The 276,162-nt window shown below is 43.7% G+C and overlaps 1 protein-coding gene across 4 annotated transcripts; it reads left to right on the top strand.

Annotated features, from left to right (window-relative positions):
* Positions 1 to 9,564: 9,564 nt before the first annotated feature.
* Positions 9,565 to 187,799, top strand: nfrkb (nuclear factor related to kappaB binding protein). 4 transcript variants are annotated; one of them, XM_084320314.1, is made up of 29 exons: positions 9,565 to 9,605; positions 12,116 to 12,290; positions 33,015 to 33,216; positions 42,767 to 42,894; positions 74,981 to 75,149; positions 82,345 to 82,449; positions 83,133 to 83,206; positions 87,465 to 87,549; positions 87,835 to 88,027; positions 89,740 to 89,854; positions 91,864 to 91,990; positions 92,140 to 92,217; positions 93,308 to 93,387; positions 94,181 to 94,245; positions 95,364 to 95,427; positions 95,697 to 95,871; positions 107,391 to 107,497; positions 124,984 to 125,107; positions 129,532 to 129,611; positions 132,177 to 132,388; positions 148,414 to 148,558; positions 152,231 to 152,353; positions 152,704 to 152,895; positions 156,863 to 157,169; positions 163,955 to 164,187; positions 175,417 to 175,611; positions 176,096 to 176,202; positions 181,991 to 182,126; positions 185,208 to 187,799. In XM_084320314.1, the coding sequence occupies exons 2-29, from the start codon at positions 12,165 to 12,167 to the stop codon at positions 185,343 to 185,345; spliced, it is 3,885 nt and encodes a 1,294-aa protein (XP_084176440.1). In that variant the 5' UTR covers positions 9,565 to 9,605; positions 12,116 to 12,164; the 3' UTR covers positions 185,346 to 187,799. The 4 variants fall into 4 exon arrangements, with proteins under 4 accessions (XP_084176440.1, XP_084176442.1, XP_084176441.1 ...); XM_084320316.1 differs by having other exon boundaries at positions 132,237 to 132,388; XM_084320315.1 differs by having other exon boundaries at positions 95,367 to 95,427.
* Positions 187,800 to 276,162: the final 88,363 nt, after the last annotated feature.

Consider the following 276,162-nt stretch of genomic DNA (forward strand, 5'->3'; position numbering starts at 1 on the left):
GCTTTCTTCTGTTACTGTCGTGTAGGACATCTAGGTGGGCTCCGTCACACCGACTGCACCTCTTCTTTAGGCGGCACTCGGCTGCCATGTGACTGCGCGCACATCGGTAACAGCGCCTGTTGGACTTTATCCATTGACTCACTTCTTCTGCATTCATCTTTGTGAACAGGTCACATTGTGACAGCCAGTGTTCCTTCTCGCAGTACGGGCACACCATCTTCCACTTCTCTTTTCTCGAGGGGGTACTGTGGTTCTTACTGCTCGGTACTGATTCTGATTGGTGCATGACAGTCACCGATCTTCTTCCATCGTTTATTCTCCTGGGTCCCTCTCTGTTGCTTGGTGTGCTCCGCACGAACGTATCCAGTCGTAGGCTGCTGACTTCTCTCGCCAGGAAGTCGGCTAGATCGAGGAGGGATGGTTCGGGACCGTTAGGATCACGGTGGTCTCTCTGCCGCCTGAAGCGCTCTTGTCTGGCGGGTGGCAGCTTCTCTAAAATCCTCTCGACGTTAGAGTTGGCGTATAGCTCGTGCATACCCTTTTCTCGTTGCGCTCCCAGCATCCCTACCAGGGACTGCACTTTTATAGACAGGTCGTCTAATGAGCGATTGTCTGTTGCTGGGGGTAGGCGGTCAATATGCCTTATCTCTTGGATTACGTAATCCCATATACGTCCATATCTCTGGTCCAGCGCTGCTAGAGCCGCGGTGTATGGGGTCGTAGAGGTGGCATAGGCTAGCGCTATATTGTGCGCTCTGGGTACTTTCAGGTGCTTCAGTAATATTGCATACTTGTGGCGTTCATCAGCGACATCCACCATCATTGTCTCTAAGCACATCCGGAGCTCCGTGTACTGTGCTCGATTCTCATAGGTGAAGTCTGGAAACGTCGGTGTACCAATGTATGACGCCGTGGATGGCTGATACATCGGCGAGCGTTGGGGGAGAGGCCTCCTAGGCGAGTCTCCTCTTGCGCCTCTCTGTGGGCTGGTACCGGCAGGGTACCATGGCCCGCTGGTCCAGGTGCTATTCCTCGGGGCTGGTCGTGCGTCATGCTCACCCGTGAATAGAGTCGGGGGTCTGTAGCGCAGCGCCGCGGGGGTATAGCCTGGGCTGTACTGGACCTCCTGGTCCGGTGGAGTACTGTGCTGTCGTCGGGCTTGGTTCTCCTCCTCTCCCTCTTCTTCTTCTATCAGGTCCTCTAGATCCTGTAGTCGTTTATTTAGCTTCTCCGCAGTGTATGCCGCTCCTTCCTTGTAGCTGGGTCTCGCTTGGACCGGTCGGGGAAGGGGGTCTGCGGGGGGTATAGGCTTGGTCTGTTGGTCAAGTTCAGGGTCGCTTGCTCGGTTAGGGGATGCTGCCCTTGACTGTTGTCTCGACGAGTTCCTTGAACCCCTGGCGGAGGGAGAGGGTGTTGCCTTGGTGATCAGCTGCTCCATTAGCTGCGCTTGTAACTTGTCGCGCTCGGCTTGTAGTCTGTCGCGCTCGCCCTGTAGTCTGTCGCGCTCGGTTTCGCGCTGGATGAGAGCGAGGTCGCGCTCTGTTTCTCTTTGGGCACCGGCAGCGGCACGCTGGGTGTCTGCTCGGTCTCTTGCCATATTCTCTTCCGTCTGAAGGCGTCTCATCTCCAGGCGTATGCGCTCTTCTTCGCTCCGTTGCTGTGTCTGGAGTCGATCGCGTTCACCCTGAAGTCGATCGCGTTCACCCTGGAGTCGATCGCGTTCGGTAGAGGCTGTCAGGCTGACGAGGAACGCCTGTGATAGCATCCTCTCCGCTTCGCTGGGGGAAGACGGTTGTAGAGGTGAGCCGCTCCTGGCGGTACTCGTTGGGGAGTCCTGGAGCTCTATTTCCTCGGCGCTCTCCTCCTCTTCTTCCGTGCAGAGTTCTCTCTCTGTAGGGTTGTCTTCCTCCCGGGGCTGGTCGGGGACTACTTCTTCGGTATTGGCGGGGGGTAAAGGCATGTCAGCTCCCTCCTGGTCCCCACCGTGAGCTTGGTCAGTTACATTAGAACCCACTAGGGCCTCTGTGGTCGGGGTAACCTGGTCGTTAAGGTCAGACATAATTTTACTTTCTACTTTTACCGCGTTTACCGTTTGTAGAAGGCTAGGTAGTTGACTGACAGCGTAATCCTCTAAGTACTGAGGTGTCTGTCGTCTGCGCCGCGGGCGTTCTACGTTAGGAGGACCGTTTCGTGGAGTGTTCATCATAGGCCATTTCAATATTAATAACACTATATTAATATTACACTAGTTACCCTCCGGCTCGAAGGACCAATTGTAACTGAGGGGTACAATTCCCTGACTGTATTGATAAGTATGGTATCATTAAACCACTACCGCTTTATGTACTTTAACTACTGGCCACACAGTACATGATATAGATATGATGAACACTTTCCCACCATGAAACCAAGTCCACACAAATGTATAAATCGAATATTTAATATATAGCAAAGGGTATATACAACGTTCACTTAATGACATTCATGATTTGAATGCACTTGTAAGGCAAATGAGTATTCGTAGGCAAATCAACATTGAATGTCCAATCTCTGGTTATGCAGGAAGCAAGTATACAACCTGGTTCTTTAGGGAACTATAGCGATGGTACTCAATGATTATAGCTGGATACACTAAAGGGGGTCCCGCTGGTTGTAAGTCAGTAGGGGGGGGGGGTTAGGAGAGCCGCCGGCGATATCCCATCTGACCAACGATTTCTTGGGAGAATTCAGAGTGCTGAACACGGTGCCCACAGAACCTTGGTCCACAGATGAATACAGTTGGGCCCTCTTGTAGACGGTAGCTGCCGGTCCACAACGAAGAGACGTGAGGCGACCTCACTCGGGGTAGAGCGCCGTCTCACCTGGACTCCTCTCGGGGGGTAGTTCCAACACTCACCAGTGTTGGCTGTTATCCATGGCATAATCAAAGCACCCAAAGCAAGTAGATAATCCAAGCCGTGTAGGGCTCGCCGTCGTCAGGGTAAGGTAATCCAATGTGCAGGTCCACTCGTCCTAGCCCAGAACTCCTCGGATGAAAGCACCACACGTGGTCTGCCCAGCCTGGTTAAGACTCTAGATAACGCGAGGAAACGATGGGGGTACTGCTCACTTTATAACTCTAACCGAACGATGCACCATACATAATAGACTATTATTAACTTAATAGAAATACGTCCCACTCGACGGTATAGTGCCAAACTATGACAATTCAACTATTAATCCACACGATGTCTCAATGCCATTCTGAGGCCAAGTTGACCATACTGCACCACACGTGTATCGTGGGTGAGGCTTAACGTCTTGCCACTAGGTTGGAGGGTAAAGAACTAAGGGCTAAGGGACTAAAAAGGAAGTTCTACTTTACTTGCGCCATATATATATGCGCTGTGAACAAATAGTACCATTCGTATTTCGCCAGACGTATTCCTACGCGGAACCGGGCTAGTAACGACATGTTCGTCGGCACGATTGAACTTGAACCAAGGGGCTTGGCTGCTGGCGCCAAGTTCTTGTCCAATGAGAGCATGAAACTATTATGGGCTGTTAGTAGACTAAAGGGATATTCAGTGTATATGTACAAGGAATATACAAGGGATATCAAACGATATACAAATACTATTAAATATATATCCATAAATAAATATATATATTCGGTTTAATCTGATCCTTCACAACAACTAGCATAGTCCTTCCTGCTAGTGTAACCCCTACAGCTAGCACCTTAGCCCTTCCTGATAGTGTAGCATCTACGGCTAGCACCTTAGCCCTTCCTGCTAGTGTAGCATCTACAGCTAGCACCTTAGCCCCTCCCGCTAGTGTAGCCTCTACAGCTAGCTCCTTGGCCCTTCCTGCTAGTGTAGCATCTACAGCTAGCACCTTAGCCCTTCCTGCTAGTGTAGCATCTACAGCTAGCACCATAGCCCTCTCTGCTAGTATAGCTTCCCCTACTGGTCCTGTATCCCCCCTCTGGGACAGGTTTCATGAACAAGAATTCCTGGGCAATTATTCTCCGGCCTGCAGTCTGGATGAGCGAAAGAGCGCTTATCGCCTGGTGTTCTCCATGATGAAGTAGAGTCCTGGAAGAGCATGCGAACTCCGGTTACTGGCCGGGAACATGTTTAGGGTGCTTTTCCAGGACCCCAACTCCCCAGCCGACTGCCAGGCTGCTAACCCTGTCAGGCCCTTTGCAGATAGCTTAGCCTCTACAGCGAACCAGGACTAAACTGCTAGCTTAGCGTCTGCTGCTAGCATAGCCCCTAGAGCTGGTTCAGCCCCTGTAGCTTCTGCAGCTTCCCCCCTGACTTCACCTACTAGTGTAGCCCTGCCTGCTGGTGTAGGTACTGCAGCTGGCACCTCAGTTTTACCCGCTAGTGTAGCACCTACAGCTAGCACCCGAACCCTCTCGGCAGTGTACCCTCTACAGCTAGCACAGGCCCTGCAGCTAGCACTGCCCAGGCAGCTAACCTAGCCCCCGCTAGTGTAGCCCTTGCAGATAGCACATGGTCTCTGAGAGCTAGTAAGTCTAGGAAAGCTAGCATAGCCTCACCTGCCAGAGTACCTACTGCTAACACCTCAGCTCTGCCTGCTAGCCCCACTGTGTGTAGCTCATTCAGCTAGCTTGTCTCCCACTGCTAGGACTGCCCCTTCAGCTAGCAAGGTCAGTCTCCCTGGAGCCGCCCCGTCGGCTAACCCCATGGTTCCTACAGCTAGCCCCACTGTGTGTGTAGCTCATTCAGCTAGCTTGTCTCCCACTGCTAGGACTGCCCCTTCAGCTAGCAAGGTCAGTTTCCCCACTGCTAGGACTGCCCCTTCAGCTAGCAAGGTCAGTTTACCTGGAGCCGCCCTGTCAGCTAACCCCATGGTCTCAACAGCTAGTACAGCCCTGTCTGCTGGCTTAGCCCCTGCAGCTGACCAGGCTTCCACAGCTAGTACAGCCCCGTCTGCTAGCTTAGCCCCTGCAGCTAACCAGGCCTCCACAGCTAGTCCAGCCCCGTCTGCTAGCTTAGCCCCTGCAGCTAACCAGGCCTCAACAGCTAGTACAGCCCTGTCTGCTAGCTCAGCCCCTGCAGTTTGCCAGGCTCCCACAGCTAAGACTGCCCAGTCAGCTAGCTCGTTCCCTATGGCCCCTGTTCCTCCTCCGGCTCCCGGGGAGACCCCGACGTCCGGGTCGTGCTCCTGCTCCTGTCCCCGGGGAGTCGCCTGCCTCCGGCTTCTCGCCTGGTTCTGTCTCAACGTCCGGCCCGGCCTCCTCGCCCGGCCCTTCCTCGTCGTCTGGTCCGGCTCCCACGTCGGGTCTCATCTCTACGTCCGGTCCGGCCTCCACGCTAGGGCCTTCCTCCTCGCCTGGTCCCGGCCTTCCTCCTCGCCTGGTCCCGGCCCCTCGTCTGGTCCCGGCTCCTCATCTAGTCCCGACTCCTCGTCTGGTCCCGGCTCCTCGTCTGGTCCCGGCTCCTCGTCTGGTCCCGGCTCCTCGTCTGGTCCCGGCACCTCGTCTGGTCCCGGCTCCTCGTCTGGTCCCGGCCCTTTGTCTGGTCCCGGCTCTTCGCCTGATCCCGGCTCCTCGTCTGGTCCCGGCTCCTCGTCTGGCCCAGCCCTGCGCCGTGGTCTACGCCGTGGTCTGCGCCGTGGTCTGCGCCATGGTCAATGCCGAGGTCTGCACCGAGGTCTACGCCGGGGGGGACCCCCGTCCGGGGTCCTGCGCCCGGTCCCGAGATCTGCACCTGGAGTGTCCCCCAGGGGTCCGGGGTCCTACTCCGGGGTCGTCGCCTTTGCCCCTCTTCTCCGGGCCCCCTGGTTCAGTCCCGAGGTCTGCACCTGGAGTGGCCTCCGTCCGGGGTCCTACTCCGGGGTCGTCGCCTTCGCCCCACTTCTTCGGGCCCCCTGGTTCGATCCCGAGGTCTGCACCTGGAGTGGCTCCCGTCCGGGGCCCTGCTCCGGGGTTGTCGCCTTCGCCCCTCTTCTCCGGGCCCCCTGGTTCGATCCCGAGGTCAGCACCTGGAGTGGCCTCCGTCCGGGGTCCTGCTCTGGGGTTGTCGCCCTCGCCCATTTGTTCCGGGCCCCCTCACCGGTCCTCTGTCCCCGTCTCCAGCCCCCCTCTCCGGGCCCCTGTCCCCGTCTCCAGCCCCCCTCGCCGGGTCCCTGTCCCCGTCTCCAGCCCCCCTCACCGGGCCCCTGTCCCCCTCTCCAGTGCCCCTGGTCCTGTGCCCCATGCGCCCTTCTCCGGGGTCCCCTCTGGTTCTGTTCCCCGGCCCCCCTGCTACTGTGCCCCTCCTGGGTTATTTTCTCCGCCCCCCCCCGGCTCCAGTTTTCCGTGTCCTCGTCCCCAGTTTTTTCCGGGTTCTCTGCCCTTCGCCCTGCCTGTCCCTGGTCGGTCTTATGGGTCGTCTGGGAGCCTCCCCTTCGGGGGGGGGGGGGGTACTGTCATAATCTGAATTCTCTGAACAATCCTCTGCCACTCCCTGGCGGTCTGTTTGCAGTGCTACAGGCCGCCGCCCTTTGTATGGGTCTTTATTTACCTATTCTGTCAAGTCTGTTGTCTATCATTTCTATCATGCTCCCTGTGTATCTCCCATTAGTCCTTATGTCCTAGTCTAGCCCTGTTGTTCCCTGTGTGTGTATTCATATTCATATGTTCGTCTAGTCCTGTATTCCCAGTGTTGTATTATTATTCTTGTGTCTGTCAGCCCCAGCTGTTTTCCATCATAATCAGTTCCTGTATATATTCATGCCGCTCCCTGTCTACTAGTGTCGCGCCATTGTTTTGTCTCCTGTGCCAGTACCTTCCCATGCTGTTCTGCCTACCTTGTGTTCCCCTTGTGAAAACCCTTGTTATCCTGTATTTCCTCGTGAGTCCGTTCATGTATTGTTTGCCCACGTTGCTGAGGTTTGTTTTCAAGTTTTAAGTTCGCTTTTGTTTTCTGCCAAGCACAGTAACGTTAATCGTTTGCCACGTTCAGTAAAGCTTGTCAATTACAACGTCGACTCGTGCCTCGTCTCTCTCGACTCCACTGTCCAACATTTGGGTTCTACACATCTCCCCTAGCCACAAACCCTAACAGAGGCAGAATGGATCAAGACCAGGTTTTTGTCAGATCAAGATCAGGATGGATCAATGTCTTCAGCAGGGGAGGGGGGTCAATGTCGAGGCAGCAGGTTTGGATGGTTTGGATGAGCTGATGAGTTTACAGATGATGTAGGGGGCAGCTAGAGCGAACTGGGAGAGGCGGAAATGAGGGGGAGGGGTATGGAGGTCAAGAGGGATAGAAAGAAGAGGGGCTGGAACATGGGGCTGATGGGTTAGACGCAGCGGACATATTTATTAATAGTAGTGATTTATTATAATTTTTTCTTTACTTTTTGCTTATTATACTTTTTTGAGGACATACAAGACAAAATATGCATTATTGAATTGCCATTGCCCACATAGGACAGAAAAAAGTAAAATATTATAACACACCACCTCTAAGTGAGGGGAAGGTGAAGTATTCTAGTTAAGAATGAAACATGAGCAGAATGGATAAGTAATATATTCTTACCCCTAGGGGGCATTGTAGACTTATAAAACCCTGGTATAACAACAACAACAACAACAACAACAACAACATGAAACTGAGAAAAAGAAAAACAAACAAGAAAACAAACAAACACTGACTTGGTCGTACAACAAAGTTACATCAATATACACATAGTACAGCATACATATAATATAGTACATGTCCAAGTACCCAAACACACTTCTCCAATGTATATATAATAGTAGTGATTTTGTCTGAAAAACTGGAGGAAAGAGGGGGTGTCGGTACGGGATTTGAGGAGGTTGTTCATGGTGGAGAAGAGGGCATGGAGGTTGTAAGCTTCTTGGCAGCAGTGAGGACATCTTTTTGTAAGTAGAGAGGTGGAGTTTGAAGGCTTCTTGGTGGACAGTGAGTCCTCCATAACCAATACTCCACTTCATCACACAAACACACACAGAACAAATGGTATGATGACACCTAAAACAAAACTGATGAATACAGACCACTCTGTTGGTTGGTTTTTATAATGGAACCCTTGCACCTGTGACGAGGGCAATATAGGGAGGTGTAGTGGTTACGTCATTGTTGTTTCCGGCCGGTCCACCTCGCTTGAAATTGCAATGTATTTCCAATGGACACATTTGTAAATCGTCTCGTTTAAAACAAATAAAGCATGAACATTGGCATGGTGTACCTTTCTGTGTGTATTCATCCACAATCTATAGCTCGCCTCAACATGAAACAATTAATTAAGTTGAATTTTATTTCAACCAAAAATGCTTAAACAATAACGTTAGTGATAGAAGGGAACTCATTTTGTGCAAAATGGAAAGCTTGCCAATGTTCATTTGGCAGAATTATTACAATAGCCGATAATACATTTTCCCAATGATAAATCCATAAACGGGTGGACTGCGCGGGCGTTCCAAAGTGACATCAGACTACACCTCCCTATAGGGGGAGGACAGTGAAAAGACCAACCACACCACCTGGGGAATTGTACCTCAGGAAATACGGTCTTGATTGATAGTGATAAGGTACAGACTCGATACTGACACAAGACAGATGTGTTTTCAAAATAAACCAAATGTTGTCAGTAAATTGTGGCAAAAGATTTGATTTTTTTTTTACAGAACAGAGCCAGCTCCTAAATGATTAGCAGAAAAAGTGTTGTTGAAGCAGCTTTCCTGTCTGTTTTGGATAACAGAGATACAGAGATTTATAGACATGTGGTAGTTTCCACTCTTAAGTGGAAGACTCCATATATATCATTCAGCCAACATATTTATCAAGTTTCAAGTTTCAAGTTTCTTTAATAGTTGTCATACAGAAGTACAGAATACTTTCATACAAAATGCTTCTTACTGTTACGCTCCAGAGACTGTGCTAGACAAGATAGTATCAAATAACATAGTATAGCATGTAATTTAGAAGAAGAAAATGAGGTCACAGTGTTCGGTATAGACATATGTACAATGTATCACCGGTGAAAGTTATAATACTGTACAATACGGCTGGGTGGTCCTCTTTGGCGGAGTAACAAGATTTGCATTGGCATCTGTTTCTATATGAAGCCATGATTAGAGGTGTCCAAATTACATTACTTCATTGTTGGATCCGATGGTACACGAACCTGATTGGCTTACACTAAAAAAAAAGCACCCAGAGAGTGTATACTGAACTTGGTAGCCTTTGTGGAACGTCCTGCAGGGTAGTTTGAAATTAGGTACCTTAGTGCCCATGGGTTGATTTAGAGCAGGTGATCAAACAATCTGTAGGCCTACTTGTTTTGAATGTATAAAATAATTGCATTTTTTTTTAATGATCATAATTTAAATTTTCTTTTTTACAGTTTTATTTATTTATGCATTTGTACTTAGCAATTATAGCATGTATGATTATGTGAATGTAAATGCTCGACGACACTGAGTGTAATCTTCATGATACAATTTAGATTGTCCCCGGAACGTATTTTGCAGCACCCCAGATCCCTTTGCCCGGAAAGAAAAACAACTACGGACCGGAAATGGCATTCGTCTGTCGGTGAGATTATTCTTCCCGTTGGATTTTCTCGAAGCACATCACTTTCAGGTAAACTTGATTATAGTATTAGCATGGAGTGTTGTATTTAGTCTTATCTTGTGCACATTTGTCATTGCCAATGCTTTTGCATTATCTCTTTCACGCCGAGTTGTCAAAGCCCCCAAACAAGGAATTAAAGTAACGGTAGCCGTACAGTACAATGACCCGATAGCTCTGTTTGTTAGTTGTTTCCTAACTAATGAACGCCAGACAAGCCTAAACAATAAGATAAGATATTTCTGGCATGATATACGTCATACGTTGTAGTCCGTATTTTGGTGGTTAAGAGTCAGACACACTTGTGGTCAGACATTTACATTTAGTCATTTAGCTGACGCTTTTATCCAAAGTGACTTACAAATTGTGAACAAGTCAGCAAGAGGGGTACATATCTGGCAGTATACTCTGATTGATTGATTGAAAACGTTATTAACAGATTGCAGAATGGGTACAGTACAGTACAGCTCAATACATACAATTGTTAAGGGGATGCAGACCAGAGAAAGACTTTCGTCTTGTTTACATCAGGGTCCCCCATTTTCAGTTCATCATAACATTATGACATACACGACAACGACATACAGATAGACAGTACTGCTGCTACATCTATACATTTATGACATATCAGATTTGCAAATACAGTACTGTTTGTGATAACAAAAGAGTCCAGAAAAGAGATTATATACATTTGACGTAGAAACTGTACATTGGAGGGTAGGTGGGGGGGGGGGGACTTCACTGTACATTGGAGGAGGTTGGGTGGGTGGGGTGGGACACTGTACAACTGTACAAGCAAAACTGTACATTGGAATATTGACAACCATACTTGGTCATTTACTGTACATTGTGTTGGGTTAGGACATTTACAGGGGCCAGTTTCGATTTGCAGTCTCCCGTAGGTGTTCTTTGAGAGTGTTTTTGAAAGTGGGTAGTGATTCACATTCCTTTACAGCTTTGGGTAGGGCGTTCCACATTGATGTGGCCTAATTGCGAAACGTGTTTAGTCCCTTGTTTGAGCCGAATCTCGGTTTAACATGATTTGTGGAGCTCCCTCTGGTGTTGTGATCGTGGTATTCACTGACCTTTGGGAAGTATTTTGACATGTACATGGGTACCTTGGTCGTGTAGTGTATCTTGTAGACCAGGCCAGCACAGAGTCTACAATTCCCATTCCTGCCAGAGATGTGAGGATCTGATGGTTGACTAAGTTAAGTTTCTAAGTGAAGAGCCTCTGTGACTGCTATGAGGGTTTTTTGATGAGCGGGGTAACGCGCTTGTTTTAGAGTTCTCTAATAGTTCTCGAGTTCTGCAGCCGTTTGTTCTCCAGCTGGTGGCAGCAGTTCATGCTCACGGTTGTGGAGCCTGATGGCCGCTGGCACGAAGGACTGGCCGAGGCGGTTAGTGGAGTGGAGAATATTGTCTGAAAACTTGAAACGGACTTGTATGGTTCTACGTCTGATATACTTGGTTAACGAGGCTGTGCACCAATAATGTGACAATGTCTATATTCATCACTAAATATGTTTAACCTATATGTGTTTAGTGTGATTAGGACTGAACAAAATATCTACTAGCGATTATTTTGACTGATATTGTGATATGATTCACGATATCAGAGGGAATACATTTTCATTATTCATTGTGACAAATATATTGTGTGATCATGGTGCAATGTTTGCGGGGGTCTGTACAAAACAAATATGTCTGCAACCCTTTTGGCTTGTTTGTATTTCTTTAAACCAATTACAATCATCCTGAGCCCGGGCTGCAGTGATGGTGCCCTTTGCTAAATAGTGTTGCAGATCATGGAAGGGTAATAATAATAATAACTTTATTTGCATAGCAACTTTCATACAGGGGATGGCAGTTCAAAGTGATTTACATCAGTAAGAAATAAGACATAAAATCAGTTTAAAATAAGCAGCAAGAGCAAAGCTTAAAGTGGGATAAAATAATGCAGATCTATTAATCAAATCATATCAGAACCTCACGTTCCAATAGCCTTCAGTAATCTGTTACAAAACATGATAAAGGTCAGAGTATGCACCCAGTGGATAGTGGGGCGTAGAGATAAAAGTAAAAATAAGTAAAATAATAGCAAGGGTAAAATGAGCAGACATAAAAAATCACAGTTTTTCACATTCATTCAAACCTTTTTATATTTTTTATTTATACTTGTGGAAGTAGTTAGGATTAGGATCTAACATCCCAACAGGCCACCTTGTAAGACATAGAACACCAAATCATAGTTCTTCACATTAGGATCCAACATCCCAACAGGCCTCCCTGTTTATGGCTCGATTATCACACATAATATAGACAATTTTAAAATGATAAAATAGTGCAATAGTGTAGTGCTGTAGCTTTAGTGATTTTAGATCACAGGGACACAGGGTAGGAGAATTCCAACTGTAATAGTCGGCCAATGACATGATGCTTATAACCACAGGCTCATGCCGCCGATCCGGACTAGGTGTGACCGTGACTCGGTAGTGAACGGTGACTGATTTTGTCTTCAGTGTAAAAGAGCCCTCCCCCACGTCCAGAAGCGAGGGGAAGAAGAAGAGAATGGACCCCCTGAACCACATGCTGACGGACCCCCTGGACCCTGGGGAGGCGCCTGGTGGCTCAGCCACAGAGGACTGTGTGCTGGGGACGTGTCGGCTCGCCCTGCCAGTAGACCTGCTGGAGGACGTGAGTTTCAACATGACAGCATCCTATCACAGCTGTTTTTGCACACAGAAGTGTCATTTTCTGTGCCATTTTTCTACATTGTATAACACATTCAGAGCCGGCCGGATATGACCAAATTAGGGCTTGTAGGCCATAATTGGGAGGACGGGGATATCTGCGAATGCTTAAACTATATCTTAAATTATGGCTATGGGTCTAATACACCCGTCGCTTATCAATGACTTGCTTGCAGTCAACATGTACGAAACGGATAGTTTTTTCATCTGTACATTTCCGTTTTATACCGTTTTGAATACGAGTATAGTTTTGGAGATTTCTAGTAATTCCAGATAAAGACGCGATAATACCCCTTTAGTGGAATACACAAAACACGTTTAATTTTTTCGGCTGATTTATGAATAGTTTTCAAATAAACGCTAGATTATCGATAGTATATGTGTCCTTATGCACGCTAGAGAAGCGGGCTGAAAAATCGCTTATCCGTGCATTGCTCCGTGTTAACACATTGTGTGCCATAAACGGCGTAAGTCGTTATTGCCCGCCATGCGTTGAACGCCAACAGCGGCGTAAATCGTTTTTGGGATCAATATTAAATTTTTTTCGCCATGGCATTCATAATTCATCCAGCCTCCCTCCGAACTGAAGCTGCACCCTGTCTGAGATTGCAACACCTCAATACTGCCGCCTGGTGGATGGTCGGGCGAGTTACACTCACGTCAAACCGGAAGTGGCGGTCGGTGCATCGATGAAATCCCTCCGGCAGTCATATCTTGTTACGTGGATCCAGACAAACACTCGAGTGCATTTGGATCGCTTTCGAAATGCAATAATCGATATGATTTCGGCGTTTATTGCGCCATACAAACCGGAAATGGATCTAGGAGATCGGCGTCAAATAATTGGGATCGTTTTCCTCCAGTCGCATCAGCGAACGGTAAGAGGACACTAACGTTATTTTCAGCCCGATTGTCCATTTCCTTGTTTGCAATCAGTCTGATCAATATATCAACCCATACTAAATAAAGCCGTTACTGACGATCAAGGAATTATAAACGACCCCCCCCCCCTTTCCTTCACGCATGACGAAGCATAATGTATACCGATCATATACATTTGAATTTTTTAATATAGCGTGTATAGGAAAGAAACGCCAATCGATAATCTATCATATGCGTCAGGGCCTATAACTAGGGTTTTTGGAATTACAGCAGAAAAGCTTAAAAACATACTTATATTCTCGAAGGTTTAACACAACAATGTATGAATGAAAAAATATAACGTTCCCACACATCCTGAACGATAGATAATCGATGTTGAATGGGCCATAGTAATGTCAATATAGCTATAATATTTAAAAAGTTATAGCCCTGCAAAGAAGGTAAACATCTCCATTAGGGCTGGGCGATATGGCAAAAAATCATATCGCGATAACGATATGATAATGTTATCATATCACTCGATAACGATAATTATCGAAATTGTTATAAGTACATTTTTTTTTTATATATATATATATAAACAACAGATGTATGTTTATTTTGCAGCAATTATTTGTCGTTGCCGCCATCTTTAGTGTTACATCCCCTCACACTTCAGTTCTCAGGCTGCAGCTGGTTTAAAAGCGAAAGTAAACCGGCTTCTCTGCTGGCTGTGGCTCCAGGGGAGTTGAACAGTTCTGGCTCTGCTAGTTTCTTTTCTATCTTTTGGCGCTTTTTTGGTGGACAAACCACCGCACATGTGCACCGTGACTCGTGACTGGAGTCTAGCTCTGCTAGCACACATAGCCTACTGTGTACAGACTGTTTCAAACTGTATTTTAAATTAGAAAGCAAACAAAATAAGAGAAAAAGAAATCTCAATTTGGTCAGTATTGTCATTTGGACAAGCAAAGCCATTACTTTAAGTTGCAGGCAAGAAAGACAAGTCTGTCCACTGTCTCTGGTTTTAAAACTGCCCTGTTGCAGGTCAAAAAATAAATAAATTATATTTATTTTTTTCGATAATTTTTTTTCCGATATCGATTATTAAAATATATCGCAATATTTATCGTTATATCGCCCAGCCCTAATCTCCATAGGGTTACAGTGCTGGCAGACTGGGTATAATGATGGGCACAATTGGAGCGGCTGGGTAGCACAGTGGACTAAGCTAGGGCTGCCGCGGTATTGATTTTTTCCTTACCGCACAAATTAGCGAAGCCATTCAAACCGTCGCGGTAACCGTAATTTTTTTTAAATGTAATGTTAAAATAATTGGTTCCTAAATAAACTTTTCGAATGCATTTATTTTTGTAGTAGTCTATTCTTTATAGCCTCTAGTCTTACGTTAAATGTCTATCTTTTTTCCAGTGTTGTCATTAAAGAGGACGACTTTGCAGCAGGAATATTGGTTGAAAACAGCTGGCTGTTCAGCCTGTTCTTGAAACTGCTGGTCGCGACCTGCGGTAGCTAACGTTAACCAAATGCTTTGTTCAATAACCAACTAGGAATTAATTGACTGTCCTATCTATCTGCATAAAAGATAATAACGTCATGGAATCGTTTGTTCAACCCAGTGGCCAGCGAATTAACACCAGCTAAAGCTAGTGATGGATCCGGTTATTACATGCGGCTTAATCAAGAGTTAAACTGCTCACTCAGCCCTATCGTTACATTAGATAGCCAACAGTTTAATCCCCAACGTTATGTGTAGCTGGCTATCCTTCAACACATACCATAACACGCCCAGGAGTACATTTTAGCTTATTCTACCAGGTGCCGCTTTCTACCTGTTACAGATCCGAGTTTATATACCCAGCAAATAAACGGAGCTAACATGCTAACGATAACTTTGGCAACTGCGCTCAACACACGCACACGCACACACAGCTCCAGAACAGAACCAGAACTGACCTGTCCTCGCTAACCGTGACCACTCCGTCTTCTTTCGGGATCAAAACGGCAGCATTAACGGCATCCGAATGCCCTTCGAATGGGTTTCGCTTCAAGATCCATGTTTTTAGCAGATTCAAAGTGAAAACTTTCCGTAGCAGCAAAACAAGTTCTGGGTTTCGATCAGAATGTTAACTGCACAACTGCGAGTGGAAACTTTCGAACACATGGCGTGAAGAAAATAGGCTATACACAACTATAATAATAATAATGTTTTCTCTGTCTTGAGCAGGGTTAGCTTGGAACAGCTTTCTCAAGCTTCGCACCTCCAGTTTCTTTAATAGTTGTCATACAGAAGTACAGAATACTTTTATACAAAATGCTTCTTACTGTTACGCTCCAGAGACTGTGCTAGACAAGATAAGTATGAAATAAAATAAAGTAGCATGTAAAAATAGAGGTCCCAGTGTTCAGTATAGACATATGTACAATGTTCGATGCAGACTAGAAGTAACTGAGTTACCATACAATATACTATGCAATATACTAATATACAATACTATATAGTGCAAAGCAGATATGGGATGAGGTACAATTTAGGTACAATTTACAGTAAGGTGTACGAGTTGTAGTGCAAATCCTTTACCAATAAATATAAAGTGTGTTTAGGTGATCTAAAGTGTGGAGAGTGGGTGCTGCAGTGTGTTGTTTGTTTAAAGTGAGCGTGTGGATGTGTGTGCTGTGTGCATTTGATGGTTGTTGCATAGTGTTTATTGTTCGTTGAGCAGCCTGATGGCCTGGGGAATGGGGATAGAAGCTTCTTCTGAGTCTTTCTGTGCTCGCCTTGAGACTCCGGTATCGCTTGCCTGACCGCAGCAGTTCAAAGAGGCAGTTGTTCGGGTGGCTGGAGTCCTTGATGATTCTCTTAGCCTTACCCCTGCACCGCTTGTTGTAAATGTTCTGGAGGGTGGGAAGCCCCCCTCCAATTGTGCGTTCCGCTGAACGTGTCACTCTTTGTAGTCTGCTTCGGTCTTGTGCAGTGCTATTCCCAAACCAGGAGGTGATGTTGCCAGTCAGGATGCTCTCTATTGTACATGAGTAGAAGTTCTTAAGGATCTTCTGACTGACTTGGAACTTCCTTAGGCGCCTGAGGAAGTAGAGGCGTTGTCGTGCCTTCTTCACAACACTGTCAATGTGTGTGGTCCATGTCAAGTCCTCGGATATGTGGGCTCCGAGGTACTTAAAACTGTTCACTCTCTCAACCGGTGCCCCGTCGATGCTGAGGGGGCTGTAGTCCTTGACCCCCGACCTCCTAATGTCCACAATCATCTCCTTTGTTTTGCTGACGTTCAGGGAAAGTCTGTTCTCCTGGCACCATCCCGCCAGGACCTTGACCTCTTCCAGGTAGGCCCTCTCGTCGTTTGCAGAGATCAGGCCCACCACTACTGTGTCGTCAGCAAATTTGATGATTGTGTTGTTGCTCCGCTGAGCCACACAGTCATGTGTGTACAGGGAGTAGAGGAGGGGACTCAGAACACAGCCCTGTGGGGCCCCTATGTTGAGGGTGATGGATGAGGAGGTGCAGTTGCCTGCTCTCACCACCTTGGGCATGGAATGGGCTACAGGACCATATCCACTTAGACACCCCAGTCTCTCTTGGTGAATTTAAATCTGTATTACATAACTTCCTACAAGAAGAATGTCTTTGCTTTCTGTAGTCGGGTCCCAACTGCAAAACAGCAAAATTACTATATTACCCTGTATTATACTGTCATACACTTTTACTATCATGTAGACTATTCTGCTTTGTGTTTTTGTGTTTACGTGATGTATTGTATATTGTATACATACACTTTTATTATGTTCTTGTGTGATGTATCACACATTTTATTGCTGTGTGATGTATTGCAAATGTTATTGCTGTCATCTTGGCCAGGTCTCCCTTGCAAAGGAGATCTTGTATCTCAATGGGACTTCCTGGTTTAAAAAAAAAAGAAAAAGAAAATAATTTAATTGCAGGCTTTGCGATTTGCTAATTGCATCTTTTCAAATCGCGATTTCGATTTAAATTCGATTAATCGTTCAGCCCTATTCAACACCCTCTCCAGGCCGACAGTGGGGCAATGCGCGCAACAACCAGGAAGGGAATTCAATTGGGATGGGTGAAAATACAGAAAGCCCATAAAACAAAATAAAAAGAATATATACACATTATGTTCTCACAGTGCCCCAGGACATGTGTGAACTGTGAACACATGCACCACTCTCTCCTAAAGCTAGGAATTGTTGTTTACTTTATATATAGACCTTTTCTAACTTGACAACATAAACCTTCTAAATAGGCCCCTTTGTATTTCCTGTTGCTGACAGGAAATCTGTTGCTATGGAACAGCTTGAACCCATGTGTGTTTCTTGTCACTACCGCATTAGCAAACAATGCAACACAAATGTTTTAATAAAGTCTACCGTCTATTAGGGCTGAGCCCAAACGTTCGAACCTTCGTTCGTTACATTGGCATTCAAATTCTAAATCAACATTCCAATTTAAAAAAAAAATTATAAAAAAAAAGAAAAACAATATTTTTTTTAATTCATTCTGCTTTTTCTTCACAGTTGCAGATAAAGATTAGGCTACACTAATATTATAGTATTAAAAGAAACTGATGAGTTATATTCATTAACACTTTGAGTGCCATTGTGCCAACGACGAGATTTCTTGTTAGTTCATGCCAACCGCTCAGTGCCAACAAGACGAGAGATCTCGTTTTTGATAGTTTTTTTATTTTTTATTTTTTATTAGCGATTTCCATTCATATTTCATCAATCTAGCCTCACGTTACCACTGGAACTCTCTCTGAGCTCCATTGGGAAAATACTGCCCACTATCGTCTCTCCGGATGGTACTGCACCCGTTTGGATTGGATTGAATGAAACGGTTAGAGAAAAAAAAGTCCTGCTTCCACATTTTACTTGTCAGACAAGTAACCCGAGACGATCGAAGTCATTGCCGAGCCGCAGAACAGCGGAGAATGTGTGTTTCCAGTACCCAGCGTTGGATCAATAAACGCGATTGATATTTGGAATGGCGATCAGGAATTGGAATAATCTTTTTGGAGAACATCTGATCTGAGGTAAGGAATCTATTTGACCAGTCTTGGGATAATCAGAGCTTTTTTCACCTATATATCAACGTGGGCCATGTGTGTGTGTGTGCTGATCAGGAAATGGTAATCGATTTTTCAGCCCGCTTCTATAGCGTGCATAAGTACACATATACTATCGATAATCTAGCATTTATTTGAAAACGATTCATAAATAGGCAGAAAAATGACAGTTTTTTGTGTATTCCAGTATATTCCAGTAAAGGGCGATTATCACAGAATCTTCTGAATTTTTCTGGAACTTCCATAAAACGAGTGTTTTTCAAAATGGTATAAAACAGAAATGAACCGATTTATAAAAAAAAAAAAAAAAAAAAAAAAAAAAAACACTGCAAACAAGTCATTGATAAGCGACGGCCATATTATACACATAGCCATAATTTAAGATATAGTTTATGCGTTCGCAAATATGAGAGCTCTATCATTGAAGTGGGCATTGGCACGCAACGGGGTTCCGGGGCACCGCATCGCTGGCACGGAAAGTGTTAAAGAAAGTTGATTTAATCGATTTAGTTGGCTGGGGCTTCTCCCTGGGCTGGGGCTGGAAAGTTGATTTAATACAAAAAAAATACTAATTTAATCAGATGAATCACTTTATTCAAATTGAGGATTTAGTTTGAGGATATTTATATAAAAAAATAAATAAAAAAAGTATTAAAAAAATTGAAATTTTATTTTATTTTATTTGAATGAAAAACGAAGGTTAAAAACCCTGACGAAGTTCGAATCCCAAAAACAGGCTTTGGGGACAGCCTTACCGTCTATTAACACATTGGGTGCCAACAACGAGAAATCTTGTTGTTTGCCGCCATGCGTTGTGTGCCAATAACGAGAAATCTTGTTATTTAATCGTTATTTCTTTTATTAGCGATATCCATTCATTTTTCATCCATCCAGCCACACGTTATCATTGGGAATGGCTCTGAGCTCGAAAAGGGCAAATACCGCCCCCTATCGTCTCCCGGATGGTATTGCACCCATTGGAATGGAGTCGATGGGAATGCATCAGAAAAAAAAAACTCCGGGGTCCACATTTTACTTCTGAGGCATGTCACCTGAGACTAGGGATGCACCGAAAGTTTTCGTCCGAAAATTGCCAAAAATGGCCTTTCGGCTTTTGACCAAAAGAGTTTTTTCACCGAAAATATATCACCGAAACAGAAACAAACAGAAACAACCTGTAACCTAACGCGTGTTGTTGTGATGATGTCATCAAAACGCGGCTTCAGTCATTACATGCGCAACGTGAGCTCTTCAGTCCTGCGTTCTGCAGCCTGTGATAACTCCTCTTGGGACTCGGGAGTCGCGCTGTTTCTATGTAAACTCTGCGCGCAACGCGTCCAATAAATGCGTCTTTAACATGCTTTTAGAGCTGCCGCGGTATTGATGTTTTCCTTACCGCACAAATTTACGAAATATTTCCTACCGCTGCGGTTATTACCGCACAAAAAAAAAAAAAATTTGAATGCATTTTTTTTGTAGTCTACTCTTTATAGCATATAGCCTGCCTCTAGTCTAAATGTCTATCTTTAGAGGATGACTTTGCAGCATGAATATTGTTTGGGATTCGGCAAGCACGCATTCGTTATTAAAAGTGAAACACGGATTCGAAGTCTCCCCTCTGTGTCGCGGGCAGGGGTGGTAGTGGCGCGCCCGCCGGTTACCCCCCCGACCCTTTCTTCTTCTTATTATTATTATAACGTTACTACTTATGATTACAAAGGCATTTGTTTTGCAGTGGCGAATCCTTGTGGAAGCCAACGGAAGCCATGCCTCCCTATAAATTTCATATCAAATTATGAAATATGAAAAAAAAAATTAAAAAAAAATTTAAATATAATTTTTTTTTAATATAGTTTACATTCATTTTCATCTGTGCATCTGTTTTTTTTTTTTTTTTTAATGTCTCCCTCTTCTCCTTCTCACTCCCTCTAACACACTGTCAGACTGTGCTCACTACTGCAGCTAGTATAGGAGAGAGGCAGTGGGGTAGGTCTCTTCTCCAGGCTTCCAGCATTATAGAGTGAGTCCAAACTCCAAATCCGATCCTAGCCAATCAGATTCGAGCTGACTGCCACTGTGCCACACCCTAAAAGTTTAAAACGGAGCTGGGAGGAAGACGTTCAGCATATTTTCCACCGGGAGGCGGGGCAGGTCAGAAGTTCACGTTTCCACCTGACTACCTAACGTGACATCCCATTAGTAGAATAAAACTGTCTGGCGTCACTCAGTCTAGTAGTCTACTACAGTGCCATTGTAAGAAAAAACACCATAATGGCAGATCTAGATAATAATATAGTAGATTATTTAATCACTCATGATTTCACAAAGTTGCCTTTCGAAAAACAGCTAGACATAAAGCGTAAAGGAAGGCCTACACCACAGATGTGTATTGTTCAGCCAAGGGTTGGGAAGGGACAACGCAAATTTAATGCACAGAACTACACCAGAACCGAGTGGCTAACAGGTTCTGCTACCACGGGACATCTATTCTGCTGGAGCTGCCTGCTATTTGAAATTGACAGAGGACTGAACAATCCCTGGTCCACCACAGGATATGCAGACCTCGCCAATCTGACCAGGTCCATTGACCGGCACGGAAAATCGAAATCACACATCACTGCGAGCCTGAAGCTACAACTTTTTGGTAAAGTCAGGATCGACAAGGCTCTCTCCCAGGCGGCAGTGGTTAGTGTTGCAAAATTCAACACCCAAGTGACAAAAAACAGAGACATTTTGAGGAAGCTCATAACGGCTGTTACATATTTGGGGAGGCAGGAACAGGCGTTCAGGGGACACGACGAGTCGGCAACAAGCCTCAACAGAGGCAATTTTGTCGAACTAATAAATGCATTTGCGGAGTTTGACACTGCCATGGCAGAACATCTCGGGTCCTCAACGGTGTTCACGGGGATGTCATCCACCATCCAAAATGAAATAATTAAAAGCATCGCAGACGTCATACAAAGAGAGATAGATGGCGAAATCAATTCGGCACCATTTATATCTGTTCAAGTGGATGACACCACAGACATTTCATGTAAATGCCAGCTGTCGGTCATAGTACGGTATGTAAATGTTAAGGGTGTTATCTGTGAGAGGTTCTTGGGGTTTATCGACGTGAGCGCCGAGAGAAATGCAGCGGCACTCACTGCTGTTGTCATGGAAACCATAGGCAGATACAACCCAGCAGCCAAACTGATCTGTCAGACATATGATGGGGCAAGCTGTATGAGTGGGCAGCGAGGTGGTGTCCAGGCTCTTGTGAAAATCCAGTGTCCATATGCCCTCTTCATTCATTGTTATGCCCATAAATTAAATTTGGTTTTAGCTCAGGGGGTGAGCAATATCCAAGAAGTGAAAGTGTTTTTTGCAGCTGTTGACAGCTTTCATAACTTTTTTACCCGGTCATGCAAAAAAACAGCTATGCTGACCGAGGTTGACAACAGCATTCGGGTACCAGGTGGTTGTGCCACACGGTGGAATTTCAAAAGCAGAGCAGTGCATGCTATACATGAAGGCCAAAGATCACTGGATATTGTTTTTGATAGGATCATTGCTGAGCCTGGTTGGGACAACGAGTCAATCTCCCAGAGCGGTGCTCTTAAACAAAAACTGAACGAGTTCATGTTTATTTTTTTACTTGGGGTTTTCCAGGCCATTTTTGGCATAACAGAACCACTGTTTCAGGCTCTACAGAGCAAGTCTCTGGATGTGAGGAATGCCTGTGTACGAGTGCAGAGTACACAAGATGCTTTGAAGGCTATACGAAGTACCACAAAGTTCCAAGCGATATATGACTACACTGTCCAGACAGTAGGACATGAAGACCAAAGACGGAAAAGATGTCGCCGTGGATGGGATGACTATGAGTCAGGACTCAACCCTCACGCTGACAACAACCCAGGCCCCCAGGACCATTACAGGCGACTGTACTATGAAGTGATCGATGGAATCACACTTCACATGGGAGAGAGATTTGCAGATATGAAGAACCTGCTCTTTTTCCGTCTCGTGGACCACAACCTATTCCCCATGTTCTTCCAGGAGTTTCCTGCCGGGGATTTCACACAGCTGCTCCAGGCCTACCCAAAGATCTTTGATGACCAGAGGATAAAAAATGAGTTACAGGTTGTCTATGCTGATGCCTCCTTCCACAAACCACCAGGTGAGCTGCTGCAATCACTTGTTAAAGATGAACTGTTCAACTCCTTACCCGAGATATGCAAACTCCTGAAACTGATGCTCACCATTCCCGTGACAAGTACATCAGCTGAAAGGTCCTTCTCCTGTCTGAAACGTGTCAAAACCTACCTACGCAACAGCTGTGGACAAGACAGACTCACACATTTGGCCAAAATGTCGATGGAAGCGTCTGTGCTGCATGAACTAAAGACCCGTGAAGTGTTCTATGAGAGAGTTATTGACTGTTTTGCCAACATGAAGGAGAGAAGGATACCATTCCTCTACAAATAGGATGGGTGAGTGATTACCTTTTAAATTAAAAACACACACACACCTGTAACAGACATATAAAATCAGTTTTTTACATTAGGATCTATAACATCCCAACAGGCCACCTTGTTTATGGTTTGATTCAGCTTTAAAAATAGACAATAATAAAAAGAGTAAGATAGAATAGACAGAGTAAAATAGTGCAGTGCAATAAGTAGTAGAATAGAATAGACACGAAATTAGCACATAAAGTGCAGACATATAAAATCAGTTTTTTACATTAGGATCTATAACATCCCAACAGGCCACCTTGTTTATGGTTTGATTCAACTTTAAAAATAGACAATAATAAAAAGAGTAAGATAGAATAGACAGAGTAAAATAGTGCAGTGCAATAAGTAGTAGAATAGAATAGACACGAAATGAGCACATAAAGTGCAGACATATAAAAACATTTTTTTTACAGTGAAAGACGGCGGAAGCCACCATGCAAGGTGCCACCCTGCTCATCGACTGATCGACAGCAATTAGGGGTTACGTGTCTTGCTCAAGGACACTTATTAGACACGTTGCCCGGGAGCAGGAATCAAATTGAGAACCTCTGGATTACCAGATGACTGATCTACCTGCTGAGCTACTGTATATATGTATATTTATGTAAATTGACTGTAAAATGACTGTACATTGGAGGTGAACTGTTATCCATATCCCTTCACTGTGGATTACAAGTGTGCCTTATCATCAACTGGTGGATGGCAGTCTACTAGTTGTGCCTAGTCCGTCTCAAAATCCATTAGGAGAAACCACACAGGACAGGGATTTGTTGGGATTCAGTGATTGAATGACTGACGAAATGAATGGATAATTTTGTCTGGGTAGAGATTTTCTTGTGGAAACCATAATGACAAATGTTATGGCATATACACTACTGTAGGTCCCTTAATTCATCCTGCCTTATCAAACATAATTGATGATGTAGCAGGACATGACAAATAAAATTTTGTTGGTACATTTCCAGTAGGCTATATCTGTTTCTTTGCCTGCTCGAGGACAAGAGCATAGCACATATTGTCACCATATGTATTAGTATGCAAAACCATACATGCCTTTGATTAAAATCTTTTAATTACCAAAATAAAAAGTTCCAACATTCCCAAATACAAAGACCAGACCTTGCACTGCCTTTCAAGGGAAAGTGCAACCTGCTCAGCTACTGTGGTTATGATTGTATGGGACATCTTTTCTGTAATAGCAGCAATGTTGACTTGTTGTGAGTACAGTACAGTAGTGCTTGATGTTTTTAATGAGCAGGAAATGGGAGGAGGAATTGGAGGAAACTGGATTATGTATGTCAGGATCAAGGAAGGAAGGGGAACAACATGTCAAACCTAGTGCCAGAGGCATATTGTCATGCTCCGTTTCTCCAAGATGGACAAACGCTTCAAGCAAACCAATGCAGTTAGAACACATTTCAAACCATTTAAAAACAGTAAAACACAATTCTTTAGTAATCAACTAACTCAATCCAAGGAGGGACATTTCAAGAAGACAGGGTTGTAGGGAGCAAGTGAGTTATCCTTTGTGCTCTTAATTGTTCTGATTGTCTCATGTGATGTTTCTGTATTTATGAACGCACTATGACACTTGTGAATGTAACATCTCGACGACACTGTAGACTGTACATGAGTTTAACTACTCAGTGTATTTATTTATCGAGTATAAATACAGATTGAATGAAAGTCTATACTGTTCAGTTAAACTGGTGGCCTAAGTCTATACTGTTCATTTTAATGCTTGTCCAACCTCCTCTTGCCAAGTTATTGAATGTAATGTTCCAGAGTACTATTGACCTATATATATTATGCTAGTGAGTTTGAGAAAATTTGATTTTGCTGCTGTTTTTGTTCTGATGTTACCAGAAGCTGTTGTAACAATGTTCAGAAGTCATTTGTTTTTATTGTGATTTCATTGTGACTGCCGTCGTGCTGCCTGTCACTGAAATAAATATGTTTGGAAAGTCAGAAATGGTCATTTTCATCTAAAGGAGAGTACAGATTAAGGGAATGATGCGATCTGAAAAGTCAGTGTAGTAGTAAGGCTACACATCGTCTCCATCTGGTGGTAAGCCTACGGTACTTCATAGTGCTAGTACATTTATGTGGAACCGCGTCTATTAGTTCACTTCTGCCATAGCAAGCTACCTTCGTAATAAAAATAATGTAATATATTTGACAGCACAGAGTGACAGACAGCAATGCAAATGTGACCTTGCATCAATAGGGTCCAGCTGCAGACTCGGAGCCTCGAGGTCCAGATTGGTACTTCCGGCGGCCACAGGACTAATGCGGAAGTATCTCGAAGTACGTCTGACGTAATAGTCCTGTGGCAGTACTATGCGGAAGTATCTCGAAGTACGTCTGACGTATCTCGAATTACGTCTGACGTTTCTCTACGTTAGCTAAGCGAACATTAAACGTTGTATTCATAAAATAATATAAAATCAGCAGCATGGGGAGGGCCGGGGGGAGGGGAGGTACAGGTAGTAGAAGACATAGAGGTACAGGTCACATAATTATAGTACAGTGGAGAAGTAAAAATGGAATAAAAAGGCAGTGTAAACAATATACAATATTATTAACTCTAATAATAACACGCCTCGCGGGCTCATTATAATACGAGAGCCGTGGGTCTGCATTGTATAGAGCGGATCCCCCGGCCGTATTCAAGCGCTGGAGCGCTTTGCGATGGATCAAACTGTATTAATATAGTAGTAATAATAGTAGTTGGCTAGTTGCGCGCTTCTGGCCACCTCCCGCAGTGCGCGCATACACACATACTGTCTGTAGCTATACAGTACGTGCAAATCGCACAGGTTGCCTCATCTCATCTGGCTCTGCAAATAGATCTAGAGTCTGAATATCATATAATAGCCTGCTGATGATCTCTCTCTCGAGTCAAATCCATTCTGAGAACGGAATGCAGTGCCCGCGACGAGGGTCTTGATTGATTGAGAGAGTGATGGGTCGGTCATGAGCGACTCGTTCATAAGAGCCGAGTCATTGCCGTGAGCGTGAGTCGCATCGCTCACGTCTGGCAATGAGTCGGTTCACGCGCCCCCCCCCCCCCCCCCCCCCCCCCCCGGCATGCACAACAGACACACACAATGAACTCAACGGATATCGTCGATCGGGGGCTCAACTAGAGTCTGACACGTTTCTATGATAAACTGAATGAATAGACAGACATTGACACAGACAACTGAATGAATAGCATACTACTTATTTGGTTGTATAGGAGTCGAGTGGCGCTAATGAGTGTCTTTTGTCAAACAACAGTAGTCTATGAATAGGCTATGCTAACGTAACGTGATGCAAATATGCAATTGATCACTTGGCATGCTAACTGGGAGCATCACCTTGATACAAGCATTCCACCTTGCTTCTCCATCAAATGGCTTAATGAAGTCCTGAACTCAACGGATATCGATATTTTTTACTTCACTTTGAAATATTATAGTGAAATATTTTGCAATGTTGTCGCAATTATCTTGTTGAAATCCTCCAACAGGCTCTTTTTTGTAAGTTGACTGGTTTGCACACCAATAATACAGTGCAATAATAGAATAGTAGAATAGATAGTAAAATGATGCAATAGAATGGCCAGAGTAAAATAGTGCTACAGTACAATCAACAGTCAGCGGGGTGTATTAGAAGGCTATGGTGAAGAGGTACGTTTTTAGCTTATTTCTGAAAATATTAAGAGATCTAGCTTCCCTAATGTCCATAGGTAGTGTGTTCCATAACTTTGGTGCATAGTTAGCAAAGGCTGCATCCCTGATTTTCATCTAACATTGTAGATGATCGCAATGTTTATCCTTTGTATATAAGGAGGAGGACCTTGAAATCAATTCTAAATGTTACCGATGATTACTGATGTAAACAGGGGGATCCTGATGTCTGCATCCCCTTAACAATTGTATGTATAATTGTATGTAATTGTATAACATCGGCCACATTTTTTTCGCGCTCGCGCTGCGCGCTCGGGCTTCATATTTTGGTTTACGCAACTTCCTCCGGAAGTGTCAATGATCCGTGAGCCGTGAGTCGCTTCCGTGAATCGGTTCATTGCGGTGAGCGTGTATCGAATCGCTCACTCACTGAAATGATCCGTTTGGCACATCACTCTGGTGTCTGGTGGATGTAAACAAAACGACACTTCGCTGGACTACTTCCGGTTCCGGATTAACAAAACAGGTTGTCAAAATAAATCGAGACCATGGAATAGTAGTTAGCTGTATGTTTACACTTGAAATGTGTATTTTTATTTAGTGTGCATTTTAATTTGGTCACAATATTATTTGGCTTAAATATATATATATATATTAAAAAAAAAAAAAAAATCTATAAAAAAAAATTTTATATAAAAAAAATTGGCTTCCCCAGATATTTTACCCACGCGACGCCACTGTTGTTTTGTGGCATTAACGTTATATAGTTACACGTTCAATAACATCAGCGTATTTACCGGACCATAGCAAGGCAAGCGTTACTCAATTCATATCTCAATTCCTTTCTTTGCTCAGAGCGTGCCGAGTTGTACCCATTCTGCGGTCTGTTAATAAAGTTTTCAATCAGACAAGTTAGTGATGCACCGATGTGAAAATTGTGGCCGATACCGATAACCGATATTAATATTGCTGTTCTGGCCGATACCGATATTTACCGATGTCGATATCTCTGTATAGAAAACACTTTTTTATGATAATCAAATAAAGAGCTATTTTCCAAAACGCATAATTTTTTTTACTTTTGTAACTTATTTTCAGAAATGACTGATATTTTGAAACTATTTAAGGCCAAAACATGTAAAAAGAAGAAGAAAAAGATAATGTTTTTTTTTTTTTTTTTTTTATTAATATCGGCCCTATCTTGATACCGGACCGATACCGATGTGTAAAAAAACGGCCATATTGGCCGATATTATATCGGCGGCCGATATATCGTGCATCACTAAGACAAGTGTATAGAACGAAGGGCTTTTATTATAACATTTCGTTGCAGTAAAATCATTATGCCTCGTTCCCTGAGGAGCGACGGTAATCCACTCCGGTCTCCGGTGGGAGCTAACGTATTAGCCGTGTTGTGACTGTGAGCTCTGATCAATGGCTGACATTCAGGAAGTAAAAGCACTGCAAGACGCTCCAACGTGTGACGCGTATCTCTTCTGACCAATCGGTGGTCTGCAGTGTTTCATGTGACTTTTCTGGTACCCAATAGGGTTGCTTGGAACCTCGACAGAGAAGTAGGGTATATCTGCAGAGCCGCAAGCCCAACGAGAGCAGGGTACTTTATTATTATTATAAAAAACAGCGGTGATGCGGTATTCAGCCCAACTCTGCGGTGGGCATGATGTAACATCGATACCGCGGTTATACCGATACCGCGGCAGCTCTACATGCTTTATATCCTTATTTACTATATGCCCGTCGCGGTTAATCACTGAGTGATCTAATATGCATATTCTTCAGAGCAAGAGGGGGAGGGATTGTGTTTCTCACATTGACGCTGTCTGTCGTTGATAATATAATCTGAAGAGCATTATTATTATTATCATTCTCGAGAATACACGTCGCGCGTCTACTGTGCCAAAGTCAAGAGAGCACATTCATCTGGGGACTAGAAAGGTGCGCTCAGTAGAGCACAGATGTCCGCCATGGCGGCAGCCACACATGTCTTCTCTCTCTCTCTCTCTCTCTCTCTCTCTCTCTCTCTCTCTCTCTCTCTCTCTCTCTCTCTGATTGATTGAAAACTTTATTAACAGATTGCAGAATGGGTACAATACAGTACAGAGAGAAACACTGTACAACTGTACAAGCAAAGCTGTACATTGGAATATTGACAACCATACTAGGTAATTTACTGTACATTGGAGGGGGCACTTTTATATAAAATGCTTACTGTAGCCACTACAGTAACATCATTAAGTCTCCCTCTCATGTGTGCAGATCTTTATGCAGTTTTAAAGCACATTGGCTTTGTTCTGAATGCACTTTGTAGTTATCCTACAGAGAAAAGAAAATGCACTTGACTTGGAATTAATGTACTGTATGCATTCAGAAGTGCTGAATAAATGTTTTATGGACCCATAATAGTGATTATTTATTATTTAAGTTAAGTTTTGCCATAATCATATATTTTTCCATAATCAGGTAGCTGAACAACATTGGTAATTTTTTTTTTTTTTTTTTTTTTTTTTTTTTTTAAACAAACACATAAACAAACATGACAACACACGATTAGATATACAAGCATTGTAAAACAGTGTACATCAGTTAACTCATCGTTTGGATAAATGTCTTATACAAGATATACCCCTAATATAATACCTGCTATCTATTCCCCTACACACATATGCTCTTGCTCGCACCCCCCGCCCTGGACCCCCCCATGGATAATCCATCCATTATCCTTCGCTCCTAACCAGACACTACCATTAAATGCTAGCTTTTATTCTCTCCACCACTTCTAACCACATTGTCAATTTGGATTCATTGAGACCCAAAATTCTTGCTGTAGATATTTCTAGATAAATCACATCAAGATATGTAAGAATCCAGACCTTTCGGCACATTTTTTCCAGTTGAAACCATCGTGATGCTATCAGGTTTTTAGCCACTGTAATACCAGATAAAACCAATCTCTTTTGTTGTATAGGTACTGCATATTCAAAAACATCATTCAGCAGTAATATAGAGGGGTGTACAGGTATATTCAGAATTAAGAGATTTGATAATTGCTGGGTCACTTCTTCCCAGAATATCTTAACTGGTGGGCAGTCCCAATACATGTGCATAAATGTCCCCTTGTCCCCATTTGTACATAAGGAGCATTTGGAGTCTTGTTTAAGACCCATTCTGTTCAGTCTTATAGGAGTCAACTGTCAAGTATGTCCTATGAATATAGTTAAGATTGATTTGTTGATGGTCCGGGTTCCTTGATGCAAGTCGAACATTTGCCCAGGCTTCTTGCCAATCAAAATCTTTTTCTAGGTCTGGTATATCCCTCCTCCAAACAGAGTCTAGGTGGAGGGTTTCATACGAAGCCGTTAGTAATTGATGATAAAAATCTGATACAAAACCTCTCGATGTCTCTCTTTCATAGAACATGTGTGGTATCTGTGGTGTGCAATTGGTATCCTTAATGGAACACTGTGAGTCTTCAAACATAACAATAATTGTGCGTAAAAAAGATATGTGGAACCGGTGAGATTAAACTTTTTTTCTATTTCATCATAGCTACAAATACCCTGTTTGTTGAAAACATCTCCTAATGTATGTATGCCTTGCTTTTCCCATCTAGGGAATCTTATAGGTCGTTTTGAATGAATGAATGAATGAATGAATGAATGAATGAATGACTTTATTTGACAATATAAAAATAAACATGTGACAGAAGAGCACAGTCGGGATATACTGCCAAGGATGTAACACAAAAAAGCTCAGAGCTTATTTCCATTGTGGTCCTTGTAGGGGGGTGGGGGAATGTGATGCTTAACACATGCATCATACAAAACGTGACATCACAACACATCACATATACCATTTAACATTTATATACATACAGACTCATACAACATGCAAGGGTGCCTTAAGCTAAGTGTCTAGGTATAGTCCCTTTTGAGCCATGTCTTCAGGCTGGACTTGAATCTAACGGCACTGTCTATGGTTTTCAGTTCACTGGGCAGACTATTCCAATAGACAGCTGCTGAATATAAAAATGACTCCTTCCCCATACAGCTCCTGAATCTGACTGGCACAAAGTCAGTTGAGCTGCGCCTTGTTTGGTAAGCATAGGTCGTTTTCTAATCAGGAGTGCATTGTTATTGAATAAGGGAGTATGATTATGCCATTTATGTGGATTAGAATATTTCTTTTGTGTTTCACGCCATATCCGGATCGCATGTGTAATTATGGGGCCAAATTTCAGTTCGCATTGCTTAATTGATATTTTGGTGTATACTATGTCCTGCAGTCTCTGTGGTGCTACTATATTTACTTCTAAATGTCTCCAGGATACTGATGCTTGGGGTTCAAACCAGGTTGTCAGTGGTCTTAAAGTGTACGCCTTAAAATAGTGGAAAAAATTTGGGATTGCCATCCCTCCGTCGGCTTTGTTTCTCTGTGCGGTGGATCTTTTTATACGTGGTGGTTTGTTATTCCAAATAAATTTATATGCGGAAGAGTGTAATTTTTTCCAGTAACCATCTGGAGGGGGTAACGGAAGCATTGAGCTGATGAAGTTGATTCTAGGTAAGACATCCATCTTAACTATTGTTAAGATGTATAATGTATAATGTTGGATCAATAAACGCGATCGATATTTGGAATGGCGATCAGGAATTGGATTCATCTTTTTGCAGAACATCTGATCTGAGGTAAGGACTTTATTTGACCAGTATTGGGGTAATCAGATGTTTTTTTCACAGCGATCACAACGTGTCTCCTGTGTGTGTACAGTGTGTGCGTAACGTTAGCGCCAGGCACGGCATAGATAATCGATTTCTCTTCTCTAGCGTGCATAAGTACACATATACTATTGATAATCTAGCGTTTATTTGAAAACGATTCATAAATCAGCCGGAAAATGACAACGTGTTGTGTGTATTCCAGTAAAGGGCTATTCCTGCAGAATGCCAACTATACTCGTATTCAAAATGGTATAAAACGGAAATGTACTGATTAAAAAACAATCCGTTTCGTACATGTTGACTGCAAGCAAGTCATTGATAAGCGACGGGTGTATTAGACCCATAGCCTTAATTTAAGATATAGTTTAAGCGTTCGCAAATGTGCTCACCCTCCAATTGATTAGAGCGGTGGCACATACGCGATAGATCGTCATTCATCGTTAGCACCCAATGTGTTAACAAACATTGCAAGTTAGAAAAGGTCTAATATAAAGTAAACTACTGAGACCATTGCTGAAACAATTGGTAGCCTAATTCTCATGGTAAGACCACATTTCCCATAAATCCAGTCGCTTCCTGTCAGAGGTCAGAGGTGACTACATCAGCTCTGTTAGTTATCTTGCATCTGTCATCATGCTATATCATCTTTGAGTGCTAGAAACTCTGACATCAAACTGGACCATTCTTAATTTAGTAGCGATCAGTTTGTCTGTTTATTGTTTACATGTCATCACCATCTCACTACTCTGGCAGTGTTTGTATATTTACAATAGTAACGTTACATTGATTACCAAGCCACTTTCTTGGCAAGGATGGATGTATTTAACGTTACGTGTCACAGGCAGCCCCCAAACGCTACAAGAAGGCTGATGTTACCAGGTAAGACTAGATGTACTCCGGTGGCAACTCAATTCACATCTCCAGTAATTGCAAATAACCTTGGTGGTAGTGGACAGACCCATCTTGGCAGGCTGTTGCTATGAAAGCTTTGGGCTTGCACTTGCGTCTCTGACGGAATCTAATACCTTCTGTAAAATTTCTATATACGTTCATTGACGGATCGATGTAGCCGCAGGTCATTTATTTAACATGGTCATTACAGGCTTCGCACAAGTTCCTTGAAATGCTTAAAGTGCTTGATTTTTTACAAAAAACAATTCCTTAAACAGCCCATTCTTTTAACAAGGTGCTTAAAAAGTCATTGAAATTCAAATCAACCATTCGCATTGAAAGTTCCATGATAAAATAGTTCTGAATCAAGAAATAATATTTTTTTTTTATCTAAAGTGTAACTAATTGTCAGAAATTGGTTTTACGCCATAAATATTGGTTCAGATTATTATTATTATTATTCTTTTTAACTGCATTTAAAAGTGAAAAATAGTGCTTGGAAAAGTACTTAAAATACCTTGAATTAAATTTTGCAATGTCTGTGGGAACCCTGTCATTATTGTATTTTTGGCAGCTGGAGGTGGAGATGGAGAGAGAGGGCACATACGTTGGAGTGTTTATGGATAGATATAGCATTTCTAAAGCTGTGTGAATGGCAAACAAAGGAGGTTGTTTCTCAGTCTTTAAAAACACGTAAATCCCAAACTACCGCTCAGGCATCATAACAGAACGTGTGTTATGCATCAAAATAATTTGTTAAAACACATTTTTATCATAGTACTGTAGTATTGAATCTTTTCAATCATAGTACTCTAAGGCACTTTGGCACTAAGTGTTCTCCAAATGTATTAATGGCACTATATTCCTTTTTTTGCCAACAGCCTGATGTCTTCTTCTCTGTGCTAAGTGAACACACCTGGACTGACGTGCTGACCGATGCCAAGAGGCAGCACCTTCGTCGCTTTTTACCACAGTTTCCTGAAAACAACCTCGCTGAGCAGGACAGCGTAGCCAATGACCTCTTCAACAACAAGAACTTCAGATTTGGAAACCCCCTGCATCAGGCACAGAGACTATTCAGAGGTACAACCCCCTGCATCACAGAGACTATTCAGAGGTACAACCCCCTGCATTACAGAGACTATTCAGAGGTACTACCTAGGGATGCCCCGATCAATCGGCCAGCGATCGGTATCGGCCGATATTCAGTATAAATATGAGATCGGTGATTGGTGATAATGCTTTATTTTCGCAGATCGAAAAACATGATCCAATTCTTAGCGGAGATCTCACTGCTGACTTCTCTCTCAGACACACAGCTGCCTGCAGCGTACGGGCCCTCCTCCTCCCCAGCCCCTCCCGCACTCGTGTAAACATAGAGGCTCCTATGCCTCGCAGTCTGCTATAGTCTGGTGCATGCGACGTGAGCTAACGTTGGCTACCTACCGAGCTAACGTTACTGTTTAAACTAAATGACCCAGTGACTACATGAGGCATTGTCTAACGTTATCTAGCTGGCTAGCTACTGATAGCTGCTGATATCAACAAATACTCCAGCAATAGTCGAGTGCATGATAAGTTACCTCCGTTGCTCTCCAGTGGCATCAGTTCGAACAAATGATGTGACTTCGGAATATTTCCCCCTACAACGCGGTACAAGACAGGGTTGCCCTCTCTCTCCGCTACTATTTGCACTAGCGATCGAGCCACTAGCTATTTCCTTTCGCAAGGACCGCCATGTCCAAGGCATCATTAGAAATGGACAGGAACAAAGAATCTCGCTATATGCGGACGATGTCCTGTTGTATATCGCGGATCCAGCAGCCACACTTCCACGTGTCCTTCACATACTACACGAGTTTGGTGTTTTTTCTGGCTATAAATTAAACTTAAACAAGAGTGAACTCTTCCCCATAAACTCCTTAGCTAGAAATATTCCCCCCTCTAGGTTCCCCTTCAAGCTTTCCCCAAGCAGCTTCCGTTACCTTGGCATAACGATAACACATAAACATTCTAATCTCATAGCGTCCAACTTCACCCCTCTACTGGAGCGCACCAAGCAGGATTTTATCAGATGGTCATCACTTCCTTTATCACTTGTTGGCAGAGTGAACACTGTGAAAATGAACACATTACCGAAATTTCTGTACTTATTTCAAAATATTCCAACCTTTATTCCAAAGTCATTTTTCAAAGCCCTCGACAAGGCAATATCAGATTTTATTTGGAACAAACGCCCAGTCCGAATAAATAAAATGGCCCTCCAGAAGCCTAAATCACAGGGAGGCTTCGCACTACCCAATTTCTTGGTCTACTATTGGGCTGCAAATATTCACAGCATTCTCTACTGGAGTCACTCCCACTACGGACTCTGTCAGTGGGTACCGGCATGGGTGGACATGGAAAGGGCATCTTTTTCTAGAACATCTTTGCAATCCTTAGTCTGCTCTTCGCTCCCAGTCACAACCGCCCAGTATACCAACAACCTCTTAGTACAACACTCCCTCCGGATCTGGTCCCAGTTCAGAAAACACTTTGGTCTCCACGCCATGTCACAGTTGTCACCTGTCCACAAAAACGTCCTTTTCCCTCCCTCTATGGTGGATGAAACCTTCAGCAACTGGTTTAAGAAGGGCATTCTGGGGGAGCTCCAGTAGCTCACCACGTACCGCGAGTGCCATTTCGGCGCCGGGGACAACCGTGCTCGTCACGGATCTGGGGTTTAGCGAGTTCGAATCCCGGACTGCAGCCGCGCCTTTCCCAGAGTGTCTTACCCCCCATCTGAACCCTTTCAGCCTGTTTCTGTCGGTCATCCTTGACCAGAATAAATGCGATAAACGTATAAAAGAGCCAGGGGAATGGCCAAAGTTTAAAAAAAAAGGAAGGGCATTCTGAACATTTATGATTTGTACCAAGACAGTTCTTTTATGTCTTTCACACAACTGTCCCTAAAGTTTAACTTACCAAAAACAAATTTTTTCAGATATCTACAGATACATGATTTTGTTAAGAGCAAATTTGACCAGTTCCCCCATACACCCCCAAAAACTTTGATCGATCGCATCTTGGAGGTGAAGGTTGTAATCAAAGGCTCAATATCTAAACTATATAACATCATATCCCTATCCCTACCCTCCTCAGTATTGGCTATAAGACAAAACTGGGAGTCCGATCTAAATCATCAATTTACAGACAAAGAATGGGAAAACGCTCTTGCCCGAATACACTCTTCTTCAATATGTGCCCGCCATTCACTGATACAGTTCAAGCTCCTCCACCGTCTATATTGGTCAAAGACTAGACTGGCGAAGATAAATCCTGGCATGGATCCCACATGCGACCGGTGTCACCAAGCCCCTGGCTCACTTATTCATATGTTCTGGCATTGTCCAGTACTGGCCCCTTTCTGGACTTCCATTTTTAAATCTTATTCAGACATATTTTTTATGAATATTGACCCATGCCCTCTTATTGCACTATTTGGCTTGACACTGGAAAACGCTGCAATATCTATTGGGCAATCCAATGCCATGGCCTTTGCCTCACTCATTGCCAGACGCCTCATCCTATTCAACTGGAAGGCAGCCACTCCCCCTTCACACTTACACTGGATGAGGGATGTCATGTCTCTTATATATATAGAGAAAATCAGATTTACTACACAAGGCCACACGGATATCTTCCACATAACATGGCAGCCCTTCCTATCTCATTTCAAAACCCATATGACTCCATCCAAACTTGGGACCCCATGACCCCCCTCCACCCCCTATCTATCTTCATGACACTGCTAGCCCACACATGGCTGGGGAGATGGCATTGTGGTGGTCTGCTAAGGGTGTTAAATTTACTTTCCATTTTATTTGTTTTACCATCTGGAAATTACGCTACTAAAATGGAGAGTAACACTTATATTATATATTATTATTACGGTATGTATATATAAAAATATCTTTGTTTTATCTTTGTTTTATTTTAATTTTACTTCATTTTTCTTTTGCGTAGCTTTGTCTGCCACATCTGTACTTTTGTTTAATTATTTAAATGTCTATTTTTTCTTTTTATTTGATCTCTTTTTTTTTTTTTTTTTTTTTTTTTGTATGTTTGTCGTCGCCCTCACTGGGTGGGATGGGTGGGATTAGGGGATAGGAATGGGGAAGGAAATGGAAGTTGTATAATTTTGATAACTGAAATGTATAAATATGTACTAATTCTTCCAATAAAAAAAGATAAATCTAAAAAAAAAGTTACCTCCGTTGACTCGGTAGCTCACGTTAGCTCACGTTAGCTCACGTTAGCTCTAAACTAAATAGTTCACTGAGGCGTTGTCTTAACGTTATCTAGCCGGCTAGCAGTAGCTACAGATAGCTCCTGATATCAATGTCTTATAACATTGATTCGATGCGTATTCGAGCTGAGGGCACGCTGAATGTGATTTATACCAATAGGGTCCAGCTGCAGCGCCGGAGAATCCTGGCTGTAGCTGGAGGCTACTCGAGTACACACAGACAGTGGAGCTGTTTGCAGATGGCGAGCATTTTGACTTGTTGCGTGGTGGCGATGTCTCGCAGATAATACAAGTACAAGTACAAGTCTAATTATATAATATATATATTTTATAAAAAAAAAAAAAAAATGTTTTAATAAAAAACGATCGGATCGGTATCGGCCGATATGGCTCAAGACGATCGGTGATCGGTATCGGTGGCAAAAAACGTGATCGGGGCATCCCTAGTACTACCCCCTGCATCACAAAGACTATTCAGAGGTACTACAACCCCCTGCATCACAGACACTATTCAGAGGTACAACCATAGATATATATAGAACACTAGATAGCTTGCCCGCACTGCCGGCCAATGGAGAGCGACGTCACTGAACCGCCGCCATCTTGCCAGGGGCAGCCTTGAGTGAGAGTGAGTGAACTGCACAGACAAAAATACTCATAACTCGCTGAAATATTGACGGATTTACAAACGGTTTGGTTTATTACAAGCATTATTAACGTGGCTATGATTTTATAAGTATGCAGTATCATAAGTACATCTTTGGTGTTTATAGCAAACCAACCCGTTTGTAAATCTGTCAATATTTCAGCGAGTTATGAGTATTTTTGTCTGTGCAGCTCACTCACTCTCACTCAAGGCTGCCCCTGGCAAGATGGCGGCGGTTCAGTGACGCTGGTGACTCCGCCTTAAGCTATCTAGTGTTCTATAGATATCTATGGGTACAACCCCCTGCATCAGGCACAGAGACTATTCAGAGGTACATCATATCTATCCCCACAGGGTCCTACTGTCTGTGCAATAGAGACCATTGTTTGTGTAGTTCTCTTTCTTCCAACATGGCTGCCTGTAACAACCGGTAAGCACTTTTGAAAGTAAATGCCTAATTTCTGTGGTGTAGGAGCAGGTAAAACACTGGAAAACCATGATATTACTGTTCCACTGTGGCCTTTACAAGACCCAGTAATAGGACATCAAATGATTACATTTTTGTTGACATATTTCTTACTTAACTCATTCCTGGCCATTCGAATTCCACGGCCTGTTTAGTCACGGCCAGCTTTTCATTACACACTTTCACTGTGCGTCACATTGTTTGTAGAGCTAAATCTATATTTTATATTATATACATACAATATCATGGTCATTTAAGCATTACATGGCTTGAGTGCCAACGCGAACACATAAACTATATCTTAAATTATGGCTATTATGTGTCTAATACGCCCGTCGCTTATCAATGACTTGCTTGCAGTCAACATTGTCGAAACGGATTGTCTTTTCATCGGTACATTTCCGTTTGATACCATTTTGAAAAACGCTTGTTTCGCCCTTTACTGGAATACACAAAAAACGTTGTCATTTTTCAGCCTATTTATGAATCGTTTTCAAATAAACGCTAGATTATCGATAGTATATGTGTACTTATGCACGCTAGACAAGCGGGCTGAAAAATCGATTATCTTATTTCCTGATCAGCACACACACACACACATACACACATAGGGGACACGTTGATATATCTGTGAAAAAACAACTGCTCTTTGAACTGCTGTGGTCAGGAAAGCGATGCCGGAGTCTCATGGCAAGCACAGGGAGACTCAAAAAGAGCTTCTATCCCCAGGCCATCAGGATGCTCAATGACAATTAACACTATGTAACAAACCATCAAACACACTCACACGTACACACCCACTTTAAATGGGCAACTCACTGTAGCACCCACTTAAGATTTAAGATTTGTTTATTAAGGACAATGCAAATGAATGAACATCATTTACATGAGTGTATGCATAACATCACAGCATGATAAGGACATAAATATGCCGGGAATAGCACAGGGCTTATTTCCACCCGTAGTCCTAACATAAAACAAACACAAAACGGACCTTACAACGTTCATTCATAAAAACTGACATCACTGACATGGCCACACTAACATGATATTCAGTCATTCAGTACAACATCACTAACATCCCTAATGAGTGCATATTTGGCTGTCTAACAGCCATTTCCTGAGTTGGCCCCTAAAGGTGGACAGGGTTTACTTTACACACTTTAGAAACTAACACACTTTATATTTATTTGCAACTCATTGCACATAGCCAAGCATTTCACCTTACCTTACCACCACAAGGTGGCACCACAAGCTACCTCATCCTATTTACCTCATCCCATTTATATTGTACTGTAACTACTCTGCATTGTATATTGTACATATATATGTATATTGAAACTTGTTGTCTTGTTTACACTTGTTTAAGTACATGACTTTCTATTTTATACTTATTATACTTTTTATAATTATCTATTTTTACCTAGCATACTCTCAGGAGCAAAACAGAAAGAAGCATTTCATACAAAAGTATCCTGTATTTCTGTATGACAACTAATAAAGAAACTTGGAACTTGAACTTGAAACTTGAGACTTGCCTCTCTGTTCTGAGTGAGAGGAAGTTTCTCCAGATCCCACTTTGAAGCTCTCAACCAAATTGTTGGGCAGTAGTCCAAGTGGGATAGGACTAAAGCTTGTAACATTAGTTTAACTGTCTTCTCACTCAATAGATGAGCACACCTTCTGATCATTGAAATACTCCTACTCATTTTAGCCACTATGTTATTAATGTGCCTTGACCAACCAAGCTTTTCATCAATAATCACGCCCAACAACTTGGCCTCTCTAACCTACTCAATAGCAGCACCATTCAACACAATATTTAGTTCCTGATCCATTCTTAATTTATTTCTAGAGGCCAGCATGATAGTCTTTGTTTTTGAAACATTTAACTTTAACTTGTTTTCAGTAACCCAATTAGAAACCAGCATTAACTCTTGGAGCAACATAAGATAACACAAGTTATCTTTCTCTGCAGAGACATACATTGTCGTGTCATCCGCATACATTTCCATGCATGCATTATTCAATACATAAGGTAAATCACTAACAAAAAATTTATAAAGCAAAGGACCAAGGCAACTTCCTTGGGGGACGCCACATTGAAAGTGTTGTTTATCCATGATAAAATAGTTCTGAATCAAGAAATATAATTATTTTAATCTAAAGTGTAACTAATTGTCGGAAATTGGGTTTAAGCCATAAATATTGGATCAAATTTTATTTTCTATAAAAAAATGCATTTAAAAGTTAATTGTATACTTTTAAATGCCCTATAAAGAAATAGTGCTTGGAAAAGTCTTTGAAAGTCCTTGAATTTCATTTTGCAATGTCTGTGGCAACCCTGTGTATTACTGTTAGAGTTGTTCCGATACCGATACCAGTATCGGAAATGCCTCCGATACTGCCTAAAACGCTAACGTGGCTAACTGATCAACCTCTCCCACACATGCACGCAATTAATGACATGTTGCGGACAGCCATACCGGTGATAATGTTTAGCTTTTAGTGCCAAATAATAAGAGTGAGGCGGAGTCTCAAAAGAGAATGTTGAATATTTATTGTGCATTAAAAATCACAACAGAGCCTCTACTACTAGCTAACCTAAACGGAGCCTTCTGGCAACAACGTGCAACAACATATAACGTCTGTGCGGAATCAATGTCCCAACATCCTTTCCGTGGGTGAACTCATTTAGTTGTCAATTAATGATACTAATACTAATCACCTGTTGTTGAATAAATACCATTACTTTACAGTTATTACTAAAAAACAGTATATTATATAAAACAGTAGCTGTAAAAAAAAGAAAAAGAAAAAAAAAGTTTTATAATTTATATATATATATATATATATATATATATTTTTTTTTAATGTATGCACTGGTATCGGATCGGTATCGGCTGATACTCAAAGCTTAGGTATCGGAATCTGATAGAGAAGGAAAAATGGTATCGGAACATCTCTAATTACAGTCAGTCGTAGCCTCAAGTATATTCATTGTTGCAAGTTTAATTGCGGAATGGGATGTCCATGGAGAGAAAAATACTTAACCTAGTAGCCTAGTCTATTAGTCTATATGTCTAAAGACTGTTAATACACAATAGTATATTAGACTACCTCTGGTATAGTGTCTCTGGGACAGGATTTACAACAATGTTTCTGACTAGGTAGGATGTTGGCGGCCTATGCCCCAGAAGGGGTAGCAGGCGTAAGTAAGGTAGGATGTGCTATATCTCGCTATTCAGCCGGATGCACTCTGACATCAGTGACATCAAACACCATGAAATGTTACATACGTATAGTTATTCTGCAATTACGCACACAGTATTATTCTTTTGGGCAATTCTTTTTTGTATACTTTTTTTTCCAAGGTGAGAGCTAGCAAAGTAGATTGGTATGTGGAGAGGCAATCCTTTTCCCGGGATTTGCATAATCCCTTCACTTATCATGGCACACGCTGACCGTGTCCTAACTATTCCCAAGCAAGTTTAGCTCAAAACCTCATCCCCTTAATTTGCATTGGCTTTACATGTCATGGCGCCAACTGTGCATCTTGCCATCTCAAAGATAACGGAGCATAAATATGCAGCAGCATCCTCTGTTGGGGTTGGTTATTACTCAACATTGTAAAATATTACATAAATGTTCTTTTATGAACAATGATATTTGAGGAGCCTAATAATAGGGACTTTCTGTAAAAAGAAAAGGCCCAGAAATCATAGGCAGCAGCATATGACATCATAGCCTCAGAGGATTGTCATTTCCTTTTCATTAATTTTTGTTTTTGTGCCTGTTTTTACAGGGCTGTACAGTTATCGCAAATTGCCCCTATATATGGCCTGTGCGAGTGGAGACAAATATTTGGGCGCACGGATTTCAACCCTCTCATTTCAACTTTTTTTTTCCAGAGGAATTTAAACGTCGCAAATCTTGTTGGCTGTTTTCTATATCTTTCCTCCCTCTGTCTCTCTCCGTCTGTCAGATCAGGAGCGGGGCTGTTTTAGTTACACACTAAAATGCTCACACTCGGGGTGCTCCAGTAGCACACCATGTACCGCGCTGCGTCGCCGAATACCGTGCTGCGTCACGGACCTGGTTGACTCCGAGTTCGATTCCCGGACTCGCCGTCATTTGCCGAATGTCTTCCCCTGCTCTCTCTCCCGTTTCACCCTACATCTGTCGGTCATGCTTGACCAGAAAAGCGATAAACGCAAAAAAATTAAGTTTATTAAAAAAAAAAAAAAAAAAAAAATGCTCACACTCACACATGCATACGGGTACTTGAGAGGTAATGTCCGCGCTGAAGCAGAGCAGAGTGGAGAAAACGAAACGTTCGGAAAGGCTATCGTTAGATAGCGCAACCCGTCTAACGTTAAGTAACTTGTGTTCCGCGGGGAAAGACCGTTCATCACTGCATACAACTTGGTTTAATCCAAATATCCATTCAGAAACGTTGTATTATGAAATAATTCTGGGATGTCTGTCTGACTATTTCCCTGCCTTGTTTGGTGCAAGTTCAGCTGACACTGTTGACACGCCCACTACGCAAAGCGTGTGCGCGCACACACACACACTGCTCCGGTCATGCGTCCACTCAACTCATGGAAAATACAGCATCAGGCTATTGTTCTAAAAGTATCTCTACTCATAAACTGGAGTATTGAACCATTTTTAACAGCTGAGTATTGGGTGGGACATTCTGATTTAAGAACTTTCTAAATAAAATAGAAAGTCCCAAAATAGTTAATTTATCTGACTGCTTGTATTAATTGATAAAAAAAGTAGCCATGTGCAGTAATATAGTTATATAAAAGAATAATAAAGCAATGTCGATTCTGTTCTTAATTAAAAAAAAAATTCTTGCAAAATAATCAAAAAGAACCGATAACCGAGTGGACCCTGTCAGTAGCACTGATGATGGGAGCGAACGTTACGCATCCCATCCTCTTAATTCAACTCGCAACAACCTAGGGACAATGAGATGTCTGGCAATGAGATGTCCTGCGCTCTGACCTCTTGATGAAATGCATATGTGTGGGGGACTGTGTATGTGTGGGGGACTGTGTGTATGTGTGGGGGACTGTGTGTATGTGTGGGGGACTGTGTGTATGTGTAACTAGGAGGGATGGGTGAAAATACTCATTTAAATTGCCTTGTGTACATTGGCAATAAAGTAATCTTCTGATCTGATTGAGTGTTTTGAACATAATCCCTCTTTTGTGTCTTCCAGATGGCTACTTCAATCCAGAGGTAGTGAAGTATAGACAGCTGTGTGCCAAGTCGCAGAGGAAGCACCAGACACATTGCCAGCAGCAGTATTACCACAGACTACTGAAGCAGATCCTCGTCTCTAGGAAGGTATGGGCAGACTGGTTCCCCTGATTGTGTTGGGGAGTAGGTACAGGTGCTATAGATAGCATTCAGCCACTAGATGTTGCATTAGAGCACCAGCATTCATTCATTCATCCAAGCAGGTGCATTCCATATGGGGAAATGGGAAGCATGGATGGGATACATGTAAACAACAACATTCATTGTGGACCCGCCAACATTTAAAAAAATTATCAATTATTATTATTTATTTTACGTAATTACACCTTTTTACTACATTCAATTACCAGTTTACATTTTGCAGTTGTTGGGTGGTAGTTTAACTAGAGTCAAATGGTGGTATTCATGTATTTCCCCTAATTTAGCATTTGAAAGATTCTACCTCAACAATTGCTCTCTGTCCTCTCCTTAAAACACATCCACATTTAGATGCCAACACATTAACCTCTTAACTCATTGAGCGCCACGCTGTTTTTCCATCTTTACTCAATGGAGCCAGCGTTATTGACCATTTTCACGATGTTTGCGGACCCAACGTATACTCTATATTATAGCTATGGAGACAATAGTATGGCTCATTTGACACACTATTTATAGTCCAACACTGACAAACCAGTTCATTTCTACATACTTTCGTTTGTGCCAGGTATATACCATATATATATGTTTCTTCACAAAATCATCAAGGGGGGGGGGGGTCGTTTGACGAAGCTGCGATCGTTACCAAAAGCATGTTTTAGGTTTGGTAAAATACGATGCTGTGATCAATACAAAAGCATGTTTTAGGTTCGGTAAAATAGACCAAAAATAGACCTTACCTTAGTCAGAAGGTACTCCAAAATGAATAACCCCAGTAGTTCCATCGCAATCGCAATTACTCGTGTGCATTGGGCATGGCTATAATACGGGAAACAATAGGTTTCAGGTGAGCAAATCTCAGACAGCTGGCTGTGTTCTGATTCACTTTGAGGGGGAGGGGATTCCTGCAGCCAGGCACAGAGAGAGTGAGAGACACCTTAGAGACCCAGTTCAAAGGTAGGCGATACTGCCACCTGTCGGGATTCGATCGTCATTGCAATTTTAACGTAGGCAGCGGTACCAGGGAGACATAGGCAGGTCCGCGAGAGTGTTTAGAATGGGGAAATCGAAAAAAAGAGAAAAGGATCAAAACCCGAATTCTCGGGTTTTGGCGCTCAACGTTTGGATTCGAAACCCGAGAAGTCTCGGGTTTGGCACAGAAAGGGTTAAGCCTGATCGGCACCGGGCCAAGATTTATTTCACGTCACAAATAGATCAATACAGTCCGTATTAAGTGATGTTGTATTTCTTTTTCAAATGTAGCCAAGAGTAAAGACCCTAACCCTATCAAAACAGCAGTCAAATTGTATATTTTCAGTACTACGTTTGTTTAGCAATGATTTTTAAGTGTTATTGGCTAAATATGACCTTATAAAAATCTCAGCGCATTCATATTCTATATTCATATTTCAAATTGCATGTGTCCAGATGGCAAAATTCAGTACTGTATTTACAAAAAAACTGTAAATCATCTGCCCTTTGTTAATTTGCTTAGACTTTTTGTACACTTGATCTTGAGAAGGTGCTGAATGAGCTCAGTGGCATTCTTTCACTTTTGGTCAATGTTAGCATGGTGTTATTCACCGTCAAAAATGGGAACAAATAATAATAATAATTTATATTCTCCTTTGGTTCATTACAATTTACTCAGGCATAGTAACAGACACAATATTTCTGACACTGGGAATACATTCCCTGAAGTCCATAGTTGTCCCTAGATACCAATAACATGCAAATGCACCTTTTAGAAGTGGAGCAATCTTCCATTTACTTTTAGGTGAATTTTCTGGAAATATGGCTAGGGCTTAAGAGGTTAATACTAATAGTTGCAAATCCTTTGCAGTCAATGACAGCCTGAAGTCTGGAACCCATAGACGTCACCAGGCGCTGGGTTTCGTCCCTGGTGATGGGCTCTACTGTAACGCTCTTCAGTTCCTGCTTGTTCTTGGGGCATTTTCCCTTCAGTTTTGTCTCCAGCAAGTGACATTTAATTTAATTTCAAACCTTTATTTAAACTCTAAAGGCAACTGAGGTTTCCCTCATTTACAGTCATGTCGAGTGTACATACAGAGTTAAAAAAAAACAAAAAAAGGCATAAAATCACACCGCATATAAAATCATAACAATAACACGAGTAAGGATAACAGTCAATTAAAACATGTACAACTTGATTGACAAAGGTTGGAGATCAAGGTTTTAAACTCTGCAACAGCTGAGGAGAGAATCTCGAGCTTTAAGGACTGTTAAGCTAGGTGCATCATAGCAAAATGCAGATTTACCCTTTTTCAGACAAACTCGAGGGACCTTAACTCAATGGTGGCCAATAATGAGTAAACTCGTGTTTCGCCTCCAGCGCTTGAGCGCCAATAACGAGAAAACTCGTTTTTGGATCCGTTGATCTTTTTCCTTTGATCCCTGTTCTAAACGTTCATCCGGATCACTCTAGGTGTCCCTGGCTCATTTGCCTACGTTGGAATTGCAATGCCGATCGAATCTCACCAGGTGGCAGTATCGCCTACCTTTTGAACTCTGATAGAAAGGGATCAGTAGAGACAAAGTCTGAACTGGACTGTAAAGACACGCTCTGAGGGGGAGGACCTCTTGCAGAGTAATCGCTAGGAGATCTGCTCGCCTCAAAACCTATAGTTTCCCGTAAACACGTGTAATTACATATAAACGAGTAATCACGATCGCTGATGGAATCATTGGAATTATTCTTTTTGGAGTACCTTCTGGCTAAGGTTTAAGTTTAGTTTATTTGGATCCCCATTAGCCACAGCAGTGCTGGGGCTATTCTTCCTGGGGTCCATAACACATAAAATACAGTTACAGACGTATACACTCACAACATTTACATGTCATACAGACAATTAAAACAACAATAAAAACCCTTATACACTCATAACATTTACATGACATACAGACCATTAAAACAACAATAAAAACCCTTCTACACTCACAACATTTACATGTCATACAGACAATTAAAACAACAATAAAAACCCTAATCAAATTCATAATACAATATAAAAATACAAAATTATACAATATTTTAACAATATATCCCTATCAGACACATGCCTTTTCATCCATATATACCTATCTATTTATCAGACACATACATTTTAATTTACGTACACACTATCTATTAGGGAATGTCAATTTCTTTGGTTGAAAATGTTGAAAAAGTGTAAGGACCATTTGATGGAGGGTCATCAAAGAGAAGCCGCCTATTCTCAGTCCTTGCCCCACAATGGTGGAATGAACTACCCATCCCAGTTAGGACAGCCGAATCTCGTCCAATCTTTCGCCGTCGACTAAAGACTCACTTCTTCAACCAGTATCTGAAATGATTAAGAAAAAAAAAAAAGAAAAAAAAATCTAACCCTGACTAACCTTACTGTCATGCACTTGTCCTAATAAACTAACCTACACTGTAACACGCAACATTTGATGAACATTGTTACTCAGCTGATAGAGTTGTACCCTTCTTGCTGTCTTGTCGTACAGAACTTGTAAGTCGCTTTGGATAAAAGCGTCAGCTAAATGACTAAATGTACCCCCTATGTCTATTTTACCGAACCTGAAACATGTTTCTGTAACGATCACAGTGTCCTATTTTACCGGACCTAAACCAAGCCTTTTCTAACTATCGCATTTTCGGGGTAAGACTACCCTTGATGAGTTTGTGAAGGCACATGTGTATATGGTATATACCTTTGATTTTGGCGTTTCAGGGAATCAACCAGAACGATTTGGGCTTATTGCATGTAACGCGTTTTATCTCGCAATCTATGGAAAAAGACTGGATTATCTTGGAAATGGGCGATGTTTAGTGTGTAATAAACTACAAACTACAGTGTGTAGAAACAAACTATTTCCTACATGTTGGACTAGAAATGGTGTCTGTCAAATGAGCCATACTATTGTCTCCATAGCTATAATATAGAATATACAATAGCTCCGCAAAGATCGTGAAATATTGTGAAAATGGTCAAGAAAAGCTGGTGCTAGTCAGTGAAGATGGGGAAAGCTTGTGGCCGTGAAAGAGTTAAGGACCAGCCAGTCACTAGAACGGGTTCCATAGGTACCAAAATTCCATTCCAATTCGTGTATCGATTTTTCGATACATATCGATTCAACACTTTCAATACTAATTTCTCGCAATATCGATACTTTCTGCACTATCGATACCAGCTGGCACATGCTACTGCAGTGCATGCATTGCCCCTCCCCCTCCCCCTCACAGACCTGTCTTGTAAACAAATCTTCTCATTCGCTCCGAAGATAGCAAGTGCAGAACCTCCGCAACTTGTTGTGACAGCTCCTCTTTCAACATCACTGAAGCATTAAACAAAATGGCCCAGTAAACTATTCACTCTATATTTGATACAATAGATCACAGCATATTAGTAAGAAAATTGGAGAAGTATGGGATACGAGCTATACCCAACTCTTGGCTGAAGAGCTACATGGAAAACAGACTGCAATGTGTGCAAATTAATGACACTGTCAGGATTTAGGAAGGTCACCTGTGGAGTACCCCAAGGATCTGTGATAGGTCCAAAACCTTTTATACTTTATATTAAAGGTGACTTGCTATTCCTTTCACTATTTGGGCAACTTTACACAATTCCTGTGAGTCTATGGAACACATTGTTTTGTATTTCTAATCAAGTACTCTAAAGCAGCATTTTTCCACTGCTGTAATTCCAAAAACGCTAGTTATAGGCCCTGAAGCATATGATAGATTATTGATTGGCGTTTCTTTCCTATACACGCTATATTAAATGATAAAAATGTATATGATCGGTATACATTATGCTTCATCATGCGTGAAGGAAAGGGGGGGGGGTCGTTTATAATTCCTTGATCGTCAGTAACGGCTTAATTTAGTATGGGTTGATATATTGATCAGACTGATTGCAAACAATGGACAATCAAGCTGAAAGTAACGTTAGTTTCCTCTTACCGTTCGCCGATGAGACTGGAGGAAAAATATCCCAATTATTTGACGTCGATCTGCTAGATCCATTTCCGGTTTGTATGACGCAATAAACGCCGAAATCATATCGATTATTGCGTTCGAAAGCGATCCAAATGCACTCGAGTGTGTATATTGATTCACGCCACAATATATCTCTGGCGGAGGAATTTCCTCGATGCATCGATCGCCACTTCCGGTTTGGCGTGAGTGTAACTCGCCTGATCATCCACCAGGCGGCGGTATTGAGGCGTTGCAATATCAGAACAGGGTCCAGCTGCGATCCGGAGGGAGGCTGGATGAATTATGAATGCCATGGCGAAAAAATGAAATATTGATCCCAAACATGTGATACGCCGTTGTTGGTGTTCAACGCATGGCGGGTGTAACTGAGGGGTACAATTCCCTGACTGTATTGAGAGTATGCTATCATTAAACCACTACTGAGTTATGTACATTACTACTGGCCATACAGTACACAGGTATATGTGATGAACACCCACACAATAACACGGCTTAACAAAGAAAGTCCTGTTTGGAATATTTATTAGAAGAGCATCAATATTATCTTACAGTATTGAGAATTAGAGTTGCGCTTGTAAGGCGAAGAATGTGCATGAATAGGTCAAGAGCGTAAGTCCATGAGCATATTACGAAGGGGATAATTAATACCACCTGTAGCATAAGAATTATATAAGGTACACTCGTAGGTCAGCTGGAGATACTAAGGGGGTTCCCTCCGGTTGTAAGCCAGCAGGGGAGAGGAATGTTCGAATGCAAAAGTCTGGATCAATGAGGAATCAATAAGCTCCAGCTACGGGAGTCGGTACATATACTCCCCTCGATCGGCAGACAAAGCAGCAGCTATAATCCAAGTATGCGCGACAGCATAGGTGGAAGCCAGCCAGCCTCTTCCTAGAGACGGGCTCGAGTGATGCTCCTCACGGGTTGATCCCACACAGTAGTGGGGTAGACGGTTCTCTGCTCCAGCAGCCACGGTACCAAAGCAATAATAATCCAGCCGGAAAAGGCTCTGCATTCACCGGTGTAGATTCTCCTGTGCACGGTACTTCACATTAACTAGGTCGAACTTGACGTTATTTCACTAAGCTCTGACACTTTTACTATCCTATTCGCACACGGTTCTAAGTGCTCTATTTAGATGCAAGGTTGCTCACTTCACTTGGTCGTTGACTCGTGATGAAGTAGGGGTGGACGGTATGGTCTAAAATTTATATCACGGTATAATTTGAAGCATAGACGGTAACGGTATATATCACGGTATCAGTGTTTCCGTTAGAATAATTCTTTTTGCCTGATAGGCAGGCTATATAAAGAATGACATCCTCAAGGCATGTAGATTTATAATATTTTGACTTAAAACTAGGCTACTTTTGCGTATAAAGTCATTATATTCCAAATAAAATAAGTCCCGAGTCGAGACTCCGTGCTGCTCCCATTGCAACAGCGGGGCTGGATACTGGATTTTGCTAGAAGCATATGTAGCTGCAGAGCCGCAGAGCCAGGGGCTCTTTCAGGTCAATTCAGGGCAATTCAGCCGTTGGGTGGGTGGGGGGGCGCTGTTGAGCGGCCTGTGACCAGACCTGAAAGAGCTCCTGGCTCTGCGGCTCTGCAGCTGCATGCTATTTCGCAAATCCACTGCTGCTCTAGCCGTCCTCCCGGCTCCGCTGCAGCCGTCGTTATCATAACACTACACACATATCATAATGTTTACAGCAAACTGTAGTTGATCACCAGGTATGTTTTATTAACGTAGAATAATTAATATAAGAAAAACGATAGGTAAGATCTCTTACCTTTCTCCACTGGTTAAAAATGCCAGGAACTGAAATTGAAACTTGCTGTGCACCGCGGTGATATGTGTTTATTATGAAATGACAATTGCGTGTTGACTGCGCCCACTGCGCGAAGCCTCCTAAATAACTTTTTCCAGTTTGCACATATCTATTATCTATGACTAATTCTATCTATTTTTAGGGGCAAATGCGATTGAAATAGTCGCGCTGTGGTTACATGACGACGACGTCATTGCTATTTTAGAGCTTCTCTACCGGTTACACGGTATAGTCAAAATCCATACCGTAGAGCAAATTCATACCGTTTATACCGTATACCGTTTATACCGTCCACCCCTATGATGAAGGCTTTACTAGTAAGGAACGAACGATACGTTGAACGAACGTTTTAGGATAAGACAAGACTACTGCTGTATCCACCTGCGACGTATTTATACGTAAGGTGAATAATCTAGTGCCAACCTCATTTCTGTCTCGTATTACTGCGCAAAACCTGGGCATGTTGAGACATGTCTTAGCGGTGACTTTGAACTAGACATTGGGGGTATGGCCGTTGGCGCCTAGGGGGGTCGCTGTCCAATAGGAGAACGAATATTATGGTCTGGCCTGTACCTAGGTAAAGGGATATTCCGTGTATATGTACAAAGAATATACAAGGGATATCAAACGATATACAAATATTATACAAAGTATCTCAAGTAATAAATATATATATTCGGTTTAATCTGACCCTTTGTAACAGCCGCCTCCTAATTAGTCCGCACCTAATTAGATAAGCAGAGACAGATTAACCGTCTTGTCCACTACTCAATGTCCGTTGTGGGGAGTAGGGCAATTCACAAAGTCAGTGGGTCATGGTCGTCATTAAGGGAGTCGGGTAGCCTTGGCAACTCTATCAGCCTCGCCACGGGTCGGGTGTATGTCCGTGCCTGGACGAGCACTTCTGCCGCTCTGACCTTTCCGTCGGCACCAGTGATCACTTTGCTTACGCGGCCGGCCGGCCACGCAGCTCGGGGTAGTGACTGGTCTATGATCACGACGACTGTGTCCACTTTTAAGTTGTCCCCGTCCTTGACCCGCTTCTGACGGGCTGGAAGGGATGGTAGGGGGGTTAGGAGGAAGCGGGCCTGAGACTGCTTTGATCTGTGCTTGGCTGCGCCTCCACATCCTCCGTCTGTTCCTCTTGTTTGGTCTGTACCCCGTCTGAGGAGGGGCCGGTTCCGGCCGCCCCATCAAGGAGTCGCTTGGGGTGCTGGGTCTGGAGCGCAGCTGAGGGGGGTGGAGTTCGGAACTCCCTCTTGTGCCCACGGTTCTCTCACAGGCCTCTCGCCTAATGTCAATAGCCTCTCAACGGGCTGTACGAGAGAGTGGCCGGTGTCGCTCACCTTTGTGTGTAGGCAGCGTGTAGACGTGGGTTGACTGTCAAGTCCGTAGAGGGGGCCCTGGAGCGTCCACCCCAGTCGGGTCTGAACCGCGACTGGGCATCCTTTTGGTCCGATGTGGGCCGCCTCAATTGGGAGAATGAGGTCCGCGTGGTCGGAGCCGATGAGCAGGGTCGGTGTGGCGCCGTCGATAAGCGGTATAGGTAGTTGACGTAGGTGCACATACTTCGCCATCAGCTGTGGGATGGGGTAGGTGTACTGTGACAGGCCTATGTCGTGGCTAGTGAAGACGTTGGTAATACTATACTGCTTCTCGGGCTGGTCCACCGCTGCTATCTTGAAGGAGACATTTTTACCCTTTATGGTCTTCTGGTCTCTTCTGATGGTACGTATGGTTAGGGCTGGGCGATATGACGATTGTATATAAATATCGGGTACAGTTCATTAACGATACACTTTTTTAACGTATCGTGGATATCGTGATGTTTTGCCCAAGAGGATTGTGTCGCGTCAATCTGGTCCACCCCGTTCAAACTTTTGAACAACGCCGCTCCCACACACACACTACTGCATCAAAGTTAGTACTTATGATTAACAAAGGCATTCGTTTTGTGGCATCAACATTATATAGTTACACGTTATATAGTTACACATCAGCGTATTTACCCAAACATAGCAACGTCCGATGACGACATAGATATCAAGCGTTACTGTTCATATCTCAGTCCGTGCCGAGTTGTGCGTGCCCATTCTGCGGTCTGTTAATAAAGTTTTCAATCAGACAGATGTATGGAAAGGCTTTTATTATAACATTTGTTGCAGTAAAATCATTATGCCTCGTTGTCATGCTGCGGTGCGCTAGTAATCACTCGTCGGCTGCGGTGAGCTGTTGTTGTTGTCGTTGAGCTGAGCTCTCGTTAAAATCAATGGAGGGCATTCAGGAATGTAAAAAAAGAATAGCGCTGCTTGCCGATTGGTGCTAAGAACAGCAGGGCGGGTACAAGCGGTGTGACGTAATTGGCAGACTCGACTGTCAATCAAAATTATTCTGTTGCCGGCTGAATGATTGAATGAATGAACGTTATTAACGATTGCAGAATGGGTACAATACAGTACAGCTGACAGTGGACTGACTGGAGGATGAAGACCAGAAAAATACTTTCGGCTTTTTTACATAAGGGTCCTCCATTTTCAATTCATCAAAACATTTAGAGACATACAAATATACAGTAGTTTCATAAAAATGCTAAAATCCTATTGATTGATTGATTGATTGATTGATTGATTTAAAACTTTATTAACATATTGCAGAATGGGTACAGTACAGCAGCTCAATACATACAATTGTTAAGGGGATGCAGACCAGAGAAAGACTTTCGTCTTGTTTACATCAGGGTCCCCCATTTTCAATTCATCATATTTCATATCTAAATCATATAAAATGTCATTGCTAAATATACGCAATATATAATCTAATAATCCAATAATCTAAATCTAATATATAATATAAAAATGCTAAATGCATGGGTATTTTATTTTGTCTTTAATGTTAGCTTGCAAACTCAAATACTGTCTTGGTAAGCCTCATAATGAATTGTTTGGGGAAAAAAAGAAAAACATTGTGATGCGTATCGTGTATCGCCGAAAGGTCAGAAAATATCGTGATATCATATTTAGGCCATATCGCCCAGCCCTACGTATGGTCATTGTTCCTTTGGCACCCCGCAGGCCCAACTGGGCTGCGGCGGAAGCGAGGAGGAGAGTCTTTTCAGACCCATTGTCTAGGACGGCGTAAGTGTCCAGGACCTTGTCCTCGTAGCTCAGGAGCACTCTGACCACTTTGATGAGCACTCGGGGGGGTCCCGCTATGCTGGTCTATATGGAGCACTCCTGTTGGTCGGTTGCCTTGGATCTTCTGGTGGGCCCGCACAGTGCTGCGCGGTAAGCGGCGCCCGCCTGGGCCGCCTCACGCCACTGGTCAACTTGGACGGGGTTCAGTGTCTTATATTCGGCGCACTGTGCCAGCCAGTGTCCGCCGTCACAGTAGGGGGCGGTCTGGTGAATCTTCGGTACTGGTGCCACCGCCTCGGCCTGGTACATTACCGCGACGGGCCCACTTTGTTGTCCTGGCGGATGCCTGTTGATGTCATGCAGGACCTCCAAGTGGGCGCCGCCGCACCTGCTGCACTTCTTCTTCAAGCGGCACTCAGCTGCCATATGGCTGCGCGCGCAGCGGAAGCAGCGGCGGTGGTCTTTGATCCACTGACTCACCTCGTCCGTGGTCAGCTTCTTGAACTTGTCACATTGGTACAGCCGATGTTCCCCTTCACAGTACTGGCATTCAATCTTCCACTCCTCTTTCGTCGAGGGGGTGTTGTGGTTCTTGTGCTGCGGTACTGATTCGGCTTGGTGCATAACGGTCACCGACCGGCGGTTATCATTTGATCCCCGAGGTCCTGGTCTTGGGCTTGGTCCACTCCACATGAACGTGTCCAGTCGTAGGCTGCTGACCTCCCTGGCGAGGAACTCAGATAGGTCTAGGAGGGATGCCTCTGGGCCGTTGGGGTCGCGGTGGTCTCTCTGCCGCCTGAAGCGCTCTTGTCGGGCGGGAGGGAGCTTCTCTAATATCCTTTCTACATTAGAGTTAGCGTACAGTTCATATATCCCTTTTTCCTTTTGGGACCCCAGCATCCCTACCAGGGACTGTACCTTGATAGAGAGGTCATCCAATGCTCTGTTGTCTCTGGCTGGGGGGAGGCGGTCGATATCTCTTATTTCCTGTATCACGTAGTCCCATATGCGTCCATAACGCTGGTCGAGGGCTACTAGAGCCGCGGTGTATGGGGTACTTGAGTTGGAATATGCCAGCGCTATATTATGCGCTCTGGGCACCTTCAGGTGCTTGAGGAGGATAGCATATTTGTACGTTTCATCGGGGACGTCGGACATCATAGTCTCTAAGCACATCCGTAGCTCCGTGTACTGTGCTCTGTCCTCGCGTGTAAAATCCGGGAACGTCGGTGTGCCAAGGTACGATGCCATGGATGGCTGGCACATCGGTGAGCGTTGGGGAAGAGGCCTCCTGGGCGAGTCTCCCCGTACGTGTTGTCGTGGGTTGGTACTTGGTGGGTACCAGGGGCCGGGTACCCAGGTGCTGTTCCTCGGTGCTGACGGTGCGTCAAACTCACCCGTGAGTTGAGTCGGGGGTTTGTAGCGCAGTGACTCGGGGCTGACGTCTGGGCTGTACTGGGCCTCCTGGTCCAGAGTACGTTGCTGCTGGTCGGCTTGACATTCCTCCTCTTCCTCTTCCTCTTCCTCTGCTAGGTCCTGGAGTCTTCTGGTCAGTCTCTCGGCGACGTAGGCCGGTTCTTCCCGGTTGCTGGGTCTCGTATGGACCGGTCGGGGAGGGGGTTCGGAGACGTGGACAGGATCCTCCTGTTGGCGGGGTCCCGGGTCGCTTGGTCGGGTAGGGGAATGTGCCCTAGACCCTTGTCGTGATGATCTCCGGGAGCTCCGTGCGGAGAGAGGGGGTGTCGCCATGGCGATCAATTGTTCTACCATCTGCGCCTGCAGCCGGTCGCGCTCTGCTTCGCGCTGGGCATGGGCGGCGTCGCGCTGTGCTTCGCGGTGGGCATTGGCGGCGTCGCGCTGTGCATTGGCGGCGGCGTGCTGCGCATCGGCGCGGCCTCTTTCAATGTTCTCTTCCGTCTGAAGGCGTCTGGTCTCCAGTCTTATGCGGTCGTCTTCACTCCTTTGTTGCGCCTGGAAGCGCTCTCGCTCGGTTGCAGCGTGTTCGCGCTCACTGAGGGCTTGCGCTTGGAGTTGCGCGTGAAAGCGCTCTCGTTGGTCTGCAGCTTGTTCGCGCTCGCTCGTCTGTTGCGCTTGGAGTCGATCGCGTTCACCCTGAAGTCGATCGCGTTCGGTGGAGGCTGCCAGGGTGGCGATGAATGCCTGCGCCAGCATCTTGTCCGCCTCGCTGGGGGAAGACACCGACGGAGGTGATCGGCTTCTGGCAGTGCTCGTTGGAGATCCGTTCTCCTGTCGCGCTCCGAGGAGGTCTATCTCCTGGGTGCGCTTCTCTTCTGGTAGTGGGTCGGGTTCCGTCCCTGGAGCGCTTTCTTTATCCTGGAGCTCTCCGGGGTCCGTCCCGTTGACGTTGTCGGGGGGTATAGTCATGTCATGTCCCTCCTGGTCCCCCCCGTGAGCTTGGTCAGTTACGTTAGAACCCACTAGGGTCTCTACTGGCAAGGTCGCCTGGTCGGTAGGGTTTGACATGCTTTTACTATCCGCTTTATTTATTTTATCCGCAGTTAACGTCTGTATAAAGCTAGGTAGTAGACTGGCAGCGTAGTCCTCTAGGTAAGGAGGTGGCTGCCATCTGCGCTGCGGGCGTTCTAGCTTAGGAGAGCCGGTTGTGGAGTGTTCACCGCTGGCCATGTCAATATTAATATTATATGAATATTACGCTAATTACCCTCCGGCTCGAAGGACCAATTGTAACTGAGGGGTACAATTCCCTGACTGTATTGAGAGTATGGTATCATTAAACCACTACTGAGTTATGTACATTACTACTGGCCATACAGTACACAGGTATATGTGATGAACACCCACACAATAACACGGCTTAACAAAGAAAGTCCTGTTTGGAATATTTATTAGAAGAGCATCAATATTATCTTACAGTATTGAGAATTAGAGTTGCGCTTGTAAGGCGAAGAATGTGCATGAATAGGTCAAGAGCGTAAGTCCATGAGCATATTACGAAGGGGATAATTAATACCACCTGTAGCATAAGAATTATATAAGGTACACTCGTAGGTCAGCTGGAGATACTAAGGGGGTTCCCTCCGGTTGTAAGCCAGCAGGGGAGAGGAATGTTCGAATGCAAAAGTCTGGATCAATGAGGAATCAATAAGCTCCAGCTATGGGAGTCGGTACATATACTCCCCTCGATCGGCAGACAAAGCAGCAGCTATAATCCAAGTATGCGCGACAGCATAGGTGGAAGCCAGCCAGCCTCTTCCTAGAGACGGGCTCGAGTGATGCTCCTCACGGGTTGATCCCACACAGTAGTGGGGTAGACGGTTCTCTGCTCCAGCAGCCACGGTACCAAAGCAATAATAATCCAGCCGGAAAAGGCTCTGCATTCACCGGTGTAGATTCTCCTGTGCACAGTACTTCACATTAACTAGGTCGAACTTGACGTTATTTTACTAAGCTCTGACACTTTTACTATCCTATTCGCACGCGGTTCTAAGTGCTCTATTTAGATGCAAGGTTGCTCACTTCACTTGGTCGTTGACTCGTGATGAAGGCTTTACTAGTAAGGAACGAACGATACGTTGAACGAACGTTTTAGGATAAGACAAGACTACTGCTGTATCCACCTGCGACGTATTTATACATAAGGTGAATAATCTAGTGCCAACCTCATTTCTGTCTCGTATTACTGCGCAAAACCTGGGCATGTTGAGACATGTCTTAGCGGTGACTTTGAACTAGACATTGGGGGTATGGCCGTTGGCGCCTAGGGGGGTCGCTGTCCAATAGGAGAACGAATATATTGGTCTGGCCTGTACCTAGGTAAAGGGATATTCCGTGTATATGTACAAAGAATATACAAGGGATATCAAACGATATACAAATATTATACAAAGTATCTCAAGTAATAAATATATATATTCGGTTTAATCTGACCCTTTGTAACAGCGGGCAATAACGATTTTACACCGTTCTTGGCGCACAATGTGTTAAGGCAGGGGTCAGCAACCTTTACTATCAAAAGAGCCACTTTTCCCCCCTCCCACAAAATAAAATGCTCAGGGAGCCGCACAACCTATTTACCGTTAAAATGAAGATAACAGTGTATAACGTTTTATATATTCCCAAGCATACCCCACATTTAGCATAAAACGCCTGACAATTGCATACCCAAAGTAATTTGCGATTTATTATACTTTATACTTATAGCACACAGTTTGTCGCATTAACACATTGGGCGCCGGGCATTGTGCCCATCATTATACCCAGTCTGCCAGCGCTGTAACCCTATGGAGATGTTTACCTTCTTTGCAGGGCTATAACTTTTTAAATATTATAGCTATATCTGCATTACTATGGCCCATTCAACATCGATTATCTATTGTTCCGGATGTGGGAACGTTATATTTTTTCATTCATACATTGTTGTGTTAATACCGTCTAGATTATAAGTGTTTTTAAGCTTTTCTGCTGTAATTCCAAAAACGCTAGTTATAGGCCCTTATATGATAGATTATCGATTGGCGTTTCTTTCCTATACACGCTATATTAAAAAATTCAAATGTATATGATCGGTATACATTATGCTTCATCATGTGTGAAGGAAAGGGGGGGGGGGTCGTTTATAATTCCTTGATTGTCAGTAACGGCTTTATTTAGTATGGGTTGATATATTGATCAGACTGATTGTAAACAAAGAAATGGACAATCGGGCTGAAAATAATGTTAGTGTCCTCTTACCGTTCGCCGATGAGACTGGAGGAAAAAGATCCCAATTATTTGACGTCGATCTCCTAGATCCATTTTGTATCCGGTTTGTATGGCGCAATAAACGCCGAAATCATATAGATTATTGCGTTTCGAAAGCGATCCAAATGCACTCGAGTGTTTGTCTGGACCCACGTAACAAGATATTACTGCCGGAGGAATTTCCTCGATGCACCGATCGCCACTTCCGGTTTAGCGTGAGTGTAACTCGCCCGACCATCCACCAGGCGGCGGTATTGAGGCGTTGCAATCTCAGACAGGGTGCCGTTGCAGTCCGGAGGGAGGCTGGATGAATTATGAATGCCATGGCGAAAACATTTAATATTGATCCCAAAAACGATTTACGCCGTTGTTGGCGTTCAACGCATGGCGGGCAATAACGACTTACGCCGTTTATGGCGCACAATGTGTTAATGGGATTATAAAGCAACAAAAAGAAAATGTTTGACTTTTTATTGCTGTTTTAACCTGTTATAACAAAGGAAAACCTCAAACTCTTATGAAGAGGAGAAAAAATACTGGCTGTGTAGACCTATTTTTAAATAAAACGCAGAAGAGGAGACAAAACACTGGTGTCTGTAGACCGACTTTGAAATAAAACCCTGAACTATTCAGGTATATTTGAGTCCTTCCCTTATTTGTGGAACATTTATAAAATAAAAAGTAGTCCACTTTGAAAAAAGACTACCATGTGTAGACCTACTTTGAAATAAAACACAGAAAAGGAGAAAAAACACTGGCATCTGTAGACCTACTTTGAAATAAAACCCTGAACTATGCAGCTCTATTTGAGTCCTTCCCTTATTTGTGGAAAATCTATAAAATAAAAAGTAAATTTTTAGTTGTTCGCAAATTTCGCACCACATATCAGGCATATACAGGTAAGCCTGCATCGTTAGTCGTGAAAGCAAATTAATCTGTCCACGCTGAATTAAACCCTCTATTTTCCTCAGACTTTCCTTTTTTTGGATTTATCCATGGTTAGCTTACTGGGGGGTCGGAAACTCAAGATTAGCCACTTGCAGACGGCAGGGAGAGGCGCGGGGTGTGACATACTGTATATTTTAGTTGATGAAATATTTTTGTTGACTAAATATTTTAGTAGATGAAATATTTTTTTTTTATGACTTATACTTTATTGCATATTTTTTCTTTTTGCACACAGTACTTCAGGACAATACAATGAATGACATATTTTGCATCAGCATGGGTCAGTCCTGAAGGACAACATAGACACCTGGACCCCTAACGTCTAGGTTACACTGATACCCCCCATATGGGGGGGAAGACAGAAAAAAAATAAAAATAAAAAATAAAGACATTAGAATAAGTAAACCTAAACAAACGAAAAATTCTACCATAACAAAAAATAAATAAAAAATAAAAAATAGAAAGATAAATTAGACTAAGCCGAGAATATAATGGAAAGTAGTACCAAAACAGAAAGGAAACACCAAACGAAAAAATAAATCTACATTAAAACATAGAGCCATTCTTGTCTACATAAACATGGTGCATTTGTCAGGTATTCTATACTCATGTGTATCGTCGCTGTCTTGGACAAGTGTGCCCCTCCTCCTTTTATAGTAAGTGAAATTGCAAATATTTCCCCCATTTGCTAATATATTTGTCTCCTTTCTCTCCTAAACTAAAAGATATTTTCTCATAGGCAGCTACCCTACCCAGTTCTCCACTCCACTCTCGGAATGACGGGCCTTCTGGTGCCTTCCAGCCTCTCATTATGATCTGTTTGCCTATCATTATACTAGTCTGTATCCAATCAGCTAGGGGCTTTGCGATATGGCTAAGACTGCGGGGATCCCCCAGGATATATAAACCAGAACAGAAATCATACTCCGTCCCTGTGACCTCTGTGATGTAGTCATGTATGTTACTCCAGAAGTCTCCGATTTTCGGACATGACCAGAGTGCATGGACTAGGTCCCCCTCCCCTGTGTGACATTTCCAGCAATCTGGGTTCTCTTTCAGGCCCAGTCTATACATTTTAGAGGGGGTCCAATAAATGCGGTGGAAGATCTTGAATTGTATTAGCCTTGTTCTAATATCCCTGGACACCTGTTTGGGGATCCCCGAGATTATATCCCAGTCCTCTTGCTCAAATGTGACCCCTAGATCCTTTTCCCAGACTATTTTGAGAGCAGAGGATATCCCACTGCCCTCCCTGTCGATAAACATGGAATAGTAGACCGAGGCCTCATGTCCCAACCCAGAAATAGCCAAAATCTTTTTCAGCAGGTCTGTACCCTGGGGGAGGGTCTGTGGCGAGCCAAATGTGCCTATGAGAAGATGCCTCAATTGTAAATATCTCCAAAATTGATTGTTGGCCAGCTGATATTGTTGAATCAGTTTTTCAAAAGATTTTAATGCATCGTCTTCATAGAGGTCCCCCAGGGTGAGGATGCCTTTGTCTATCCATTCCTTCCACATAAAGGGGGATCTGCATATACACAATTTTGGGTTGGCCCATAAGCCTGCTGACAGGCTTAAATGGGGGTTGATATGAAAGATGCGAGACACCTTCTTCCATACGGCCTGTATGTGAGAGATAATAGGGTGAGTTCGGGCAGTTGGTGGTAATTTAGCTGTAATATACGACAGTGGGGGCAGCCGTGTGTATACCGACTGCTCCATTATGTACCATGTACCACCGTCTGAAATATTTTTTAATTTCAGTGTCACAGTATGACATATCTCCAAAATAAGAAGAAAAAAAAAATAGTAAAAAAAAAATTGGGCCAGGGAGCCGCAGCTGATTGGCTAAAGAGCCGCAGGTTGCCGACCCCTGCCTTAACACATTGTGCGCCAACAACGAGTTCACTCGTTATTGCCCGCCATGCGTTGAACGCCAACAATGAGGTAACTCGTTTTTGGGATCAATATTTCATTTCTTCGCCATGGCATTCATAATTCATCCAGCCTCCCTCCGGGACCACAGTTGGACCCTGTCTGATATTGCAACGCCTCAATACCGACCCCTGGTGGATTTCGGGCGATTTACACTCCAAGCCAAACCGGAAATGGCGCTCAGTGCATCTGGGAGAATCCTCCGTCAGTAATATCTTGTAGCGTGGATCTAGATACACACTTGAGTGCATTGGGATCGCTTTCGAAACGCAATAATCAATATGATTTTGGCGTTTATTGCGTCATACAAATGGGAAATGGATATAGCAGATCGACGTCAAATAATTGGAATATTTTTCCTCCAGTCTCATCTGCGAACGGTAAGAGTAATCTAACGTTATTTTCAGCCCGATTGTTTATTTATTTCACTGCAATCCTGATCAACGTATAAACCCATAGTAAAAAAAGACGCTACTGACGATCAAGGAATTATAAACGACCCCCCCCCCTTTTATTCACACATGATGAAGCATATGTATACCGATCATATACATTTGAATTTTTTAATATAGCGTGTATAGGAAAGAAACGCCAATCGATAATCTATCATATGCATCAGGGCCTATAACTCGCGTTTTAGGAATTACTGCAGAAAACCTTAAAAACATACTTATATTCTCGACGGTATTAACACAACAATGTATGAATGAAAAAATATAACGTTCCCACATCCGGAACAATAGATACCCGAAGTTGAATGGGCCATAGTAATGTCGATATAGCTATAATATTTAAAAAGTTATAGCCCTGCAAAGAAGGTAAACATCTCCATAGGCTTACAGCGGTGGCAGACTGGGCCCAATGATGGGTACAATGCATGGCGGCCAATGTGTTAAGGGCTCGAAATTGCCTGGGTTTTGGTCATATGCTCCCGAAACGCTCCCGCTGTTTGACTGTTTCTAAGTGCAGTGATTGAAAACTACTCTAATGCTTTAGAACCGAGTCATTCATTTAATTCGGGGCAACCTAACAGCCGCCGAGCTAACGCTAGCTAACCAAGCTCATACAGACACACAGAGAGAGATAACAGCTGACAGCAGGTAGTACAGGTACAAATAAAATAAAAAAGGGGGTGGGGGCTGTTGTGTAAACCTTGCACTCTTTAGTTCACATATAATAAGAGACGGAGAGCGTGTGATCACGTTGACCGTTTACTAGTAGGTAGGTCAGGAAGTACCGTGCAACATACAAACATGTCCGTGTAGCAAAACGAGCCAATTATACCTTACAGGACAGGGGCGAGCGGGGACCGAGGAGGGAGCTCTGTGTGTGTGTGTGTGTGTGTGTGTGCGCGCTGGTCTTCTGAAAGACCAGAGACAGAGAAGTCAGAGGAATAACGACCTGTTGAATGCAACTACGGTTCAATAGATTAAATTAGTTTACGATATTGAACTGTAGTTACATTCAACAGGTCGTTATTCAATAGATTAAATTAGTTTAAGAATAAAAGAATTCAAAAAATAAAAATGTTTTAAGAGAATCTCTAATGCATTATTTAATTTAAGTGTAGGCTATAGTTAATTTTTTTTTTTTACAGTTTTTGTATTTTTCTGACATGGGGAACAATAAATGACAATCAGAAATGTCAAGTTGCATGTTGTTATTCTAACCAGCATACCGGTAGTTCTGTTGCATTTCCAATTTATTTATTGAAATTATAAATTGATCAGGGATCGATTAGGGAATCGATAAAGAATCAGACCGATAAGCAGAATCGATAATGGAATCGTATCGATAAAATCTTATCAATTCCCATCCCTAGTGATATGCGAGTGGAGAAGCCCCATCCTCGCGGCGCGCGGTCGGGAGGTTTTGTGTGTTTCGAGAGAAGCTCCTGTCTCTCTCTCCTTCTCTCTCTCTCGCTCGTTCTCTGCTGTCTCTGTCGGCACCCGCTTGAGGAAGGTATTTCCACTCGCTCTGTTGTTGAGCGAATGGTTGCGCTACAACCATAGAGGGGGCGTTACTGCAGATCAGCTCCGTGCTACATAGGACAGCGAGTCAAATCAGAATAGCTTAATTCACTGGGGGAGGATATTGTCTCAACTGAATTGGAGCAATCCGCCAAAATGAGAATTAGAGACACAGACCCCATTGATACAAACCCATATTGCTAGGAAACGATGCTAAACACTGGAAAAGGCCATTTATAAGACACGTTTAATGATATGTGTAATGTTGCTGAACTGTTCAAATTTGATGATGATGATGCATTTTATTTACAAGGCGCCTTTCAAGACCCTCAAGGTCGCCGTACAACAATTTAAAAACAGTTCATTTACAATCACAATCCATTACAAAATAAAATCAGACATAGGTGGGTTTTGAGGTGGGTTTTAAATGGGATGATGGAGTCAATGTTCCTGATGTCGGGGGGGAGGGAGTTCCAGAGGCGGGGGGCAGAGTAGCTGAAGGCTCTTGACCCCATGGTGGACAGACGGGCTGGGGGGACGGTCAGGTTGATGGAGGAGGCAGACCTGAGGGACCGGGTGGGAATGTTGATGTGGAGGAGGTCGGACAGGTATGGAGGGGCGAGGTTGTGGATGGCCTTGAATGTATGGAGGAGGATCTTGTAGTCTATGCTGTGTTTAATGGGAAGCCAGTGTAGTTGGAGTAGGATGGGGGTGATGTGACTGATGACAGGGGTTCTGGTTATTATACGGGCAGCAGCGTTCTGGACCAGTTGGAGCTTATGGAGGAGTTTGTGGGGGAGACCAAAGAGAAGGGAGTTGCAATAATCCAAGCGGGAAGTGACTAGGGAGTGGACCAGGATTGCGGCGCTGTTGGGAGTGAGTGAAGGGCGGAGGCGGTTGATGTTGCGAAGGTGGAAGTAGGCGGACCGGATGGTGTTATTGATGTGGGAATGGAATGATAGGGTGCTGTCGAGGACGACCCAGACTCTTGACCTGGGGGGAAGGGGAAACCAAGGAGTTGTCTAGTATGGTGAGGGTGAAACTGGGGTGCTTGGTGAGTGTGGACTTGGAGCCAATGAGGACTACCTCTGTTTTATCACAAATTTGTTATTTTTGCAGACGATACAATTTTATATTGCTCAGGAAATAATTTTAAGGAACTTCTGCTTGATATTGAAAGAGAGCTTGAAATTCTCAACTTGGTTTGATGTTAATAAATTGTCTCTCAATATTAAGAAAACTAAATTTATTGTTTTTGGTAATTGAAAAGAAATATAGGGGGATATCGAGTACAAAATATGTCATGTAAAAATAGAAAGGGTTTGAGATAACATTTCTAGGTGTAGTTATTGATCAGAAATTAACATGGAAACAACATGTTATTCAACTATATTCAAGGGAAAATATCTGTCAGTAGCAATTAAACATTTAAAAATACTGTAAATCTGATCTTACTACAAAAGCGGGCCATTCAGCACCTTTTTAAGGCTGGCTAGTGGCTACTATGACCACACAAATCCATTGTTTATAAAGTCTCATGTTATGAAATTTAATGGTTTGGTTTATTATAGAACGGTTTTGAGAGATATTTGTAAATTTACTGTTCAAAAAGCTAAGAAAGGGATTAAAAGGAGGTGTATTTCTATTATTGGGGGTTAAAGGAAAACTCCAACATTTTGGGAAATTAGCTTATTTAACATCTTCCCTGGAGTTAGACAAGAAGATACATACCTTTTTTGTCTCTGTGCGTGCATTTAGCTTAGGGAACAGTCGCTCCGTTAGCATAGCTTAGCTTCATCACTGGAAGTGAGGCAGGACAGTAGCGTGACGTTCCCTACAGGTTTGTTGATATTCTCATTCCTTCAAAGGATCCGAACCGATTGAAGTTTATGGATACCATGACTTAAAATCCTCTTACCTTGACGATTAAAAGCCTCCCCAATTTAGAAAACAGTAATCCAATGGCTGGTATTGATAATATACTACTAACTACTGGACGCTCGGAGCTAACCGGAGCTAACGCAGAACAGGAGGATGGTAAAGCAATATAATGACTTCCTTTCTGGGGTTTTCAAAATAAAAGTGCGACGTTTATAGCAGCGGAAAACGTTTATTTTGTACATTATCTAACGTTAACACGAACCTAAACTAACGTTACAACTAACCTAAAGTTAGTTTAGTGTTAACGTTAGATAATGTACAAAATAAACATTTGGAGTTTTCCTTTAACTTGTGGAACAATGCTGATATAAAGTTAATAACAAGTAATTCGCTTTTGGTTTTTAAGAAAATGGTTTGTAAAGATATTTTTGAAAACTACAAAGGTGAATAATACTTTTTTTTGTTAATTTCTTTTAGAATACTGTTTTGGAGTCTTAATTTTGTTAAGCATATAGGACTGGCATGTACTGTATAAGCATTATGCTTCAGTCACCGTCGAATAAAATATAGGAAAATTATTGTGCATATTGTATTGTGTGAGATGATGACTGAATACAACTACTACTACTACTACTTTAGTTTAATGAGGCGGTGTCTAACGTTATCTAACGTTATCTAGCTGGCTAGCTACTGATAGCTCATAATATCAACGGCTGATAACATCATTGGCGTCCGTTGTTGCAGCTGTTGGCTGGCTAGCTATCATTCTTCCGTTGGCTAACATTAGCTACCTAGCTACTGTAGCTAGCTAATACGGGCTGTGCTGGCAGGCTACCTTTTAATTCACAATGGAGTGGCTGGCTAAACTAACTGTACAAATCGATGCGATTGGCTGAGACCATATTTTGTACGGCTGGTTGGCTGGCTGTTGTGTTGTGGATTGGGGGAGGCCAGCTGGCTAGCTGGCAGTTCGTAGTGCAGTAGCTGGCTGGATAGCTGTTGTATTGTGGGTTAAGGGTAGGTTCGTAGTGCAGTAGCTGGCTAGCTGGATGTTGTATTGTGAATTAAAGGTAGCTAGCTGGCTAGCAGTTCGTAGTGCAGTAGCTGGCTGGATAGCGCTTGTATTGTGGGTTAAGGGTAGCCAGCTAGCTGGCTGGCAGTTCGTAGTGCAGTAGCTGGCTAGCTGGCTGTTGTATTGTGAATTAAAGGTAGCTGGCTGGCTAGCAGCTCGTAGTGCAGTGGCTGGCTAACGTTGGCCAATATACCTGTAACTGAACGCCAATGATGCTAGCTGTAGTTCCGAAGGATAGGAGTCTGAGGCGGGGTCTCAAAAGAGAGTTCTGAAAATGTATTGTGCATCGAAAATCACAACAACACACCTGTGTCGTTACTAGCTAACTGACTAGATGCCGACAGGATAGCAACACTGTATAACGTCCGTGCGGAACCAATATTCCCAACAACAGTTCCGTGGGTAAATTATGTCTAATCACCACACAGCCTTATTTGATCTTATGAGTTTCAGTTCATAGGAAAATACTTTGACTATAATGGTCAGAAGTAAATTAACTTAGATGCTGTTATCACCGTGGTATCGAAAATGGTATAGAATATCGATACTTTTCAAGGTATCGTATCGAAGTTCGAAATTCCAGTATCGTGACGACACTAATTCCAATAATGATGTAGTATAAGGAGGTAGCTTACCAATAAGGGGCTTAAAAAATTTACAAATACCAGTGTTTGTTCGCCTCAATATCGGCGAGGACCAACCAACCTTCTCATAAAGGACACGGTGATGAGTGTTGTATCTATCATTAGTGATGAATCTGAGGGCAGAGTGATATACAGAGTCCAAGGATTTAAGGGTTGAGGCTACAGCATGCCTATAAATTACATCACCATAGTCCAAGACTGATAAGAAAACTGCTTCGACAACTCTCTTCCTAATAATCAAAGGAAAGCTGGTTCTGTTTCTTTTTTTTGTATTTTCTTTTTTTATTCTTTTTTAAAACAAACATATAAACAAACATGACAACACACGATAAGATATACAAGCATTAATTGTCAGGGCACATCCAATGAGATCACATTTTGGTTAGTTGTTTTATATAAGATATACCCATAATACCTGTTATCTAAAAAAAAACCCTACATACATATGCTCAGCTCGAAACCCCCCCTCCCGGACCCCACCTTGAGAAGTACCTCCACTATCCCTCGCACCTAACCAGACACTACCATTATAAGCTAGCTTTTATTCTCTCCACCACTTCTAACCACATTGACATTTTGGATTCATTGAGACCCAGAATTCTTGCTGTAGATATTTCATGGTAAATTACATCGAGATATGTAAGAAACCAAACTTTACGGCACATTTTTTCCGGTTGAAACCAGCGTGATGCGATCAGCTTTTTGGCTACTGTGATACCCGATAAAACCAATCTCTTTAGCTGTGGATTCACTGCAAACTCAAAAACATCATTCAACAGCAATACCGAGGGGTGTACAGGTATATTCCAAGATACGAGTTTTGATATTTGTTGGGTCACATCTTTCCAGAATGCCTTAACTGGTGAGCAGTCCCAATACATGTGCATAAATGTCCCTTCGTCCCCATTTGTACATTGGGTGCATTTGGAATCTTGTTTGAGCCCCATTCGGCACAGTCTTATAGGAGTCAAGTATGTCCTGTGAATATAGTTAAGATTGATTTGTTGATGATCCGGGTTCCTTGATGTAAGTCGGACATTTGCCCAGGCTCCTTGCCAATCAAAGTCATTTTCCAGGTCTGGTATATCCCTCCTCCAGACAGAGTCAAGTTGGAGGGTTTCATACGAGGACGTTAGTAATTGATGATAAAATTCTGAAACAAAACCTCTCGATGTCTCTCTTGAGTAGAAGAATTTGTGGTATCTGTGGTGTTCAATTGGTCTGTCTAATGGAACACCGTGAGACTTCAAACATAGCTCTAACTGTTTGTGAAAAAGCCATGTGGACTTGGTGAGATTAAATTTTTTGCGTATTTCTTTATCACTACAAAAACCCTGTTTGTTAAAAATATCCCCTAATGAGTGTATGCCTTGCTTTTCCCATATAGGGAATCTTATAGGTCGTTTTCCAATTAAGAGAGCATTGTTATTGAATAAGGGAGTATGGTTGTGCCATTCTTGTGGGTTAGGATTTTTTTTTTGTGATTCACGCCATATCCGGATCGCATGAGTAATTATGGGGCCAAATTTTCGTTCACAGTGCTTGATTGGTAGTTTAGTGTGTGCTATGTCCTTCAGTCTATGTGGGGCTACTATGTTTTCTTCTATTTTCCTCCAAGATGCTAATGCTTGGGAGTCAAACCATGTTGTCAATGGACTTAATGAGTACGCCTTAAAATATAGGAAAAAATCTGGAAATGCCATGCCACCATCTGCTTTATTTCTCTGTGCGGTGGATCTTTTTATACGTGGTGGTTTGTTATTCCAAATAAATTTGTATGTGGAGGAGTGTAATCTTTTCCAGTAACCCTCTGGAGGGGGTAACGGTAGCATTGAACAGAAGAAGTTGATTTTAGGTAGTACATCCATCTTAACTATTGATATCCGTGCTTGTACTGTGTTCTTAAGTTTTGCCCATCTATCAAGGTCGTCTTTGATTTTGTTTTGGATTTTTGTGTAGTTGTGCTTCACCGTTTGTCTTATGGTAGGGAATATTTCCACTCCCAAGCATCTGAAATGTTTTACCATCGGTATCTGTCCTGGGAGGGTTGTATCTTTTTTTGCAGGGGTGTTAAGTGGAAGGAAAGCCGACTTCGGCCAATTTATCTTAAATCCCGATAAATCACCAAAGTCCTCAATCAACTTGAGCAGATGAGGCAATGTGGTGTTGGGGTTTTTCATGAACAATATTACATCGTCCGCATATAAACAAATTTTTTGTTGTGTGCCCTTGATTACGATAGGTTCTATGGATTGGGATTGTCTTATATATTGTGCTAACGGCTCTAATGATAGATTGAACAGACCGGGACTAAGAGGGCAACCTTGTCTGGCTGAGCGCGATACCGGAAAGATATCGGAGATGATTGTGCCTGTTATAATCATGGCCGATGGGTCTTTGTATAATACTTTAATCATATCGATGAATCCTTTTCCTAACCCCATCCTTTCTAGCACTGCCCACAGATACGACCATTCCAGCCTGTCAAAGGCCTTCATAGCATCCAGGGACAGTATCGCCTTAGGTATGGTATCCTCTTTGTCGGCATCAAGTACGTGCAGTATACGTCTTATGTTCTCAGTGATCAGGCGGCCTCCTATGAAGCCAGTTTGGTCCGGGTGAACTAAAGACGTCATATGCTTTTGTAATCTGATGGCTAATACCTTAGAGTACAGTTTGATATCTGTTCCGAGGAGGCTTACAGGTCTATAACTACCGCACTCGTTGGGGTCTTTGTCTTTTTTAAGGAGGACTGTTATGAGTGCAATATTGTCGGTTTTATGGAAGTTCCCCTCTTTGACTGAGTATAAGATCATATTTAGTAATAAGGGGCCAATTATGTCCCAACAAGAAAGGTACATTTCTGATGGGAAACCGTCTCTTCCTGGAGCCTTACCACTTTTCATTGCGGTTATGGCCATCTTGAGTTCCTCTAGTGTGATCGGTATTTCTAACTGTTTAGCGTCATCCTCTGAAAGTTTAGGGAGAATAATTTGATTAAGAAATGTGTCCATTTTGTTTTGATCGAAGGTCATTTCTGATTTATATAAATCGGAGTAGAATACTTTGAATGTATCGTTTATTTTTACCGGATCTGTTACAAGTACTTGTTGTGCTCTAATGGTAGTTATATCTGCAAATGTTGCATTAATTCTTAATCGCATGGCTAATAGGTGGCTGGGTTTGGAACCATGAGAGTACTGCTGTTGTCTTGTGCTGCGTATTTGTATTTCCGATTGTTGTCTGTATATGTCATTGATCTCTATTTTTAGTACGTTAACTTGATTTTCTAGTCGAGTTGAGTTGTTGTATTTCAGAGAATTAAATAACGTTGAGTAAAGCGTTTCCAGCTCATCCAGTTTTGTGTTTTGATTCTTGCGCATTTTGGAGGAAAAGCTATCCGTGAAGTCTTTGATCATTCCCTTTACCGACATCCATATTATTCTGGGGTCTTGCACCGAGTTTACATTCTCCCGTTGGAATACTATAAGAGCTTCTTTGAGTTGTGTAATGAATTCCTTGTTGTTAAGCAGCAACGAGTTAAATCGCCATCTTGGGGCTCGGGAGGATAGTATACCAAATGTACCTTTAAGGAGTAAATAACAGTGATCTGATAGTGCGTTGGGTATCATTTCCACTTCATAATTATCAAATAGTTTCTGTGATGCAAAGACATAATCTATTCTGGATAGTGTCTTATGTCTCGCAGATCGACAAGAGTACTTTCGGGTCGTGGGGTTAAGTAACCGCCATAAGTCCTTTACACCTGTAATCTTTGACCAATCCTTTAATGCCTTCGATGAATTCTTTTGTTCGCTGGAAAAGGCGAGGTAAGATTTGTCTATCCTTGGGTTCCAGATGGCATTAAAATCCGCTCCTATTATAAATGAGTAATCGGGAATGTCTAACATTGCATTGGTTAGTGTAGTGAAGAAATCTTCTTCGTACAAATTTGGGGCGTATACCGCTATCAACGCTATTTTCCTGTTCTTATGTTCAATCTTAGCTATAGTTATCCGACCTTCTACATCAGACCATACTCCCTTTAGTACAATATTCAACTTACGTTTAACGACTATTGCTACACCCCGAGTTCTCGTACCAATAGAGGAGTGACTGATATTATGGTATATGTTGTCCGCTAATTTACCTATGTCTTTCCCTAGAATGTGTGTTTCGCTTAGCAGAGCAATGTCCACATGTTCTTTTTTCATCAGTGTGAGCACGCTTTTGCGTTTAAGTTGGTTATTTATTCCCCCGGTGTTCCATATCATTATATTCAAACTAGCCATAGTCTATACATGTTGCATTGTAATTTTTGGTAATGCTTCTAGAGTGCGAGGCAATACTAGATATACATCCCACTAGTGAGGTCCCGTTGAGAGCCGAGCTTAAAAACATACATATATACAAATAAAAATCCCCTACCCTTCCCTCCCACCGAGAGTCGTACAGGATTGTGTTCCATGAACACAACCTTTGCGTATGACTCTCTCCCTTGCACCACCGGATATCCCAGAATGATCCAATTATCCTTAACATTCCTATGTATACCATAGGATCTAACACTCTAAATTCTACCATAAGTAGAATGTCGACTGTGGCTTGGCCACTTACCCGTAAAAAATAAATAAATAAAAATTTAAATGAGATAAACTAAAAATAAAGACCAAAAATAAGCTTCAATTGTCATGCCTTAATCACTTACATTTTATATGAACTTGTAATTTATAGTAATTTATAGTAACCCATGAATAATATGAAGGTATTGAACTGAAGAGAGAGCCTCAATAAATCAGAGAGAGCGGATGAAAAAGAAAGAAAAAAAAAACAAGTAAAAGGAAGAGAACATTAACTTAGATCTTAAAAGAGCATTGCTATGCTTAAACATCTAAAGTATTAATTGGAGAAGTAGTGAAATTATTTCCCATTAATAAAAAAACAATTTTTAAATACGTATATGCAGCATTTCCCCCGACCGGGGTGGGCGATGATCGTTGTGTAGAGTGATCTTTCAGCCGGCCGGCTATGATGGCTCTGTGGTTTGCCTCTAGATAGCTGTTGATTATTCCCCCGAGGGGCTTCTGGTAGAATGAATGACCACGTATTGCTGATATTCCAGAATGTTCCATATATCAAAGAATGCTTCGATGTTCTAGATTATTCCAATATGTCATTTTTACATTGTCTGAATGTTCCAGTATGTTCTGGAGTGTTCCAATCTTAAATCCAATATGTCCGCAATAATATACACGTCGGGGAAAGTATTCAAAAACTCTGAGCACGTAGGTCTCTCTGTCCCAAATCCTTGATTATTAAAGGTTGTACTATATGGTGACCTTGCATAACTGAGATTTAAAAGGCCATTTATACATTAATCTGCTCCTGTTCAGACAGGAATTTGGCTGCCTCTTCAGGCGATTTGAGGAGAAATTTTGCTCCTTGTTTGTCGACGGCGCGAAGTATTGCAGGGTATATTAGTAGGGGTCTGTATTTCCCCAGGTATAGTTGAGACATCACCGTCTTGAACTTGGCACGCAGTTCCACTACCTCACGACAATGATCTTCAAAGCAGTGTATTGGTACCTCCATGTGTTTCAGATTGCCTTTCATCCTGCGAATTCCACGCATAATCATTTCTTTTATTCTGACTTGGCGCAGTACAACTAATATCACTCTGGGCTTAGCGTTGCTGTCACTGGAGCGGGGTCCCAATCTGAAGCTCTCATCCACCTCCGGTATTTTAGGAAGGATTCCTGTTCCCAAGATTTTCTGTAATTCTGTGGCAAACTCTTCAGGGTTTTCACATCTCACTGATTCGTCCAGACCGACAATGCGAATATTCAGCCTGCGTTTTTGATATTCCATCTCGAATATTTTGGCTTTCTGTTCTTTATTGATTCGCGTGAGCTCCTCCGTTATTTCGCTGAGCTCCGTCTTGATTTCATTGTAGTTCCCCTTCATCTCGGCAGTTAGGTTAACTGTGTTAGCGTCTACTTCCTTGTAGATGTGAGTGAATTTGATTTCGTGGGCTTCCACTACTTTCTCCAGAGCCTCGGTGCGTTTATTCTGTGCTTCGGCGTCCGCTCTCAGCGCATCGATTTTGCCTTCAATAGATTCTTTAATAGCATCTACTTTTTGAGTTATTATCTTCTGTGATTCTGTGATCATTTCCTCCATTCCCTCCATTCTCTTCTCCATTGTCTTCCCCATTTCTTCCATTTTCCGGATGATATGTTCGGTGTCTGCGGAGGTCTTTGATGGGGTTGAACTTGAAGCGGCCTCTGTCGAGTCAATACTTTCTGCTGCCCGCTGTACGTATCCTGGGTCACGTAGCGGGATCTCTTCGACTAGTTTTTGGTCTTTCCCTAGGTTTTTCCTTGATGGCATCTCGATTCTTTTGGTCAATATAGTTAGTTGATAGTCTCAGTTGATATATGCGTCAAGTTTTAAACGCATTAATGGTATATAATTATGATTTTAAAACGAAAAAAAAAATAACGGGTGAGCAGCTGTGTCACATGCGACCTACTCCATTCCACAGCTAAACCGGAAGTTCGGAAGCTGGTTCTGTTTCTGTATAGGAATTGCAAATTTTCTGTCGCAACTTAGGCCTTGTCCAGACTAAAACGATTTTGATCTTTTTCGTTTTAATTTCATTTTCATTTAAAAAAAGGTTTCCGTAAAAACGGAACGTCTCAAGATAATAAGTGCGTGCTACAAATTTACAAAATAAATGTCTTTCCTGTTTTAGACGTCGCTGTTTTATTTTGAAAACCCCAGACCGGAAGTGTTGTCGTTGTTTTCGATAACTTGTGTGTCCGGTTCTGTGCTTTTGAGCGAACGCTAGTTTCCAACGGATAGGAGAGACACACACACACACACGGCGCAAATGCAGCTTCACAGGCAGCCGGTAATGAGGAGGAGGAAGAGCTGCTGATTTTAATCGGCAGGAGAGAAAGAGAGCTCAAAGCCGTATATAATATAATAGCCCCGTGGTGCGGTCGGAGGCAGCTCAAACGACCTGTGTTGTATTAAATTAATTGATTGATGTTTAACTTGTCCCTGTGTGTGTCCAGTCTTTTCGACTAGCAAACGTTGTCTGTATTTAACGTTACCTCAGGATACCACTGTCTATTGTATTTAGTTGGTTAGCTATTTCGCTAATGTTGATAGCATAGCATCAACGCTAGTTCGCTGGCTACAGCTCAACACGAGCCATGGGAATACTATTTACTAAATGATGGAGGCTTTTTAATCGTCAAGGTAAGAGATGATTTGTCATGATCAACTGAAGGCGTATGCTATGTAATAGTATGTGCTTGGCTACTACTTGGGTTTTCAGAAAAAGGCCAGCTATGTAACGCTAATCTCTAGCTAGTATCGTGTATTGCATCACAGTAGCCTCCCGATCAAGCTCAATAGCTTCTACATTATATTTACATTTAGTCATTTAGCTGACGCTTTTATCCAAAGCGACTCACAAGTTCTGTACGACAAGTCATCAGGAAGGGCACAACTCTATCAGCTGAGTAACAATGTTCATCAAAGTGTTGAGTGCTACAGTGTAGGTTAGTTTATTAGGACAAGTGCATGACAGTAATGTTAGTTAGGGTTAGATCTTTTTTTCTTTTTTCTTTTTAATTCAGATCATGGTTGAAGAAGTGCGTCTTTAGTCGGCGGCGAAAGATTGGACGGGTTTCGGCTGTCCTAACTGGGGTGGGTAGTTCATTCCACCATTGTGGGGCAAGGACTGAGAATAGGCGACTTCTCTTTGATGACCCTCCCGGAGCTTGGTGGGAGGCATGGCAGTGGGAGTCAGGTCAAACGATTGTAGGAGGGAGACCACTATGACTGACTGAGATGAGTCGGGCAGGTTGAAGTCGCCCAATAAGGAGAGGGGTACCATCTTCCTGTAAGGAGCTTAGAAGCATGTCCAGCTCATCTGTGAAGTGATCGAGCGGACCGAATCGAATCGACCGGATCAAGCTTCTGTAACACGAACGCAACCACTCTGATGCCATTGTTGTTTAATAATAACTCCTGGTGTTTAATAAACACTTCTAGCCAGGACATATCTGGACATATAAACATATATATGTATCATGTTTTTTTTTGTTGGTTGGGTTTGCATGTGATTAAGGGAGATGTCAATCTGTTGTCGACGGTGGTAGTACAGGCGCAGTACATTTAGCTGTAAAAGCCTGATCAAGCTCAATAGCTTCTGTAACACGAACACGGAACTACTCTGTACGATGCCATTGTTGTTGTGATGTTTGGCTGAGTTTGCACACGCGGGGTAAGGAAGAGGTGGGCTATCGCATCATCGGTTCAGGAGAAGATTCGAATCGCTTGTAAAGATGGTGATGCAAGGGGGGCGTCTTCAGAATTGCGCACTCTGAGAGCCGGTCTCAGAAAGTAGCGTATTCAGGCTGCCAGAACGCAGTTCCGTGTGGATGAAAGGTACATACGATCAAATACTTTGCCTGATACGACCAAAATCGGTTTAGTCTGGACATGGCCTTAGAGGCAAGGTTGTCCACATAGAATAACATTAAAATTAAATGCAAATGTCTCATCGAGCCCCACTCCTAAGATATTTATATTCAGGTATTCTCTCAATGCTAGAACCACAGATATGTGTAAACCATCATATTCAATGTTTCTGGTTGGTTAACCGTCTGTAGTGTGGTAGTGAAAGGGTTAACCTTCTGTAGTGTGGTAGTGAAAGGGTTAACCCTTTGTCATGTGGCAGTGAAATGGTTAACCTTCTGTATTGTCGCAGTGAATGGGGTTAACCATTTGGTAGTGAACAGGTTAAACAGCTTCTCCCAATGGCTTCTATTACATGTGAACGCTCTCACTCTATGCCTCTTGCCTCTTCCACAGGACTTACTGGACTCTGCTCAGGGCAGACTAGATGTTCCACTGAAGCCCAGAGTTCTGCCTGCTCAGCCCTATGGAGAACTGCAGGAGGTGAAGGCCCGGCACCGAGTGAGACGCATCGTCAAGGAGGTCAAGATGGAGTGTGGGGACAGCAATGCTTCATCTGACGATGGTGGGTCTAGGTGTAGAGAGATCTTTTTCTAAATGTTCTGCGTTCCAGTTGTCCTTTTTGTCTCACGTTACCAGTTCACTCTTCACATTTCCTGAAAGTGCTACAGAAGATATCATGCTCAGCTAAATAATTACAATTTATAAATAGATTTTTGGTCGAATGTCCACTGGGATCTTGCCTCTGAAACTGCCGAAAATGTCTTTTGCCACTTATGAAAGATAAGTTCATCACCATTATCAAGTTATGACCTGTATGATTTAAGCACCAGAACCTCATTCCAACCAGTAGCACATCACCAGTTCTGACCTTTCGCACTAATGTCACACATAATGAAGACCTTTGAGTGGTTGGTTCTGGAACATCTTGGACATCTAGTGAGAGGCTCTGACAGGTCGGTTGTTGTGTTGTGGAGTGGAAAGAGGAAGGTGAATAAAACCATTATGTTGATGATCAGATATCAATTCTTGTGATTTTATTTGACTTTAGTTTGAAAGTATAGGCGGACTATTCCTCGGTTACACCGAGACCCTGTTGCCCCGCCATTGTTCCATTAAACCCATGCCGTGTGCTGTTACTGCTATCTAGAATGCTGGCTAAGAACAAATAACATGGGTGAGGAAATTAATCAAATGAAACGGAAATGCTGCACTAATAATAACATTAATTATTTTTATTTAACTTTTTTTTCTTATCCACTTTTTCTCCCCATTTTCTATTTTTCTCCCATCCCAATTTCGTATTACCAATTCTTCCCTCCCCTGTCTTGAACGTTGCTAGACTATGCCTCCCACTGGTCGGCTGTAGTGAGGATAGAAGCCTTGAATCACGTGTCCCCTCCGGTACACGAGGAGGCAGACTGTCGCATCTTTTCACCGCAGCAGCTTGAACGCTCAGTGGCGAGGAGTAACGCGTGGGAGGCTCACGCTGCCCACGATACTTCCTGTTTCCGCCGCACCGGCATCACCCAACCGACCTGTAGGAGTCGCTGTCCACAATGTCCAATCCCCACCCACCGGCTTTCCCACCCTCTAACACTGCCAATTGTGTTAGTATGACGGCCGGCCAAGCCGGTAGCAACACAGAGAGCTGGGCTCGATACCAGCATATCCTGCGTTAGTGGCGAGTGCCTTGCCCACTGCGCCACTCAGCTGCCTTAACAGGTTATAAAGGTTATAATTAGGTATGTCCCGATCCGATCACGTGATCGGGATCGGGGCCGATCACGTGATTTTCCGAAGATCGGCATCGGCAAAAAAAAAAAAAAAGTTAAAACATTATTTTTTTATCGGATCGGGAAATATCGGTATCGGTAGATACTCAAAATCACATGATCGGGATCGGATCGGGAGCAAAAAAACGTGATCAGGACATCCCTAGTTATAATTATTTTGTCTCGTCTTAAAGAGTTAAGAGTTTTCGGCAAGATTTTATTTTGTAAACTACATTTTGTGTCATCGTTTTTAGTCAACAACATTGCATAAATAATTTAGTCATGTTAGTGTCACATGATCTCCATTAACATGACGTCTCGTTGTCATCAGGGGAAAAAGCTTCGTTAACGACCATATTTAGTTATCATTTTCATTGACTAAATGAATACTGCTCTGGACTAGGGATAGACAGATTAAATGGGCTGATATTTGACATTTTGAGATATTACATTTGCTGATAAACAAAAAAATTCTGCAGACACATCTGTCAATTCAGCCATTTCTAAGACTTAACGCTCAAATTATTATCTTTCAAAGCTCATTATATTTAATTGTCCACTCTTAATAACATTATACAATGTTTACAGTCTGTATACTTGTGTTTATTCAGATCTTAGTGAGAAAATATTAATAATGTTAGTTGGGAATAGTAAGCCTTAAACAAGCTAAACTACCGCTACGTTAGAAAAATGGGTTAGAAAAATTATTGTATGGGAGTCCCCAGCCCCCACTCCTAAACTTACTCCCCCCAGCCCCCACTCCTAACGCTACTCCCCCCCCCCCCCCCCCCCCCCCCCCCCCCAGCCCCCACTCCTAACCTTACTCCAGATGAGCCAGGGTTGTGAAATATTCATCAGATTGTCACTGGCTAGTGTTAAATATATATTGCAGTTTGATGATATACTGTACCCCGCTCTCCCTTAAATACTAGTCACGTTCTGAAACCTACAGCATATCCAAATGTATTTTTCAGTTTCATTATTGTTACGAAGGATCAGATTAAACCGAGTATATATATTTATTTGTTGATATATATTGAATAGTATTTGTATATCGTTTGATATCCCTTGTATATTCCTTGTACATATACACGGAATATCCCTTTAGCCTACTATAGCCCATAATAGTTCATTCTCCTATTGGACAAAGGACCAGGCGCCAGGGGACCAGCCCCCGGAGTCAAGTTCAAAGTTACCGACAAGACATGTCTGTACTAGCCCCGGCCCTGCCCAGGGATACGGCGACAGAAATGAGAGTGGCACTATTTGTTCACCGTGCATATAAATATGGTGCAAGTGAATACAGAAGTACTTAGTCTTAGTCAGAAACTTAGTAACCAACGTGAAGCCTCACCCACGATACGACGTGCGGTGAAGTATGGCCTGTTTGGCCCCAGAATAGCATTGAGACCGCGTGCGAATTAATAACTGAATTGTCAGAGTTTGGCACTGTACCGTCAAGTGCGGCGTATTTCTATTAAGTTAATAATAGTCTATTGTGTATGGTGCATCGTGCGGTTAGAGTTCTAAAGTGACCAGCATCTCCAACGCTTCCTCGTGTTAGCTAGATTCTTATCCAGGCTGGGCCGACCACATGGCGCTTTCATCCGAGGAGATCTAGGCGAGGACCGAATGGACATGTACACTGGATTACCTACCCGACGTCTGCATAGCCCTGTGCGGCTGGAATATATATTTGCTTTGGTACTGTGATTTGTGGAGCGGATAATCGCCAACGCTGCACGTGTTGGATTTACCCCGAGAGGAGTCAAGGTCGAGTCGGCGCTCAGAGAGCCTGAGGCCGCCTAGCTTTCTTCACTGTGGAGCTACAGCCTACAAGAGAACCAAGCTGTATTCGTCTGCGGATCAAGAGTCTATCGCACTGTCTTCTGTACTCGAAGTCTCCCTAGATATCGTTGACCAGACGTTCTACTACCGACAGCTCTCCTACCCCCCCTGCCGGCTTACAACCGGGAGGACCCCTTCCAGTATATCCCGCTATATCATTAAGTGTACCATAGATATAATTCCCTAAGAGCCAGGTTGTATACTTGCCTCCTGCGTAACCAGAGAATGGACATTCAGTGTTGATTTGCCTACGAATACTCATTTGCCTTACAAGTGCAATCAAATGTAATATAAGTATCATATGTACCTTTTGCTCCATTAAATACTTGATTAATACCTTTGACTGGAACCGATTTCATTGTGGGAAGTGTTCATCATATTCATATATTGTGTACTGTATGGCCAGTAGTTAAAGTACATAAAGCGGTAGTGGTTTAATGATACCATACTTATCAATACAGTCAGGGAATTGTACCCCTCAGTTACAATTATAATTCATAAAAAATCATTCAAATTAATTTAATTAAAATTTAAAATTTAAAATTTTTATTTAATCCTCATCTCACCTCCTGCCAGAGGTCTCATTTAATCCTCATCCCACCTCCAGCCAGCGGTCTCACTTAATCCTCATCTCACCTCCTGTCCAGTGGTCTCACTTAATCCTCATCTCACCTCCTGCCAGAGGTCTCACTTAATCCTCATCTCACCTCCTGCCAGCAGCCTCACATGCTCCTCATCTCTCCTCATCTCACCTCCTGCCACCAGTTTCACATGCTCCTCATCTCACCTCCTGCCAGAAGCCTCACTTCATCTCACCTCCTGCCAGCAGCCTCACCTCATCTCACCTCCTGCCAGCAGCCTCACCTCATCTCACCTCCTGCCAGCAGCATCACATGCTCCTCATCTCACCTCCTGCCAGAAGCCTCACCTCATCTCACCTCCTGCCAGCAGCCTCACCTCATCTCACCTCCTGCCAGCAGCCTCACCTCATCTCACCTCCTGCCAGCAGCCTCACATGCTCCCCCCATCAACAAGGACAGCCAATAAGCAGAACAGCATCATGTCAAAAGCATAACACTCAAGTGTGTGTTAGCTTCCAGTAAGACAATGGTAGAGTGGTCACATTTTGCACTGAGACATGCCAATACATTTTCTCTAGGTTTTACATTTTACTGGTGTGATTCTCAAATGAAAAAAATACTTTCAAGATTTGTTCAAAAGGTACAACAAGTCTACAAAGTCTCTGAATTGAATCTATTCCGCAGCTAAACTGTGTTTCTCTCTCTCTGTGTCTCGTTGTGAACAGTATAGGCTACAGAAGTACTCTGTGTTGTATTTCAAGAAATATATGCCTCTACCCCCCTGTACAGTGCTTCAGCAAGTTAACCAGAACCACAAGCAGATTAACAGAAAGATAGAATTCAGATCTTGAACCAGACCAAAGTGAGTGAAGATACAGGAACAGCCAGTGAAATGTCCAACTTTAAAAACAGGGCTGAGGGGAGAGTTGTACCCTTCCTGCTGAACTTGTAAGTCGCTTTGGATAAAAGCATCAGCTGAATTACAAAATGTAAATTTACTACGGTTGAGGAGATGGGGGGAAAACAAGCATCTCACGTTGTTCTGAATGTATGTACATTAAAAAAAGGAAAAAAAAGCTGTGACAATACAATAATCTGAATCTTGTCAAGCTTGTGTCTAGTTTGGATCATTGAGATTGAATGTTCATCCTTTTTCAGTATCATTTTGAATGCAGGGTTCGCACAAGGTCCTTGAAGTGCTTAAAGTGCTTGATTCTTGAAAAAGAAAAGTCAGGGCCTGGAATTCCTTGAAAACAGTCAATTATTTAACAAGGTGCTAAAAAGTCCTTGAAATTAAAATCAACCATTAGCATTGAACGTTTTGTTCATCCATGATCTTAATTGTTCTGAATCAAGACATTTATTTTTTTATTTAAGTGTAACTAATTGTCGGAAATTGGTTTTAACTAAGTCATAAATATTGGATCAGATTTATTTTCTATAAAAAACATTTAAAAGTGAATTGTATCCTTTTAAAATAAAAAAAATTGTGCTTAGAAAAGTACTTGAAAGTCCATTTTGCAATGTCTGTGGGAACCCTGGGTTGAGGAGAAGGGAAAAACAAGGGGAAAACAACCATCTCACGTTTTTCTGAATATATACCGTAATTCCTCTAATAGTAACCGGGTCTCAAATACAAGCCGGGTCTCTATTAATGGCCGGGTGCGCTCTTGAGCTAAGCAATTATAAGCCGGCCTCCTAATACAAGCCGGGTTACTAATATACTGAGCTGCATACTGAGCTAGTTACTTGATTTCACTTTGAAAACGTTGAAATGACCAGTGACCACCTGTAATTGCACTGTTTACTATTTCATACAGTACTTGGTTTCAATAAATGAACCCAGTACATTTTACTGGGTTCAAACTGACACAAAATGTTGATTTATTCATTATGATCCGTTTGAAAATTTGAAATATAGGCCTCCCTCTTATACAGGCCTCCTCCTAATACAAGCCTGGTACCCACTACAGTTGAAACAAATACAAGCTGGGGTTACTATTAGAGGAATTACGGTATATATGTACATTGTTAGATTCTGATCAATCGGCCAGTATCACGTCTTCTTGTGTTATCATCTCTCCATCCACTCCCTCTGCGTTGTGTAATTTGAATGATCCTGACGTCTCATATACTGTCTGTACAATCCTTATCTCTCCCCGTTAGTGCAATCCGCAACCGTAGTAATTCTCCACCTTCGTAAGAATTCGACACTCGACACAGCGTAATACCTTACAAGGAGAAGCGTTGTTTATTTTCATAAACAGAAACCTCATAATCAGATGGGAACCAATTCGTGTTGTCCTTGTAAGATCTATTCTAATGATCTTTCGGTGTGTTCAGTCTATCGTCCTTCTGCTATTCAGTCCAATAGTGGTCAGGCCTGGTCGTTAGCCAAGACCCTCCTCGTGTTAGCCGAAGCTAATGATGATGTGGCCTTCCCCCCCCCCCCCCTCTCTCTGATGAGAGGAGGGAGCTCAAAGTCTCTGATAGTGTCTACTCTCCTGTGTGATCTCAGTCCTAGTCAGATTGTAGTCTGCCCTTAGTCGCTCTTGGTCTGGCTTACACCCGGAAGGAACTTGCTTTTCTATATTCTCGCCATAGCAACGACAGCCCGCCCCTCTTCTGGTTGTCATGTGCCGCTGCCATGACAACAGCTTTTTTTTTTTTTTTTTTTTTTTTTTTTATATCTTTCTTCCCCTCCTTTTTTCCCGATTTTTCTCCCATCCCACCCTTCCTGGTTGTTGCGTACTTTCCCCTACTGTTGGTCCGGGAGACCGGAGACTGTCACATGCTTTCCTCCGACGCATGTGCAGCCTGGGGCAGGCCAACCTGGCCGCGCAGGTTCTCACCGGGGAGAGTGTAGCGTGTGGGAGGCCACACTATCTCTCCTCAGTTCCAACCCTCGCTGAGCAGGCGCCCCGACCGAACTGTAGGGGTCGCTGTCCACAACGCCCAGGACCCACCCTTCAGCTTTCCCACCCCCTGATACAGCCAATTGTATCAGTGCGAGAGGCCAGCCAAGCTGATAGCAACGCCGGGAGCTGGATTCGAACAGGCGAATCCTAGTGTCTCCCGGTGTTGGTGACGAACGTAATCTCCGTGCGCCACCTGCCCCCCCATGACAACAGCTTTAACCTTTAAACACATTTCAAAACGTTTCATTACTGTCAAAACCTCCATCGCTCTGCTCCCTGTCTCCTGTGCCCCGCCGTTATCTTGTTGTGTTCTAGATCGGAATGTCAACACCCTGCTCGCTGGCAGTGTGCTGCCTCCGAACCACCGTCTCCTGCTTCCACCACCGTCAGCCTGCACATTTCAACCTCTCTGACCCGGCCCCCTTTAGATGCGGTCATCTCCCCCCAATCTATACATCACATACATTGAAACCCACTACCGATTTCTTTCAACATAAAAAAAAAAGCTGTGACAATAAAATAATCTGAATTTTGTCAAGCTTGTCTAGTTTGGATCATTGAGATTGAATGTTCATCCTTTTTCAGTGTATCATTTTGAATGTAAATGGTTACACCCCCAGTGTTTGTTGTGTTTCCAGATTCCACTCCATGGCTGCCAACCCCCCAGTTTCCTTCCTCTCCCGTCCCCACCATCACACTGCGGGTGATCTCCTGCATCTCCACCCAGGACATGAAGACCACGGGTCAGCTGGCTACTTACTTATATTTGTATATCCTGTATTATGTAATATCAAGTATATCCTATTTGTGTTATCAAGTCGGGTGACTCCCTCATCCATGAATTTGGATATCGATTTAGATATGAATAATATTATATATTATTATATTTGTACTTATATAGGTTAGTGCAGTGCTTCAAAGCTAGCGATATGGGTAATCCTTAACAGGCATTGGCTCCTAACACCTGTCTACCTACCAGCCAGCAGATCATACATTGATTTCAGTGTTTGTTTAGATCAGGGGTTCTCAAACCTTTTTATACCACAAGCCCATTTTATTTAGGATATTTTTTAAAGATAATATACGACATTCCTTTATTGATCCCCTTGACGACCCCACACTTAATGTGTCGCGTAATTTCAATGTGGAATTAAGGAATATCAAAATAAAAGCACACGTTGTTGAACTTGATCATACATATTTATTAGAACATTTTATTATAGCACTATGTTATCAATACACATTTAAAAGAATATGTTGCCAGAACATTAAAAAAAAAGATTAATATATATTGATTTTTATAATACTTTTTTTTACTTTCCAATGTGCACCGTCACCTACCCACAACACCACTTTGGGTCACGACCCGTAGTTTGAGAACCGCTGGTTTAGACACACCTTTGAAACCCTTTATTTCTCTCAACAGAAAAACCAGAGCTGGGAGAGTGGGACTTGAAAGCCATGCTGCAAAAACATAAAGAGAAGAGGAGACGCCAGCCGGTACGTGTAGGGCGGGGATTTGGGGAATTTCTGTGTCCTAGAAAATATGAAAAATAAATGTTTCAAATTTGAATTGCTTGCTTTAACACTTTCAGTGCCAGCCATTAAACGCAGCCGTCTGTAGCGACGCCACCACTAGATAGATAGGGATCTGTCACCTTGTTTGTAGAGCTATAACTATATTCTATATAAGTCGCTTTGGATAAAAGCGTCAGCTAAATGACTAAATGTAAATGTAAATAGCTATGGATACAATACTATGGCCCATTTGACATCACCTATTTATCGTTCAACATGTGAAAAAGAATATATTTTCCCATCCATACGTTCCCGTGTTATACCGTGGTGAATATAAGTATGGTTTTAGAGCGGTCTAGGGTAATTCATGAAATGCTGAGTTATAGCCCTACGCGTCGATTCCACTATAGATGTTGCCATTTCTTGCCTGTATACGCTATTATTCCGAAATCTATATCATAGGTATTATGTTCCATCATGAATGCATGAAGGGGGGGGGGGGGCTCGTTTCTGTTTATTTGATTGTCAGTAACGGCACTCGTATTGAACACTAAAAACGGTTATCAGCCCGATCGGTATGAAAGCATTGCAGGATCATGCTAAAATTGACGTCAGATCGTTCTTACCTGTGATCAACGGTATTCCAAAAATAATATTCCAATTGTTTGATCATCATCTGGTACATCCAATGTCAATTTGGTCCACGGCATAACCCACCACAACATATGGACCGGGGATATTTGACACGCTTCAATGCAACCGGGACAACCGTTCGCCTTGGCCGACAAGGAAAAATGAAACCCGAGAAATTTGGCCGTTCCACAGGCGAAGATACAAAGTTACAAAGGGTGCTCGATACCGCCGTCTAGCGGGATACGGCCGGTATTAAACCTTGGTGACCTCAGACTCATTCCATATGGTAACAACAGGCTCCCTGGGTGGATAATGAATACAAATATAGAAAAAAAGGAAAAAGGCGACTGGGTGGCGCAGCGGACATTGCGATCGTCACCAACGCAAGAGACACCGGGTTCGACTCCGGCTGTCTGCATTGCCTCCGGCTTGGACCAGTCGTCATACTAACTCAATTGGCAGAGTTAGCGGGTGGAAGTCGATGGGTGGTAATCTGGACGTTGTGGACAGCGACTCCTACAGGTCTGTTGGGGACGCCTGCACGCTTATTGCTTATTCCCAGAGGAAGAGTACGCCCGAGTGCTTCCGCGTTTTCCCTGATTGGCTGCGACACGCCCCGCGGCAGGCGCGGCAGCCGCGGAGCCTGTCTTAGAGAATGGCAATATACAGCCTATTTCCGCGCTGCCTGCAGCGCGAGGCAATAGACAGCCTATTTCCGCGCTGCAGCTCTCTCGCGCTGCCGTGGTCACATGGGCGTCATGGCTAATCAGAGAAAACGCGGAAGCACGCGACGTACTCTTCCGCTGGGAATAAGCTACACGCCGCCTGCACAGCAGAGACAGGAAATGGCGGGGGTAGTGTGAGCCTCCCACACGTTACACCTCGCCAATGAGAGTCCGCGCTGGCAGGTGAAAAGATGTGACAGGCTGCCTCCTCGTGTATCGGAGGGGACACGTGATGCAAGGCTTCTATCCTCCCTACAACCGGCCAGTGGGGGGCATATGCGAGCAACGTTCAAGACAGGGGAGGGGAGAATTGGCACAGCGGGTAATTGGGATGGGAGAAAAAAGAGGAGAAAAAGTGGATAAGAAAAAAAAGGAAAAACTACCCAGAAACGACTTAAGTCGTTTCTGGCACTGAACGACTTAGGCCCAGAAACGACTTAACTCGTTTTTGGCACCCAAAGTGTTAACACAATGGCCGCCAACAACGAGTTTACTCGTTATTGGCCGCCAATCGAATAGCGCCAACAATGAGTTTACTCGTTTTTGCGATTGTTATATCGTTTATTCGCTATATCTATTCATAATTCATAGCCGCAGCCTCTGGTATAGTCTTCAGACCCTGTCTGAGCTGGCAGACGGTCAACACCGCCCTCTACTGCCAGGCGGAGCTATTGCATCTCATTGAAAATGGGCTTGTGTCTTTTAGGAGGCGATCTGAGCCGGGCGGGCAGGGTTTAAATATTCAGGCGAGCCACTTCTATACAACGATGGCATCAGTAACTCCGCCCGCCCGCCCGCCCGTCATAACGGTCGGTAGTGTGGTGCGGACCTCCACGAGCATTATTTGGAATTGCAATAAGATATTTGGATTATCTCTTTTGCATTACATCAGATACAAGGTAAGAACATCATATATGAATTTGATCGTTGATCTGACATTTATTTCTACCACAATCAAAGCGATCTGTGTGTAGGTGTATGTGCTGATTACCGTTGGCTGCGGGGGGGGCGGCGCCCCGCGCCCCGCTACGACGGTCACTTCATGTATGGACGAGGAGACATAATAGTGATAATCTAGCGTTGAATTCAGGATCATTAGATAATCAGCCGAAAAATTACAACGTGATGACTGGATTACAGTCAAATGCATTTTTCTCGCCTTTTCCTGGAATTACTGAAAAACACCCAAACCATACTCTATTCAAAACGGTATAAAACGGAAATGTACGAATTAAAAAACAATCTGTCTTTGCAATGTTGACTAGAAGCAGCTCACTGAGACCCGACGGCGTTATTAGACCCATAGATATAATATAAGATATATTTTAAGCACTCGCAAATGCCACAGACTAAAACTATATCCATTGAATAAAGACCTGGCAATGAATGGGGTATTAGCGCCCCCTGCTGTGGCGGTCAATGTGATAATGGGGCTGTCGATATTAACAATAATTTTGCCAATGAATTTGAAATATCTATTTTGGCCCCAACGCCTACTGTAACTTCATAAGCAAGACACCCTGTGTTTATTTTCCTGAGCCCTCTGACATCATGAGACGTCCCCAATTGAAAGGCCCAATCCATGATTTATTTGACCATATCAATGTGAAGTACTGTATGTTCACACAGTCTTGAAAAGAGGCTGTTTGGAACTTTCCTAACCCTTTGTAAATCAGAGATCTAGATAGTGTTTACAAACATTACCAATATAGATGTGTTTTACATTAGTGTCTACAAACATTATCAATATTATATAGATGTGTTTTGCATTAGTGTTTACACACATTACCAATATAATATACCGGTAGATGTGTTTTACAATTCTGTTTACAAACATTACCAATATAATATAGATGTGTTTGCATTAGTGTTTACAAACATTACCAATATAGTATAGATGTGTTTGCATTAGTGTTTACAAACATTACCAATATTATATAGATGTTTGCATTAGTGTTTACAAACTTTAGCAATATTATATAGATGTTTTGCATTAGTGTTTGTTTATAAACATTACCAGTATTATATAGATGTTTTACATTATTGTTTATAAACATTACCAATATTATATAGATGTTTTACATTATTGTTTATAAACATTACCAATATTATATACAGTACCAGTCAAAGGTTTGGATACACCGTCTCATTCAGTTCAATGACTGGTACTGTATATGTGTTTTACATTAGTGTTTACAAACATCACCAATATGTGGGCCGCTGGGTGGCATAGCGGCGATTGCGCTCGTCACCAATGCAAGAGACTCCGGTATCGAATCCCAGTCTCAGCATTGCCTTCGGCTTGGGCCGGCCGTCGTACTGGCTCATTTGGCAGAGCCAGCGGGTGGAAGTCGATGGGTGGGGATTGGACGTTGTGGACAGCGACCCCTACAGGTCGGTTGGGAGACCCCTGCACAGCAGAGACAGGAAGTGGCAAGGGTAGTGTGAGCCTCCCATGCGTTACACCTCGCCAATGAGAGTCCGCGCTGGCAGGCGAAAAGATGTGACAGGCTGCCTCCTCGTGTGCCGGAGGGAACACGTGATGCAAGGCTTCTATCCTCTCTACAACCGACCAGTGGGGGCCATAGTCGAGCAACGTTCAAGACAGGGGAGGGGAGAATTGGATACACGAAATTGGGATGGGAGAAAAATTGAAAATAAGGAGAAAAGGTGGATACAAAAAAAAACATCACCAATATAATATAGTTGTATTTTACATTAGTGTTTACAAACATTACCAATGTAATATAGATGTGCTTTACATTAGTGTTTACAAACTTTACCAATATAATACAGATCAATTTGACATTTGTGTTTGCAAACATTACCAATATAAACAAACCTTACAGCCAAATGTTTTTTTTATTGATTAATTCATTCAGGACCATCCAGACCTGATGATCTCAGACATTCACCTGGGAGACATGATATCAAGAGTTAATATTGGCCGGAAAGGTTCCACTATGAGTAAGTAAATTATTTCATTCATTAATTCGTTAATTCATTAATTTGTGTATTCATTCATGTGTGCATTCATTCATGTGTGCATTCATTCATGCATTAATTAATGAATGAATTAATACATTTGTGTAATTCATTCATGCATTTGTGCATTTGTGAATTGTGTGATATTCTTGTGGTTTCAATAAACCCAATTTCATTAAGTCAGACAGCAAAATGGAAAAAGATTGAAAAGTTGAAAACATACAAGGCTAAGTGCAATTTTTTTTATCATTGTATTTTCCTATCCAGCGCTCTTTGATATGGCCCTACCTAAGAGGAAGATGAGGGAGGAGAGGAGGAGGAAGAAGATGCGGACGGTTCGAGTGCCGTCCGAGGAGCTCTCTGAGCCTCACATGTCCTCTGAGACCTCGGCACCCTCGGTGTCCCTCGTCACGGCACCGCCTGACGCGCCGACCACACCGCTAGTCACCGCCAAGGAAGAGTGAGTCCACCAGCCCCGCCTTCCATACAGGATCACTAGAGGTGGGGGGGGGGGGGATCTATACAGCAATATATTGCGATATTCTCTCGATACAGTGACGGCAAGTATCGATCATTTTTATTGTTTTTGCTTGACAAGTCCATTTTACTGCCATAATTTGCCATAAGTTAAAACAAGTTAATAAATCGCAATATTGTGACTAGGATGGTAATAATATGGGATTGTGGGGCCTCTGGTGATTCCCACTCCTAATAATAACCATTAGCCAGTTTTTGGCAACGTTGTAATGAGTCTGACTCCCTTTGATTGACAAGCTTGTTCGATTTCGAGGGAGATGGTATAGACCAGGGGTTCTCAAACTTTTTTATACCACAACACTATTTTATTTAGGAATTTTTTTGGTGACCCCACCATTGTGGAATTTCAATGTGGAATTAAGGAATATCAAAATAAAAGCACACGTTGTTGAACTTGATCATGCATATTTATTAGACATTTTAATTACAGCACTATGTTATCAATGCACATTGACCCCACTGTCACCTACCCACGACCCCACTTTGGGTCGTGACCCGTAGTTCGAGAACCGCTGGTATAGACCAATCAACTTGAAGCACAATGGCATGTTTACACACCTCCAGTACACTAGTTTTGTGTTCTACATCACCCCTTTCGTGTAACGTTAGAGGTCCAACTCCGTAACTTGTAGCCATGCCCTTAACTCTGGTCCCACATCAAAGAGGCTGGCTTCCGAGGGTGGTTTGTATAGGGGGCAGATGGTCAGGATGTGGTCAACAGTCTGCTCAGGGTCTCCACACTAGTACACTAGTTTTGTGTTCTACATCACCCCTGTGCTCATGCCATGCTGGAAGAACATGCAACACACAATCAAAAACGCCATTGGACACCTTTAAGCTAGCTTGTTTATTTAGAAGTACGTCTTTCCATTGTAAAATGAGGTTGATCATGTAATGGCTATTCTAGGGATTTCAAAAATATTGCTTAAGCGTAAGCCAATCAAGAGAGACTATGATAAGGTCCAGAGTTCCAGTCTAGTAATGAAGTAATATAGGAATGAAGATCATCAATAATAGTTTCATACAGAAATTCAGCCAAACCTCAACTCCTTCCTAATGTTCTGTAACTGTTCTTCAGCCAAAGGTCAACTCCTTCCTAATGTTCTGTAACTGTTCTTCAGTCAAAGGTCAACTCCTTCCTAACATTCTGTAACTGTTCTTCAGCCAAAGGTCAACTCCTTCCAAATGTTCTGTAACTGTTCTTCAGCCAAAGGTCAACTCCTTCCTAATGTTCTGTAACTGTTCTTCAGCCAAAGGTCAACTCCTTCCTAATGTTCTGTAACTGTTCTTCAGCCAAAGCTCAACTCCTTCCTAACGTTCTGTAACTGTTCTTCAGTCAAAGGTCAACTCCTTCCTAACGTTCTGTAACTGTTCTTCAGCCAAAGGTCAACTCCTTCCTAATGTTCTGTAACTGTTCTTCAGCCAAAGGTCAACTCCTTCCTAATGTTCTGTAACTGTTCTTCAGCCAAAGCTCAACTCCTTCCTAACGTTCTGTAACTGTTCTTCAGTCAAAGGTCAACTCCTTCCTAACTGTAACTGTTCTTCAGTCAAAGGTCAACTCCTTCCTAACGTTCTGTAACTGTTCTTCAGTCAAAGGTCAACTCCTTCCTAACGTTCTCTTAACGGTTGTTCCAGGCTCGTGGAGACCAGGTGTCAGAGCAGCCCAGTGGTGGTAGAGGAGATCAGCGACAGCTTCTTCAACCTGCTGGAGAGCATTCTGAGAACAGAGAGCCTCCCCACCACCACTACGGTATGATGTCATATCACACACACACTCTGCACATCATCACTTCAATTCAGTTCAATTGAGTACAATTTAAAATGTTGTTTTATGCCCCCTGGTGGTGCTATTACTGCAGTAAGTCGTTAAAAACACCCTCGGCTCACATTTGAGTCACTTTGTTAGAGGCCCTTGTTGAAGAGACATAACAATATGATGCGTCGATCATGAATATACAAATCGATGAAATTGCATGGTCAATTACTTCGACATGGTCGACGAATCTTGACAGCCCTAGTCATAAGAACACCTGGTTTGTAAGTAGGGATGCACCGATCCGATATTGATATCCGATATCGGCCCCGATATCACTAAAATAGCTGGATCGAGTATCTGTAAAAAAAGAAAAAAATTTCTTTCTTTTTTTAATATAATAAATAAAATAAGAAATAACAATTCAGTACATTTATATCTATGTGTTAATTTGTTACATTTAGTTTCACTAAGTTAGGAAAGTAATGTTTTAAGTCAAGCCTGATGTTGCCTTGCACAAAAGAATGATCCCAGTCTCTTCCACACAGTGAGGCATACAGTTTATTAATTCAACAATGGGTATTTACATTTACATTAGTCTTTTAGCTGACTCTTTTATCCAAAGCGACTTACAAGTGGTTCTGTACGACAAGTCATCAGGAAGGGCACAACTCTATCAGCTGAGTAACAATGTTCATCAAAGTGTTGAGTGCTACAGTACAGTGTAGGTTAGTATATTAGGACAAGTGCATGACAGTAAGGTTAGTTAGGGTCAGATATATATATATATTTTTTTTAATACTTTTTTTCCCAGATAATGGTATGGGTATCGGATCGGTACTCGGTATCGGCCGATACCCAAAGCCAGGTATCGGGACTGAACAAGTTGGATCGGTGCATCCCTATAGGCTATTTGTAAGTACTTGTGTTTGAGACCCTGCTTCGGGTAATTTAAACCTTTTTCTGCCCCTCTGTAACCCCTCACAGCGATAAGGGTATTAAATAGCCATGGACGTGTGGATTCACTGGCTGTAGTCAAGAGTCAAGTCAAGAGTTTTATTTGTCACGGCATACAAGTATACAATGAAATGCGGGTGATCTTGCCCGCAACGATGTGCAATACAGTAGTAACAACATATAATGGAATCCAATAAAACAACATTGTGCAATAAACAAGTAACATAGTAGGGCATATCGGTATTTGTACATAAGTTATTTACAGAGCATGGAGGACATGCTAGGTCCTTTGGTAGTGCAATACACTGTTAGCTACGGATGAGGCACTGGGTCTTTCTGTACATGCTATTTTATACAATCTCAGGTTATACTATACTATTTTTAAAGTGACCTTTCCTTAGTGGCCATAAGTGTGGGCGTGTGCAGCATGAGTGTGTGCCTGCTCATGTTAAAGTGGCTGCTAGTGTGTGAGCGTGTACAGTGTGTGTGTCGTGTGTGTGCTCATGTGTGCTTGTGTGTGGAGAGTTCAGTGTTCAAGGCTCTGATGGCCTATTAGCTGGGGTTCGCAGGCGTCTGCCTGACCTCAGCAGCATGAACAGGCTGTTGTTGGGGTGGTGTGGGTCTTTCATTATTCTGCAGGCTCTGGATTTGCACCTCTTGTTGTATAGAACCTGCAGGGGTGGTAGTGCAATACCCGTGGTACGCTCGGCTGAGCGCACCACTCTCTGTAGGGCCTTCTTGTCCTGTGCCGTGCTGTTTCCATACCAGGCAATGATGTTTCCAGTCAAGATGCTCTCTACAGCTCCGGAGTAGAAGGACTGGAGTATCTTCCCAGATACTCTGAACTTCCTTAACTGTCTCAGGTGGTAGAGGCGCTGCTTCGCCTTTTTTATGACTGAGTCTATGTGTGTTGTCCATGTCAGATCCTCTGGTAGACGGACACTGTTCAGCATATTCCTCAAAGGGCTGTCTTTCAAGCGAAGTGTGCACAGAATATAACAATAGGTGCAGCTCTAGCTTGTGAAGTGTGATGCTTCTTGTGGTTACAGATTGAGGAGAAGGTTCAGATGTGGCAGTCATCTCCAGCCTGTTCCCTCAACCCATGGTTCTCTGCTGCCTCTTGCTGGTATGAGTTGGTACTGCCAGCCTTACAGTTCCTGGCCGGAGAGGCTAAAGGTCAGTAGTCTTATTTTTATTAATCGTGATGTGTTTTTTTTTGTTATAGTTTACTTGGTTACTTGGTTAACCTTCTGTAGTGTGGTAGTGAAAGGGTTAATGGTGAAGCAGCCTCACTGACCTATTGACTTCTCTCTTTCTACAACCAGCTGGTATGATGGTGCTTCCTAGTGACTTCTCTCCCTATGTGGAGTTTGTGGACCAATCTCAGCATTGGAGATGGACTGGTAAGACACCTGCACAACAGCATAACTAACCAAACTTAACCTGAACTATACCTGATTTAGGGTTTGGGAATAACGGATATATAACGGAGGGCTGACTATCTGTCGTCATTAACCGATTGAAAACAAGTTAGCTGTGGCTTTAAAAAAAAATATATAATTTCAATCATAAGTCGATGCTGAGCAAAACTCTGGGAATAATAGCCAGGCTCTATCTCTGTTTGCTCTCGCTCTCTCTCTCATTACATATCCGTAAAACCTAATTGATATTCCTGAACTATCTCAAATTGTGGTAATTTTCATCAATACAAATTTTACATGGAAATCACCAACCAAAAATGTGGAGCATGCGACCCTAAGGTGGTACTCCCAAGACTGTCTTCAAGGTTGGCAGGTCTTGACAATATAATAGTTTCCTAGTTACTAGGTTTAGTGCATGTGATTCACTGCAGTAAGATATCTAAAGGAATAGTACTCCAGTTCACTCATTGCGCCCTCATTTGTTCACTTTATTAAAATGTTAGTTATTTACACATTTGTCCTAATAAAATAAATTCAAAATAATATGCAAATGAACCGTAATTAATATAATTTAAAATAAGAGGTTATCTGGAAAACCTGTTATCTGTGCACATTGCTTTGTTGCCAACACTATGCTCTGCTTAGAGCAAGTCTGTTTAAAGGAACACTCCCAACATTCTGGGAAATCAATTTATTTGCCATCTATCCCGGAGTCAGACAGGAAGATCAGTTTCATCGGGAAATCAATTTCATCTCTGTGTGTCCTTGACAGAGAGAGATCCGGTTGCATGCTAGCCTAGCTTATCACAAGGAACATGGGGAAACTGTTAGCCTAGCTTATCACAATAACTGGGAATGGGGAAACTGTTAGCCTAGCTTATCACAAGAACTAGGAACATGGTGAAACTGTTAGCCTAGCTTATCACAAGAACTGGAAATGGGGGGGAACTGTTAACCTAGGTCCATCAAAAGTGAAGAAATACACCTTATTTACATATTATCTGCTTTGAATCCACTTGAGGGGAAAAGTAACAGACATTAAATATTAGCCACGATGTCTATCATGTTTCAGGTCCCATTCAGGATGCAGAGAAGGATCTCACTGCCCTCTGTCAGCTCTGGCTCGACTCCAAGGACATGGTTGTCGTCAAGGTATTGAAATGAAAGACGAGGGCTTTTATATTTTGTTTGAATATTGTCAAGAGTTGTCAGTGGTGTGATTGAGTTTCGGTAACGGTAGCATCCAGGTTCACGGCAATTTCCCTCTGAAATTTCCATTTCTGCTGGGCGCCCCAACCAATCACGGAAGCTCTTGACTTAGTACATGTTCTGAGTACTGGGGCGCAACCTTGGTTGTACAGAATGTATCATCTTTACATAGTAAAACTATGCCCATGATTAAATACAGATACAGATGGTTTTTCATGCGTCATTTAGTGATGCAGTAGCTAAGCGATAATGTTGGAGACAAACATATTCTTGGGGCGATTTACTGGAAACTTTACATTTTGTAGATAAATCACAGATTTTATGAGCCTGCTAATAATACCTGTTAATACCTAGTTTGATAACAATACCTGTTAATACCTAGCCTGCTAATATAACCTGTTAATACCTAGTTTGATAATAATACCTGTTAATACCTAGCCTGCTAATATTACCTGTTAATACCTAGTTTGATAATAATACCTGTTAATACCTAGTTTGATAATAATACCTGTTAATACATAGTTTGATAATAATACCTGTTAATCCCTAGACTGCTAATAATACCTGCTAATACCTAGTCTGCTAATAACCCATAATAACAATGTTTCCTCCACTTTGTATCTTGAATTACATTTTGTAATATGTGCAGGTAAGACAGTGTGGCGTAGTTGTATAATCATTACAAAGCAGATTGTAACAAATAATTATCTCACTACATCCCTTTTAATATTTGCAGCTTCAAAGTCCTCCACAGACGGAGAATGAGGAATTATCAGAGATGACTTCTCCCACGCCTAGAGTGTAAGTGTCAACATATTAATCCAGTGCTTTGTAGGGATGGGCATGGCTAGCCATCAACACTGAGGAAGGAACATAATTGTTCCGAAACATGTTTGTTTCAGGCTGCCATTAAATAACCAAAATCTGTGAGTGCTGGTCCAAGCGTATTGCTTTCTTTTTCTATTATACTCCACGGGATTTCAGCACCCAGTGCTATATTTTGTGAGCGCAGTCTATCTTGACTCATGGGTAATCACACCCATACTCCATTCCCTACACTGGCTCCCCGTTTCCTTCAGGATTGAATACAAGGTCTCCCTCCTCACCCATCAGTGCATCCACAGCAACGTCCCCTCCTATCTAAAGGAACTCATCACTCCCCCGACCTCCACCCGCTCCCTCCGCTCTGGACACTCAAACACACTCCAACCGATACACAGGACACACCTCTGCACCATGGGCGACCGGGCCTTCTGCTCAGCTTCTCCTCGGCTGTGGAAGGCCCTCCCCGACCATCTAAGAGCACCACAGTCTGTTGAGGTTTTTTAAATGGGTCTAAAAACATTTATTTTTAACAAGGCATTTGCCTGCATTATTCTTTATTTATATTTTTTTATCTGTATGTTTCTTCCATTTCATTGGTTTATTTTTTATTCATAAATTCTTTTATCTTTATCTCCTGTAGCACTTTGAGATTGTCACAAATATAAAGTGTATTACAAATTGAATTTATTATTATTCATCGATTACTCGTTTCAACTGAACTAGAGTGGTTTTGAGGGTGCTCGATTAAAAGTTTATTTATTTAAAGATTAAGATTAAACTGGACTTAAAAAAATTATTTATTCATTGCACACATTGCAATGTAGTCATGTAGCGACATGCGATGGGCGACACACACAGGAACACACACGCATTATTATTGCATTTTTTTGGGTCGCAGATGAAATTTTGTCTTTGTGCTTGACCCCCCCCCCCTGTCTTCATCAGGGGCGTGACTGTGTTAGCGATCTGTTCTGCATGTTTTTCCATTGGTTTTAACTCTTTTTCTGGAGGGGAAACCCTCGCGAGCACGGGGGGAGAACATCAAACTCATTTGGCAAATTGAGTCACTAACCACCATCTCTTGTGTAACCAAGCAGCTGGACTGACTATGTGGTGCGACCGAGCACTGGAGACGAGCGACACGTTTTCCAGGTCCAGGTCAGTTTGTTCCCAAGTAATTTTCATCCGTGTGGAGGGAAGATGTGTTTACAATGTGTGTATACTTCTTCCTATTCCTTTTCGAACATGTAAATTGCGTTATGTTCCCTTTTTAGTTTTTTCCATTTCATTGCATGTTTGTATTTACATTTTACATTTACATTTCGAAAATAAAGATTTCAAATCAAAAACCAAATTGTGTTGCGTTGTGTAAAAATCAAAACAATTGTTTCTCCGTCCCATTCGTCTTGTGTTTCATCATCCATTAGGAACAGCAGCGCTACGACCAGCCACATAAAGCCTTCACCTTCCGGATGCACGGCTTTGAGTCTGTGGTGGGACCCGTGAAGGGAGTCTTCGACAAGGAGATGTCTCTGAACAAAGCCCGGGAGCACACCCTGCTCCGGTCCGACAGGCCCGCCTACGTCACCATCCTCTCTCTGGGTTAGAACACTTTCTCTACGTCACCATCCTCTCCCTGGGTTAGAACACTTTCTCTATGTTAAATTCAGGGTTCGCACAAGGTCCTTGAAGTGCTAAAAGTGCTAGATTTAAAAAATAAATAAGTGAATTCCTTGAAAACAGCCCATTTTTTAACAAGGTGCTTAAAAAGTCCTTGAAATTCAAATCGACCATTCGCATTGACAGTTTTGTTCATCCATGATAAAATTATTCTGAATCAAGAAATAAATATTATTTTATTTAAAGTGTAACTAATTGTCGGAAATTGGTTAAACTTTTAAGCCATAAATATTGGGTCCGATATTTTTTTTCTATAAAAAAACGCATTTAAAAGTGAATTGTATCCTTTTACTACAACAAATATTGCTTAGAAAAGTACTCAAGTCCTTGAATTTAATTTTGCAATGTCTGTGGGAACCCTGTAAATTGCACAAACAAAACTATAAAACTCGTAAAACGCAACATTTTACTTCACACAATGAAAATTCAAGGTTTCCTCTGGTTTTCAGGGGAATTCTATTGAGGAAAACAAGTGAATAAGGTCTTAATTCTAGAAAAGAAAGATTCTGCAGGATTCACACATGTCAAACACAATAAAACATTCCAGTGTCTTGACCAGCATCAGAAATGGTTCCACTATATTCCACTATCGTATATATATTTGTTGGTGTTATATTATAACGTCATAGCATTATTAATGCAAAATTGTCATAAAATGTGAATTCATTCAAATGTAATCTGATCATGAGAGAAGTAGTTTTTGTAATGTATTTTATAAAACGCAGTATAAGTATAGGTGACGTGTCTTGTTGTTTTTATATCCAATACCTTTATTCTATAGCAGTGTTCTCTAGGGCTGACTAGTCGAATAGTCGATCGAAAGGAGTCGACTGACTGCCAACCTCATCAGGGCTGTACGCTAAGCTTTTTCACTAGGGGCACAGGTGCCCCTAAATGAAAAATTTAGGGGCACAGAATATCTTTTAGGGGCACTTTTTTAAATAACAATTTTACCATTATAGTGCCAAAAAAAATATGTTCCTCCTGCCTCATTACTGTGGTCCTTTTATTTAACATTTAAGTGCTTTTGTTTTCAGGTTTGTATCTTTTATAATGAACCAACTGAAGTATTACCACAGCTGCAAACATTTCTTCTTTCATTGTTAACAGTGTATTAACAGTGTTCATAGTCAGTATCTGCTGCTCTGCTGTTGATGGCAATAACTGGAATGGATTATCAAAAAACACTCCTGTGGTTTCCTGTGGTTTATTAAAGCAAAACACACCACAGTCTAGGGCTGGACATGAATGATACACATCACAATGTTTTTCCTTTTTTCCCCAAACAATTCTTTATGAGGCTTACCATGACAGTATTTGAGTTTGCAAGCTAACATTAACACATTGTGCGCCAAAAACGAGTATACTCGTTATTGCCCGCCATGCGTTTTGCGCCAGAAACGTGTTAAATTGTTTTTGGGATCAATATTAAATTTTTTCGCCATGGCATTCATAATTCATCCAGCCTCCCTCCGGGACTGCAGCTGGACCCTGTTCTGATATTGCAACGCCTCAATACCGCCGCCTGGTGGATGTCGGGCGAGTTACACTCTAAGCCAAACCGGAAGTGGCGATCAGTGCATCTGGGAGAATCCTCCGGTAGTAATATCTTGTAATGTGGATCAAGAGACACAATCGAGTGCATTGGGATCGCTTTAAAAACGCAATAATCAATATGATTTCGGCATTTGTTGCGTCATACAAACGGGAAATGGATCTAGCAGATCGACGTAAAATAATTGGAATATTTTTCCTCCAGTCTCATCAGCGAACGGTAAGAGGAATCTAACGTTATTTTCAGCCCGATTGTTTATTTATTTCACGGCAATCCATCTGATCAACCCATAGTAAAAAAAGGACGCTACTGACGATCAAGGAATTATAAACGACCCCCCCCCCCCCCCCCCTTTCCTTCACGCATGATGAAGCATAATGTATACCGATCATATACATTTGAATTTTTTAATATAGCGTGTATAGGAAAGAAACGCCAATCGATAATCTATCATATGCGTCAGGGCCTATAACTCGCGTTTTAGGAATTACTGCAGAAAACCCTAAAAACATACTTATATTCACGACGGTATTAACACGACAATGTATGAATGAAAAAATATAACGTTCCCACATCCGGAACGATGGATACCCGATGTTGAATGGGCCATAGTAATGTCGATATAGCTATAATATTTAAAAAGTTATAGCCCTGCAAAGAAGGTAAACATCTCCATAGGGTTACAGCACTGGCAGACTGGGCCCAAGGATGTTTGTTAAAGACAAAAGACTCATGCATTTAGCATTTTTATATTATATATTAGATTATTGGATTATTAGATTATATATTATTGCATATATTTTTTTTTTTTTTTTTTTTTTTTTTTTTTAGATTATTAGATTATATATTGTAACTATTTATTGTATGGCAAATATAACTGAGAGGGCATACATAGTACTTATCTTATTAAAAAACAAAGCATTCATTAGCAAAACATGAAAATGTCAAACCACATTGTCAGAATTGTAATGTTTATTGTTTACTGAAACGTTTGACTGTTTAAAAATAAATGAACCACACACATGACTACTAATTTCTTTTCTTTAATTGTTACATTAGATATAAATACTGATATTTTTTATGTAAATCTACAAACTAGTAGCTTATAACTGGTAATCGAATGCTTTTGCATACATTTATATGAACTATTCCACTTACCAGGTGAATGAAGCCTGTGCCCAAACACTGGAGTCGAGTCCACTTGTTCAAAGCCAAGGCTTTGACAACGTTGACTGCGCTGTCTTTTCTACGGTTTTCAATTGAACCATGTTCTTTCCTATGGCTATGAGGAACGTTACCGCATCTGTGATCTCCCCCCATCGCTTGCTCTTCTTGTCATAAAGTCAGCCGCACACGGCGGGCGATGCAAATGTAGTTAGCGTCGTCTGTTTTGGTTGTGATTTTAAAACACAACTTAATGCTTTAGGCATATTCTTTTGGGTGTTTCCTTTCCTCCGGTTGCCCCAACTTTAACTTTACAAAGTTTGAACAGAATGGTGCTTTGACTAACGTCTGTTTGCGTGTAGCCGAACCAGGTCCATATCACTGATGTAGAACCCTTTTTTGGAATTAATTCTACGGAGTCTCGCTTTAGTTTTTGCCACACCGAGCCACCCCTCTCTGTCTCTGGCTAGGTGTGTGCGCTTGCGTGCGTGTATGTGCGTGTAGATGATGTAATTTGGACAAGTGTGTGTGTGACTGACTTTTTTTCTGCGAGAGGAGATGCGAGAGGGAGAGGAAAGCATTTTGCGCTTGTTAATTTAGGAGTGAAATGTGAATGAAAGGATTAGGGCTGACCCCAAGGAACCGTAGTCGACTGCCAACCTCTTAGTAAAAAAAAATATATATATATATATATATATTTTTTTTTTTTCATTCTTTCCAAAAGAAAAGAGGCCTAGAAGCGTGGCTAACGCTAATGGCATGTATACCAGAGGCTAACTGCCTAAGAAAACGGGCACAGAGGCACTGAAAGAGGATTTCACCCATCTAATGAACACACTAGACTAGACCAATATTGTAACTGAGGGGTACAATTCCCTGACTATTAAAGATTGTGATATATTAAACCACTACTAGTTATGTACTTTAATTACTGGCCATACAGAACATGAATATATATGGTGAACACCCACACAAGAATACGGCATTGACACATAAAGTTCTATTTGGACGGTATTTATTATTATTAAGCAACGTTAGGTTACAGATTGAGAATTAGGCTCGCGCTTGTATGGCGAAGAACACGCGTAAAGTCAGTCAAGAGCATAAGTCAATGAGAATAGTATGAATACTAGGATGGGTCTAAGCTGACGCCACCTGTGGTATAGCAATTACATAGGGCACACTAGTACCGGCTGGAGACACTGGGGGGTTCCCTCCGGAATGTAAGGCCGGTAGGGGTAGAGGAATGTTCGGGTACAAAGTCTGGGTCAACGAGGAATAACGAGGCTCCAGATACAGGAGCCAGTGCATGTACTCCCTTGATCAGCAGACAAAGCAGCAGTTGTAATCCAAGTATGCTCGCCAGCATGGACGACAGCTAGCCAGCCTCTTCCTAGAGGCGGGCCCGAGTGATGATCCTCACGGGGGTAAATCCCAAACGACAGTGGGATCGACGGTTCTCTTCTCCAGCGGTCACGGTCCCAAAGCAATATAATCCAACCAGAAATGGTTCTGCAGTCGCCGGTGTAGGTTCTCCGGTGTACATATCCAACGGTTCTCGCCTAGGACTCCTCGGGTGGGGGCACGGATTTAGGCCGCCCAGCCTGGATAAGTGCACTAGCTAGATACACGACGAACCGGTGGTAATGCTGGTCACTGAAGAACTGTAGCCGCACGATACACTATATGATCGACTATTACTTCACATTAGATTAAGTCGAACTCAACGTTACTGCGTTAAACTCTGACACTTTAGCATTCTATTCGCACGCGGTTCTCAATGCTCTATTTAGATGCAAGGTTGCTAACTTCACTGCACGTTGACTCGTGGTGAAGGCATCAAGGTTTGAACTGAACTGAACTAAGTGCTGCTGTATACACCTACGCCGTATTTATACGTAAGGTGAATTATCTAGTGCCAACCCCAGTTCTGTCTCGTATTACTGCGCAGACTCTGGGCATGTTGCGACATGCCCGGAGTTGCCTTTGAACTTGCCGTTGGGGGCTTGGTCGTTGGCGCCTAGGGGTCGCTGTCCAATAGGAGAGCGAATATTACTCTGGTTTGTACACAGGTAAAGGGATATTCCGTGTATATATACAAATAATATACAAGGGATATCAAACGATATACAAATATTATACAAGGGATCTCAAGCAATAAATATATATATTCGGTTTAATCTGACCCTTTGTAACAAATATCAAGATGTATCCATCAGTGGACCAATTGCATGCTTTTGCAGAGGACAAGAAGCCTTCAGTTGAAAAAAAATATACCTACTTTTTTTTCAATATCTTTTTTTTCATAGTTGACTATCGGCTAATTTCGGCCAATCATAGTCGACTATCCAAATCCTTAGTCGGGACAGTCCTAGAAAGGATTGAATCAGTACTCGTCGCAATGTGCCCCCAAATATTATTTTCAATTTGCACAGCCTATATTTAAGAGCAATTTGTGATAACCTTGTTGCACTGTACAGCCCTGCGCATAGTCGAATGCAAAAACAAATTTAAATGATTAAAATGTTTGAATTTTTTTTGTAATTTTTTTTTTATCATGCTTTCCAAAAGCAAAGAGGCCTAGAACGCTAATGGCGCGCATACCAGAGAGGCTAACTGCCTAAGAAAACAGGCACAGAGGCACTGAAAGAGGATTTCACACACTAGACAAATATCAAGATGTATCAGTGGACCAATTGCATACTTTCGCAGAGGACAATAAGCCTTCAGTCGACTCCTTCAGACATTAAAAAAAAAACACCATATGCTGTGATATATACAAAGATGCTTTAACTGCTTATAATAAAACCATCCGCTTAGCATGGAAAGACTACTTCTCTAAAATCATTACAGAAAATGCTGGAAACTCCAGAATCCTTTTTTACACTATTAATGTACTACTCAACACTGCCCCTACACCTCCTCAGTCATCAACGGTTAAGTGTGAAGAACTTGCACTATTCTTTAACACTTTGAGCGCCACTCACGGCTAACCTCGGGTTTACGATTGTGACGTTGAAAGCCACGTCACGGCTTTTCTCTGTATTTTATTTGTATTTTTTTATTAGCGATCTGAAATCATATTGCATCACGCGAGCCTACCGTTGGAGATCCAGGGGCCGCCGGCGATCAGATGTGAAAAAAGCGCCCCCTATCGTCTCCCAGATGGTAAATTACCCTGTTGGAATGGACTCAATGAAAATGGATGGGGAAAAAAAATATTCCAGTCCACATTTTCCAGTCCACTGATGCAGCCGGAGTTACCAGAGTTCATTCTGGAGCATCTGAGCCGCGGCGATCATGGGTTATACAGTGTACACACGTTGGATCAATATACTTATTGATTTTTTCGAATGGTGATCAGGAATTGGAATATACCATTTGGATACCATCTGATGTCAGGTAAGGAATCTATGTTATTAGTGTTAGGATAATCAGACTCGTTTTCATGGAGATATAAGCGTTTCCACTATATGTGATATGGCTGTTTCACTGTAAAAGCCATGAGGAAATAATAGCAGCGATTATCAGCACACGGCACGAGCGTGCGTGCGCACACATATACTATCGACCATTTAGCGTTTATTTGAAAACTATTCATAAATAGACCGACAAATGATAACGTTCTGGAATATTCCAGTAAAAGGCGATTATCATGGGATGTGTTGTTTTTTTCTTCTAAACTGAGTGGTTTTCAAAATGCTATAAAAAGGAAATGAAGCGATAAAAACACAATCTGCTTTGCCAATGTTGACTGGAAAATGATTATTTGATAAGTGATGGGCAGATTAGACACATAGCATAATTTAAAACATAGATTAGGTGATATTAACGTTACATGGGCCGTGGACCGTGGCATCAACGGGGGTAAAAAGGAAAACACGGCCTGGCACTGAAAGTGTTAACAACAAAATAACCTTGATCAGGGCCAGCATTACTCATGATGGAAATAAAGCTGATTGCAGCAAACCGCGCAATATAACCATCAGAAGATTCACATGCATCACATTAGATGTACTCTGCAAAACTGTCTCAGAATGTAACTCCTCCACCTCAGACATTGACCCTATACCTACAGCTTTCTTCAAACGGGTGTTTAATAGTGTTTTAAGCCCTGTGCTAGATATCATAAACACTTCCCTTAGAACTGGTATTTTCCCAGATGCCTTTAAAACAGCAGTTGTAAAGCCATTACTAAAAAAACCTAACTTGGATAGTAATGAAATGGCAAATTATCGTCCAATATCCAACCTACCATTCATTAGTAAAGTACTTGAAAAGATAGTTTCAGTTCAAATAAATTCCTTTCTTGAAGAAAACAACATCTTAGAAGAATTTCAGTCAGGATTCAGAAAATATCATAGTACTGAAACTGCCCTCACCAAAATAATCAGTGATCTCAGGCTAAACTCTGACGAGAATAAGATCTCCATCCTTATCCTACTAGATCTCAGTGCAGCATTTGATACAATCGATCACGATATTCTAATCGATCGTCTTGAAAACCATGTCGGTTTCTCAGAACATGTGCAAGGCTGGTTTAAAACATACATCAGAGGGAGGAAATTCTATGTTAAACTAGGAGATCACATGTCTGATATATACGACAACAACTATGGAGTTGCACAAGGGAGTTGCTTAGGTCCTTTACTCTTCTCCCTTTACATGTTACCGCTAGGTGATATCATCAGAGAACATAATGTAGATTTCCATAGCTATGCGGATGATACACAACTGTCTGCTGAACCAAATGATACAGCGATTAGCTCCATTACAGACTGCTTACTGGCAATAAATAAATGGATGAGTAAGAACTTCCTGAAACTAAACGAGAACAAAACTGAAATTCTAATTATCGGCCCCAAAACTAAAAAAGAAACATTAATAAAGAACCTGGGAGGACTAACCCCCTTGGATCAAATCTGAGGTCACTAGTCTCGGGGTTATCATAGATTCAGAACTGAACTTCAATTATCATATTAGCAAAGTGACGAAAACATTGTTCTTCCATCTCAGAAATATAGCAAAAGTACGACCATTTATTAATCAGAACGATGCTGAGAAGCTAATTCATGCATTCATATCTAGCCGGTTAGACTACTGTAATGCACTTTTCACAGGTCTCCATAAGAAAACCACAGAGAGGCTTCAGCTAATCCAAAACTCTGCAGCCCGACTGCTAACGGTACTGGTCAAGGCCTGCCTTCCTACCCTCTACCCCATCATAACGGACATCATCAACTCCTCTCTGTCATCTGGAATAGTTCCCTCCTGTTTCAAAACCGCCTCCATCACTCCCATCCTAAAAAAGCCTGGTTTGGACCCTGAGGTGCTGGACAACTACCGGCCGATCTCCAACCTTCCTTTCCTAAGCAAAACCTTGGAAAGGGCAGTCGCCGCCCAGCTTCATCAACATCTGTCCAACCATGAGCTCTACGAACCCCTTCAGTCAGCCTACCGAGCACATCACAGCACAGAGACCGCCCTCATCAAGATCACTAATGACCTCCTCCTTGCTGCAGACTCCGGACACATCAGCCTCCTCATCCTTCTCGACCTCTCCGCGGCGTTCGACACAATATCCCACTCAGTCCTCCTCAAATGCCTCTCCGACAACCTAGGCATCACCGGTACAGCTCTGTCATGGTTTCATTCATATCTCACAAATAGATCTCAGTTTGTCAGCGTCAGCGGCTCATCCTCCCCCCCGGCCCCAGTCAACCACGGTGTCCCCCAGGGCTCTGTGCTGGGTCCCCTACTATTCACCATTTACATGCTCCCCCTCGGTCAGATTATACGTCACCACGGACTCAACTTTCACTGTTATGCAGATGATACTCAGCTCTACATCAGCACCTCACCATCCTCCCAGCTCCCCCCACAGTCTGTAGTCAACTGCCTCCACGCTATAAAAACCTGGATGGCAACCAAATTACTTAAACTCAACAGCAAAAAGACAGAGCTCATGGTTGTGGCCCCCAAGGCACTGCTCGGGAAGGTTGGAGATCTCCTCCTCCACGTTGACGGCTGTTCCATCTCCCCGTCTCTCGAAGTCCGTAACCTGGGCGTCACCCTTGACTCCACACTTTCATTTCACTCCCACATCAAATCTGTCACCAAGTCTGCCTTCTACCACCTCAGGAACATCTCCCGTCTCCGACCCTCACTCTCAGACTCTGTGGCGGAGACCCTGATCCACTCATTTGTCACCTCCCGGTTGGACTACTGTAATGGAGTCCTGTTCGGGGTACCCAGCAAAGCCTTGGACAGGCTCCAGTATGTCCAGAACTCAGCTGCCAGGGTTCTCACTCACACCAAGCCCTGGCAGCACATCACCCCCACCCTCATCCATCTCCACTGGCTTCCAGTCAGGTTCCGCATCACCTTCAAACTCCTGCTCCTCACCTACAAATCCCTCCATGCCCTCGCCCCCCGGTACCTGTCTGATCTCCTCCACCAGTACACTCCATCCCGGAACCTACGATCCTCTGATCTAGGTCTCCTCTCCATCCCTCGCACCAGGTTACGGACTTTTGGGGACAGAGCCTTCAGCGTGGCGTCCCCTACCCCCTGGAACTCTCTCCCCCCCGAAATCCGCAACGCCCCAACCCTGGACACCTTCAAATCCGCTCTAAAAACACACCTCTTCACCAAGGCTTTCCCCATCAGTTAGTTTTAGATTAAATTAGGTCCATTATCCCCTACTTTCCCTCATCCCCTCTTCCCCTCCCCCCCTACTTTCCTTGCCCTATTTTTTGTCCTGATTGTAAAGCGACCTTGGGTTCTATGAAAGGCGCTATATACATTTGATTTATTATTATTATTATTATTAACTAGAACCAAAAGAAGAGAGCACATTAGTCCAGTCTTAGCTGCTTTACACTGGCTTCCTGTAACGGCTCTAAATGGACAGGGACCTAGCTACATCGCCAACACTCTAATAAATTACACACCAGCAAGAACACTGCGATCATCAGCTGCTGGACTACTAGAGGCTCCCAGAAACAGTCAAAAGAGGATCGGTAATGCAGCCTTTATCAACTATGCCCCAAAACTGTGGAACAAACTACCCCAAAACATCAGAGAAGCCAACTCGCTAGACATCTTTAAAAGACAGCTTAAAACCTATCTCTTTGCTCAGGCATTTCACTGTGGGGTAATGCAGGCAAATATCTGAAGATAGATATCTGCTACCACCTAGTGGCAAGGGGAAATATTATTATAGAAACATCAGGGATATCCTGACACAAATTGTAGTTACCTGCACTATTCTTACCCTGCCTACTTTTATACACTGCCTATCAAATTCATGTGTCGGTTATCACACTTTTTACTTCTTACTGATGACTATTTTTAAACTGAATCATTTAAAACTATTTTTATTATTTGTATTACTGAATCAAACTGTAAACGGAGAGCCTATTGGGATGCTAGATCCTAATGTGAAACACTGTGCTGTTGTATGTTAAATACCCTGTTGTATGTCCGTTCTACTTTATAATTCTTGACTTATTTTTTTTTATTTTTTTTTTTATTATTGAATCAAACTGTAAATAGAGAGCCTATTGGGATGCTAGATCCTAATGTGAAACACTGTGGTTTACCATACCTTGCTATATTCTTACCCTACCTACTTTCATACACTTCCAATGAAATTCATATGTCGGTTCTATGATGTTGGAGTGATGCTCTGTTGTGAGGAGAAGATGACTTTTGACCTAAATCTAGCAAAGTTGTTTACCATTCCAGTTCGGTACATCATGAACCTCACCGCCTAGCCAAGGTTGATTCTCCTAACTGGGCCATTTTCATCTCATTGAACGATCTTATACTGTAACATTGCTATTTACATTTTAAATTTTTATGCTCGCTTATGCCTGTATTTTTTACTGTTATTTGTCCGTTTTATTTAATAATTTTTAGACTATTTTTAAACTTAAACTATTATTATTTGTATTACTGAATAGAGAGCCTATTAGGATGCTAGATCCTAATGTGAAACGCTGTGATTTACCATACCTTGCTATGCTCGCTCATGCCTGTATTTTTTACTGTTGTGAAGCACTTTGAACTGCAACCTCTGTATGAAAAGTGCTATACAAATAAAGTTATTATTATTATTAAGCACCCCCCACAGCCTAATTTATTTGGCATTCTGGGGGGTAGTCGACTACCAGTCGACTATCGGCAAATTTCGGCCAATCAAAGTCGACTATCCAAATCCTTAGTCGATGACAGGCCTAGTGTACTCGGTGTCATTTTTTTTTTTTTTTTTTTTTAAGCTTTATTTTTTAGCGTTTATCGCTTTTCTGGTCAAGCATGACCGACAGAAACAGGTTGAAATGGGATGTAGAGCAGGGGAAGACATTCTGAGAAATGACGGCGGGTCCGGGAATCGAACTCGTGTCCCCCAGATCCGTGACGAGCACGGTTTTCCCCGACGCAGAAATAGTGCCGAGATATGCGGTGAGCTACGGGAGCTCCCCCTCGGTGTCACTTTTAACTCTCTCCCAATTCATTGTCTATGGAGCGGCGTCAGACATGACTAATGACATCACATTTAATTTTCCGCATTCTACATTTGGGATTTATTAATGTTCACTAATACTTTTGGACTGTCTTAGACCACAGCAATAACATAATATGAATTCTGAAAATGGTTTTAGTTCTTAACTGATTTCATTGCAGCCCTTCTTCCCCCACCCCTTTGTGTTATCACCAGTGCGTGACGCGGCGGCCAGGCTGCCTAACGGAGAAGGCACAAGGGCGGAGATCTGTGAGCTGCTGAGGGACTCCCAGTTTCTGGCTCCAGACGTCACCAGCGCTCAGGTCAGACGTGTTCTCATTACAGAAGAGATGTCGATGTCGTTTTGTTCATCCATCAAATTTTTCTGAATCAAGAAATAGAATTTTTTAATATAAAGTGTAACACATTTTCGGAAATTGGTTTTAAGCCATAAATATTTGATCACATTTTAATCTAAACATAAAAAGACTAATTTAAAAGTGAATTTGATCCTTTTAACTCATTATTAGTCAGGGCCCGTCGTAGCAAGGCCACGCTTTAAAAGATAGGAGTGCGTCACCTTGTTTGTAGAGCTATAACTATATTCTATATTATAGCTATGGATACAATACTATGGCCCATTTGACATCACCTATCTATCGTTCAATATGTGAAAAAAAAATCATTTTTCCATCCATACGTTCCTGTTGCAAAGGGTCAGATTAAACTGAATATATATATTTATTGTTTTGATATACCTTGTATATTGTTTGTATATATACACGGAATATCCCTTTACCTGTGTACAAACCAGAGTAATATTCGCTCTCCTATTGGACGGCGACCCCAGGCGCCAACGACCAAGCCCCCAACGGCAAGTTCAAAGGCAACTCCGGGCATGTCGGTACATGCCCAGAGTCTGCGTAGTAATACGAGACAAGAACTGAGGTTGGCACTAGATATTCACCTTACGTATAAATACGGCGCAGGTGTAAACAGCAGTAGTCTTACCAAAACCTTAATGCCTTCACCACGAGTCAACGTGCAGTGAAGTGAGCAACTTTGCATCTAAATAGAGCATTGAGAACCGCGTGCGAATAGAATGTTAAAGTGTCAGAGTTTAACGCAGTAACGTTGAGTTCGACTTAATCTAATGTGAAGTAATAGTCGATCATTTATAGTGTATCGTGCGGCTACAGTTCTTCAGTGACCAGCATTACCATCGGTTCGTCGTGTATTTAGCTAGTGCACTTATCCAGGCTGTGCGGCCTAAATCCGTGCCCACACCTGAGGAGTCCTAGGCGAGAACCGTTGGATATGTACACAGGAGAATCTACACCGGCGATTGCAGAACCATTTCTGGTTGGATTATATTGCTTTGGGACCGTGACCACCGGAGAAGAGCACCGTTGATTCCACTGTCGTTTGGGATTTAACCTCATGAGGATCATCACTCGGGCCCGCCTCTTGGAAGGGGCTGGCTAGCTGTCGTCAATGCTATCGAGCATATTGGATTACAACTATTGCTTTGTCTGCTGATCAAGGGAGTACATGCACCGGCTCCTGTATCTGGAGCCTCGTTATTCCTCGTTGACCCAGACTTTGTACCCGACCATTCCTCTACCCCTCCCGGCTTTACACCCCGGAGGGAACCCCCCAGTGTCTCCAGCTTGTACCGGTGTGGCCCATATAATTGCTATACCACAAGTGGCGTCAGCTTAGACCCATCATAGTATTCCTACTATTCTCATTGACTTATGCTCTTGACTGACTTTACGTATGTTCTTCGCCATACAAGCGCAAGCCTAATTCTCAATCTGTAACCTAACGTTGCTTAATAATAATAATAAATAACCCTCCAATAGAACTTTATGTGTCAATGCCGTATTCTTGTGTGGGTGTTCATCATATATATTCATGTACTGTATGGCCAGTAATTAAAGTACATAACTAGTAGTGGTTTAATATATCACAATCTTTAATACAGTCAGGGTATTGTAACCCCTCAGTTACAATTGGTCCTTCGAGCCGGAGGGTATCAGTGTAATATTTAATATAATATTAATATTAACCATGGCCAGCGGTGAACACTCCCCAAGCGGCTCTCCCAAGCTAGAACACCCGCAGCGCAAACGTCAGCCACCTCCCTATCTGGAGGAATACGCTGTCGTTCTACTACCTAGCTTATCTAAACAGACGTTAAATACGGATAAAGCGGATAGTCAAAGCATGTCAAATCCTATCGACCAGGCGACCCTGCCAGTAGAGACCCCAGTGGGTTCTAACGAAACTGACCAAGCTCACGGGGGGGACCAGGTGGGACATGACATGACTATACCCCCAGACAACGTCACCGGGATAGTCCCCGGAGAGCTCCAGGATAAAGAAAGCACTCCAGGGACAGAACCCGACACACGACCAGAAGAGAAGCGCGCCCAGGAGATGGACCTCGGGGCGCGCCAGGAGAACAGATCTCCAACGAGCACTGTCAGAAGCCGATCACCCCCGTCAGTGTCATCCCCCAGCGAGGCGGACCAGATACTGGCGCAAGCCTTCATCGCCACCCTGACAGCCTCCACCGAACGCGATCGACTTCAGGGTGAACGCGATCGACTTCAAGCAAAGACGCTTAGTGAGCGCGAACACTCCGCCGTGGAACGAGAGCGCCTCCGGGCGCAACAATTAAGTGAGCGCGAACACTCTGCCATGGAAAGAGAGCGCCTTCAGGCTCAACAGACAAGCGAGCGCGAACAATCTGCAGCGGAACGAGAGCGCCTTCACGCGCAACTCCAAGCGCAAGCCCTTAGTGAACGCGAACACTCTGCAACCGAGCGAGAGCGGTTCCTGGCGCAACAAAGGAGTGAAGACGACCGCATAAGACTGGAGGAGAGACGCCTTCAGACGGAAGAGAACATTGAAAGAGACGCCGCCAATGCCCAGCGCGAAGCAGAGCGCGACGCCGCCCATGCCCAGCGCGAAGCAGAGCGCGACCGGCTGCAGGCGCAGATGATAGAACAATTGATTGCCAGGGCGACACCCCCTCTCTCCGCACGGAGCTCCCGGAGATCATCACGACAAGGGTCTAGGGCACCTTCCCCTACCCGACAAAGCGACCAGAGACCCAGCCACCGGGAAGAACCAGCCTACGTCGCCGAGAGACTGAATAGAAGACTTCAGGACCTAGAAGAGGAAGAGGAAGAGGAGGAAAGTCAAGCCCACCAGCAGCAACGTACTCTGGACCAGGAGGCCCAGTACAGCCCAGACTTCAGCCCCGAGTCACTGCACTACAAACCCCCGACTCAACTCACGGGTGAGTTTGACGTACAGTCAGCACCGAGGAACAGCACCTGGGTACCCGGCCTCTGGTACCCACCAAGTACCAACCCACGACAACACGTACGGGGAGACTCGCCCAGGAGGCCTCTTCCCCTACGCTCACCAATGTGCCAGCCATCCATGGCATCGAACCTTGGCACACCGACGTTCCCAGACTTTACGCACGAGGACAGAGCACAGTACACGGAATTACGGATGTGCTTGGAGACTATGATGTCCGACGTCCCCGATGAGTCGTACAAATATGCCATCCTCCTCAAGCATCTCAAGGTGCCCAGAGCGCATAATATAGCGCTGGCATATTCCAACTCAAGCACCCCATACTCCGCGGCTCTAGTGGCCCTCGACCAGCGTTATGGACGCATATGGGACTACGTGATACAAGAAATAAGATATCGACCGCCTCCCCCCAGCCAAAGACAATAGAGCATTGGATGACCTCTCTATCAAGGTACAATCCCTGGTAGGGATGCTGGGGTCCCAAAAGGAGAAAGGGAGATATGAACTATATGCTAACTCTAATGTGGAACGAATATTGGAGAAGCTCCCTCCAGCCCGCCAAGAGCGCTTTCGGCGGCAGAGAGACCACCGTGATCCTGACGGTCCCGAGCCATCCCTCCTAGACCTGGCCGCCTTCCTCGCAAGGGAAGTCAGCAGCCTACGACTGGACACGTTCGTGTGGAGTGGACCAAGCCCAAGAGATGGACCTCGGAGATCTAATGATAACCGCCGGTCAGTGACCGTTATGCACCAGGCCGAGTCAGTGCCGCAGCACAAGAACCACAGCACCCCCCCGACGAAGGGGAAGTGGAAGATTGTATGCCAGTACTGTGAAAAGGAACATTGGCTGTCTCAATGTGACACTTTCAAGAAGATGACCGCTGACGAGGTGAGTCAGTGGATCAAAGCCAACCGCCGCTGCTTCCGCTGCGCGCGCAGCCATATGGCAGCCGAGTGCCGTTTAAAGAAGAAATGCAGCAAGTGCGACGGCGCCCACTTGGATGTCCTACATGACAGCAACAAGAAGAAACTCGTACCCCCAAGCAGCTCGAGAGTGAACGTCATGTATATCGACCCTGCGAAGAGCGGGAGCTCCCGAGTGCTCTTGAAAGTGGTCCGAGTGATATTAAGCTACGAGGACAAGGTCATGGACACTTACGCCGTCCTAGACGATGGGTCAGAAAAGACTCTCCTCCTCGCATCCGCTGCAGCCCGGCTGGGTCTGCGGGGGAGCGAAGAAACAATGACAATCCGTACTATTAGAAGAGACCTGAAGACCATAAAGGGTGAAAATGTCTCCTTCACGATAGCAGCAGTCGGGCAGCCCGAGAAGCAGTATAGGATTACTAACGCCTTCACCAGCCAAGACATAGGCCTGTCACAGTACACCTACCCCATCCCAAAGCTGATGGAAAAATACGTGCACCTACGTCAACTACCTATACCGCTCATCGACGGCGCCACCCCGACCCTGCTCATAGGATCCGACCACGCACACCTCATCGTCCCAACGGACCGGGTCCACATCGGGCCCAGAGGCTGTCCAGCAGCGGTCGAGACCCGCCTAGGTTGGACACTACAAGGCCCCCTCTCCGGGTCTTCCAACCGACCAGCAGCCACTCGCTGCCTCCACTCAAGAATAAAAGAAGAAGACACCACCCTCCTACAGCACGTCGAGAGGCTATGGACATTAGACACGATGCCCTTTAAGAATGAAAAGAAACTTGTTCGATCAAAGGAAGACACTTATGCCATAACCCTCCTCGAGCAGAGAACAAAGAGAGTCGAGGTCAATGGAGTGATGAGATACGCAACTCCACTCTTGAGGCGAGAGGGTATGCCCACCCTCCACGCCTCAAAAGAAGCGACAGAGCGATATCTACTGAACACAGAGCGGCGTCTAGCCAAAGACCCCACTCAAGCCACTGTGTACCGCGCTGAGATTGACAAGCTGATCACAGCGGGACACATAAAGAAAATTGACATTCAAGAGGCCGACCAGACGATCGAATCATGGTACGTGCCGCACCACAAAGTCCACCACAACGGCAAGGATCGCATTGTATTCAACTGCAGCTACCAGATCGGACTACAGAATCTGAATAAAGAACTCTTGCCCGGCCCAACACTTGGCCCCTCTCTACTAGGCGTGTTACTACGCCTCCGCCAAGACAAGGTGGCCATCAGTGGCGACATCAAAGGGATGTTCCTGCAGGTGCGACTAGTGGAAGAGGACAAGCCCTTGCTGCGGTTCCTATGGAGAGAGAGGATTGGGGATGAGCAACCATCCATCTACCAATGGGAGGTCCTCCCCTTCGGAACCACATGCAGCCCATGCTGTGCTACGTTCGCACTGCAAAAACATGTCGCAGAAGACCCTGAAGCTGACGAGGAGGTCAGACAAAGTGTAGAGAGGAGTTTCTACGTGGACAACTGTCTGCAAAGCGTCTCAACGCCAGAAGAAGCCGAAGCCCTCCTACTCAAGCTCCGCGCCTCACTGATCAAAGGCGGCTTTGATCTCCGGCAGTGGGCCAGCAGTGACCCTCAAGTACTTCGCAGCCTCTCCCCAGAGACAAAGGCAGCAAGCAGCGAGACCTGGATGGCGACCATCCCAGGTGAAGCACAAGAAATGACATTAGGACTAGTCTGGCGCTTCAAAACAGACTCGCTCCATTACAGATACACACCCCTGACCACGGAGCAGGGAAGGTCGACCCCTCTACCGACCACCAGACGGAGCGTATACAGAACACTCGCAAGGCAATATGACCCGCTGGGATGTATCCTACCTTACACCACCAGGGCGAAAATGATTGTACGAGAGCTGTGGGACAAGGAACAGGGCTGGGACGACCCCATACCCGACCACCTCGCTTCCACCTGGAGAGAGTGGGAGAGAGAACTCAACTCGCTCCAAAATGTGAATATACGCCGAAGCTACTTCCCACCCACAGTGCGGCTGGAGACGTGCCAGATGGACCTGCACGTCTTCAGCGACGCCTCAGAAGTGGCCTACGGCTCGGTAGCTTACTTGCGGGCCCGAGAGGAGGGAGGAGAAATACACACAGCCTTCATCCTGGCTCGCTCAAGGATAGCCCCCGCAAGCAACAATCGATCCCGCGTCTAGAGCTCTGCGCAGCTCTGGTAGGCGCGCAACTCGCCACGTTAATCCAACGTGAACTCACCATCCCGGTGCAAAGAACAATCTTGTGGTCAGACTCCATGACCGTACTCACATGGATCCAGTCCGATTCGTGTAGATACAAGGTCTTCGTGGGAGTCAGAATCACAGAGATCCAAGACTTAACAGAATCAGCATGCTGGAGGTACGTGGACACGAAACAGAACCCAGCAGATGTCATCACACGGGGGATGTCCCTAGATGACCTCACACGTCACAATATCTACAGTGACGGTCCTGAGTTCCTCAAGCTCCCGGAAGAAGAGTGGCCTAACCCCACCCCTCGGGAGGCTAGTCAAGATGAGGCAGAGATCAAGAAATCTATGTTCTGTGGGTTGACGCACACACCAGTCCCCACTGACCCTAACATAGATGACTGCCCCACCCTTGAGAGTGCGCAGTTAAAGACATTCCTGTGGCACCACCCTGAGGTTCCCCTCACTACCGACATTAATGCAGCTAACTACGAAGAAGCAGAACTCCTTCTGCTACAGCGAGACCAAAGAGACTCGTTCCCCGACGAGCTAGACTGTCTGCAGGGATCAAAGCCAGTCCCGTCAGACAGCAGACTGCTCCACTTGGCCCCCGAGCGCGACACCCATGGCCTCATCATGGTGGGTGGTCGTCTGAGAAGGGCCCCGGACTTAACGGATGACGTCAAGTTTCCTATAGTCCTCAACAGCCGACACAAGGTCACCGAGCTCATCATAAAGAAATACGACGAGGATGTGCACCACGCTGGGGCAGAGAGAGTCTTCGCTGAGATCCGACGTCGCTATTGGATACTGCAAGGAAGAGAAGCAGTACGACGCTTCCAGCGGACCTGTCTAGACTGTCGCAAGTGGCGAGCACAGCCCAGTATACCCATGATGGCAGACCTGCCTCCCTGTCGCCTCCGACTCGGCGACAAGCCCTTTCACTCCACCGGCATGGACTGCTTCGGCCCGCTTTACGTGAAGAAAGGAAGAGGGACGGAGAAGAGGTGGGGCATTGTATTCAAATGCATGACCACCCGAGCAATACACATAGAACTCCTTCCGACCATGAGTACGGACTCATTCCTCATGGCCTTCCGGAGATTCACAGCGCGAAAGGGAAAACCGTCTATATTGTTGTCTGATCACGGGACAAACTTCAAAGGCGGAGAAAGAGAGCTGAGAGAGAGCTTCCAAGCCATGGGCCCAGAACTTAAGACCCACCTCGCTCCCTCTCAGATCGACTTCCAGTTTAACCCCCCGAACGCCCCTCACTTCGGGGGAACCTGGGAAAGAGAAGTACGTCCCATAAAGACAGCTCTGTACGCCGTGCTTGGGGCCCAGACCGTGGCTGAAGAAGTCCTCACAACAGTCCTCACAGAGATCGAGGGAGTATTGAACTCAAAGCCCCTCGGTTACGTCTCAAGTGATGTAGCAGATATCGACCCAGTCACCCCCAACACTCTCTTGATGGTGCGGCTGGACCCCACGCTCCCACAGATGGTGTACAGACCCGAAGAAGCGAACGGCCGAAGAATGTGGAGGTACAGTCAAGTATTGGCTGACAAGTTTTGGAACAGTTTCCTCCTCCACTACCTACCGTCTCTACAAACCCGCCAGAAATGGGTAAAAGATAGAGACAACTTAACAGAGGACACAGTCGTTATGATCGTAGACCAGTCACTACCCCGAGCTATGTGGCCGGCCGGCCGCGTAAGCAAAGTGATCACTGGTGCCGACGGAAAGGTCAGAGCGGCAGAAGTTATTGCCCAGGGACGGACATACACCCGACCCGTGGCGAGGCTGATAGAGTTGCCAAGGCTCCCTGACTCCCTTGATGACGATCATGACCCACTGACTTTGTAGATTGCCCTACTCCCCACAACAGACATTGAGTAGTTGACAGGACTATTAATCTGTCTTCGCTTTAACTAATTAGGTGCAGACTAATTAGGAGGCGGCTGTTGCAAAGGGTCAGATTAAACTGAATATATATATTTATTGTTTTGATATACCTTGTATATTGTTTGTATATATACACTGAATATCCCTTTACCTGTGTACAAACCAGAGTAATATTCGCTCTCCTATTGGACGGCGACCCCAGGCGCCAACGACCAAGCCCCCAACGGCAAGTTCAAAGGCAACTCCGGGCATGTCGGTATATGCCCAGAGTCTGCGTAGTAATACGAGACAAGAACTGAGGTTGGCACTAGATATTCACCTTACGTATAAATACGGCGCAGGTGTAAACAGCAGTAGTCTTACCAAAACCTTAATGCCTTCACCACGAGTCAACGTGCAGTGAAGTGAGCAACTTTGCATCTAAATAGAGCATTGAGAACCGCGTGCGAATAGAATGTTAGTGTCAGAGTTTAACGCAGTAACGTTGAGTTCGACTTAATCTAATGTGAAGTAATAGTCGATCATTTATAGTGTATCGTGCGGCTACAGTTCTTCAGTGACCAGCATTACCATCGGTTCGTCGTGTATTTAGCTAGTGCACTTATCCAGGCTGTGCGGCCTAAATCCGTGCCCACACCCGAGGAGTCCTAGGCGAGAACCGTTGGATATGTACACAGGAGAATCTACACCGGCGATTGCAGAACCATTTCTGGTTGGATTATATTGCTTTGGGACCGTGACCACCGGAGAAGAGCACCGTTGATTCCACTGTCGTTTGGGATTTAACCTCGTGAGGATCATCACTCGGGCCCGCCTCTTGGAAGGGGCTGGCTAGCTGTCGTCAATGCTATCGAGCATATTGGATTACAACTATTGCTTTGTCTGCTGATCAAGGGAGTACATGCACCGGCTCCTGTATCTGGAGCCTCGTTATTCCTCGTTGACCCAGACTTTGTACCCGACCATTCCTCTACCCCTCCCGGCTTTACACCCCGGAGGGAACCCCCCAGTGTCTCCAGCTGGTACCGGTGTGGCCCATATAATTGCTATACCACAGGTGGCGTCAGCTTAGACCCATCATAGTATTCCTACTATTCTCATTGACTTATGCTCTTGACTGACTTTACGTATGTTCTTCGCCATACAAGCGCAATCCTAATTCTCAATCTGTAACCTAACGTTGCTTAATAATAATAAATAACCCTCCAATAGAACTTTATGTGTCAATGACGTATTCTTGTGTGGGTGTTCATCATATATATTCATGTACTGTATGGCCAGTAATTAAAGTACATAACTAGTAGTGGTTTAATATATCATAATCTTTAATACAGCCAGGGTATTGTAACCCCTCAGTTACAGTTCCCGTGTTATACCGTGGTGAATATAAGTATAGTTATAGCATGGTCTGGGGTAATTCCTGAAATGCTGAGTTATAAATGTCAATTCTACTATAGACATTGCTGTTTCTTGCCTGTACACGCTATTATTCCGAAATCAAATCTATATCATAGGTATTATGTTTCATCATGAATGCATGAAATGGGGGGGGGGGGTCGTTTCTGATTATTTTATTGTCAGTCACACCCCTTCCTGACATAGAGCGACGCAAGCGAGAAAAAGTGATTAAAATGTATTCGTTTCAATCAGACTATCCTGACCTGCCGCGAGCGACAGCGAACTGAGCAGCGATGTCGTCCACCCCTCAAATATTCGCTCGCTGTGTCTCTAGTTGAGCGATTACGCGGCCGAGTCCCGCCCATAAACACTTTTTATTGGTCAAGAATCGCAGGCTGCTTTGCCCCCGTGTGCGTCCAGGTAACACACACACAGACACACTCGGACACGCGCAGCCTCATCAGGACAGTGTCGCGCGCGATTTCGTCTCCAGTTCGCTCACTCGCTGCCTGTCAGGAACGCGTCTATGCCTTCTACAACGCTGTTCGGTTTTTGGGTTCCTCTGATTGGCCACTAAGCCCACGTGACCCTATGCTAGCACGCCCCCCTTATCGCCGCCAGTTCGCGCGACAAGCCCCTTCAATGACATTCGCAAGGGTGGTGGCAGCGTAACAGTGTTCACCCTGATGTAAAGTAGCGATTTTTTTATTGGTTTGTCATAACAAACCAATTACATAATCCAACATATGTGTAAAGAAACAACATAGCTGCGTATTGCTGGCTCTCATATTTGCGAATGCAACAGCGTTCACCCTGATGTAAACAAAACAAGTTCGATTTTTTATTGGTTTGTCGTGACAAACCAATTACATAATCCAACATATGTGTAAAGAAACAACATAGCTGCGTATTGCTGGCTCTCATATTTGCGAATGCAACAGCGTTCACCCTGATGTAAACAAAACAAGTCAGATTTTTTATTGGTTTGTCATGACAAACCAATTACATAATCCAACATATGTGTAAAGAAACAACATAGCTTTGTATTGCTGGCTCTCATATTCGCTGGCTCTCATATTTGCGAATGCAACAGAGTTCACCCTGATGTAAACAAAACAAGTCATTGATAAGCTACGGCCATATTAGACACATAGCCATAATTTAAGATATAGTTTATGCATTCGCAAATATGGGAGCTCTGTCATTGAAGGGGCTTGTCGCGCGAACTGGCGGCGATAAGGGGGGCGTGCTAGCGTAGGGTCACGTGGGCTTAGTGGCCAATCAGAGGAACCCGGAAACCGAACAGCGTTGTAGAAGGTATAGACACGTCAGGAACCGGTGTAACGGCATTCGTATTGAACACTAAAAACGCTGATCAGCTGGATCGGTATAATAACATTGCAGGATCAAGCTAAAGTGTACGTCAGATAGTCCTTACCTGTGATCGGGAGTATTCCAAAAATAATATTCCAATTGTTTGATCGCCATCTGGTACATCCAATGTCTATTTGGTCCACGGCATAATCCACCACAACATGACATTTGGCTGTTCCACAGGCCAAGATACAAGGTTACAAAGGGTGCTCGATACCGCTGTCTAGCTGGATGCGGCCGGTATTGCACTTTGGCGACCTCAGACTCATTCCCTATGGCAGTGTTTCTCAAAGTGGGGGGCGCGCCCCCCAGGTGGGGCGCAGAGGCATGACGGGGGGCCTTGAGATTTATAAAAAAAAAAAGAAAAAAAAAACTTATTTTCTTTTTTATTTTATTTTTTGGATTACAGAAAATTGTCACTAAAGTGCTATCTGTTGCAGCTGCACTGTTCTCCATGAAAATACCATTTCTCAAAATCTGAAAATCATTATTTAATAAAACACAGAAAAGGATCACCAAGTTACTCTGGATAAAAAAAAACCTTTACAGACAACATTGAGACAAAGCTTCCTGACACATCTCCATCCAAACTCTTGGAAGAACTCTTTGAAATCTCATCTGATACCACCTGGAGAGCTAGTTTCAGAGTGTGGTGCTGAGTACCAAGTATCTCATGATGCAGCAGTTAAGGTGTTGATATCATTCAGCACCACATACAGTATCTGTGTGAAGCTGGCTTTTCATCCATGACAGCTCTGAAAACAAAATATAGGGCCAAGTTGAGCCTTGAGGATGACATGCGTGTTGCCTTAACAGCAATAAAGACTGTTTGCTTATTTCCTATGTTCGCTTTGTAAATTCCCAGTCACTGAGTGAAGATCTGCTGTTTTGCAAATATGTCAAAAACAGAGCGACAGCTGATGAGCTCTTCAAAATTATTGACAGTTACCTGACAGAACATGGACTGAAATGGGAGAACTGTGTGGGCTTTTGCTCTGACGGTGCGCAGGCCATGGCAGGGAAAAGGAGGGGGCTACAGGCGCACATCAAGGGGGTCTCGCCAAACGCGCAATGGATGCTCAGACACAGAGTGAATTCTGGCTTGGTGTGGAGAGGGAGCATCCACTCATAGGGCAGAGGGCTGTGGGCATCCTTCTTCCCTTCGCCACATCCTATCTCTGTGAGATTGGATTTTCAGCTGTTGCTTCACTGAAGACAAAGCACAGGTCTAAGCTCAACATTGAGCATGACTTGAGAGTGGCAGTATCAAGCCTGCAACCTCGTTTTGAAAAGATGTGCAGTGCAAAACAGGCTCATTGCAGCCACTAATGCTGTGATGACTCACATAATTTACTTACATTTTCTCTTTTTTTGCACAAATTGCAAAGTTCTTTCACACGTTTTTCACAAAGTTTTCTATCTCTTTTCTTTTAAAGCAGTGTCCTTGAATTGTATTGCAATGTTACAAGATGTCTCTATTTTTTAAAAAGCACAGTCTTTGAGTGTGTATTGGACTGTATTGTTATGTTGTTGCACAATTGCACAGTTGTAAAGTGGTTGCACAATTTGAAAGGTCACGATATTGGTGTTATTTCAATAAATTTAAACATGGCCCATTTCATGACTATTTTGTTGGGGCGAGGGGGGGGGGGCCCAAAATATTTTGGCCCGCCAAAGGGGGGCCTGACAGAAAAAGTTTGAGAAGCACTGCCCTATGGTAACACCAAGGTCCCTGGATGAATAATGAATAAAAATATTGAATAAAAGAATAAACGACCAAAACCAGAGAAATCTCGGGTCTGGCGCCCAACGCATGGCGAGTTAACCCGACTTATCTCGGGTTTGGCCTCCATTGAGTTAAATGCCCTTTTAAAATGAAAAATTGTGCTTGGAAAAGTACTTGAAAGTCCTTGAATTTAATTTTGCAATGTCTGTGGAACCCTGCTAGTGGGACTTCCTCCGGTAGGGCGGCTACATGGGTAAAGCTCCGGTAAAGGCCATTGTTGGAAAGTGGTGGTGGTGTTGTTGTTGTCCTCTGGACCTGGCAGTAATGATGCCCCTCTTACAGTGACGGGGACACTGTACACAGTTGCGAGTACCGTTCTTCGGACGAGACGTTAATTCGGTCATTATAGAACCTATTTCAAAGAGTAGGGAGTTCCCAGACGTTCCTGTCCAAATTCCCAATCTGGTCTCTGACATCAAGGCCACCTAATATTATTCCTCCCCCTGATATCAACCTTGTCTCCTGAGCCTTTCAGCCATTGTGTAGTGTGATGTGTGCCTGGTGCCAGTGCATGGCAGCCATTGAGCCTGCGTAACCCAAGGTTGGGTGCTACACAGTGGTGATGGAGGCCATTTTCACCCTACATTGTAAAGCACTTTGAGTGTCTACAAAAGTGCTATATAAATGCAATGATCATTCATTCATTCATTCACTTATCAGTGGGAAAGGTTTAGGGCTGTCTTAAATACTTCGACGCTTCGTTCGATGGGCATGGGATTCGGATATGAAAATAAAATTAGATTATATATATATATATATATATATAAAAAAAATATGATTTTCTTTCTTTTTTTGTGTGCAAAATCAACTCTGCCTCTCTTTGTTAATTACAACAAGCAATGATGTTTGTTATTTAAGACGAGGTCGGACTCGGCACTGACAGATGTGTGTTCATTGTGCTGCTTTTATAAAGCCTCAAATGATAGCTTACAATATTTCATTCAATCAATCTGCATGGTGATTGATTGAATGCAAATTTTATTAACAGATTGCAGAATGGGTACAATACAGTACGGCTCAATACACACAATTGTTAAGGGGATGCAGACCAGAGAAATACTTTCGTCTTATTTACATCAGGGTCCCCCATTTTCAATTCATAATGAATTTTAAGTAAGGGTGCAACTTGCTCCGTGCAATCCATTCTTTGTGGATCTAGCCCAAAGTGTTTCATTTGAAGCTTCGAATTAAAATCGAATCTCGGCCCCGACGCTTCGAATTCCAAGCCCTAGAAAGGTTGCTTCTACGCTGACTGTGTACAGTTTCTATGCATCGGGTTTGTAAACGAACATAAATTATAACAGTAACGGAATGATCCTCCTCTATGCAGCTGAAGGAACAGGCTCTAATAAACACGAGTGAACGGTAGGTGAAGGAACAGGCTCTAATAAACATGAGTGAATGTTAGGTGAAGGAACGGGCTCTAATAAACATGATGAGTGAACGGTAGGTGAAGGAACAGGCTCTAATAATCATGAGTGAGTGGTAGGTGAAGGAACAGGCTCTAATAAACCTCATAAGTGAATGGTAGGTGAAGGAACGGGCTCTAATAAACATGATGAGTGAATGGTAGGTGAAGGAACAGGCTCTAATAAACATCATGAGTGAATGGTAGGTGAGGAACTTACTTACTTACTTATCCCCATTACGCCGGCTGGCGCATAGGGCAGCAACAAAGTTTCTCCACTTGCATCTGTCTTTGGCCATCTTCTCTATGGTCCCCCAGCTCTGGTGGTTTTGCTGGAGCTCCTTCTCTATAGTCCTATGACGCCATGTCGTTTTAGACCTCCCTTTCTTTCTTTTGCCTTCTGTGGTCCAGTGTAATGCGACTCATGGGATTGCGTTGGTGTCCATTCTGAGTATGTGGCCAATCCAGGTCCACCTTCGTTTATTAATTATACAGTGCATGTCATCTTGTTGGGTAATGTTGAGGAGGTTATTGTTGGAGATGATCTTGGGCCAGAATATACGTAGGATTTTGCGCAGGCATGAGGTGTGGAAAGTTGATAATTTATGGATGTCGCTTTCTGTGGTTTTCCAGCATTCTGCACCGTATAGTAGTGTTGAGAGTATGCAGCTTTGGTAGATCCTGAGTTTGTTGCTGTATTGGCTTGACTTCCAGATTTGTTTAAGTCTTATGAAGGTTGTGTATGCTTTGTTAATCCGGTTTTGGATGTCCTTACTTGCTCCCCCATCATGGTGAATGATGCTTCCAAGGTATGTGAAATTATCTGAATTTTCCAAGACCTGTTCTTCTATTGTTATGTGTATATATATGTATTGGTGTTGATGGGCATGACTTTGGTTGTATTGTTGTTTATAATCAGTCCAACATGATGGCCATAGTGTTGGAGTCTGGCTGTCTTTTCCTGGAGATGTGTGTGTGTATGTGACAGAAGGGCTAGGTCATCCGCAAAGTCAAGGTCTTCAATGGTGGAATAGAGGGTCCAACGAATCCCTCTTGTCTTGTCTTCTGTGGTTCTCCTCATAACCCAGTCTATTGTAAGGTTATGAACGTATGAACTCGACATAACGTTAATGTTACTCCGTTTCCATGAAGTGTTTAATTAGCAGCAATCTGTTGTTGAAAATGTAACGTTAAAAGTCTCTGTGCATAGCACCGGAAACGCAATGACGGGAAGCTGTCATGAAATCATTGTAGTCATATTGTAGTCTTTTAGTCTTATTAACTAAAATATTTTAACAATATAAAAAGCAGCAGCACTATTGGATAACTGAGTCATGTTTGCTATGTATTTCTTTCTTTAGGGGAGTAGGACATTTGTTTCACAGTTTTAGCATGGTGTTTTATAGATGACTAGGTTAAACACAGGTTTTTGTTTTTAAGAGGGGGGATTTGATTTGATTGAAGTTTATTTCAAATATGCAACACTACAAACAAACATCAAGTACAGATATGGCCTTAAGCCGTTCAAATAATAAATGTATAATCTTTTTTTTAAATAATAATAATGTAAAAGAACCGATAAGAGTATCGATAAGAGTAGTAGTATCGATAAAATCCTAACGATACCCATCCCTAGTCAAAAGCCTTCTGGAAGTCGATGAAGTTTATGTAGAGCCGTCGTTGCCATTCACTGCACTGCGCTCCCGGAGGGTCATCAAAGAGAAGCCGCCTATTCTCAGTCCTTGCCCCACAATGGTGGAATGAACTACCCATCCCAGTTAGGACAGCCGAATTCCGTCCAATCTTTCGCCGTCGACTAAAGATTCACTTCTTCAACCATTATCTGAAATGATAAAAAAAATAAAAAATGTAACCCTAACTAACCTTACTGTCATGCACTTGTCCTAATAAACTAACCTACACTGTAACACGCAACACTTTGATGAACATTTTTACTCAGCTGATAGAGTTGTACCCTTCTTGCTGTCTTGTCGTACAGAACTTGTAAGTCGCTTTGGATAAAAGCGTCAGCTAAATGACTAAATGTAAATGTAAATGATGCCGGTCATCGTCTCGCCCAGAGTATAGGACTGTTTCTCCAGTGTTTGTTTTGATTGACCCTGAATCGGTCCATCTCGCTTCGCTTATCCCGAGGATGTTAAGGTTGTAACGTCTCATTTCGTTGGTGATTCCAGAAAGTGTTCAGGACCCACTTTTTCGCGCCACCAACTTCCCGAGGGCTTTCATTGGAGGCGGTCATACGAGTTTGGTACTCATATGGGCCTTCACATCCAGATGTTGTGGTTTCTTTTGTTGCCATTTCCGTAGCATATCGTTTTTTTACAGAATAGAGTTGCTAGCCCTATGTCTAACCTCTGGCCATTGCTGGCCATTGGAAGGGTGGAGTTGGTTTGTTAGTCCTCTCCCCTAAACCTAATGTCTTCCAGGTAATGGGTTACAGACTCACACCACATGAGACCAGACAAGCTTAAGGTTGTGTACAAGCTGTCCCGGTACGTCAAGCCCAACCAACTCCGGTTTTCATGTAGGTGGCAGCTGACTAGCAATCTACTACTACTGGCAACACGAGACAGTGAGGTGAGGAACAGGCTCTAATAAACACGAGTGAGTGAATGGTAGGTGAAGGAACAGGCTCTAATAAACACGAGTGAGTGAATGGTAGGTGAAGGAACAGGCTCTAATAAACATCGTGAGTGGTAGGTGAAGGAACATGCTCTAATAAACATAGTGAGTGGTAGGTGAAGGAACATGCTCTAATAAACATGGTGTGAAGTCACCAATTACAGAAATCTACAGCTGTTTTGCTTGATGTGATGAAAGTATAGTTAATTTATTTATTTCCTAGTTTATTTTAAAGGGAGAAGCACTTGACATTGATATGATACCATCAGGGTTCGCACAAGGTCCTTGAAGTGCTTAAAGTGCTTGATTTGGGGGGGGGAATGCCTGGAATTCCTTAAACAGCCAATTTTTTTAACAAGGTGCTTAAAAGTCATTGAAATTCAAATCAACCATTCGCATTAAAAGTGTTGTTCATCCATGATAAAAAAAAAATCTGAATCAAGAAATACATTTTCTTTTATTTAAAGTGTAACTAATTCTCGGAAATTGGTTTTAAGCCATAAATATTGGATCAGACAAAAAAGTGTTTTAAAAGTGAATTGTATCCTTTTAAATGCCCTTTTAAAATGAAAAAATAGTGCTTGGGAAAGTACTTGAAAGTCCTAAAATTTAATTTTGCAATGTCTGTGGGAACCCTGGATACCATAACAATCACCGTATCTGATGCAAGTCTCCTTGTTGGGCATTGATCATCAAATCAAGTGGAACTGCCCTGAAAGAAGTAGCAGGCATTCTCTTTCTTGAAATACTTGTTTTTTTTAACAAGTTGTTTACTTTGTCCCGTCTGCTCTTCCTCCCTGCAGGTGAACACGGTGGTGAGCGGTGCTCTGGACAGGCTCCACTATGAGAAGGACCCGTGTGTGAAGTACGACATCGGCCGCAAGCTGTGGATCTACCTGCACCGCAGTCGCAGCCAGGAGGAGTTTGGTGAGCAGCTCTGTTGGAGAAGCATCAGCCAGGAGGAGACATATCAGCCAGGAGGAGACATATCAGTCAGGAGTTAGACATATCAGTCAGCAGGAGACATATCAGCCAGGAGGAGACATATCAGCTAGGAGGAGACATATCAGCTAGGAGGAGACATATCAGCTAGGAGGAGACATATCAGCTAGGAGGAGACATATCAGCCAGGAGGAGACATATCAGCTAGGAGGAGACATATCAGCTAGGAGGAGACATATCAGCTAGGAGGAGACATATCAGCTAGGAGGAGACATATCAGCCGGCAGACGAGGCCAAAGTGCTGAGACCCGCCGAACGTTAACAGGTTAACAATGCCAGGGCCCGCTCGTGGTTTGTCACATAGACATATATAAAGGCTAGATGACTCACCCACGCTGCTGGCCAATGGAGACCGACGTTGCCACATGGTGGCTATCTTCCCACAGGCAGCACGCACACTCATAACATGAATGTCTATGGTGCATGTACTATTGAAATAACCATAGCTTGCGAAATTTTCAACCGATTTTCAAAGGGTTTGGTTTGTTATAAACGTCAGATGTAGTTATCATACTGCATACTTATAATGGACTTTCATATGAAAATTGTCTACGCATCCTGAATCATAGCCACGTTAATAATGTTTGTAATAAACTAAATACAAATATTTCATGAAAGTGATATAAAAACTGCGTTAAAGTGTTTCCAGCAGTAGGCTATAATTGCGCAAATTTGATGCCCCATAAAAAAAATAAAAAAAAATGGTTATTTAAAAAAACGGCATTTAAAAGTGAATTGAAAAATAATGCTTAGAAAAGTACTTGAAAGTCCTTGAATTTCCTTTTGCAATGTCTGTGGGAACCCTGGGACTAGGATGTTATGTGTCCTTCCTTGGCAGGGAACTGAATCCCTAACTCCTCCAGGGGGCGCTGCACCGCAGGCTACCTGCCACTCTGATCTCTCTAAAGCAGGGGTTCCCAAACTTTTTCAGCTCGAGACCCGAAAGAGAAATTTGGTGTTTCCCCGGGACCCAAACTTACAAAAATACATCATGAATGGCCATAACATACATTTATAAACTACTGATAAAGAAGACATATATACTTTATATGTATATGTTGTGTCTGTCCACTATGTTTGTTAATTTGTTATCCCCCCCCCCCCCTATGTAAAGCGACCTTGGGTCTTCTGAAAGGCGCTATATAAAATGAAGTTATTATTATTACAACAAACCATGAATTTCAAATGTATATGACGAATGTATTTATTTAATTATAAAAGTACATCACAGCAATAATCAGAGTGTAATGTTAAGTTGCTCACCACCTCATAACGTATGTACATACAATTTTGTAACACTTTTAAATGAACAAACATGTTCTACTCTCCTTTCTATTTCTCACCCCTTTTTCAACTCTCCATTTCTTACCCCCTCCCTTCATCCCTCAACCTTATACCCAAACATTGAGCAACATTCTGATTAATTTGTACTGACTTATTAAAAAATTCTACTGACCTGGCATCATGCTAGAAGGGGTATAATATTTCATCTATGGCACAATGAAATCTAATGAGAGGTATGTGGCTGTTTGAAGTTTTCAACCAGCAGATCTATTCTGGGATTGGTTTTTGAAAGTGCTATTCTGAGGTCATGCTGAGCATTTAGTCTGTTTCTGTATTTGTTTTTCAGGTATGCTAGAGTAGAAAACCCAGATTCACATAAGTATGTGGTGCTAAACTGAATCGACGCATATACAGCAAAAATATATATGGAGAGTTGAATATATGGAGAGTTGAAAAAGGGGTGAGAAATAGAAAGGAGAGTAGAACATGTTTGTATGTATGTACAATGTTATGAGTTGGTGAGCAACTTAACATTACACTCTGATTATTGCTGTGATGTACTTTTATAATTAAATAAATACATTCATCATATACATTTGAAATTCATGGTTTGTTGTAATAATAATAATAATAATAACTTCATATATATATTTTTTTTATTACATTTCTTTTTATTTGATTTATTTTATTTTATTGGCGACCCAATAAAAACGGGTGCGTGACTCATTTTGGGTTGCGACCCTAAGTTTGGGAAACGCTGCTCTAAAGACATGTGTCTGTGTAGGAGGCTGTGTTTATATCTATTAAAGGGGCACTTCACCAAGATACAATGCTGATTTATTTTTGCACATAATCTCACACACATTTTACACACATTACTTTTGTTTGGCAGTTATTGAGAGTAAATGTGGACACCAGTGATGTCATCTGGGAGATTGAATCCTTGTATTGTGTTAATTACAGGCTACAGCTCAATGAAATGATAAGGTAGACAAGGTGACAAGGTGTTGCTATTTTTCATGTACATAATTTCATTGAGCTTTAACGCAAGGAATCAATGTCCCTGATGACATCACTTGTGTACAATGTGATGCCTGCACTATTAGTGAAGAATAACTCTTTCAATAAAGTTCAATAAAATTCAGTAAACGATAGAACATTAAATTTTTAGAACAACTCCTCTTGGAGGCATGAATTTCACTATACTTTAATAGAACATTTAATAAACTAACTCCTCTTGGAGGCATCAATTTAACTGACTCCTTAACACTTTCAGCGCCAATCACGTAATATTACGTGTTTGTTTGCCAACGTTTTTAGATCATTCTTTATCCTTTTCGATTTTAATATCCTATACCTATCCTATCCTATGGACCTCAGTGTTACCATTGGAACTCATTCTGAGACCTCGAGAGTGCAATGCCGGCCGAATCCTGCTAGGTGGCAGTATCGCCTACCCTTTGAAACCTTATTTCACACTGTGTTACATCTTATATGATCAGGGCGGAGAATTTGGATTCGGGCAAGTGAAACGATTCATTCAAGCAACTTGGAACGCTTGGAACACACTTGATGCATATTTCGTGCCATTTAATGTCAGGGACCCGATGGACATCAATACTGGAAATCGCGATCAGACAATTAGAATATCCATTTTGGGATACCTCTTAGTAAAGGTAAGGACTATATGACATCAAACCTACTTTGATCCAACAATGATTTCACATTGATCACAACGATCAACGTATGTAGTATTCAAAACGTATGCTGTTGCTGACGATCAGAGCATAAAAAAATGAAATGAAATAGTAACGTGTCCAGGCGAGCAACGCGAACGACTTTAACAAAATTCACATAGCGCTCCATAAGTCAGCTTTTCAGGAATTAGCCCGGATCACTCTGAAACTATATTCACCACGGGATAACACACAGACGTATACATGAAGAAAAATCTTTTTTACATGTTGGACGAGAGATAGTGACTGTCAAATGAGCCATAGTATTGTCTCCATAGCTAGAATATAGATATAGCTCTGCAAACATTGTGACGCATCGTGAAAATAGGCAATGGAAAGCTGGCCCATTGACTACAGGATGAGGATAATAGCTGGCGTTCAAAGTGTTAATAGAACATTTAATAAACAAACTCCTCTTGGAGGCATGAATTTCACTATACTTTAATAGAACATTTAATAAACAAACTCCTCTTGGAGGCATGAATTTCACTATACCTTAACTCATTGACCAACAGCTTTAAAGATAGGAGTGCGTCACCTTGTTTGTAGAGCTATATCTATATTCTATAGTATAGCTATGGATACAATACTATGGTCATTTGACAGTAACTATCTTCTGTCCAAGATGCAAAAAATAAAATAAAAGATTCATGCATACGTTCCCGTGGTGAATATAAGTATAGTTTCGGAATGATCCGGGCAAATTCCTGGAAAACTGCGTTATAGGGCTCTACTGTACGTGAATTCTACTAAAAGCATTGGCGTTTCATCCCTGGACCAAATAACGTATATGTGTGATTGGCGTTCAACGGTTGTCGGACAATCACGGATATAAACCTTGTTGGCGGGGAATGAGTTAATAGAACATTTAATAAACCATCTCCTTGGAGGCATGAATTTCACTATACACGTATCTACTTTGTTATTATGTCTTCCTCTTTTTCTTCCTCTTATTCTTCTTCTACTTCTTTCTTCTCCTTCTACTTCTCCTTCTACTTCTTCTTCTTCTTCTTCTTCTTCTTCTTCTTCTTCTTCTTTTTCTTCTTCTTCTTCTTCTTCTTCTTCTTCTTCTTCTTCTTCTTCTTCTTCTTCTTCTTCTTCTTCTTCTTCTTCTTCTTCTTCTTCTTCTTCTTCTTCTTCTTCTTCTTCTTCTTCTTCTTCTTCTTCTTCTTCTTCTTCTTCTTCTTCTTCTTCTTCTTCTTCTTCTTCTTCTTCTTCTTCTTCTTCTTCTTCTTCTTCTTCTTCTTCTTCTTCTTCTTCTTCTTCTTCTTCTTCTTCTTCTTCTTCTTCTTCTTCTTCTTCTTCTTCTTCTTCTTCTTCTTCATGCAGAGAGGATCCACCAGGCTCAAGCTGCTGCTGCCAAGGCCAGGAAAGCCCTCCAGCAGAAACCGAAACCTCCGTCCAAACCTGTGAGTCTCACTGTCTCCATTCAACAACTACTGTAGGCCCCATCACTCTTAACACATTCAGTGCCACGCCCCTTCCGGGAAGTGACCACTTCCATGCCGCGCATTAACCCCATGTAAACGTAGTTGTAGTTTGTAGAACTAAACCTATATTTTATAGTATCGCTATGGGTCTAATAACGCCCTCGAGTCTCATTGAGCTACTTCTGGTCAACGTGCAAAAAACAAGATTCTTTTTTCATCCGTACATTTCCGTTTGATACCGTTTTGAATATGAACATAGTCCGGCCGCAATTCCAGGGAAAAGACACGAAAACAGCGTTTTTGTGTAATTCAATAAACACGTTGTCATTTTTCGCCTGATTATCAGATCTTCCTGAAATCAATGCTAGATTATCATTATTATCCTTCCTCGTGCATACATGAAATGGCCCTCGTAGTACGGCGCTCCCCCCCCACATCCTGCACCCAACGGTAAACAGCCACACACACACACAGCTTCAATCGCGGTAGAAAGAAATATCAGATCAACGCAAGATTTTATATTTAGAGTCCTTACCTGGTCTCTGATGTAATGCAAAAGAAATAATCCAATTATCTGATCGCCATTCCAAATACTGCTCGTGGAGGTCCGTCCCACATTGCCCGGCATTGCATATGAAGGGGGGGGGGGGGGCAGCATCGCAGATGTAACGCTGTAAACGCTAGTCCTGCCGGAGTATTTAAACCCCGCCCGCACGGCTCAGATCGGCCAAGAAAAGAAACTACACCATTTCTAATAGAGTGCAATAGCGGCAGGAAGGCATAGGTGGCGGTATTTGACCTTTTGCGAGCTCAGACCCATTCCCAATGATAACATCAGGCTGGATGGATGAAAAATTTATGGATATAGCTAATAAAAGAAATAACGATTAAAACCCGAGTTTTCTCGTGATTGGCGCTGAACGGTTGGCGAGTTAACCCGACTTTTCTCGTGACTGGCCCTGAATGAGTTAATACATTGTCTCCATTCAACAGCTAGGCTCCATCACTCTTAATACACTGTCTCCATTCAACAGCTAGGCTCCATCACTCTTAATACACTGTCTCCATTCAACAGCTAGGCTACATCACTATTATTCCACTTTAATCTACTAAAATGCCCATGAAATTCACGTTTTTTACAGAGGTGTTCACAAGTAATTTAATGCAATTAATGCAGAAAGCAATTGTTCACCTTTATGCTATGAGTTATATATATTATACACACATATATATGTATCACACATGTATTTCTACCCATATGTATTTTTCTGAGAGTATGTCCATTTCTGTACAAATTCAAAGCACATGTTTAGTATGATACAGTAGTATTAGTCATTAATATCATTTGAGTGTAATCTAAGTACTAAGTGTACTATTTTGGTCAGCAAAAGTAACCAGAAATATTCAAAAGTATCATTTCAATATATTTTAAGAACATCTTAAGTACAACTTTTACACAACTTAGATTCAGTGCAATGAAAAGGATGTTTTGCAATCTTGTGGCACTTCTAGCTGCTCTGACTGACCCATCAGTCACATCTAGCTCAGTGTGCAGCACAGTATTAAGCATCTATATTATAGTATATAGATCACTCCTGTCTAGTGACTAGTCTGGTCACTCAGCTAGATGTGACTGATGGGCCAGTCAGAGCAGCTAAATGTGACTGATGGGCCAATAGATTCTATGTAGTGTCGGAAAGCCACGCCCCCTCAGCCTACTGAGAGTTGGCTGTGCTCAGAGAGGGTGACCTAAAACACTCATAACAAATCAAATGATACATCTGAAGCTGAAAAATGAGACTCATGACATTAATAGTTAAAAAATAAGCAATTTATGACTGAATTAAAACGTCATTGTACTGGATCTTTACATGGTTTCAATTTAACATAACTTTAGTATAGACCACTGCACTTCCGCGTTACATTGAGCTCATGGGAGAGGGAGCGGGGAGGGGAGAAAATGAATGAATGTGGATGAGAGCCTTGACATTAAGTGGTTGTAGCTACGGCTGTGGGGGTGCTAGAGACATGATCCAATATACTTTTATACGCCGGAGTCTCCTGAACACTGAGCGACCAATCCCAAATCGATCAGCACTTTTTTGCACCTACTCCCGAACTCTGTGGGCAATCTGCGCATGCGGAGTTTGGGAGTAGGTGCGGAAAAGTGGCTATAGATCGGCCGGTAAAGTGCAGATCGACTTGGGATTGGTCTCTCCGTGTTCAGGAGACTCAGGCATATACAAGTCTATTGGATCATGTCTCCAGCACCCCCACCCACAGCCGTAGGTACAACCACTTAATGTCAAGGCTCTCATCCACATTCATTCATTTTCTCCCCCCGCTCTCTCTCCCATGATGTCAGAATACCAGAAGTGTTGCGGTGGTCTATACATGAAAGTATACTTTTAGAAAATAATACTTAGGTATATTGTTTTACTTACTTAGTTATGATTTGGGTCAACTTAAGAATTCCTTTTCATCAAGAACTGACCCGAGTACACGATAGCTCTTGGACGTGATGACACCCTGTTTGCCTTGTAGAAGTCTGGCAGTAAAGAGGCAGGTGGTAAAACCCCTGGCTCTCTGGATGCCGCCTCACAGGAGGCGCTGGGAGCCCTGTCTCCCACCCCCACCACGGCCACCCTGAGCAACCCAGGAGGAGTCACGCCCAGATCCCCCCTGATGACCTCCCCGGCCGGCACGCCCACCAAGACCACGGGAGGCCCGGAGACGATGGTCAGGACCAGCCCTGGGTCAGTACAGCACCACAAACTCCTCTGGTGTTCTGTTGGGTTATTATTATAGACCTCTCATGGGTTGACATGTTTCCCAGCAGCTCCTGGGTCTTCAGTCTTTGCTGTTGATATAGGAAGATGAATGGACTATTAACCCTTTCACTACCACACTACCAAAGGGTTAACTTTCTATAGAGACCATTAGGATGGAGACATATGACTATAGAGACCATTAGGATGAGACATATGACTATAGGGAGGTGTAGTGGTTACGTCATTGCTGTTTTTCCGTGGTCCACCCTCGGTCCAACGCAATGTATTTCCCCATTGCCCATTTCTAAATCGTCTCGTTTAAAACAAATAAAGCATGAACATTGGCATGGTGTACCTTTCTGTGTGTATTCATCCACAATCTATAGCTCAACATGAAAATATTCGCAATTAATCGTAAAGGTAGTTTTTGTTCACTGGGAAACTACACTGCCATTTGGCGCTGCTGACTCACGTCACCACAGCGTAGACTCCTGGCTTTAGTCGAAGACCTAGGATCAGATTTCCCTTACATTCCATAAGCTTAACAATTCGTACAATGGGAAAATAACTGACCCTGAATCTGTGGCTAGTATCGGTTTCACCCAACACTAGTTTATCTCTAAAGCCAACCACAATTTTTTTTAATATTTGTATTTATAATTTAAATCATATAAAGTTAAAATGGAAAGCTTGCCAATGTTCATGAGGCAGAATTGTTACAATAGCCGATAATAAATGTTCCCAATGATAAATCCATATACGGGTGGGCCGACCGCGCGGTCCAAAGTGACGTCAGACTACACCAGTGGAGGCTGCTGACCAAATTTTTAGGTGAAGCACAAATTATTATATTATATTATATATTAAATTATATTGTTAAAACATCCCCCACTGTGTGTCAGTGGTCAGTGGACACAGATGAAAACATATTAACATTAGGTGACAGCGGACCTGACCAGATGAAAACATATTAGGTGACAGCGCACCTGACCAGATGAAATCATATTAGGTGACAGCGCACCTGACCAGGTGACAGCGCACCTGACCAGATCAAAACATATTAGGTGACAGCGCACCTGATCAGATCAAAACATATTAGGTGACAGCGCACCTGACCAGATCAAAACATATTAGGTGAAGGTGACAAGGAAGCCACAGACTCATACTCCCCCGACACTCAACTAACCGTCTCGGACAGTCCTTCATACCAGTGGCCATCAGGCTCCACAACAGTGGGCAGGGACTGCTGCCAGACATCGACCTAGAACTAATAGGAACCCAAGTAGGACAATAACACTACCTTATGCATACTGCACCTTATGTGGATACTGTGATACTGTGAATAATGAATAATGTATATTTCAGTTAGTTAGATAGTAAATTATAACACTACCTTATGCATACTGCACCTTATGTGACTGTGAAAATATATTTCAGTTAGTAAATTATATTGACCTATTTGTTTACACTGCTTGTGTTGTTTTCACTACCTGTACCCCCCCCCCTTCCCCCATGCTGCTATGATGCCTGAATTTCCCCAAGGGGATCAATAAAGAAATATCTTATCTTATCTTAAAAGGAAAGATGAAATTACCTACCTGGGTTCCATCCTATAGAGGCAAATCTTTCCTGTGACAAAATGGGATCCAATGTAATAAAACTAAGTCAACCAACGAACTAGATTCCTGTACCGGATCTCCTCTCTGGTAAACAAGAATACCTTGAAGACTCTAACAGGAGCACTCATTCAAGGGTACTACGACTATGCACCTCATGGTACCAAAGCACCTCAAAGGCACTAAAAACAAGATTACAAACATCACAAAACAAACTGGTCAGACTACTGCTTGACCTTACTCCTAAAACCCACCTCACCCCTGCCCACTTTGACAACCTAGGATGGCTTAGAGTAGACGACAGAGTACAGCAACTTGCAATGGGCCTGGTCTACAAGATACACTACACCACTAAGATACCCATGTGCATGTCGAAATACATCCCAAAGGTCAGTGAATACCACGACCACAACACCAGAGGGAGTTCCACAAATCATGTTCAACCCAGATAAAATAATTTAAAAAGTAAAAAAAAAAATATATATATATAACTTTTTTTTAATAAAAGAAAAATCGTCATAACTTAGAAATGAGATTGCATAGGTCTATGAATCGATATCGCGATTCTGTTTCGATTAATTGCCCAGCCCTACAGTGTGTACAGTAAGTTAGCTTGGTGATCATCATTGTGATGTAGGCTAAGCTGGCTAGCTACTGTTAGCATACAAGCTTTTACAAACACTGTAGCCTACTTACTTTTTCATCCACAACTTTTTTTCTGATCCAGATGCATAAGTCCACTTCTTCATGTTGCTCAGTTGCTGGTTTATACTTCGGTCCTAATGTTGGCGCAAAGTTTAATTTAGCCTACTGTGTTGTTATAGCTGTACAGCTTACTAAGCTTGCTCTTTCACACAGTGAAACCAGTCCAGCTGCAGGTCCGTAGGTTAGGTTTAGCTCAGGCCAATCTCAAGTTTCTTTATTAGTTGTCATACAGAAGTACAGAATACTTTTATACAAAATGCTTCTTTCTGTTACATTTTGTATAAAAGTATTCTGTACTTCTGTATGACAACTAATAAAGAAACTTGGGAAACTTGAGATTGGCCCCAGCTAAACCTAACCTACGGACCTGCAGCTGGACCCGTTTTGACTCTGCAATGCAGCAACCTCTGATTGGATTTTCAAGGCTGCCAATCATATTCAACCTCTGTGTATTGGATGTCAAGGGCTGTCAATCATTCAATCCCCCATTCAATGGCAAGAGTTTAACTGCACAGACCGTGCTTAGATGACGTTAATAGCCTATTTTGATTGGCTATTATTTATTTAATCCTAGGTCAACCTGTGCAGCCATCTGCACGAATATACTGCAGTCATTACTGCAGTGCAGGCCTGCTCAGAGCTGTCAATTTTGGCCATTTTTGAAGAAAAAATAAATTCACTGGCATTTTCTTACAGAGAAACATTTCTAATAAAAATAATAATAATTAAAGAAAATATATATATATATGTAAATTAATAATAATTATGAATTATGAGTGAATTTGTGTTTCATGTGTTGTCATAGAGAAACCTCCACTGGACTACACCTCCCTATAGAGACCATTAGGATGAGACATTACTATATGACTAGAGATACAAATTTTATTAATGAATTAAAATTAACTTTCACTGCGACAATACAGAATGTTAACCCTTTCACTGCCACACGACAGGGTTAACCCTTTCACTACCAGACTACAGAAGGTGAACCCTTGCACTACCACACGGTTAACCGTCTCTAGTGTGGTAGTGAAAGGTTAACTTTCTGTAGTGTGGTAGTGAAAAGTTAACCTTCTGTAGTGTGGTAGTGAAAGGTTAACAGTCTGTAGTGTGGTAGTGAAAGGTTAACCTTCTGTAGTGTGGTAGTGAAAGGTTAACCTTCTGTAGTGTGGTAGTGAAAAGTTAACCTTCTGTAGTGTGGTACTGAAAGGTTAACCGTCTGTAGTGTGGTAGTGAAAGCTTAACCTTCTATAGTGTGGTAGTGAAAGGTTAACCAAAGGTTATGACTATAACCTAGTTATATGAGTACTGGCTGAGCGTTTCGCTCTTCGCCATACCGAGATATACCTCTATCTCCAGTACCTACTGTACTTCATTAACGAAAACAATGCACCCTTGCACTTGACCAGGCCCCGCCCCAGTGTCCCCTATAAGACACCGGACATGGTCATACTCGCCCTCCTCGGGAAAAAGTTACCATCATAGAAAACCCAACCAAGGGACCTCAGGGCGCGCTAAGAGCGAGACGCTCAGCCAGTACTCATATAACTAGGTTATAGTCATAACCTTTCGTTATAGAGCGTACTGGCCAATTGCGTCTCGCTCTTCGCCATACCGAGATATGGGGCAGAGCAGACGCGTGGCCCGACAAATGTACCCCCTGAGGACCCGCAAGCCCTACCACCAGGGGGAGGGGAGTCCCGTCCCCCCGCCTTCCTAGTGAAGAGGGGGCGGCAGTCAACTCCACCAAAGTGCGAAAAAGAGGGAACTAGAGACCCCTAAAAACGCACAGCACAGGCGGGACCACGTGTGACACATCACCCCGTGGGTGTGGCACACACCCACACACCCCTGCTAACCCACCGAAGGGCGAGACGCAGGGGAGGTCCCAGACCTTAGAACCGCCTGGGAGACAGAACCCCCAGTCATGTCCATGAGGTAAAACCTAACGAAGGGACCCGGGGATGACCAGGAGGCCGCAGCACAGATGTCCTCTACCGAGGCCCCCCCTAACAAGGCGGCAGAGGCCGCCACCCCACGAGTGGAGTGCGCCCTGACACCCCCAGGGGGGGGCCAGCCCAGCCAACGTGTAGCAAAGGGCAATGCCCTCGCACAACCAATGTGACAGGCACTGTTTGGACAGTGCCTTACCAGCGCGAGAGCCACTGTAACAAACAAAGAGCTGATCGGTAGCCCTGAGGTCCTGAGTCCGGCTGAAGTAAACCCCCAAAGCCCGGAGGGGACACAACAGGTGAAGGCTCGCCTCTAACTCACCAGCGTGAGGAGGCGGATGAAACGCCTGAACCACAATATATCTGGAGCGAAAAGAGCTCCGGATATTTTTTGGCACGAAGACTGGATTAGGCCTCAGAGTCGCACCGCTATTGACACGAATAGACAAGCACTCAGGCCGCACCGAGAGAGCACAAAGCTCACCCACGCGCTTAGCGGAGGTGATGGCCAGCAGGAATGCAGTCTTGAAAGACAGCTGTTCCAAAGACGCCTGCTCAAGAGGCTCAAACGGGGCTTCAGACAACCGGCCGGGGGGGGGGGGGGGGGGGGGTGACCGTAGAGCGAGCTGCACACAGCTAGACGGCAACGTTTTTTTAGGGCGTTCTCATCTAATGTAGCCGATCCCTCGACCGCCAAGGCTGTCGGCCTTGCGGTCACCTGTTGACGTTGTGCCCAGGGTACCTCAGGCGGGGGAAACATGGCCGCTGGTTGAGGGCCTCGCCACAGCCGCTGGCGAGGCCGTGCTCTCACCTCTGGCTACGCTGTGTGAGGCGGTGTGGGGCCTAGGTCAAATACCGCCCGCGCTCCAGCGGAAAGACCAAAGTCCCTCTGCGGAGAGGGGAGCCCTGAGGAGGGAAAAAAACTTCTCACCCCCTCAAAGGGAGACTAATCCAACCAAGATATCTGTAAACAAGCGTTGACAGCATCCTAGCCCTCCCTGCGGTTGTAGCTTGCGGCTAGGTCAAAGCTAATAACGTCAAAACCTCGCGCAATGTTTCAACATCGGCTGGCCTTCAAGGCCCCGCCACCCGACATCATTTTTGACAGAAAAAACAGCAATTCGAACAATGTTACTAATCGCTGCTAATTCTATACCGTAGCGGTATAGGCTTAACAGCCCACCAGCCACCAGCCGGGCCGACTCATCTCATGGCGTCGGCCGGGCGGGGCACTGTTCCAACATGCCAGAGGCAAAGGACTGATGCCACCTGCTTCACAAGCACGGAGCACCAGTGGTGGTTGCAACCAGCAACCTCCACTGTGGTGTGCACCCATGAAGGGGTTAATGAATAAATGAACTAAAACTCCACCAACACACTGCAGAATGGGCTAGCCCATACGCAACGCGTCTATGCCAAATACAGCGCAGTTCGGTTTCCGGGTTCCTCTGATTGGCCACTAAGCCCACGTGACCGCGGCTAGCACGCCCCCCTTATCGCCCGCTGCCGCGCTGTGAAGCGGAAGAGCCAGCGAGGCGACGCGAGGCGGTGGTTTCAGCAGCAGCGGCCGTCTTCTTCCGAGGCGGCTCGTTCTTATTAATCCCTAATGTCATGTATGTTGTGTATGTCATAAATGTCGATATGAATTGAAAATGGGGGACCCTGATGTAAACAAGACGAAAGTCTTTCTCTGGTCTGCATCCCCTTAACAATTTTCATTCATTCATTTCTCCCCCACTACTCCCAAAAGTAACACTAAATAGATAAAGTACAACAACGCCAGACTCAAGAAACTGTGTTCCCATTGGATGTGTTCTCATAAACAATGTTTGTTTACACTGCACACGACACTCGAGGCTGCATGGGTGTAATCTCTCCTCTATCGAAGAGGTTGCGTTCAGGAATCGACGTTGGGATGTCCTACGGATCTTCCTCTCTAAAAGCCCCACGCAAGTTTCAAGTTTCTTTAATAGTTGTCATACAGAAGTACAGAATACTTTTGTACAAAATGCTTCTTACTGTTGCGCTCCAGAGACTGTGCAAGACAAGATAAGTATGAAATAAAAACATAGTAAAATTAGAAGTAAAAAAAGAGGTCACAGTGTTCAGTTTAGACATATGTACAATGTTCGATGCAGAATAGACGTAGTTACCATACAATATACAATACTGTGCAGTGTACTAATATACAATACTATATAGTGCAAGGCAGAAATGGAGAAATGGGACGAGGTGCAATTTAGGTACAATTCACAGTAGGTGTACGAGTTGTAGTGCAAATCCTTTATCAATAAATATAAAGTGTAAGTGTGTTTGTGTGATCTAAAGTGTGGAGAGTGGGTGCTGCAGTGTGTTGTTTGTTTGAGTGAGTGTGTGCGTGTGGGTGTGTGTGCTGTGTGCATTTGATGGTTGTTGCATAGTGATTATTGTTCGTTTAGCGATTATTGTTCGTTTAGCAGCCTGATGGCCTGGGGATAGAAGCTTCTTCTGAGTCTTTCTGTGCTCGCCTTAAGACTCCGGTATCGCTTGCCTGACCGCAGCAGTTCAAAGAGGCAGTTGTTCGGGTGGCTCGAGTCCTTAATAATTCTCTTAGCCTTCCCCTTGCACCGCTTGATGTAAATGTTCTGGAGGGTGGGAAGCCCCCCTCCAATTGTGCGTTCGGCTGAACGTGTCACTCTTTGTAGTCTGCTACGGTCTTGTGCAGTGCTATTCCCAAACCAGGAGGTGATGTTGCCGGTCAGGATGCTCTCTATTGTACATGAGTAGAAGTTCCTAAGGATCTTCTGACTGACTTGGAACTTCCTTAGGCGCCTGAGGAAGTAGAGGCGTTGTCGTGCCTTCTTCACAACACTGTCAATGTGTGTGGTCCATGTCAAGTCCTCGGATATGTGGGCTCCGAGGTACTTGAAACTGTTCACTCTCTCAACCGGTGCCCCGTCGATGCTGAGGGGGCTGTAGTCCTTGACCCCCGACCTCCTGAAGTCCACAATCATCTCTTTTGTTTTGCTGACGTTCAGGGAGAGGCAGTTCTCCTGACACCACTGTGACAGGTTCTCTACCTCTTCCAGGTAGGCCCTTTCGTCGTTGGCAGAGATCAGGCCCACCACTACTGTGTCATCAGCAAATTTGATGATGGTGTTGTTGTTCCGCTGTGCTACGCAGTCATGTGTGTACAGGGAGTAGAGGAGGGGGCTCAGAACACAGCCCTGGGGGGCCCCTATGTTGAGCGTGATGGATGAGGAGGTGCAGTTGCCGGCTCTTACCACCTGGGCTCTGCCCGTCAGGAAGTCCAAGACCCACTGGCACAGGTCATAGTTCAAGCCCAGGTCCCTGAGCTTGGCTATGAGTTTGGAGGGGACTATGGTATTGAATGCTGAGCTGTAGTCGATGAACAGCATTCTCACATAGTTCCCCTGCCTCTTGTCCAGATGTGATGCTGCTGTGTGCAGCACATGGGCTATGGCGTCCTCCGTGGACCTGTTGGGGCGATATGCAAATTGCAGAGGGTCCAGGTTGATTGGGAGGGAGGAACAGATGTAGCCCTTCACTAGCTTCTCAAAGCACTTCATGGCTATGGAGGTGAGGGCTACAGGGCGGTAGTCGTTGAGGCAAGCGGGCGTAGATTTTTTGGGTACAGGGATGATGGTGGACTTCTTCAGACAGGTGGGGATGACAGCCTGTTCCAAGGACAGGTTGAAGATGCAATACAGCATGTCTTGAATGTTCAGGCAGGAATTCACAGCAAGAAAATGTGTTGCTAATCTTTGTTCAGTACAATATGATTGGAAAAATATGTAATGAATAAAGTGATTTATTTTTTTTAACTGTCAAGGGTACCAGCGTATTTTTATCCAGTAGCGCGACTAATATCCATATCAGTTACATCATCCAAGGTATTGTTACTCAATGTTTGTGAGCGTGGTTTGGAGATATTCACAGTAATTGTTAATTCAGTAAAGTAGTCAGATCTACTCTTTATTGAAGGTACTGATATGATATGATTCTACGATTAATACTACAAATGTAATGGTCCTCAATGAGTATAACAATTACACAAAACATTAGCTTTATATCAGCCTTTCTGAAAGAAGAAATGGTTTCTTTATACATAGTCCTATATATATAATTTGAAATAAAAAAATACCATGTTCCTTAGTCCTGTATTATGATCAAACAATTACACAAAAATGCATCCTATATAGACTCATATGACAAAACATTCAGAAATACCCAAATGATGCGAGTTTGTTTTTTTATGACATGCACAACTACAAGCTTTTAAGAACACTGACATAACCGCTGAATATCACTGAAATCCAAGTCAATGTATATCTTAGAAGTTCTTTGTTTCATCGTACAAACAGCCAAAGCTGTCATGTATGTTGTGTATGTCATAAATGTCTATATGAATTGAAAATGGGGGACCCTGATGTAAACAAGACAAACGTCTTTCTCTGGTCTGCATCCCCTTAACAATTGTGTGTATTGCGCCAAAGGGAACACAGTTTCTTGAGTCTGGCGTTGTTGTACTTTATCTATTTAGTGTTACTTTTGGGAGTAGTGGGGGAGAAATGAATGAATGAAAATTGTTAAGGGGATGCAGACCAGAGAAAGACTTTAGTCTTGTTTACATCAGGGTCCCCCATTTTCAATTCATATCGACATTTATGACATACACAACATACATGACATTAGGGATTAATAAGAACGAGCCGCCTCGGAAGAAGACGGCCGCTGCTGCTGAAACCACCTGGCTCTTCTGCATCACAGCGCGGCAGCGGGCGATAAGGGGGGCGTGCTAGCCGCGGTCACGTGGGCTTAGTGGCCAATCAGAGGAACCCGGAAACCGAACTGCGTTGTATTTGGCATAGACACAGCCCATACACACAATGTTAAGGGGATGCAGACCAGAGAAACACCAGTCCCGCACACCATTCATAAATTCACAAAAAGCACACCAGCCCTAGGCCTCAGCCCATTCACCCATGAAAAAGGTAAACAAGCCCCAGTCAAAACTCCCAACAGTAGACACCGATTGACCGTCGGCATGAATGGTTAAGAGGAGGGAAGACCTATTTTAAAAAGACAGCCCTCAGCGGGGAATCAAAAAGAACAGTAACCCAGCATCGTAGCATAGCGTTAGCCGCACGCTCCAGGATAACCGGTAAAACGACAACGTTTACCCAGATATCCTGCCCCTTGCGCCAATACACAACTCGGTTGTCTCACGGGACAACGAGCAGTATCACTAACGCCAGCATTGTTATGCCTAGTGGCGCAGACCCTACCTGGGCGTGACCTAGCCACGACAGCTAGCCGCCGCGCGACGTCCCTCGATCCGCTGTCAGAAGACGAGGAAACCCCAGGACACGCCCGATGCGCTGTCAGAACGTGCCGAAGATTCCAGGGGCTGGCAAATCTCCGGCGAAAACCCAACATTGTTCAATTTCTCTCTGCATTTCATAACCGCTAGTTACATGGAGTGCACTGCAACGTCCATGATGGAAACGAAAAAAAGAGGAGGGTGAGTATGACCATGTCCGGTGTCTTATAGGGGACACTGGGGCGGGGCCTGGTCAAGTGCAAGGGTGCATTGTTTTCGTTAATGAAGTACAGTAGGTACTGGAGATAGAGGTATATCTCGGTATGGCGAAGAGCGATACGCGATTGGCCAGTACGCTCTATAACCTTCTGTAGTGTGGTAGTGAAAGGTTAACCTTCTGTAGTGTGGTAGTGAAAGGGTTAATAGATCACTCCTAGCTTCGTCTGTGGTTCATGCAGCTGTGGTAACAGTACTAAGGGTGGGGGGGGAAATCGATACGTAGTAGTATCGCGATACTTTGCGTGGCGATACTGTATCGATACAGGGACGCCAAGTATCGATATTTAATTATTCATAAAAAAAATAAAAAAAATAAAAAAAAATTATAAGGAAGTTACATTGTTCATTTCAATACATGTAATAGTACAGTAGTCCACACACACACATGTGCATTCAGTTAAGTTGGAATATGACTGTAATACAAACTGTTCAGTTTGTCAGGTACATGCAACCAGTGGCTTCGCGTGGGTAAAATAATAGGGGATGCCAAAAAAAAAAGTTATTAAAGAAAAAAAAAAGTTATTAACACTTTGGCTGCCTAAGGTTAAATTCATGATATACCATAGATTGCCAGCGCTATTTGTCTATGGAGAAAGTCCCCTTCTTTGCAGGGCTATAACTTTTTAAATTCTATTGCTACATTGCCATTATTAGGGCCCATTCAAAGTCCTATATGTATTGTTCATTGTGTAGCAACGTTAAACTTTTTCATTCACATATTCATAGTAAAGTATGGTCTAATGTATAAGTATGTTTTCATCTCTTTCTGCAGCTTTCTCCAGAACGTGATATATAGCCCCAAATGCATTATATGGAGTTTGATGGCAATCAGTGCGATATAAAAAATTCCAACTAGACGTACTTCTAGAAGTTACTACACGTCATCTGATGTTGACCGGATGGGCGAGGGGGCGTTTATAATTCCGTGGGCAGCGTTATACCAATCATCTAATGTGGGTCAAATGTTGATAATAGCAGTTAGTATCGAAGACGGTAACGTTACACGCTGAAACTCACCCCAGTCTCCGCGCGCCGTTGGGCGATCATCGTAGAGTAGAAATCTTATCATTATGGGATATATTTTTACCCGGTCCATCTCCAGCTTGTATAATGGTATATACGTCCAAATCATGTTGTTTATCGAGTTATTGCCAATCGATCACCGTGTAGCGTGACGAGCCAGAGTCCCATGACCTATAGCGAGCGCCCGGAAGTACTACGGACGTCTAGGACAACCTCTATGCAACATCCTGTTTGGCGATTGCGCCGATCGGCCAGCAGATGGCGCTCCTGAACCGCCAGAGAGCTCAGTGGGTCCTGCTGGTGGATCTCAGGCCAGCGGAGGGGACATATGAATCCGATCGCAGATTTTTGAAATATTGATATAAGGACGACGTAACACGTCCTCCGGCAACTTTAGCATGGCCAGCAAAGACGTCTAAAGACGGTTCCCGGCAGTCAAAGTGTTAATATATATATATATATATATATATTTTTTTTTTTTTTTTTTTTATACTTAAGCCAAGCAGTCACCATGTACAGTATGGCTCGGCGGCCACTGCCAGTCAAACCAAGCAGTCACCATGTACAGTATGGCTCGGCGGCCATTGCCAGTCAAACCAAGCAGTCACCATGTACAGTATGGCTCGGCAGCGTTACTACTATGAACAAAACAAAGCCAAGAGAACAGTTTTGAACAGTTATTTTTCCAAATAGTTAGCATACTGTAGCATTTAACCCTAGGACGCACCAATATACTAGTTACTGTACTACTAGCATTGTTGTGAAGGGCCAGATTAAACCGAATATATATATTTATTTATATATATATATTTAATTGTATTTGTATATTCTCTAATATTCCCTGATATCCCTTGTATATTCCTTGTACAATATGCATTGAATATCCATTCTAGCCTACTGAACATCCCATAATAGTCTCCATTCTACTATTGGTCGAGACCTTGGTGCCAGGCTGCCATACCTCCCAGACCCAGTTCAAACGTACCGCTCAACATGTACGAACAAGTCCTAGTTCCGCGTAGGAATCTGGCTACCGCACCACTAATGGGACTATTTGTTCATAGTGCGTATATATACTGCGCTACTAAAGTAGGACTTCCTTTTCAGTCCAGTTTCTTACCCTCCAATAGAGTCACAGACGTAAAGCCTCCCCGCGACGCCACGTGTGGGAGTAAGGCCAAGTTCGCCTACCATCGGTATTGAGACATCGTGTATATTAATATTTGAATAGTCATATTTGGCACTATATCGTCGAGTTGGACGTAGTCTATTAAGCTAATAATAGTCTGTTAATATATAGTGCTTTGTGCGGTGAGAATACTACCGTAGTCAGTACCCCATCGTTTCGGGCAGAGAACTGGCTGCTTATCCAGGGTGGTTGACCCCACGTGAAGCTGCACCCGAGGAGCCCCAGAGCCGACGAGCGAGTGGACCTGTATACCGGATTATTCTACCGACGACAGCCCGCCTTCCCAGGCACGGATTATGCTTTGTATACGTTGATTATTCCATGGATAAAGACCCCCGACACTGCCGTGTGTTGGAACCCCCCCCCCTGGAGAGGACGCAAGGTGAGGAGACGCTCTGCAAGACGAGGTCGCTTCACGTCTCTCCCCCGTGGACCGGAGGACGCCGGCCCACAAAGAGTCCATCTGCTTTCATCTGTGGTCCAAGGATCGCCGGCGCATTGAACGGCACTACAGTGGGTTCACCTGGGATACCCTTGGCCGGATGAGGCAGCCGGATTCTACCCCCCCCCCTTCCTACTCCTGTCGGCTTACAAGCGACCGGATTAACCCCCCCTAGTGTATCCAGCCTATAATCATTAAAGTATCATTGCTGTTATTCCTTAAACTATTCCAGGTCGTATATGTACCACCTGCGCCTTCAGAGATTGGACATTCTCTATTGATATACCGACGAATACTCTTGCCATAAAAGTGCATACTAATTCCCATTCATAAATGTGATTGATTTGATTAAGTGCTTGCTCTACACACCATCGCTGTGTAGAAATAAAGACCTATTTCTAATTCGTACATTTGTGTTGGATCCGTTTCATCTACGTGACAGTGTTCATCATAATATATTTATGCCGAGTACTGGGTGGCCGAATATTAAGTACAAAGGTAGTGGTAGTAAGTATCATATCTAGTAATACAGTCAGGGAATTGTACCCCTCAGTTACAAGCATCATGCAACATGACACTTCACCCCTCCTTCACAGGGATGTGACTAATAAACATGACACTTCACTCCTCTACTGTAAGGACAACTCAGTCATGGCTTTGTCAGTATTCCAATGTACAGTGTACAATGTGTGTCCCTCCCCTACCCAACCCCCCCCCCCCCCCCCCACCTCCAATGTACAAGCTTTTTTTTAGCTTTGGGAATAGACGCTCCGTTAGCATAGCTTAGCTTCATCACTGGAAGTGAGGCAGGACAGTAGCCTTACAGTGCCTTACAGTGTATTGCAAGGTCTGACATTGACCAAACTTGATATGCATGACCTTGGTGGGCTCTAGGTCAACTCCTGAAAAGGGGGTCAATGTCAGACCTTGCAATCAAAAGTTAGGGGGCGCACTGAAATTATGGCAAGGGTTATTAGCCCCCTAACTTTTGATTGCAAAGTCTGACATTGACCCCCTTTTCAGGAGTTGACCTAGAGCCCACCAAGGTCATGCATATCAAGTTTGGTCAATGTCAGACCTTGCAATACACTGTAAGGCACTGTAAGGCTACTGTCCTGCCTCACTTCCAGTGATGAAGCTAAGCTATGCTAACGGAGCGTCTATTCCCAAAGCTAAAATGCACGCACAGAGACAAAAAAGGTATGCATCTTCTTGTCTAACTCCAGGGAAGATGTTAAATAAGCTAATTTCCAAAAAAAAGTGGAGTTCCCCTTTAACAATTGTATGTATTGAGCTGTACTGTACTGTACCCATTCTGCAATCTGTTAATAAACTTTTCAATCAATCAATCAATCAATCAATCAATCAATCACTCAGTTAGCATCCAAGCTAGCCATAACGTTACATTAGTAGCTCTAGCTTAGCATGCAAGCTACTGTAGAAACTGCATCTTACCTGGTCAATAAACTGCTCCTCCTGGACAGATAGATAATATCCACAGTGGTGTGCTGTGCTGCTGGTCCTCAATAAATGTCCCGCTGGCTAAAACTAAGTGTCTAATAAAGTGCTAAATGTTTGATAATAGAATACAGGATTAGTCTGAACGTGCCTGCTGTTAATAACATTTTCAAACAATCAATCCCGCGAGGGGATGACGTCTCCTATGGTTCAGCCGTTGTCACGTGATTCACGTTAGATGCCACTCCAGTAATCCCAGTATGTACCGTACTTTTCGCACTATAAGCCGCACCTGACTATAAGCCGCAGCAGCTAAATTGAACGATGTGTACATATATAAGCCGCACTGGACTATAAGCCGCAGGTGTTTTAATGTTTAATTACCTATGTAATTAGCATTGGGACACAATACTGTCGGACAAATAACAAGAATTAACTCATTTACAAGTTGTATTAAGTTTAGCAAATAAGGGAACAGATAAATAGCATTTCAATGCAGTCAAAAAAGCAATATTTATTTTTACATTTTCGGGTTTGGTCACGTCGAGTCACATATAAGCCGCACCGTTATATAAGCCGCAGGGTCGAAAAATGGGGGAAAAAGCCGCGGTTTATAGTCCGAAAAGTACGGTAGACCCAAAACTAATTATTCTGCTCAAAGCCCTGTTTTAAGGTGTGGGCAGGGCTTTAGTCAGCTCGATTGCTCGAATCGGATTGGCTAGTGTTGGTTTAACATGGGACGCTGGAGAAGGACATCCCGCCTCCCTCCTCTCCAGTCCCCTCTGCTGCAGTAGTCACAGTGTGTTAGAGAGAGTGAGAAGGAGAAGAGGGAGACATTTAAAAAAAAATATATATATAACAGATGATTTTTTTTTTATTATTATTGTAAACTATATATATTTTTTTTTTCATATTTCATATTTGATATTAATTCATATTTTCATTGATAGGGGGGCCTGGCTTCCATGAGGATTCGCCACTGCATGCAACACAGATTACAGTTTACTGTCTGTCTGCTTGAGAAAATACCATGTTCTGCAATAAAAATGATTGAAGTGAGATGAACAGACTGAACTTTATTTTATTAGATAAAACATGTTGACAGTTTTACTTTGCAGTTAAAAAAAATTTGATAAAAAAAATATAAAATATATCGCAATATTCGCAATATTTCGAGTATCTCAAGTATCGCAATAGTATCGTATCGCGAGATCTGTGGCGATTCCCACCCCTAAACAGTACATTTCTCTCCCTGATAAGGCAGGGGATTTTTTATTTTAAAAGCGGCAGTTTGAAAAAAGGAAAATCGCTAGCCAGAATTATCTTAGCGTTGCAGATATCGGGTCATCCAACTTCACCAGCGTCTGTGCATCCTCTGCAACAGCCGGTCAGTTAGGGTTACCAATTTGGCTATTATTCTCGAAAGAACAATTGAGGTCACCCTCATTTTCAATGTCGTCAAGACTCAGCCATTTCAATGCATACATTTTTTACAATATAATAATACTAAATATTAATAACTTATCTATATAGCACTTTTCATACATGGACTGCAGTCCAGAGTGCCCCACAGCAATTACTATCAAATTAACATGGGCATAAAATCAGCATATGTGACCCGGCACGGTCTAGGCCACCATATCTTGCAGGAGAGGATTCTTCAGAAATGTCGTAAACGTTGCGCAATTCAGAAATAGGTAAACAATTAGATATTGCCATTTTTTTGTGCTTTGAAATGTTCTCTATTCGTTTCCTTATTTGCTAAACGTAATACGACTTGTAAATGTGTTAATTATTGTTAGATTGTCCGACAGTATTTATTCTGATGCAGTAGAAAGAACTACATATTTGTGTCGAAGGGGTGTGGTTAAATCGGAGACGGAGGGAGACACACAGAAATTACAGCTCATTTCCATTCTGAGACAACCCACATCCCAGTAGGCTATCATTTGGCTATTATTGTTTTTTTTTACCCTTCCTGAAAAAGGTGAAAGTTGTAACGTTGTGCTCCTCTTCCTCCCAGGGTCCTGCTGGTGTCTCCTCCCTCCATGCCCCAGCTGGGCACCATCCTCCCCAGCAGCCAGTGCGCTCCCTCAGCCTCCCAGCCTCCTCTCCCCCAGCACACAGCCAGAATCATCAGTCACCTGGGGGCCAGCTCCCTGTCTCAGGTATGCAGGGTTTGCACAAGGTGCTTAACTCATTCAGCGCCAATCACGCGAAAACTCTGGTTTTAATCGTTATTTCTTTTATTAGCTATATCCATTCATTTTTCATCCATCCAGCCTGGTGTTATCATTGGGAATGGGTCTGAGCTCGCAAAAGGGCAAATACCGCCGCCTACGCCTTCCAGCCGGTATTGCACTCTATTAGAAATGGTGTCGTTTCTTTTCTGGGCCGATCTGAGCTGTGTGGGCGGGGTTTAAATACTCCGGCAGGACTAGCGTTTACAATGTTACATTTATTAAAAATTTAACTAATTGTCGTAAATTGGTTTTAAGCCATACATATTGGATCTGATTTTCTTTCTATAAAAACAGCATTTAACACATTGGTTGCCAGCCGGATATGACGAATTATCGCTTGGATGCCACCACGTTAATCAATGGGAGGACGAGCACATTTGCGAACGCATAAACTATATCTTAAATTATGGTTATGTGTAGGGATGTCCCGATCCGATCACGTGATCGGGATCGGGGGCCGATCACGTGATTTTCAGAAGATCGGGATCGGGAAAAAAACTTTTTTTCTTTTTTTTTATATAAACATTTTTATTCAACAAACATCACCATGTTCACGTCTTAAACTTATACTGAGGCCTTAGTTTTGGTTTTAAATTGCATATCATCATTCATTTATTTATTGTCACACAGAGCAGAATAATTTTGCCAAAACAAACTCATTTCCTTTGATTTAATTATACATCAAATTATTTATGTCAAGGATGAGGGACATCCACTAGTTGCAGAACTTGCAGTCACCTGATTTTTACAGACGATGGCGCCATTGCTCTCATGAAGCAGCAGGTTGGAGGCCGAGTTTTTAGTTTACTCCGGTTGCAATGCCTCGCTTGAATGAAGTTAACTTTTCACCTGGATAACGTCAACATTCAGGGTGAATGTAATGTGAGAAATTGGGATGGGGGAAAAAATATATATAATATTTTATATAATTAATTTTTTTTTTATCGGACCGGGAAAGATCAATATCGGTAGATACTCAAAATCACATGATTGGGATCGGATCGGGAGCAAAAAAATGTGATCGGGACATCGCTAGTTATGTGTCTAATACACCCGTCGCTTATCAATGACTTGCTTGCAGTCAACATGTACGAAACGGATCGTTTTTTCATCAGTACATTTCCGTTTTATACCGTTTTGAATACGAGTATAGTTTCGGAGAGTTCTAGTAATTTCAGAGAAATTCCGCGAAAATAGCCATTTACTGGAATACACAAAACACGTTGTCATTTTCCCGTTGATTTATGAATCATTTTCAAATAAACGCTAGATTATCGAGAGTATTTGTGTTCTTATGCACGATACAAAAGCGGGCTGAAAAATCATTTATTCGTGCCGCGCTCAGCGCCTAACGCCACACACACACACACGTTGTGAAATCTGTGAAAAACAACTGATTACCGGTAACCCAAAACTGGTAACATAGATTCCTTACCTCATATCAGATGTTCTGCAAAAAGATTAATCGAATTCCTGATCGCCATTCCAAATATTGATCGCGTTTATTGATCCAACGTTATAGTCCAAAACGCATAATCCAAGCTGCCTCCAGCCTCGCCAGTGAATCTGGTAACCCGACACTGCTTGCCAGAGATAGGAAAATCCTGGACCGGAGTATTTCTCTGATTCACTTTTTCACTCAATCCAATTATGTGCATTACCATCCGGGAGACGATAGGGGGCAGTATTTGCCCTTTTCGAGCTCAGAGCCATTCCCAATGATAATGTCAGGCTGGACGGATGAAAAATGTATGGATATCGCTAATAAAAGAAATAACGATTAACGCATGGCGGCCAATAACGAGAAATCTCGTTGTTGGCAACCAATGTGTTAAAAGTTAATTGTATCCCTTTAAAATACCCGTTTAAAATAAAAAATTGTGCTTGGAAAAGTCCTTGAATTTCATTTTGCAATGTCTGTGGGAACCCTGGTTATGTGAATGGGACAAGGGGGGATGAAAATCCTGGAGATTTTAAAATGGAATCAAAATTGAATCCTATTAAATATTGTTTTCCAGGCCTGGAAATGCTTTTGGAAAATTATTAGATGAAACCTTTTGAAAAGTCATGGAAATTCATGGTCATAAGGTTATTGTTTATTTATGCAAATATCAATGACGGGAATTGTGAGGTGGAAATAGCTCAGAGAGGCTGTAAAGAAAAGAAAAAAAGTCTCCAACTTCTAGTCACAGGAAGACTTATATTAATGATATCATAGTTGTAAAGGTTATTCCTTCATTACATTACAGAAATACAGTCATGGACATTTGGAAATATTGTGTCTGTTATTATGCTTGAGATAATTGTAATGAAGAGAATATAAATGATTATTATTTGTTTTTCCATCTTTGATGGTGAATAACACCATGCTAACAAAGTTCAAAAGCAAAAAGATGCTGAGCTCATTCAGCTATGTCTTGAGAACAAGTTTAGTAAAAAGCTAAGCAAATTAACAAAGGGCAGATCATTTGCAGGGTTTTTTGTAGATACAGTACTGAATTTTGCCATCCAGACACAAAATATGATTATAGAATATCAGGCCTATAAATTAGTGATGCCACTTTTAAAAGGCACAGGTGTCCTCTTTTCGATGCCGGTTTAAATCTGGATTTAGTACCACCAGGCGCACAGTAGAGGGCAGCAAAGACTATAGGGCTTAACAGGTTAAAGAGGAACTTCACCAAAAATAAATGCTCATTTATTTAGCACATAATCTCACACACATCCAAAAACTCTAAAACAGGTTTACACACATTCATTTAGTGTGACAGTTATCTCCATAGCTGGATGACTCTTAAAGGGGAACTATTTTACTATTTCTTTCACTATTTGGGCACTTTTACACAATTCCTGTGAGTCTATGGAACACCTCTGTAATATATATATTTTTTTATTCATTGTTTTGTATTTCTAATCAAGTCCTCAAAAACAGCATTTTTCTACCTCAAGATCTCGAGCCGTTTTGAGCCTGGGCAGCAGAACTGTGTGCAGCTCATCTTGTATCTCAACATTAACATGCAGCGGTGTCTTTCTGACATCACAAATCATCACATTTTCAAATGACTCAGTTCAGTGAGGGTGAATATTGTGAGAGGAGAATTGGAAGAATGCGCCAATATGAGAATTTTGAGACATAGATCATATTAATATAAGTTCACATAGCTAGGAAACAATGCTAAACACTCAAAAAGGCCATTTATAAGATAGTTCCCCTTTAAAGGAACACGCCAACATTATGGGAAATGCACTTACCGTCTTCTCTAGAGTCAGACAAGAAGATGGATACCAATTTCCTCTCTGTGTGTTCAGTAGAAAGCTATCCGGCTGCAAGCTTAGCACAAATGAATGGAAGCGGATATGGACCACTAGCCTAGCTTAAAGCTCTGGGAGAGGTGTTTTTGGCCAACAGCTAGCTGGTCTGTGTGCGCTTCCATTAATTTGTGCTATGCTAGGCTAGCTTGCAGTTGAATAGCTTTCTATTGAAATTAGCATCTTAATCTTCTTGTCTCACTCTGGAGAAGAAAGTATGTGCATTTCCCATAATGTTGGCGTGTTCCTTTAAAGTTAGAGTTGGTAAAGATCTGATCTTGTCTTCAGGTACGAGTGGTGTCCTCACAGCCCGGTCTGGGTGCCTCCCCAGGAAGTCAGCCGGCCACCCTGCTCCAAACCTCTCACCAGATCAGGGTGCCTGTCTCAGTTGGCGGCAAGAGCATTTCACAGGTAAACAGAACAGCTAATGTTGAGCATCATAAGAGATGTATTTTGTAAAAAGAGTGCCATGTGTACATTTCAGTGATGATGTATATATTTTCTTTGTATCCTCTGGGACCTGGACAAAATTACACTCATGTAAAACATGACAACTTTATTTAAATTCATGTACGTACATGGTTCACCCCATCAAATCTGAAGGTCTGCACTTTTCATAGTCATTGTTCCACTTGAAATTGTGCTGGATTACCGGAGCCAAAGCAACAACAAAAATTATTTCACTCTCCTAAGGCTTATGGACTGCACTGCATAATCTTCCTCCCTGACTTGTAATGTCTCTGTGAACCCCCTTTCTATAGGCAGTGGTGTCGTTGCCTCTGAGGGGTCCGTCTGTCTGCGGTCCACTTCAGGTACAGGCTGCCAGAGGTCCCACCACCCTGTCTGTGTCTGCCGTCACCATGGCCAAGCCTCACACCGGTTCCCCCGGCAGCCTCGGCACCACTGTGTCGCCTGGCATCCTGCACGGACTCGCTGGCACCAACATCAAACAGGTCAGAGACGTACATTCGTCATTTTGTGCCATTTCTCGTCGGACTCGAGCTCCTGTGTCAGTCATCACTGTTCTTCCTAAATATTAATAGCGCAATGTTATGGCTGATATGCTAGGGTTCTCCACACTGACTTTTTTCTTCACGCACTTCCGGCGGACCGCAAATGACATCACGTCATAAATCAAGCTCTGCAGACTGTCTGACAAAATTATCGTTTTTTTTTGTCAAATGTATTCAAGTATAAGCGTCATAACCATGTCACAACAGCAGTTATAATGTATATTATCATCAATACGTTAGTTTACTAATAGGTTAAAGTGTTATTAGATCGATTTTAGTTTTAGTTTTTTTGTTGTGATCGTGAAAGTCGTAATTGTAGTTTTGAAGAGGACATCCAGAGCTTTCAATGAGTGTTGTATTTTTCAGAAATACACTTCCCAGAGGCCTCTAGGTCAAAAAAAGCAAATGGGGTCTGTATGAATCTTTTTAATATCTCTTATTACTCTGGATAATATACCACAAAACTGAACATTATTGGCATATATTGGAGCGCAGTTAGTTTTTCTCCCCTATTTTGAGCATTTAGCAACAATCAGATTTGAAACTAGGGATGTTTGATATTGGCTTTTTTACCGATATCCGATATACAGGTATTGTCCAACTCTTAATTTCCGATACCGATATCAACCGATACCGATATATGCAGGGTTTCCCCCCCCCAAAAACGGAATAATTTCTGGTAATTAACATTACATATCTCTTGTCGTGAAATTATGCATACATTTGACAATAAATAAAATAAATTTGAAAACCGATACCGATATTTTCCGATATTACATTTTAATGCCAATATTGGCCGATAATATCGGTAGGCCGATAATATCGGACATCCCTATTTGAAACAGTTGCTGGACTACAGTTGCGAATTAGCCAGCTGGCTAAAACTGACACATTTACAGAAATGTTTATCAATGTGTATTGTCCTTTTTAAAAAATAAACTGAAACTGAAACTGAAATCAGTTTAAAAATGGCGGCACTCTGGCAAGAATAAGAAACCTACTGTAGGGATCGCATTTTTTTGCTCCCCATCATGTAATTTTGAGTATCTGCCGATACCGATCTTTCCCGATCCAATCTTTCACATTAGTAACTGATTTGACGCATTTTTGTCAGAAACTGGCGAAGCGAGACAAGCCCCTCTGTTGCCTCAATAGCCCCTTGAGCGTGGTGGCTCACATTACATTCACCCTGAGCCCCTGAGAATGTGCTTCATACGAGAAATATTAAAAGTTTCAATCTGTTTGCACATTATTTAGTATACATTCACAGTGTTCAACTTACGTAATGATTTGCTCCATTTTGTTCTGAAACGCCGACGATAATCCTCACAAAGCGAATGTTGACGTTATCCAGGCGAACGTTAACTTCATTCAAGCGAGGCATTGCAATCAATACAGCTGTTTGGCAAAGCACCAGCCGCCTCCCCCATTCCTTTGCTCGCTCTAGTCACATAACGTGTAGGTATTGGTCGTGTTGAACGCAGCTCTGTTCTTTCCTCCACACGGAACGTCCGCCTTGCAAACATTGCAACTGGCTATTGGACTGGCTTCGGTAAAATTTTTCAAATGCTTCCAAACTTCTGACATTTTGTCTAGCTGCTCCGGGTCATCAGGTGGACATAACCTGCCGGTGTTGCGGGAGCAACGCGTTGTGAGCTTGTAGGTCTGCTATTTTCGGCATACGTCACTGTCATGCGACGGTGTAAATCAAAGGAAATGTTTTGACAAATTCTTCTGCTCTGTGCAACAATAAATAAATGAATGATATGTAATTTAAAACCAAAACTAAGGCCTCAGTATGAGTTTAAGACATGAACATGGTCATGTTTGTTGCATAAAATAAAAATTTATTATATTTTTTTACTCTCGATTTTTTTCCCCCGATCACGATCTTCTGAAAATCATGTGATCTGCCCCGGTCACGTGATCGGATCGGGACATCCCTAGTACATACAGTCGATTTCATTATCTGTTCTTATGCATGCCTGGCAGGCCACGTGAGCGGATCGGCGCGGCCGAGAAATCCGCTCTTCGCTCTTTAAAGCTTGGTCCGCTCCGCTAATCGCTCATGTTGACCCCGCCCCCAAGTCGCTCTCCGCTCGCTCACCACTCACCTTGATCGCTCGGCAGATTTTTTTTTTTGGAGCATGGTGTAAATTTGCTCAAACTACAACAGTCTACACCCCCTGTGCCCCTTAACAATTGTTTGTATTGAGCCGCATTGTAATTGTACCAATTCTGCAATGTTAAATAACGTTGTTTATCCATTCACTAGCTCTATTAAGCGATGATAGCTAGCCGAGCCACAATGCTATGGTCGCTGCCATTAACGTTAGCATGTAAGCTAACGACAACAACAATGGCGTCGATACTTTTTCTAACAGGAGTGAGTGACAAAGCCTGAACAGGATATCACAGGTTCACCCTTCTCATTGGTTGAAAATGGCCTTCATGTTTGTACATCGCCATCTGTTGCTTTGGCATTGTACTACATGTATATTAACATCAGTGTTAAACCACTGTGAGCGGCCTGGAGTGGATTGGAGCGGAGGAGAACTCTCGCTCCGGACGTCGCGCCGACACATTTTAAAACCCACTCCTCGCTCACGTCAAAACCGCCCGCTCCGCTCCCCGCGCCGCTCACGCTCCGATCCGCTCACATGCACTGATGCCTGGTGATAATAAATCCAAATTGAACTCGGGCATTTGAAAGTTAAGATTTGGCACAATCCATAAATGTGCGAATTGGCTATAATAAGGTAATTTATAAGCCTGCTATTCTATATTCTATAATAATAAATAATAAAAAGTGGTCATTTTAGTTTTTGTTTTTGAGGACTGCATACTTATTTTGCAAACCAAAATACTACACTTTATACTTATAGCACATGCATGAGCCTGGTCCCTTTTTCAAAGATGACATTCAGAAGTTTCTGATACAATAAAGAAGATTCACTTTTAGTGCTAATGAAACTTGCGTTGTAGAAAAACTTGTTACTAAAGATTTTCTGTAGTAGCTAGTAGTCCAGAAGTAGTATTTCCAAGAAAATTGCTATGGCTGAAAAGACACCCTGGGTCCATAGTCTTGTGTAGTACATGTCCCAATTTCATAAAAATCCGTTCAGAAATGAGTGATTAGAAGCGGTTTTGGTAAAAGGTGAGAGAGCTCAGAAAACGATTTTCTCATAGACTTCAATGCATTCGACAGAGAATACTCTTCCTGTTTTGGCTCATGACTTTTCACCTAGATCCCTGATTCACTCATTCCATTGGAAAGCCCTACTCATTGGTTACAACCCTGTCCAATAATTTCCAAGATCGCCAAATGATTGACGGAGGTAGAGGCTCGAGAGTCAGGAGTGGTATTTGAAAAAATTTAAAGTCTGCTGTGTCCTTCGGCGCACGCCTCACATATCAGCATGTAACTCGGCAACAGATTTTGTCACCTGAAAGGGCTATCGACAGGCAACAAATAGGGCTTCAATTCGATATATATATTGTATTAAAAAATATGCACACAGAGCCGCTAGAGGTCGCCAAATTGCCTTTTATACACAATACAGTAATAATAATAATAACAACAATAATGACAATTGAAATAACAAAAATAATAAATACAGAACATAAATATCGAATTATATTATCACACACGCCACAAAAGACATTTCCAAATTAACACACCGTCAGGAGCTTGCTGTCTTTTGTTACCATATAAACAACGGAAAATGTCACCAAAGCATGAATGATAAACGTGTCGGTTTCATTTAGTCAAAAGTGTCGAGCACCCTTGCATACATTGGCCTTTAAAGGTTCGCTTTTGTTAAGACGGTGCCCTTTTTGGAACTTTTGCATTTGTTCAAACTTGATTTTTGGGGGGGAAAGTGACGGCCCTACTTTCCCTCTCAAGGTGTCCATCACTGGGCAGCTGGGTCTGAAGACGGCAGGATCAGCCGGAATTCCAATCACGGCCACTAACCTACGTATCCAGGGCAAAGACATCCTCCGCCTGCCGCCGTCCTCCATCACCACGGACTCCAAAGGGCAGACGGTGCTGCGGATCACCCCCGACATGATGGCCACGCTCACCAAGTCCCCCCTCACCACCGTCAAGCTGAGCCCAGACTTCCTGGGCAGCGTCGCCGCAGGGGGAAGCAAGAGCATCTCTGCCACGCTTCACGTGACCACACCCTCATCCCCCTCCACGTCCAACCTAGGTAACCTTTTAACGGAACATGCCACCATTATGGGAAATGTCCTCTCTTGTGTGTTCAGTAAAACTCTTATCTGGCTGCAAGCTAGCCTAGCTTAGCACAAATGAATAGAAGCGTATACGGACCAACTAACTACAGAGTTTTAAGCAAGGCTAGCGGTCCGTATCCGCTTCCATTCAAACATTAGCAGGTTTTTTTCCAACTCTCCTTCCAAATTCATCCCCAAATGAATTTACATCCTCCCTGATCCTGCTTATATCAGCCCTGGGATGACGGGAGGTCCTTAACTCATTCAGAGCCACGCCCCTTTGACCATATTAGGGCTAGCGTCCCAGTAAGGAAGTCAATGGGAGGTCGGGGAAATTTGCGAACGCCTAAACTATATCTTAAATTATGGCTATGGGTCTAAGACACCCCTCGCTTATCAATGACTTGCTTGCAGTCAACATGTACGAAACGGATTGTTTTTTCATTGGTACATTTCCGTTTTATACCGTTTTGAATACGAGTATAGTTTTGGAGATTTTGGAGAATTACAGAGAAATTCCGCGATAATAGCCCTTTACTGGAATACACAAAACACCTTGTAATTTTTCGGCTGATTTATGAATCGTTTTCAAATAAACGCTAGATTATCGATAGTAGGGCTGTCCCCGACTAAGGATTTGGATAGTCTACGATGATTGGCCGAAATGAAATTATTATTATTATTATTTTTAAAGTATAATTTAATTTTTTTTTCTTTTTTTGTATCATTCCATTTGGGCTGTGGGGGGTGCTTAATGTCTGAAGGAGTCAACGGAAGGCTTCTTGTCCTCTGCAAAAGCATGCAATTGGTCCACTGATGGATACATCTTGATATTTGTCTAGTCTAGTGTGTTCATTAGACAGGTGAAATCCTCTTTCAGTGCCTCTGTGCCTGTTTTCTTAGGCAGTTAGCCTCTGGTATGCATGCCATTAGCATTAGCCACGCTTCTAGGCCTCTTTTCTTTTGGAAATAATGATAAAAAATATATACAAAAAAAAAAAAAAATTATTCAACTAAGAGGTTGGCAGTCGACTACGGCTCCTTTCGATCCACTATTCGACTAATAGGGGTCAGTCCTAATCGATAGTATATGTGTACTTATGCACGCTAGAGAAGCGGGCTGAAAAATCGATTATCCATGCCGTGGATACGGCTAACGTTACGCACACACACACAGAGACACACACACGCTGCGATGGCGGAGAAAAAAACATCTGATTACCCCAAGACTGGTAAAATAGAGTCCTTACCTCACATCAGATGTTCTGCAAAAAGATTAATCCAATTTCTGATCACCATTCCAAATATTGATAGCGTTTATTGATCCAACGTTATAGCACCAAAACACATAATCCACGCTGCTCTGAGTGTCCTCAGTCCATCTGTTATAACGATACTTCATGCCCGAGAAGTAAAACCTGGACCGGATTTATTTTTTTGATGCACAGTCCCACCCAATCCAATCCAATGATGTGCAATACCATCCGGGAGACGATAGGGGGCGGTATTTGCCCTTTTCGAGCTCAGACCCATTCCCAATGATAACGTCAGGCTGGATGGATGAAACATTTATGGATATTGCTAATAAAAGAAATAACGATTAAAACCAGTTTTCTCATGTTTTCTCTGGTCTTGGCACTCAACGCATGGCGAGTTAACCCGACTAATCTCGTGGTTGGCACTGAATGGGTTAAGCTTGAGCCCCGGTAAACAAGTGCAACATCAGATGCCTAGAGTTCAAGTTTCTTTATTAGTTGTCATACAGAAGTACAGAATACTTTTATACAAAATGCTTCTTTCTGTTACGCTCCAGAGACTGTGCTAGACAAAAATAGATAAGTATAAAATAAAATAAGTATAGCAAGTATAAAATAGAAGTCACGTACATAGGCACAAGTGTTCAGTATGTACATATGTACAATGTTCAATGCAGAGTAGAAGTAACTGAGTTACGATACAATATACTAATATACAATATACTATATAGTGCAAAGCAGAAATGGGATGAGGTACAATTTAGGTACAATTTACAGTAAGGTGTAATGAGGTATGGGTTGTAGTGCAAATTCTTTACCAATAAATATAAAGTGTGTTTAGGTGTTCTAAAGTGTGTAAGTGGGTAAGTAGAGTTCACTAGATCCATGCTACAAGATATTACTGCCGGAGGATTCTCCCAGATGCACCGAGCGCCACTTCCGGTTTGGCTTGGAGTATAACTCGCCCGAAATCCACCAGGGGGCGGTATTGAGGCGTTGCAATATCAGACAGGGTCCAGCTGCATCCCCGGAGGGAGGCTGGATGAATTATGAATGTCATGACGAAAAAATTAAATATTGATCCCAAAAACGAGTTAACTCATTTCTGGCGCACAACGCATGGCGGGCAATAACGAGTATACTCGTTTTTGGCGCACAATGTGTTAAGCCCTAGCCATATTTTCCGAAAATTCTAAAAATACAATGGGGCAAATAAGTATTGAACACATCAGCATTTTGTCCCGTAAATATATTTCCAAAAATCTAAACATTAAAGTCCATACATAAATAAAGTTATGTGTAATAAAGTGGAATGACATAGGAAAAAAGTATTGAACACATTAACTGAAATTAATTCAATACTTTTTTGTTTGTAATGACAGCTCCAAGGATGCTTTCTGTATGATGTAACTAATCACCCGCAGTATTCAGGTGTGATTTTGGTCCATTCCTCTACTGTCTTTAAATCTTGAAGATTGCGGAGGGGCCTCTTGTAAATCTGGATCTTCAGATGCTTCCACAAATGTTCAATTGGGTTTAAGTCAGGTGATTGACTGGTGATTGACTTGATTTTCTTTCTCTGAAATCAACTGCAAGTTTCCTTTGCTGTATGCTTTGGATTGTTGTCATGCTGGAAGGTCCACCCACGTGTCATCCTCAGCATCCTGGTGGATGGCAGCAGGTTCATCTCAAGAATCTCTCTGTACATGGCTCCATTCATTGTTCCTTCAATGATATGAAGTCTGCCAGTACCAGGAGAGGAGAAGCAGCCCCACACCATGATACTTCCACCTCCAAACTTCACTGTTGGTAGTGTTATTCGGGTAATGTGCACTGCCATTTCTCCTCCAAACATGTTGTGCGACAGCCAGAAAGTAACATTTTGGTCTCATCTGACCAGAGTACATGCTCCCAGTAATTCACTGGCTTGTCCAAATGTTGTTAGGCAAACTTTAAACAAGCTTCAACATGTCTTTTTTTCAGTAGTGGAGTCTTGCGGGCTGTACGCGCACAGAGGCCATGGTGGTGGAGTGCATTGCTATGGTCCTTTCTGTCACAGTTGTACCTGCTGCCTCCAAGTCTTTCTGGAGCTCTTTCCTAGTGGTCCATGGCTCTCTGGCTACTCTTCTAAGTATCCTTCTGACTCCCTGATCAGAAATGTTGCGAGGAGCACCTGTGCATGGCCGGTTGATGATGGAGTGATGTTGCTTCCACTTATGGATAATGCCCCCAATGGTGCTTACTGGAAGATTCTGAAGTTGTGAAATACGTCTTTAGCCAATTATATTTTCATGATTTGCAACAATCTGTTTGTGAAGGTCTTGAGAGCTCTTTGCTTTTACCCATCATTTGTGTGGCACCTTGGTAACAAAAAAACATTTGATAGCCTATCAATATATTCTAACCCAGTGGACATTATTAGCACAGATAGGAGGTTGAGTTGCCTCCTAATTAGTTTTGGTTTTCAGCTAGTTCCTTGCCTTTCCTTGCTGTGGTGTACTGCTTTTTCTTAGTGTGTCCAATACTTTTTTCCTGTTTCATTCCACTTTATTACACATAACTTTATTTACATATGGACTTTAACACTTTCAATGCCGGAGCTCGGTGCGAGCTTTAGTGCTTCCTTGCCACCACCCACTTCAATGATAGAGCTCTCATATTTGCAAACGCATAAACTGTCTTAAATCTGTCTAATCTGGCCGTCGCTTATCAATGACTTGTTTGCAGTCAACATTGTCGAAACGGATTGTTTTTTAATCTGTTCATTTCCATGTTATACCATTTTGAAAAACCCTCGTTTTTTGAAAGTTTCAGGAAAATATAAAGATTCTGTGATAAACGCCCTTTACTGGAATATTCTGGAATACACAAAAAACTGTCATTTTTCAGCCTATTTATGAATCGTTTTCAAATAAACGCTAGATTATCGATAGTATATGTGTACTTATGCACGCTAGAGAAGCGGGCTGAAAAATGTAATCTTATTTCCTGATCTCGCACACGCACACACACACACACACACACACACACACACACACACACACACACACACACACACACACATAGGGCACACGCTGATATCTCTGTGAAAAAAACTCTGATTATCCTAAGACTGGTAAAATAGATTCCTTACCTCAGATCAGATGTTCTCCAAAAAGATTATTCCAATTCCAATTTATTGATCCAATGCTGGGTACTGGAAATATGTATTCCACGATGTTTTGGGGATCGGAAATGACTTGGATCCTCTCGGGTGACTTGTCTGAGAAGTAGAATGAGGAATCTGGATCCCCCCCCCCCCCATGTGTTTTCATGTAATCCATTCCAAAGGGGTGCAGTACCACAGGGAGACGATAGGGGCGGTATTTTCCCAATGGAGCTCAGAGAGAGTTTGCAGCACTAACGTGAGACTAGATTGATGAAATATGAATTAAAATCGCTAATAAAAAACGACATATCGCGTCGTTGGCAATGAACGGTCGGCATGAACAAACTGGACCGTTGGCATTGAAAGTGTTAATATTTAGATTTCTTGTCCGGATTTCTTGAGTTAATACAAATGTCTGGTGCAAATTTAGCTTGAATACGCTCATTGGAAATACATTTACTGAACAAAATGTTGATGTGTTCAATACTTATTTCCCCCATTGTACATACCTAAGTAAATGGAAGATTGCTCCACTTCTACAAGGTCCATTTGCTTGAGTAGATTGTAATGAACCAACAGAATATAATTTTTTTTTTTTTTTCTTTTTTTTACAACACCGTTCTAATATTGACCAGACGTGAAAGATTCTGGTGAAAAACTTTCTTGAGATCACGTGTACAAAAAATCTAAGCAAAGGAATAAAGGGCAGATGATTTACAGTTTTTTTTTGTAGATACAGTACTGAATTTTGCCATCCGGACACATGCAATTTGAAATATCTATATAGAATATCAGGCCTATAAATTACCTTTATTATGGACAAGTCGCACATCTATGGATCAGGCCAAATCTCCCCTTTCCAATGGCAGAGTTAAATCTGGATTTAGTACCACCAGGCGCCCCTGACAGGGCAGCAAGAACCGTGAATGAAATTTATTTTAAGTACAGTTACTTTTTTATAATGTAAATATCTCAGCCATTTTTCATCTAGATTGCAACGAATTTTTTTGCTAGACGTTCACAGAAAGGTAAAGATATGATCCCAAAAATCACGTTTAAAAAAAATTATACAAAAAATGTAAATGTCAAGCTGGAAGTCAGATGATTGACAGGGGCTGGCGTGAGCTGGGAAGTGTAGTTTTATGAAATTCGAAAGCCATGGGTCTCTAGGGATGGGTACCGGTACCTGTGAATCGATACCGGTACCCAACGGTACCTTTTTTCGGTACTTTAGTCTATAAAAATGTAATCTACCTACCTCAGTTGTGAAAAAAATTATCCAAACTTCAAATAACTACACTTTCGACCGTTTTCGGCTTGCCATTGCCCCGACTGCTTTGTTGTTGAATCAAGTCAAATCCTAGGTAAGCGTATATTGTGCGTGTGAACGTTGACATGAAAAAAAAAGGTTTAAAAAAATAAAAAATAAAAAAAAGAAGTGTAAATGGTATCTCACGTGAATCGATACTCGGTAGTACCGACGTGTTTCGGTAAGTACCTTTTAAAAGTACCGAATTCGGTACCCATCCCTATGGGTCTCCCCGTTCATAGGACTACACACACTTATGACAGCTTGCTTTACTTCCACCTAAATCCTCCGCTTTCCGATGCAATGCGCGGATATTTTTATAAGCTCATATGACTTAAAATCATTGGTAAACAAACGTGCTGATATACACTTTGACTGCTGTTTTGACAGGGTTAGTGGTCTTTACTCTTGGCTACATTTGAAAAAGAAATGCAACATTAATTAATACTTTCTGTATTCATCTATTTTATGGCGTGATATCAATCTCGTACCGGACCGATCAGGCTTAAGGGGTTAAATGTACACTTTAAGTAATATTTATTGTTTAAGTTGGTGGTGCTAGCTAGCTAAGTTTTCACAAAAAAAGAAACGTCATTAGTCATTCAGCTGCCTAGCGATTCCTCAATATCACAGAACATTTTGATTAAAATGTTTTATTTGAAGCTTGTATGTGTACTGCCATCGTTTTTAACCCTTTCACTACCACACTACAGAAGGTTAACCCTTTCACTACCACACTATAGACGGTTAACCATCTGTAGTGTGGTAGTGAAATGGTTAACCTGCTGTAGTGTGGTTGTGAAAGGGTTAACACGTTGTGTGGTAGTGAAAGGGTTAACCTTCTGTAGTGTGGTTGTGAAAGGGTTAACCCTTTGGTGTGTGGCAGTGAAAGGGTTAACCATCTAATATTGTCGCAGTGAAAGGGTTAACCCTTTGGTAGAGTGGTAGTGAAAGGGTTAAGTGAAATTGCAGCGTTAGTGGAACAGGTGGTGAAAACCAAGCTGTTGGCGTGATGCAGAGACCTCTCTCCTTGTCTCCTGCTTTCAGCCTCCAGCCAGGCCTCCTGCTTGGGGGAGGTCCAGGTGAGCAAGGCGGTAGCCGGGGCCTCCACCCTCCTGAAGGCGGCCGAGGAAACAGCCATTCGCCTGATGCCCACACTGGCCGTCACCATTGCCGACCAGAAAACCAGAACCTTCTCTACCGTCTCCACCGCCGACCACAAGAGCGGTGGCACCACCATCCGCATCATGCCGGGCCTGGGCGTTATCCCGCAGAAACAGGTCCTGCTGATTTATGATTTACTGTAATATATAATAATAATAATAAACTTTATTTGTATAGCACTTTTCATACAGAAATTGCAGTTCAAAGTGCTTCACAGCAGTAACAAATACAGGCATAAGCGAGTGTAACTGAGGGGTACAATTCCCTGACTGTATTACTAGATATGATACTTACTACCACTACCTTTGTACTTAATATTCGGCCACCCAGTACACGGCATAAATATATTATGATGAACACTGTCACGTAGATGAAACGGATCCAACACAAATGTACGAATTAGAAATAGGTCTTTATTTCTACACAGCGATGGTGTGTAGAGCAAGCACTTAATCAAATCAATCACATTTATGAATGGAAATTAGTATGCACTTTTATGGCAAGAGTATTCGTCGGTATATCAATAGAGAATGTCCAATCTCTGAAGGCGCAGGTGGTACATATACGACCTGGAATAGTTTAAGGAATAACAGCAATGATACTTTAATGATTATATACTGGATACACTAGGGGGGGTTAATCCGGTCGCTTGTAAGCCGACAGGAGTAGGAAGGGGGGGGGGGGGTAGAATCCGGCTGCCTCATCCGGCCAAGGGTATCCCAGGTGAACCCACTGTAGTGCCGTTCAATGCGCCGGCGATCCTTGGACCACAGATGAAAGCAGATGGACTCTTTGTGGGCCGGCGTCCTCCGGTCCACGGAGGAGAGACGTGAAGCGACCTCGTCTTGCAGAGCGTCTCCTCACCTTGCGTCCTCTCCAGGGGGGGGGGTTCCAACACACGGCAGTGTCGGGGGTCTTTATCCATGGAATAATCAACGTATACAAAGCATAATCCGTGCCTAGGAAGGCGGGCTGTCGTCGGTAGAATAATCCGGTATACAGGTCCACTCGCTCGTCGGCTCTGGGGCTCCTCGGGTGCAGCTTCACGTGGGGTCAACCACCCTGGATAAGCAGCCAGTTCTCTGCCCGAAACGATGGGGTACTGACTACGGTAGTATTCTCACCGCACGAAGCACTATATATTAACAGACTATTATTAGCTTAATAGACTACGTCCAACTCGACGATATAGTGCCAAATATGACTATTCAAATATTAATATACACGATGTCTCAATATCGATGGTAAGCCGAACTTGGCCTTACTCCCACACGTGGCGTCGCGGGGAGGCTTTACGTCTGTGACTCTATTGGAGGGTAAGAAACTGGACTGAAAAAGGAAGTCCTACTTTAGTAGCGCAGTATATATACGCACTATGAACAAATAGTCCCATTAGTGGTGCGGTAGCCAGATTCCTACGCGGAACTAGGACTTGTTCGTACATGTTGAGCGGTACGTTTGAACTGGGTCTGGGGGTATGGCAGCCTGGCACCAAGGTCTCGACCAATAGTAGAATGGAGACTATTATGGGATGTTCAGTAGGCTAGAATGGATATTCAATGCATATTGTACAAGGAATATACAAGGGATATCAGGGAATATTAGAGAATATACAAATACAATTAAATATATATATATAAATAAATATATATATTCGGTTTAATCTGGCCCTTCACAACAGCCACCCCCTGATTGGTCCCAGACCTAATCAGTTAAACAGAGACAGATTAATCGCGTTGTCTATTTACACATAAGGGTTTGCTGTAGGGGTCAGTCAACTTTACAAAGTCATAGGGTTATAGGGTCATGGTCATCATCGATTGTGTCTGGGAGTCGGGGCAGTTCTATGAGCCTCGCCACGGGACGGGTGTAAGTGCGACCCTGGACAAGCACTTCAGCTGCTCGGACCTTGCCGTCGGCACCGGTGATCACTTTGCTTACGCGGCCGGCCGGCCACATAGCTCTGGGCAGTGATTGATCAATAATCATGACGACTGTTCCTTCTGTCAAATTGTCTCTCTCCTTTACCCACTTCTGGCGGGTCTGTAGAGACGGTAGGTAGTGCAGTAGGAAACTGCTCCAAAACTTGTCGGCTAATACTTGGCTGTACCTCCACATCCGTCGGCCGTTCGCTTCTTCAGGCCGGTACATTGTCTGGGGTAATGCAGGATCTAGCCGCCCCATCAGGAGTGTGTTGGGGTCTGCGGAGATAACAGTGCTCAATCCACAGAACACAGGCTTCTTATTCTCAGCCTCCTCCTGACTGGCTTCCCTCGGGATAGGCGTGGGCCACTCTCCTTCCGGGAGCTTTAGGAATGCTGGGCCGTCACTGTAGACATTGCGACGGGTGAGGTCATCCAGGGGCATCCCCCGGGTGATGACGTCAGCTGGGTTCTGTTTTGTATCAACGTAGCGCCACTCTGTTTCTCCGGTTAACTCTTCGGTTAAGTCTTGAATCTCGGTGACTCTGACTCCCACGAAGACTTTGTACTTGCATGAGTCCGATTTGATCCAGGCGAGTACTGTCGTGGAATCTGACCACAGGATTGTTCTAGACACCGGTATGGTGAGCTCACGTTGGATGAGCGTGGCTAGGTGCGCTCCGGCTAGGGCTGCGCAGAGCTCTAGGCGTGGGATAGATTGTTGCTTGCGTGGGGCTATTCTCGAGCGGGCGAGGACAAATGCTGTGTAGATCTCTCCCCCCTTTTCTTGGGCCCGCAAGTAGGCTACTGATCCGTATGCGACCTCTGAGGCGTCACTGAAGACGTGTAAGTCCATTTTACATGTCTCTGGCCTCACCGTGGGTGGGAAGTAGCTTCGGCGCATATTAACGCCTGGGAGTGAGTGGAGCTCCATCTCCCACTCTCTCCAGGTGGATGCAAGGTGTGCGGGAATGGGATCGTCCCAGCCCTGGTCCTTGTCCCACAATGCTCGTACAATCATTTTTGCCCTGGTGGTGTACGGTAGAATACATCCTAGCGGGTCATATTGTCGGGCGAGTGTTGTGTACACACTCCGTCTGGTGGTCGGCGCCGCCGCCGGCCTTCCCTGCTCCGTAGTCAGGGGCTTGTGTCTGTAGTGAAGCGAATCTGTTTTGAATCGCCACACCAATCCCAGGGTCATCTCCTGGGCTTCTCCCGGGATTGTAGCCATCCAGGTCTCGCTGCTGGCTGCCTTGTCCTCGGAGGAGAGGCTGCGCAGTACTTGCGGATCGCTGCTGGCCCACTGCCTGAGATCAAAGCCGCCTTTGATCAATGAGGCGCGGAGTTTAACCAGGAGAGCCTCGGCTTCTTCCTGGGTTGAAAGGCTTTGTAGACAGTTGTCTACGTAGAAGCTGTTCTTTACGCTGTGTCGGACCTCTTCGTCCGCTGCTGGGTCCTCTGCTACATGTTTCTGTAGTGCAAATGTAGCACAGCAGGGGCTGCACGTCGTTCCGAAGGGGAGGACTTCCCATTGGTAGATGGCTGGGTGCTCATCTCCTGGCTTCTCTCTCCATAGGAACCGTAACAGGGGCTTGTCCTCCTCTACTAATCTCACCTGCAGGAACATTCCTTTAATGTCCCCGCTGATGGCCACCTTTTCCTGGCGGAAGCGGAGTAGAACGCCGAGTAGGGAGGGGCCGAGTGTGGGACCGGGCAGTAACTCTTTATTCAGATTTTGGGATCCGATCTGGTAGCTGCAGTTAAATACTATGCGGTCTTTACCGTTGTGATGGACCTTGTGGTGAGGCACGTACCACGATTCAGTGGTCTGGTCAGCCTCTTTAATGTCCATCTTTGTGACGTGTCCCGCTGTGATGAGCTTCTCAATCTCAGCGCGGTATACACTCTCTTGGGCGGGGTTCTTGGCTAAGCGCCGCTCCGTGTTCAGCAGGTACCGTTCTGTGGCGTCTGTCTTGGCGTGGAAAGTAGGCATTCCTTCTCGCCGCAGGAGTGGCGTGGCGTATCTCAACACGCCGTTGACCGGGACTCTCTTGGTCCCTGTCTCGAGGAGGTGAATGGCGTAAATGTCATCTTTAGAGCGAATGTCTTTCTTTCCGTTCTTAAAGGGCATTTGTTCCATGGTCCATAACCGCTCTACGTGTTGCAGGAGTGCGGTTTCTCCCTCCGTGACTCGGGAGTGGAGACATCTAGTGGCTGTACTTCGGTTGAGAGATTTGGCGAGCGGGCCTTGGAGAGTCCATCCCAAACGGGTCTCGACTGCTGCAGGACAGCCTCGGGGTCCGGTATGAACCCGGTCTATCGGGACAATGAGGTCTGCATGGTCGGAGCCTATCAACAGGGTCGGCATAGCATTGTCTATGAGCGGGATTGGTAACTTGCGCAGATGTACATATTTCTCCATCAGCTTGGCGACGGGGTATGTGTACCGCGACAGTCCTATTTCTTGGCTGGTGAAAGCGTCTGTAATCTGGTACCGTCGCTCAGGCTGGCCGCTTGCTGCGATAGAGAATGAGACATTCTCACCCTTTATCGTCTTCAAATCTCGTCTTATTGTCCGAATTGTCATTTGGGTTTCGCTTCCCCGCAGCCCTAGCTGGGCCGCAGCGGAGGCGAGCAGCAGGGTCTTCTCTGACCCGTCATCGAGGACGGCGTAAGTGTCCAGGACTTTATTCTGGTAGCTTAGTGTCACACGCACTACTTTTAGGAGTACTCGGGCTCCACTGCTGCTGGCGGGATCGATGTACATGACGCTCGCTTTGCTGCTGGGTGGTGCGGGTGAAGGGCGCCGTCTGTTACTGTCGTGAAGTATGTCCAGATGGGCTCCATCGCACTTGGTGCACCTTTTCTTTAAGCGGCATTCGGCTGCCATGTGTGAGCGCGCACAGCGAAAACAGCGCTTGTTGGACTTTATCCATTGACTTGCTTCCTCCGCGTTCAGCTTGGGGAAGGAGTCACATTGCGCTAGCCAGTGTTCTTTCTCACAGTAGGGGCACACTATCTTCCACTTCTCCGTTCTGGAGGGGGTACTGTGGCTCCTGCTGCTCGGTACTGACTCCGATTGGTGCATCACAGTCACCGATCTTCTTCCATCATTTAGTCGTCTGGTTCCTTCTCTGGAGCCAGGGGTGCTCCGTCCGAATGTATCTAGCCGTAGGCTGCTGACTTCTCTCGCCAGGAAGTCTGCTAGATCGAGGAGGTTCGGTTCGGGGCCATTCGGGTCTCGGTGGTCTCTCTGCCGCCTAAAACGCTCCTGTCGAGCGGGCGGCAGCTTCTCCAAGATCCTTTCCACATTTGAGTTGGCGTAAAGTTCATGCCTCCCCTTCTCTCTCTGCGCTCCCAACATCCCTACCAGGGACTGCACTCTGATGGACAGGTCGTCCAGTGCTCGATTGTCTATTGCTGGGGGTAAGCGGTCGATGTGTCGGATCTCCTGGATCACGTAATCCCATATGCGCCCATACCTCTGGTCCAATGCTACCAGCGCTGCTGTGTATGGGGTGGTGGAAGTCGCGTAGGCGAGCGCTATATTATGTGCGCGGGGTACCTTTAAGTGCTTCAGTAGGATGGCGTATTTATGGCGTTCATCCAATACATCCACCAACATGGTCTCCAGACACATGCAGAGTTCTGTATACTGGGCCCGGTTCTCTTGGGTGAAGTCGGGTACCATAGGCGTGCCAATGTATGACGCTGACTGTGGATACATCGGCGAGCGTTGGGGGAGAGGCCTCCTAGGCGAGTCTCCTCCCGCTCCTTGGTATGGGCTGGTACCGGCAGTGTACCATGGCCCGCTTGTCCAGGTGCTGTTCCTCGGTGCGGGTCGTGCGTCGTGCTCACCCGGGTATAGAGTCGGGGGTCTGTAGCGCAGCTCCGCGGGAGTATAGCCTGGGCTGTACCGGACCTCCTGGTCCGGTAGAGTACTGTGCTGTCGTCGGGCGTGGTTCTCCTCCTCTTCCTCTTCGTCTTCAGTTAGGTCATCCAGTGCTTGTAGTCTCTGGTTTAGCCTCTCCACAGGATATGCTGCTCCTTCCCGGTTGCTAGGTCTCGCTTGGACCGGTGGGGGGAGGTGGTCTGTGGGGGGTATAGACCTCGTCTGTTGGTCAAGTTCAGGGTTGTTTACTCGGCTAGGGGATGCCGCCCTGGAGGTGTGTCTAGACGAGTTCCTGGAGCCTCTGGCGGAGGGAGAGGGTGTTGTCCGTCTGATCAGCTGTTCTATTAGTTGCGCTTGCTGTCTGTCGCGCTCTGCGTCCCGTAGAGCACCAGCAGCTGCTCGCTGGCTATCTGCTCGGTCTCGGGCCACATTCTCTTCTCTCTGAATGCGTCTTATTTCTAGACGTATATGCTCTTCTTCGCTCCGCTGCTGGATCTGCAGTCGGTCGCGTTCAGCAGCGGCGTTCAGGCTGATGAGGAAGGCCTGCTGTAGGGTCCTCTCTGCCTCGCTGGGAGAAGGCGGTTGTATAGGGGAGCCTTCCCTCGGGGTACTCCTTGCAGAGCCTTGGAGCTCTATCTCCACGGTGCTCTCCCCGTCTTCTTCCGTGCCGAGTTCTCTCTCGGTAGCGTTGTATTCCTCCCGGGACTCATCGGGGACTACTTCTTCAGTACTGGCGGGGTGTGAAGTCATGTCTGGTTCCCACTGGTCCCCACCGTGAACTTGGTCAGTTACATTAGAACCCGTAGGGGCCTCTATGGTCGGGGTAGTCTGGGCGTTGGGGTTAGACATACTTTTACTTTCTAGTTTTACCGCGTTTACTGTTAGTAGGAGACTAGGTTGTTGACTGACAGCGTAAGCCTCTAAGTACTGAGGGAGCCGTCGTTCGCGCTGCGGGCGTTGGTTAGGAGGATCGTTTCGTGGAGTGTTCATCATAGGCCATTTCAATATTAATAACACTATATTAATATTACACTAATTACCATCCGGCTCGAAGGACCAATTGTAACTGAGGGGTACAATTCCCTGACTGTATTACTAGATATGATACTTACTACCACTACCTTTGTACTTAATATTCGGCCACCCAGTACACGGCATAAATATATTATGATGAACACTGTCACGTAGATGAAACGGATCCAACACAAATGTACGAATTAGAAATAGGTCTTTATTTCGACACAGCGATGGTGTGTAGAGCAAGCACTTAATCAAATCAATCACATTTATGAATGGAAATTAGTATGCACTTTTATGGCAAGAGTATTCGTCGGTATATCAATAGAGAATGTCCAATCTCTGAAGGCGCAGGTGGTACATATACGACCTGGAATAGTTTAAGGAATAACAGCAATGATACTTTAATGATTATATACTGGATACACTAGGGGGGGTTAATCCGGTCGCTTGTAAGCCGACAGGAGTAGGAAGGGGGGGGGGGGTAGAATCCGGCTGCCTCATCCGGCCAAGGGTATCCCAGGTGAACCCACTGTAGTGCCGTTCAATGCGCCGGCGATCCTTGGACCACAGATGAAAGCAGATGGACTCTTTGTGGGCCGGCGTCCTCCGGTCCACGGAGGAGAGACGTGAAGCGACCTCGTCTTGCAGAGCGTCTCCTCACCTTGCGTCCTCTCCAGGGGGGGGGGGTTCCAACACACGGCAGTGTCGGGGGTCTTTATCCATGGAATAATCAACGTATACAAAGCATAATCCGTGCCTAGGAAGGCGGGCTGTCGTCGGTAGAATAATCCGGTATACAGGTCCACTCGCTCGTCGGCTCTGGGGCTCCTCGGGTGCAGCTTCACGTGGGGTCAACCACCCTGGATAAGCAGCCAGTTCTCTGCCCGAAACGATGGGGTACTGACTACGGTAGTATTCTCACCGCACGAAGCACTATATATTAACAGACTATTATTAGCTTAATAGACTACGTCCAACTCGACGATATAGTGCCAAATATGACTATTCAAATATTAATATACACGATGTCTCAATACCGATGGTAAGCCGAACTTGGCCTTACTCCCACACGTGGCGTCGCGGGGAGGCTTTACGTCTGTGACTCTATTGGAGGGTAAGAAACTGGACTGAAAAAGGAAGTCCTACTTTAGTAGCGCAGTATATATACGCACTATGAACAAATAGTCCCATTAGTGGTGCGGTAGCCAGATTCCTACGCGGAACTAGGACTTGTTCGTACATGTTGAGCGGTACGTTTGAACTGGGTCTGGGGGTATGGCAGCCTGGCACCAAGGTCTCGACCAATAGTAGAATGGAGACTATTATGGGATGTTCAGTAGGCTAGAATGGATATTCAATGCATATTGTACAAGGAATATACAAGGGATATCAGGGAATATTAGAGAATATACAAATACAATTAAATATATATATATAAATAAATATATTCGGTTTAATCTGGCCCTTCACAACAGCGAGCATAAAAAAGATAGAGGGGTAGCAAGTAGGGATGTCCGATATTATCGGCCTACCGATATTATCGGACGATATTGGCACTAAAATGTTAATCAATACTTGGAATGGCGATCAGATAATTGGAATATTCTTTTTGGGGTACATCCTAGTCAAGGTAAGGGCTATATGGTATCAATCTTGCGTTGATCCAATAATTCCTTCATTGCGATCGGAGCGTATGTGTGTAATGTACTGTGTAACGTATTCCGTTGGTGACGATCAAAGCATAAAAAAACTACCCCCCCACCCCATCCTTTCATGCATTCATGATGAAACATAAACACTGATAATATAGATTTGATTTTGAAACAGTAGCGTATACAGGTGAGAAACGGCATGTTTTTTTAGTGAAATGCACGTATTGCTGCATAGCGTCGTTTTCTGGGATTAGACAGGATTACTCTAAAATTATACTCTCATATTCACCACGGTATAAAACGGGAATGTATGGATGAAAAAATTTGTTCTTTTTCTCATATTGAACGATAGATAGGTGATGTCAAATGGGCAATATTATTATATCCATAGCTATAATATAGTTTTAGCCCTGCAAACACCGCCACATATTCCTATACTTTAAAGCGTTGGCCTTTACACAGTAAACAGCGCCCCCTGGTGCTGAATGAGTTAATAGAACAACAGAGCAGTGCATCGCTCTTAACACATTGGTTGCCAACAATGAGATTTCTCGTTATTGGCCGCCATGCGTTGGTTGCCAATAACGAGATTTCTCGTTATTTAATCGTTATTTCTTTTATTAGCGATATCCATTAATTTTTCATCCGTCTAGCCTGACGTTATCATTGGGAATGGCTCTGAGCTCGAAAAGGGCAAATAATGGTAATGCACATCATTGGATTGGATTGAGTGAAAAAGTGCATCAGAGAAAAACTCCGGTCCAGGGTTTCCCCATTTCTGGCAAGCAGTGTCTGTTACCAGATTCACTGGCGAGGCTCGGATCAGCTTTCGATTATGCGTTTCGGACTATAACGTTGGATCAATTAACGCGATCAATATTTGGAATGGCGATCAGGAATTGGATTCTTCTTTTTGCAGAACATCTGATCTGAGGTAAGGAATCTATGTTACCAGTTTTGGGTTAATCAGAGCTGTTTTTCACAGCGCTCACAACGTGTGTGTGTGTGTGTGTGTGTGTGTGTGTGTGTGTGTTAGGCGCTGAGCGCGGCATGAATAAATGATTTTTCAGCCCGCTTTTGTATCGTGCATAAGAACGCAAATACTCTCGATAATCTAGCGTTTATTTTAAAACGATTCATAAATCAGCCGGAAAATGACGATGTGTTTTGTGTATTCCAGTAAATGGCTATTATCGCGGATTTCTCTGGAATTACTAGAACTCTCCAAAACTATACTCGTATTCAAAACGGTATAAAACGGATATGTACTGATGAAAAAACAATCCGTTTCGTACATGTTGACTGCAAGCAAGTCATTGATAAGCGATGGGTGTATTAGACACATAGCCATAATTTAAGATATAGTTTAATCGCTCGCAAATGTGCTCGTCCTCCCATTGATTAACGTGCTGGCATCCAAGCGATAAATCGTCATATCCGGCTGGCAACCAATGTGTTAATAGTTGCTCTCTGTAGTTGCAAATAGGAACAATTCTAAAGGGGACATAGTTTGTATCTTAAAAAAAAATGTGACCTCCTTCAATCTGTTTTTTTGTAATAAAAGAAAATATTGACCACATTTTAAATTAATTATTTCCTTCCCCGCCTGGCTACCCCCCAAGAAAACAAGACACACAGTCTAACAGCGGCATGGCTTCCCTGTGCAATCTTTAGCTATTACTAGGTGTGTAGTTTGTTCACACTAAAATGTCACTCCAAACTTTTACTGACACTTTTACATATAGAATAAACCTCAATCTATATATACTATATACTGTATGTATACTATATATACATAATTATACTAACGTTATATAGCGTTGCTAACGTACATTGCCTACCTTTGATTGGTTAACGTACATTAACGTTAGCTTCATACATTACTGGTGTTGCTAACGTGTAACATTAGCTTGGTTAATATACGTTCCTAACGTCACAAACTTGGCTAACGTACATTGTTAACATTAGCTTCATATATTGCTAGTGTTGATTATGTTAGCTTGGCTAACATACATTGCTAATGTTAGCTTCATATATTGCTAGTGTTGATGATGTTAGCTTGGCTAATGTATATTGCTAACGTTGATGAATGCTTGGCATATTACCTTGTTCGCTGTATGCACGTAACGGCATGAGCTGTGATTGGTCTACTTTTGTGGGGACCGATGGACAGAGATATAGACAAATCCTGTTCTAGATGGCTCGCGGCCAGCACCATGGCTTATATAATATTATACAAACTAGGCAGTACAAAAAGCACAGCTAATTGATTATTTTAAGCAACATATTGCTTGCCATCACAAAGGGCAATAATTCTTAACAGCTTGTGTCTTTTATCTCCAGGCATTTCAGACCATATCCATACAAAGCAATTTTCCATATTCTTTAATGAAAAGAACGAATAACCCCTTGTTTCAAGAAAAAAACATTTCCCTCCGTTTACTTACAAAGATCAATTGCTTGTGAAGATGCCAATTTTTGTACGACTGTTCTTACACCAAAAACATGTTGGCCGGAAAGACATCCTACCGATCAGTTGATTGAAAATGGTCGAAAACTGTATGATGTTTGTTTCAAGTTCAAGTGTCAAGTTTCTTTATTAGTTGTCATACAGAAGTACAGAATACTTTTATACAAAATGCTTCTTTCTGTTACGCTCCAGAGACTGTGCTAGACAAAATAGATAAGTACAAAATAAGTATAGCAAGTATAAAATAGAAGTCAAGTACATAGACAAAAGTGTTCAGTATATACATATATACAATGTACAATGTATGTATGTATGTATGTAATGACCAAACAATCGATTGGTCGACCTGTATAAATCAAATGTGTTATCACTGTTGTCATTATTATTAGGGTCATACCATCACTATGACAACCACCACCGGAAGTAAACCAGTTAACACGATTGCCATTGGAACAAGCGGAATGGTTGGAGCCAAGGGAGTGACTATAGGCCCGCCAGCCTCAGGAACATCGCTGACCCTGGGAACGGCCACCGCCACCGTGCGTCAAGTCCCGCTCAGCGCTACAGTGGTGACCACACAGGCGGTAAGATGAGGACTTATCATCTACACTCTTTACAGAGAGAAAACATTCCAGAACTGGAAAGGAATGGTGGTACGTAGCATGACGAGGGTTAGAGAAGCCAGTGTGTGAAGTGAAGGCTGCTGGTTCAATGATCAGGGATTTCACACAATGGTAACACTGTTTTGTTTATGTTTATGTTTATTTAGGATCCCCATTAGCTTTTGCACTTGACAAAAGCTATTCTTTGCTCAAGCTGAGGAGGTATTGACTGACTATCAATGGGTGCTTGTTGACAATTTGCATATTCATAGAACTGTCCATTCTCAATGAGGTTAAAGGTGTAGAGGTGCTGCTAAGCCATTGTAAAACATTTTTAAGGATTTTAAAATACATCTGGAGGGGATCTTTTAAGGTTAAGAGACTTCTGAGTGCAGTTTCTTTTTACTACTGTATGTAATATGGTGCTTCACCATAGTGTTAACCGTCCTCTGCCCCCCCCGTAAAGGGTAAGTTGCCTGCCCGGATCACAGTCCCTCTGTCCGTCCTGAGCCAACCTCTGAAGAACAAGAGCATGGTGACCACACCTGTGCTGAAAGGAAGCCTCAACGCCAAGTGAGTTGACACAGTGGTACATTTACCTCTTCCAGTGAGTTAGTGGAACATTTACCTCTTCCAGTGAGTTAGTGGAATATTTACCTCTTCCAGTGAGTTAGTGGAACATTTATCTCTTCCAGTGAGTTAGTGGAATATTTACCTCTTCCAGTGAGTTAGTGGAACATTTACCTCTTCCAGCTAATCTGACAGAAACCAGACTATAATAACTATTTTATCCAAAGCGATTTACAAGTTCTGTACGACAAGTCATCAGGAAGGGCACAACTCTATCAGCTTAGTAACAATGTTCATCAAAGTGTTGAGTGCTACAGTGTAGGTTAGTATATTAGGACAAGTGCATGACAGTAAGGTTAGTTAGGGTTAGATAATTATATATATATTTTTTTCATTTCAGTTAATGGTATCGGTATCGCCAGGTATCGGGACTGAAAAAGTTGGATTGGTGCATCCCTAGTCCCTATACCTTTAGTGTATAATCTCATACAACAAGCACAATCCCAGAGTATTATTTAAAACCATTAACACACTTGTCAGCCCCCCCCCCCTACACCAGTGCTGTCAAATGAGGACTGTAACCGCTTTCTTCAATTTTGTCACCAAGGTTGCAAACATAATGGCAAACATCACTCCTTCTCTATCCCCCCTTCCCCTCCATCCCACCACTCAAGCATCCCTGAGCAATTTCTCACCTGTCTCTCTGGATGATCTCACCATCTTAGTCACCTCCATGAAGACCTCCTCAAGCCCCCTAGACATCCTTCCTACATCCATGTTCAAGGAAGTTTTCTGCTCTGTTGCCAGTCTAGTCACTATCATAAACTCATCCCTAGCCTCTGGTTCTGTCCCAATTTATTTTAAGGAGGCAGTTGTACAGCCACTCCTTAAAAAGCCCAACCTAGACCCCACCATCCATAACAATTTCAGACCCATCTCCAAGCTGCCTTTTGCATCAAAGGTGTTAGAAAAGGTTGTAGCCAACCAGCTCACCACCCACATGTCACAAAATAACATCTGTGACAAATTCCAATCTGGCTTCCGCAAACTCCACTCCACTGAATCTGCCCTTCTCAGAGTATCCAATGATCTCCTGATGTCTGCTGACTCTGGTGAATGCTCTGTTCTGGTCCTGTTAGACCTGAGCACAGCGTTTGATACGGTCAACCACAACATCCTTTTGGACAGGCTCAGGGAGTGGGTGGGCATCTCTGGGAGCGCTCTAAGCTGGTTTGCCTCTTACTTGAGGGAGAGAACTTTCTCGGTGGCTGTGGGTCCTTTTAAATCTGACCCCACCCCCCTCTCATGTGGGGTACCACAGGGATCGGTGCTAGGACCACTCCTTTTTGCCATTTACATGCTTCCCCTAGGCCTCCTCATCAATAAATTCACCGGCATTAAATACCACTGCTACGCAGACGACATACAACTACTCTGCTCTTTTAAGCCCGACAATTTGGAGAAACTCAGCCTTCTCCAGGAGTGCCTGCTCGGCATTGAGAGCGGGATGGGGAGTAACTTCCTCCAGTTAAATGCAAAAAAAACGGAGGTGCTGATCGTAGCAGCTGAAAAGACTGCAGCTAGAGTGGCCACTCACTTGGGGTCCCTTAAAGACAACATACGTCCCCACCTGAGAAACCTGGGTGTTGTCTTCGACCAGGCCATGAACCTAGACAAACATGTCAAAACACTCACACGCACCTGCTTCTTTCACCTCAGAAACATTGCAAAACTATGCACCATCATATCTCACTCTGAACTAGAACTGTCCGTGCATGCTTTTATTTCCTCTAGGCTTGACTACTGCAACTCACTTTTCACCTGTCTCACCAAATCATCCACAGACAAACTACAAATGGTCCAAAATGCTGCAGCCAGGCTACTCACAAGGTCAAAAAAATCATGTCACATCACTCCCATTCTGGTATCCCTGCACTGGCTCCCGGTATACTATAGAATTCACTTCAAAGTCCTCACTTTCACTTTCAGAGCACTTCACGGTCAGGCCCCTATCTACATCACTGAACTCATCCATCCCTACACCAACACCCGCTCACTCAGATCTGCCGATCAGCACCTCCTGGTGGTCCCCAGGTCCAGGCTGAAAACAAGGGGTGATCGAGCCTTCGAGGTGACAGCACCAAGGCTCTGGAACGCTCTCCCCCTGGACCTGCGAACTGCCCCCTCTGAAAACTCTTTTAAAAAAACAACTAAAAACACATTTGTTCAGACAGGCCTTTGGTCATACATAGGCACTTTTTCTTGTCCTCACTGTTCCTATAGTTTTGTTTTAATTAGTGACTCATGATTTTATCCAAATTCTTTTATTCTACTTTTTCTATCTGGTTTCACTGTTTTTAACTGCTGTCTGTTGTTGTCATTTATTTCTGATTTTGTTTTATTGTGTTTTTTATATTAAGCTGTAGTGTAAAGCACCCTGTGCATTCGTGCTGTGAAGGGTGCTATATAAATAAAGGTCATTCATTCATTCAGTGGTGGTTCTCTTTCTCTCTCGCTCAGGGGCGATTTTACCACTGGGGCACCAGGGGCACGTGCACGTTTTATTATTTAAAAAATATAACCCTAACTAACCTTACTATCATGCACTTGTCCTAATATACTAACCTGTAGCACTCAACACTTTGATGAACATTGTTACTCAGCTGATAGAGTTGTGCCCTTCCTGATGACTTGTCGTACAGAACTTGTAAATCGCTTAGGATAAAAGCGTCAGCTAAATGACTAAATGTATGTGCCCCTGCCCATATTGGCGCAAGCTGATGCGAATTTAAACCAGTCCGTAGCACTCTGCTTAGTTACACAGGGGACTATAATTCGCCGGTGCGGAAGGATACATAACGTCTCAAGTTCAACGTGGGTTCTTCTGAACCGACCAGTCACAGCTGATGGTGAAATGATTGACAACCATTGTAGCCAAGGAGCGCATTTTGACTGCTTCAAGAAGCAACCCGAGACAACTCCAGCGCTGATTGCAATTTGGATGTGCAACAACGACAGACTGAGAAGCCGGGTGCACTGCAGAACAACTTCAAGTAGACAAACTTACCTCACTGCTTTTAAGTTTTATGGTAAGTTGATTGAACCACCTGTCTTCAGCATTGGCTGCACATGACCGTAGCCTGTAAGCCTGAGTGTTGGTTAGCTAGCTAGCAGTTTTCACATAGCTAACATAACGTTATCGATAAATGCTAGCTAACGTTAGCAGGGATTGGGAAAATGCATGATGTCTGTAATATTCTAAATCTGTTTTAAGCTTCAACATTTACTTTTGACAAACAAGTTCTGACAGGTATAGCGACAATGCTCTGACACACTTGAATCCTGATATTGAAATGTTTGTGCAATTGGTATTTTTAATTTTTAATACGTGTCCAAATATGTGCGATAGCATCAGTTATTGGAATGGTGCTCAGATTTAGTATGACCCCTAAATGCTATGATGTTGATTGTAAACTAGATACAGGAGTAGGCTTGTTGTCAATGTCAAGTACATTGTATTTGTGTAACAGCTACCTCCGGAGATCGACGGCGACCAGATACCTCAGACAGCCACAGCCAGTCCACGTCTGAGAGCCCAATAGCCACAGAGGCCACTGGAGGCCAGAGCAGCCATGGTCCAATGTAATCAAAAAAGTCAACCAACGAACAAGATTCTTGTACCGGATCTCCTCTCTGGTAAACAAGAATACCCTGAAGACTCTAACAGGAGCACTCATTCAAGGGTACTACGACTATGCTTGCACCTCATGGTACCAAAGCACCTCAAAGGCACTAAAAACAAGATTACAAACATCGAAAAACAAACTGGTCAGATTACTACTTGACCTTACTCCTAAAACCCACCTCACCCCTGCCCATTTTGACAACCTAGGGTGGCTTAGAGTAGGCGACAGAGTACAGCAACTTGCAATGGACCTGGTCTACAAGATACACTACACCACTAAGGTACCCATTTACATGTCGAAATACTTCCCAAAGGTCAGTGAATACCACGACCACAACACCAGAGGGAGTTCCACAAATCATGTTCAACCCAGATTCGGCTCAAACAAGGGACTAAACACGTTTCGCAATTATGCCACATCAATGTGGAACGCCCTACCCACAGCTGTAAAAAAAAATTTAATCCCTACCCACCTTCAAAACCGCTCTCAAAGAGCACCTACGGGAGGCTGCAATTCGAAACTGGCCCCCGTAAATGTCCAAACTCCCACCCCCTCCTAATGTACAGTTTCCTCCCCCTCGTATGTATATATTTTCTGTTAGGATCTCTGTTTAACAGTACTGTATATTTGCAAATCTTGTATGTCACAAATGTAACAGTACTGTATATCTGTATGTCATGTATGTCATAAATGTCATGATATATATCTGTATATCTGTATGTTGTCTATGTCATAAATGTCATTATGAATTGAAAAGGGGGAACCCTGATGTAAACGAGACGAAAGTCTTTCTCTGGTCTGCATCCCCTTAACAATTGTGTGTATTGAGCCGTACTGTATTGTACCCATTCTGCAATAAATAAATAAATAAAGTTTTCAATCAATTATGTCTTTTGTAATGTCTGGCAATATAATACAATTTTTATATTCTATTTTATCTCTATTGTCTCGTCATTATTGTAATACGTTACTGTCCTGTGAGGTCTTATGTATTATTATTATTGTGTTGTGTCTTTCATGTGGAAAAAAAAGAAAAAAGACTTGTACACAATGTACAGCAGTGGTGCCAATAAAATATTTTCTATGAACCCCAATGGCTGAAAAGAGTTGTCTGATCTGCTATTGGTAAAATAATGTAACCTATACTTACCTTTAGTTTATACCTTACCTGCTACACTTAGGCTACCTGTCCAGAGGCGTCGTTTTGGTATGGCAAGGTATGGCACTCACCATACCTTGGCAAATTAATATATAAAATAATAATAATAATAATAATAAAAAATAATTATTAAAAATGCTAATGTTGATTTAGAATTTGAATGTCAACATTATGACCGAAGCTTCGAACTATTCGGTACAGCCCTAGCATGTTTTGATATTGTCAATTATCTCACTTTTACTAGATGACTAACTCAAATAGAGAAAAAAAAGGGAAATGGACATACGGACGTTTTTTTGTCAAAGGGCAGCAGAGACGAGTGATACAGGGACACAGGTAAGGTCTTAAAATGGCTTAGCGATTATAACAGTGCAGTTCAGCATTCAGTAACCCATACTTTTTGTGAACTTGTTTTTGATACTACATTCTGTTGAACACACACCTCAAAACCGTACCTAAGGAAAATTGGCTCAATTGCAAGGAAAAGAATAGACGGTTATGATATTACATTCTGCTCAGCATAATTTGTATGCAAAATATTGTGGTTCCCTGCTTTAGTCTGTTGACACATTTCTATACTAAATGCTTTTGTAGTCCTGTGTCATACCTAAATGTCATAAATGAATTGTATAGAAACAACTCACCAAAAGACGACTATTGCACAACTGATTGTTGTGCAATAGTCCCCACCCTCCCTGCCATGCCTGGCTTTTACTGAAATGACACCACTGTACCTGTCTAGATAAACACAACTTCCTTTATACTTACCGGTCATACTTACAAAAAAAAAAATTTAAATTACATGTAAAAAAAAAAAAAAAATTTGCCCCTCCATACTAGCTCTTGGTCCCCCCTGTGCCCCCTTGTTTAAAAATTCCTAGATTCGCCACTGCTCTCTCTATCTCTCACTTTCTGTCTCTCTTTCCCTCTCCCTCTCCCTCTGCAGTCTCAGCAGTCTCGGCCGTAACATCATCCTCACCACCATGCCTGCCGGTACCAAGTTGATGGCAGGAAACAAGCCGGTCAGCTTTGTCACGGCCCAACAACTACAACAGCTGCAACAGCAGGGACAGGCCACACAGGTCCGCATTGAATGAATCATCATTGCATTTATATCAAGCTTTTCTAGACACTCAAAGCTTTACAATGTAGGGTGGAAATTGCCTCCTTCACCACCACTGTGTGGCACCCAAAAATTGGCTACGCACTTACCGCAGGCTCTCAATGGCTGCCATACACTGGCACCAGGCACACATCACACTACACAATGTCTGAAAGGCTCAGGAGACAGGGATTGATGTCAGCCAGGGGGAGGGGGTGATTAGGTGGCCTGGGTTCTTTAACTCATTGACCGCCATGCTGTTTTCCCATCTCTACTCAATGGCGACAGCGTTATTGACCATTTTTGCGATGTTTGCGGACCCATCGTGTGTTCTGTATTATAGCTATGGAGACAATAGTATGGCTCTATTCCATGCTAAACATCACCCCTTTCCAAAATAATCCAGTCTTTTTTTCTAGATTGCGAGATATGACGTGTTATATGCATATGCACAAATCGTTCGGGTTGCTCGCCTGAAACTCCAAATATTTCCAAATCAAAGGTATATATATGTATATATATGTTTCTTCACAAAAGCATCAACGGGGGGGGGGGGGGTCGTTTTAACTCGAAGCTGCGATCGTTACCAAAAGCATGTTTTAGGTTCGGTAAAACATGACACTGTGATCGATACAAGCATGTTTTAGGTTCAGTCAAATATACCTAAAATAGACCTTACCTTAGTCAGAAGGTACTGACTATAATAATAATATATAATAATCCCAGTCGTCCCATTGCGATCGCAATTACTTGTGTATATTGGGCATGGCTATCATACGGGAAACAATAGGTTTGAGGCGGTCAAATCTCCGACTGATTGCTATGTCCTGATTCCCTCTGAGGGGGAGGAGTTCCTGCAGAAAAAAAAGCAGAGAGAGAAAGACCGAGAGACCATACCCTGTTCAAACGGTAGGTGATACTGCCACCTGGCGGGATCCGATCGTCGTTGCAATTTTAATGTAGGCAGCGGTGCCAGGGAGACACAGGAAGCTCTGAGCGAGTGTTCAGAAATGGGATCAAAGGAAAAATATCAAACGATATAAAAACGAGAACTCGTTTTTGGCGCTGAACGGTTGGCGACAAAACACGAGAATACACGTTTTTGGCGGCCAATGAGTTAACGTCAGGAAACCCCCTACTCTTTGTGATAGATGCCCTGGGTTCTTTAAAGTCTGGGAACCCCCTAATCTTTATGATAGACACCCTGGGTTCTTTAACATCTGGGAATCCCCTACTTTTTATGATAGGCACCCTGAGTGTCTTTAACAAAGAACAAACAACTAATTTACTCTATCATATGATCTGAAAGATGGTACTCACTATTTACCATATATAATTAAAGTTGTGTGTTTCTACTCACCCCCTCACACACATTAACACACACACACGACACACACCTTTTACATTATATGGATGTTTTTTTAATGAGATATATTGAAAAGTGATGGTTTGCTAAATGAACCTACGGTATGCATGTTAGTCGCCAAAATCTGCTGTGGAAATTCATGACCACTAGAGGAAGATACCTATTGATTCTGAAAACCCCCCTGGCCTTTCCTCTAGTGCCACCTTCAGGCCAAACAACATGTCTCAAAAAGTCTCATAAAATCCGCTGTACAAATTCATATGGAAAATGTACAAATTCAATAGAAAGTTAGCTGGTTTGTTTTTAAATCAGGATCTACAGTAATATAATCATGCATTTGCTAAACATCTTTGCTAATGGATGGTGAAATATGAGTCGGTTCCAAAAGTTCAACCTCTCCAAACTCTTCTGTCCGTCTAAACAAATCTTGTGGAAGCGGACACAGCAGAGATCGATAGGTTTGGGTACCAAACTCTGTACTTTTAAGGGTACCAACCGAATGATGTCGGTACTACCGAGTATCGATTCAGGTTAGATCAATCGGTGCTTTATTTCGGTACCTAAGACCCGCCCAGTTAGAAAATAATCCGAATTCCAATGACAAGCAATTGTCATTTCATTATAGACACAGACCAGCACGGACCTTCAATGACATGCAATTGTCATTTCATAAGACACAGACCAGTGCGAGCAACGGTTCCAATGTGTCTAACATGCTTGGCATCCTCGCCATTCCTGTTATGTCTACATCGCGGTAAAACCTTAACTGCTGTGGGTGTTTCCAGAGTTATTCTAAAATCATTAAGTCTGCTATAAGCCATTATCCCTTTGTGTGTGCGTGCACGTCCCATCTCTGGTCTTTGGAAAGACCAGGTGAGGTCAGAGGAGTTTGATAGTATTTACTGAGGATGGCCAGATAATGTTATTTAAACTTAAAAAATTATAATACATGCAACATAAAATAAATCGTTGTAGGAACAGTTTGGGAGAGGGAGGTAGGGAGTCATAACAATGTTGAAATTGAGACGTTTAGACTTTAGTTTAGTTCAACAACAGAAATAAATGTTTTGTTATAATGAAAGTAACGTGAACAAGGCACCGTCGGGTACCGGTATCGGTTCAAATGTGAACGGTACCCAACCCTAGAGATCGAGCAGGAAAAGGTCTATAAAGACCAGCAGACATGTGTGATTGGTTCCTGTGACGGCATGAGTGGAGGTGTGTCTGTGCTTAGGCTAAACTGATTGGATAATTAGATAATTATGCAATGACGAAGACTAATGAGTTGATGTCTTCTTGAAGTTTAAACTGATTGGATAGTGAAGTATGACATGATCTAGTCCTCATTATTGAACTTTCCCCAAACTCCATTTCAATCAGGAGAGACTAGGTTTTACGAACATGTTTTATTTCAATACAATATTTAAACATTTTAGCAATGACTCCATTAGTTGTGATGGCTCATTTACGGGAGAGACCCATGAACAGATGTAGAGCAGAATACCCCCCAACAGACAGAAGACATTTAAAGCGGGAACATTTTTTACATTTAAAAATTATTTAAAAAAAATAATAAATTGACGCCACTTATCGATTTCACGCAGTTATCGATAATTATCGATAAATCGATAAGTGGTCTCAGCCTTATTTGGGTCCATGTAAAGGAAGCGTGTGATTCCCTGTCTCCTCCTGCAGGTTCGTATCCAGACGGTCCCGGCTCAGCAGCTACAGCAGTGTGTGGCGGGGACCTCTTCCAAGTCCGTCTCTGCCGTCGTCATCAAAACAGCCACCTCGCTCAAGTGTCCTCCTGACCAGCCGCCACAGCAGCAGTAATGTCACCTCGTCTGACCCACCAGCCAATCACGGGGCTCCATTCAACCTGAAACGGAAAGCATCAGGGAGACGGATCTGGACGCACAAGGATCTGATTGGGATGTCGTATTGCAATCAGAATGATGTAGAAAACCTGAGTCTGATGTGGCCAGGGCCGGGATTCAAATTCTACGTAGACGTGGACACAATCCAGCCACGGTGTCCATGTGAACATTGTAGATTGAGAGGAAGAGATGCAGACGGATTTAACTGGGCAGCAGGGAGGACATCTAGTAGCTGGAATAGGTTGCATGTTTGATCCCCCAACTGTATACGACTCGATACGCCAAAATCCCCCTGAGCAAGGGCACCCCCACAGATGTGTGTAGCAGCCCAGGTTATTGCATATCCAGTGTTTGAGGCACAAAAAAAGTATTTAAAGTGACAATGTGTAATTTTTCTATGAATTAAGTTCTGGAGTGTGTACAGAATAGGCCTGTCCCCGACTAAGGATTTGTATAGTCGCCTTTGATTGGCCGCAATTTGCCGATAGTCGACTGGTAGTCGACTACCACCCTGAATGCAAAAAAATAATACATTTTCTTTTCTTTTTTTTATAAAAAAAAATTATAATAATTGGGGGGATCATTCCATTTGCGCTGTGGGGGGTGCTTAATATCTGAAGAAGTCGACTGAATGCTGCTTGTCCTCTGCGAAAGCATGCAATTGGTCCACTGATGGATACATCTTGATTTTGTCTAGTGTCTGAATCCTCTTTCTGTGCCCGTTTTCTTAGGCAGGTAGCCTCTCTGGTCATAAATCAAATCAAATCAAATTTATTTATAGGGCCCGACAACACACGTTAATGTCCCCATGGGCCGTACAGGTCTTCTTTAAACAAGTCAAGAAGAAAACATAACAATAAGTCAAGAACAGAACAAGAACACCATAAGGTCCAACCATTTTTAGATGAATGCAAATAAATGAAAGAATGCAAGCACTCCCAGACATACCCCACGCGATGGTATGGAAAAACTCACTAAAACCTAACAATAGGGAAAAAAGCTCCACAGGCAGTGTGGAGCAGAGAAACCTTAGAAGGGCCATTCAAGGGGGGATCTCCCTTCTTAGATGTTGGTGATAGTAGTGTTGCAGACGGACAGTTGGTAAGCATGCACTCGTGTGTGTAGTGAAACACAGATGAGTGCATGCAATAGCAACTGAACATTTTGAAAGATTAAAGATAGAGCTAATAGCGATAGCAACTGAACATTTTGAAAGATTAAAGATAGAGCTGATAGCGGATCTATTTGAGGCACAGGGGCGGCGCAAAGAGGGTCACGTCCTCCCCGTCTTAGTCACAGGACATTCAACACTCCGGTCATTGCTCAGGGACAGCCGGAGACAGGGAGATAGGGGGCGGCGCAGAGAGGGTCGCGAACTCCCCGACATCATCGCGGGACATCCGGCACTCCGGTCACCACTACGAGACCTCCGGAGACAGGGGGGCACGCAGAGGGGGTCGCAACCTCCCGGCCTTCATCACGGGACGTCCAACACTCCGGTCAACACTCCAGGACAGCAAGTCATAGGGGGACAGGGAGACGGTATGTGCGGTATGTGCGCCATTAGCGTTAGCCACGCTTCTAGGCCTCTTTGCTTTTGGAAAGAATGATTAAAAGAAGTATAATAATTAGAATAATTTTTATAAAAAAAAATTGCATTATACTAAGAGGTTGGCAGTCAACTACGGCTCCTTTAGATCGATTAGTCGACTATTCGAGGTCAGCCCTAGTACAGAACAAATGGCAACCACTTTCGCTACTCGCTATGGAGCCTTGTCACTGGCAGAGGAGTACAAATAGGTAGTATAGGTAGCTCTATATTTGTTTTTCCATTGCTGGTCTTGTTCATTCTAGTTTGCCTGGTGTCGTGTGTTATAGCAGCTAAGGTGAGTGGTGTGTTGAAGCACAGATGGTCTCAATTTGTTATGTACACTCCAGAACTTAAGGAACACGCTGCCTTTGTGGGAAATTCAAGTACCATCTTCTCCAGAGTTCGACAAGACGATGAATACTAATTTCCTCGCCTTGAGTAGAAAACTATCCGGCTGCAAGTTAGCCTAGCACAGCACAAATGAATGGAAGCCGATACGACCACTAGCCTAGCTTAAAACTCTGGGAGGTGTTTTTGACCTTCTCCCAGAGTTTTAAGCTAGGCTAGTGGTCTATCCGCTTCCATTAATTTGTGCTAAGCTAGCTTGCTACCGGATAACCGTCTACTGAATGCACTTGTCTGTCTCTGGAGAAGATGGTAAGCACCTTTCCCATAATGTTGCTGTGTTCCTTTAATTATTAGAAAGATTACACATTGTCACTTTAATACAGATTCTAATTCTATAGCATCCACAATGCTAAAAATCACAATTAAAACAATGTCTGGGCTTTCATAATCATTGTGTCTTATTGATACATTCTGAATATAATAAATACACAATTGTAACACTTGACCATGGCCTTTCTTTCGGTGTATTAACCATTCTTCAAGGAACAATTTCTGACTACAACTGAGCAGAACATAGCCGACTTGATTTTAGGACTGGGAAAATATCAAAGGTGTTAGAAGCTGTCATCCTATTTTCAACAATATGAAAGGAAATGTAGTTCAAGTTCAATTTCAAGTCATGTTTATTGTCATTTTTCCATGGGACATGGAAGCATGAAAGGTCTCTGTTATAGCCATTAAATACTCAAATAAATACTGATCCTCATGATAAACATGCAAACTGATTTAATTAAATAAAATTAATTAAATTTACTGAAGAGAGAAAAGACAAAAAAAGGTCGGTGCAGAGGCACAGCAGTGATGACCTGCGATGAACAGTTCAGCAGTCTCGCAGCATCAGATGCACGGCTGCGATGAACAGTTCAGTATCTGGTATAAGAACTGGTCCTCTGTATCGCCTGCTTCTCTGCCTCTGTGCAGACATTACCACCCTCTAGCGCCTGCTTCTCTGCAGACCTTACCACCCTCTGTATCTCCTGCTTCTCTGCAGACCTTACCACCCTCTAGCGCCTGCTTCTCTGCCTCTGTGCAGACCTTACCACCCTCTAGCGGCTGCTTCTCTGCCTCTGTGCAGACCTTACCACCCTAGTGCCTGCTTCTCTGCCTCTGTTCAGACCTTACCACCCTCTAGTGCCTGCTTCTCTGCCTCTGTTCAGACCTTACCACCCTCTAGTGCCTGCTTCTCTGCAGACCTTACCACCCTCTGTATCTCCTGCCTCTGTGCAGACCTTACCACCCTCTAGCACCTGCTTCTCTGCCTCTGTGCAGACCTTACCACCCTCTAGCACCTGCTTCTCTGCCTCTGTGCAGACCTTACCACCCTCTAGCACCTGCTTCTCTGCCTCTGTGCAGACCTTACCACCCTCTAGCACCTGCTTCTCTGCAGACCTTACCACCCTCTAGTGCCTGCTTCTCTGCCTCTGTGCAGACCTTACCACCCTCTAGCGCCTGCTTCTCTGCCTCTGTGCAGACCTTACCACCCCCTAGCACCTGCTTCTCTGCCTCTGTGCAGACCTTACCACCCTCTAGCGCCTGCTTCTCTGCCTCTGTGCAGACCTTACCACCCTCTAGCACCTGCTTCTCTGCCTCTGTGCAGACCTTACCACCCTCTGTAGCACCTGCTTCTCTGCCTCTGTGCAGACCTTACCACCCTCTAGTGCCTGCTTCTCTGCCTCTGTGCAGACCTTACCACCCTCTAGCGCCTGCTGCTCTGCCTCTGTGCAGACCTTACCACCCTCTAGCGCCTGCTTCTCTGCCTCTGTGCAGACCTTACCACCCTCTAGCACCTGCTTCTCTGCCTCTGTGCAGACCTTACCACCCTCTGTAGCGCCTGCTTCTCTGCCTCTGTGCAGACCTTACCACCCTCTAGCGCCTGCTTCTCTGCCTCTGTGCAGCTGCTGCACCCGTGCTGTGACGCAGGAGGTCAGTACGCTCTCCACCACACATCTGTAGAAGGAGTTGGATATGTTGGGTGTCTAGCCCCGCCCCTTTCAGTTTCCTCAGGAAAGTGTTGATGAGTCTTTTTGACTAGGCTTGGGGTATATTATCGCGCCACGTGAGGGTGTTGGAGATGTGTACCCCGAGGTATTTGACACTGGAAGCCACATCTACAGCTGTGCCATGGTGGCGTGCAGTTTGCAAAGGTTCTTAGCCGAGGCCTGTTCCTGTGAGTCTATGGAACACTCTGTAGGTTTTTGTTTTTCGAAAAGGTTCATTGTTTTGTATTTCTGGTCGGGTACTCAGGGGCAGCGTTTTTCTACCTCAGGATCTTAAGCCGTTTTGAGGCTGGGCTCCAACCACTGTGTGGCCTGGTGACAATTGCCACATTGTTATGCAGCTGGGAATCTCTGACATCACTGATATGCACGTTTTGAGATGACTCAGTTTGGTGAGGGTGAGGGTTGTGAGGGGAATTGGAAGAGTGCGCCAATATGAGAATTAGAGACATAAGTCTTATTGATATAGAGCCACACGGCCGGGAAACGGTACTGAATACTGGGAAAGGCCAATTGTAAGATAGTACCCCTTTAAAATTAAAATGTTGTACTCTGTTTTTATAAATTGTTATTTCTGTTATTATTATTGTTCTGTTACTTATCTCCCTGTGAAGTTCTGTGTATTGTTATTATGGTTATTGCATTGTGTTGTCTTGTTTTCATGTTAAGTAATAATAACAAATTTGATCAAAAAAAAAGAAAGAAGCTTTGACAGTAGTAATGGTTTTGGAGAAAGATGACGAGGTTGTGATAGGTGGTGATGTCCGCTGTGAGGCGTGACTTCCTATATGTCCTCTCGGCCACTCAGGACCTGTCTTCCTTCTCTCACTGCATCCGTCAGCCATGGACTGGGTGGGCGGGCAGGCCTCTCCGCGAGGGGACAGCTTGTCGAAGGAGGTTGAGAGGAGGTTGGAGGTTGCCTTATCTGTAGGGAGGGCAGAGAAAGTCTCACTCAAAGGTAGAGCAGATAGGATGTCGGAGGAGAGTGTGGATGGGGATAGGGAGCGCATGTTGCGTCTGACTGAGAAATTGGGTTGGAGTGGATGGTTTGGGGTTAAGCATAAGAGTTATGAAGTAGTGGTCAGACACATGGAGGGCAGTTACCGTGGTGTTAATGATGCTGGAGTTTGCCATCTTTTGGTAAAGAGCTTAGGAGCATGTCCAGCTCCTTGAGATTGAATGGATTAGAGTCAGATACTATCTTGGAAGTGATATTGCATTTGTGGGCCATGAGGGAGAGGTCAGAAGACCAGTGCCTCCACCACGTCTGGAGGGTCGTGCTGTGTGAGAGAAGTTATATTTAGTAGATAAGGCTGCCGGTGTTGAATTATCTGGCGTTATCCAGGCTTCAGTGAGAGCTAGAAGCTGGAGGTTTTCACTATGGGCATAGGCAGTAATGAAGTCTGCTTTCCTGACAGCTGATTGACAATTCCATAAGCCTCCACATACAGTAATAGGTATATTTGTGGCCAGGGGCGTAGCTGGGGGAGGGGGGGGGGGGGGTAGGATGATTCCAAGGGCCCAGCACTGGGCGGGCCAAGAGAACACTATTATTATCTTTGTATTAATATGGTTTTATTATTATCCTAAAGTAAGTTAATGTAGTTGACTCAAAAGTATAATTGCCTGTATTAAAGAAAAATGTCACAAAAGAAACAAACAGGTGCTTGTTACTTTGTTTGACAATATGAGCACCCCTCCCTTCTTTCATTGCATGGTTCAGAGTCAGACTGACAGGAAAATGTCCTCTACACTACAGCTCATGAATCAGGAGCTCAGAAACTAAAGAAAAAACATCAGCATTGCAAGAGGAAAATAATAAAAGGTTGACAGCTAGTCACCAAGTATTTTCACAAGAAAGGTATTTATTCACAGAACTTGTTTTGAAGCCCATAACAGCTTGGCCAACATTTTGTGGCTGACAAAAATTAGATGAGTGTAGATGAGCCCAGTGAATTTGTATCCAGCAGCTATGCCCTTTTACTATGGCTAGCTAACCTAACCTGTATAATGTTACATGCTAATCACAGATGCGGCTTACAACTACCCCTTGTCCCCTTCCCTCAGGCCAGCTCCCAGTTGAAGGAGAGGGAGGTAAGCAGCAGGGCTTGGGGTTAACAAACAGATTTTAAAATATGCTTACCATGCATGCATTGAATACAACTTTAGGTAATATTCACATTTAGTTACTCTAGTTCTTCCAGTAATTGCAATACCATTGACCACTGGCACATTAAATTGAGGTTGTTACATAGCTATAGCTAGATTTGAGCATTTGGAAAATATCCATACAAATTATTATTATTATTATAACAATTAAGAGATAGCTCGAGCTGTACTGTGTTATTACTATTATAGGACATTTTATAAATCATGTACACTATGGATACTCGAGCAAGGCAGCCAACGAGGAGAGCAGAGGTGAAGCGGCAGAAGTACCAGTACAAGAAGAAGTTGAGGACCACCATGAAAGCAACACAGATGAGGAGGAAGCAGCTATGGACAGTCAATGTCAGGGACAAAGTGAGGCTCCGACACAGGATTCCACAGATACTGAGCCACCTGTAGTGGTGTCTGAGGTAGAAGATCTGGGCCCTATTCCCCGTACCTGGCTAATTGAGTTAGCCGGATAATTTTCAGCATAGCTTGACTTAAGCCAGACATTTCCGTTCCCTGACGTCGGATTTTCTAAATCGCCATGGTAACAGATCAGAAAGTTTGAACCTGCTCCGGAGCAGGGTTAAGTTCAGTTAGCTGGATGAACCATGGCCACACCCTCGCAAAGAAATGCCAGCTCGCTTCCGGAAATAATTACCACAGTGTAGATCTGCATTATACCATTCTAAATTATGTTTTTGTGCTTCGTTTTCCTAGAGGGGGCGTTTGAAATGTAAAATAATAGACCTAAATGCTGATAAATCATTCAGCCTATAGATTTACTTTGTCCTAAATAATGCATGTCATATTTATACGGATACGGCGCTCGGAGTCGCGATACACACTGCATGTGGTTATTTTAATAACTGATCATTGCAAATGTTTGGGATATTTTTAATGAATGAAACCTATCGGGCATTTGGCTCTGATTAGTTTTATATTCTCTGCTGTGGATGTATTTGCTTAACGGAGCGCCCGGATTGTGTTTCATTCAAGCATAAATTGAAGTGTCTATGCGTGGATTGTGGATTATGAATTACGAGGAATCTGAATCTGTGGATTGTTGAATTGTATCACTGTCACTCACACGTTATTATTGTGATATTGTAACTGGGATTAAAATGTCTGATGAGATGCGCTGTTTGACGGATTTGAGAAATTGAATGAGCCGTTGACATTAATGCATTTGAGAAAATGCATTTATCTGTTCAAGCACTGTTATCTGATGATGAACATGTGTCACTGGTATAAACCAAAGGTTAATCAATTCAATGCATATGGATTATGTCCGAAACAGATTAAAACCTGATTAATAGTGAAACTGTATAGCCGGCTCCAAGCCTCTCTTGACACGTTATTTCGGGGGTCGCGCCTTAAACTGTATTTATATATAAAGTACATGTTACCTAAGCCGAGCGCATACAGTAGTACAAATATCCTCATAAGCATCTATTAATTCGTATCAATTAGATACTCTTTGGGCTTGTTTGCATCTACTTATTCTGAAAGAGTTTAACTAATTATTTTCGCTAGCAATAGATCTCATTCGATTATTCATTCCATTAAGCCTACTGCCATCAGGCACATTTAAAGAAATATAATCGATTGATTGGGTTAATGAGGGACTTAACATTAGCCTATAGATTATGCATTTAACTTGTCTGCGAGGCTATTGAGCCGTACTGTATTGTACCCATTCTGCAATAATATAAAGTTTTAAATCAATCAATCAATCAATGCTGTTAGAAAATCAGGATTTCTGCGATCAACACCTGCTGTCTTTTCAGCTGAGGCGGCCGCGCCCACTGATCCTGAGCATCAAGTCTGGTTCGAATTAACGAGACTGAATCCACCTTCTAGGAACAGGGAAAGCATGGATTCAAACATCAGGTTAATTGAATCTGGATAATGGGACTTTTGATCGACTTAGTTGAACCAGGTACGGGGAATAGGGCCCTGCTATTGAATTGAAAACCTTTATCCCCAAGGGGAGATTCAGATGTCCATTACAGCATAACAGAAATTTTAAAACAGTTAGTGGAAACAGTTAATACATAACATACACTTATTAGTATGTGTTAAAAACAAGATGGACAAATACATAGGGCTAAAATAGAGCTAAAAGTGGTGAAAAGAAAAAGAAACAAGTCCAATCATGATGTTAAATAATAAAATGTATTGGTTACAGTCCACAACCCAGCTCCTCCAGTCCACGGCAGTTGGCCCGTCCTGGCCCTGCCTTGTTGTGGAGCCTGATTGCCACCGGCACAAAGGACTGCCTGAAGCGCTTTGTGGTATGTCGGGGGGGGATAAGTCTGTGGCTAAACGTGGACCGCATTGCGGTCAGCTCATCATGGAGGGGGTGGCAGGGGTTCTCAAGGATAGCATACAGCTTCCTCCTTGTCCTCCCCCACCACCTCCCGACTGTCCTGTTCCGCTCCCACCACAGAGCTTGCTTTTTTGACCAGTTTGTTTATTTTGTCTGTGTTGGTGTTGCCCCCCCCCCAGCATACCACAGCGAAGAAGAGGGCACCAGCAACCACAGGCTGGTAGAACATCTGCAGAAGTTTGATGCAGACATTAAAAGACCTGAGCCCTCTCAGGAAGAACAGTCTGCTCTGTCCCTTCCTGTAGAGGGCCTCGATGTTGTTCGTCCAGTCCAGTTTACTTGACCCAGGGTTGTTCTAGTGCGACTCAAGGTTATTTGGTAGACTATTGCATTGGTCCATTCATTGAAGATGAACGCAATGCGACATCCTTTACTAGGCTCACCCACCAACAGTGCAGGTGCTGAACTGCTGATCCGAATGTATAGATAAAAACCATATTATGTGTTTATCAATAAATAGCCAAACAAATGTGGGGGCCCACAAATACATTCTTTCATGGGGCCCAGAATCGACAGCTACGCCCCTGTTTGTGGCTGTGGGGGATTAGGAGAGATTAGCAGGATTGCTCCCAAACTGGTGTGGATGGCTTGAAGCTGGTCTGGTGGAAGAAAGTGTTGGGATGGGTAAGAAACACATTGTTGAAGGGGATAGGTGTGAGTAGCAGGAGGAAACGTGAGGAGGGAAGGAAAAGAGATCAAGAAATTACAATGAGGGAGGGAAAGAAAAATTGAGAATAGTCTATTTAGCACTCGTCGGTTTCCTACTCGGAAAACTCCTGTAGGAAAACTCCTTTGTCCCTCTTCCTTCGCGACGATTCACTAACGCTGAACCAACAGGCCTTTAAATCTCTATCACTAATTACTAATTACAGACTGACACCTGAGTCTGAATAGGGCAATTAGCAGGACAAAGCCACCTGGAATTTGACCATGCCTTCCTCTAGTATCACCTGGGATGAAACTAGTTCTGAATTTAAGATTTAGCCCATGTCCACACAAATCCAGATCTTTTGCAAAACACACATTTTCTTCCACGTTTTTGCCCTTTCATCCAGACGTAAACAGTGTTTTCAGAAACATAAACGGAGATTTTCGAAAACGGATTTTAAAGTGAAGATTTTCCAAAATATTGGTTCAGTGGATCCGTGTAGCGGCCACTGTAAACGTATAGTCTAGATAAACGATGACGTCACAGCTCACTACGCATGCTCAGACTGTTCTATGGCAATAGGCGCCCGTAGCCTTGAAGCGCATGCAGGTTATAATGATGGACAGCGCCTGGTGCTGAAATGGCACAGAAATAGCATGTACAGTTTCTTCCCCCTCAAATGTATATATATTCTTTTATTGATATCTGCCTCTTACTCAGTGCTGTATATTTGTATATCTTGTATCATAAATGTCTGGATTTAACAGTACTGTATATATCTACTCCAGTGCTGCCTGTCTGACAGATTCGGCCATCAGGCGCTGCTTCTGTGTAACGGAGATGTATCTGTTATTTAGTTAGGCCTACTGGATATTTTCGTTGACATAAGTAGATTTTTCGTTTTTGTTTATTTATTAAGTTAATATAAACCGTGTTTCGAAAGTTTTTGAGGTTGTTAAATACACGCTTTTGATTTCTTTAAGTGGCGAGTGACGTTTTTTCGTTGTCCGCTTATTTCTCGGAGAGTACAATGTCAATGTTGTGATCACAATATCCCGATTACGAAACGAAATAAGGCGAGTCCTTATCACAAACTGTTCCAAAGATATTTAATGTTTTGCTAAACATGTCTAGTGTTGCGCCCGGCTTCAGTTAAAAGCCAAATTGCATTCTAAATTTTGTTAATAGACGCCAGACAGAAAGAGGTCTGCACCTGATGCACTCTGATGTTGCGGATAGTTGAGGATGTCGGCCTCACACGTGGTCCCAGGATGACCTAATAATAACATTATTAGTTTAATAGTTACTGTACAGGAATTACAGGAATCATTTGAATATGTGAGTTACGTGAATATAGCTTGCCCGTGGACACAGACATTCATACGCATTAACAGCTCCGTCTTTACACACTTGTATCATACAGTAATGTTAAATAAGATATTGAAAGATGAAGTATGAAGTTACAAATGAAAAGGGGCAAAAGCACTTACTCTTTGACAATTCTACAGCGCACAATGGGGTTTTAAACTGATGAAAAAAAGCTGAATCCGCTTCAAGAAGACTCACTACATTAGGTATAATAATTACAACAATTGCATTGTTACTATTCACATGTGTGGTGCCGTCACAGTCATATATAAAAGGATACAGTTTGAATGACCTATAGAGAACACATGTTTCTCAATCGTCCTGTATGCGTGTATGCTTTCTACAACGCAGTTGTGTTTCTGGGTTCCTCTGATTGGCCACTGACCTATGCTATTACGCCCCCCTTTACACTCTAATGCTGTGAAGCGCCAGCGGGGCGATGCAGTGGTTTCTCCCCGGCTTCCGTGCGCCGCTCTGCCGCCGGCTTGACTCTGTCCAGGGTGGTTTCTCCCCGGCTTCCGCGCTGCCGCCGGCTTGACTCGGTCCAGCTCCAGCAGCAGCGGCCGTCTTCCGCCTGCGGTATCCTCCCTCCGAGGCGGCTCGTTCTTATTATTATCCCCCATTGTTCAGGTCGACATGGTCGCACAAACACCCGTTGTAGGAGTAGTGGGGGAGAAGAAGAGGAATATTTTTAAATAGCGAGAATTATCGACTCGCAACTCTGTGCTCGTCAGACCTGCAGCTGCTGGTACTGTATGGAGAGAGAGGCACACAACAACAGACAGACAGCCGGTTTCAATCACTGAGCTGTCTGTCTGTTGTTGTGTGCCTCTCTTTCCATACAGTACCAGCAGCTGCAGGTCTCTCACGCTGTGAAGCGCCAGCGGGGCGAACAGTGGATGTGAAAGCTTCCCGCCCCGGGTGTCTCCCCTGAAATATGCCCTCCCAACATTCTGATATAACATTCATGCCTAACAGCCCATACTCCGTACTAATACAGTCATCGTTTACAATCACGACCCATTACCTCAATGCCACCGATGGTAAAGTCCAGAACCACGTAGCCCACAAACAGAATCTGTAGTCCATTGGCAGCTCGCAGGGTCAGCCATGGTAGTCCTCCGGGCCCCTGGAACCCTTCGCCCCCGAAATGGCGCTGAAAGAATGATTTGCCAAACATAGTCACCTGTGAATCCGTGTCCAGCACACAGGGTATCTTCTTGCCCCGAATCAGGACCTCTACCTCGGGACAGCGCCCCACCATGGTTGGTCTCTGCAGGGCCTCCATCGTACCTCCTGAACCGGTCACTTGCCCTGTAGTGACCGGGACTGCTGAAAATCCGGGGGAAGCGCAGTCCTATGCGTGCAGTACCTCTCGATATGTCCTGCCTCCCTAGTTCCTGCAGATGGGCTGACCCTGCTCATCCCACTGGTAGTCTCGCGGCTCCCGGTTGTCAGGGCGCCGGGCCGCCGGCGTGGCCTGGCAGAAGGTCTAGCTGAAGGGCCTGGCTGTTCCCACCTGTGCTGGCTCGGGTCTATGTCCAGAACCCCGTATCTGGCTCCATATTTCCTCTGCGAGGGTGCTCCCCAGCAGTGCTACCTGGTCACGAGGGCATATAATAATGTCCTCCCGCCTGAAATGGAGAACAAAGTCAATAACAGCAAAGTCCCCCGTTCGTGGGTTAGTCACAATGCACAATTATATATATTCTCCACACGATAAAAAAGAGAGCCGGTTCACAGAGGGTGGAGCGTCCAAAATACTGTGCTCCAATCTTCTACAGTTTACTGGCTTACTGCATGCCGTTCTGATAATCCATAGCTCCACACCGTTAACATCATTCACAATTCCAATGCAGTCATCGTTCTTCTATTCCTCCACTGACCGCTCGAGAAACAGTTCGCTTGTCAGGCGTGTATTCTGATATCTTGTATCCATGTACTCACGGTGTGCAGTGTTGCGACAATGTCTCTCCTGTCCGAGGCTCCACCCGTTCCCCAGCAGGGTGAACACCGTCGTCTGCAACAAGAAAATGTTCCACTGCAGAAAAGCACAAGGCAAAGAGTTGCACGTCCCCGTACTCCCGCAGCTCCGCGGGTGTCGTCCTCTCGACTCCCGTTCTACTACTGTCCACCATTGATCCTCCTTTCAACAGCGCCCGTACTTCCGGGCACCGCCCCTCCACGTCAGCCAGCCAATCCACCTCTTGCTCCCTCCAACGACACCCCCAGCTGCGTAAGAAAGAGGGAACACATGTGTAGACTGCATGACGGTAATTAGGCTACCCCCCCTGGTGGTCCTGCACTCGCCTGCTCTTGCCTGCTGGCGCTGTTCTAGGACGGCTCCCCACTCTCCCACCGGGACTTCCTGGACTCCGTCTAGACAAGAAAGAAGGGACAGCATGGTGCAGTACAGTGACGCCGATTCGAATACCCATCATAGGTAGATACACTTGCCTGTTACACCAGCCAGGTAAGCATTTAGGTCCTCCTCCAGACCATCCCGGGGCATGTCCTCCTCTTGGGATCCCGCAGGTACATCCACAGCCCCATACAGACACACACATACCCCCACCCGCGACATAAGATCATATGATTTTAGGGAGGACTCACCTGTTTAAACTTGTCATTTTGGTCATTTGATCAGCTGGTCTTGAATGTCTATAAATATCAATGTTATTGTGAAATGTCTTACTGCCTTCTGGGGAACCGGCTGGAGATCCCATTCTATCTTTCTATTCTTTTGTAAACTACAGTACTATAATTGAATAAAGTACTAGATAATCTGATTAAGTCCAGCCTCTCTCTCCCGGACTGCCCGGTAGCAAAAACCAATAAAAATATCTACCAAAAACATAATATATTTTTTTATAAAATCACACAGATCACACTTAACAACTTAACCCTTTCACTACCACTCTACATAAGGTTAACCCTTTCACTACCACACTACAGACGGTAGGGTTAACCCTTTGTTGTGTGGAAGTGAAAGGGTTAACCATTTGGTAGTGTGTTAGTGAAAGGGTTTAATACAAGTGAATGCTATATATTAGGGGTGTAACAGTACGTGTATTCGTCCCGCGACCTCACTTCACGAATACGTCTCATACCACTAGGTGAAACTAGGGTTGCACATTTTTCTTTTTTTTATCCACTTTTTCTCCCATTTTCTATATTTTCTCCCATCCCAATTTCGTATCATCCAATTCAACCCTCCCCTGTCACGAACGCTGTTTCTTGCCTCCCACAAGCCGGTACTTGAGGTAACAGCAGTCGCATCTTTTCACCTGCGCAGCTCGATCTCTCAGTGGCGAGGAGTAACGCGTGGGAGGCTCACGCTGCCCCCGACACTTCCTGATTCTACTGCGCAGGCGCACCAACCGACCTGTGGGAGTCGCTGTCCACAACGCCCGATCCCCACCCATCAGTTTCCCACCCCCTAATACGGCCAATGTGTATTAGTACGAACGACCAGCTAAACTGAAAGCAATGTGGAGCGCTGGGCTCGAACAGGCGAGCCCTGCGTCTCTGCATTCGTGGCGAGCGCCTTGCCCACTACGCCACGTAGCCGCCCCCTAGGGTTGCACATTTTACAAATATATGCTCAATATCTTTATTTACTTTACACTGGCTTACAAACAGTCTTAACACAGAAGGTTGTTCATTTAATGTTGAATATCAAGCTTGTATTGCCACATTTAGATGATGAATAAAACATTGAAGCTTGTAAAGGCATGATGACAAGCCGACAACCGCGCACTCCACTGGGCTGTTTCTCCCCTCCCCCTCCCCCTTACTACAAGTGTCCCTGATGATGTTATACTCATTAGATCACGCCTAGGGGTGGTTGTTAGGCCCGACATGCAGCGGAGGGTTGTTAGACCCCCCTAGGCGTGATCTAATGAGTATAACACACGGCGTAACCTTTTAATAATAACTGGAATGGCGATCAGATAATTGGATATATAAAATCTTGCGTTGATCTGATATTTCTTTCTCCCACGATCAAAGCTATCTGTGTGGACCGTGTTGTGCTTTCTACCGTTGGCTGCGGTGGGGGGGGGGGGGGGGGGGGGGCGGCCTTTCATGTATGCAAGAGGAGACATAATAATGATAATCTTGCGTTGATTTCAGGATGATTAGATAATCAGCCGAAAAATTACAACGTCATAACTGGATTACACTAAAATGCCTTTTTCTCATCTTTTCCTGGAATTACTCAGAATCACTTGAACGTATACATGGTAGTGACTGTCAAATGAGCCAGTATTGTCTCCATAGCTATAATATAGAATATAGATATAGCTCTGCAAACATCGTGAAACACTGTGAAAATGACCATCTTTTTAAGCGTGGCCACAGGCAGCGCAGATGGGGAAATAGCGTTGCGCTGAAAGTGTTAATGATGTTCTGTGCTCTCCTGGTGACCCTGGTAGAGGAAATGTCCTGAAGTGAGGGGAAGGCTGCTCCTGAGATGTACTGAGCATTTTTTTTTTTATCCACTTTTTCTCCCATTTTCTAATTTTTTTTCTCCCATCCCAATTTTCGTATCATCCAATTCAACCCTCCCCTGTCACGAACGCTGTTTCTTGCCTCCCACAAGCCGGCTGCAATGTGGACTAAGTCATACATAGCACAAGTCCCCTCCGGTACTTGAGGTAACAGCAGTCGCATCTTTTCACCTGCGCAGCTCGATCTCTCAGTGGCGAGGAGTAACGCGCGGGAGGCTCACGCTGCCCCCGACACTTCCTGATTCTACTGCGCAGGCGCACCAACCGACCTGTAGGAGTCGCTGTCCACAACGCCCGATCCCCACCCATCAGTTTCCCACCCCCTAATACGGCCAATGTGTATTAGTATGAACGACCAGCTAAACTGAAAGCAATGTGGAGCCCGCATTCGTGGCGAGCGCCTTGCCCACTACGCCACGTAGCCGCCCAGTACTGAGCAGTTCTTTATCACTCGCTGGAGTGCCTTCCTGTCCTTGGCAGTTGTTGACAGGCAGATGAGCTGATAGAAATTGAGATTGAGTCAAGCTATTTCAAAAGAAAATAGTTGATTTCTGTGATCACAGAAGAAGTATACTCCAGTTTGAGACAGAGACGAGACAATGTGACCTGTGCAAGTGTCTGACCAGACAATGAAGAGGGATCCCTGGGCGGACTTACAATTATACACAAGATGAACAAAGACGATAACAAAAAAGGGTTCATGCAGTTTGTCGTATCTGCCACAAGATTTGATGTGAAACAAAGACAAAACCACAGGGGTTTGTCGTATTGTAAAATATCTATAAATATATATCTATCTATCTATGTCTATAATTCTATCTATTGTAAAAGGACTATGAAACAGTGTCTACAATATGCCATATCTACTGTTGAGGTTCCATGGTAACCAGCATTCCATTTGTAGGCCGACCTTGAGAGTTATCTCTGTCGAGGGAGGGCCAGGAACTCCTACATTTTGCTATATATGACAGACTCACTGGACAGACGGGAGCTTCTTGAGGCGAACTGCTGGACAGCTAACTGGACCCACCAGTCTGTGTGGCATTTCCGGTTGGGATTCGAATAGACGCGGCCTGTAAGTGTCAACGCGGAACTGGAAATCCGTTGGTAAAAAAAATAGACACAGCGGCTAGTTATAGTTTTGGGACGCTGAATTCGCAGTAAAGGAATATATGAACAAGCCAGCAGAACTATCCGAGCCCCCGGGAGGGTGGTCGAAGACCTTTTGCATGTCGGCGATCATGTATGCGGGGAACGAATTGCAGAGGGAGGGCGCAACAGCCACGTGGGGTAAGCTGAGCTGTGATGTGTGCATCAGAACGGTTACATTGTTTGTCTCGCACGCTCAGAGCGCGGAGTTGGGCAGCGGTATCCTCTAGTGAACGAGAGTGTTGGTTATGACGTGACAGACAGTGGAGCTGTTTGCAGATAGCGAGCATTTTGACGTGTTGCGTGGTGGCGATGTCTCGCAGACAATACAACTACAAGTATAATTATATAATATATATATTTTATAAAAAAATAAATCAAAAACGATCGATATCTCAGCACCCCCACTTCCTGCAGACTTCCCGCGTCCCTGCTGTCCTGTGCCTTGGGCAGACATCGATCTTGTTGTTAGCGTTCAAATGTTGCATCTGGGCCTGAGCAGAATCGAACACAGTTTAGTTATGAGTGGATAGTTGATTCAAATGGTTTTCAGGCAAAACAGGCCGCCTGTACACTAGTTGAAATATGCTGAGTGGTCAAGGCTGTACAGAGAATATGTAATAACAGAAACACATGACATTTTCCATAAGACAGTGCCGTTTCCATACCAGACTGATTGAGCTGGTAAGGACACTCAACCGTACTTCTATAGAAGTTGCTGAGAATTTTGGGTGGCATGACAAATCTTCTCAGCTTTCTTAGGAAGTACAGTCGCTGCTGGGATTTCTTAATGATCTATTGGGTGTTGTGAGCCCAGGTGAGGTCCTTGCTGATGTGGGTTCCAAGGAATTTGAAGGTTTTCACTCTGTCCACCTCTGTCTCACCTATATACAGAGGTGTGTACTGTACACTCCTCCATGGGTCAATAATCATCTCATTGGTCTTGTCTGTGTTCAAGGAGAGATTATTGTCCTGACACCAGGCCACCAGTTCCGCCACCTCTCTTCTGTATGCCGCCTCAGCTCCCCCAATGATCAGTCTGACGACTGTAGTATCATCCGTATATGATGATACTGGTGTTGTTCTGGGAGGCCACACAGTTGTGTGTGAAGAGAGTGTACAGCAGGGGACTCAGCACACAGCCCTGGGAGGTCCCTGTGCTTAGAACTGTTGTGCCTGATGTTCGGTTGCCGACTCTCACTGACTGGGGCCTGTCTGTAAGAAAGTTCAGCACCCAGTTACAGAGAGCCGATGTCAGACCAACAGTGAGGAGTTTGGAGAGCTGTAGAGCTGTAGTCGATGAATAGTAGTCTGGCATACTGTATGTGTCCTTGCCCTCTAAGTAGGTGAGGGTGGTGTGGATGACGGTGTTGACTGCATCCTAAGTGGACCGGTTCGAACGGTACGCAAACTGCAGAGGGTCCAGTGTGTCTGGGATGGTCTTCTTGATCTGCATCATGACTATCCTCTCGAAACACTTCATCACTATTGGGGTGAGTGCAACGGGATGATAGTCATTCAGACATGTCAGTGTTTTTCTGTGGCAGGGTCACGATGGTGGTGGTCTTGAAGCAGGTGGGCACAACGGCTTGTGCTAGTGACAAGTTGTATATGTCAGCAGGTACATCAGCCAGCTCTGATGAACAGATCCTGAGGGCACGGCCGGGGATGTTGTCTGGGCCGGCTGCCTTCCGTGGGTTTGTTCTCCTCCGAACCGTACCTATTTATGCCGTTGTCACAGTGAGTGGTGAGTCCTGTCTGCGCTCTGTGGTCAAAACCCTTCTCTGTTGGTTGGTGTTGGGGACCTCGAAGCGGGCATAGAATTCATTCAGCTCATCTGGCAGTGAGGGTTGGCTTTTTGTGACCCCCTTGCTCCCCTGCTTATAGTCTGTGATGTGTTGCAGGCCTTGCCACATGTGCCGGGAATCTGTGGTGGAGTAGAAATCCCTCCAGCTTTCATCTGTATTGGCTGATGGATCTACGCAGGTCGTATCTGGCCTTCTTGTAGTCTTCAGCGTTGCCTGAGACAAATGCAGTGGAGCGGGCAAGTAGCTTGGTCCGAACTTCACAGTTAATCCAGGGTTTTTGGTTTGGGTATGTCCTGTAGTGTTTTGTGGGCACAATGTTTTCCACACATGTACTGATGAAGCCAGTTACACTGGAAGCATATTCCTCTAAATCCACAGTAGAGTCATCCCTCTGAGCAGCAGTTTTAAACATGTCCCAGTCTGTACTCCCAAAGCAGTCCTGAAGCACCAGTTCGGTTTCTTGAACTGAATTCTGCCATCCGGACACATACAATTTGAAATATGATTATAGAATATCAGGCCTATAAATGACCTTAGTGGCCAAGTCGCACATCTATGGATCGGGCTAAATCTCCCCTTTCCAATGGCAGAGTTCAATCTGGATTTAGTATCACCAGGCGTGATTCACAAACCGTGAATGAAATCTACTGTAAGCACAGTTACTTTTTTATAATGTACATTTCTCCGCCATCTTTCATCAGATTGCAACGCCGTTTTTTGCTAGACGTTCACAAAAAAGTAGAGAAACTAACTTTGTTCTGTTTTATGGCAATAATGTTCAGGTTTGTGGGAGATAACCCCGAAAAAAGAGATAAAAAAGTCAATCCAGAAGTCAGATGATTGACAGGGGCTGGCATGACCTAGAAAGTGTAGTTTAGAAATTTGAAAGCCCATCGAAAGTGCTGGGTCTCCTCTCCTCATAGGACTACAAACAAAATGGCAGCGCATATTTCCTAGCGTCAATTCTCATCTTTTTCCAACTAGATTTCTATAACTCATATTTAACATAACTCATAACACTTTAAACCATTGGTAAACAATGTATTGCTGAAAATATACACTTTGAATGCTGTTTTGACAGGGATAGGGTATTTACTCTTGGCTATATAAAAAATACATTCTGTAGAGATGGATTTATGGCGTGATGTCATTTGCGGTCCAGTATCGGACCGCTCGGGCTTAAGAGGTTAAACACAGCCTATTTCATTTGAGTTATTTACGATGGGGAGAAGGCATTAAAATATAATTGGGTTTGCGTGCTGAGAGAGGCCTGATGAGCGAGATCTCTGCCTGTGTGTATACTTACAGTATCCTGTTTGAGTGGGCTGAGATGATTGCCAGAATATGGACATTACTGTCCATCTATCCTATCTATCCATTAGCTGACATTTCTGTCCAGGCCAACAGTGCCACTCATTATTGGAAAGTTCCTGAATGGAATGCTCATTTGAAAATTGGTCTTTCCTTTTGTCATCATATCTTCCAATTCTAATCACGTCAGCGAGGCAGATAGAGGGCACAGCATATCTAGAGAATGGAACTTGCAACTAATCTATTTAAATTGCAGCTAATGTGCATAATGGCCAGAGTACTTGTGCTTCACTTGCATGGAACATAATGTATGGCCCTATTCCATAGCAGCAATCAAATGAGCTACTCTGTGATAGAGGGAAACACATTTTTAACCATGTGAAACCAATTCGATTTACACAATTCCATATCTGCAGAAATGATCTTCATGATACTGGAAATACATGGAGTCTATGTGGATTTGGTGTTAGTTTATTCCTGCATGCTTTGGATGTATTTTAGGTCTTCTCTGGTGAGCTGTCAATCACCATACTCCAGTTATTTTTAGTTTTCTCTTGTGAGCTGTCAATCACCAGACACCAGTTAATTGCCATGCGCATGGCAGGTGTGTGGGCTTAATTGCCACCTGATTGTTGTCAGGTGTGCAGTGCCTTTAAGTAGGCTTGGGTTTCTGTGTGTTCGGATGCTTGTTCATTTCATGTTTTCCCTCAGTAGTTGAGTGTCTCAAGTTCATGTTTCTAGTGTTTTCTCTGTCTGTAGTGCTTTTGGTTTCTTGATTGTTTTAAACTGCTAGGCAGTGGTGGTTATTTGGGGGTTTCTCCCTGTTACGTATTACTTTCACATGGTGGAGGGATACTTACTGTCTGTGGTGCATATTCACATTGTGGTTGTAGTGTGCTGTCAGTAATTGGTGGTTTAATTGACACACTCCTCTGCGCCACCCCCTATCTCCCTGTCTCCGGCTGTCCCTGAGCAACGACCGGAGTGTTGAATGTCCCGTGACTAAGACGGGGAGGACGTGACCCTCTTTGCGCCGCCCCTGTGCCTCAAATAGATCCGCTATCAACTATCTTTAATCTTTCAAAATGTTCAGTTGCTATCGCTATTAGCTCTATCTTTAATCTTTCAAAATGTTCAGTTGCTATTGCATGCACTCATCTGTGTTTCACTACACACACGAGTGCATGCTTACCAACTGTCCGTCTGCAACACTACTATCACCAACATCTAAGAAGGGAGATCCCCCCTTGAATGGCCCTTCTAAGGTTTCTCTCCTCCACACTGCCTGTGGAGATTTTTTTCCCTATTGTTAGGTTTTAGTGAGTTTTTCCTTACCTTCGCGTGGGGTATGTCTGGGAGTGCTTGCATTCTTTCATTTATTTGCATTCATCTAAAAATGTTTGGACCATATGGTGTTCTTGTTCTGTTCTTGATTTATTGTTATGTTTTCTTCTTGACTTGTTTAAAGAAGACCTGTACGGCCCATGGGGACATTAACGTGTGTTGTCGGGCCCTATAAATAAATTTGATTTGATTTGATTTGATTCTTTCTGTTGGCATTTTTGCTTGTGTCTAAAATGCCTGCTGTTCTAATTATCACAGGTGTGGTGATTAGGCACCACGCCCCACTACACAGAGCTCAGTTCTAACTCGTTCTCTCTCGCAGCTGACGCTCGTCACCGGTTCTCCAGAGGCCTAACCTGAAGACCTCATTTTGCCCACTGTTTCACTTGTACTGTTGGCTTGTTCTCTTTTGCCTATGTGCATTAGTTTGTTATTGAACTTTGGAGTCTGGAACACCCAGCTCCCACTCTTTTTGTCCATTTAGATAGCTGTTCAAATAAATATTATTTTTGATAAACTCTTGTCCAGTGTCCTGTGTCCACCACTTTACATTCAAGGCCTACACGTCCACAAGCCATATTTTAGGCTTGAATGTAACATTGGATCCGTGTTCTTTTTTCCATGTGCTGTTTACATGGGAGCTTCAGTGGTTTTTTTTCCATGTGCTGTTGACATGGGAGCTTCAATTTGTTTGTGTTTCTCCATGTGCTAGTAGCATGTGCTTGAGCCGGTCTTCAAACAGGTAAGTATGCTCTTAATTTATTATTTGATTTGACTACTGGTATGCTTTAAAATATTTAGTTTAGTGGACACCACAGGTAGGTAATTTCATTGTTTTCTGGCTGTTGTTAGCTTCCTGTGTACCACTTAACCCTGGGGCGGTCATTGAAAGGATTAGTACCATATACTTGATGGGTGTATGGTGTGATATGATCTTTGGCTGGTAGCAGGTGTGGTTGAAGAAAGCTAGGTCTACAATGCATTAGCTTTCTGTATAGGTAGGTTAGGGGGCCAGAGAATATAATTAGTGTGTTAGGACCTGATGTAAGTCTTCTTGTTAGATTAGACATGTGGTGGGCCTAGCAGTCCTTCATTGACTGCAGTGTAGGTTTTAGAAGCTATTTGTGAGTCATATCAGATTATAAGGAGCACCTGTTTGAATTGTTTGAGTTTGTTTGTTGAATGTTGCTTGAGTGTAGCACAAGAGGTTTTGCCTCACTTTGTTTGTGTTGCTAAAGAGCGCTTGTTCCAGTATTTTGGGATGAATGTCTAGGTATATATATGACTCCACAAGGTTGGTCTTGTGAGTGGTTCATCTCAGCAGAGGCCTGTAGCTAGTGTCCGGTAGCTGTGTCTGCTGTGATTCTCTAGTATAGGATCTGTATGTATTATTGAGCTTGATTTGTGATCCAGTATGTTATGCCGTGTGTCTTAAATTACTGTGGGTGATTTAATTGCGTGCTAACATGGGTTATGCCTTGTGTCTTAAATACAGTGTGATTTAATTGCGTGCTAACATGAAATGCCGTGTCTCTTAGACTACTGCATGTGAGTTTAATTACGTGCTATAGTTATGCCGTAAGAGATGTTCAAAGGATGAGTTGGCGCAAATAGCTGCTCATTATTCTATACTAAAGTTTGATGCAAGCCTGGAAAAGGAGAGCTTGCAAATTCAGTTGCTTGGAGGTTTGCGTTTGGTCGAGTATCTTGACTTCTCCTCGTTGCTTATGATGGAACAGGATGAGATAGTGCTGGCTATGAAGGCAGAGGCCCTTGAGAGGAAACGAGAGCGCGAGGTAAAAGCAGCTACTGCCAAGGCAGAGCGCGAGGTCCAAGAGGCGATTGAAGTAGCCCAGGAAGCTATTGAAGTGGCTGCATTTCACCGTGAGATGGCACGGCGTGGTTTAAGTATTGCAGGTGTTGTTATTGAAGATTTTGGAATGCACACTATGAATGTACCTCTGCATAATGTTGTTCTTGTTTGTGCCCTAGTGTCAGGCCCGGTGGTGAATCCGGAGGTGACATCCGTGCCAGATACTCAGGTGGCAGGAGATGATCTGGCAGGGCAGTATATCGAGGTCTTCCCAGCCTGTACGGTGGCTGAGGCCATGGACGAATTGGAGGAGGAGAATGAGGAGGAGGATGAGAATGAGGAAGATGCTATGAGGAATGTTGCTACTTCATGTGGCACCGTTTCTGATGTTTCATGTGGCACCGTTCTGGTTAAAGAGGCTACAAGGCCAGAATTAGGCTGCCGGCCTTCCTATAGCTCTCATGATGTCTCGCTTGTCAGCAGTGATGATCCCAGTATGTCAGTTGATGATTCTGATGTTGATTCACGTGACCACACTGACTCTCTGCCAGGCACTGGGTATGCTAGGTATGCTAGTCAACCTAGTTACCTGTGTCCTGTACAGCAGGAGCAGTCTTCACAACCTAGTCTAATGAGTGGCAACCATTTTGATCGTGATGGTGCTGGTATGTGCCTCCATTTTGTGTCACGACGAAGTTGATGTGTGTGCCACCATTTTGTGTCATGACAGTACTAATTTTTCGGACACCATTTTTGTCCATGAAGACACTGATGTGTGTGCCACCATTTTAGAACATGGCATTGTTGTGTGTGCCGCCGTTTTGGATCCTGACAATGTTACTGTGTGTGGCACCATTGTTGCTCATGACGGTGCTAATTTAGGTGACACCATTTTGGATCCTGTTGATGTTATTTTGAGTGACACCGTTTTGGATCCTGACCATGCTATTTTTTGTGACGCCATTTTGAGTGGTAATCCAAATGTTTTTGTGACTGATGAGATGTTACTGTGTTCCAGAGACGGTGGTGACGTGTGTGGGATATTTGTAGCTATCCTGATGAAGAATGTCTCAGTCAACCGAGGCTTGGATAATAACAAGGGTTTATTAACCAAACAGATAGAATACATAGAGAGAATGGCTGAGACTCTCACCCCAGGTGATCAGCTGAAATTACCCAGGTAAGAAGCCCTTGATTGTGGTCGGGAGGAGCCCTTTATAGTTCAACAAAGGGGGTGTGTGGTCCCATTTGATAGGTCAGATGGGGGGGAGGGGGTACAGGTTTGGGGACACAGGGGAGGGGGGTGATTCCACAGAGAGGGGGGGGGGCACAGGTAAGGGGAACATATTTACATGAGGACATATTATACCACAATACTCACTTTTCTTTCTTATAATGTGGGTGAGATTAATGTATAATATACCAGGATTGTTTGGAACAGGTAAAAGTGGGGACCGATGTAATCCATCGGTTATCAGATAATGAAAAAAATAGAAAATAATAAAAATAATGAAAATGTTGGCCAATGTGTTCTGTTGGTTGGCCTAATAATTTAAACTAGTATTATTTATATACATGATTCATGACATGATCGACTGGACTGCGGTCTGTGTTATTTTGATATCAGAGATGTGGGAATAGATGTCACCCTTTTCTTTTATTAATCGCTCAAAATACCTATATCAATGAGTGGTCCTCATCTCTGATATCAAACAGCAATTAACATAATCATTAGAAGCTATCGCTGTGCAAATATCTTGGCATACCTTCAGTCGTTCATGTCGTGACTCTGGGGAGCTAATGTGATCGTTGTGCATACAGGCATCGTAATAAACCAATTAAATACATGCACTGTCTGTGTGGTCAGAGTGCACAGGGTGAAAAAACAAAATTGTGTGCATAATTATTAGGAATAGGATTTACACATAAGGCTAATGTGTACAAAAACATTTTAACAACCGTTAACCTGGTGGTTAATAAAACTAACATGATTGATTATGGGAAATATATATATTTTTGCACGTTTTATGATGATTCTTGATGAAATTACTTAGGATCCAGTTGTATTTACCCTGAGTTTGAGTGTCACTTTCATCTGTGATTGCCTCAGTTTTGTTGGTCTTTACTTAGAATCAGGCAATTTTCTCCATTTCTTCTCTATATATGAGGAGATAAAACGTCTTATGCATCGCTTCTGTATGTAATTCTAGTGCATATACTATCAATGGTTCACCATACAGGTGCAAAACAACGTTACATGTCCTCTTCTATGAGAGAATAAAACAACTGATTCTTTCTTGTCTGACAATACAATTTTGTAACCTAAGTAATTCAAATGTGATGTAATGTGATCATGTGGTCACTTCTTCCTTCAGCAATACATTTTAGCTCATTATTACTAACCATTGTTAATGCTTTCTCATTGATTTCTTTTCATCACATCCCTAGTTCATCGTTTTGCAGATACATACAATTGTGTGAAAAGTTTCCTGCTTGTGAAGGTATTAATCTGAATGATGTTGCGTCGTTGTTGACAAGGTGTTCTCTGTCGGTCGTGTGGCAGGGCCAAACAGTTACACATAAAAATTAAATAAATACATACAATAGACATTACCTTAGTGGCTAATGTGTCAAAATAAAATTGAAAACCGTTAACCTAGTGGTTAATATAAAAGGTGATTATGATAATCGTTATGCATTGTTCTGTGGTGCATACTATCAATGGTCAAAACAAACTTGGTGTCTTGGAACAATCCAACTGGTTCTGCCCTGTTTAACAATACCATTTTGCAATGTGACTCTGTGATCATTTCTCATTGTCATTATAAAATTGGTTAATGCAATCTTACTGATTGTATTTCATCATATTCCTAGTCAATAATTTTCCAGATACATATGAACTCTGTGAAACAGTTCTTGTTTGTGAATCTGACAGTTGCTGTGAAGTGTTGATCATCTGTTCTCGGTCTGTCGTGTGGCAGGGCCAATACATACATAACAATGTGGACAATGTGTGTTCAGAAGTATCTTGTTCCACAGGTCTCTGATGATGTCTCTTCTTGACGATGCAGTCGGGAACATTCACTGGTCGTCGTTCATTCAGAGGGGGCCTACAGGAGGTCGCCGTCCGCTCCCTGTGTACCTTGTCAAGGGTCACCGGTAGCAGTCAACTATAGTGGTCTTTTCCTGCAGCCTATGTTGTTCTCCACCACCATCACATGTCTGCCACTGTGCTCATGCTTGGCCCCTATCAGGCCTAGAGACATGGTGGTCAGGGCGTTCTTGAACGTGCTGTGTGGTGGTTGGTCCCCCTCGTTCCTCGTCATCGCGGTACTAGAGGGGCGAGGGGGCGGGCGTTTTTGAATGTGTTGTGCTGGTTTCGCTGTCCTCTCCTCATCATTGCGGTACCACTTGATGGAGGGAGAGGGCCCGCCGGTGTAGTGGCTAGTCAGTAGGACGCTCTCTCTCACACGGATGACAATCTTGTCATGGGAATCCACCTTGATGGTCGGGGCTTTGGTTCCCATCTGCAGGTGATGGGTTTGGTCTGCCGTGGTTTGCAGTGCCGGGGTGGAGGCCGTCAAAGGTTGATCTCCTCTTCGTCAGTGTCTCCTTGGTCAGTCTCCTTCGTGGTCCCCTGCTCCACTTTCTTGGGGCGGTTCTCCCACGTTTGCTGTCGTCGTTCTGGTTGTGTCCGCAGCTCCTTGGCGGCGTCCCTGGTGGTAGTATGCTGTCGTGGGTCGCTCAGGTCGCTGGGTTGTGTTCCTCTGTCTGGTCCTGCCGTCGTTCGTGGTTCAGGTCACGCGTCGTCTCACTCGTCCTGTCCTCTCACCAATTCGTGATCTGAGGGTGATAAACACTGCCTTAGAAAACTCCTCACATAAATGATTCAACGCCTTTCTGCTAAAGTGGAAAATCATTTTGGGATTAATTCAATTCATTGTAAATAAAATCACTTAATTGACAATAGGAAATGCAAACCAATTGCATTAGCAGTGATAAAATCACTTAATTGACAATAGGAAATGCAAGCCAATTGCATTAGCAGTGATTCCTTACGTCAAGAAGGTCACATTCACTACAATTTTATCAGATCTTGTATCTAACTAGATCTACCTAGATCTTACAGCATTAGGCTTTAAATAAAATTGTAAATGAATGGCCAAAGTCTTGAATTAGATAAAATAGTCTGTGATGTTAAATTGAAGTTGATCTTACCTTGGGTGTGCCTCAGGATACTTACCTCGCCATGACTTCTCTGGCGTTCTTCACATCTCAGTGTGGCTCATCATGGCATAGGGGGGAAAAAACATAAAATCTAGACAGCCAGTTAATTTTGCATGAAAAACAATCATTCGTTTTGTCATCTAACCCTAACTAACCTTACTGTCATGCATTTGTCCTAATAAACTAACCTACACTGTAGCACTCAACACTTTGATGACCATTGTTACTCAGCTGATAGAGTTGTGCTCTTTTTGATGTCCTGTCATACAGTGTCAGCTAAATGATCAATGTACGTGTATACCTTGTACATTTAGATAATTGTGTTTCAATTTTGTGGTTGATATTTTGCAGTCATGGAAATGTATTAGTTGTTAAAAGAATAGTCTAAGGAATAGTCATGCATGTTATTGGTTATAAACAGAGAATAGAAGGAGGGGATTGTAAGTAGTTGTTTTCATCATTAATCTTTCATCTCGGGCACTTCTCTAATTCATGTGCCTCTTGAAAAGAGATGATGAAAACGACTGGTTAGTTATTGTTAGTATGGGAGTTAGGTAGATTTTCATAACTGCAAATTCATCACCGGTGTCTAATTCATGTTAATTAAGTGGTTCTCTGTTGCCATCCACCGCCAGGTGAGTTCATCAAGTCTGTGGTCACGAGTGTAGGCATTTGCATTGCTTTGTCTCCCAAGTGTAAATCTGCATCTAAAGCGATACTTCCTACTATACTAAGTGGAGATACTAAGTTGAGTCTCTATAGGTGTGGTCAGACTGGCTATTTGCATTGTCTTTCACTCCACATCGTCCTCAGCTGGTTTGAGTGTTCAAATGTAGATTACTTTGGGGTCTCAATTTAAATGATTGTAGCTGGTCTCACTTTGTGTCTTGTCTGTGTTCAGATGCAAATCACTGGAGTTTCAACTTTTGTGATACAATGTGTTTACACCCATTCTGCATCTTGACCCAGAGCCAGATCTCTTGGTTGTCTGTAAATACAAACACATGTTAATTTTCCACTCTTTTCTAAGACCATCTGAGTGGGTTCTCCTTGATTGTCTGTGAGCTTAACAAAACATCAGCTATTTCTCATCCATCCCGTCCTAGGATGTAATGATAGTGTTATCATTTATCAATCATATCGCATATGTACACAAGCATCATATGAATGTGGAACCACACATTTTGAATCATGTTTAAAAATGTCTTACAATGGAAAGGGCTAGTTATCTTTCATTGGTTCTTTAGATAAACACATTAACTCAAGTGAATATAACCTAAACATCTTACTTTTAAACATAATCTATGTTGTTTGTGTTTCAAGTTTTCAACATTGAAAGCTTATAAAGTCTAATCTAACGCTGTTTATGTGGACTACAATTCCTGTACTGCCATATACTGGGAACCGGAAGTGTTTGTTTAGCTCTCATGGTCAGTATGACCGGTACAGATGTATTATAATTCTGAAACAGACATTGTAATTAGCTTTATGTGACTTATAATGTGTAAATTAAAGCACATAAACACTCAAGTGATCTGAGATAGTTGTAATTTACTGTAACTGAGATGATAGTTGTGTATGTACAGTTTCTACGTCAAATGACTCCCTTTTCTTGACTCCTTTTTTATCACAACCAGTACTGAATTTGCAAATCTGGTATGTCATAAATGTACAGATGTAGCAGTACTGACTATCTGTATGTCATGTATGTCATAATATGTCCTGATAAATTGAAAATGGGGGACCCTGATGTAAACAAGACTAAAGTCTCTCTCTGGTCTGCATCCCCTTAACAATTGTGTATTGAGCTGTGCTGTATTGTACCCATTCTGCAATCTGTTAATAAAGTTTTCAATCAATCAATGCATCTATATTTATGATTTTCATACTCACCGGGGACAGCTGTTGTGTTGACGTTGGATCCGTTACGTGTCGTCAGCAACCCGCATCTCGCCACCGCAACTCAACATTTTCCAATAGCAGCGCGCACATACATATACAAATAAAACATATACTACACGTGGATTTCACGCACCCTTGGCCTTGGGCACATTACACTTTACGTTCGCTTATGGATAGTTTAATATAAAATAATAACTTCACGGCGCGCATAGCGTGACGTCATCGCTCCATGCGACGTTCGTGCGTTCTCATTCGCCTCGGAAATAACGCTTTGCAATTCATACAGTATTTTTCCCACGAGCTCTCAATAGCCTGGAATTCCTAAACCAGCGTTTTGTTACCGAATGAACGCGCCTGTGCATATGTGAAACGTAAACAAACTGAAACGATAAAACTATACTTCCCCAAATGGTTGTTCCCGTGGGCCGGTTCCGGAAATTACTATCCTAGTTTGTTCCCGTGAACTGCACTTCAATGTTATTCTTTGTATAACGTAACTCGTCTCTCAATGCTCGTCGCGCTATCCGCAGCCGGTTCTTGACTCAATAAAGCAACGCGACGGGTCCTATAATACTTGTGCACATACGAACGAGACTTAAACAGACAAACAAACATTAATACATATAAGTTAACGTGTGTATATATCTGACTGTATTGGATCGCTGTACGTTTAGTCGGCCAACATCTGTTGCGACAAGGCATTTATCCCTTGATTTAACTACACATCGTTATTAAAGCATAACGACCGAACCTGACTTCGAAATTTACCAGCGATATATTAGATTATATATACCGTTTAATCATTACTCTCGGTCTCTTTTACTCGCGACTAATGTCCTGTTTAATGTACTTTCCGCGACTGATGTCCCGTTTAATGTACATTCACGTACTCCCGAGACATCGCGTAATCATGTACTACTAGGACATCGCGTGATCATCTTCCCGCTATCTGTATTGATCAATTGGTTAATTTAATCCAAAATACATCGTTTTCAGGAAATGGAAGAGATTGTGGGCTTAGTTTGAGGTTGAAACAATGAATATTATGACGCTACTCTGGTAATTTCTAATTATGATTCCATCAGCTTCTCGGTCCTACTTCCCGCCTCTTTGCAAAGGAATCACAGAACGTTTTTAACAGAGTAGCGTTTTCAAGGATATCACATCATAATAAGCTCACGTATCTTCTTTTGTTGCCTATATTTTTAGTCTGCATCAGCTAGACTAGGGGTAGCAATCCAACAACCTGTACTGTGTGCCTTAGCTTTTGGTCGGCTCCGACTCGACCTGGAATAGCACTTCAACCTTTGTGCCTAAACTTTTGGGACTAGCACATATAACCCATCCTTTCAGAACCGCCTGATAAGGACCCAGGTGCACGCGCGCCCTGGTAACGATTCTCAATACAGATCAGATATATTAATGCACATTATTCTTACTCAGCCATGATCTCAATATTTGACAACATTCTGTAATATTCACCTGGCACAGAGAAAAGCGGGAAGGTTTTAATTCCTTCCATACATTTTTGGTCGACCAGTCTATATACTCACTTTTCTCTGTATAGATGAAACGATACAGCATGCCGGGAGGATGCAAAAAGTCCGTCACAAGTTCGTAGACGCCAATTGTGGGATATTTGTAGCTATCCTGATGAAGAATGTCTCAGTCAACCGAGGCTTGGATAATAACAAGGGTTTATTAACCAAACAGATAGAATACATAGAGAGAATGGCTGAGACTCTCGCCCCAGGTGATCAGCTGAAATTACCCAGGTAAGAAGCCCTTGATTGTGGTCGGGAGGAGCCCTTTATAGTTCAACAAAGGGGGTGTGTGGTCCCATTTGATAGGTCAGATGGGGGGGAGGGGGTACAGGTTTGGGGACACAGGGGAGGGGGGTGATTCCACAGAGAGGGGGGGGGGCACAGGTAAGGGGAACATATTTACATGAGGACATATTATACCACACGTGCCTGTGGCGGTACATCCTGCTCTGGGAGATCATGGTTTAATGTCTGCTCCTGGACTGCCAGTGCCAGGAGGAAGGGGGATGGGCTCTGTGGTGGTGCCAGGAACATGTGGAGTGTCTTGTGTTCCTGTTGGCTATCTTGGCTATCCTGAGTGCAATGAGCCTGTCTCTCATATTGATTCCGGTTGAATGCCTCTTTTTGACAGGTCTGTATCGGTGGAGTGGCCTGTTAAGATAAAGTTTTTGTTTTGTGGTGATCTGTTCGTGGGTGGATTGGCTTTTAGGCCTTGCGCCTCAGTGGAACAGGTGGTGGGGAAACCAGATCGGGTGTTCCCACCAGCTCCACTCCATCCGGGCCCAGCGGTATGTGTTTTGGAGGGGGCTCGCTTAAGCGGGTATCGGTGCAGTGTTTTTTGTCTCAAACAACATTGTCCACTGTTCTCGAGTAGGGAGCATTCGGCAAGGTTGAAGGTCGTGTTCGACAGGGGCCGACCCATTATCACTTTGTGGTAGTGACTCACGGTAATTCCAGATTCGTGGGTCAGTTTTTTTTGGTGTACAGTTGAGTGTGACTCTTGACCGGGGCTCACACTCAACACCGTACAGGCACTACACATGTTAGTATGTGTAGTTGCATTTTTGATAGGTAAGGGTAAGTATCTCCTTATTTATTTATGTTCATTCTCTTGGTGATGGTTTCTTTGGGCTATAGTTGGGAGAAGAACATACATTTTCGGTGTGGGGGTGTTACGTATTACTTTCACATGGTGGAGGGATAATTACTGGCTGTGGTGCATATTCACATTGTGGTTGTAGTGTGCTGTCACTAATTGGTGGTTTAATTGACACACTCTTCTGTTTTATTTCTGTTGGCATTTTTGCTTGTGTCTAAAATGCCCGCTGTTCTAATGATCACAGGTGTGGTGATGAGGCACCACGCCCCACTACACAGAGCTCAGTTCTAACTCGTTCTCTCTCGCAGCTGACGCTCGTCACTGGTTCTCCAGAGGCCTAACCTGAAGACCTCATTTTGCTCACTGCTTCACTTGTACTGTTGGCTTGTTCTCTTTTGCCTATGTGCATTCGTTTTTGTTATTGAACTTTGGAGTCTGGAACACCCAGCTCCCACTCTTTTTGTCCATTTAGATAGCTGTTCAAATAAATATTGTTATTTTTGATAAACTCTTGTCCAGTGTCCTGTGTCCACCACTTTACATTCAAGGCCATATTTTAGGCTTGAATGTAACACTCCCCATTTATTTTATCCTGGTGGTTTGTGTTTTCTATAGCTTTTATTTGTATTTATTTTATTATTGTGTTTTTCCGTGCCCTATCTCATCACTCTGCGATTCCAGTGGTTACCCCTCTGGGGTAACTTTAAGATTCCATTAATTCACTTAATTCACAGTCACTGTGATGAGAAGTCTACCTGTCAACCTAGCCTCTGCTAAATACTGATTGGATCCACCTGTCATGTTGTCGATCACAGCGAAGTGGGAACACTGGTCATATGAAAAGCATGTTTGAAATGAATTTAATTATAATGACAAATGTGTTGCAAGTCCTAGCATGAAATATAAATGTAATTTCTGGAGGTGAGCATAAGTACTTCCCTCACTATCGCATTGGCCCATACACATAGGTCTTCATGCAATATTTCATATTTCATTTTCCTACAGAAAAATGTCATTCATTCATTTTCTTACTTAATTTAATCTATATATGACCAGTGCTCTAATGAGTCAGGTGCTCTTTCTGCTGAGCTGACCTGTTTCTCTTGTCCAACACATTTCATTGTACTGTTGACCTTGTGTTAACATACATATTGATTGATTGAAAACGTACAGTAAGGTTATGTATATAACCAAGTTCTATGAATTATGGTGACGCTCAGCGTCATCTGCACGCACTTCACTTCGTGCACGAGCACTGAATAAACAAATTCCACAATGTACCTTTACATCCCAACATTCGTCTGGCCACACCCCTATCCGCTTACCTTCATAAGCAGGTGTGGTCACCTACTCGCCTCCTTCCCAAACTTTCACCACAAGGTGAGATCAAGGGCCGCAGTGGCGTCCTGACGCTGAGCGTCACCATAATTCATAGAACTTGGTTATATACATAACCTTACGTTCTATTTCATTATGGCTGCCGCTCAGCGTCATCTGCACTACAGGAGCTGAGCGGGAGCCTGAAGCTCGACAAATGTACCCCACTGAGGCCCCCCACAACCATCAGACCGGGGAGGACCGAGCCCCCCGACCCTCCCTAATGGAGGATACCCTCCCTATTGGAGGACGGGAGGGAAACGGATCCGACCGTGCGAAGAGGAACTCAAGCAACTCAACGCACAGGGTGAGCAGATCATGGCTTGACCCCACGACTACGCACACGCACAACCACGCATGCCACCAGGGAACGAACGGCAGGGACAACCCTCGTTACTGCCCCCAAAATCATGGAGTCAAGAGCAAACTCAACCCTGTGGCAAGGCCGTAGCAGCGGAGCGCGAAGGAAGACCCAGACCCACCGAAGGGACTGGATCCCCTGGAAAAAAGGGGGGCCCGGAGAAGTCAATGACGCCAGGCATCAAGACCCCACCAGGCGGTCACTTAGTGACACCGCCCCCCACATCGCCAGCGTATTCGGATAGGGCCCCTCCAAGAGCGGGCCCTTTCCCCCCAATAGTACACCGCCTGGCACACTGACCCTGCAACACAGGCAGTCAGCATGGCCGTAAAGCACTCAAAAAAGGTTAACCAACGGAAGCAGGCAGCGCACCGGGGAAACCAGGCAGCAGGCTGTAGACCTGAGCCTGGAGTACTGCGGACGAGACAGGCGCCAAAGGGGTCAACTGAAAACAGCCCCCCCCCGGCGGAAGGGGCGTATGCTGGCGTTGTTGAGCACCATGACAAAGCCTCCATCAAAAAAAAACCACCCAGAGTGGTCGAGGCAGAGAAGGCTGACACGATTGGCAGACGTCATGAACGTGCAGGGGCACACTCAACCGGGTAACCCGGGAGTTGACTCTGCTCCAACACACCAGGGAATCAACCACCCTCTCGGTACACAGACGGTGGTTGTTCCTATAACCCCTCAAGAAAAAACTCCAAAACACACCTGCGGGTATACACCAGCTATACCGCAGCACAAGTGTTTCAGTTTCCAAAAAGGGTTATCCCAGGCCTACGGTTTCAACGAAACATTACTTCGGACTGGGCTCGGCGGCTCGGGAAGCACACAGGGTTACCAGAGGAGGTCCAGAAGACCACCCCAACAGCCCGCTCTCCGCCATGCGTGAGAGAGGAGCGAAAGAAAAGAGAACCAGCCCCTTATAATAGTGCCAGGTACAACATGTACCCAACAAAGGGTCTCCATAACCCTGTGACACCCGGGCCGACCCGGCATTTTTCCACCTGAAAAAAGCCCAAGTCCCTCAGGGTACCAGAACAGCAGATCTGCATCCCCGGCGGACAACGGGTTAACTGACCTGGACCAGCGTGACCAGAACCAGTCCCGTGCCCTAACCACGCCGACATGCCTACTCCAGGAGAAGGGGCAGATATGCGTGTTGATCTAAAACATGAAAAGAGGGCGCCACCCAGACGGTCCTGTTTATACCGCGCTCGGCGGCCCACCCCAAGGGCGTGAGACCCCTCTACCTATGTTCTGATCTATTCCGTTAACATCCCCCAGATATGAACGAGAATCCGTTGAGACCCAGTAACAGGCTCTCGGAAGAGGAAAAAATCCCCCATCCCAGTTGCTTTATAAAAACGCTGTTTTAATAACAAGTAACCAAGGCGTACTAGCCACCCGCATGATTCTTAACAGAAACACCCCGAGCCAGCACTATGTATGCGTCGGGACCCAAAACATATCAATGGACAGTCTAACCAGACCCCACATTGATCCTTCAAGGCGTCTGGGAGAACGACAAAAAGGTTGTCGTGCTTCATATTCTCCACTCTTTTTTTATTAAAAAAGAAAGAAACACCGACTGACATGAATCCCATGCGACACAGCCGAGGGTAATTTTTTTTTACATTTTTACATCCCGTCATCCTCACCACAGAGGAGAGACGGAACTCCTCAGAGAGACTTCCCACGTGAGCCATAGATTGAAAAGTCACGGTAACATTGAGTCATGTGACCAACAGACTCAAGTCACGCATATATCGAGCGTAGTAGAACAGTAAGTTCTCACGCTCTGCCCCGACAACTTGACAACAACAGACCCTACATACGGGTCTAAACTCACGGAAGTCATCGTCCAATAGCAACATGCCTAGTGATGTGTGCTATGACGGGGGGAAACCCAAGACTCAAACGCCTGTGATGGGTGCAGAGTCTGGGAAACCCTCCCCCCCCCCCCCCCCCCTCCTTGCCAAGCCGCCTAACAGCTTGGCCCTGACTGAACGAAAAATGAGTCCAATAAACCCCCTGACCAATCAGAAGAGGGAAGGAGGGGTTTATCCGGCACCCCCTCACAAGCCCAACCCTTGCATACGACAACAACAATAGCCATATGATACCTTTAGTAGCAATGCTAATGAATAGCGCAAGCTAATACAATGCACGCTAACCACAGACACATCTGTGAACAGGGTTTATAGCAAGACCAAGTTGTGTGTGTGTGTGAATCCGACACCCGCATCCATGTTGTAACACAGAAAAAACTGATAGAGAGAGCGGCCGAGCCACGGTACGTTTTCATAAGAGCATTACTGCAAACCAACACAATAGTGTTGCAGCTCAATATCACTGTTTAAGCAACAGAGCACACAACTAACCTCTACCTTTATGTGGAGATTCAGGTCGAGGCAGAAAAAACCCTTTTTCAACCGAGTGTAGGCTGCAGGCCTTGCTTAAGCTCTAACATGAATGTAACATCCAGCCCTCCTATCAACCCATACTAGCGAAAGATTCACACGTTGCAACCCCATCATATGTTTGGTGAATAAACACACAGTTTGTTAACAAAAAATACAGTCCCCCTTTAGAGGGGACTCTTTATTTTCAAACAAAATCATAGAGGGGCCGGGAAGGGAAACAGGGGGGGACCACAGAGGGAAAAAGTCACTGAAGTCTTAGCGACGCCTGCCACGAGCCGCTCGGGGCTTCCCACCCCGTGGAGCCCCGGAGGGACGGTAAACGATCGGCGGCTGGTCTCGACGATCCCTACCGTCACCTCCGGGCATAGATGGGCCGGCTGCAGTGGCGGAGGCGCCCTCTCTCCTCCTGGCCTTCTTCGCTGAAGGTCCAGCGGTGGTGGCAGCGGCGGCCACGGCGGAGTTACCTCGATGACGTGGCAGCCGTCTGACTCCACCGGCAACATCGGGCGGGGGGAAATAAGGCTGGAGCACGGAGCGCTCCTCCTGCATCTCCCTGCAGGTTGAGGTCATCAGCTGCAGTGCCGACCCGAATAATCCAGCCTCGGAGAGGGTTGCCGTCAGAAGGGGAGTCCTCTTCTTCTCCGGCACACGCGCCTGCTCCAGCCAAAGGTGGCGCTGGGTCAGAGTGGCCAGGGCGCGCACTTTCCCAGCGGCTATAGCCTGCGGCTGAATCAGATGCAGGATGGCTCCTGCCGACTGGGCGAGCTGATCATGCTGTAAATCAGTCAGCTCCGTGCCGCCCGTTAATATCCCGGACATGAATCTCGCCAGCTGCATGATGTTAGAAGTGGCAGCTAGAGATTGTGTTCCGGTGATAAATAACTGGTCGCTCCAAAATGCCAACCGCCTCGCCGATTTCCCTTGGGGAACCGGCTTCCGTAACGGCTCCCACACCACCTCCGGGCAAAGGAGCGCCGCCATCGGCCTATCAAGCCATGGCACGCCCTCCTTCATGCCGTTTACCAAACCCTCCACCCGCGTGACTTGCACATAGGCGGGAGTAAGGCCCATGATGTGGGAGACCACCTGGCCCTGACGGACATAGGCCGCCATTGAGGGGAAAAATGGGTAGACAACGTCCACCCCTCTCACCGGGCGACGTTGCCATAGATGACCTATGAGATCATCAGGGACAGGAACAGGCAGTGGCTGCGGCAGCGGCACGCCGTTTGCGACTGCCGCCGCCGCCATGAGCTCGGGAAACCAAGCACGCAGTTCCCCCTGCATACTTTCCTCCTCCGAGCCCGCGTCCCTCACATACAGCAGACTACTGGTCAAGGAGCCACATTCTGATGTGGCTGATAGTAGGGCATCCCGCCGCCGAGTCGGAGGTTCTAACCCAACATCTGCGGACGGGGAACCCCAAGGAGACATCTCACCCCCCTCCAGTGTTACCTGGACAGGCAGGGGACATGTCTCCACCGGGCCTTCAAACAAGAACCCGTCCGCCTCTATCATGTAGTCCTCTGTCTCCATCGGGCATGTAGAGACCGACGCAATCGACGCATCCTCATCTGGCTCCAGCAACTCACCAAAACCAGGCCGTTCGCGTCTGCAAGCCACCATCTTGCGACGGGAGCGAGCTGACGCAAAAGGTTTGCATCTCAAATCCCCCGCAACCAAAGGAGCCGGCCGCCCAACAGCGGACGACTCCCCGGAAGCAGAGGAACCAGAGCCGGAACCAGGCCATCGCACAGGAGACGGCACTGGTGCACCAGCTCCTTGGAGAGGCAAACTACCCATCGGACGCCTACCGGGCGTGGTTGCCGACCACGAGAGAGGCCTCAACCCCGCTCCAAGACGCACGACAGAGGCGGCAATGGAGAACCGCTGGTGAAGAGTGGCGTTGCGAGCGCGACCCTCCGAAGTAGACATTATGACTTAGCTTTTTTCTTTCTAAATATATGAGAGAAGAAAAAAGCAAGAAAAAATTTAAACACGTCTCAACTTTCTTCAGCTAACAACCTCGTCAAGTGTGGGATCTACCGAAGGCACTTCCTTGTGGTGAAAGTGAATAAGGAGGCGAGTAGGTGACCACACACCTGCTTATGAAGGTAAGCGGATAGGGGTGTGGCCAGACGAATGTTGGGATGTAAAGGTACATTGTGGAATTTTTTTATTCAGTGCTCGTGCACGAAGTGAAGTGCGTGCAGATGACGCTGAGCGGCAGCCATAATGAAATAGAACCTTTATTTTTCCCCAAGGGGAGATTCAGGTGTCCATCACAGCATCAACAGCCATTTAAACAGTTAATACATAACATACAATTAATTAGTACGTGTTAAAAAACAAAGACGGACATAATACGTAGGGCTAAGAAAGAGCTAAAATAGAGCAAAAATTGGTAAAAGAAAAAGTCTATTCAGGTTGTTAATTAATTTACAGTCCACAAATCAAATCCTCCAGTCCACGGCAGTTAGCCCGTCCTGGCCCTGCCTGGTTGTGGAGCCTGATTGCCACTGGCACAAAGGACTCCCCGAATCGCTTTGTGGTATGTGGGGGGGGGGGGGGGGGGGGGGGGGGGGGGGCGCTAAGTCTGGCTAAACAATTTCCGATGTGGTGTCTTTGTCAAGCTCTTATTTGTATTTTCTCCACCAAATGTCTCCTCAATGGCTTTTGGAGAAGAGATAATTAAATTTGGGGGCATTCTGTCTCTTTAGTCCCTGTGTTCATCATTGTCATCACGTCAGTCCGCACCCCCTAAGACACCAATGACTATGCTTGGGGCGCTAAATGAATCGCCCTTTAGGCATCATATTTGAAGACGCTGATTGGCAACATTTTGTTGCTAGGTGCATTTTGCGGCGGGGGGGGGGCGCCCTCGTGCCCTCTATGGACCAGCCGCCACTGAAGTTGAACGTGATGAAAAACGTCATTCATTAATCCAATCACAATCCAATCACTCGTCCTCACTAAATGCTTATTTATGCTAGGGCACTCAACACTTTGGATGACTCAACGAAAATCAATGTGTTGCTCAATGTTTGTAATTTATGCTTTGTCGAAGGTTTCTGTCATCACTATGCTAACAAAACATGCCAAGCTCCCGGCTGTTCATGTCTATCTGCCCTGCCTCTGTCCCCTCCATGTACAGTACAAACATGTTTGCTGCAGCTAAAACCAAAGTGAAACCACAAGTATATCCTATCCATGGCAATGTTGGCATTTCATCCAATCACACTGTGTGACAATATGACCAATGTGTCAACGATGTAACACAATTCTGGAGGTGCACAACCTTGAAGAAAAGTGTTGAAAATACATAATTTCCATCGAGCGACTGTTATTGAAAGTGTCAAGCGCCCTAGCATAATTCAGCCTTGCCTCTTTAAATCATGATTAGATTGATTGTCATTATACATCAAGTACAGTACAACGAATAAGTTTGGCATCCAACCAGAGTGCAAATGTAACAGTAAAGTGGAATAGTAATATACAATGTACAGGTGATTAAACTGGCTATAAAATATATACATTAGTACTACTGAGTATAGTGATAATCAAGTTGTAGTATTAATATGTATAGTCATACAGGTATAAAGACACTATGGTAGTAAGTCATACTGGCCAGTAGCGTAACTAGTAAGAGTAGGTAAGGGATATGTACATAATGCTAGACTCCAGCAGATAATTAGCATGAAGATTGGCTAGCTATATACCTAGTTATGAAATATGACACGGCAACATGGATACAGTCGTATGTAGATCAACTAAACTACTCGTGAAATACATGTAAAAACGTTTTTTTATCAGATAGTTATAAGTAGACTAATGAGGATTTTTCTAGCAAATTAAATAGGCTTTACCGCAAAAAGCCTAGCTATTGACCATAAACACCTCTCCAGAAGTTTTAAGCTAGTCTTAGTGGTCTGTATCCACTTCCATTCATGTGTGCTAAGTGTGGTGTTGGGGAAACGCTGTTTGGGGCAACACAACACTGTATTTATGGGTCAAAACACCATGTTTATTGCCCATAGGGAGAGAGAAGAGGGTTAGAGGGCGTTGCCTGGCCCGTGGTGAACCCCCAGGTATTCTGTGAGGAGAAGTGGTAGGGCAGCCGGTCCAGGCATGGTGTCCCAGCGGTCGTCAAGCTGTGGGCAGCCGTCAGTCTTCTCCGTCTAGGGCAAAAAGGACATTTGAACTCTCGGTTGAGGTGAGTCAGACTAACCTCCCCATGTTTTTTTTCTTCTTCTTTTCTATTTTATTGGCGGTTGGCAATCACTTTCCATGAGCATTACTGCCATCTACTGATAAGGAGTGTGGATCTGGATGTTTTAAATCCTATAAAATATAGAAAATAAAATAAACTCTTCAGACAAACTTCTTTGCAATATGTCAGTTATTTTTTGTGCAATCTTTTCCCTCTGCAAATTCCTGATAATAACTGTTCTTTGTCGTTGATATAATGGACACTGTTCCACGACATGTTCTACCATTTCTTGACTAACACGCACCGCACTCGCATAGCACATTAGTATGCTTTTTTAAACTTTACTAATGTACTGTTCAACCCTGTATGTCCCAACCTCATTCTTGTAAAAATGTCCTCTTCTTGCTTGTTTCTACTAGTAGCCTTACTCCAACCCACCCTTTTTTTAACCCCATAAAACCATCTCCCTGTCCTCTTTTGTCCTGTGACAAAATGGCATCCAATGTAATCAAAAAAGTCAACCAACAAACTAGATTCTTGTACCGGATCTCCTCTCTGGTCAACAAGAATACCCTGAAGACTCTGGCAGGAGCACTCATTCAAGGGTACTACGACTATGCTTGCACCTCATGGTACCAAAGAACCTCAAAGGCGCTAAAAACAAGATTACAAACATCACAAAACAAACTGGTCAGACTACTACTTACCTTACTCCTAGAACCCACCTCACCCTGGGCCCTGCCCACTTTGACTACCTAGGATGACTTAGAGTAGACGACAGAGTACAGCAACTTGCAATGGGCCTGGTCTACAAGATACACTACACGACTAAGGTACCCATGTACATGTCAAAATACTTCCCAAAGGTCAGTGAATACCACGACACCAGAGGGAGCTCCACAAATCTTGTTAAACCCAGATTCGGCTCAAACAAGGGACTAAACACGTTTCGCAATTATGCCACATCAATGTGGAACGCCCTACCCAAAGCTGTAAAGGAATGTGAATCACTACCCACTTTCAAAACCACTCTCAAAGAGCACCTACGGGAGACTGCAATTCGAAACTGGCCCCTGTAAATGTCCTAACCCAACCCCCTCCAATGTACAGTAAATGTCCTAACCCAATAATACACAAGACCCTCTTCTTGGAACCAAGTATGGTTTTGTCGATATTCCAATGTACAGTTTTGCAATTAAAGATCAAATCAAATCAAATGTATTTGTAAGGCCCGACAACACATGTTAATGTCACCATGGGCCGGACACGTCTTCTTTAAACAAGTCAAGAAGAAATATCACAATAAATCAAGAACAAAGACAAAAACACCAGGAAATCCAAAATAAAATGTAAAATAAATAAATGAATGCAACACTCCCAGACATACCCCACGCAAAGGTAAGGAAAAACTCACTAAAAACCTAGCAATAGGAAAAAAGCACCACAGGCAATTTGGAGGGGAGAAACCTTAGAAGGGCCATTCAAGGGGGGATCTCCCTTCTTAGATGTCGGTGATAGTGTTGCTATAAAACAGGCGAAACAGTTGATAAGCATGTACACAAATAAGTACATGCAATAGCAACTGGGGTTTACAAACATTTATTTATCTGCAGTCCTTGAATTTCAGTGATAATTTTAAAGCCTGTGAGAGAGGGTGACCTTTCATGGTGCCAGGGATATCATGCATTATGGATAGATTGGCTAGTATAACCTTGGCTGGAAACTCAAGGACTGTGCCTGCTTTTTAATTAAATTTTACTCAAGGCTGAGAGCTGTATGCGTGGAAAGATTTTTTTTTTTTTACCATTTATTTATTTATTTATTTATTTATTTATTTATTTATTTATTTATTTATTTATCAGACAGGTCAGTTAAGAACAAATATGTATTTATAATGATGGCATAGCAAGAGGCAAAACAGCACCTGAGGTATAGGGGATCAGAATAAAACAAATAAAAGCATAAAATAAAACAAAATGCAGGACAAAAGGGGGGCAAGATTGCTGTCAGTGAATTTGTAGAGGTACCGTATACTCCTATCCAAGCTCCGGGAGGGTCATCAAAGAGAAGTCGCCTATTCTCAGTCCTTGCCCCACAATGGTGGAATGAACTACCCACCCCAGTTAGGACAGCCGAAACCCGTCCAATCTTTCGCCGTCGACTAAATGTAGCAGGGTGGATTATCCCTGCTTCGTGGGAACTGGGGTGCACGGTCACTAGGTAGCGAGACACAGTAGAACTCGGGCTAGCTGCACCTCCGGCTTTGGGGTCAGGAGCGTCAACTGGAGGCTGGCAGTGGGGTGTATGAGGCCCAGGATTTACAAACCTAGTCCGGTACTCCGGTCTTCCTCCCTCTCTCTTGGGCAGTCAGCAGTACTCCCCAACACGCCCTCACTCTCCCCAATTGTCCCCTAGCACCCCCCCACACCTAATGACCGAATGGTAAATAAATAACTTGGTTCCCCCCGCAAGCAGTACCCTCCCTCATTAACACCAGAAACCTTACAATGGAAAAGGGAAGGTTGAATAGGAAGGGGTTAATAATGGATATATTATCCGCATCAAAGGGTTAGAATTAGACTCAATAAAAGACACACACACCGTGCTCCCGTTCAGTTATGTTATTATATCAGGGGCCTAGTTACAACATTGCTACGTCTGGTGATTATTGCACCATGGGTATCATCACACAATGCTTACAGTCTGGTAATTATATAATTACACCTAGGCACCAAGTGCTCTCACGGTACCCGGACTAAGTGCTGTCCACTGTACACAGACTAAGTGCTGCCCACGTCTGGGCTAAACACAGTATCCACCTTCCCTAAGGGTTTACATATACTGCTCCAGGTCGGTAATATGGGGAAGGAAGGGGGAACATAGGGGAGGAAATAGAAGGGTTCACCGAATGGGAAATATTAGGAAACACACATATTATCACGCTCAAAGGAAAGGAACGAAAACAAAAGAGTGGGCCCACAAAATACCAGTAAAGTCCTATCTTAATGCCGGCATATATTGTTTGGGGTACCCCTATGGAATGGTAGTAGCAACGTTACTTTCGCCCGCAGGCTGCACCACACTGTGTACTGTATAATAACTCGGGAGCATCAATGCTCATTTGTACTCATCCGAAATGGCCGCCTCGCCACGCCACTGTTGTCCGGGAGGCAAGATGGCGTTGAACGCTCTCGGTGAGGATGTTAGCAGGCGGAGCTGGGCAGAGAGGCAGCGCCGGCTGAGAGCGTGTGCTGAGCGATGACGACCCCTGCTGGACGGGACGAACTCCCGTAAGCTGTAGGCAGCCGGGTGCAGGTCTGATTGAAGTCAGCCGGAGCAGACTGATTGCAGGCAGCCGGGTGCAGATCTGGTTGAAGTCAGCCGGAGCAGAACGGTTGTTGGCCCGCGCTCGCCTCGGGGCTCGTACTCTATACCGCACACAGTAGCTACTAGGGATGGGTACCGAATTCGGTACTTTTGAGGCACCGAACCGAAACACGTCGGTACTACCGAGTATCGAATCAAGTGAGAAACCGAAAAAAAAATTAAAAAAAATATTTTTTACTATTTATTTTTTTACTCTTTTTTTTTTTTTTTTTTTTTTTTTAATTTTTTTTTTTCATGTCAACGTTCACACGCACAATATATGCTTACCTAGGATTTGACTTGATTCAACAACAAAGCAGTCGGAGCAATGACAAGCCGAAAACTGTCGAAATTGTAGTTATTTGAAGTTTGGATTTTTTTTTTTTGCGACTGAGGTAGGTAAATTACATTTCTTGAGACTAAAGTACCGAAAAAAGGTACCGTTGGGTACCGGTATCGATTCACAGGTACCGGTACCGGTATCGGTTCAAATGTGAAAGGTACCCATCCCTAGTAGCTACTATAACTCGATTGTTAAGGACTTTGATACTTGGTTAGCCGCACGTTACTTATACCGCACACAGTAACTATTATAACCCGATTGTTAGTGCCTGGCTCTGCACTAATTGTTCACACACTATCGCTGGTACTGGTAGGATATCGTGTCCACTAGCCAGTACTTCCTATCACCCGTTGCTATCTCACATAACTTCAGCAACAGGGCTCCCCAGAGCCCCCGTTCGTTGCGACTGTTCGTTGTTCAAGTTCACTGACGAAGAGGTTCTCTTTCCGTCTTCCGCCCCCATATATCACGTTCCATCTCTGTCCAACACTCTCTGTCAGACACCGCCCCCTGCTGGTCCCGCCTACTAGTCACACAGGGAAGGATGTTGATCATGGTCCAGCGATACTGTGTATAGTCCATACTTCAGTCGATAGAAGGAAGAGAAACTCATATCATTGCTCGTGGGAATATCAATGATGTCTTTGTGTACAAAGGGAATATAAAACACCAGTCAGCAGTCCTGAATAATATACAATATTTTCAGACTGCTACATAAAGGCGCACTTCTTCAACCATTATCTGAATTAAAAAGAAAAAAGAAAAAAAGATCTAACCCTAACTAACCTTACTGTCATGCACTTGTCCTAATAAACTAACCTACACTGTAGCACTCAACACTTTGATAAACATTGTTACTCAGCTGATAGAGTTGTGCCCTTCCTGATGACTTGCCGTACAGAACTTGTAAGTCGCTTTGGATAAAAGCGTCAGCTAAATGACTAAATGTAAATGTAAATGTATCAAATCAAATCATATCAAATCAAATGTATTTGTAAGGCCCGACAACACACGTTAATGTCGCCATGGGCCAGACACGTCTTCTTTAAACAAGTCAAGAAGAAACATCACAATAAATCAATAACAAAGGCAAAAACTCCAGGAAATCCTAAATAAAATGTAAAATAAATAAATGTAATTAATGCAACAGCTAGGTACTTTGCACATGAATAACATGGGTGACTGTGGGAAAAAAAAGAATTTCACCGACCTGACCTCAGTCCCATGTGTGTTCTTATGACATACATTTTAGTGTGTCAGTGACATTCATTCTGCACAATGTGTGAATGCAGACGAGACTACAATACTATCCCTGGTTATCTAGTGATGCTGTGCAGGTACCATTGTGAGAGTGATAGCCAGTGATACTGGCTAAAATGATATTGGTACAAACTCCTTTTTTCTCGATTTCTCATCTCTCCCATATGCATTGCAGCTTGACTGATGAATTGAAACGCCTATTGGAGTAGAAAGGTGCTGTGGCCTAAGATCATTGGCTGATTTAGCGACACCTATAAAACCCAGGGTGAGCTATAAAAATAAGAGTTTTTTTTTCAATCCCCAATCCTTCATCTAGCTGTTATTTCTGTCATAGCAGTCACTATCCGTCATCATCCTTCTCTCAACTGCCCCCCCTTAAAATAAAAATAAAACCCTGCTTTTTCCAGGCTTCTCCACTGCGACCCGAAGATAGCATTCACTGTAAAAAAGAAGACTGTAAAAAATCGGTAAATGTCTGGCAGCAATGGTTGCCAAATACTTACTGTCAAATTACAGTAAAATCAAATACATTTACAGATTACAACCTTTATTTAATGGTTACTATTTTAATAAAAAAAGGTAATTTACTGTATTTGTATGGCATTTACACAAAGTATGAAAACAAAAGTAATCTGTAAAATAATAGTGAATTTCCTGTGACATTTTATAAAAAAGAATTACAGTGTTGATTGGTGGTGATGCAATGTCTGGACTATACAGAGTAAAAAAATAAAAATAAAAAAAAATAACAAAAGCATAACTCCAGTGCAAACACTCTTATTACTCTCAAACACTTATCCTGCTGACTGGTTGAGGGCCAGGCTTTACTATACCCTGGGGCCACGCAGAGACATGTGTTAACCCTTTCACTACCACACTACCAAAATAGTTAACCCTTTCACTGCGACAATACAGAAGGTTAACCCTTTCACTGCCACATGGCAAAGGGTTACTTACAGTATAAGAAAAGCCTTTGATACAGTTAATCACAGGACCCTCCTATCTAAACTATCCCTTAACTTAAATTTCTCCAATTCCGCTATCAATTGGATAGCCTCATATCTAGCCAACAGGACACAAGTTGTTCGCATAGGAGATACGTTATCACCGGCCGGAAACAGGGGTTCCTTAGGGATCCATACTGGGCCCGCTTCTCTTCAGCCTATATATAAATGATCTCCCATCTGCATGTCCGTTGGCCAGGTTCCCATCTGTCGTACTGCATCACAAGCTGGTCCCAGGCAGGGTTAACCAATATTAATAAACTTGAGTCCCTCTATAAGCAAGCAATTAAAAATGTTGGACAAGAAGCCTCACAGGTATCATCACTGCCATATTACCCAGAAGTATAGACTACTTTCTCTAGAGAGTATTAAATTGTACAGCAACGCTTGCCTTGTTTTTAAAAAAAAAATCACGGACTGGCTCCCCCACCACTGTCTGTATGTGGCCAGAAAGGACAATAGAAGACACACAAGGTCCTCATCCAAAGGGGACTGTGTGGTTCCGTTCAGGAAGAGTGCTTTTGGACAATCCGCATTCTCTGTTAGAGCCACACAGTATATTGGAACACTATGCCTACACATATCCGGACCTGTAACACGCTTGAACAATAAAAAGATAAAAATAAAAAAAAAAACTGTTAAAAACTGGCTCAAAGAACACCAGAGCTGCACCCACAGCTAAATTCATTAACTGTGTGTATGCAATTCACCTTTATTCTGTTTTATATGTGTATTTTTGTTAAAATGTGTACATTGTGATGATGAATTGTAATTTATGTAGGCCTATTTGATGTACTGTGTATGTTATGTGTGTGACCTTTCTTTTGTATCACTTTAGGTTGATGCCTTTTTAACATCTTGGCCAGGGACTACAGATGAAATCTAGCCTTCTGGCTAATTCTGGCGTATTTACATTTATTGTTGATTAATATGCACTCACTGTCCCTTTTGCAAATAAACTTAAACTTGTAACCCTTTCACTACCACACTACAGACGGTTAACCGTTAACACACACATACACACACACAGGGTACATGAGGAGGTTCTGAGAGGAACATCAATCAAGTCGTACCTCATCATGAGATCATTTTGATGGTCGGTGTCAAATGTTTTATGGCCATCATCTGACAATGAATGGTTCTCAGTTAGTTCAATAGATGATATTAGCTAATTGACAGCAATCCATCCGTCTTTTAACCCTTTCACTACCACACTTACTTACTTAGGCCCATCGCTCCCAATGGAGAATAGGCCATCTACGACTATTCTCCATCCAACAGAGCTTTGGGCTGTCCTTTCTGCCTCCCCCAGCTGGTTCCTTGTCTCTTGAGCTCCGCCTCAGTGTCCCGCCTCCAGGTGTTCTTAGGCCGCTTCCTCTCTTCCGCTTCTCCTGGGGATTCCAAGTCGGGGCCTGGCGTGTAGTACTGGTTGCTGGTTTCCTCAAAGTGTGGCCTATCCATCCCCACTTTCGTCTCAGGATCTGATTCTCTACTGGTTCCTGTCTTCCTCTCAGCCATAGTTCCTCATTCTTGATTTTGTTTGGCCACCTGATCCCAAAGATGCATTTCAGACAGCTGTTTATAAAGGTTTGAATGTTATTTTCACCATTCTCCAAGTCTCTGAACCGTAGAGAAGGATGGATTTTACATTTGAATTGTAGAGCCGCACTTTGGTTGTCATGGCGATGTCCTTGGAGGACCAGATGTTCCTCAGAATGATGAAGGCTGCTCTGGCTCTGCCTACTCTGGCTCTGGTTAACCGTATGTAGTGTGGTAGTGAAAGGGTTAACCTTCTGTAGTGTGGTAGTGAAAGGGTTAAAAGCAAGAAGAGGGGTTCCAATGAAATCTAATCAAATCTTTTGATTGCAAACAGAGGATGAGGAGCGGCGGTGGAAAAGGGGTCTCAGGCACTCAGTCATCTCTCTCATTCATTCATTCAACATGAATTTAAATTGAAACAGATCCCTTTATAGCAAAGTAACTAAATAAATGGTGTACAGGAGATTGTGCCCAGAATCTTGTACTATTTTGCTGTCACCACACAGAGGTGTTGTCATTGTGTGCATTGATCACATTTGAAATTACTTTCTGATAAGAGTGACAGTTGGGTTAGGTTGTTATAGAGTGTACCAATTTGTCTATATCTATTATTGTTGTCCTTTTCAACACATTCATATACTGTAGGTCTTTGAGGTCCTCACACACACACACACACACACACACACACACACACACACACACACACACACACACACACACACACACACACACACACACACACACACACACACACACACACACACACACACACACACACACACAGGGGCGTAGCTGTAGAATCTGGGCCCCATGAAAGAATGTATTTGTAGGCCCCCAGTGAATGCAAGCGCGCATCAGCGCGCGGGAGATTTTTTTTGGGCCATTTATTTATTGATGAAAACGCATAATATGGTTTTTACCTATACATTCGGATCAGCAGTTCAGCACCTGCACTGTTGGTGGGTGAGCCTAGTAAAGGATGTCGCATTGCGTTCGTTCATCTTCAATGAATGGACCAATGCAAAGCCCCCCCTCTCTCTATATATATCTCACACACACACACACACACACACCCTTTATCATACAAATCTGATAATTATGGTACATCTAGCAATTTACTGTCAAATTAAATTCAAATCAAACTGTCAAACTAGGTGCTACAGATCATGACTCTATAATATCGAAGTTACTGTAAATAATGTTGTCAGAATTCTTTTTAGGTTCAACTTCAGTTAGAAAACTTTACGAGCAATCCGCCATTACATCACGCCCACCGCAGAGTTTAGCTGAATACCGCATCACCGCTGTTTTTTATAATAATACTCTCAACCAAAGCAATGCAACAATTTTGATTGACAGTCGATTCTGCCAATTACGTCACACCGCTTGCACCCGCCTCTGCTGTTACCACCAATCGGCAAGCGCCTATTTGTTTTTTACTTCCTGAATGTCAGCCATTGATCAGAGCTCACAACAAGGCTAATAACGTTAGCTCCCCGCCGGAGTGGACTACCATCGCTCCTCAGGAGTACTAAACGAGGCATAATGATTTTACTGCAACGAATGTCATAATAAAAGCCCTTCGTTCTATACACTTGTCTGATTGAAAACTTTATTAACAGACCCTAGAATGGGCACAACTCAGCACGCTCTGCCTTGCTATGGTCCGGTAAATACGCTGATGTTATTGAACGTGTAACTATATAATGTTAATGCCACAAAACGAATGCCTTTTGTTAATCATAAGTAGTAACTTTATAATAATAATAATAATAATAAGAAGAAGAAGAAAGGGTCGGGGGGGGGGGGTAACCGCCGGGCGCTACCACCCCTGCCCGCGACACCGAGTGAACGGCGCACGACCAGAGGGGAGACTTCGAATCCGTGTTTCACTTTCAATAACGAATGCGTGCTTGCCGAATCCCAAACAATATTCATGCTGCAAAGTCATCCTCTAAAGATAGACATTTAGACTAGAGGCAGGCTATATGCTATAAAGAGTAGACTACAAAAAAAATAAAAATGCATTCAAATTTGTGCGGTAAGGAAAACATCAATACCGCGGCAGATATAACCCACGGACATGAAATGTACCCGCAATTTGATATTCACTCCTGTATGGGATACACCCTATCATTTTAGCTACCACAATAGATACCTAGGTACCTGCCTTTTTTCCTTTTTTTATGATATATCAGCAGTCTTTGTTGCTTGCTGAATGTATTTATCTTTTATTTTGTACAATTATCTTTAATTGCTGTTATTATTCTGAGGAAATATTTTAACTCAGCCTCAAGAACAATTGTTAGCCCAATACTTCTTTCATAATGAGGTCTTTCATAAGGGGTGTATACCCCTTGCAACCCGTATCCAAGATATTAACTGGGCCAACACCAAAGACAAGACTAATGTGTCTAGAATTAGCTGGATCTTGCTGTTCTGTAAAAAATTTAAAAGTTAATTAATTAATGCATGTAAGTGTACAGTAACAACAGAGCACCCTGTTGTAGTTTTATCTGAACGTTTTAGACCTGTACCACTTTAGTATAAGATTCTTGTCCAATGATAAAAGATAGAAAAGATAATAAAAAAAAAAAAAAAAAATGGCACTAAAGGGGACTGATCAGAATCCATTTGGTTGACAGTACATTGGGTAATCTACTGTATTTTGGAAAGCCGGCGATGAAGGGCATGAGAGCCGTGTAACGAGGATCTGGGAATGAGACCAGTTTGTTTTTTATAGAAAGGGGAGTGGGAGGGGTTGGGCTTGCTGTAAAAAATATTTTTTTAATACAATTTCTGCATGACAACTATGCACAATAATTTCTAAAACTATCACTTGGAGGAATGTGTTATTTAAGAACTAGAGGAACAATGACCAATATGTATTCTGAATTTCAATTCCAAGTGCCGTATTGATAGAATATTATATCACAATGAATGTATAAAACAAACAAACAAATAAACAAAAGCATGTACAATTTATACTTTATATTAGCATTCATGGAAATCTCTTGGCCAGGGCTTACTGTTGTATAAATGGTAGATACCGTATATGAGAGCTCATCTTGGATTTAATGAAGGTCTAAAGTCTTATTTATCCTTCTTCACGTAACACACACGTTTATCATTTATGATTTGCAGAAGGTTTCTGTCATCTACATGATAATGAGATGCGAGGCTCCTGACTGTTGGATTGTTCTGCCAACATTTCCTCTGTCCTCTCCATGATTATAAAACTTTACCCAAAGCCAAAGTGAAACCACAAGGACATCCTTCCATGGCAAGATAGCCATTCCATCTGGCAATCACAAAAGAAAACGTCTAATGACTAGATGCCGTAGGCCTTCGTGATTGGGTGGGTTTTCACTTTCAGGGCCATCTTGAAGGAGTCCAAGCATGTGGTAGAGCAGGGGTGTAGGAGGGATCATATATGGGACTTGACCGGGAGCCAGTGGAGGTGGATGAGGGTGATGTGTATAATACTATACCAATATAATATAGTGTAGTATATAAATAGTATGATTTAGTTAATACAATTTAAATAATACAATTATATAGTATAATAGTATAGTATTATAGAAGTATAATATAGAATAATACATTATATAAATATATAGATAAATGTGTGTGTGTATAAATGAATGAACCTTAGTAAATATGCAATTTAACTGATAGATACACACAATGTATTTATGTATGTTAATTTAATTGTGTTGATGTTTCCATTTCTGCAAAATAAGTATGTACATTGTGTTTGGTTTGGTAAACATGGCACTATGAACAGTTTATCAGTGTACTGTATGTCTGTAGGGGCAGGTACAATAATAATTGTCTTCTTCCTGTTCCTTTCGGCCATGGAATTTAGTGGAGCATATTAAGTGAACTATACTGAAGACACTGTTGGACTGTAACAATGCCATGTACGAATAAATACAAATGAATGAATGAATGAATGTGCTTCCAGGGCTTGGTGCGGGTGAGAACCCTGGCAGCTGAGTTCTGCACATACTGGAGCCTGTCCAGGGTGTTGCTGGGTACCCCAGACAGGACTCCATTACAGTAGGCAAGGCAGGGGGTGATGAAGGCATGGATGAGGGTCTCGGCCGCTGCCATGATAGATGAGAGAAGAAACATACACCAGTATTGGAGAAGTGCTGACCACGATGAGAACACCAGTGTGAAAGGAGGGCAGTCACACTTGCAAAAACACTTGATTTGATTCCCAACGTTTTTAAAACAAATTCAAAACATCAGAATGCAATAAAACTGGGAAGCTCTGCTCTAACCGGAGTCACATCTTTAACGCTTTCACTACCACACTGCCAAAGGGTTAACCCTTTCACTGCCACACGACAGAAGGTTAACCCTTTCACTACCACACTAGAGAAGGTTAACCTTTCACTACCACACTAGAGAAGGTTAACCTTTCACTACCACACTACAGAAGGTTAACCTTTCACTGCCACATGACAGAAGGTTAACCCTTTCACTACCACACTACAGAAGGTTAACCTTTCAATACCACACTACAGAAGGTTAACCTTTCACTACCACACTACAGAATGTTAACCCTTTCACTACCACACTACAGAAGGTTAACCTTTCATTACCACACTACAGAAGGTTAACCTTTTCACTATCACACTACAGACGGTTAACCCTTTCACTACCACACTACAGAAGGTTAACCCTTTCACTACCACACTACAGAATGTTAACCCTTTCACTACCACACTACAGAAGGTTAACCTTTCATTACCACACTACAGAAGGTTAACCTTTTCACTATCACACTACAGACGGTTAACCCTTTCACTACCACACTACAGAAGGTTAACCCTTTCACTACCACACTACAGACGGTAGTGTGGTAGTGAAAGGGTTAACCTTCTGTAGTGTGGTAGTGAAAGGGTTAATGTTCCATGAGGTCAAATGGACTAAATCAATTGGGCATATACTGGACGTCCATGCAGCCCCGGCACACACATACCGCAAGATGAGAAAGAGTGACTGAATAAGAGGCCCACGGTCTATGACCCGGTGCCCGGTTTTGCTCAGCTGAATTTGGCTGCCAATGCCGCTTCCAGGAGTGGAGTTTAGTTTAGTTTATTTAGGATCCCCATTAGTTGTTACCACAGTAACAACTACTCTTCCTGGGGTCCTCTCAAAATAACATAACACATTCAAACATAAAATCATTATACAATCAGAATAAAACAATACTTCCATGCACATTGTACAAGCAACAACACCAAAACAAAGAATAATAATGACAGTAAAGATAGTCATTTGTCTGTCTACTCTACATGAATGAAGCTCTACAGAAGTGGAGAGGTCACAGAGGTCCCAACTCTCTCCTACCACCACACAAATGCCCTACTTTGAAGAAAGAAAAATAAAGTATATCATAAAATGATTTCTTTCCATGAAATCGCTGTTCTGAATTTATTTTTGAAACTTGTCTTACCGGTAATATGTGTTAGATGTAATGGCAGTTTGTTCCAGTTTGACATAGCTCTATACATTACCCTTTTCTTTAATGAATTAGTTTTGCGTAGTGGAAGCGTGAATCTTTCCATAGCTGCATGTCTGGTATTATAAACATGTTGATCTTTTGTGTGAAAGAGTGAAAGCAAGGAGCGTGTCTGGGTGTAACAGATCGGTTCGGACATGCCCCGAGTGGGAGTTGAACCCCGGTCTCCCGCGTAACGGGCGGCATCACAGACCACTATACCAAGAGGTGAATTCACTTCTAAGTAATGGGTCTGGACGCCTCTGGGGAGTGAGTTTACTTGCAGTACCGCTGCCGTCCACAGTCACTTCACAACACTGTCCATTGTGACTGTAGGATAGACACACAGTACCTCCGTTACATGGGCATGAGAAGAGATGAGAAGGTTAGAGAAGACATAGGGTTGGAGTGAAAGTGACGAGCGAGAGCTCCTGTGCTCACACAGTGGGATCCCCGGAGATGAATAAAGAGGATCCTCTCTTCATGCATAAGTCATGCAGTGTGAAGAGTAAACACTGGGGGCTATTACTGCTGCTTTGAAGAGCATGAGTGAGGGCTGGAGGAGGATAGAGGGTAGAGGAGAGGAGGGGATGGCATGGAAGCGTAGAGGGGGACTGAGAGAGGGGGAGAGATGTAACATTCCTCTTCAAAAAAGATTTCTTTCATTCCAAAGGTCAAGGCATGACCCTGAATGCCAAACAGCTCCCTCTACTGACAACATATGGAGCCAACAAATTTTCAATACGAATTAAAGAAAGAAAGTTTGTTGTATTCAAACTAGGGCTGTCAGTTTATCGCGTTAATTAGATTAATTAATTACACAGCAAATTATCGCGTTATGAAAATTAACTAAAAATGTATTTAAAAGATTTTAATTAATATTTTTTATTTAAATATTGTTTAATCTCATTCATTCCATAAGAACGTAGAATACACATTTACAGACTTTTTTTTTTAATATGGTCCATTTGCATGTTATTGGTATCTGATTCTAGGGACATCTATGGATCTCAGGGAATGTATTCCCAGTGTCAGAAATACTGTGAATAACACCATGCTAAAATTGACCAGACCTGAAAAATCTAAGCAAATGAATAAATGGAAGATGATTAAACAGAAGGTTTTGTAGATACAGTACTGAATTCTGCCATCCGGACACATGCCATTTGAAATATGTTTATAGAATATAGAATATCAGGCCTAAAATGGTTATGCGATTAAAATGTGATTAATTAGATTAATTAATTACAAATCCTGTAATTAATTAGATACATTTTTTGTATCGCCTGACAGCACTAATTCAAACAGAAACACATGTATTCGGAAGTAGAGGATAAAATGAAATCAGATTGAGTAAAACCGTTATAACCTACATAACCTATAACCTACCGACTATGGGCACTTTGTCTGCTTCGAACCGCAAACTCTCCTCTCACTACCATGTAACCAAAAATGTGTTGTGAGCACAGGGCTGCACACACAGACCATCATGAATGTTTTAACCAGCTAATACAGAATACAAAAGTATTTCTCATGCTTGATTTTTCTCTCAGACTGAAGCAATATCTTGGAATGAGTTTTGAAACAGATTATAATTTGTAATTACATTACAATCATTTAATTCAAATGATGGTTTAAAAAACACAAAAAGTAACAAAGCATTTGTTTGTGATTATAATTCATATTTTAGTTTTCTTGTATTCATTTCTTTGCATTTCTATTCTTCCTATCTTATATATTTCTAAAATAGCTTCCATAGAATAGTTTGACTATGTTGTCATAGAAACCAGTGCTGATTGGGTGCATGAGACTCAGAGAGTCATAATAAAGGCATACTTTGGATGAATACACCAGTGGCAATTGTGTTGGAGCTTTCTACGTATAATGCACCACTCCAACACAATTAAACAATCTTAATTTCCATAACAACATTCTCAAAAATCCATTGACCATATTCATATTTTGTCCGTCTTTTTTTCTTTGTACTGGGTGCCAGCAGGGCTGGACTGGGACAAAAAAATCTGCCCTGGCACTTTTGGCCCAGACCGGCCCACCACAATCGGTCGGACATCACCCACCAGTGCACCATCCTTGCGGTCCCCTTAAATATGCGTACCTACTGTACTATTCCCCCAAACCACTACAAAGCTGGGTAGTAAGTGTGATGGACAAGTGTACCAGTGCAAGTGGACCAGTGTACTCACTCGCTCTTGGCTATATCTTGTAATAACACCTGCATCATAGCAGGCTCAGGACGGGCAAAGTAGTCTACAGCCTGTTCCTCCCTGTCTCTCTCCTCCACAACCTGGCTTGACTAGGCATAAGGAGAGAGAGAGATGATTACAATTAACTGGTACATTCAGGTCCAGAATTGTTGGAATTACCTCACAAAGATGTGCAAAAAGCTGTACAATTTAAACAATACCATACTGGTAATGAGCAAATAGTTGTTTATTCAATTAATGCATGGAGCTGTTCCATCTTATTTTATTTGATACTAACTACTCAGTTCATACAGATTTCAAGTATTCAGTTAATAGATCACCTTTTTGTTTTATATTCACGTTCAGAGAGGAGTAATAGTTAGATCTTTGTATGTGATTTATATGGCAATTAGATCAATACAAAGAAAAACGATGTGTAGGTGGAGAGCTACCACAGATAGTAATAACAGTAAGTAATCCATACCATATATATTCTAATAGTTACCACCATACCTGGCTGAAAATAAGTTGAGCCGTTTTTGCAGTTGAGCTACAGGTGTTGTATATTATACAGCCTTTTCGTTCATCTTTATCAAGGGAACCCTTATTATTTTAATAATATTATGATGATACGATATGGAACCCTTGCGGGCACGGGGAGAACATGCAAACTCCACACAGAAAGGCCTGGGAGATACCCCACCTGGGTACCTGGCATCATGGAAACCTGGTCCCCAAGCGGCAATCGAACCCTGGACCTTCTTGCTGTGAGGCGACAGTGTTAACCACTACACCACCGTGCCGCTAGTAAGAGATGTGATTGGGCCAGCCCAGTGTCAGTATAGAAAAATTACAAATGGGCCGCTGCCCCTGCTTTATGGGCGGGTCATTGACCAAACTTTAAAAAAAAGAATTATAAATCAAATTATATCGGCCCCAAGGTGAGTCAGCCCACCGGGAAAATGCCCGGTCTGCCAGATTACCAGTCCAGCCGTGGGTACCATGTATGAGTCTGAGCTGGGCTTCTTCAACGAGATGACAATGAGGCTGAGCGGCCGGCAGGCTTCTTGTTTATTAAGTTTATCCGCTGTCACAGCCGCCACGGCTCTGCTATTGAGAAAGAAATGCTGACTCTACTCCTGGCTCCTCAGGGCTTTCAGGTTTACATGTCAGTATGCAGTAGGGCTACCCTCGACTAGTCCAATAGTCGACTAATCAATCGAAAGGAGCCGTAGTCGACTGCCAACCTCTTAGTCGAATGCAAAAAATTGCTTTTTATTTTTATTTTTTTTTGTATCATTCTTTCCAAAAGCAAAGAGGCCTAGAAGCGTGGCTAACACTAGTGGCGTGCATACCAGCGAGGCTAACTGCCTAAGAAAAGGGGCACAGAGACACTGAAAGAGGATTTTTTCACACGCTATAGACAAATATCAAGATGTATCCATCAGTGGACCAATTGCATGCTTTTGCAGAGGACAAGAAGCCTTCAGTCGACTCCTTAGGTCGGACATTAAGCACCGCCCACAGCCCAAATGAAATTACCAACAATATTTATAATTATAATTATTTTCTATTATTATTTGTTTTGCATTCAGGAGGGTAGTCGACTATCGGCACATTTTGGCCAATCAAAGTCGACTATCTGGCCTAGTCTGCAGGCACCTTGATGTTTATACACCCACCATAATTATCTTCAACCCTATGAGGAAAAAGCACCATGAGCCACCGACCAACTCTCTGGCTTCCTGTTTTAGATTCACTGCATGCTCCGCGAGGGTATTTCGATGGCTGCGTGATGATGACCTTTTGAGTGTGGGCAGTCAGTACATAGGTTTTTCTAGACTGTGAAACACTTGATTGATTGATTGATTGATTGATTGATTGAAGCCTTTATTTATTCTTGAGAAAGGACATTGAGGTTTTACCCTCATTTGCAATGACGTTGCGATTACAAATTCAAACTGTTCAGGATACGTATAAAAGGGATAAATAACATTTGCATAAATAGGACCAAAACACAGGTGAAAAGAGAAGAAAACTAAGAAACTAGAGATCAAATTAAAAACAGCTACACACTAAGGTAGGGAGGTATGTGGTCAATGTTCTTAAATTGTCCATAGGATAGTGGGGTGTTGATTTGTGAGTTGAAGAGCATCCCAAGAAGCTGGTGCATTAAAACAAAAGGCAGACTTACCAAGTTCAAACTGCACTCGTGGGACCTTAAAGGAACACGCCAACTTTTTGGGAAATTAGCTTATTTGCCATCTACCCTGGAGTTAGACAAGCAGATACATACCCTTTTCTTCTCTGTGCATGCATTAGGCTTAGAGAACAGCCGCACCATTAGCCTACATTAGTGTCATTCACTGGAAGTAGGTGTGCCAGTGTAGCCTAGTACCCAACAGTCACTAAATACACTCCAAATACAACTCCAAAACTTGTATTGTGACCTGTGTATTTACCATGTAAAAATAAAAAAATAAAAATTACATTTTAGTTTTCTAAGCAGATATATACTCTGAACCATTTTTTGCAGAACCACTGCTGCCTGGGTGCAGTGATTTCATCACTTCAAAAGCCCTGTTGCCTTTTGAAAAACAGGGCTTTTGAGGTGTAAGCATCAATGGGTTATATGGTAGCAATTTTCACAATCAATGGCCTTAAAGATAAACAGATACCAGTCTATTTTGCCTCTCTGATAAAGAAGACCAACCCACCTTTTCATACAGGATGCAATGATGAGTGCTGTAACCAGTGTGCGAACCATACCATGGTCTTCGGGGGAGCTCATTATTAGGACTTTACTGTGACGCTTGCTGACGTAGGCTACCGGTATGAGTAACGTTACAGAACCACACATAGTCCACACCACACAGGTGTCTGCATGCATGATGAAGACGCACATATTGAAATACACATGCTCAGATCATGCTGTTCATGCTGCTGAGGTCAGGCAGACGCCTGCGAACACCAGCTACTAGGACAGAGAGACTTCGGCTCAGCTTCTTCCCCCAGGCCATCAGAGCCTTGAACACTGAACTCTGCACACATGAGCACACACACGACACACACTCTGTACATGCTCACACACTAGCAGCCACTTTCATGAGCAAACACACACTCATGCTGCACACGCTCACACTTATGGCCACTTTACAAAAGGAAAGGTCACTTTAAGAATAGTATAGTATAACTTGAGATTGTATAATATAGTGTAGCCACCTGAATATGTCTGGCTATTATTCAGGGTGTCTAACGTTAATCTTTTGCATTCCCTGTGTTCACGAGGACGTTGTAACCGGTTGACCGCTCTTGATCATTCCTACCCGGACATGGACACGTAACGTGCGGCTCTCTTTGATTCTCCCTACCCCGACATTGACTACAGGTGCCGGCAGGGGTGGTGGTGGTCGCTGGGCAGGAAGGACATCAGGCGAAGAAGAATGGGTTCAACGTCAAGTGCAGCAGGGAGGTACTTCCTCTTCGGCGTTCTACACGGAGGAAGAAGGACGTCTGGAACGGGAGCACCACCGAGTCAGCACGCAAGGAACAACTCAGTTACCAAACGGGTTATCCTAGAAGAATATGCGGTAGTTTAGTGTTTGGTTAATGTGCCAGATAAACTCAGTTACACAACGGGTTATCCTAGAAATATCTGCGGTAGCTTAGCGTTTGGTTAATGTGCCAGAGACACTGTGAATGAATCAACAGGCGGGCATCGCCGAAGACCAGGTGGTAGACATTGGCCACCTTGCGTTAGCTGTGTATAAGCGTCATAGCAGGAGGGTTCAACACGACCCACAGTTTAGCTGTGTTTAGGCGAGTACCACAGTTTAGCATGCGCGCCGGCCCACCTCTTCAGCCCAGCAGAGGACGCCACTACACTGCACGCTTCTCTAGCCCCTCCAAGCCGTTGCCCAGCAGCACCTGCCCCAGCGTCTACTCCGCCCCGCTGGCTGTTATCGCGGGATCTCTGACGGCCATCTTAGCACCCGGACTAGTGGTGCTGATGTTGGGCCCGCCATCTTGGATAAGTACCCGCAGCGCTCTGTTCGGTAGACAGCCCACTGTGTGGCGCAGGCTCTATAAGAGTGAAGATAAACGGTGCTTTGAACGAACGCTGGAGAGCAGTGTATAGGGGCGCCCCAACCATTTCAAGCCGGCTTTAGATAGGACTTTATTTGCTAAATGTGGGCCCACTGTTAATTTCTTTTGAGTGTAATAATAATGTGTGGTTCTTTATCAAATTCCCATTGAACTCCTTTACTCCTTACCTGGTTCTCCCCTACCGCGAAGCGGAGCAGTAGATAACCCTTAAAGGGGAAGAGGTTCTGATATATGCCACGCTAGGTCTCAGGTCAGATTGATAACTCCATAACTCATTGGTCTGCTCATCTTGACATCAAGCAGGGCCCTGCGATGTGGTTGACATTCAGAATCCAATGCGTCTACAAAATGTTGTTGTTACACCTGACCGACAGAGATAGCGAATGCATCGTTCCGACCCCCTCCGTCATTGACCAGGTCAAGTGATAGAAGTTGCGAAATCTCTATTTTATTTGATCACCGGGAAGGATTTATCTGACCAGTATGACCCTGTCGTTAATCAGATGATATCCATTTCCCTAATCCGTCACACGGCAACTTGGAGAGAGTTACTCTACGAAGTCACAATGCAACGCTTACTATCCAGAGTCAAAATTCTATATAATTTTAATAAGCCCATATTATCTACTTCTTTTTTTAGGTCTCAGGATGGTCAGAAGGATTAACACGAAGTAGTTTCCAAAAGGTTTTAATTAAAAAATACAAGAGTACAAAGAAATGCAAAATCAGGTTACAAAGTACAAAAAGTTCCTCTAAAACATGTCAAAATGCAAAATCAAAATCCAAATCACTAGCATAGCAAAAACAACTCTCTGTCATTTTGAGCAAATGAGCAACTGAGCTAAAAAAACAAAGCTTTGTCATGTGGACTCCACTTTGAAAAATAGACCGATTCCATTCCTTACCCCGGACAACGGTATCGGCCGCTAGAAGAAGGTGTCTGCAAGCAAAATCTGAAAATCTGACTCTCGAAGTTGGAGCAACCATTTATATATCATGTCGAGACCTATTTTCCATTGGTCCAAAAACAGTGATGTCTCAGTCAACTCATTCCACTAGCCAACCAACGTACAACACCTAACGCATTCCGCAAGGATGAACTCCTCCTTTTGTCTCTCTGTGCTGGAAAGCACCCAGTTTCCTCTGCTACAGCCCTCTCTGCAGGCAGGACAGGCAAGGGTTAAACCTTGTGCCAACCTGCTCTTAGCTTTGAGCTGGAGTGGAATCTTTCAAGGCCACATATAGAGAGAGCACATTCCTACCCCCTTCTAACAGAGACTGCATTATCAAAAAGGTTTCTGTTTCCATTCTGACTGTAACATAACATTAACATTTAACTGTAGTATAGTTTTAAAAGTGTATAAAGAATATACAGGTTATATGTTTACACATCACACATTGTAGTTAAATGTTGTATAATAGCTTTCCCCTCAGTATGGTGATAGGAGGTCAGACACATGGGGGGAAGCACACATTCTAACAGCATCCTCTCTTATATCATGTTAAATGCTCAATATACATTGGTGGATATGTTCTGCACATCATTCTCCCCATCATTCTCCCTCTGCTTCATAAAGACAAGGGCTAACTCTGCAGGATAGATAGATCTATGCATTCTGCATTCCATTCCGCGTTTCTGCCGTGTTTCTTCTCAACTCCTTTCTGACTGGGCATTACCAGCCCAGGCCTAGAGACTCTAGAGGCTCTATACAACAAGAGGTGCAAGACCAGCCGCATTTCATTGTATACCTGTATGCCGTGACAATTAAAACTCTTGACTTGACTTGACTTGAGACTTGTTCAAAGCGTATATGCATATATATATACATATACACATATATATATATATTAGAGCTGGGCATAGATTAATTTTTTTAATCTAGATTAATCTACCTGCAATCCTGGAATTAATCTAGATTAATCTAGATTAAAATGGCTCAAAAAAAAAAAAAAAAGTCTGCCGAAGGTGTTCAAAATAGGTGTGTTCTACCCAAATAATGACCAGAGGAGGAGATTTATCCTCTCCTCTTCATCTGAGGAGTCACTAGCTGTTCTATCTCCTTGTTCAACAGCATGAACATGTCTCTTCTTTTTGTAATTTCCAGTGTTTCTTTTAAAACCAGATTTATCGTAATTTTCTGTGCCCTTCCTTTGATGCCATTAACATTGTTACACTGATATTGACAGCTCTCTCCAGTGTCAAATCACTCTCTGTCAGTAGTTTCTTCTGTGAACCTTCATTTCTTAATCCACAGACAAACCTGTCTCTCAATGTGTCTTTTAGTGAATCTCTAAATTCACAATGCTGCTGACTGGTTGCTCACACACACACTGCTGCAGAAGCAGGTTTCTCAACAAATTCAGTGCAAGCTCAGTGTAACAGTTCCATGAATGAATGAATGAATGAATGAATGAATGAATGAATGAATGAATGAATGAATGAAAACGTTATTTAACAGATTGCAGAATGGGTACAATACAGTACGGCTCAATACATACAATTGTTAAGGGGATGCAGACCAGAGAAAGACGTTTGTCTTGTTTACATCAGGGTCCCCCATTTTCATTTATTTGCTCCACATTGTCATTAGCCCCTGAGAAGTGCCACAGAACAAGTGACACTTTTTGACAATGACATCCTGAGTCGTTCCAATATAGCCGTATATACCTATTTTTCACATGTAATTATATGCTTCATTATTCAGTTGATGATGGACAATGACCGCCCAGAATGACAGAGTGGGTGAGAAGTGCCACAGAACAAGTGACACTTTTTGACAATGACATCCTGGGTCGTTCCTATATGACCATTATAAATCTTTAAACTGAACTCTGGAAAGACAGCTCTATGATGGCTCTACTTATAAAAAAATGGAACTGAGCCTTTAAATGTCTCCATAGAAAATGTCTGTGAAAAGCTGTGAAAAGGGAGTGAACCAGCGGAATGTGGGCCTCTGGAGAGGAGAGAGACAGAGACAGAGGAGAAAGAGCTGTGTAATGTTAACCCTTTCAGACGGGAAGGGTTGCTGGTTGAAGTCTTGAATCAGAAGAGGAAGGAGAGGAGAGCAGACTATAATGACTATAATGTAATGTAAACTAATGTAATATAGTACACCGAGTACTGTATTGTACCTGTAACCTATTGTACCTGTATATATCTGTATATGTATGTGGTGGGCTATGTAAGATATATTACGGCAGTCTGCCTCGTCCTCGTCTCAGAACGAAAGAGGCCCCATGCAGTAGGGAAGTGACCGGCTGGAATGCAAGGCCAAGAAGAGGGAGCTCTAGTCAGAGGGGCATTGTATTCTTATGAATTACTTGATTTGATATGTAACTGCAAAGTAACAAATAACTGAAGGAGGGATATGACACGTACTGTACAGTGATTGGAGCTATGTACTGATGATGGCGTGACGTGACGGACCTTATAAAAAGGGCCAACTGGCGAGAGCACAGGGGAATTTTTACACGGAGAAGGAGAGAGAAGAAGAATGGTGCCTACAGACTTCTTTGAGAGATTTTGAAGTTTTTACCAGTGTGTGACTTGGAAGACAAGATGCAGATGACATGTTTTGTTTTTATATAATCTTTTAAACTGTAATGGATATTTTTTATTTAGTCTTTTTCTGTAACTTCATTGAAATAAAGATGACTTTTTATAATCCATTGAGTTCTTGGACTGATCCCTGCCAGCAAATACCAGCCGCGCCCTGATTTCCTCTGAGGTGACTATGTCCTGAAATACAGATTGAATCAATTGACTGGTTAATGCTTTTCAGCTAAAATATATATATTTATATATGTATATGCTATGTACTGATAAGAAATACTATGCATGTAGATGGGTGTTGTTTGCGGGTTCCGGTGTCTCTGTGTCCAGACGGACTCTGTCTTATGTGGGACCTCGACCGTCTGAATCACTGCAGGGTTCAAGACGGTCGGTTCCGCTGACGGAGGAGGAGGAGGAGGACAGGAGGCGCCGGGGAGTGCAAACAATGACTACGTGTTAGTACAGTGGTAATACTTATTAAAAAAGTAGTAATACAACCAAGCTTTCAAATGAGCAGTATTACAAGCCCTTTCGTAAAATGATGATAATAATAATATTATTTTTATTACAGGCGATAATGGTTCTCCTAGACATATATTCGGTTTATTTCAAACAAGAAGAGATTAACAACTCTTCATGATTACATTTCATATCAACTGGATATCACAAGACCAGTGACTTGAAGTAATCTAGACAGAAATAGTAAATTGACTCGAGAACTTGGCGAGTTTAGCACCTCGCCGGGGGATATCGAGCGGCCGCAGGTTTATATCTCGAGTAGGTGATTGAGATGTATAGAGGCGACCTGTAGCTTTCAACAGCCCCTTTCGTGACTGTGATGCACTGAGTGAATCCACAGTCACTTGCTCCTCAATAGGAAACCAACCTAGATTTACCATGAAGGACTGGTTCTGGCCGAACCGTTCGTTATACAAGAATCACAGAGAAATTACAAAGGTACTCACAGTTGCACGAGGATTTCGGACAGAGATAAGGGATGGTGCGCATGCGCTGTGATCACCCAACGGCGGAAATAATGCCGTTTTGAGCAGTTTATAAAAATTATTTAAAATGTTTATTAGCAACGCAGAGCTTTCAAACCATCCCGTATCTCTGTCCGAAACCCTCGTGCAACTGTGAGCACCTTTGAAACGTCTCTGTGATTCTTGTATAACGAACGGTTCAGCCAGAACCAGTCCTTCATGGTAAATCTAGGTTAGTTTCCTATTGAGGAGCAAGTGACTGTGGATTCACTCCGTGCATCACAGTCACGAAAGGGGCTACATTGTCATCAAACGGTCCAATATTTCCAATAACCCAAGCCATTTCTGTTGTAAACACTCACGATAGTCCAGTCGAGCCTTCCTTTAGTGTGTAAAGTGGATTTCCTCCTCTTGTAGATGTTTCCCAGTGCCGCCTGTATCAACGTGAGCTAACATGCTAACTCGCGTTAATAATGTAAACAAAGCTTGCAACGGACTTTTTTCTTGCATTGCGCAGATTCAGACGTCCTCATCGCCGAATTGTGTTATATCCTGAGGACTTCTTAACCTCACCTGTATAACAATGATTACCGGACCACTACTTTAGTTTAACACATTATTCTGACTACAGCTCCGGTAGTGCAATCACTTCCTGGTACCACAGCTGGGAACTACGGCAAGTATTTAAGGACAATACAGACCCAACGTTGAGAAAAAGATTAACGGCGTCAATTATATTATCGCGCGATACTAGTCTCGCGATAACGCAGCACGTTAACGCCGTTAACGGCCCAGCTCTAATATATATATATATATATATATATATATATATATATATATATATATATATATATATGAATACATATCACATCTAGACACCTACAGTAACATATGCCTAGATTTAAAACAAATATATACAATAAACCTATTAAATCATACAAGGGACAGAGAGAACAGGATGTCATTATACAGAGTGTCACTTGTTGACTGTGACTCTCAACAGGTTTTTACTGTGTCTGTAATATAGAGAGAGCACAAGGTGCCCAGTGTGGGAATAGCTTCCATTGTGGGAATAGGTGTCAGTGTGGGAATAGCTGTCAGTGTGGGAATAGCTTTCAGTGTGGGAATAGCTTCCAGTGTGGGAATAGCTTTCATTGTGGGAATAGCTTTCATTTTGGGAATAACTTTCCTCCATTTGTATTGTAGAGCGAGAGCACTAGGTGCCAGTGAGAAAATAGCTTTTCCAATTGAGTAATACCCATGTAAATTGAACCAGCTTATATAAAAGGAGACGTAAATGGGAACACTGTGTGTGAGTCGTTAATGTGCACTTTGCCTAACCCTTTTCTCTCCGGGTAATGCTCATTATTATTTAACCCTTTCCCCACCCCTGCCTATAGTTCATTGTTAAAGGTCTCTACAGGTCATTAAGGAAGGGTACTGCTTTGGGGAGCGAATACATCATCCATCTTACTGCTATCAGGTGTGGGAGGGCCAGTGTTGGGAAAGTTCACTTTCTACATGAACTAGTTCAGTTCACAGTTCATATTTTTTTTAAATGAACTAGTTCAGTTCATATAGTTCATAATTCAAAATTTGGTTTCAAAAATGAACTAATTTAGTTATTTTTAGTTCTTTTTTGAATTTTTTTTTTATATAGATTTTTCACGTACAGTTACTTACATTACAAAAACACACATTGGGACAAGGGGGGGGGGGGTCCTCCAGTTCATCTCTATGCCATCATCTACACCATAAGCAAGCAAAAACAAAACAAAAAGAAAAACAAGCAAAAAGGAAAGCAAACCAAGACAGGCACTGTACAGTATTGCACTTGCCTCGAGCCCATTCACATATTTATTTTTTCCTATCCTAGGTCTGTCCATACAATGGGGCACTGGGCCTTTAGAAGGATCCGAGAAATTTCAGCAGGAAAATAGTCTAATAGTGGGGCCCACACCTCCTGAAAGGAAGCGTCGTTGCCTCTATGCATTTCACAGTGTCTTTCATGGGGTAGCACACCGAAGATCTCTCTATACCACATTTGTATACAATTGTTAAGGGGATGCAGACCAGAGAAAGACTTTCGTCTTGTTTACATCAGGGTCCCCCATTTTCAATTCATCATATATGACTGAGCTGTACTGTACCCATTCTGCAATCTGTTAATAAAGTGTTCAATCAATCAATCAATCACTTGGCCCCAGAACCTGGATAAACACTGATTCCCAAAAGTAGTGATAGACTGTAGGTACCCAGGTCTGTTTGACATTTCAAACATAAAGGAGATATTGAACGGCCCATTTTGTTAGTTCTTTTTTCAATACGTTGCTGCAAGCTATTATTTGTAAAAATTATTGAACCACAGACAGCAATCTGGCATTTCCATAACACTTTGCTGCCGCCCATTCAGTCCACACTAGTAGCTGCAGCTTTCATCTCTACAGTATATTTTCAAAAACATGAGGAAAAACTTTGCTTGAATTGTCTTTATTATGAAAACTAAAACAGGACGTTTGCATATTCTCAATGTTGCTGTCGACGACTCGACGTCGATGTGCGGACTTGCTTCTTCAAACCGAGTGGACAAAGTTTACAGACAAACGTTAGATTGTTTCCGTCTGAGTCAGTACTGACTTTAACGTTAAACTCTTTTAAATGCTCAAACGCCGACGTCTAGAGGTAGAGTCTGACTGAGCAAGTGCTGCTGCAGCTCTCGGCTTTGTCCATGATACTGCTCGCAGATTCCGCGGTTCCACTGCTTGTTGTGAGGAGTCTGATGAGGTAGCCAGGGGGTGACAGGCGCGTTGCCAGATCGGGTGGTTTTTCCGCATACATTTGAAGCCTGTTTACAGTGTGTTTTAACTGGGTTTTCGGCTGAAATGCATATGAAATCTGGCACATCTTTGAACACCGTTATAATAGAGTGCTGAGGGGTGGTTAGGTGGCGTAGCGGAGATTGCGTTCGTCACCAACCCCGGAGCTGTGAGCTGGATTCGCCTGTTCGAATCCAGCTCACAGCTCCGGGGTTGTCACCAGCTTGGCTGGCCGTTCACACTAATACAATTGGCTGTATTAGAGGGTGGGAGAAGCTGGCGGGGTGGGTCCGGGTCGTTGTAAACAGCGACTCCTACAGTTCGGTCGGGGCGCCTGCTAAGCGCGGATAGGACCTGAGTGGGATAGTGTGATCCTTCCACACGCTACGCCCTCTCGGGGAGGATCCGCGCTGCCAGGTGAAAAGAAGCGGTTGATTGGCTGGACGTGTGTCGGAGGAAGCACGTGATAGCCTCCACTCTCCCAGATGATCTGACTGTGGGGGGTAAGTGCGCAGCGACCAGGAAGGGGATTGGGAATTGGCATACGACTAACATTGGGATGGGAGAAAATCGGAGGAAAATGGAGGGGGAAAAAGATCAATTAAAAAAATAATAGAGTGCTGAGAATGAACGCAAGTTTGAACGCCGTTATACAGCGCTGAGAATGAACGCGTTCTCAATTGCGTTCATTTAGCGGATATACAGTACGTTCAGTTCACGTTCGCCCAAAATACGAACGCGTTCATGAACGATCGTTCATTTTACGCGTTCGGGTACATCACTGGGGAGGGCTCAGGAAGTATTGGGGGAAGTGGGGGTGTGTGGGGAGCTACTGCTGATCGCCCTGGAGGGCAGGAAGGACCAGAGTACCATCCCTAGGTCAATGAATCCTAGGCCCCATCCGCTCCTGCTGCTCGACCTCCACTTCGACATTCCTGGCCTACAGTCGGGGATCCAGCTAGATTCAGCTCTGCTGTGTCCCGCTACCAGGTGGCCGTGTACAACCACTCCCATAAAGCAGGGATAATCCACCCTGCTACAATAGCATGTACATAAAGACCCAGTGCCTCATCCGTAGCTAACAGTGTATTGCACTACCACAGGACCTAGCATGTCCTACCATGCTCTGTAAATAACTCATGTACATATACCGATATGCCCTACTCTGTTTACTTGTTTTATTGCACAATGTCGTTCTATTGGATTCTATTATATATTACTATTATGCACATTGTTGCGGGCAAGACCACCCGCATTTCATTGTATACTCGTATGCCGTAACAAATAAAACTCTTGACTCTAGATTAACCCCTCTGATCCAACACTAAGATTCACACACAACAGTCCTATTTACACAAACACACGGATGAACCAATACCGAACAACAAGTCCACGACCAAACACATCGAGTCTAACATTATTATAGTAGGCAAATGCAACATTATCACACCAGTCAGCAGTGGCACCCTGGTCAATACTCAAAGAGTGACGCACCCAGGGAACAAAATTTACTTTTTGGCTTACCAGCCAAGGTGGCTGGTAAATTAAAAAACTACCAGCCAGGCAGATTTTTTACCAGCCAAAAATGATAAATAGCTTTTTAGTATATCGCCATGTGTTATTATTACTATATAATACTCTCATATGCTATTTTCAATTAATATCATAAACAATATGGAATATTAGCATAGTTTTGAGTGGACTGAAGAAATGAGTCAGCGTTAATAGTTTAAAATGCAGACAATTTATTAAAACATATATATTTAGGGTAGGGCTGTCCCAAATACCATGTTTACAGGCTTTGAATAGTCCTTGGTGTTTCCGAACGAGTATTCAAATTTCTCAAAAACACTATTAAAAACAATAAGATTAACATTTCATAATTAACCAATCAATCACAAATCATAAGTGTTGGCTACCATTCTGTTCTATCCAGTAGCAACCCGAGACCGTCACGCCAAATTGCGTTGGCAACATGCATTCTGATCACCGTTGTACTACCAGTAGGCCTATGCTTCTGCGTGTATAGACAATTGTGTGTAGATCCACATGGAGACGGAACAGATCTTTTTCCTTTTCATTTAAAAAAAAGTTTCTGTGTTTTAGACTTCGCTCTTTTATTTTGAAACCCCCCGACCGGAAGTATTATTGTTGTTATCTCTAGCTAGCGGAACAGCTGTCCGGTTCTGTGCTTTTGAGCTAACGCTAGTTAAGCTAGCTAATATTTGTCTTCCTTTGACTTGTTGAAAATGTCTAGGATACAAATGTTGAGATTGTTGGTGAACAAGCAGCTATGTTGTAGTGTGTGCACACACACACTGTCGAGTATTGACTGTAGACACATAGTGGACATTTACACATATAACGTAGAACATTTGCGCATATTGCTCCGGTCAAAAATAGTTAATAAAAGTTAAGACGTATGTAGTACCTACTTACTGGTCACAGGAGTCTTCAATAACGTTTGGATGGTAATCAATTTTGTGAATACATTTGTTGAAACAACATATTTGTTGGCAGACAACTCCTTATAAACACTGCTATCTAATGTTAGCAAGGTAAGCGTGCATAGCTTGACCTGGCTGTGTAACGTTAAGTAACTTGTGTTCCACTGGGAAAGACCGTTCATCACTGCATACAATTTTAAGTAAGCGGTGCACTCCTCTCATGCTACGAACGGACGCACAGACACGACACGTATAGAAGCGACTGCTGACACAGAAGCTATTACTTTTATGAAAATTAAGAAAGTTGGCTCCCAATTTTTGTACACGCCAGGGTGGCGAGTAGCCTCCGTAATTTACCAGCCAAAGAGTAAATCTACACGCCATTGGCGCTTGGCGGATGCTTATTTTGTTCCCTGGACGCACCCACACACAAGACAAGCGCAGCTGCACATGTAACCAACGCACAACAATCATACGATAGACATTTTATAAATGAGCAATAATGATAATAATACAGTTACTGTAATTAGGAAAAGTAGGTCTTACCTTAACACAGAAGCGACCACAAAGGCCTGGGATCAGCTGCTGCGAGATGCGTCCTCACTTGCTGTTTTAAAGTGGCGCGCTAAAGCAGGGTAGTTATTCCAGACTGCTTTTACAGTATTAAAATTACTCGGTTGAATTAGTGCGCAAATCATGAATGTAACAGCCTGTAACTATGATCAGTAATTAATCTAAGAGCAGAGTGATAGACCGTGTCTAGAGGGTAAAAGAGTGGAAGGGGTAGCATTTCTATAAGTTACATCACCATAATCAAACCAACCACCCCTTTCTGCAAATCATATGGAAGCTGGATTTGTTTCTGTAAAATAACCTCATTTTTGTGGTATTAAAAAAAAAATTCAAGCCAAATGCCAAGATATTTATATTCAGTGACTCTCTCAACAGTGGATCCATTTAGAGTAGATATACTTAAACAATAGCATACATTTAGTTTTACTAGCATTTAGCACCAGTTTAACCCTTTCACTACCACACTACACAAGGTTAACCTTTCACTACCACACTAACCTTCTGTAGTGTGGTTGTGAAAGGGTTAACCCTTTGTCGCGTGGAAGTGAAAGGGTTAATCTTCTGTATTGTCGCAGTGAAAGGGTTAACCCTTTGGTAGTGTGGTAGTGAAAGGGTTAAGCTCGATGAGAGTGTCATTTTAGAGCATCAAAGAAATGTTGAAAGTTATCCATTGCCAGCTGAACAGAGTTAGCAATACAATACATTATAGTATCATCCGCATACAAAATGCTCTTGTAAAGGGAGAAGTAGTGAAGATGTAGGCCTGCTTGGCAGTGTGTCATCATCAATTTCTCCTTTGCTATGTGTGCACTTCCATGTTCATTAGCCACAATGATTTGTAATTGGGAGACCCCGACCCCGAAATATTTAAAAAATAAAAGCTTAGTTTCAATGCATGTATGCCCAAACAGTAGAAACGTAAAAACAGTAACAATAACACTTCTGAGGTCTATAATAACATCTTAACGACCGTTAATAACAGCTTTGTTTGAACGAAGTGCCTCTTAAACATTTGAGGTAAAAACTGAACAAGCATCTGCTACGGTATGATGATTGTCATCATGCAAACGGTGGCATGTGGTGTAGTGGTTAACACTGTCGCCTCACAGCTAGAAGGTTGCTGTGTTGCCAGTTCAATTCCCGCTGTTGCCAGGTTCAATTCCCGCTTGGGGACCAGGTTGCCGTGTTGCCAGTTACCCAGGTGGGATATCTCCCGGGCCTTTCTGTGTGGAGTTTGCATGTTCTCCCGATGCTCGCAGGGGTTTCCCCTCCCGATAAGATAAACCCAATGGAAAAACATGCACAACAGATCGCTAACGCTGTCGCGTCCCTGACGAAGACGGACATGTCTGCTCCCGGCTGCCCTTGGGGGAAAGGACGATGGGATGGGAAGTGCAGAGAACATTTCATTCAGCGACTCAGTGCATGTGTGTGTGTGTTCCTGTGGGTTGCCCATCGCATGTGTGTGTTAAAATCTGCATGACAAATAAACACTTCTTCTTCTTCAAACCGTGCAGTGATGTGCTGAATGAAAACCCAAATGAATCGTTCCACAGGAGCCCACACAACACACAGATATGACACAGATTGCAGGGATCAAATCGCTTGCTGGCTGGTCTCCATCAGATTTGGAGAAGGAGCTCCCTCTCGTACAGTGATTACTCGTAGATGATTGAGGCAGGCGAGGCATGTAGAGCCATGCTGATTGTGTTTGTCATTCCCAAAGCCTCAACTGCACAGTCATCCCCCCTGCCTTAATCCAGTTTATCCTTCTAACGGCATGGGACGGTGAGCTCACTCATAGTCAATCTCTTTGATTGTTCTGTGACCTTGAGCAAGCAAGCAATAAGAGTGTTTAGTTAGTGAGCGATTTGGCAGACCACTGTCTCCAAAGATAGACACACCGTCGGATAATAATGGCTCTGTGTGTCAGATTGAAGCTAATTTAAAATGAAATAATGCATAACGGATCATGGAGGTGGTAAAAACAAAGCAGCGGTGACGGTCACGATTGTCCTCAGACGGACCAGACAGATCTACCTACATGCAGGGCGTGTAAAAAGTACCCAGAAATGATACTTAAGTGAAAATATGGGTACCGTCTCAAAATAAAAAGTAAAAGTCAGAGTGTCTGGCTAAAAACTCACTTGAGTAAAAGTTAAAACGTTTCTCCTTTTAAATGTACTTAAGTGCTAAAAAGTAAAAGTACAAACTTTTTTCTGACGTCTATTCTTCTGATAGCAGGTGTTTAATCAAAGATCCCAGCTTTCTAGTCTTGCACAAGCCCCAATCAGCATGGGTATGGGCGGGTTAATTTTCCATTGATGGGGATTTGATTGGCTGTTTTTAAATAAATTGCAGCCGCAGGATTAATAACGTTAACGTTAGTTCGGCCAGAGAAACAAATATACGAATTAAAATAGTTGGACCTGCAAGCTTTGTACTTTGTGGGTCTGCATTTTAAATGTAAGGAGTAAAAAGTATGATTTTTTCCCTCTGAAATGTAATTGAGTAAAAGTACAAGTATACAAACCTAATAATACTCGAGTAAAGTACAAATCCCCAAAAAACAGTACTTAAGTATTGTAACAAAGTACAATTACTCAAGTACTTTACACCCCTACCTACGTGTACTCTACACTTGCATGATTGTATGGTGTGAGCAGAAAACTGCAATGTGCGTATTATTCAGTAAGCATAGACATCATAGAGCTCTTTTGAGTTTACATCTGAATAAAAGAGCCACTCAGTAGAATGAATAATGAAAAGCACAGCTTGATTTAGCGTGCACTGGTGCTGTTCAATGGAGTAGCCATGGGGCTAATGAAAATGCCATTCATTCATGCCAGTATCTACAGCCAGGTCGTGACATGATAGGATTCAATAACAATGGGGAGTATTGTACTGAGCCCCTGGATACTGTTAGATGTTTCTGTAATCAGCCAGTATCACCTTTAGCATCTGTGTTCATGAAGTTTCTGCGTTGTGTTTATTTCTCTCTCTGAAGTCGACCTTCTCATACTGGCTGGACATCTTTGTCATCCCCCTTAACACATCCACCGCCAATCACGTTGTACGACGGGTTTCAAGGTCATGCGAATTCCGCCAATCCACGGCGTACGACGTTATTGAGATCATATTTCATTTTTTCATAATTCCCTCACCCAGCCTCGGCTGAGACAGTGGGACTCGGCACAACAGTGGGACTCGGCACAACAGTGCAATGCTTCAATACCGCCGCCTGGTGGATGATCGGGCAAGTTACAACCGGAAATGCATCTCTGGTGATCTCCGTGCATCTGGGAATTCCGTCCGGCAGTCACATATTGTTGCGGGACTCTAGACACACTTCCGTATATATGGATCGCTGCCATAACTCAATAATCGATATGATTTGGGCGTTTATTGCGCCATACAAACCGGAAATGGATCTAGTCGATCGACGTCAAATAAGTGGGATCTTTTTTCTCCAGTCTCATCAGCGAACGGTAAGAGGACAGTAACGTTACTTTCAGCGTGATTGTTTATTATTATTAATGCAAACCGCTCTGATCAATATATCACCCATACTACATAAAGCATTTACTGACGATCACGGATTTATAAACGACCCCCCCCCCCCTTTCATCCGCGCATGATGAGTCATAACGTTTAGGATCGTATTCAGTTGGATTTTTTAATATAGCGTGGATCACGAATAAACTGCAATCGATAATCTATATTATGCGTTTAGGCCTATAACTAGCGTTCTAGGAATTACTGCAGAAAACGATAAAAACATACTTATATTCTAGACGGTATTTTCTTATGAATATATGAATGAAAAAGTATAACGTTCCTACATCCTGAACGATAGCTAATCGATGTTGAATGGGCCATAGTAATGTCAATTTAGCAATACAATTTAAAAAGTTATAGCCCTGCAAAGAAGGTGAACATCTCCATAGGCTTAGACTGGTGGCAGTGATCATACATTGATGGATATAAGCGTGGCAGTTAATGTGTTAATGCAATCCGTAATCATAAGAATTCGACACTGGCAGACGTGGTACCTTTCTTGGAAAAACTTTGTTTATTCCATAAACAAAGCCTCGTAATCAGATGTAACCCATTCTGTATTGTCCTTGTTCAGTCTTAATTCATTCTCCTCCACCGTCTCTTCTCATCTCTTTAATCCAATGGTTCTCTCTCTCGTCGTAGCCAACCACCATTTCCTGTTAGCCGAAGCTGGTGATGATGTGTGACTATTTCCCCTCGCCCACCCAGCGAGGGGTGCCAAATGCAAATCATCGATTTCCTTCTATACATAACGGGGAAAATAATGGCTATACTGTGGAGATACAGCATTCCTAGTCAGCTGTGTGTGAGAATACTAAACTCCCTTCTGGTTGAACAACAAAAAATATATTTCTTTGAACTATGTGCGCCAAAGTTGATTCTCTTCAAAGAGACAAGATAACCATTCACAGATGGTGGTAAACAGAAGTGTGTGTGTGTGTGTGTGTGTGTGTGTGTGTGTGTGTGTGTGTGTGTGTGTGTGTGTGTGTGTGTGTGTGTGTGTGTGTGTGTGTGTGTGTGTGTGTGTGTGTGTGTGTGTGTGTGTTGACCACTTACAGCTGCCATATCAAACAGCATCAGGCCTTCTACATCAAATGCCTATGATGATGTAGCCTCTGAACCACCTAGCATGACTGGGTGCGCACAGGCTCAAATAAGGACATGCCTTGACCCCCCGAGAAGACATTCTGGCTTACCGAATGTATGTATGAAAACCAGAGACAAAAAATGCTCTGAGTTTCGTAAAAGTCAGTCAAAGCTTACAAAAAGCTTGAGCAGTGAACTCCAAGCCCACGTGACTGAACTCAAACTGGAAAGAAACAGACAAAGAAATGACATAAACTCCATGATCAAAACTGCAAAAAAGAATTTCATCAATGACAAAACTGAGGAAAACAAAAATAAACCCTGTGAACTTTGGAAATTACTCAATAATCAACTACTGTAGGCTGCAGTAAAAAACGTAAAATCAGATTTTCAAACATAAACATAAAGACAGATAACACGCTCATCACAGACAAGCTGGATGTGGCAAATTACTTAATTTTTTTTGACAAACATAGCCACAATAAATAAATAAATAATAAATAAACTGCCCACCCACTCAGGGCATTTTGGGGTAGAACACATCCTAGCATACTACAATAACCTAGGGGTCCGCAAAGACGATTTCAAACTAGAAATGGTAACAACAGCTGAGGTGCACAAAAAACTGAGCGCCATCCAACCTAACAAGGCCACTGGCCATGACAATATCCCCTCCAAATTCCTCAGAGACTCAGCAGCCGTCATCACCCCAGTCATCACACACATAATAAACCTCTCCATAAAACAGGGACACGTACCCAAAGACTTCAAAATTGCGAGAGTAACCCCCCTGCACAAAAAGGGCAGCAAATTGGACCCAGGCAACTACCGCCCTGTTTCTATTCTTACCTCCATCTCGAAAGTCATGGAAAAGATTGTTTATGAACAGGTCGAAAAGTACCTTGTGGAAAAAAATCAAATCTATGAATTCCAATCTGGCTTCAGAACATCCGACTCCACTGACACATGCCTTCTCTATTTGAATGACCACATCAAACAAGAGGTGGACGCGGGCAAATACTGCGGCATGGTCATGCTGGACCTACAAAAGGCCTTCGACACTGTCAATCACTCCATTCTGATTGACAAGCTAAAAGCAATTGGTTTTGATAGTCTATCAGTGACCTGGAGGGGAGAGAACAGATGGTGGAGGTAAACGGTACCCTATCCCCCCCCCCCCCTCCCAGTGAGCTGTGGTGTTCCACAAGGAAGCATACTAGGACCGCTACTATTCCTAATTTATGTGAATGACATGTCGTCAGCTTGTGACTGCAACTTGTTCCTGATTGCGGACGACTCAGCCCTGCTGGTCTCTGACAAGAACAAGTTACAGGTTGAAAAAACCCTCAGCTCTGAACTAGGCAAAATCTGCACCTGGCTCGCTGATAACAAACTATCATTACACTTGGGTAAAACAGAGTCCATTCTCTTCGGTTCAAATAACAAACTCAGCAAGACCGAAGGCTTCTCAGTTACAATGGGTGACAATATTGTCACAAGGAAAGATGCAATTACATACCTAGGTTCCATCCTAGAGGCAAATCTTTCCTGTGACAAAATGGCATCCAATGTAATAAAAAAAGTCAACCAACAAACTAGATTCTTGTACCGGATCTCCTCTCTGGTAAACACGAATACCCTGAAGACTCTGGCAGGAGCACTCATTCAAGGGTACTACGACTATGCTTGCACCTCATGGTACCAAAGCACCTCAAAGGCGCTAAAAACAAAATTACAAACATCACAAAACAAACTGGTCAGGCTACTGCTTGACCTTACTCCTAGAACCCACCTCACCCCTGCCCACTTTGACAACCTAGGATGGCTTAGAGTAGACGACAGAGTACAGCAACTTGCAATGGGCCTGGTCTACAAGATACACTACACGACTAAGGTACCCATGTACATGTCAAAATACTTCCCAAAGGTCAGTGAATACCACGACTACAACACCAGAGGGAGCTCCACAAATCATGTTAAACCCAGATTCGGCTCAAACAAACACTAAACATGTTTCGCAATTATGCCACATCAATGTGGAACGCCTTACCCACAGCTGTAAAGGAATGTGAATCACTACCCACTTTCAAAACCACTCTCAAAGAGCGCCTACGGGAGACTGCAATTCGAAACTGGCCCCTGTAAATGTCCTAACCCAACCCCCTCCAATGTACAGTAAATGTCCTAACCCAATAATACACAAGACCCTCTTCTTGGGACCAAGTAAGGTTTCGTCGATAATCCAATGTACAGTTACCCCCCCCCCCCCCACCCCGCCTACCCACCCTTGAATGAGACTGAATGAATCCGCCATAGACAAATGGAAGTATGAATATATTTTGAACGAATTCTCCAAAAAAGATACAGTCAACTGGAATATGTTAGTTCGTTACACATATGTTGGATTATGTAATTGGTTTGTCATGACCCATTGTGAAACAAAAGAAAAATCGGCAACTTTAAAAAAAATTAAAATCGGCGTCACACGAAGCGATTTCACTGGATGTCCTGGACACAATGGAAGTATGGATATATTCATAACGAATAATTAAAAAAAGATACAGTCAACTGGAATTGGTCCAGGATTGGTCCAACTGGATTATGTAATTGGTTTGTCATGACCCATTGTCAAAACAATAATAAATCGCGGGATTTATATGAAGTTTGTTGTTAGATGGCATACTTTGAAGCACCTCCCTCTGCTTCAAAAGGACACTGTCACATGAAGCGATTTCACTGGATGTCCCGGACACAATGGAAGTATGGATATATTCCTAACGAATAATTAAAAAAAGATACAGTCAACTGGAATATATTAGTTGTTTACACATATGTAACGGATGGTATCGTGAAGCGCAGTCAAGAAGGGCTGGGGTGAGTAGCGGTGCTATGGGTTAAACTCACTCTCACATCCTCAAAAGACACATAGACATGGTACAAAGAAGTCCAATGTGGGGGACTGGACACGGGGACGGCGGGCCGGTGAGGGGGACTGGACACAAGGACGGAGGACCGGTCAGGGGGCCTGGAGCAAAGGGGCGTGGGCGACAGACCCGGAGCAGGACCCTGGATGGGGGATCCTCCAGGCGCAGGACTCGGGGCCGGACCAGAAGGGCCGGAGCGGAGGCGTGAAGACGACAACCCCGGAGCAGGACCCTGGACGAGGACCACTCCATGTGCAGCCCTCAGGACCGGGTGCAGAACCCCGGACGGGGGTCTCTGCGGATGAAGACCACGGCGAAGACCACGGCGAAGACCACGGCGTAGGGCTGGACCAGACGAAGAGCCGGGACCAGACGAGGAGCCGGGACCAGACAAGGAGCCGGGACCAGACGATGAGCCGGGACCAGTCGGGGAGCCGGGACCAGACGAGGAGCCGGAACCAGTCGAGGAGTCGGGACCAGACAAGGAGCCAGGACCAGACGAGGAGTCGGGACCAGTCGAGGAGGCCGGGCTGGGCGTGGGAGCCGGACCGGGCCTGGAGGCCAGACCGGGCCTAGCACCTGGGGCTAAACTAACAGGGACTAGGCTGGCAGTAGAGGCTGGGTTAGCTGAAGAAGCCCTGCTAGCTGTAAGGGTATTACTAGCCTTTCTAGACTTGCTAGCAGTAGCAGGGGGAGCTAAGCCAGTGCTAAGGGCCGGAACCACACTGAGTCTCCTAACTGAGGAAGCCATAGGTTTAGCTGTAGGGCCTGTAGGACTAGCAGTGGCTGTCCTAGCAGGGGACGCTAAGGAAGTAGCTGACATGGCTATATTGGCTACAGGGGCATCAGGACTTGTGCTAGCAGGGAGAGCTGAGGTGCTAGCTGTAGGTGCTACGTTAGCAGGAAGAGCTACGGTGCTAGCTGAAGAGGCTAAACTAGCAGACTGGGCTGAACTAGTTGTAAAAGCCTGGCTAGCTGAAGAGGCTAAACTAGCAGACAGGGCTGGACTAGCTGTGCAAGCCTGGCTAGCTAAAGAGGCTAAACTAGCAGACAGGGCTGGACTAGTTGTAAAAGCCTGGCTAGCTGAAGAGGCTAAACTAGCAGACAGGGCTGGACTAGTTGTAAAAGCTTGGCTAGCTGAAGAAGCTAAACTAGCAGACAGGGCTGGACTAGTTGTAAAAGCTTGGCTAGCTGAAGAAGCTAAACTAGCAGACAGGGCTAGACTAGTTGTGAAAACCTGGCTAGCTGAAGGAGCTTTGCTAGCCTCCCTAGACTTACTAGCTGTAGCAGAAGGAGCTAAGCCAGAGATACAGACCGAGCCCACAGTGAGTCTCCTAACAGAAGAAACCATTGACTTGGTTGTGGAGGCAGAGGTTCTGCTAGCTGCGTTAGCTACGGTAGCTAGGCTAGCGGCTATGCTAGTAGCCTGGACTGTCTTAACAGAGCGGGGGTTAGCAGTACTAGCTGTGGAAGCTAGGCTAACGGCTATGCTAGTAGCCTGGACTGTCTTAACAGAGCGGGGGTTAGCAGTACTAGCTCTGGAAGCTAGGCTAATGGCTGGGCTAACAGCCTGGGCTGTATTAACAGCGAGAGGACTAGCTGTACCTGCGGAGGAAGGCGTGCTGGCAACCGGAGCTTCACCGGGGGCAAAGGACAAGAGCTCCCGAATCAGCCACCGGATCACACGGCCGTGCGCCTCCAGCTGGAGCGCCTGCTCCGCGCTGCGTTCACCGACAGAGGTGAGCAGCGTGTACATAGTCCATCTCTCCTCTGAGGACGAGGAGAGAAAATCCCTCTTGAAGAACCTCTCCATCGAGAGGAGAGCGTCGCCCGCTCTTGCTGTCCTCGTGACTGCTGGGATCAGAACTGGTTGCGCCATTCGGTGTGGGAATAGAAGAGGAGACCCCAAATGCAAGAACACGAGCGGAGAGAGAAGAAACTGAGACGACGGAATGAAGTGAACAGGCTTTTACTATACAGTTGCGACAAGGATACACGTTGCAAACGGTAGCAAAACAAAAGCAAACTGTACAACCCGAAAACAAACTCAGCAGTGCTAGAAAAATATGGACTAAGTAGGAACGGACTCACGGGGAAACACTGGTGACATATGAAAACATATGAAAAGTTAAGCCTTTTAAACACAAGCTAAACAACACAACACAACATGAACAGAGGAAACACAGCATTAAAGATAGCATAAATATCATCCAGCAGACCTAGGACTAATCTTGAATCTTGAGAGGCCTGAGAAGGTCCAATATCTGGAGTTGCTGCGCTTGGCCACCAGAGGGAGGCAGAAAACCACATCATATTGTTCGGACAGGATTCCTGGCCGGTACCATGACACGTATGGGTATTCTATTTGACTCTAGACAGGATTCACATCACTTGTGCCCCAGATGCACACGTAATGGCTAGCCTTTAATGGCTTAAAAGGCTATGATGTCTTATTATATATATATATACAGTATATATACATATATTCCCATAAATATGATATTATCATTTCATCAGCATTATTCTGATTAATTTTCTGATGAGCAAGATTTCCAAAAACTATAGTATTCTGGACAATGTGTAGACTTATCACTTGGTTGCTCATCAGCTGATCTGAATGTGCACATAATCCTTTGTGGTTTGTGTGAAGATTCTGATCAGGGTTGCTTTACATTGGATGTGTCTTACATCTCACCCCCCCCCCCCCCCCCAAATATACGCCACAATATGACATGTTTTGAGATAAGCCCAGATACAATCTGTACAGTGAGGAAAGAAAGCTGGTGAAAAGCTTGAAAATTACATGACAATGTATGTAGATTATAATACAGATAAAGGATGATTTAACAGTTAAAATGGAAAACATAGCTTTTGCATTATTTGTATGAGACCAATATTAAACATTCAGCAGACATAATGCTGGCAACATTTTCCTTTAAAAGACGATCAATCTCTCAGTGTTCTGGGGGGATTGTGGGCTAATGATTTTAGTCCTGACATTGAGATTTGTATATTTCAATAGTTCTTTCTTAAAGATTTTTCTTTTTTTTTGCGTTTATCGCTTTTATTTCTACTGGGCAGTCCAGTAGAGAGAGAGAGAGGAGGAATGGGAGACAGAGTGGGGGGAAGACATTCGGCAAATAACGACGGGTTCGGGAATCGAACCCGGGTCGGCCATGCCGCGGCTGAGCGCGCTATGTGGTTCGCCACTGGGGCGCCCCTCAATAGTTCTTTCTAATGCACCTAAATTGGCTTTTTTTCAACTTACAATACGCTTATGGACTCATCATGGCCTTATATTCAGTTAGAGATACTGATATTTAAAAGTAAACCCTTACTGATTACTGAACAGTAATCATTATTATTATTATTATTATTATTATTATTATTATTATTATTATTATTATTATTATTATTATTATTATTATTAGTAGTAGTAGTAGTAGTAGTAGTAGTAGTAGTAGTAGTAGTAGTAGTAGTAGTAGTAGTAGTAGTAGTAGTAGTAGTAGCAGTATTGTTGTTGTTCTTGATTGATTGATTGAAAACTTTATTAACAGATTGCAGAATGGGTACAGTACAGTACAGCTCAATACATACAATTGTTAAGGGGATGCAGATCAGAGAAAGACTTTCGTCTTGTTTACATCAGGGTCCCCCATTTTCAATTCATCATAACATATATGACATACAGATAGACAGTACTGCTACATCTATACATTTATGACATATCAGATTTGCAAATACAGTACTGTTTGTGATACCAAAAGAGTCCAGAAAAGAGAGTATATACATTTGACGTAGAAACTGTACATTGGAGGGTAGGTGGGGGGGGGGGGGGGCTGTACATTGGAGGAGGTTGGGTGGGTGGGGAGGGACACTGTACACCTGTACAAGCAAAACTGTACATTGGAATATTGACAAAACCATACTTGGTCATTTACTGTACATTGGGTTGGGTTAGGACATTTACAGGGGCCAGTTTCGAATTGCAGTCTCCGGTAGGTGTTCTTTGAGAGTGTTTTTGAAAGTGGGTAGTGATTCACATTCCTTTACAGCTTTGGGTAGGGCGTTCCACATTGATGTGGCATAATTGCGAAACGTGCTTAGTCCCTTGTTTGAGCCGAATCTGGGTTTAACATGATTTGTGGAGCTCCCTCTGGTGTTGTGATTGTGGTATTCACTGACCTTTGGGAAGTATTTTGACATGTACATGGGTACCTTGGTCGTGTAGTGAATCTTGTAGACCAGGCCCATTGCAAGTTGCTGTACTCTGTCGTCTACTCTAAGCCATCCTAGTTTGTCAAAGTGGGCAGGGGTGAGGTGGGTTCTAGGAGTAAGGTCAAGCAGTAGTCTGACCAGTTTGTTTTGAGATGTTTGTAATTTTGTTTTTAGCGCCTTTGAGGTGCTTTGGTACCATGAGGTGCAAGCATAGTCGTAGTACCCTTGAATGAGTGCTCCCGCCAGAGTCTTCAGGGTATTCTTGTTTACCAGTGAGGAGATCCGGTACAAGAATCGAGTTCGTTGGTTGACTTTTTTTATTACATTGGATGCCATTTTGTCACAGGAAAGATTTGCCTCTAGGATGGAGCCCAGCGTAGGTAATTTCTTCTTTCCTTGTGACAATATTGTCACCCACTGTAACTGAGAAGCCGTCGGTCTTGCTGAGTTTGTTATTTGAACCGAAGAGAATGGACTCTGTTTTGCCCATGTGTAATGATAGTTTGTTATCAGCGAGCCATATGCAGATTTTGCCTAGTTCCGAGCTGAGGGTTTTTTCAACCTGTAACTTGTTCTTGTCAGAGACCAGCAGGGCTGAGTCGTCCGCAAACAGGAACAAGTTGCAGTCACAAGCTGACGACATATAATTTGCATAAATTAGGAACAGTAGCGGACCTAGTATGCTTCCTTGTGGAACACCACAGCTCACTGTGAGGGGGGGGGGGATAGGGTACCGTTTACCTCCACCATCTGTTCTCTCCCCTCCAGGTAGGATTGCATCCAGCTCACTGATAGGCTATCAAAACCAATTGCTTTTAGCTTGTCAAACAGCTCGGCATTCAATACCATAGTCCCCTCCATACTCATAGCCAAGCTCAGGGACCTGGGCTTGGGCTATGACCTCTGCCAGTGGGTCTTGGACTTCCTGACTGGCAGACCCCAGGTGGTGAGAGCAGGCAACTGCACCTCCTCATCCATCACCCTCAACATAGGGGCCCCCCAGGGCTGTGTTCTGAGTCCCCTCCTCTACTCCCTGTACACACACGACTGTGTGGCTCAGCGGAGTAGCAATACAATCATCAAATTTGCTGACGACACAGTGGTGGTGGGCCTGATCTCTGCCAACGACGAGAGGGCCTACCTGGAAGAGGTCAAGGTCCTGGCGGGATGGTGCCAGGAAAACAGCCTCTCCCTGAACGTCAGCAAAACAAAGGAGATGATTGTGGACTTCAGGAGGTCGGGGGTCAAGGACTACAGCCCCCTCAGCATCGACGGGGCACCGGTTGAGAGAGTCAACAGCTTTAAGGTAGCAAGGTCAGTTTCCCCACTGCTAGGACTGCCCCTTCAGCTAGCAAGGTCAGTTTCCCCACTGCTAGGACTGCCCCTTCAGCTAGCAAGGTCAGTTTCCCCACTGCTAGGACTGCCCCTTCAGCTAGCAAGGTCAGTTCTCCCCACTGCTAGGACTGCCCCTTCAGCTAGCAAGGTCAGTTTCCCCACTGCTAGGACTGCCCCTTCAGCTAGCAAGGTCAGTTTCCCCACTGCTAGGACTGCCCCTTCAGCTAGCAAGGTCAGTTTTCCCCACTGCTAGGACTGCCCCTTCAGCTAGCAAGGTCAGTTTCCCCACTGCTAGGACTGCCCCTTCAGCTAGCAAGGTCAGTTTCCCCACTGCTAGGACTGCCCCTTCAGCTAGCAAGGTCAGTTTCCCCACTGCTAGGACTGCCCCTTCAGCTAGCAAGGTCAGTTTCCCCACTGCTAGGACTGCCCCTTCAGCTAGAAAGGTCAGTTTCCCCACTGCTAGGACTGTCCCTTCAGCTAGCAAGGTCAGTTTCCCCGCTGCTAGGACTGCCCCTTCAGCTAGCAAGGTCAGTTTCCCCACTGCTAGGACTGCCCCTTCAGCTAGCAAGGTCAGTTTCCCCACTGCTAGGACTGCCCCTTCAGCTAGCAAGGTCAGTTTCCCCACTGCTAGGACTGCCCCTTCAGCTAGCAAGGTCAGTTTCCCCACTGCTAGGACTGCCCCTTCAGCTAGCAAGGTCAGTTTCCCCACAGCTAGGACTGTCCTTCCAGCTAGCTTGTTCTCTCATGCTGGTCCAGCCCTGTCTGCCTCTTTATCCTTTTCTGTGTTCAGTGTTCATGGAGTCCTGGACGTTACCATCACCTGCCGCGTCTCCGGCGTGAGACAAGGTGCCAGCCATCACCACCTGTCGCCGTTTGCCTGGAGTGGGACACCGTCTGCGCTCTCTAATCCTCTACGGGAGGTTTTCGTGTGTTCCCACTCCAGACGGCAAGCCGGCGCGCATCGCTTCCTATACCACGGGAGGATGCGTCTCTCCAAGCCGGTGCGCTCCTACTCCAGACGCCCAAGCCGGCGCGCATCGCTTCCTATACCACGGGAGGATGCGTCTCTTCAAGCCGGCGCGCTCCTACTCCAGACGCCCAAGCCGGCGCGCTCCTACTCCAGACGCTAAGCCGGCGCGCATCGCTTCCTATACCACGGGAGGATGCGTCTCTCCAAGCCGGCGCGCTCCCACTCCAGACGCCCAAGCCGGCGCGCATCGCTTCCTGTACCACGGGAGGATGCGTCTCTTCAAGCCGGCGTGCTCCTACTCCAGACGCCCAAGCCGGCGCGCTCCCACTCCAGACCTTAAGCCGGCGCACATCGCTTCCTATACCACGGGAGGATGCGTCTCTCCAAGCCGGCGCGCTCCTACTCCAGACGGCAAGCCGGCGCGCATCGCTTCCTATACCACGGGAGGATGCGTCTCTCCAAGCCGGCGCGCTCCTACTCCAGACGCCCAAGCCGGCGCGCTCCCACTCCAGACCTCAAGCCGGCGCGCATCGCTTCCTATACCACGGGAGGATGCGTCTCTCCAAGCCGGCGCGCTCCTACTCCAGACGCCCAAGCCGGCGCGCATCGCTTCCTATACCACGGGAGGATGCGTCTCTTCAAGCTGGCGCGCTCCAACTCCAGACGCCCAAGCCGGCGCGCTCCTACTCCAGACGCCCAAGCCGGCGCGCATCGCTTCCAAGGAGGATCTCCTTGCCAGGCCTCCGCCGTCGGAACCCTGCCATCCCTGTAAGCAGCTCTGGCCTTCGCCCTGTCCAAGGCCTTAACCCTGTTTCTCTGTCCCTGTCCCCAGCCCGCCTCCCCGGGCCTCTGTCCCTGTTCCCCCTCTCCATTGCCCCTGTTCCTGCCCTGACCTTTGCCCTGGCCCTGTCCCTTAGCCTTTCCCCTTAGCCTGCTCGCCTCTTAAAGGCACAGTGCCACATTTTTCCCTATTTCTTTGTTCCAGTGTTTTTGTGTTCTCCCTTAAAGGGACAGTGCCGCTTTTTGTTTGTATTGAATAAATGCCCTGTTTTGGCTTACTCTCATACCTGTCTTGTGTTGTGCGATTGGGGTCGGTTACAAACCATAACACTTTATAAGAAGACAGGCAGCTTGCATATGTCCCTTGAGATAAGGAGACGGAGGTTAAGATGGCTCGGCCATGTATTGAGGATGCCCAATGAAAGGTTACCCAAAGTTGCCTTGAGATGGACCCCAGTTGGGAAGAGAAAGAGGGGTAGACCAAAGAACACCTGGCGAAGGACAGTGATGATGGAGCTGAAGGAGATGGGTCTTTCCTGGGACGAAGCGCAGGCCAAAGCACGAGACAGGATTCAGTGGCAGTGTATGATTGCGGCCTTATGCCCCAACCGGGACGAAGAGGATAAGTAAGTAAGTAAGTGTCAGTAGCAGTAGTAGCAGTACAGTCAGGGCCGCCTCAGGGGGTGTGCGAGCAGTGCGGTCGCACAGGGCCTCGCGGGAAGGGGGGACTCGCAAAAAATAAATAAAAAAAAATTAAAAATAATTTTTTTTTTTTTTTTTTTTTTTGCGAGGCCCCCCTTCCCGCGAGGCCCTTTTTCATCACAGACCTAAAATCTAGTTTTGCTTATATGCTTATATATTTCACATTAGACACGTTTGTAGAATGTGTCTGACTTGTTCCTGGGTCTGCAGACATACTCACTATTGGAGCTCAGCCTCTGGGGCTCTGCAGCAGACATACTATTGGTTTCAACGAAGGGAGTGGTTACTTACATCATGTGTAGTACGCCGGCGTGAGTCAGCTGCGTTTGACTATTTCGCGCGTGCAGCTTTTGACTATTATGCTTAGTTATGCCAGCCAAGACGAAGAAAGAGGTCGGTCATTATCAGTCGGTCGGTCACCAAGGAACGTTGACGAAAGGCCTCTCGCTGGCGGGACAAATGGCCGGAGCCTTGTCATGGTATAGCCATGATGATGTCGGCTAGTAGCTAGCTTAGCTAAAGGCTAACTAGCGTTAGCTAACCTAGAGACAGCGCATACAGCCAAGATGAAGAGGATGGTCGTTTGGCAGATGAACTTCGTCAACTCCACGCGGTTGTCTCCATCCTCTTGGACGTTTGGTGAGTTTTTAACCTATTCTATTAACTCTATTCTATTCCCGCCGTGGACATCTCTCTCTCTCTCTCTCTCTCTCTCTCTCTCTCTGGAGCTAAACTGGCCGACTAGCTGTTGTAGTACTACTAGTAGCTAACGGTGTGTGGCCTGGTGTCAGCACCTGTATGTAGCCGCATAGCTTGCTTCTGCGTTAGCTAATGGTAATGGCCTGGTTGAGATAACTGTTAGCCAGTTAGCTGTTTAGCTACGACGTTAGCTGCCGGCTGCGCTCGGCTGGGAACGTTCGTTTGATGCTATCAGTTAGCCTTGAGTTAGCTGTTAACTTGTGCTACGACCATTGACATTAGCCGTGAGAATAGCAGGGGGTTATTTTTGTCCCGCCAGCGAGAGGCCTTTCGTCAACGTGGAGACCTGTGTTGCGGCCTTTCGCCCTGCGTTCCTTGGTGCAGGTAAGATTAATGAAAATCATGACATTACCCCACTCTTCCTTCCTTCCCCTCCCGAATGTTTTGTTAATAACGATGTTTTTTTCCAGGCAAAACATATGTTACTTCACAACATTTGGAGATACGACATGTGCTGTGTGTGAATTCATTGTCTTGGTCGTTTGTGTAGCTTGGGTAGCGTTGGGCCGTTGGCCAAAGCTGTGTGTGGCCTGGTGTCAGTAGCCTACCTGGCTAGCCTTTAGCTGTCGGCCATTGGCTCCTTGCTGCTTTGTTTTCTCTGGTATAGACCCTCTTCTCTTTGGATTTAAGTGTTGATCTTTGTCCTTTTGGATCTATGTATTTTCATGTTGCCTTTGTGAAGTTATCTTTTCCTTCTGTTTTGTTCTTTCATTAAAAGTTGAATATCCTTTAGGGGGTCATCTTTGCTTATCTCTCTCATACATGCTCTCTCTCTAACACACATGCTCTCTCTCTCTCTCTCTCTCTCTTTCTAACACACACAGTCTGCCTATGGCGGCCTTTCTCGATGGCTAGGCTGTGCTCGCTGAGTCTGTACCTAGTCAAGGATCTTCAGTCACAGTGCTCAGGTATTCTGCCACTGTGTACTCTCTGTTTAGGGCCAAATAGCATTTAAATTTTTTTCCAATGTGTCTCTCTCTCTGTACACTGTATATTGACTGTAGAACGGGAGCTCTCTCTCGCTCTCTCTCTTGCTATATGTTGACTATATCATGCCCAGCCTCGGGCAGCGCTATTATTTACGAATATGTTGACTGTATAAAAAAAATAAAAATTATATATATATATTTTTTTACCTTTTGGGGGGGGGGGGGGGGGGGGGGGGCCTCGCGTTTAAATCTCGCACAGGGCCTCGCATTTCTCCCAGGCGGCCCTGAGTACAGTAATAGTAGTAGTGTCAGTAGCAGTATAGTAGTAGTATAGTAGTAGTAGTAGTAGTAGTAGTAGTAGTGATTGATTGATTGAATGAATGAACAGATTGCAGAATGGGTACAGTACAGTACGTCTTGTTTACATCAGGGTCCCCCATTTTCAATTCATAATAGTAGTAGTAATAGTAGTAGTAGTGTCAGTAGTAGTAGTAGTAGTAGTAGTAGTAGTAGTAGTAGTAGTAGTAGTAGTAGTAGTAGTAGTAGTAGTAGTAGTAATAGTAGTAGTAGTAGTAGTAGTAGTAGTAGTAATAGTAGTTGTTGACTCCACAGGTACCTTGCATTCCCATCTATATGGCAATCTGGCCTCCACTCCACCCGGATCAGATCTGCAGAGTCACTATCTAATGTAAGAGACCGATGCTACTGGAAGCATCCAGTGGAAGTTTCTCCCTCCTGATCCCACATTGCACCCTGCCCATCTAACCTCCACCTTTGTCTCCCCCACTATTACTAGACGGTAGAGTCAGACCCCATCTGGGGGAGGGAGTCTAACCTTAACCTAACCCATAACCTTAAACATCACACTACAATAGCTCATCATCAAACAAAATCAGGACGTCGAAAATGTCTTCTTTTGGTAGTGTGTCTTGATATTATTCAAATAGTCACAATAGTCAGTGTATTGGAGGAAACTGCCCGTCTCTGCTTCTTTGGGACTGCCCTTTCTTAAATGCATATCATATTTTGAATGGCTTGATCTGCGGCAGCGGGGACAAGATTCCAACAAAAAGTTATAGTGGGATTCAAGGTCTGCAGTTCTTGCTGCAATCTTAATGGTAATTTTACTAGTATGTGAATATATTAGGCTACATATGACTATAAAAAGAGGCGGTGTCAACAAGGGTGCTAAAAGGCACTTCGCCTTAGGCCAACCATGCATGCATGTATTGTATCCTAATCCACTCATCTCCCTTCAGCCACTCGGACGTGGCGCTGTTCGTGGTGCTGAAATGTTTTTCAAATAGCCGGTAGTTTCAAATGTTTTTTTTTCTGACTGCCTATACTGTAGCCTAGCAGGTTCGTTTTTTATACAACGTATTTTATTACATTTAATTTGTGTAGAGGCTATTGCATTAAAGGCAATCCAATCCCACGGTTATTATAGGCCCTGTTTGTTTGGTCCGCGACTACTGGATACGTTTCTCCCGCACAGCAAGGGCTGTGACGCTTAAATCACCGATGCAAATGAGAATTCTCCCCCACTCTGCCTCCTCTTGATATCGCTCTCCCAGCCTCTTCTACGGAGAGAGAGAGTGTGTGAGGAGACCGCGGGGAGATCGCTTATATAACATACGCGGCATCACAGCTTTCGGAAATACTGAAGAACGCTGGAGACCTTCACAATATTCGCGGTGAAGATCGCGATCAAAATAGTCAATAAATGGCATTCTAAGATTACAGCCCAGCACACGCCAGCATCGGAGGTAAGATTCATATTAATACTTATAAATTGTAGCTTAGACTATAGAGCTTCGTGGTTATATGGGAGATCTCGATTTGTGAAATAGGTGTGCGTGTTTACCCGTGGTTTTTATTTGTCCATCGTTTGTATTTATAGGCTACACATCCAACCACTGGTTCAAAACAGGCAGAGCGTGACAACACAGTGTAGGCTGACACATTGACGTATGTATAGATCTGCATAATGTCATTTTATGTGGAGAATTTTGTGAAGAGAAGTTGGCCACTCCGCTACAACAGAGAGACTGTTCTGTGTGCAAACTGTTGCTTCAACCTCCAGGATCAGGTTAGCCCTACTGTATGTGTCAGGTTATCAATAAAAAACAATACCTGAAATATAGCAGCTAAATGAAAAGTAGCCTAGATCTGGAGGATATGAGAGGCAGGTTGGGTTCTGGAGGTTATAATTTGATAAAACACAAAGCCTGCTATTATAGCCTTCGCATCCTTATGGGTTTACAAAATATATGACACACACTGGCACTAACTATGGTATAGTTACGTCTGGCATAAGTATGAGAGGAGTTTGCGTCGGACATCATAACAGAAAACCAACAAGACCTGCAGTACCTATAGTCAGACTTGGTTAAGTGCTAATTCACTGCTTATATTGCATGGACACAGAATAACACATTGTACAACAATGACCTTACTTGTTGTACAGTTAGTCAGTTACATCAGTAATGGGGAATGTCTTGCCCATTGCCTCACATCCATCAGCCTGTGTGAAGGTAGGGCAGGATTAATATCTTCAACAATTAAAACTCATCTTTACACATTCATACTCATTGATTTATTCATCTTTCTATAAATGATGCCATGTGTGATAATGCCCATTTCATAAGTACGCATAATACCCTTCCCAGACAGTTCTTTTTATGATATGATGTGATTTCACTGACACTATAGCAAGAGATTGCCAGTGCTATGCTAAATATGATCAGACAGTGTGCTGGAATTAAATGACATCTCTGAACGCTTTTGGAATTACTCAAAATAAAATTTGAGATTGCATTAACGAGCACTGGTCAAATTTCCTCCAAGTCCCCATTTATCATTTGGGAGTAATTTTTGTTTCACTCACTCACACACACACACACACACACACACACACACACACACACACACACACACACACACACACACACACACACACACACACACACACACACACACACACACACACACACACACACACACACACACACAGTTGGAAATCATTATCCCAAATGTTTGTGCCTTTGTATCCTGCAAGAATATTACTGGGATGAAGCTGGTGAAAAAAACACAACTTTGTGGGCTTTGAGATCAAAGAAAAAAGAAATACAACCTCTTTTGCAGACAGCGAGGAGAGAGTTTCACAGCAGAGTGTGTGTGTGTGGGGGGGGGGGGGGTGGGTGGGGGGGGGGGGGGGGGTGCGTAGCGACAAACAACAAACACCAAGGGAAAAGACATAATGCTACTGGATAGAAACATAAGCCATATGTCAACATGAGCTGTGAGGTCTAATCTCTAAGCATACTGTCCTTTTCCCTGTTTTGTGATTGTGCTCATATTTACTGTAGTATAAAAATAGACATACACTGGCATTTTTTAAACCAAGCTTCCTGTGCCTCAGGTTTTTCTTAAAGAGCATCTCAAGAGGTTTCACAGACCTGCCAACCTTGGAGAGAGAGAGCACTGCAAGGTCCAGCTAAAAGGATCGAATTCCACGCCGCTGCTTTTGGACTAGTAAAGGAAACATGGTAGTACAGCACTGAGCCTTGGTGGTTATGACTCAGTGTCTATACTGTGTTATAAATAATGCAGGACCTCTTTAGGGGGTCTTTATTCGGCATGCAACGAACTGGACATGCAATTGGAGCGGCACACACACACCGGGATACACACACACACACATGCATTGTCTTTTTCTCAGTCGCCGATGCGATTGAGTCTCTGCACTTGACCCATGTTTAGTGGATACACACTGGCCTTGGCAAGATCATTATTATGGGAGTCGTGAGGAAGCTGTAGATTCCCTCTCTTCCTTCCTCAGCCCTATCCGGTAGGGTTTGGTACCGTTCACATTTGATACCTGTGAATCGATACCGGTACCCAACGGTACCTTTTTTCGGTACTTTACTCTCTAAAAATGTAATCTACCTACCTCAGTTGTAAAAAAAAAAATCCAAACTTTAAATGATTTATTATCATTATTATATATTTAGAACAATTTGTTAATATATAATTATATATATATAATATTGCAGCGAGCGTTGTCTGCATCTAGCTTTGTAAAGTGTAATAACACTTGCAACCGTTTTTGGCCTGCCATTGCCCCGACTGCTTTGTTGTTGAATCAAGTAAAATCCTAGG

The sequence above is a fragment of the Notolepis coatsorum genome (genome assembly GCF_963971535.1).
Source record: "Notolepis coatsorum genome assembly, chromosome: 8".
Taxonomy (NCBI): domain Eukaryota; kingdom Metazoa; phylum Chordata; class Actinopteri; order Aulopiformes; family Paralepididae; genus Notolepis; species Notolepis coatsorum.

Coding starts and splice junctions, on each gene's coding strand:
- nfrkb (XM_084320314.1), top strand. CDS start 12,165: ATGGACCCCCTGAACCACATGCTGACGGACCCCCTGGACCCTGGGGAG. Junction 83,207..87,464: donor AGAAGAGGAGACGCCAGCCG/GTACGTGTAGGG, acceptor TAATTCATTCAG/GACCATCCAGACCTGATGAT. Junction 91,991..92,139: donor CCTGGCCGGAGAGGCTAAAG/GTCAGTAGTCTT, acceptor TTCTACAACCAG/CTGGTATGATGGTGCTTCCT.